This window comes from Bombyx mori, chromosome 19 (genome assembly GCF_030269925.1).
Source record: "Bombyx mori chromosome 19, ASM3026992v2".
Classification (NCBI taxonomy): Eukaryota; Metazoa; Arthropoda; class Insecta; order Lepidoptera; family Bombycidae; genus Bombyx; species Bombyx mori.
The window spans coordinates 7718647-8003882 of NC_085125.1; the positions used below are offsets into that span (position 1 = coordinate 7718647).

General features: G+C 36.1%; 19 protein-coding genes and 2 long non-coding RNA genes across 47 annotated transcripts; 9 read left to right on the forward strand and 12 right to left on the reverse strand.

Moving 5' to 3' along the window:
- Window positions 1–1013: 1013 nt before the first annotated feature.
- LOC101742765 (pentatricopeptide repeat-containing protein 2, mitochondrial) lies at window positions 1014–8833 on the reverse strand. Its single transcript, XM_004922311.2, has 9 exons — window positions 8577–8833; window positions 7807–8026; window positions 7245–7347; window positions 6424–6618; window positions 5865–5961; window positions 4466–4554; window positions 3664–3777; window positions 2801–2908; window positions 1014–1284 (listed from the first exon to the last, which is right to left on the reverse strand). Exons 1-9 carry the CDS (start codon window positions 8665–8667, stop codon window positions 1156–1158), a joined length of 1146 nt encoding a protein of 381 aa, XP_004922368.1. The 5' UTR covers window positions 8668–8833; the 3' UTR covers window positions 1014–1155.
- Window positions 8834–11816: 2983 nt separating this feature from the next.
- LOC101745650 (transmembrane protein adipocyte-associated 1 homolog) lies at window positions 11817–21737 on the forward strand. 2 transcript variants are annotated; one of them, XM_004922420.5, is made up of 6 exons: window positions 11817–12226; window positions 12294–12589; window positions 13147–13404; window positions 14401–14587; window positions 15203–15332; window positions 15635–21737. In XM_004922420.5, exons 1-6 carry the CDS (start codon window positions 12138–12140, stop codon window positions 15803–15805), a joined length of 1131 nt encoding a protein of 376 aa, XP_004922477.1. In that variant the 5' UTR covers window positions 11817–12137; the 3' UTR covers window positions 15806–21737. The 2 variants fall into 2 exon arrangements, with proteins under 2 accessions (XP_004922477.1, XP_012550349.1); XM_012694895.4 differs by having other exon boundaries at window positions 11841–12226; window positions 15638–21737.
- LOC101742920 (serine/threonine-protein kinase PRP4 homolog) lies at window positions 21728–24613 on the reverse strand. Of its 8 annotated transcripts, none has more exons than XM_038017591.2 (3): window positions 24468–24568; window positions 23785–23928; window positions 21728–23522 (listed from the first exon to the last, which is right to left on the reverse strand). In XM_038017591.2, exons 2-3 carry the CDS (start codon window positions 23861–23863, stop codon window positions 21805–21807), a joined length of 1797 nt encoding a protein of 598 aa, XP_037873519.1. In that variant the 5' UTR covers window positions 23864–23928; window positions 24468–24568; the 3' UTR covers window positions 21728–21804. The 8 variants fall into 8 exon arrangements, with proteins under 8 accessions (XP_037873519.1, XP_062529994.1, XP_037873518.1 ...); XM_062674010.1 differs by having other exon boundaries at window positions 24344–24535; XM_038017590.2 differs by having other exon boundaries at window positions 24339–24535.
- A 4153-nt stretch (window positions 24614–28766) lies between these two features.
- On the forward strand, window positions 28767–31895 carry Ppib (peptidylprolyl isomerase B; the record flags this gene model as incomplete). The annotated part of the gene is given in 4 exon segments (NM_001047014.1): window positions 28767–29194; window positions 30657–30864; window positions 31281–31465; window positions 31599–31895. Coding segments are annotated over 4 exon segments (618 nt in total). The 3' UTR covers window positions 31731–31895.
- LOC101743207 (tetratricopeptide repeat protein 19 homolog, mitochondrial) lies at window positions 31834–33099 on the reverse strand. Its single transcript, XM_012694206.4, has 2 exons — window positions 32856–33099; window positions 31834–32783 (listed from the first exon to the last, which is right to left on the reverse strand). Exons 1-2 carry the CDS (start codon window positions 32864–32866, stop codon window positions 31892–31894), a joined length of 903 nt encoding a protein of 300 aa, XP_012549660.1. The 5' UTR covers window positions 32867–33099; the 3' UTR covers window positions 31834–31891.
- A 3039-nt stretch (window positions 33100–36138) lies between these two features.
- On the reverse strand, window positions 36139–50689 carry LOC101743061 (coiled-coil domain-containing protein 112). Of its 6 annotated transcripts, XM_062674015.1 has the most exons (10): window positions 50242–50381; window positions 49837–49986; window positions 49211–49329; window positions 48943–49068; window positions 46445–46649; window positions 39827–39954; window positions 39696–39741; window positions 39104–39149; window positions 37666–37902; window positions 37410–37549 (listed from the first exon to the last, which is right to left on the reverse strand). In XM_062674015.1, exons 2-10 carry the CDS (start codon window positions 49862–49864, stop codon window positions 37495–37497), a joined length of 990 nt encoding a protein of 329 aa, XP_062529999.1. In that variant the 5' UTR covers window positions 49865–49986; window positions 50242–50381; the 3' UTR covers window positions 37410–37494. The 6 variants fall into 6 exon arrangements, with proteins under 6 accessions (XP_012549455.1, XP_021206128.1, XP_062529999.1 ...); XM_012694001.4 differs by lacking the exons at window positions 37410–37549; window positions 49837–49986 and adding an exon at window positions 36139–37147 and having other exon boundaries at window positions 50242–50681; XM_021350453.3 differs by lacking the exons at window positions 37410–37549; window positions 50242–50381 and adding an exon at window positions 36139–37147 and having other exon boundaries at window positions 49837–49981.
- Window positions 40025–45825, forward strand: LOC134200677 (uncharacterized). 2 transcript variants are annotated; one of them, XR_009975689.1, is made up of 2 exons: window positions 40025–44285; window positions 44692–44900. XR_009975689.1 is itself a non-coding variant. In XM_062674012.1 (2 exons), exon 2 carries the CDS (start codon window positions 44757–44759, stop codon window positions 45657–45659), a length of 903 nt encoding a protein of 300 aa, XP_062529996.1. In that variant the 5' UTR covers window positions 44059–44285; window positions 44692–44756; the 3' UTR covers window positions 45660–45825. The 2 variants fall into 2 exon arrangements, 1 of the variants encoding a protein (XP_062529996.1); XM_062674012.1 differs by having other exon boundaries at window positions 44059–44285; window positions 44692–45825.
- Window positions 49946–57019, forward strand: LOC101745798 (stomatin-like protein 2, mitochondrial). 2 transcript variants are annotated; one of them, XM_062674016.1, is made up of 8 exons: window positions 49946–50058; window positions 51359–51475; window positions 52033–52240; window positions 52812–53000; window positions 53225–53380; window positions 53671–53786; window positions 54152–54280; window positions 54929–57019. In XM_062674016.1, the coding sequence occupies exons 2-8, from the start codon at window positions 51455–51457 to the stop codon at window positions 55181–55183; spliced, it is 1074 nt and encodes a 357-aa protein (XP_062530000.1). In that variant the 5' UTR covers window positions 49946–50058; window positions 51359–51454; the 3' UTR covers window positions 55184–57019. The 2 variants fall into 2 exon arrangements, with proteins under 2 accessions (XP_062530000.1, XP_037873447.1); XM_038017519.2 differs by lacking the exon at window positions 49946–50058 and adding an exon at window positions 50941–51284.
- On the reverse strand, window positions 57000–62275 carry LOC101743343 (maspardin). The gene is made up of 5 exons (XM_038017520.2): window positions 61996–62275; window positions 60736–60976; window positions 59843–60072; window positions 58773–59021; window positions 57000–58684 (listed from the first exon to the last, which is right to left on the reverse strand). The coding sequence occupies exons 1-5, from the start codon at window positions 62092–62094 to the stop codon at window positions 58538–58540; spliced, it is 966 nt and encodes a 321-aa protein (XP_037873448.1). The 5' UTR covers window positions 62095–62275; the 3' UTR covers window positions 57000–58537.
- A 1337-nt stretch (window positions 62276–63612) lies between these two features.
- On the reverse strand, window positions 63613–92997 carry LOC101743486 (ubiquitin-conjugating enzyme E2 R2). The gene is made up of 5 exons (XM_004922315.5): window positions 92366–92997; window positions 90376–90462; window positions 76983–77215; window positions 69606–69720; window positions 63613–68412 (listed from the first exon to the last, which is right to left on the reverse strand). The coding sequence occupies exons 1-5, from the start codon at window positions 92543–92545 to the stop codon at window positions 68299–68301; spliced, it is 729 nt and encodes a 242-aa protein (XP_004922372.1). The 5' UTR covers window positions 92546–92997; the 3' UTR covers window positions 63613–68298.
- Window positions 92998–100623: 7626 nt separating this feature from the next.
- Window positions 100624–140269, forward strand: LOC101745941 (titin). The gene is made up of 4 exons (XM_038017671.2): window positions 100624–103823; window positions 103913–104166; window positions 130309–131876; window positions 132073–140269. Exons 1-4 carry the CDS (start codon window positions 101007–101009, stop codon window positions 139947–139949), a joined length of 12516 nt encoding a protein of 4171 aa, XP_037873599.1. The 5' UTR covers window positions 100624–101006; the 3' UTR covers window positions 139950–140269.
- Window positions 104240–105697, reverse strand: LOC134200679 (uncharacterized). Of its 2 annotated transcripts, none has more exons than XR_009975691.1 (2): window positions 105616–105697; window positions 104240–104474 (listed from the first exon to the last, which is right to left on the reverse strand). It is a non-coding gene; the product is annotated as an uncharacterized LOC134200679 (long non-coding RNA). The 2 variants fall into 2 exon arrangements; XR_009975692.1 differs by lacking the exon at window positions 105616–105697 and adding an exon at window positions 105072–105207.
- On the reverse strand, window positions 107410–123326 carry LOC134200678 (uncharacterized). Its single transcript, XR_009975690.1, has 2 exons — window positions 123237–123326; window positions 107410–107596 (listed from the first exon to the last, which is right to left on the reverse strand). It is a non-coding gene; the product is annotated as an uncharacterized LOC134200678 (long non-coding RNA).
- Window positions 140270–140963: 694 nt separating the features above from the next.
- LOC101743622 (putative uncharacterized protein DDB_G0282499) lies at window positions 140964–144961 on the reverse strand. Of its 3 annotated transcripts, XM_062674017.1 has the most exons (5): window positions 144796–144961; window positions 144355–144436; window positions 143865–144012; window positions 143517–143609; window positions 140964–142753 (listed from the first exon to the last, which is right to left on the reverse strand). In XM_062674017.1, exons 4-5 carry the CDS (start codon window positions 143553–143555, stop codon window positions 141089–141091), a joined length of 1704 nt encoding a protein of 567 aa, XP_062530001.1. In that variant the 5' UTR covers window positions 143556–143609; window positions 143865–144012; window positions 144355–144436; window positions 144796–144961; the 3' UTR covers window positions 140964–141088. The 3 variants fall into 3 exon arrangements, with proteins under 3 accessions (XP_062530001.1, XP_004922373.2, XP_021206154.1); XM_004922316.5 differs by lacking the exon at window positions 143865–144012; XM_021350479.3 differs by lacking the exon at window positions 143865–144012 and having other exon boundaries at window positions 144882–144937.
- Window positions 144962–146753: 1792 nt separating this feature from the next.
- Window positions 146754–178917, reverse strand: LOC101746087 (CREB-regulated transcription coactivator 3). Of its 5 annotated transcripts, XM_038017614.2 has the most exons (13): window positions 175040–175265; window positions 174127–174294; window positions 172634–172809; window positions 170196–170359; window positions 166140–166236; window positions 164416–164593; window positions 163016–163093; window positions 159177–159224; window positions 157401–157508; window positions 156468–156560; window positions 153421–153516; window positions 152711–152849; window positions 146754–151921 (listed from the first exon to the last, which is right to left on the reverse strand). In XM_038017614.2, exons 1-13 carry the CDS (start codon window positions 175151–175153, stop codon window positions 151767–151769), a joined length of 1614 nt encoding a protein of 537 aa, XP_037873542.1. In that variant the 5' UTR covers window positions 175154–175265; the 3' UTR covers window positions 146754–151766. The 5 variants fall into 5 exon arrangements, with proteins under 5 accessions (XP_037873542.1, XP_062530005.1, XP_062530003.1 ...); XM_062674021.1 differs by lacking the exons at window positions 174127–174294; window positions 175040–175265 and adding an exon at window positions 178829–178917; XM_062674019.1 differs by lacking the exon at window positions 174127–174294.
- Window positions 178918–179831: 914 nt separating this feature from the next.
- On the forward strand, window positions 179832–199058 carry LOC101746369 (putative glycerol kinase 5). 3 transcript variants are annotated; one of them, XM_004922424.5, is made up of 11 exons: window positions 179832–180172; window positions 180428–180521; window positions 181301–181470; window positions 183139–183228; window positions 186130–186244; window positions 187664–187866; window positions 189473–189704; window positions 191441–191535; window positions 192581–192744; window positions 193675–193808; window positions 194906–199058. In XM_004922424.5, the coding sequence occupies exons 1-11, from the start codon at window positions 180071–180073 to the stop codon at window positions 195157–195159; spliced, it is 1653 nt and encodes a 550-aa protein (XP_004922481.2). In that variant the 5' UTR covers window positions 179832–180070; the 3' UTR covers window positions 195160–199058. The 3 variants fall into 3 exon arrangements, with proteins under 3 accessions (XP_004922481.2, XP_021206166.1, XP_062530007.1); XM_021350491.3 differs by having other exon boundaries at window positions 179833–180172; window positions 180335–180521; XM_062674023.1 differs by lacking the exon at window positions 180428–180521 and having other exon boundaries at window positions 179833–180172.
- A 29-nt stretch (window positions 199059–199087) lies between these two features.
- LOC119630007 (uncharacterized) lies at window positions 199088–204778 on the reverse strand. Its single transcript, XM_062674022.1, has 4 exons — window positions 203420–204778; window positions 202473–202668; window positions 201386–201544; window positions 199088–200967 (listed from the first exon to the last, which is right to left on the reverse strand). The coding sequence occupies exons 1-4, from the start codon at window positions 204704–204706 to the stop codon at window positions 200726–200728; spliced, it is 1884 nt and encodes a 627-aa protein (XP_062530006.1). The 5' UTR covers window positions 204707–204778; the 3' UTR covers window positions 199088–200725.
- Window positions 204779–242270: 37492 nt separating this feature from the next.
- On the forward strand, window positions 242271–249603 carry LOC693097 (glutamyl-tRNA amidotransferase subunit B). Its single transcript, NM_001046850.2, is given in 5 exon segments — window positions 242271–242756; window positions 242988–243164; window positions 243850–244002; window positions 245625–245797; window positions 248928–249603. Coding segments are annotated over 5 exon segments (1548 nt in total). The 5' UTR covers window positions 242271–242369; the 3' UTR covers window positions 249586–249603.
- Window positions 249604–251926: 2323 nt separating this feature from the next.
- LOC101743765 (uncharacterized) lies at window positions 251927–256333 on the forward strand. The gene is made up of 4 exons (XM_012694254.4): window positions 251927–252216; window positions 252260–253798; window positions 255505–255631; window positions 255850–256333. Exons 2-4 carry the CDS (start codon window positions 253507–253509, stop codon window positions 256004–256006), a joined length of 576 nt encoding a protein of 191 aa, XP_012549708.1. The 5' UTR covers window positions 251927–252216; window positions 252260–253506; the 3' UTR covers window positions 256007–256333.
- Window positions 256274–263265, reverse strand: CSP12 (chemosensory protein 12). 3 transcript variants are annotated; one of them, XM_062673835.1, is made up of 5 exons: window positions 260516–263265; window positions 260162–260291; window positions 258141–258339; window positions 257321–257447; window positions 256274–256440 (listed from the first exon to the last, which is right to left on the reverse strand). In XM_062673835.1, exons 2-5 carry the CDS (start codon window positions 260201–260203, stop codon window positions 256359–256361), a joined length of 450 nt encoding a protein of 149 aa, XP_062529819.1. In that variant the 5' UTR covers window positions 260204–260291; window positions 260516–263265; the 3' UTR covers window positions 256274–256358. The 3 variants fall into 3 exon arrangements, with proteins under 3 accessions (XP_062529819.1, XP_021206019.3, NP_001091780.1); XM_021350344.3 differs by lacking the exons at window positions 260162–260291; window positions 260516–263265 and having other exon boundaries at window positions 258141–258419; NM_001098310.1 differs by lacking the exons at window positions 256274–256440; window positions 260162–260291; window positions 260516–263265 and having other exon boundaries at window positions 257317–257447; window positions 258141–258336.
- Window positions 263266–278227: 14962 nt separating this feature from the next.
- On the forward strand, window positions 278228–280626 carry CSP5 (chemosensory protein 5). Its single transcript, NM_001043597.1, has 2 exons — window positions 278228–278414; window positions 280436–280626. Exons 1-2 carry the CDS (start codon window positions 278228–278230, stop codon window positions 280624–280626), a joined length of 378 nt encoding a protein of 125 aa, NP_001037062.1.
- The last annotated feature ends 4610 nt before the right edge of the window (window positions 280627–285236 follow it).

Here is a 285236-nt window from a genome sequence, read left to right on the forward strand (position 1 = left end):
CGCTTCTTACCCTTCTGTACCAGGGTGAATCCATCCGTCGATGAGGCGGGGGCGAGGTCGACCTCCATGTCCGAGTCAGAGTCGGAGCACGAGGAGGCGGGTGCAGGCGTCTTGTGTGATAGCTAAGTACCCGCTACCATGGATGCAAGCAATATTACGTGTTGTCAATTGTCATTGCAATTATGTTCGGGACGCGCGAGAGAGATAGTCGATATTTCCAACACGCTTTCTCATTCTATGCCATCTTGGAAATACGACATTCTTTAATTAAACGTCATTTTTAAACAATTTTGATAAGCATTTCGCAAAAAGGTTTAAGCCTTCGTCAAACAGAACGCGTAATTAGCGCGCGTCAGAGCGCTAAATTGACGCCTCGCTATGACGCCGAGATGTGTTGTACTACTATGGTAACATACCGTCAAACAGAGCCCCAGCGCTATAAGTACGCAGCGCTATGTCGCGGCGTTAGGACGCTTTGACGTCAGGCGTTGTAATTTTTAACAAATTTTATTTTAGCGTCCGAGTGAATGTGTATTAAAATACTAGATAATGCCCGAAAAAATGATATCAATAGTTAGAAAATACCCATGCTTATACAATGCCACATCTGAATCACTCGATTTCTTAATACTTTTAAATCTTCACACTGCTATCGAAAGGCACTGCTATGATTTGGCGAATGCGTTGCGTCAAGGAGCGTTACTCATCTAGTCAATTGGTGTGACATGAAAAGAGCGCAACGTTTAGTACGCGGCGCTAAGTACGCGTTCTGTTTGACGAAGGCTTTAATATTGGTTTGTTATTCCATATCTATATATTAATACGTGAAGCAAAAACTTTGTACCCCTTCTGCGAAAATTGCGTGGACGGAGGAGTATGAAATTTCCCAGACTTATAAAGAATATAGAGAAGGAGTGCAGTAATCTAATATTTTTTTAAAATTATTCATTAATAATACAATAAATCAATAAAGGAAAAACTCAGGAGTTGGGTTAAAATTAAAAACAAAACGATTTAACATAATATTAACGTTTAATATATTATGTTACAATGTAATTTTCATGCCTTATTTTCAGGTACCTACAGCTCAATCAGTTTTGATGATAGCTTTTACACAGTCCATTCTCACATTTTTATTTATTAATAATTTAGTAACTATTGCAAATCCTTCCTAATTTTTCGTTGGCCAAACGGCATGTTTCTCGATTGAAAAGGCATTCCACGTGGTGCATCCTTAAACTTGTTTTGTATTTTAATTTCAAAATTCAGATGACTGTCGAGAGTCTGAAAAGAAGTTTTTTGTTTATTAAATTAAAGGAAAGTCAAGTTCACGGCTAGCCTTATTTTCTATATAGCATATTTATTACGTATATTTATATTTAACAGAAGGACTCTTTTCGATGTACGACTCTAAAAAAATGGGTTGTCTGTAAAGTTGGTTTACTGACGATAGTTGAACGTAACAACGTCATAAGAAAATACTGATGGAATGGTTTCATTTTTCAATTATCGCAATTATCGTTGCTATAAACAATTGACAACACATTCACTGAACTTCATACTTGACGAAAACATGTAAATGTATTATTGTATAGCAGCTGTCCACGCGGATGCATCGCTCCCTCAAGTAGGAGAGAGACAGATGTCGAACGCTGCCGAACGCGGAGGCCGATTGTGCCTCTTTGTCGCTCGTTGCGCGCTCTCGCTTGCACTTCAAGCCTTAAATGGAACGCCTCAGAGAGAGGTAACGCCGCATGAGTCATGTTTTTTCGTGCGTGCAGCCGGCTCCATCGAATTATAAGACGTTGTCACGTCAAAAAGTTTCTTGGACCGGGAAATTCATCGCCTGTCTAGTTCTAGCCATATCAAAATAACCACTAGTCAATTGTAAAATAAGAATACACTTGGGTCTATTATTTTCTCTTTAATATTTCCGATGTTTCGAATACTCCACAGGTTTTAGGGACTCAGACGTCTAAGTTGATGATAAATCGTAATAGTTAGCGTACGCATTGTTCTTCTTCTTTCTATCTACCCTCTGCTGGGGCGTAGGGCTCGAATCAAATTCTTCCATTGGTCCAATCCATTGGTATTGGGCAGTCTATTCTAGCACCTCCCACGTCGTACCCAAGACGCCCAGTTCCTGCTCTACTGAACAAAGTTGTTCTTGGATGGACTCTCTTTCTTTTGCCACACTTTCCAGGTCAGTGTTCTCTTAGATAGATAGGTATTAGGCTTTCTTAATGTGTGACCAATCCAATGCCAAAAACAATAATAATAATGAATAAATAAGAAAAAAAAAATTTTTTTTTTTTAATTTCAATCGTGTGTGAATTGAATGCAGGATTAAACAGTAAAAGTAGTTTTTATTATGTCTATAGCCGTAATATAATCGTAGAAGATACGACATTTAGTATTTTCAATTCAAATGATTTATGTTTACTTATACTGTTAAGTTGCCCACTTAAATCCTCTCCGTACAACAAAACATTATTAAAATTGACAATTTTAATTTTTGCAACATATCGAGGGGTGAAAAGATTGAGGTTTTGAGCGAAATTTTTGCAACTCTACAGGAGAGCCATTTAAAATTAAACATTTGAAAAAAATATCATAACAAACAAACTTCTTCGGTCATTTCAATGGAGTAAACTTAATTAAAGTTCAATTAAAAACATCGAACTGTTGACGCTAATACCAAATAAAACGTACCTTTAATTACAAAGTTAAATGTCGCGTGTTAAGCGAAACGCGAGCTTAACCTAACATTTTAGCCCTCGATATGTACTTATGAACTTACATCCTTATCAATGAGTCCTCTCTCTATAAGTGCCTTCCTGACATCCTCGAATTCGATCTTGGTATCCTTGTTGTTCGTTTTTTCAACTGCTTCACCAACTTTGGATATCTGTTAAGAAAACAAATTTTTTAATTTTTTCTATAATTTACCAATAACGGATTGAAGGTTAACATTGTATTGATTGTATTTTTTTTTATTGCTTAGATTGGTGGAATAGCTCACAGCCCACCTGGTGCTAAGTGGTTACTGGAGCCCATAGACATCTACCACATAAATGCGCCACCCACCTTGAGATATAAGTTCTAAGGTCTCAGTATAGTTACAACAGCTGCCCCATCTTTCAAACCGAAACGCATTACTGCTTCACGGCTGAAATAGGCAGGGTGGTGGTACCTACCCGTGCGGACTCACAAGAGTTCCTATCACCAGTAAAAAATCCGATATCCGATAACAAACAAACATTTACCAAATTCAATCGGAAACGCATGAGAAAATACACCAATTACACTCAAATACCAAATATCTTAAAGAAAAATGGAAAATATGGATGGAAATATAAGGTCTTAGATAGAAAATATAGTCGGGACCCTAAGACAGAGTAGCGGTAATTAACCACTAATTTTTTTTTTTTTTAGTTCCTTCCTATGCTGATAGCCTTAGGAGGCTATTTCAGCTTCACCGTAACGTTTGTAGGTGAGCTCACGGGGCTCAAACCGGAGAGTTGGCTAACACTGACCCTAGCAAGAGCAGTGCTTCGCAGAATCTACCACCGGATCGGAAGCGCGACCCACTGAGAAGATCCGGCGAGAAACTCAGTGGGCTAACCACTAAACAAATTATGAATCTCCTTGATGGTGACTTACAGTTTCTTCAAAGAATGTGTGCTTGTCTTTCTGATCGGGTGAATCGATGTTTAATACACTTCGTAATATCGGTATTGCGTCGTCCACTCTGCCCATATCAGCTAGAGCCATGGCCTGCAATAAAATCTTGTATTTATTTAAGAACTGTTCAATTTATTCAATAATGTTAACAACAGCTGATGTCACTTGGCCTTCTTCAAAAAAATAGTAACGTGGTTTGTTAGTATAAAAAACATCACAATCAAATCTTGTCTCGAAACGTAGATGATAAGATTTTAAATATATTATGAAATTGCAAGGGCAACTTTTCTGTTGGTAGGACCTCTAGTGAGTCCGCACGGGTAGGTACCACCACCCTGCTATTTCTGCCGTGAAGCAGTAATGCGTTTCGGTTTGAAGGGTGGGGCAGCTGTTGTAACTATACTGAGACCTTAGAAGTTATATCTCAAGGTGGGTAGCGCATTTACGTCGTAGATGTCTATGGGCTCCAGTAACCACTTAACACCAGGTGGGCTGTGAGCTCGCCCACCCATCTACGCAATAAATAAATAAATAAAATTGTCATCATCCTATTTCTGCCATCTGCACTCATGCGCTTTGGTTTCGATTTGAAAACCGGTATAACCATTATGTAAAGCAACTCCGAACTCACGCCTTAAGATGGGCAGTGACATTCATATTGCTATGACTACGGGCCCCGTTAATCTAGTGAGCAAATCTTCAGTAATTTATTCTGTCAGGTTGAGCTTCGTATAAGTCGGAAAACTTATTAGCTTGAAATTCAGAATTACCAAATTGATACCTTAATATTTCTAATTGTGATATAATGCTGTCGTTGGCCTGATATTGATTCCAAGGCGATGTGAGGAGCTCCCTGTTTTAATGCGAGTCCTGCAAACAGATTATCCCAAATTGTTGTTTTATTTATTTTATATTCCTCTACAATTTTTTTTTTTGTTGGATAATATTTTCAAAATTACATTTATTGATAAGTCATTTATTACACGATTAGCGGCCCGCTCCGGCTTCTCTCGGGTCTTTGACAAAAATTTCAACGATATATGACATTGTTTTGTTTTTTAAAATAAAAGAACACTTATTGCGGCATAACGATAACAGTTAGACATATGTTGTCACGACACTTTTTGTAAATAATAATGTGTTCTACAAAGTCTTAGTACATTATGTTATTCTATCATTAATAGTTTTCGCAGGGTATGCGATGTAAAGAATATTTTAGGTAATTTTTTTACACCTTGGGTTACATTATTGGAGTTTTAGTAAGGATCCCTAATTTTTTTCAAAAAAGATTATAGACTATGTCACTAGGGAGTAGTGTAGCTTCCAAACAGTGAAAAATTTTTTCTAATCAGTTCAGCACTTTCGGAGCCTATTCAATACAAACAAACAAACAAATCTTTCCTCTTCATAATATTAGTATAGATATTGTTTTAAAGTCAGGGTAATCGAAAACGCAAAGCCAGACAACCTATGTGCCAACAGATGTTTGAGATACTGGTAGTATCGTAGGCAGCAAATTAGCTCTGCTCCTGGCATTGCTGAAGTGCATGGGCGAAGATAACCACTCACCATCATGTGAAATAAAAATTAAAAATAATATTATAATACACTGCTTGTAAGTACAAAGTAGCATTATCGCAATACTTTTAATGATTATATCATCAACTCAGTACATACAGTACCGGACTTTTAATTCCCTAATACCCAGCTACCACCACATAATGATCTGTATTATGTAGAAAATATTACTTTGTATTTTATACTTGAGTGTGTGTCCGAATTCCGTGGACGGCCAAGAGGATAAATAAATCTATCCTGGATCAGCTTCGGATCCGAGTCAGACTCTCAACAATCTGTTACCATAGGATCGTCAGCTACTTCGGTCATATTGCCCGCCAACAATCAGATAACTTGGACAAAGTGATTGTGATGGGCAAAGTAGAAGGAAAGAGACCCCGCGGCCGATTACCTAGCCGTTGGTGTGATCAAATAACCGCTCTAACTGGGTTGCCAGTCGCAACCGCCATTCGAGAAGCTGAGGACCGGACGAGATGGAAACAGCTCACGAGACAGGCCACGGTCAAGTTTCAGGGCGACGACCTTCAGTAATGAAGAAAGCGACGAAGAAGAAGAAGAAAGTGTGTACATATACGATTTTTCGTAACTATTGATATACTGACCAGCAAAAGAAGTCGCCGCTCTTCTGAGTGGTAATGTTCCCGTTGAAGCCATATCTGACCATAGTTTTGTTGCATATTCTAAACTTTTTGGTGTATTCTAAAAATGAAATAATAAAGAACAATGTAAAGGGTGGGCATTAACTTCATAAAAGGTGAGTACACATATTATATGTATAAATGATGCAATAAAATAATATACTCAAATAATATGTGCTTCAGGACAGTAGAAAGAACTACAACAGTTCATGGTGGTACAGTTGGCAACCATAGTCAGATGAATGCCTTATGGATTCATATTGAGTGTTGAGACTATACTTGAATTCAAATCCACTGGCAGATACTATGTTTCTTAGTTATTGCATACAATGTTTATCAAAAGTAGTAGTAGTATTAACCACAGATACAAACTGTATGTGACTATCAGCATATCCACCATTAAGTGCCTACAATTGGCTTCTTAACTGCTTCTTGACATAATAAGATATTGGCAATTTGTATGATTTCCGGTTGGCTACAAATTTCTCCTATATGAAGATAAACGAGACATGTGGAAAAATACCTCTTTATAACAAGCTGCCATTATCAACACCACACAGTATTTAGGAAACTTTGTCATATTTATTTGTTTCTTTTGTACTTTCTCAAAGACCCTGTACATCTCATCAAACATTTCATGACAATACAGTAAATCAAGTAATATCTGGTATGACACTTGTTGATCAAAAAAACCATCATTTGCTGGTTCTTCAAAACACTGCAAAAAAAAACATATTTTATTAGAAATTAAAATTTTAACACAATTTTGCTTTCTGTTGCTACATGCTGCATAATATCTTCAACATTAAAATATGTTTTGGGGCCCAACTGATGGTTAGTGTTTGATTGTAGATACCCATGGACATCTATAATGACAGTGGATCGCAAAGCCGTTGCCTGCCTTATAACAATAATTTCAGTAAAGTGCTGCAATAATCACCCCATTTCTATGGTTCTTATGTATTCTCATTCAACACTAAATCACATCACAGCCGGATTGAAGCAATATCATAGCAAAAAAGACCTGGTTCCAAAAAGGTTTCATTCCTACACTACACCTATACTTGAGACCTTAGAACTTGTATCTCAAAGTGGGTGGCGCATTTACGTTTTGGATGTCTATGGGCTCCAGTAACCACTTAACACCAGGTGGGCTGTGAGCTCGTCCACATCTAACCTATAAAAAAAAAACCTTCAAGTTAATCTACATATTAAAGCTCTAAAATTTTACCTACACTGTACTAAGCTGAACTGGCCAGTGACTGTTTATTTACAATACTGGAAGGCCAGAGTTTGTAACAAATTGCACCTATTATTAGATATAAACCAAATAAAATTACTTACCTGCAGTGCTTCTTTAGGAGCATCTAAGAAATGAAACATCCTCATTACAACTGGGCCAAACACGAATGAACCAAATCTGAACTCTGTACTTTGTGTGTTGAATCTAAAATTTTAAATGTATCTCAGTCGGGGCACTATAACATTTCTTATTGCAATGAAATCTTGCTGCAAAATAATTTAAAAATCATAATCTATGCATAAAATATTGCATTTCTGCATCATTTTATTTTCTCTTGTTATCCTATCTGTGAAGACTCACAAGCCTTTTTTTTCTCTATCTGCTTTCCAATTTAAGTACATATTTGAATTTAATTTAGACAAATAAACAATTTAAATGAAAATATTCCAATGATTCTATCAACATAGAAATTGATACAATTAGGTGGCAATATTATGGCAATAGATTTAATTAGTGCCAAAAAAGTTTAGTGTTTCTTAGATTCTCTGAATCTCACTTTAAATTTTATTCATTGATTGATTGTCTCTATTTATTATGTGTTGGCCATCAATACTTGTTTTATCTTATCAATATCTTTTTTTCTGAATTTATTAAAAAACCTACTTTTTAATCATATTTAGTACAAGTTGCAAGTCTGATGGTTCTGCCAAATGAACCATGTTCTTCAAATCTTCAGTGAATATCATGTTTTTGGAATCGGAGACAAAATCATTCATTTTAGTTTTAAATTTCTCAGAGAAATTGACAAATTGTTCTTTGACATTTTTCCTGGCCTGTAAATACCCATCTATTCCAATTGTTGCAGGGGCATACAGCAGCCTCACTGTAAAAGTAAAAGGATATTATTAAATACTGTTTTATATATTAATACAATTACTATTGACTTGATCAAACAACAGCTGTGATGTCTATGAATGCCACTGCCCACTTAGATACATATTAATAAGGTCAATATCATTTTCTCAATTATCAGGTGGGACTTTTCTGTGGAGTAGAAGTAGAAACCGTACATAACTGATAAATTACTTGATCTGTAATATAATGGTTTTGATTTGTTTTTTTGTATTAAATTATTTTAGATATTTTAACAATTACCTTTTGTGAACTACTCTCCAAAAGAAACTCGTCAAATCATGACATCTTTAGAAATAGCATATCTTTATATATAACTTTCCTTTTTTAAATGTTATCTCAGAATAAACGTTCAGACGTTTTCGTTCGAAATATTTTTAATTAACGATGTTACTCTATATTAGTAGTAAATGACACCGGGCCCACCTGCTTATGTGGTGACCGGACCTATTTATATGATATCATTAATGCCATCGTTTCAATTAGCTTCATTATAATTTTAAAATATTAATTTTACAAACCTTGTGTAGAATGTAATTGCCTGCAGGGTAAAAACAATCGTTGATTACAGCTGAAAGAAGTCTTCAAAAAATAATTTAGAAACAGAGACATGTTCTATATTGTGTATTAATTTAATTTGATTTTGAATGAGGAGAAATACATAAAGTTAATGATTCTCGGTCACCGAAAATTTAAATTTTCCAATTTTATTTTAGGTTATATTCGAAACCCAGATTACACCATATTTAACATTCATTTGTTAATACGCTTAGTACAGTTAGTACCTACTCTGTGCAATTCCAATTCGTATCTTAAATTATGACTTTTTGGCGGGAACGCGAGAAGTGAAGTTGTGTGATTTGTTTTATTTTGTCTATTTAGTGTTTTTTCAGGTTTAAATGTATAATAAAGGTGGTTTATTAACTGTTTAATATCTGTGAAAGTGCACAAATGTGGGAAAATGAAACAAAGCTGCTGGACGTAACTTCTCGGGTTCCTCCAAAAAGTCCACTGAAAAAATCTCATCATCATCATCATCATCATCAACAGCCCACAGTCGTCCACTGCTGGACATAGGCCTCTCCCAATCCACACCACTGAGCCCGGTCTGCGGCTCTCCTCATCCAAATAAAAATCTCAGTAAAATTAAATGACCACCATTTTACTGCGATTATATTTCATCCCATATTATCTCATTTCATTAAATTTCATCCCAGTTGATGAATGTCTCAAATTAATCATCTTCATTTCATTTCACTCCATATTATCATTTTTCTTAAAATTAAGAATATAAAGTAAAATAATACATGACTTAAAGGTCTTAGTTACCAGGTCATAAAATCTCTTTAAAAAAAAATATCTTAAATTTTTTGATTTTAACTAGCCGGGTACAACCATGATAGAATCGATAAAGCCCATTTTTTTTATTTATACTCAGCGAACATTTTAACATAGAAACATGGATTCCTCTCCTGCCTTTTGCTTTGTCCTTTATTTAATAATGTATTATCTTCTTTCATAATCAATAACAAATTGAGATTTAATATGTTTATGTACATATTTTGTTTTTACCTAGCTTATCCATTTGTTTCCTTTTAACGCCTTTGTTAATTTTTTCTCGCTTAAAGTTTCCCTACCTTCTACTTAGCATAAAGTTAAAATTATTTTCATACTAGGCTGCACTAAAAGTATCGGGAATGGAATATTTCCACTGTTCCTGTCATATTAAAATCTTTTTAATTGAAAACTCCTTGGTTTTAAAAATCGAATACCATTTATTTATTTTAAAAAAGATTCTCGGTCTTCTCACGAGGTTTTGTCAAACTTGTTTAGTCGTTGAGAAAATGGAATTGACTCGAGAAAATTCAAGAGCGATGATTTATTATGACTTTCGAAGTGGTTTAACACAAAAACAGTGTGTTCACCGGATGATTTCTGCATTTGGTGATGAAGCCCCATCCAAAACCACAATTTATCGCTGGTTTGCTGAGTTTCAACGTGGACGTGTCAAGCTCAGTGATGATCCCCGTCAAGGTCGTCCAAAAACTGCAGTCACCCAAGAAAACGTTGATGCTGTGCGTAAGCTGATTGAGGAAGATCGACATGTGACATACCGCGAAATTCAGGCAATTTTAGACATTGGCATGAGTCAAATATAAATAATCTTGCATGAACAATTAGGTGTAAAAAGTTGTTTTCCCGATGGATACCGCATTCGCTCTGTGAAGAGCAAAAAGCGGCTCGCGTTACTTGGTGCATCAGAACTCTCGAAAGATTCCACGCAGGATCCTCAAATGCTGTATACAACATTGTATCAGGTGACGAATCCTGGATATACGCGTACGAACCCGAAACCAAAAAACCAGTCACGAGTTTGGGTGTTCGAAAATGAGTTAAAGCCAACAAACAATGTTCGTTCACGGAGTGTTGCAAAAAAAATGGTGGCCACGTTTGTCTCCAAAACCGGCCATGTTACGACTATTCCTCTTGAGGGACAAACAACGGTTAATGCAGAATGGTATGCTAGCATTTGTTTGCCACAGGTCGTTTCTGAACTCCGTAAAGAGAACTGCAACAGCCGCATGATCCTCCATCACTACAATGCGAGTTCTCACACCGCGCACAGAACAAAAGAGTTTTTAGAGCAAGAAAACATAGAATTATTAGACCATCCGCCGTACAGCCCCGACCTAAGCCCTAATGATTTCTATACTTTCCCTAAAATAAAGAATAAATTGCGTGGGCAGAGATTTTCATCATCTGAAGAAACTGTGGACGCCTACAAAACGGCCATTTTGGAGACCCCAACTTCCGAATGGAATGGTTGCTTCAATGATTGGTTCCATCGTATGGAAAAATGTGTCAAATTTCGCGGAGAATACTTCGAAAAGCAATAAATACATATTTAAATAGTAATCTTGTGTCACTTCGTTAATTCCCGAAATTTTCAGTGCCGCCCTCGTAAAAAAGGATTCCTTGCAACTTGCAGCTACAACTTTTTAATGTGTTTCAAATCAAGAAGGAAAAAATTAGAGAAATCAACGTTTTCTTCTTTTTTGTGAAACAACTATGAATAATAAACGATTCTAGAAAATCAGAAAGTACACAAATTCTTAATTCAGTCTGAAAAATGACGGATATGCAAACACAAATTAGTAACCCATTGTTCTCCATGAAGCCGACACCGTGCTCAATATTCGTGGCTAATATTAAAATAATAAACACTTTCACACAGTGGTTGGTATTGTGCCGTCTGGTATCTGAAAGAGCCCAAATGTAAAAAATAAAAAAAAAACGTTAAGAAGCAAAAAATGCCTTGAACGAGTTCACAGCGCCCGGTATGAAATAGTTAAAGGCTTATTATATATACATGTCGGTATATGTATAAATGTCTGGCACATTAAATAAAGGTGTCTGAAATTAGTACTTTTTATTCAGAAGTAAAAAACAAACTAAAACGTCCTTACGCACGGAGAGCTATGGGACGAAATCATTAAGTAACTAAATGTGATTACACCTTCCTAAATGCGTTTCTAATTAGGCTTCTAAATGATTTAGTCAGTCAGAAACCATCCTTGCTACTGAATTTAGTAGGCTAACTTACTCAATGCTATTACACTTCACTGAATTCAGTAGCGAGTAGCGACTGAATTCAGTCGACTAAAGTGCCAAGTGTAATAAGCCTTTTAGCCTACAAATTAAAGTTATGTACTTAGGTATTTACAGGTAGTTTGAATTCCTTGAAATTTCCAACACTAAAAATCAATTTAAATGTCAAGCTGTCAATGTCAAAGAAAAGAATGGAAAAATAAAGAAATGTCTTGTCTGCAACAAAGTCTCGAATAAAAAAACTTTCATGTTGGTATGGTACCTAGCACTTTTAATTTTGCAGAATACTTTGAGTGATCGTTTATTGATGTCGTAATTGCCAACAAATTTAATTATTATTAGAAAGCGTTCAATTTTCTTTCCTGGCCTTTTATATATAATGCTAGGCACAAGTTGACATTACGTTTTTGCTTTTAACTGAGAGTTAAACGTGAAGTTATGATTTGTAAACATTCATAATCTAAGTTGGAAAAATGTATGGAAGTAACGGATCTGATTTGCCTCCCGTGAAGGAGGACACGTTTTGTAAATACGTGCTATACTATGAAATAAACAATTCCAGGTAAGTTTTTCGACGTATCCTTGTGTTAAGTCATTGCGTTTTTTGTGCTCACTTTCTTGTTTTTCAGGGTCCGTATCTGGGATTTGATCATTCTTATACCAAATGCTCTCTTTGTGCTTTTCCTAGTGGCTAGGTTTAATAAGGCTCAATTAAAGCTTCGTGCCACTAGTAGCCCTATATTTTTAACGTTCTATGCATTGGTCTGGGGTAACGTGATAATAAGTCTGGTGAGATGTGCAGTTTCAATGACTGTTAATGCAGCAATGCCTTTGGGAGGGCTTATCGATAAGATTTTGTGGGTAATGGTCAGGTTTTTTCTACTTGCAACAGAAATGAGTGTTGTAATATTTGGATTAGCTTTTGGTGAGTGAACAACTTTACAGTAACAATTTATATAATGGTTTCCTAATATGTTATCAGTCATCGGACAACATACAAAATAGGTGCTTTTATTCATATATGTTGATTTGTACAAAAGTTGTCTGTTTATTGTATAGTATTGTAGGTGGTTACAACAGTCCACATATATCACTAAAGGGGTGCTGCCACCAAACCTGAGACAGATTGAAGTCTCAGTTGTAATGCATAATGGATGTCCCACTATTCAAACTGGAAAGCATGATGATTTCTTTAGAAATCATCAAAGTGTTTGTAACTACCTGTGTGGGTGGACTCACAATATGCTCTACTAGGCTTTTTTTATTTTCTAACAGAGCACAGAGTAAATTGTAAGGCTAAATAACTTTTTAAACCTTCAAACATATATAATATATAATATTTTTATAAGCCTTCTTGTGAGGTTTCACTAAACTTCAAAGGTGATTGAATACTCAGTTTTTTATAACGTCTCTAATGAGATTACTTTTATTACATAACCATCACTTGAATAGTAACTTTACATATTTTTTTCTAATTCTTAGGTCATCTTGACAGTCGCAGCAGTATAAGATATGTATTACTGGCAACATCCCTTATATCGTTAGCCTTTACGGTAACACAAGGCACATTGGAAATTGTGATGCCAGATGATATGTTCCATATTGAAACCAGAGATTATGACCTCTTTGGCCACGGAGGGATGCTTTTCTGGTTTACATCATCTGTAGTGTTTGCAATTATTTATTTTGTGATTCTTTTGCTGCCTTGGATCCCACTACGAGAATATTTAGCATTACCATGTAAGTACAATAAAAATACATGTATAATACAGATTTGTAACAGAGTTCATTTTAATTAGTAATACACTATATCTCATATACAATTACAGATGGTTTTACATTACATTCTACAATCAAAGAAATCATCCTTGTCTTTTTTTTACTAAAATGCTGCATGTTTTACAATAACTATAATGTAAATTATTTTAAATATTGTCATATTACTGTATAAACTGGACTGCTCTTTGTGGGAACTCAAAAATACTACAACCTTTGTTATTATTCAGCTTGAGACATGAAACCTAAGTCTCATTTCCATTACACTAAGTGGTAGGACAGTTCCTTTCCTACCTTTGAAACAGAAGCCTAGAAGAAAGATTTTCAAATAACTCTTCATGAGCAATAAAAAGCTGTGTATTTCCAAATTAATGTCAAATTAAATATAACATTTCATTTTTATGGCTTGAAAGATAATATTCACACTGTATGTGAAAAAATTTAAGGACATTTTTTTTTTTCATTGGTTAGATTGTTGGACGAGCTCATACACCTGATGTTAAGTGGTTACTGGAGCCCATAGACATCTACAACGTAAATGCGCCACCCATCTTGAGATATAAGTTCTAAGGTCTCAGTATAGTTACAATGGCTACCCCACCCTTCGAACCGAAACGCATTACTGCTTCACGGCGGAAATAGGCGGGGTGGTGGTACCTACCCGTGCGGACTCCCAAGAGGTCCTACCACCAGTGATTACGCAAATTATAATTTTGCGGGTTTGATTTTTATTACACGATGTTATTCCTTCACCATGGAAGACAATCGTGAACATTTGTTGAGTGCGTATTTCATTAGAAAAATTTGTACCCGCCTGCGGGATTCGAACACCGGCGCATCGCTACATACGAATGCACCGGACGTTTTATCCTTTAGGCCACGACGACTTCAATGTTTGTTTGATTTAATGTTTTTTTGTTCAAATGAAATATTATAAATACATGAATATTTTTATTACAGCAAAGCTCTCGTTCTACCTGTATGTGTTCTTGCTGGCGCTATTGGACGCTACTCAAGCGGTTGGAGCGGGACTCCTGGCCTGGGGTGATATGCAATCTGGATTGTGTGTAGTTGATGTTACAACGTGGTTATACTTTTCTCTATACACTCCACTGGTTTATCACACATTTCTAAGCGAATTTTTCAGGTAAGCTCCAAATAGTCCATATAGCATGTAATTAATCACAATGAAACTAAACTTAAATATTTTATTATTACCATACTAAATGTTTAACTATTAATGTTTGTGTAAAACTATCAATTTAAATTTCCATGAAGTTACGTTTTATAATTTTTGTTATGTTTTATAAGCCAAAATGGACAGACAAATTGAAGATTAGATGTTATATGTTTGCCGGTGTCCATACACATCAGAATGCCATCACCTGTGTTAAGACATGCTTCTCCTTGGATGCCAAACTCAGCAAATGCTGCAACTAATGACAGTACTAAGCATAAAATCTGATAATAAACAGAGTAATCTTTTCCTGTATGCTTTTTCCAGAAGACTCCACAAATACCCACATTTATAATGCCCTAGCTAGTTCGTATTTCTAAATCAACTGATAATTAAAAGCTAGTTTTTCAATGTTGCTCTTGTTTTATGAACTAATAAATTCTTAGTAAAATTTCAGGAATGATACTAATTTACAGTTAGCTTAATCACAACTGCAGACTTAATCATAACATCTTTATCATCATAAACATAAGAGTATACTCTTATAAATTTCTATTACTAAATCTTTAATTTAAACAATTTCAGTGTGTCACAACCAAGCATAATGTTCTCGTACAAGGCTCAAATGGACGAGCCAATGGACGACGATCAAGTATCTCTTCCTCACCAGCAGAGCTTCAGTTCTCTCAAAACAGATTCAGATTACATCTATCAAGTAAGTTATTATCAAATACTTTGTATAATAATGACAGCGAACTAAAAGAGACCATGCCTTGTTTTAAATTTTTAATTTGTGAAGTTTGGCTTGAAGTGTGGGGCAGCGGCTGTAACTATACTGAGACCTTAGAACTCATATCTCAAGATCTCAAGGTGGGTGGCGGCATTTACGTTGTAGATGTCTATGGGCTCCAGTAACCACTTAACACCAGGTGGGCTGTGAGCTCGTCCACCCATCTAAGCAATAAATAAATAAATATTGTACCATGAAAGATATAGACTTCACGTTGAATATTTCAGCAGAGTAACAGCGTCTACGACAGCACATTGTTTGAGGCCGGTGGAACGACCCCCATGAATCCTGCGTACAGTGCTTCACTACAGAGTCCGGATTCAATAGCTTCCGCTCAGTCTATTGACACCGGTGCTCCGATTTCCGGCTTCCACAGCCAGAATATACCGTCAACATAACAACAAAAACGGCATTACGCCTCGTTCTCTGTCAATACTACACATCCAAAGAAAAAACATTACTAATTGTAAGATGTATTAGTAAACTGTATGTGAGGGCTCGCTGTGCGTACCTTTGCATTAGCGTGTTGAAATGTGTGTCGGAATGTACTATTTCTGATGTTTCCGGAAATGTATATAAGCGGGTCGTGTTGAATTAAATTAGTATTTGATTTGATTTAGGTGCAGATAATGGTAGTTTTCCAATTACAGCACAAGAGCGCATTATGCGGCATAATGCTCAACGTTGAATGTTCCAACTACAGCAACTCGAAGCACAATCGAGCACTCTCAAAAGTACTGCTCTCGCGTGATACTCGCAATCGATACCGACTCAGTGACAGAAAATTTACAAGTGTTTTTTCTTTAAGTTGGCATTGATCGAAATTCTGTTTATATTATCGTTAGTAATATTATTTAATGTTGAAAAAAATTGTAAGGCTTTCGTTTTGTCGTAGTTTCTTAGAAATAATCAATGTTAATTAAAACTGTGCTAACTTAGCGCACTCTGCTGATGCATTTGAAAACTAATTCACGTTCCAATTAAGCTTCAGCATAATTCGGCATTGTGCGTCACTGAGTCGCATTATGCTCTGTAATTGGAAAACTACCATAATGTCTGGGGCTGCTCATTAAAACTTACCAAATAGAGGCTTCGAAAAATACATACATCAAATTATGTAAGTCTATGCTGCGAAACTTCTGTTCGATTTTGGGGTTCACATTTTGAAATCTCCCGCCAACTTGCCCGGTACCCGCGCAATCTACTGAGCGCGACACTAGCGCTACGTGTTGCCGCAGTTTGTGCAACATTTGAAAAAGGAGTCGTGAAATCTTTGAGCAGTTGGCGGTAAGTCCGTAATTCTTTAAATCTTTAAAATATCATAAAACTGAGCTATCGTACAACTTCAAAAGGTCGATATCATTAGGATCGCCTGCGACTTGAAATTATTTCCTTTATTTATCATAACGGTATTCGATTTTACAATCGATTTTCAATTACGCAATACAATCGAATCATATTGACAACTTGTATGTATGTTATAATATAATTTTAAACATAATATATTATATGGTAGGTATGTATGATCTCCGGATCGAGCGTAACGACCTCTATATTGCTAAATTAGTGTCGTAATTGATCCATCCACAGATGACATTAGATTTACAAAGAAATAAATAATATATACTTAATAGGTACATAATAGGCATTAATTAGAACTTCTGAAATATATTTTGTCACTTCTTTATTCTAACGCGGTAATATTACTACTATCTTTAAAATTAATTCTTTTGTTTAATATTTTCACATGCTTTTTATACCCTTTGAGTGTTTATATCGATTAACAAAAATCGAACGATGCCGAAAATAGTTTATCCCCATTTATTTTAATTGTTGCGTTGACTAGGGTTTTTAATATCATTGATTCTTACCAGTCTTGAGTTAAGCTATGATTAGTTTTTAAGCATTTTTTTTTTTTTTTAAGCATAGTTTATTTGTCTTAACCTTTCATTTTGTACGTTAGTGATAAAAATAATTTGAAGTATTGTATTGATGATTAATAATGAGTACCTTAATGATTAAATTCAGCTATCCGTTCACCAAACATAACATATAAATATAAAATGTTTACCAGTATTCTTAGGTAACGAATAATAATTAAAGCTAAATCTCTAGCTTAGTCCAATTATATCTAGAGTTTACATCGAATATCTCATTCTAACCACACCAACATACCATTAGCCGATATAACATCATGAATTGTGATTATTATCGAAGTCACGAATCGTTAATATTTCAACATTTTAATTTTATTATTGTTGTATTTATTTCCCAAATAATATTATATCGATCATAAAAATCTATAAAGTTTCGATATTGAAGTGTTACTTTTGCCCGTTTGTCTATTTCTAATACTATATTAAAATAGATACCAGCTAAACTATGGAATAAAACGATTTTATGTATTGTTGGAATCTCATAATAGACATCAGCTCTATCTTTATGGTTATCTTTGTGTTTCACTTTTTGACTAATTCTTCGTCTCGTTATGTTTGTTATAAACGAACCAAATCGATGCCTCCAATGAAAACCTACTCTAACTCAACATTTTGAAATTTTCGTTTTTCTTGCAAATCGCTTCACTATGTTAAAAGTATTACAATTAATAATTATTGATGGGGCTCGAAGCAAGAGTAAATCAGCTAGTTACACAAAAAAAACATAAATGAGTCGTCTATTATCAAAGGTGGCAATCTGTGCATTTGGACAAAAAAATATTATTGATATGTCAATACAGATTGATCTGAATATAATCGTCTCCTTCAAAGAATACGGTTCAAAACCTGCATTAAATAAAGGTTAATACTTAACCTGTTATTTATCTAAGATGTCGTTCCGAAGAGTTTTGTGACTGCCAATGGAATACAAAGTCAATAATTCGTTTTTCTGATTTACCAATAATTGTCCAAGTCAGATTGCCGGCTTTGATAATAGTCGACTCAATTAATCATTATTGATGGGGTTCGAAGCAAGAGTAAATCAGCTAGTTACACAAAAAAAAAACCATAAATATATCTGCAATAATAAAGATTTTATCAACTTTTTTCGTTTAAACGCTCCTCCAGTAAATCTACGAATTTGGAGTTAGCGTAGTGTTCATTGGAGGCATCGATTAATGTAGGAAACGCGGTCTATTACGTATAACTGTTGTATTGATGACGATTTACGTACTATATCCCAATAAAACTGTCAATTTCTATGCGTTTAGAAATATCAGTAAAAATTACCGAAATTTGTGAAGAATTCTGCTGTAAGTGAATGTTTTTTAATAAGGAGTATAATTTAATATATTGTGTTTCATGCGATTGTACTAAACGTTAATCAAATGTTATGGAGGCATAGTTTTTACATTTTTATTTAAAGCAATAGTTTTACTTAGGCCATGTCGGAACGATCTTCTGTATATAAAATTCTATTTATGAAACACTTCGACCAAAATTGACTAAATTTGATATTTTAGGACTTACTTATCTTACTTTATTTCAGTTAATTTAAATTGGTCCTGCTCTAAGAATAATAAAACTATGGAATAGTAACTCGCCTACAATTGCACTTTAGATTATGGTTCCATTTACGCACACAAAGAAAAGCAAATACAACGAACACTCACACTCTTTCACGCTTGCACGCGATTGGCCGCGCCAAGGTCACGGTCCGCAAGCTCCACCCAGCGCACCCTTATGACGATGACGTTATGCAGTAATAATTAATTCATAAAATATTTTCTCGTTTTTTTATTAAATGACTTTATTAGCGCAATAAAGATAAATGCAGTTTATAAGTTAGTACATGAGATAAGAATATGATAATTAAACTTAAAATCAATAATACTACTACTACTAGCATACAAGGTGTAAGGCACACGACTTCCACTTTCAAGTATGTACATGGCCTCTTTTTGAAAGTGTATGCTTCATATTGTGCTATTTTTGCAATGCGTCCAATTCATTTCTTTCCAACCGAACTATCACAAGCGGCTATCCATTGTTTACGTTGAATTTCATTTGTCGGAAATCTGCAGTAATAAAACCATTTGTTATCGCTGCATAATATCATACTTGTTACTTAAATAAAACTTGTTTTATCTGAGCAGTATAAACAACTACTACTTCATAGAAAAAGTAATCGTACATATTGCATAACACTATCCATCATCAATACTATGAAATTTTACGATGTTTGTATACTTACTTATGAAAGCTAATTCCACTGTTTTTCATATCTGTATGGCTTTTACACCATTTCACGACACAATATTGCATACTGGCAAAATTAAAAGGCGCAAAATAATAATTATCTGGTCAACCGAAAACTGACGCAACACGACCGCACGACACGAGTGCCACAGCGAACTGGCGCGCCGTTCTGTAGCTATTTTAAGCCCCGCCCTCCGCGGTAACTATTTACGTGGAACCATTTTTGAAGCGTAATTACTTTTTTAAAGTTTTATTATTCGTAGGTCCTGCTGGTTTTTATACTTTTATTCTTTTCGATAAATCGGTGAAAAACACAACCCTATCCATGTGCCTGAGTTACGGGATATTTATCACAACTAATATTTTTCCTTTTAATGTCGCAATTGTCTGATACATAACTGGCTAATTCTCATGTTTTGGATTTTTTATTATTTCTTCACGGAACTAAGGGGCATCCGAAGTCATTTTTAATACACAACTGTGTGATGAAATTGTGCTACGTAATAAGTTAAAGGTATTTCAAAATTACTACTTTGTAATAAATGATATTTTAGGATTGCCTGTGGTTACGGCGCCAGGTTAATCACTCAACTAAACATAAATATTTGTCGCTTCGTAAATTTTACTGTGTGCTTAGTGCGAGTTTTTTAACTTCTTTATCCTATAAAAGTCAACTCAAATTTATATAGAGTTGTAACAACGCCCCTAGCGACAAACGTAGTTTCAACTCCATATTATTATAACGCTGTTCTAACTCCATACAAATTTGAATTAAGTTCTACGCGATCGAAAAGTAAAAAAACTCGCACTAAGCACACTGAAGCTGGCATACCCCTTTCCCTGCGCTTGGAGACCGTGGATGCCGCATGTGATAATTTCTAACTATACCCGATGAAATAATAAAAATAATAGTCTTAGTGTTAAGTAAATTCATACAATCTTATTACAATTTCAGAATCCACTATCTCAAACTAGTCTTCATGGCCACTTAATTAAAGAGTATATTTGACTAGACTTTTGGAATAGTGCTTTTTAAGCGATAATGGTTGTAGGTCTGTAACTTTTCTACATAATGTATTTTTTTTTTCATGTTTGGCATCTATTTTATTGTATTTAGTTCAAACGTATCAAACTGAGCGATCAATTAAAGATAGGTATCTACATATCGATACGAAAGTTTTTAACAAAGTGCAATGGCCAGTAAGTAGGTATGTTTTCGTTGCGTATCCAGAATGCTTTGGTTTGAAAAATGTTCGCAAGTACCTATAGCTGTTACTTCAAAACTATCCTGAGCGGCATTCACGTTGTCATTTCAATGGGATCCGATACACCAGGCGAGCCATGATCTGAATTATCCAGCTAAATTATTTAAAAAAAAAAAGTCTCCAAAAAGTGGTCTATTTTAAAAAAAATATTCAATCAGAGTAGAAAATACAGAGTCAACCAGGACAATTTTAAACAAATAAGTTTAATGTAAAAGTTTCATTCGATAACTTTTTAACTCTGACTTGGTGTAATTAAGATGCAGTAAATAATAATATCGAAACTTTGGAAACTACCTGGTTGACTATATTATGTAATACCGTATAGTTGTGATTTGTGCAATGAGTATTGTAATAGATTCGTTTTTTTTTTATCAATGTTTTGCTATGAATGTATAAACTTCTTAATTGATTTTATATTTTAGTGGAGCTCGTTTTGTTCTGTGATCGTATATTTACCTCTATTATAATTTTGTTGTAAATTTTATGGGTGTGAATAGGAATTTGAGTAAAAATAATTTAAGTAATATTAATTTTTATACATCTACGAATAATTTGACTGTGATCATTTCCTTTATTATGTTATGAATTCTAAACTATTTAGGCACGTATGAAAGTTTCTACAATAATTCTTAAATGAACATTTACATACTACTTTGGGATGGCATATTTTTTATCAAACAAAAACAGTGACTAAATAATATGAATTGTATTAAAGTTTGCCTACTCCTAGATGCAAAGCAAAAGTCAATTCTCGAATTATACACGTTAGTTTTTTTTTGCTGTGATGGTCCAAATTTTATGTAAAGCTATATTATATTTTTGTTGATGGTAGATGTTTTTTTTTCTTTAAATAAAATACTTTTAAGTAATATCATTTTGTTTTATTAGACATTAATTAATCTGAGAAATTGAATAGTGATCCATATTTAAATTTGTCTACTTTGTTAAAACATCTTGAACAAATGGATGCTTCAAACAATCTGCTACTGAATATCGTTGACTAGAGTCCAGTGTTAGCATTTTGTCTAACAAATCCTTTAGCTGTGTCATTTTCCTTTCTTCCTTGTCTGTCATATTTTTACAACAATTTCGCAATTCGTTATTCAAATCTCTATTTGCATTGATATTTGTCACCTCAACTAATTTATCTCTACCAGTAAATTCGTCCTTTTTGTGGAGTAAAAAATTATAATTATAATTAAAATGTTGATCTTTAAATTTGCCTTTTCTAATTAATTTGTTTGGTATTTTGCCTTTTAAGTCCATAAAACATTTGAGCATTTTGTTGTTGGAGCTTCCAGTGAAGAGGATTTTTCCTGTCGTCATTTCATAAATTGTACAAGCCGAAGACCATAAATCAACACCATGTTTGTAAGGAATCCCTAAAATTATTTCTGGAGCTCTATAATACCTTGACACCAAGTATGGTGTTGGTTCATTTTCATCAATTTTTGCAGCAGAACCAAAATCGCACAACTTTAGGATATTCTTCCTTTCATTCACTAAAATATTATCAGGCTTTATATCTGCATGCACAATCCCAACTTTCTTCAGTAATCTCAATGCCAAGAGTAATTGCCTGCTGTAACTAATAATGGCTTTCATGTTTAAACCATGATTTTTACCATATTTTTTAAGTACACATCGCAAATCAATATGTAAGGATTCTAAAACTAAACAGAGATGTCCTTTGTGCATGAAGTGCCCTAAAAATTGCACACAATGATATTTATTTTCTGGATCCGCCTCATTGACTTCTTTTAATATAGAAATCTCTTTTAAGCCAGTTTTGTACATCAACTCATTGTTTCTAATTATTTTTATTGCTACATAGTTGTTTCCTTGACCATTATCTTGAGCACGCACTACATTGGCAAACACACCTTGTCCTAATGTATCTTTTATTGTGAATCTGTTGTTGACAACATCACCAACTCTTATTTTATAGTATCCTTCGTGGTCATCCCAATTATCAGTCAGAGTTGAATTATTTGTAAAATCATTTTTGTCCACTTTAAGAAGATCTTTAATTTTAAAATCATCTTTCTCAGAAAACATATCTGTGAAATCATCAGTCTCTCCAGCAGAAGTTGGGTTTACATCAGTGAGCTTTTGATCATTACCCCCATTATTCTTTTCTATAATACTCTCAGTATTTTTTGAATGGTTATCATCATGTGATTGATTAAATTTTTTTAACAATTGTTTCCTTTGTATCCTTCTTTTTTCAATTATACTTTCTTCGTCTTCAGACTCTGATGCAATTTCTATATTTGATTTTGATGGAGCACTTTTTGATTGTTGACCATGACTATTTTTGCTTTTATCTTCACTATATCTTTTTTGTTTACCATCTTTTCCCTCTGTGTATTTTCGTTTCCTATTTTCCTCAGTATGTTGATTACCACCATTTCTAGAAATGTGCTTAAACTTTTGCAGCTGCTTCTTTAGAGAATCTCTTTTTAGCAAAAGTTCTTCAGTACTAGTCCCACTTCTGTGAGGTAATGGTGGAGTTTGAGATCTTATTCGAGATTTTTGTTTTCTTCTTTTTGCTTTCTGTTCATCATAATAAAAATATTTGGAAGAATTTCTTTTAGGCTTCTTATCAGCCATAGTAACAATATTGTAGGAAAATATTAACCAGGAATGCTTATCTGTAAAGACAATACAAACTGATATTATAGTGTTAATTGCTACATTTATTAGTACAGCCAATATAAAAAGTATAAAAATTTCAAGCATTAGCTTTGTGCCAATTTTATGAGAATTACTTTTGTTTTTGTATTTAACAGCATCATTGTTTTGCAGAAACGGTGCAATCTTATTATGCCTGCAAAACTATGACTGTTGATTAATTATTCTTCATAAATTTGACAGTGCTTCTAATAAAATAAGTGTGAACTGTATCTTGATTACATTTCCACCCAGTGCCAACAAATTTTATTGGAATCCAACATTCCAAGATAAGTTCTTCACACTCATCCATCATTCCCATTTGTACAGATCATTTAACATCACCATCCATGGTTTTTGTGTGCAATGGGTTTTGATTGCTACATGCTAGAAAAAATATTACAAATTAGAGAATACATGTAACAAAAGTTCACAATACCCATGTACCATTACATATGTTTTAAAAAGAAATATGAATTTATGTTTTAATTATTATAGAATTTTCCCAGTCGTAGTGCTTTTTTGGTTAAAATAGTACACATAACATGATGGCACGAAATTAAATTTTCTTTTAGAACAAGTAAGTCTGTTTTATGTAAAAACTAATTTTGTATAGCTTTAAGGATACAAGTGATGTAGAATCCTAAGTCAATGAATCATCATGTTATGAGCACCAATTCAATATATTCCATAATAAAGTGTAATGGAAAAAACAATTAAATAATATAAATGTTTTTAGCATTACACGAAACCAATTTTATAGCAAATGCATAGTGTAGCTTGTTTGAAATTCATACTGCACTAGACACAATTTTCAAATCGTCAGGGACTTCACATCACTACAATAATAACATAATATTGAACGAAACTATGTAAGTTTATGTTTTATGCTGGAATGAATATTGAATAATTTGTAATTGCGTCACCTATATTTTTTAAAAAATAACTTTTTTGACAAAAATTTAGCCCATGATACGTAGATAGGCACAAATATTATTTTTTTATAGGATTTTATGACCTGGTAACTAAGACCTTTAGGTCATGTCTTATTTTTATTTATATTCTTATTTTTATGAAAAATGATAATATGGAGTGAAATGAAATGAAATGAGATGAGATGATATAGGATGAAATGTAATCTCAGTAAAATGGTGGTCATTTACTGAGATTTTTTCAGTGGACTTTTGAAGGATCCCGAGAAGTTACGTCCAGCGGCTTTGTTTCATTTCGCTCAACGACCAACGTCCAAACCTCGCATGCGACAGAACTCATGATAAGGCAAAGGGGGGAAAGTGAAGCATTTAGTGCGGAGCACATCTCTCCCATCACCCTCCCCCTCGGAATGGCGGACCGGCGGTCGTCGGTGCCACGACCACCAGCCCTTTCGGTCGGCAAGCTATCCGAAGCCTGAGTTAGAGTGAGGTTAGAGTGAGTTAGAGTGAGGTATTCTACGGAATACCCCGCTGGGCCATCCGGATGCTCTTGCGTAAAACGCGTGCAGAGCAGCTTGCACGTCGTCTTCTTAGGCCCCCCTCATCGGTCCCCAGACCGACATTTGAGGGGGACCCGAAACACTTACAGGGCCAGGGCCTGGGTGAGATCCGCCTCCCTCGCGCTCGTTCTACGGGCGGCGCGGCGGTGGGCTTGTGCGTCTCTCACGCATCTCGCCGAAAGGTCTTAGTTACCAGGTCATAAAATCCCTTAAACAATAAGAAAAAGCGCTTTCAATGTTTCTTCAGTTTTAAGCGTGCACTAGCTCAACTTCTTTAGTAGGTTACAGTAGTGTGGTGCAATCTGGTATACTAAAACATCTAAGACTGGCACACAAAATAAACTGCTCTATTTCTAAGACGCATCCATGATAGTAGCGATAGAACAGAAGAACCACACCAAGGGTCATTTTAAGGTTCTTTAGTACCCAAGAAAGTGATACAGCAGATTACACTCAAGCTTTCAGTGATCTAAGCATTTCGTCTTTGACATGCTGACTGATGAGAAGACCGGTCTAAAAATCAATCACTCAGATATAAGCGTCTTCACGGATGAGTTAAAAAAACAAAATGGCTCATGCGTTCTCGGAAGAATTACAAACGAAATGCAACACTAACATGAGACTATTTAATACAATCCTCCAGGCTGAGCATATAAGCATCGTCTTGGCAACTTAGGCAATTTCAGTACAAAAAGTAGTCAAAGGCCTATAAGACAACAAACAACAAATAGTTTTGTAGGGACATAGGTTGTTATGTAAAAAACAAAATTGTGCGTAGTCATAACATGCGGCTGCGCCCGCAAGCTCCGTTGCTTATTACTTTTTAAGTTCAGTCGCGAATAAACGCTGTTGTGTTATTTAATTATCTCAATTCCGATAACGCCCTGAACGATTATTGACCACTACCAAAAAAACTTCTAAAGTTTTGGACAGCGTAACTGTTCTGCAAGTCATGACCACCATACCAAGTATATTTCGTCAATATCATCGTGCACTAATATTTATAAGTCCAATAAGAAAAATTACCTTCCTATCAGCGGCTTAGCTCTGCCCGTGGCATTGCTGAAGTCCATGGGCGACGGTAACCACTCACCATCAGGTGGGCCGTATGCTCGTCTGCCTACAAGGGCTATAAAAATACGGAATACGGTTGCTGGCTTCTTCACTACTGTGTGCGTACACTTTATCATTTTGTTTGTTGTAGCTCTCTTCTACGGTAAAAATATTTTCATCCGAAAAAAGATATTCCCGATATTTTTTTCCCGCGTACCGCTTCAACAAAGCGCGGCATCTCTTCAGTCTCAGGTCCATTAGACGAGCATTCAAACGATGTCCTGTTTTTCTTCGATATGCCCGAAGCCCTAAGTCTTCATTTAACACCCTTTTCACCGTGGTTCTGCTTAACCCCATCTGAAGGGCCAACAGTTTCTGCATACGTTTGGGATTTCTTTGAGTTCGCGCCTTCACAGCTTTTATCACTGCTGGAGTCCTAACAGACCGAGGGCGACCACTTCTTGACCTGTCATCTACACTAGAGTCTTCATTGTATCGTTTGATGGTACGATAAACGAATCTTTTGGTTATATTCAAATTTTTCAGTATGTTAAAAATTTGAATTGGCGCGTAACCGTAACGATGCAACGCAATAACTGCAACACGGTCTTCTTTAAGCGTCCACTCCATATTTAAAAATGAGTAAAATTCTAAAAGTATACGTTTTTATTTTCATGAACAATTCGAAATTCGAATTCAATAAACTTTTTTGTGGCCAGCATTCTAAAAGAAAAGTTTTTACTGTGTGACAATACTTATGACCTGACTAGTTATATATATATTGTTTATTGCTTAGATGGGTGGACGAGCTCACAGCCCACTTGGTGTTAAGTGGTTACTGGAGCCCATAGACATCTACAACTTAAATGCGCCACCCACCTTGAAACATAAGTTCTAAGGTCTCAGGTATAGTTACTTTATATATAGTATAGTTTATTAATTATAATATTTGTTTTAGATTTACTTCAGACATTTTATCACCTTTAACTTTTTTTAAACTGTACAAAGTAGTAATATCATTCATTTGAAACGAAATCAATTATTGCCAAAAGGCATAAAAATAACTGTTGTTATTTGAATACATCATTCTTGTTCGGTTTTTAGTTAATTCAGTATTATAAATTGTCGAATATAATTTCATTTTTAATTGCGATTATATTTTTTATTCTTTCACTAGTCAAACCCGCCCTCTTTAATTTTTTTATTACCCTTCTAGGCAGGCGAACATACGGCTCACCTGATGGTGATTGGTTGCTGGCTGATCTTTAATTTGACTTTATTAAACTTTTTAGAAAACTGACTATCTAAAGTTTTCCTAAATTTTAATCATCCAACCGTTTCGGAATCTATGAGGCACACATTTTTATATACATACATTATATACATATACATATATTTCTTTTTTTTAAGTGATTTTATGACCTGATAACTACGACTTTTAGGTCATGTCTTATTTTATTTTATGAAAAATGATAATATGGATCCGTTAAGTAAGTATCGTGAGGAAGCGTCACGTCAGACCACTACTTTGATAAAGCAGCGTGACACGATAAACCTCATATGTAGCCGCCGCTAATTGCAAACCACCTAATTACCCAGGCGACTGGACAACGCAAAGTTGCCTTTGCCCAAAACATGCTTTTTTTATTATTGAAAGATTACTGGTGGCTCGAAGGCCTTTCCAGTTTCACCAGGACAGGTGGGCGAGCAAAGGCTCAGCCAGGAGGGGTGAGATTTGCTAACAACTGCCCGAGCGCCTCCGAAGGAGACCTAACTACTCAAGAGCAATTGCTTCGCGAATGAATCTACTACCGGATCGGAATCGCGACCCGCTGAGAAGATCCGGCGAGAAACTCAGCGGGCTGATGCATGGGTTAGACGTCGACCTTTTTGTCGAGTTCGATCAAAACATGCTCTCAGTGCTTTTAGGCTTTTGAAGACCCGGTCACCGTCCTCGTCGAACTACCATAGAAACACAACCCACTGAATTTTTGCCGGATCTTCTCAGTAGGTCGCGATTTCAATCTGGAGATAGATTCAGCGAAGCACTGCTCTTGCTAGGGTCATGGACAGTCAGTGTTAGCAATTCTCTCAAGTTGAGTCCGTGAGCTTACCTACCGATCCGTGAATAGTTGGAATAGTCTCTTAGGGCGAATTTACATTACGAAATTAGTGGCATGAAATTAATTTCGTGACATTAGTTTTACCAACAGTTTCACGTGTAATTTAATACTTTCGTAATGCATGCATTAATTTCATGCATCATGGTTACCAACAATGATGTAGGAAAAAAAAATCTAACACTTGTGCATTTCCACAGATGCTCAGCGTTTAATAAACCACCATTACGTATTACACTTATAAAGGAGCAGAAACACTAAATTTTACTATATTATATTTTAAAGCGCACGTTTCACTTTAATATAGCAAGAGCTCTCTTCTTTAAATTTGAATTAAAACCAAGTCTTGTTACGAAAAGTTACGAAGAAACGGAATAACATATAAATAGATAAAAATATTTTTTTTATAATAAATCCGCTAACGCGTATGTTAAATTTGAAACAAAACTTGTGAGAGGAAGTTCAAAGATCTCTCACCATTTTTAAAAAGTCACCAAGTATGGCCGTGCCCCCCCGTCCCCCCAATGATCGTACTATGTAGTCTGTGATCAGTGATCAAATACGAATCTGACACGAATTACAATGACGAGAAGTGACTGGTGCTATTGGTCTTTGATTGTGTCGTTTTGAAATTTGATTGCTCGGTTTACTCAGCCGTCCACTTGCATTGTATTCGAGCTATGCGTTCGCTAGGTATTAAATTTTAAATTCCATTGTCCAGTTCGACACTACTTGCAAGTGACAGTACGGTGTGGTTGTTCCTAATCAGTAAAATAGTAAATTGGCTTGGTTTTTAAATCAAATTTCTTATCTTATATCGTAAATTTTGAAAAAATAAACATTCGAAACGAATTTTGTAAAAATAGCAAGGAAACGAACTAAACTCGTTTTAATCATGGGTACCCTTACAATGGCTTTAGGAATTTTGTTGTTCATCGCTAGTGCCAAATCTGATGAAATTCCCAAAGGACCTAAAGTTACTCATAAGGTAAGATAGAACATTACAGTCTTTGAATTACCTATTTTTTTTTATTAAAGCTTAACGGAAACCGTCATATTAATCGGTCGCTGACCTTTTCAAAGTTATGACGTTGAAGCTTTTTACAGTAAGTTTCCTTTGTGAACATTTTTCGACAAGTAATAATTAATAACTACAAATTTCTAAATAAATTCGGAATTAAATGTAGTTCTAATTTATTAAAATAACTGATTTTCACATGAACATTAAACATGTTAAATTTTTAAGAACAAATTAATGAACAATGTGGAATTGAATATTTTTCTCATGAATATGACTACTGGCATAGGCCGGCATCATCTATGTAACAATGGAGATTGCCAATGAAAAGGTCAACACACACAAAGATTGCCATTGTATACCAATAAAAATGCTAGTCAATTTATATTCAGTTGAACCAAGATACACTCATAAATATTAATATACTTTAATTTAGGATCTCACATTTTAACCCTTTTAGTGCTGAGCTTATTTTCACATATTTTGGAGATATTGCTAAAGGATTATTGAATAAAAATACTATATAAAAAAAAATCTTTAAAAAATACATAAATCAATGCTAAATTCAAAACTTAATTTCAATGGTTAATTATAAATGTCAATAACTTATCAAAAACTTTATACATGTGGATGCACAGGTACATCCAAAAAGGTTGATATTTAATACATATAATAAAACTACATAAAAGTGGTTATTCTGACACTTCAACTTTATAGAGCCCATTAAAATATGCAATAATAGAGAGTAAATTTATTGACGGCTCACACTCAAAGGGCTAAAAAATATATTTTATTTAATGTTAATAATAATTGGTTACTAAATGAAAATATCAGAATGCAAGCTTAACATTTTCTTTAAGGATGATCATATTTGTATGTAGAATACAACTTCTTGTCTCTAATCTTTTAAGCTTTAATTAAAGTAATGATTACTACATATAGTTAGTTTAACAAAATTTCAGTTTCAGAATCTGAGTCTGAAACTGAAATCACATAATTGGGCATTATGTTACTGGTGGTAGCTTGTCTTGTGACCCATTGTGTACTGAACTTCAGTTTGAAGGTGGGGCAGTTATAATACTGTTAAACTGACACTTCCGTGAAGCAGTAATGCGTTTCGGTTTGAAGGGTGGGGCAGCCGTTGTAACTATACTTGAGACCTTGGTACTTATATCTCAGGGTGGGTGGCGCATTTACGTTGTAGATGTCTATGGGCTCCAGTAACCACTTAACACCAGGTGGGCTGTGAGCTTGTCCACGCATCTAAGCAATAAAAAAAAAACTTCAAACTCGTGTTTCAAAGTGGGTAGCGACATTTACATTGTTGGTGTCTCTGGCAACCACTTAACAACAGGCGGGCTATGAGTTTGTCCACCTGTCCACCTAATAAAAAAAAACAATAAATACTTTCTAAAATCTAAGATACTTTTAGGTGAGCTTTGACATGAAGATTGGTGATGACAATATTGGTACTATTGTGATTGGATTATTTGGAAAGACTGTACCTAAGACAACTGAGAACTTCTTTCAACTAGCTCAGAAACCTGAGGGGGAGGGGTACAAAGGGAGCAAGTTCCACAGAGTAATTAAAAATTTCATGATCCAAGGTGGTGATTTTACCAAGGGTGATGGAACTGGAGGTAACTATGAAATTCTCTTTTTTTCTGAAATTTATATTTTTTTTTTCTTATTATCATACTTGGTCTGTCTAAAGACTGCCAAATGGCCATTGAGACATACCTAGGTGTAAATTTTTTAAGTTATTTCCTATCCTTTCAACCAGAATCGTTCATGAGATGAAGTCAGTAGGTACCCACCCAAGCAAGTTCACAATGATTACTTATTAATCAGTTTGAACATAATATGTGGAGTATTTATTCACTTAAAAAAATGTACCCATTGAACACTAGCTAATTGAATCATGAATTCCATATTCAGGCACAGAAGCGACATATACATTCGTTAGAGATTTTCAGTAGTAATACATTATCTGTGATTCTTTCAATACCAAATAAAATAATGTGAGAGTTCTTATGCAAAAATAAATAAATTGTAGGGCGCAGTATATATGGTGAACGTTTTGAAGATGAAAACTTCAAGCTGAAGCACTATGGTGCTGGTTGGTTATCTATGGCTAATGCAGGCAAAGACACAAATGGATCTCAATTTTTCATCACAACTGTTAAGACACCCTGGTTAGATGGCAGACATGTTGTTTTCGGTAAAGTTTTAGAAGGAATGGTAAGTCAATTAACAACTAATTTTAAATTAAATTCACACCAGATCAACAGATTTGGACAAAAATGCAACAGTATTGTTTTGAAATTCACTTTAGGAATCTTCATATGTTATGCTAACAAAAATTGTTTTGCAGGATGTTGTACAGAAAATTGAGATGACTGTTACGGGTGCGAATGATCGCCCAGTCAAAGATGTTGTTATATCTGACACGAAAACTGAAGTTGTAGCTGAACCTTTCAGTGTCACAAAAGAGAGTGCTCACTAAATTTATAATAAATGTCTTAATGATTAATATTTTCATGAGAATGCATTTACTAGATTTCTATGTGATTTTTATTTATCACTATGGAAATAAAAAGTGATGAGAATATTTTCTGTAATAAATATATATTTATAAGTTTACAATATTAATATTAAATAGTTTATCTAATTCAACCTTTTTATTTCTTGAAAACAGTTTTCAGCTTCCTCTTTAACATCTTTATTTTTGGACATGACCCCAATTTTTAGTGCCAGTCCACAATTTTTTCTTGCTTCTGACAATAATTTTTTCTTTATGTAAGCTCTTCCTAAATTCACATACATTGTACCTAACTCCATTTCAAGTTTTTTTCCAATTTCAATTGCTTCTTTGAAGTAATGTAGACTTTCATCTGTTTTACCTAATAAATCACAAACTGTACCAATGTCATTCATTTGAGTTGCTATGTGCTCTTTCTCTATATCTGAAACGGATTGCATTTTCTCCAGTGAGTCGGTCATAAGTTTTAAGGCATGTTCATATTGATTAGTATCAAGGAACAGCCGTCCATACCAATCTTCAGCTAGTGCAAATAACTTCATTTTCTCCTCTGAAGGATCGCTTTTGATAATTTTTTCTAGTTTCTCTAAGCACCACTCATAACCCATCTGAGCAGTTTGATAATCCTTTTTCAGGTGACTTATTCTTGCTAACTTTGTACTGATATGAACAACTCGAAAATCATCTTCAGTTGCACCATCAGCCATGATTCTTTGAGTGACAGCAACAAAAAGGTCTTTAGCCTTATCTAGGTGTTCTCTTTCAAGTGCCAAGTTTGCCATAACATCATAAATATAGGTTATTGCTAACTGATGCTGCATCTGTTGGGCTTGTCTAAGAGCCACATGCAATAGTTGTTCTGCTTTAATGTAGTCATACCTCTGTATGAAGAGAATACAATGTTTAATGGTATGTATAAGTTCATCTTCAGCACTTGTTTTCTTGTAGAAGCCTAGCCATGTAAACAATGAAAATCCGACAGCACATGGAACACTACCAATCTTTTGTTGAGGAAGCCTGGCAAAATTTTTTGGATTGGCTTTAAAACTGATTGTTGATCTAACAAAACGCACAAATAAATTTCTGTACCTTACTGACATGTTAGAGCTAAAAAATGCATATTACATAACTTTAATGTTTAAGATTTATAAAAAATTCGAAAACGTAATACAACTTATATTCCAAAATTTAATCCTAAAATTAGTTTCTCAATAACTTTACTTCATATTAGTATTACGACGAAGTCCTAAATTACAATCAGGACTACGATAAATCGAGGTACGTACGGTACCCTACTATCATTTATGACTTTATGACACTGTCAAATTTAGTAATATTAGTGGTAAAGTAGTTCTATTTTCCCAACTAGGAAGGCAAATACATCATACCATACAGCCTAATCTGTAATTTTTTTTACACGAAAAATGATAATGTGAAAAGTGAAATGAAGTTGACACTTTGGAACATTAATCAATTGGCATGAAATGAGATGAGATGATATGGGATGAAATATAATCTCTGTATAATTGTGGCCAGTTACTAAAACTTTTTGGGGAATCCTGAGAACCTACGTTCAGCGGCTTTATTTCATTTTCCCATATTTGTACACTTTCACTGATACTAAGCCATTAATAAAGCACTGTTATCCTACGAATAAATAATAAGTAAGGACGGAACTCTACTCGGAACAAATTTCACAAAAAAAAGTGGCCCCACTTGAAACCAAAACGACATGGCGACGTATGAATTAATAACCAATCACAAACGAGGCTTGAAACAAACATTATTTGTGATTGGTTTGAATCACTGAAGTAGGAAACCTATGGAAATGAAACGTCAACAAAAAATTCGTGCCACTGTGACGTCATCTGGCCACAAAACATGGCGGTTTTAGTGCTGCCCAGAAGATTTTAATGTTAGTAGGTTTTATCGATAAACGTTCTTGGCTTATTTTATTTTAAATATTGTTGAGTATGAATGTATTTGTAGAATTTATACTTTAATAGGAAGTAAGTATATTGTTATGTGCAAAGATGATGTGATTTAGATATTATGTGAAATCTAAGACGAGTTCGTGCTTCAAATTTTCCAAGTAAACGATATGACGATTTTTAAAATTTGCAACACTGATTTTATAAAGTTGTCGTTTGCCGCAAAACATAAAGATATGGCATAGTACAGTGCCATCAGCCCATTTCTAGCATGCTGAATGTTATCGTATTTTGAGTACGTGTTTTTCTTAGACTATTACAATCTATTTTAATTGTTTTGCTGACCTAAAGTCCGTAACACACTACCGCAGCGCTCCTCAAGGAAGGTGCACCGCACTACCGCACCGCACACAAATTTTAAACTTATCAAGGGACCGCCTGATAAAAAAAAACACCTACAGAACATTTATTCGTTAATGAAATTACAAACGTCATTCCTTGTGACTTCCTCTCTAAAATCACTTAATTAATAAATATTTAACGAATTTACAATAGTGTTTTACTCACTGTGGAATAAAACTATTTTATTTAAATAGTTCCGAAGAGATTTTGTCGGTAGCCTTTTTCCCGAAATATCTAAACAGAATGTCTAAATATGTTTTGATGACATATTTTAAAGAGGTATTTATGATTAGTGTCATGATGAATAGATTCCGACCGAAAAATGGTGTCCGATATTTCGGATTCAAATATATTAAGTGTATAATCTATGTTTCGGATGAGGGCTCCATAATGAATTTAAATATATATAGATAATAGTTTTGGGGCATCGACTTTCTTGAGATCCTATAAAATATGTTTTAATTATTATTTTTGTATGTTTTAAGCATGATAAAATTAGAAATTTTATATAAGCAATCATATTAAATCGATATCAAAGTCAATAAATAATGTACAACCCAAAACAGACGGCCGAACTGACGTGACAATGACATTTGGCGCGCTAAACATGGCGGATTTTCGGCCTCATTAGACGGAGACGGAGACATTTACGTATATTCATGTTTCATTTTATGTACGCACTGAAATACTGTTATATTGTTTTCCTGCGAGTTAAAGTGCTGAGTAAGAACGAGATAGATATATGTTTATGTGTGTGCCTTCAAAATGGGTGCTATTTATATAAGCAATTGTACGTATAGAACAATATGTCGTGTCCCTACTATATAGGTCTATGGTTTGAATTAGACTTGCGCAAAACATCACTTCCCAATGTAATGTGATATGACATCACTTTTACAGATAGGTGATATTACTCGAAAACATTACACATCACTCTTAACATTACTCGGTGCGTTCAAAGTGATGTGTATAAACACATCACTTAGGTAATGATTCGGGTGTATAGATACAATGTATTCGTCGTCACAGTATCTATTGAACGCACCGAGTAATGTTAAGAGTGATGTGTAATGTTTTCATCAATCATTACCTAAGTGATGTGTATAAACACATCACTTAAGTAATGATTCGGGTGTGTCATTACAGTAGTGTATTACAATACAAAGTATGAACTTTGTATTGTAATACACTGTTATATTACTTGACAGATTGACTTACTTAATAATATAATAATTTTATTTTTTACTTAATATAATTTATTGTGGGATGAACGGATTTCATATGGCGACTTAGACTGCAAATTGAGCTCGACAATAATGTTAATATACGAGAGCAGTAGATGCATTGTTTCGGCGCGATATCCTCAAAGTGCATCCAAGGAGGACTGTACTTTCATTTAGACGCCGTTATTTCTTTCACTTATTAAACACGCATTAAAACAAATAATAAAACTATCTTCAAACAAGTGCTTAAGTAATTCAAATCAAACACAAAAATTAATATGAAATATTACTAAACAATTACGAGCGACTAGCGATTTTACAAAAGTTGCGAATAAAAAATTAAGTAAGTACTTGCGGGGAGCTACCGGCTGGCCGCATGAAAAATATAAACACAAATACCTATATTAAAATTCAGACGTACCATAGGTATAAAAATGTACCTAGCGGCCAGGACATACGGTTCAAAATCACTAGGAATAATTCCGTGTCGCTTGCTCATTTATTTTGCGTCGATCGGTCTGTCTCGCTCGCTCGGTTCCGTTCGTGTATTAAGCAACATTACACGACAAAGAAAGAAACATGTTGGGTGATAGTGTGATGTTTGTTTCCTTCGCGTAATGTGTGATGTTGCATTACATCGTAGAGTAATATTACCCGAGTAATATCACTCGCATTACTTACACATGTCTAGTTTGAATCAAAACGAAAGCAGATCGGTTCATGTGCTTGCTGCAATGTCAGCTATGACAGCATTCATAGCAGCGTAGACGATGTTATGTAATAAGTGGACTGGACCAAGTTAATAATAAAACAGTATAATTGGATAATGTTTATATATTTGTTTTTTTTTGTAATAAACTCTATGTCCCTCGAAATATAATTAATTTAGTAAGTTTTTGCCTAGAAGACATTAAAAAAGAATCTTTTTTCGCAATGTATGGAAGACTGATTTTGAGAAATTCAACCATTACATTACACAGTTTATAAAAAAAAGAAATGATCATTATTTGTCTGGTGACTGTTTTTTTAGTAAGAGTAGAATATCTTCATTATCAATTATTTTAGAAAAACACTGACATATTTTCCGTTAACATGTATTTTTATTATCTGTCTTATTAGTGTTTCTGTGCGTGTGCATATTTTATACAACACCATAGATGGGTACGAAAGTCCACCAAAATCTTGCAAATTAATCAGATTGTGAAAATAAAAATTTTCATTAGCAGGTAGCAATGATAAGCATTCTGGACAATTGATTTTCGCTTGCAGTTTTCGGCTTACAAAGCCGGCTATGTAGCCTAAAATTTGCTCCACTGTTTCTGGCAATTGAAGACTAGCGTCCAGCATGTCTGATAGCGTGAATGGATTCCTTATTTTACTAAACGATTTTTTTCCAAAACACCGTTAACTCCCACACTTTTACTTAGTTATCAACACTGTAAGCATCGAGTACTTCAACAGCTATCCATATCTATCTATCGATACGCAGTATCAATATGCATGTGTTTACCTCAATAGGAAGTGAATTTTGCTTTCGGCGTTTTGAAAACCAGCAAGCGGTTGTAAACAGACGTAGTCTTGCATAATGACATATGCAACAGCCCTGTGGCGGAACTTACGTAATAGTGTATTTCAGTATTTGAGTCATATCGTCTAAAATACGTCAAGTAGTTTAAAGCTATGTACACCGACAAGCGACGATCAGGTAAAAAAACAAGGGAAACCCGTAAATTATTAGAAATTGTGTTATAATTTTCATTATATGTTGCTTATTTATAATTTACTATTTAGGCATTACAAATTGGTTCTCCAGGAAGGCACGCCCCTGGAAACAACATTAATATGTATTAGTATACATATTATTATGTAAGGATGTGGTCAACGAAGAAAAAAATATTTAATTTTGTTTTTGTCGACCGTGCTCGCGACCACTACGTCAAGAATTGTGAAAATTGCACAGCGTATTTTTATATATTTCAAATCGCTCTTTAAGGGCAGGTAGCGATATGCTAAAATAAAGTAGTCCTCCTACTACCGGCATCTAAAAGAGTTCTAGCGAGCAGCGGAACATGCGATGCATACCTCAGGAAGGATAAAATTTTCTTCCTAGACCCAGTGATCAGGCTTATCGAATCTTGGTACTGGAGAGCCTTGTGCCCAGGTATGTAGACATTACTTCAAGGCCTGACCGGTGTTTTTTGGGGGAGCAAGCTTTAATTGAAGCGACCTATTGAGGAGGTGAAATTACGGCACTGTAACAAGAGTGTGGTCGGCTTTCTTGTCCGGAAATAGTGATGTGCTTAGATTAGATTATTATTATAATAGTTATATGTATATTATTACCTTTTACTTATCGTTTCTAAGGCTGTTTCATTATTGAAACAATTCTGTTTTTCTTCAGTTGTCTTACATCTATTGATCCATTGTGCAGTGGGTCTCCGATAATCATTCAGTTTACGTTCCTTATTGAACAAATTAGCCATTAAGTCAGTAACGCTTGTATCTTTTTCATCTTTATGCAACCCATTCGGATTTTCCGGTTCTCGCATAATTGAATCCATAGATTCTTTAACGAGATCCCTGAAAGGACAATCGTCATAAAATGTGGAAACTATTTTGTACAAAAAAAACAGTTAAGTAGTAGTTAGTATAAAATTGGAATATCGATGTCGATTATACCTTAGTCGTCCGCGATAGTTGTAAAGTAATCGAAACGTCGGTAATCTATCTTCTATCTTTCGAGACACAATTTTTCATAGTTTAAGATTAAGCCATAAACGTAGTTTTCATTATAACGTGGAAAATGAAGATCATGTCACATTTAATTAATTACTCTGTTGAATCAGATGATATTTTTCGACAGGTTTCGTCACTTTTGGAGATCACTGGCACAGAAGCGGAACCGTAATTTTCATATCAAGTTTGTTTACAGAATTCGGTCGGTCGATATTTCCCGGCTCCGTTCTCTATTACTTTTGTCTTTAATTTTTTTTTTCTAAAATATCAACGCTTTTTCTAACAACTTTAAAGGATAGAAGTAAGAATCACCATCTTGTATCTAATAGGAGCAATAGGGAACAAGATAAAAAAGTGTCTGCCTGTAAACAGCAAGTTATTGTTTGGAAGACTCACTGAAATAGCGCTAGTGTAGGAAATGGTAATGATATGAATATACCAAATTTAAACAGAGTGAAGAAGTTAAAATCTCAAATATTTATTAAAGTTATACTTCTTTAGGCGCGTTATGATAAATTGATGAGAGTGAAATTTTACGATGCGCGCGCACCATGACACAAAATTAACAGAATGAAGTTGCCCACTAAATCGCTCATTACAGTACGACCGACGTAGCTTGGCGAGTATGAATATAGCCGAATATAAAAAAAGTGTTATTAGCAGTCATTTTTTAGTAATATAAATGACAAAATTATTATTTAATATAATTCATACTAAATATTATTAAATTATTAACGTTAAATATTTATTATTCATTATTTAGTATTAAAATAAAAAGAAATAAATTTAATAAAAATAAAGTATAACTTCTTACGCGCGTATATAACACGCACCCTTTTTTTTATTATTATTTACTTAAGATTTGTTTTTTCCCTTCTTCATTTAGTATTCTACTCTAATAGTTTATGGCGCTGTTTTTTAAATCTTTCAAATTGCTTCTATGGCGCTACCTTAATCGGCTCCTTTTCAGAGGTACTTTTTAAAACACTGAGATGGTGCTCCTTACTTTTTACCCTCCATATTCGCGTACGTAATAGGTACGTACCATCTGTTGCCTTCGTCGATTATTGTGTCTGAATTTTCACGCGCACCTAAGAAATAAAACTAATTGATATAGGTAATTCTCAATAGTAGTTGGTTTTTTTTTCAAAGATAAGTGTCGCTTATACGTTCGTAATTTATTTAGTAACAAAGACCGATATTTTACGCATCATCATTATCATTGAAGTTTTAGTTTGCCTAACAGTAATTTTCAAAGATTTAATGAAGTGGATGTTATAAAAATAGCCAATATAATATGAATTATAAAAAGGTAATTTAAAATGAAACATAAAACTCCACATAACAATTGTTTAGCATGTTCTTACCACGATTTACACATTTCATGTGCTCTGGATAGTTCGGCGCTTGAAAATCGGGGTAAGAATCCTTAAAATAATAGTTTGTATAATATAGATAGCCAAGAAGGTTTAAAGATTTTTGTAGACAACCGCTATCATTAACATACTAACAAAAAAGCAAGTCTAGTTTAGACTTGTGTACATTTGTGTGCTTATCTGTCAATTGCATTTTAACTAATCCGTTTGGTAATACAGTTTAAATAGTTCGTAAATGATTAAATTAATCTTCAGGCTTACTTGTGCATCGTTGTAAATCGATTTGGGCACGTTTATCAAACTCCATCTGAAAATACGCCAATAAGTAAATATACTATTATATAGGTAGGTATCAAATCATATTATCAGCAGACTACTTTCACAAGATGTACCTTTGATGATTGCTTCACCAAATTCCTCTTTGTTTTCCATTTATTAATAGCTTTTTGTTGATTTTCTTTCAAGTAAACAAACTTGGCGTACCATTTAAAGTGAGATATTATGTCATCCATTTTGAAAACTGTCAAATCGTAATAAAGTTAGTGGTACAATATACCGTTAACCTAATAACGACATGTCACTTATATTTATAGATAAACACTATTTGAGAAAAAAAGCGCGGGAAACTTCGTTTATGGTAGACGTATTTTTCACGGTGGTGAAAATTTAATTTAATTTTATAGTTAAAACGCGGAGGATAAGCTGGTAGTGTAAGTTTTAGTAATATATGTAATCTTTGTATCATATTTGTGTATAGTGTCATCGTATAGTTGGTAAGTTTTTATAATTTTTGTAAATATTGTATGAACGAGCCCCCCGATCTCGATCGGGGGGATGATGGCTATGTTGGCCTGAATCTCCCCGTGGGATCATATGTAACTGTTGTTTCACAAGATGAATTTGATAAAATGGATACGGATTGTTCGTTATCATCTCAGACAGGTGAAGGAAGTCGTAAACGAACACGTTATCTACGCCTTTGTCGGCAGTGTACGAAAAGGAGAAATAAGAAAGGTGGTTCTAGCGGTGATTACTGTCAGTGCGAAAGTTTATGCAATATGGAAGATGAGTCAATTTTAATAAAAAAGATTACTTCTAAAAGTTCTAAACCTATATCTCAATCGACGTCATCTTCACACTCGCAAAATAATAATAATTCACATAAAACGTCCTCTCAACCATCAACATCTTATACGGAAAATTCAAATATCTCTCAAGACTCTAACGCGGGAAATTCAAATATCTCTCAAGACTCTAACGCGGGAAATTCAAATAACACGAAAACTACAGTAACCAATACAGACTCCCGTTGGATCGGCCGGACTGAATATGTTCTTACTGATGTTTCCCCTTATTTGATACACGTTCAACGTATACAAAGTTCACCTGATGACGGGACCGTTCTCCATCCTATAACTTTTGGCAATTTTTTAAAGCAGAACAAATTTGAAAATATTATTCCCGGTAGTGTAAAACGTATAGGAAGAAATAGGTGCGTAGTTGGCTTTTCCGATTACAAAGACGCCAATAACTTTCTTAACTGCAATTTTTTGGAAACGAAAAAGTTAAAAGCCTTCATTCCGACTTTCAACGTAACAAGGATGGGGCTAGTTCGTGGGGTCCCTGTAGATTGGAGTGTAGAGGAAGTTCAACGAAATGTATCCGTTCCTTTAGGCTGCGGCAAAATACTTAAAATAAGACGTTTGAATCGCAAGGTGAAAATTAATGACTCGGTTTCTTGGAAACCCTCTGAATCCGTTGTAATAACGTTTGATGGGCAAGTTTTACCAAAACGGATTTTTATGTGCTATAATGCTCTTCCAGTAGAGATATATATTTTTCCTACAATACAATGCTATAAATGCTGTCGTTATGGTCATACCAAAGTACAATGTCGTTCTAAGACTCCAATATGTTATAACTGTGGAGGTCAACATGCAGGTGTCTCATGTGACAGGTCAGATGAAGATCCTCTATTCTGCGTAATGTGTAAAGTTGAAGGGTCTCATTCAGCGATAGACAAGTCATGTCCAGAGTTTGTGAGACAGACAGAAATCAAACTTAAAATGGCTCAGAGCTGCATGTCTTACGCAGAAGCTAGTAAATGTTTTCCTTCTGTTAAGCCTTCATACGCAGATGCACTAAGTTCAACGATTCCAGAAGTACCGAAACCTGCATATGTTCCCACAACGATGTCTGCATCTCATAACAATTTTACTAATTCATCATATAAAAAGACAGTATTTTTAAAACCTCGGTCTCCTCCTAAGCATCAATATGGTTATGATCGCGTTGCTCATAAATATTTATTAAAAGATTTCCAGGTTTCAGAGCCTAAAAATGGCTGTGCTCTGGTAGATAAAAGTAAAGAGGAAGAAAACTCTGATGTCTTAGAAATGATACTAGCTTTATTAAGTACTTTAATAAACTCAAACTTACTAAAACCGTCCCACGTTGCCTCTATTAATGAAAAAATAAAATCAATTAATGTTAATAAAAATAATGGATTGCAAAATAATTCAATGGAATTGTAGGAGTATTGTTCCAAAGAAACATGATTTAATATATTTGTTAAATAAACATTCTCCTGTTGTTGTCGCATTATCCGAGACGTGGTTAAAGCCAGGATACCTATTTAAGGTCCCTGGATATACCTGCTTACGTGATGATAGATACGATGGCTATGGTGGTGTAGCATTACTCGTCAGGAACTCAATTGATTTTTCTAGAATATCATTTTCTTCATTAATTTCTAATGATGCCATTAATATTGTCGGCATCAAAATTGATAGTATTTCTATAGTTTCCATTTATCTCGCTCGTTCCTCTTTTATTATTCTCAATAGCATTAATAATTTACTCTCTTCACTTAGTGATCCATTCCTACTATTAGGTGACTTTAACTGTCATCACCAAATGTTTGGTTGTGGCACCACTGACACTAATGGTGTACATTTAGTAGAAATATTAGATTTACAAAACTTGTGTTTACTTAATACTGGCTCACCAACCAGACGCACAAAGCCTAATGAGAAGCCTAGTGCAGTTGACTTATCAATTTGTACCCCAGATCTTGCTTCTTCTCATTCTTGGTACACCTCATCATCTACTTTTGGCAGTGATCATTTCCCGATTATCATATCCTCTCCTATTAGACGCCCTCCTTATCAAAAACGAAAACCTCGTGTGAAATATAAATTAAATAATGCTGATTGGTCTGCATTTAAGAACCTTGTCGAATCTAAAATAAAAGATTTGCCTGAATTAGTTAGCGGTGGTGAGACCAATTCTTCTAGAGCTCTGGCTACATGTTTAATAGAATCTGCCGATCAGATTTTTTCTGTTAAACGAAATCCATCCAATAAGATTCCATATCCTCCATGGTGGGATAGAGAATGTATGGATGCTGTAAGTAAAAGAAAGGTAGCTGAGAGAGTCTATGCTGAGGACATGTCCAATGAAAACTTAGATATTCTCAATGAAGTTATTTGTATTACACGTAAATTCCTCAGAGATAAAAAGCAGGAAGGCTGGAAAACATTTTGTACATCTTTATCTCCTTCTACGTGCCCTACAGAAGTTTGGCGCAGTATTAAACGATTTCGGTCTGCTTTCAAAGAATCTTTATCATCATCTTCACTTCCCCCTTCTTTAACAAATGCCTTTTTAGACAGATTAGCTCCTCCATCAGTTGCTGAATCGATCTACTTTCCTTTAGAATCATCTTTGACAGATGACTCTTCCTCTTTAAACTCTCCTTTTTCACTACATGAATTAAAAGGTGTGCTTTCACATGTTAAAGATTCATCTCCAGGTCAGGATGGTATTATGTACTCATTTTTATCTCATCTTGGTAATAGTGCTTTAATGTATTTTTTAAATTTAATAAATTCAGTCATGGTCACAGGTAATATTCCTGAAACATGGAAGTCTCAAGAAGTTATAGCGATTAAAAAACCTAACAAACCTACCAATGATGTTGCCTCATATAGGCCTATTGCGCTGTCCTCTGTTTTAACTAAGGTTGCTGAACATCTTGTGAAGAATCGTTTGGAATGGTTTATTGAAAACAATAATTTCATAGCCAATAGTCAATACGGTTTCCGGAAGTCAAAATCTACAATAGACAATTTAGCTATATTAACCACAGATATTCGCTTAGCTTTTTCGCGCGATGAAGATATTGTAGCTGCCTTTTTGGACATCGCTGCCGCTTATGATAATGTGAACATTTCTATTTTACAACGCAAATTATTAGAGCTACAGGTTCCTACATTATTAATTCATTTTATCATCAATTTACTATCCTGCAGATACATATCATTATTCGTTCAGAAAGACGGTAATACTACTGAGTTAAAGCGTACAGTTTTTAAAGGCCTTCCCCAAGGTTCAGTACTTAGCCCACTTTTATATAACATTTATACATATGATTTAGAATCATCTTTATATTCCCACATAAATGTGCTACAATATGCAGATGATTTGCTTTTTTATTCCGTAAATAAATCTATAGATATCGCTTGCAATTTCATGTCTAATTCACTTAATAGTTTAAATGTGTGGTTAGTTAAAAATGACTTAAATTTATCCGTATCCAAAAGTTCAATAGTTGTATTTTCTAAAAAACGTACAACTCCTGTCATAAATGTGACCTTCAATGGTCAATCTCTGCCATATCAAACAAAAATTAAATTTTTAGGAGTTATATTAGATTCAAAATTGTCTGGACTTGCCCATTATGAACATATTGATATGAAATGTGCACAGCTACTTAATATCATGAAATGCCTCTCAGGTGTATGGTGGGGTGCTCATCCGTTTTCTATGAAACTTGTGTATAACGCTCTTGTAAGATCTGTTCTAGATTATGGCACATTTCTATTAGATGGTGGAAGTGTCTTGGGGAGTAAAAAACTTGATGTCATTCAGTCAAAAGCTTTGAGAATTGTGACAGGAGTGATGAAATCTTGCCCAACCAATGCATTACAAGTAGAATGCTGCGATCCTCCTTTAAAATTAAGAAGGCAATTTCTAAGCGATCGATACTTGTTCAAATCTATGCAGTTTTCTGACCATACTCTTCATGGAAAACTGCATGAATTGAACAATATTATTCAGACATCCCGTTATTGGCGTCACAAATCATTACCATGTCTAATAAAAAGCTTTCGTAAATTTTTAACAATACACAGCCACATTCATCGATCTCCATCATTATCCATATTTATGACACAATTCAATTCTTTAATTCTAGCTCCGGATATAAGATATGATATAGGTGTCGGTAAACAAGATATTCGGGAGACAAATATTCGTTTCATGAGTAGCGTTGAGGAACAAAATTGGAGTGGATGGGATTATATTTTTACAGATGCCTCTAAAATCTCTATTGATGATTGTGTTGGAGTCGGTCTAGTTCATTGGCAACATAAAATAATACAAAAGATTAAACTTCCTCCTGAATCCTCTGTTTTTACTGGAGAGTGTTTTGCTCTTTTAAAAGCTGTAGAACTGGTTATTTTATTAAAATCTAAAAGAACAATCATATTTTCAGACTCAAAAAGTGCACTACGAACTATTGAAAAATTTCCATTCCAAATGAAACCTTGTTATCCTATTATTTGCGAAATACGTGATAAGCTTTTGATATGTTCTCAAAGAAATCACACCATTATCTTTGCATGGATTCCAAGTCACTGTGGGATTAAAGGGAACGAGAAAGCCGATCAGCTTGCCAAAGAAGCTATAAAGGATGGAGACTTAGTCCCATACATTAATTATTGTCATGATTTGACTGCTCTTCCCAAAACCTATCTTTGGGAGTCATGGAATGATGTTTGGTTGAGAAGCAGCAAGTTCAAAGGCAAACTTTATGCTGAAATTCAACCCTCGATCTCCAGTAAACCATGGTTCTTTAAAGCTAAAAGTTCTAAAATTGTCACTTCTATCATTTCCAGAATGCGTTTAGGACATGTATGTACACCTCATCATTTAGCAAGGCTTCGTATTGTTGATAGCAATATTTGTGAGTGTGGAGAAGATATTGGTGATCTCGACCATATTTTCTTTTCTTGTTCCCAATATGACCGCACCTCCTTTATGAATTCCTTACAATTACTACAGGTTCCGTTTCCGACTAAAATCTCCTGCCTTTTGCTTTATCCTTTATTGTATTATAATGTATTATCCTCTTTCATAATCAATAATAATATTAAGATTTAATATATTTAATTTATTTTTATTAATTTATTTCCATATCTTGTTTTTAACTAGCTTATCCTTTTGTTTCCTTTTGACGACTTTGTCGCGTGTAGTTTCCCTACCTTTCACTTGAAACTGGCATAAAGTTAAAACTATTGCCATAAAGGAAAAAAAAAAAAAAAAAAAACCTAATAACAATTGTAAGTAGCAGATGTATTTAGTTCAAGGTATAGTGAGATTGTTATTATACATTACTTTTATTCTATTTCGGTTTTATTAGTTTGAAACTATTTTTAGGGATTGATTTGTCGTCTATACCTTAACCATCCGTGATTTAGGCTCGCGAAAACCGAAGATAACACTACTTATCAAGAACCTGACTTTATTTTTACTAGACAAGCTCACGGTTCACCTGGATTTAAGGGATTACTGGAGCCCATCACAATGTGAACACCGTCACCCATCCAAAGGCATGAGTTCTAAGTCTCTATTGTATAGTATAACGAATGTCTCACCTATCAAAACAGAATGCTTCGTTGCGGTTTGCGTGAGCACTTTGTCTAAAAGACGAGTACTACTGCAGGTATTAGTGGAAGTTAACTCAGATAAAGCAACGATAGGACCTAGGAGGAACATCTCCCTGAATGCGGAATTTTATTACACAAAGAGTTACACATTACTTGTATCTACGCAGGTAATATTTAGTAATTTTTCAAATAAAACTATAGAATACACATATTTGAGTTTAATTATATATACTCTCTTCAAAGCTGACCGATATTTCGTATTTATTTATATACGCTTACCTTGCAATTTTTCTTGTAGTTCAAAAAGAAAATCATTGAAATATTCCGAAGATTCTAGACTTGATACGAACATATCAAAATCATCAACGGAATTTAACCTAAAATATTTCATCCATGTTTTGACAAAAATATTGTGATAATATTCATTCCAGCCACCATGACGATTTTTACTGTTTGCAATAAATTCTTGGAACTCTTGAACGGCCTAGAAGTTAAAGGTTATAAATTTGTTTTCAATTAATGAATATTACGAAGAAGAAACAAATCATTCAGGAAAATTATGACCTATACCATAAAATTTATTAATTTTGTATAACTGATAACTGGTGCGTACATAATCAAGAATTCATTAACCCACTGAGTTTCTCGCTAGATGTTCTCATTTGATTGAGTTTTTTTTTTTTTTTTTTTTTTTTTCCTACCTAAGCTGATAGCCCTAGCGGCTATGTCAGCGTAACCCTAACTTTAGTAGGTGAGCTCACGGGGCTCAAACCTGACGATGTTGCTAACACGAACCCTAGCAAGAGTCGTGCTTCGCAGAATCTACCACCGGATCGGAAACGCGACCCACTGAGAAGATCCGGCGAGAAACTCAGTGGGCTGTGTCTGAGAGTTAATTTACTCGTCGAGCCCTTCGTCGCAAGCGACGGGTTCGACGAGAACGGTGACCGGTGCTTGAAGTACCTAAAAGCACCGTTAGTGGATCGGGAGGATCCGAGATGACGTGTTTTGGGCGACGTCGACTGCTTTCCATTCTGTCCGCAGGATCGGGAATGTAGTTACCGGCGGCCACGATGAGAGGGTTCTCGTGTCGTGCCGCTTTATCGAAGTGGCGCATGGACGCCGACTGCAGATACTTACTGATGGACTCTAAGTCCAGGTCGTCATGGAGGTCGACATTCCTGACGAACCACGGGGCTCCGACGGCTATCCTGCAAAAACGGGATTGAATGATTTGAAAGGATTTTAAGTGTATGCGGGCCGCGTGAGCGAACACTACACTTGCATAGGTCATGACGGGGCGTATGCAAGTTTTGTAGAGTGTCACCTTATTTCTAAGGGACATTTTACTTCGCCTACATATCATCGGGTAGAGACGTCCTAGAATGAAGGCGGCACGGTCGCGTACCGTCTTGATGTGGGGGCGGAATGTCATCCTACTGTCGAGGGTGACGCCTAAATATTTGACCTTCGGGGCCCACGGTATGGGCTGGTCGAACATCGTGATTGATCGATTGAGATTGACGCAGCGAAGCACTGCTCTTGGAAGCTCTTGCTATGGTCAGTGTTAGCAATTCTCCCAGATTGAATACGCGAGCTCACCTACCGGTCCATGAGTAGTTGGGATAGCCCATTAGACTAACAACGGTAGATAATGCCCGGGCACACTACATGTCTCGGATTTCCAAGATCCGCTCTCAGTGGTTTTAAGCTCTTCAAGTACCGGTTAGCGTCCTCATCGAACTCGTCGATTACAACAAAGAGTTCGACGGGCGAATTAGCCCTTAGACACCACCTACTGAGTTCCTCACCGAATCTTCTCAGTGGTTCGCGATTGCGATTCGATGGCCGATTCTTCGACTCACTGCTAGGATCAATTTTAGGAAACTCTCTCAGGTTGAGAACGACCTACCAGCGAAAACGTAGTGGGAGTAGCCCCTTAGGCTACCAGCGAATGTGAAAGGAAAGAAAAAAGGAGCAAGAAGGGCACAAGTTTCCACAGCAGACATTTCTTAATATATGTTTACGGTACCCATGCTCACATGTATTTATTTATTTTATAATATTTTATTATAATTACATTACACAACAACACGTACATACTTTATTTTATATCAACACATTCATTTATCACACATACAAAACATTATTTACACTAAACAAAATTAATTCACAAGCAAAGTCAGGTGATAACTGCAGTATAGCGGCGGCGATAATATTTCGCTAATACAATTTATTACATCGGAGCATAAACGAACGGTCGTTGCATTTTTAGCGATCCAGTATCACCTCCAACAGTCGAAATCTGACTTGCGAACGCGCATCCCGTATTATATACCTATCTGTGCTGCATATCATTTATATTTCTTGTTACTTTCTCCTTCTTTCTATATTTTGTGTTCGTCTTAAATAAAAACCTTCTTTGTGTCCTTTTGTGTTTGCAAAGACATTAAACTACAACCTAAGACGACTAAACCCATAACACATTAACACAGTATCTTAGCTGGGACCGTTTATTTTAGAACGTTTATTTATTTACATTATCGGAGAATTTTAATTTACGAAAACCCTTCATAACAGTAATTAAACTGTTTCCTCTGTTACGTTACGTATCCATTTGTTATAATAACAATAAGTGGCAATTTTTTTTCCAAATTCATGACGGGTCTCATAAGATGTTTTGAATGAAAAAAACTGATCTACTCACAACATTTTTGTAAAGACGCACACAGTGTTTGTTAGCAGTTAAATAATTAATTACATTCAATTCCACCTACCGGACATTTGAACGGCGAATTCATGAACAATTTAACAGGACTGGGAACCATGTCTTTATAAGTCGCGGAATGTAGATGCGATTTTGGGATTCTGATCTTGTTCGTTATATTTGAATTTTGTTTCATCTAAAAATAAAAATAAAAAACTGATTTTGAATACACGCAATGTTTTTTTTATATTTACAAGTTTTTTATGTTAAATATTTTTATATTTTTTAAATTTAATTTACTCACTAAAGAAATTTAGAAATTATGTATACATACATACCTCTGCTAGTATTTGGTTTTCATCATTTTTTATTTCAACCATTTCCGAACGTAAATTTAATGTGAATGATTTCAATCTTTTCTCGAATTCCACAATAGTTGTTTTTATTTCATGAATGTCTAGAAAATAATAAAACTGATTAAAAAATCTACATTAGGTATGTTTCCAGCCCGTGTCGTCCAGCCTTTCATCAGATTTCTGTCGCAAGATAGATAAGATAGCTGGTTATTACAAGTGCTTGATTTTTATTTTATTGAGTACCTACACTTTTTTTTTTATTAGGATAAATTCTGATTAATTGAAAAACTTAAAATACAGTAGTATTGAAAATAGTACAAAGATATTGAAATTAAAGGGGGCTAATGGGCCGAAAATCAACTTTTTAAATAAATCTGTACCTATTAAAATGTAAACAATGGCGTAAAAAAATCAAACACACGAAATGATACATTTGCGTCTCTAACAGAGACAAAATTTCTATAGCAATGAGATCATGTCCCTACCTACAAGATGGCAAAAAGTTATCGAACAAAATTGTACCTACATACTTTAGTTATATGTAAATAAATTATATTAAAAAATGTTGTGAATTTTCTTAAAAAATGCGAAGAAACTTTTTCCCCAACCTATTATTTCTAGACGCGGAGCAGTCATACGTTCCGATGTGACAAGTGTGACAACAGTGGTAGATTAAAATAATAATTGAAACATCCACTCCACATTAAGTCAGCTGGAATAGAACTGTAACTCGTATCCAGGGATTTGATCCATAGCTCCTACAAACAGATACCAATTTTGCCTATGAATATTTACCTAACACGTGTTTTAGAACAACTTTAAATTTGAAGGTACGCATCGTCTAATAAAAATCTAATACCATATCCCATATTTGCAATTTGCGTAATTACTGGCGTTAGAGGAGAGAGTACGGCTAGCCTGCACAAAGTCACTACCATCCTGACTATATGTCATCCTATCATACGAACATTAAAACATCGTCATTGGATATTAATTTCACTTTGTAAACTGACCAATGGACCTTAAAATTTCCGAAGAATTAGTGCACATTCTTATTTCCACAAACATATCTTTTAATTCTCGGATAGATTTCTCCAGATTATTTTTGTTCGACTGGGAATCGTAGTTCACTCTGACTGTAGCCACATCGTCGGCATCTCTAAATGAATAGCTGTGCTTTCTTATTGCTTGCATCAGATGATTCTCTTCGATTTTAAGTCTTTTAATTTTAGCAAGGATGGATTCTTCGTCTATGTCTTCAATGTCTTTTGTATCAGAATCCTTACTTTTTACACTGTTAGAAATTGTACATTGAATATTAGACATAGTATTTTTTATTTTCGATAAAAATATAACACGATTGTATCTAAGAAACCATGTTATTTAGTATTGATTCAACAGTCGTAAGTGGCACGAACCGAAGTTTAATTAAACATGGACAGATAGTACATGACATATAATGCCTTTTTAGGTATTTCCCTAATTTAGGTATTTACTATAGAAACAAGGAGATCAAACAAAGGATTTATTTTGAATCTCTTAATATTATGAACATAATTATTTCTATTATGGGCAGCGATTCCAAAAGCGAATCCAGACAAGCATCTATGATAATGTGTTTTAATTAAATAAAATATATTAAATTGTACGTAGTAATGTATGTACATACTTAGTGTTTTTAAAATTATTTCCCATCATCCAACTATCCATAGCCAACTGACAGACGTCAGGATCGCATTGTCTCGGCGCATAGATAATATAGACTTCATGTCTCGGCGGCCAGATGATAATATAGTAATTCTATTTTGTCAGGAAATTCTGAATTAGTTGTGGTTGTATAAATGCTCCTATTTTTGTCTGGGGAGACAAACAAACAAAAAATATAAATTTAGTCTGTAAATAGTGTGAATATAAACAACATACGAAATTTATGAAAGAACAATAAATACGTTGAAAATATTATTTTAAACTTCATTAAAAGACACTTCATAGAAAAAATATTTTCACAATGTTTACACAACATAGATTTTTAATAACTAAAGCCGCTTCATTTCGGGTAAGTAAAATTTTCGTAAATAAGAGACGTTTTTATAAATTTGAAAAAAATAACCTCTTGAAATTCTGTTGCAGAATCTTTTATTACCTGAATTACAAAACAATGCTCGTGTCTTGTATAACATCTCGCCAGTACGAAGTCGTTCTACAACTCCACTGAATACAATAATTATGTTTGTTCCCCAACAAGAGGTACAATGAAATTTTGATTGTTACTTATGAAAAAAAAACCACTTGTAGCAAATGTGTGTTGTGTTATAGTCCTAGGGTACCCCGCTGGTACATAGGGCCCTCACAAGTTGTCTCCACTTTACCCTGTCTTACGCTTGCTCCTTGACATCACGTAGCAAATAATAGCTTCAAATTCTTGCTATCCAACAAACGGTTCTGTGTAGAACAATTCTCTCCAGTTTATCCAATTAATATATTTTGTATGGTATGGTACAAATTTTACACTTTCGAATCTTTTAATCTAAAAATTTAGAAATTTTCTAAGCCTGTAATGAAGAATTTGAATTCTTAATTGTCATACAGCTTTGTGTATTTGCTAAAAATATTACTGATTAATGTTTAGTATAACTAAAGTATGATAACAAATTAATAAAAGCTTAAGAGTAATGATATAAAACAGTATTTTAAATTGGATACTTTAGCATTATCATAATCAAACTATTGAATGACATTATTCTTCTAATTGATGATGAAATTATTGTTAAAATTTAAAATGTATAAAAAAATTATAATTTCAGGCATGGATTGTAGAAAGAATGGGAAAATTTCATAGAATTTTGGACCCAGGATTGAATATTTTATGGCCGATAGTAGATAAAATAAAATATGTTCAAAGTTTGAAGGAAATAGCCATTGATGTTCCTAAACAGAGTGCAATTACATCTGACAATGTTACATTGAGCATTGATGGAGTACTTTATCTTAGAATTATTGATCCTTATTTAGGTGAGTAATATACCCTTTAGAAGTTTTTTAATATATTTTTGCTAAACAGACTAGTAGATTATTAATTAGTATTGAATAACACTAACCTAAGATCCATAAGGTTTGAATAAGTGTTTTTCATTCGCCCTGTCCCTTTAAAATAAGATGAATAAATAATGTAATATTGTAATGATGATATCTGTTTGCAAAATCATAGACTAAATATCAATAAACTGTTAAGGTAGCCTGAAAAGGTCATAAATACAATATTGTAAATAAAATACTAAAAATTTTTAATTTTCCAGGCATAAATAGCTGAATTTAAAATGTATAGAAAGCAAAAACGGAGACAAAAATATTAAAATAATTCTCATTTTTCCCTTCCAAATATTCTTATGCTTTATTTATATCATATTTAATTCAATTTACATTAGAATAATTTTATGATTCCATTTGTGGTTGAAATGTGTTGAAACCCATTTGACATTTTGACAAATCAAAATAAATAAAATTTGCATGCCATCAATTTTAGTATGTTATTTGATAAGTTGTAGAAATTGTCCTAACCTATTGGCATCGGCATCAATTACAGCTTCATATGGTGTAGAAGATCCTGAATTTGCAATTACACAGTTGGCGCAAACTACAATGCGATCAGAAATTGGGCAGATTTCTTTGGATAAAGTGTTCAGGGAGAGAGAATCTTTAAATGTATCTATAGTGCACGCCATTAACAAGGCCAGTGAAGCTTGGGGTATTACTTGTTTAAGATACGAAATACGTGAGTGTTTTTCTATTTTAAGAAAGAATTGTAATATACACTTCATAATGTTTTTACTTTGTATCATTATGCTCATCCATGCTCATCTATTATTTAACTAGAATTGTTTTTAAGCAATCAACTGTCCTATCAACATGTACATCTTAATATCTTCATAACCTTTCTGATAGAGTGTAATTCATTATAATAAATTCCCACTGATTTGAGTAAATATTTTTTTGTAGGTGATGTTAAACTACCAACGCGTGTACATGAAGCAATGCAAATGCAAGTAGAGGCGGAGAGACGGAAACGAGCCGCCATACTAGAGTCTGAGGGGGTTCGTGCAGCTGACATTAATGTTGCAGAAGGAAAACGCCAGTCTAGGATACTCGCTTCTGGTAAGTTTTATTTCTTTACGTCATATTATCAAAGGACAAATCCTATTTAGATTAGGTGCTTTTACTCTTCCTATACGTCTCCACTAAATATTTATTTTGAAATCTGTTTTGAATTGTATTTAAGTATTCAATTACCCAGCACACAAAGTATTTTACACCACTTGTCAAATAAGTGGGGCTATTTAATCTGTTTTCAAACATTCAATTAGCACTATAAATTAATTGTTCAGTAATGCTTTTATAGATGAGACTTCAAGATCGTTTAATGTTTAATATTAATTCACGAACAGAGGCAGAGAAGCAGGAGCAGATAAATAAAGCTGCGGGTGAAGCGCAAGCGATGCTCGCGGTGGCCGAGGCTCGCTCACGTGGGCTCAAACTGATTGCACACGCACTCGCCGACAGGGTTTGTATTAGTCAAATTAATTCTGAAATATATATTTGTTTATTACTTTATTCATTTAGGAAACCATACGGTGTATAAAAAAAAATTATAGTCTCTGTAATTAACTTATACAAGACCCACGAAATCCATACCTGGTGAAAGTACTCGAGAACTATGACAGAAGGATACGAAACACATTTTAAGGGGAAAAGGGTGTGGTCAAGAAATTGAAGGCATAAAAATACGATATCTGTCTCAACCTCTCGAGAAAAGTTATCTATAAAAAAACGGTCAAAATATTTATTGTATATTAAATGAGAATCTGGGAGTAAACGCCAATCGTAGGAGCAGACTCACAAAATTTTTCATTGGAATGTTTATTTCAGGACAGCAGACATGCGGCATCATTAACTCTGGCAGAACAATATGTATCAGCTTTTAATAAATTAGCTAGAACTAACAACACTCTTATATTACCAGCAAACGCTGGGGATGTCTCAAATTTAGTTGCACAGGTATGATTATATTTCTTAGTCTCCTGTTAGACAGAGTTACCCAAGGCCAAAACATCAATAAACTATTATCTTAATGCATATAATGTTCATGTAGCATCCATCAGCATAAAATGCGTTCTATGAACGGCGGTTCTTTTTAAATATACGAGGGCGAAAATAAACGGAAGGCAGTCCGCACATTTTCTCGATTTAAATTAATCGATTTGACTGTGTTACCGTGGGCTCTTCAGTTATACAACATTGTTGACTTTGTTTTAAAGAACGTCTATAGAACACAAACGAGAAATACACTCTGTTCGTTGTGTATTTAATTCCATCCATATTCATTGAAATGTCTTATTTCTGTCGTTCTCTATTAGCTTTAGTTTTATTGCAAAATCGTCGCACGAACTCACGATCCGTCGTGTTAAGCTACACGTGGTAACCGTAGGATGGATAAAGCCAAGGCTAGGCTTCATTTAAAATTAATAATATGAATAACATTATTCAAATATCAACCACAACAATAATTATTTTTAGCCTGTTTTTAAGGTCCTTTGTTATTATAGAAACTTCACTTTCTTTGGAATTCTACTACTCCACTTCTAAGTCCATACTAAGTTAAATATTTCAAAATTCATTTTATTAACATCTCTAGTGTTTTTTTAGGCAATGTCAATATACTCAACTGTCACAGCGCACAATGCTCAATCGACACAGCCTGAAACACAAGATTTATATGAAGAGCCTCTAGTCAAAATAAACGCTCTAACCGAAAAAGGAAGCACGATGGCTGGACATCCCGTACCTAAGGAAGCAGATTTAGCAGAATATTATTCGGATGATGAGGAACGTGAAAAAGCATTGCAAAAACAAAAAGAGAAGAAAGATCAGCATTTAAGTAAGATGGAAAGAGATACATAAATTTAAAATATATATTAGTGAGATACATAATACGTCCTTTTGTTGAATAGCATACAGTATACCTACATACAGTTGAATACATGAGTCGACTATTATCAAAGCCGGCAATGTGACTTTTGGATAATTATTGGTAATTCAGAAAAACGAATTATTGACTTTGTATTCCATTGGCAGTCACAAAACTCTTCTCAACGACATCTTAGATAAATAACAGGTTAAGTATTAACCTTTATTTAATGCAGGTATGAACCGTATTCTTTGAAAGGGACGATTATATTCAAATCAATCTGTATTGACATATCAATAAAATTTTTTTGTCCAAATGCACAGATTGCCACCTTTGATAATAGACGACTCACATATTGCATGCGTGAAAGTGTTAAATTTCTCAATAATCCACAACTTGGGCTACATTCTACATCGAAAAAAAAAAAAAAAAGATTGTAAGTTACCTACACTAGTTATCGAAATTCATTTAACAGTTACGGTAGTATTGTACAGATTTGATAATTTTGTCTTTAGATAGAATGTATTGAAATGCTTTTGGATGGAGAAGTTCAGTGAATTTTTAAATTAAAATGAAATTAAGTAAAAAATTAAGTAAATAAAGGTAAATATGAAAAATAAATTTGAAACACAACTGAATAATTGATAGAATGCGTTTTAATCAAACACACATTAGTGTTTCCTTTAAACACATATTGCTTGACACTTAGTGACACAGAAGCACTTGAGTCGTTACGTATTGATAACTCTAATTTTAAGAGGTATTATACAATTACTAAAAGCATCTTTAAGGTGTTTACAAATTCAAAAAATAATAGTAAATTTGGATTCCGATAAGTTTTGGATGTTACGATGATATATGCAATACAAAAAGTGTAATAAAGTAATGTGAAGTGTACTCGAATATTACAACAGAATTTAATTTAGTGAAAGTGAAAAAATTAGTGACTATATTGAGTACTAACATATTTTTTTAGTTTTGATTGGAATAAACTAGATCAATTAAATATTATATTTTTAACCTAAAGCTGATAGATACCTATGAAACCGAATTGATATGTGTATGAAATATGTACATTAATGGGTAGGTTTAATATTTTAGTAGTACATAAATGAAGACTTAAAATCTAAATAAAATATATAATATAATAATTTTTGCTGGTTGTAAGACGTCTTGCGAGTCCGCACGGCTAGGTACCACCCGCCCTGCCTATTTTTGCCGTGAAGCAGTAATGTGTTTCGGTTTGAAGGGTGGGGCAACCGTTATAACTATACTAAGACCTTAGAATTCATATTTCAAGGCGAGTGGCGGCATTTACGTTGTGGATGGGCTCTGGTAACCAGTTAAAACCAGGTGGGCTGTGAGGTCTTCCACTGACATATGCAATAAAAAAAACCCTACATTCTCAGTGGCGCATTAGTTAGTAATATCTAATTAAGAGATCATGAAAATTTTGTTTAACAATTTATGTTGAAATTGTTCATTTTTCATTTTAATAATAAAAAGCAATCATGGCTTAATTGGTATATAAGAAAACAATGCAACACACTGGACTTCTCTAGTTCGATTTTTAGGCTTCAATGCTACTATAGTAAGAAGTTCACATTTCAATATAATAAAATTACAAAATAAAAAATTGATTAATATAATTTTATCTATGTAATCATTTATAATCTAGATATAAATATATGAACACTCATTTTTAAATATGTTGTTTTCTATATTATGAATGAAGACATTAACATGGATATAAATAATGTTTGCTACCAGATTTTAAAGTTCCGTCAAAATAGAGACAAAATAAAAATATTGTTTAAAAGTTTCCAAAATTTATTATTTCCTTCCTAAATGCTATCCCACGATCAGACTAGTTTTAGCTTCAAATATTAAAACAAATAACAATAGGAATGATTGCACTTCATAGAAAACATTAATGATTAATTCAGTCTAATTTAGCCCATACAATTAATAATTTGTAATATCACATTACATATCATATCATGCATATCTTTAAATATGTACCCCAGTTATAAAAATAGTTTTCTTAATTATATAATCATAATAACCTTAAAATCTAAATTTTTATGTCAATCTTTGAATCAAATCATAATGATATATATAATATAAGCAGGTACTCAACTGAAACATCTAAATTATTTTTAAGCATGATTTGTAATCAAGCTATAATAACCGGCAAACTTCTTGAGCATTTGTTGACGTAGTGGGGGTAAGTTTGCGCATGGTACACTCACGTGCAAAAACATTACTTACTCTGCGTCATAATGGTATTAAATTATTAAAATCAATTGTAATTTTTTTTTCGTTATCATAATCTTGACCATCATCATCATCACTGTTTTCATCACCCGAGTCGCTATCATCGTGATGAGTCGACATAGGGCTCATCGGCGTAGTTTACAACTCGGTCGATTCGGTCTTCTTTTTTGTCTATAATTAATTATTTTTTGAAGATATTCGATTCGTAGTAATCGAATGTTACTTTTTTCATTTACCAGCTTCCGATTATTTTCTGTTCTTTTTTTCCATCTGAAGCCTAGCTCTTTCATAATTCGTCGTAAGCTTCATTCCGAGCCATTAAAATTTATATTTTCTTTAAATTTTTCGAAGTCTTTCTACGGTACGGAGTTTCGCTGCTTGTTATGTAGTTATTATGATTACATCTTTTTATTACAGATTGAACGAAACTATCCATTCCGGTAACTTTCTTCTTCCCTGATCTTTTCTTACCCGGAGTCCGAAACACGGCGAGCAAGCCAGAGCCTTTAGCTTCGTTAATAATGCACCTAACAGTACTCACTGATGTTTTTGTTGCTTCCGAAGTCTGTTTTAATTTTTTCATATCATTCTTCCCCTGTTTTATAATGAAGCAATATACGTCGTACACCAAATTTCTACCCTTTCTTTTAAGTACTACACCAGTTTGTCACGGCATAGTGTATGTTTTATAAAAAATCAACAAACACTCAACAAATAGCAATGGCAACAAAGTCCACAAGCAATTATAACAAATAACTTAACGATTAATAACGATAGACTTTCCACTGTACGCAAGCGTACTTTTGGGAGCAAGCGGAATGAGGGCGCGGTGCGGGACGCAAGGTTCGACTGATCTACCAATAACGCGCTCGATACGATTTCCCCTGCCGTCGCGCCTCACCCTCACCACCAAAGTGATCTAAAATTCGGTTCTGCGCAGTCAAGGTCATTTGCTCAAGAAGTTTGCCGATTACTATACTGTCGAGAACTTACTTTTAGATCAATGACCGACATGAACCGTTGCTAAACAATTTACGAAACAAAGAGTCGATGCGAATTTGCATAAATTTTCATGAAATTTGCACATATTTTTCACTTTGGTTAAAATAGTTGATGGGGCTCTCTTCCGAGTCTGTGGGAGATTGGGATGGCGGCATTTTGTGCAAACTGAGATACGACGACGAAAGCTCTGTACCATCAAACTGTCTTAAATGTATCTGCAAAAAATGTGCTTTTTAGAACATCATTAAGTCCGAAGAAATTATTAAAAAAATCATATACATATTTATTTTAATTTATACATACCAACAGATGCAAATTAACTTCGTCGCTTCTACTAAGATAAGGAAAGTTGCCACCGCTCTTGAGATGCGCTAGCTTCGCATGAGGGTAAGATTTATACAAATCTTCACGTACGTGTGAACTAAGTGCACTTTCGTCCCAAACATCCATAATCGTAACTGGAATGTCGCTTAATAAATGTGGTTGCACATAATTCGGAGTGCAGTTCAATGTCAATCTAGATGCTAATTCTGATTGCGTCAGAGTTTCTAGCTGCCGAAACATAAATTGTGTTTATCTACTATCACTAATGTAAAAAAAAGTATTGTAAAAACTATTGCAATATTAGCTAATGACTACATGAGCAGACAACTCCACAACCCATCCCTGTGCTAGTTGCTTAAGCTCGTAAACATCTCTAAGTGAACACTGTCACCCATTTTGAGGAATGATGTTGAAGTCTCAATTGAATAGCGATTCCAAATATCTTTTTTTTTTATTGCTTGTGGACGAGCTCACAGCCCACCTGGTGTTAAGTGGTTACTGGAGCCCATAGACATTTACAATGTAAATGCGCCACCCACCTTGAGATATAAGTTCTAAGGTCTCAGTATAGTTATAACGGCTGCCCCACCCTTCAAACCGAAACGCATTACTGCTTCACGGCAGAAATAGGCAGGGTGGTGGTACCTACCCTGCGCGGACTCACAAGAGGTCTTACCACCAGTATATTCATTCTTGTCTTGTTTGTGCATCATAATTCAGGAAAATATACCTTGGGGCTGAATCTCTAAAAATAACTTGATTGTGAATGATTATAGACATCAGCAGTGCAAGGGGCATTGCTAAATTGTCACTATCTACTGTTAAGGACTCTTTTCAAAAGGTGTGTCCATTGACAGAACGACATTGATGTACAAGAGTGAAGGAGAGCACTGATTTTTGTGGAACACCAGCATTATTATTGTATTTTTAGAGCAGGAGCCATCAACAATGTTTTTAATACTTCATCCAAGCCAAAAAGCTAGCTTAAAACTGTTACCTAAACTTTCTATGCACTTAATTAACTTATAAAACTAAAATTTTCAGCTTACCTTTTCAACCATAAAATCAATTGACTCGGCCATACGTGTATCGACTTTGTCAGTAGTAAAATTTCCCATTAACATTCTTTTCAAAACTAGTGATGGAAGTAACCAAAATAATGCTGCTGAGTCATTGTATTCAAAAACAGACGTATCCGCAAATGTGTTACACAGAACAAGTGATGCGACACGAGGAAAATTTCTGGTCAGTTCTGCAAATTTTTGGGCTATGAATCCTCCTAAAATTAGAACAGGAATAAATATTAAAACATGATGAAATCTAGTGTGATCTCTGACTGATTATCTTTGTCGTCTGACTATCTTTTTTTTAGATATTTTGATGTAGATAAATTTATACTAATCTATTATATACATATAACAAGTATATAATAATATTATGTACTGTTAAAATGGAGACTTTAGAAATCTTCCCGGTGACCGTCCTCGTCGAACCCGTCGCTTGCGACGAAGGGTTCGACGAGCGAATTAACCCATAGACGCAGCCCACTGAGTTTCTCGCTGGATCTTCTCAGTGGGTCGCGTTTCCGATCTAGTGGTAGATTCTGCGAAGCACTGCTCTTGCTAGGGTCGTGTTAGCAACACTATGGTTTGAGCCGCGTGAGCTCACCTACACATGTTAGGGTGAAGCTGAAATAGCCTCTTAAGGCTATTAGCATAGAACAAAAAAAGAAAAAAAAGAAAAAAGAAATCTTGTCTTAAGACGGATGATGGCATTTATGTTGTAGATGTCTATGGGGTCCGGTAACTATTTAGCACCAGGTGGACCGTGAGCTCATCAACCCATATAAGCAATAAAAAGTGGATTATTTAGAGAATTGCATTTCTAGCTATATATATCTTTTAATAATAGCTAAATATTATTGTTTCATGAAATAACTTACCTAAAGATGCTCCGAATATGTGCACTTTACCAAGCTCTAATATATCAATGAGTCTTTTGAAACCATCACACCATTCTTTTAAATTCCAATAAGGAGGAGCCTCTGCAGATATGACTCGAACGCCTCGTGATGCTAGGCCCATAACTTGCTTGTAATAAATATCAGCTGTTCCAGAAACTGGAGGTAAACATATTAAAGGACATGCAACTGACCTTGGTCCACTATCAAATATTTTCCATGCCTGCAAAACAATAGATTTTTACTTAGAGCCCTTTTCATCTATGGCTTTATAAAATTACTTTTTCAGTCACATGTTGTATGTGTGTACATCATTATTAAGTTTAATAGTAAAATTCAACTACAAACAATGTTTACAATTCATTATCATATATCCTTATCATATATGAGACAAATATCTTAGCAATTCATAGCATTGCTTAGCATTCATAGTGTAGGTGCAGAGTTCATCATGTTGCTGATAGAGGGACTTTGAGAATGCCACTGGACTTGCAACCCTTGTGTATGTTTACAGGACTATTATCATATTCAATCACTTAGGACTAAGGTGAACTTCTCTGAGCACTTTGATACAGTATTAGATGCTGCGATTGTTTATATGATGATAATTTCATTTTATACTTAAGAATAGCATGGAGAAAGGTTTCTACTAAACTAATGCTATTTAAGAGTTATGTCAGAAGCTAGATTACTGCTGTTGATTGAATGAATGCAAGAAAGTTGCTTCACCAAAAATAGTATGACATATCATTTTAGTCCACATAATTGTGCTATATAGAGATGGTTAAATAATATTAAAAGCAAACATTGAGTGACTGATGAAATATATATAATTTGTGTTTTCTTTGAGTCATGAATAATTCTGTTGACTCTCAAGGCATCATCTGTGAAAGTGGCAACCTATTTATCTGTAAGAGCAACTGGGTGACGACTCAGTTACTCTTTTTAACCCGTTTTTAGACTACTCAAGAATCTTTAAGGAAGCACCTACACTTCTGACTGGGTTCTTCATACAGTTAGTAAAGCCTTGAAATCTTTGCTGATTTATTTTCTATATTGTTGGACCTTAACCCTGGCACCTACTTGCTGCTGTTATTTTGTGGTTCTCTTTTGTTTTTCAAAATTTTGATTTACTTTTATTTAGCGCACGTCTGTTATTGTAATAATTTATATATGTTATACGGTAAATTACGTTAGTAATCTTTAAACAATGTAGAGAAAATTGTAAATAAATTAGATTACCTTGGAATTATCCGAGTCTACTACGATTTTTCTTAAAGGAATGCTGCTTCGGAAACTTAGATACTCATGCGACTGAGATAATTCGCTAGCACAACTCATCTTTTTGCCTTAAAAACCATATAAACTAATGTTTATGTACTTTGCTATTCTCAATAACTTTTCAAAGTACCGTACATATATATATTATTAAATAGGTAGAAACGTAAAGAACTCCGGATGTTGCTTTGTAGCTAGGCAGGCACACTTCTCAAATATTATGTGTATAATCTATGGGTACACCTGTACAAACTCTGTACAAGGACTTTTTGGCGGGAACGCGAGAAGTGAAGTTGTGTGATTTGTTTTATTTTGTCTATTTAGTGTTTCTTCAGGTTTAAATGTGTAATAATGGTGGTTTATTAACTGTTTAATATCTGTGAAAGTGCACAAATGTGGGAAAATGAAACAAAGCTGCTGGACGTAACTTCTCGGGTTCCTCCAAAAAGTCCACTGAAAAAATCTCAGTAAATGACCACCATTTTACTGCGATAATATTTCATCCCATATCATCTCATTTCATTAAATTTCATCCCAGTTGATTAATGTCTCAAATTAATCATCTTCATTTCATTTCACTCCATATTATCATTTTTCATAAAATCAAGAATATAAAGTAAAATAAGACATGACTTAAAGGTCTTAGTTACCAGGTCATAAAATCTCTTAAAAAAAAAACTCTGTACAATATCTTTTTTTATAAGTGTTTTTACGACCTGGTAACTAAGACCTTTAGGTCGTCTTATTTTAATTAGAATGAAAACTTTTAATAAATGAAACATGGAATGAAATGAAATGAGACGAGATGATATGGGAGAAATACAATTCACTCCTCGCGTTTCCGCTAAAAACTCTGAGTACCTATCTATCTTTTTTTAATGGATTTTATGACCTGGTAACTAAGGCCTTTAAGTCACGTCTTATTAAAATTTATATTCTTATTTTTATGAAAAATGATAGCATGCAGTGAAATTAAACGAAGATGATTAAGTTGAGACATTAATCAACTGGGATGAAATTAAATGAAATGAGATGAGATAATATAGGATGAAATATAGTCTCAGTAAAATGGTGGTCAGTATATATTTTGAAGTCGTTGTGGCCTAAAGGATAAGACGTCCGGTGCATTCGTGTGTAGCGATGCACCGGTGTTCGAATCCCGCAGGCGGGTACCAATTTTTCTAATGAAATACGTACTCAACAAATGTTCACGATGGTCTTCCACGGTGAAGGAATAACATCGTGTAATAAAAACCAAACCCGCAAAATTATAATTTGCGTAATCACTGGTGGTAGGACGTCTTGGGAGTCCGCACGGGTAGGTACCACCACCCCGCCTACTTCCGCCGTGAAGCAGTAATGCGTTTCGGTTCGAAGGGTGGGGTAGCCGTTGTAACTATACTCTCGTTTATATCTCGAGGTGGGTGGCGCATTTACGTTGTAGATGTCTATGGGCTTCAGTAACAACTTAACACCAGGTGGGCTGTGAGCTCGTCCACCGATCTAAGCAATAAAAAAAAAAACCTTGTCTTAATATTAGGCCACGACTTGGGTAGGTTTTTATGGAATTAAAAACTTACATCAAAACACATTTGTTTTATTAAATTTAATATAATCAAGTAGTTATTACTTAACGTTCTTGCCTTTTAATTTTCCTACGTTATTTTTCCAAACCGCCTATTATTTTACTTAAATCTTAACTTTTCAATGAGAGAGAGAGGGAAAGTACAAACATAATTTCATTCAATAATTTTACAATTGAACTTGTTTAATTAAAACTTAAAAATGACCTATCATCAAATTCGTCTCGGTGAAACTAAAGAATTCTTCTGTAATGCTTAGATACGATAGGTAAGTAAATTAACGTAACATACTGAAGATGCCATTTTAAACAAAACGCGTTTAGTTAATACACATATTAGACATAACATGGTTTTTTAATTCTATTTTTCAATCTTGAACATGAGAACAAATATCAGAAAAGGAAAAGTCACTGTTATGAAAAAAAAGCAATATTTAGCAGGATGCTTAATTTTGCTAATCCTACTAACTAAATTACAGAATACATTTTATCTAAATCAACACAGTTTTCAAATGTTTACAAGCACAGTAATCATATACGTAATATAAATTTAGACTCTTTACTTTTGCCAATACTACATTTCCTAATTTAGCAAAGCATTGGAGGAATTTGAAATAAAAATCAATAGCAGGTATGTAAGTGACACACTTATGTATTACAAGCAACTGGGTTCTACTAAAAATTTACTCTATTATAGGCAAGCAGGATTGACAACTTTAAACATTAAACAATTAATGAAAAAAATAATGCATTAAGGTTTCCGGCATAGTCATTAGTGCTTTATTGAATCCGATATTTTCTTCAAAATATTATTATTAACCATCTACGACTACTATACATCAAGTACATTGAACTACGCACTAAGTTCTCGCCTATTGCTGCAACGTGCATCAAGGATTAGAGAACGAATCGTCAGCATTCGATGGATGTGGTACGATAAATTAAAATATATATAAACGACGCTTGAAAGGCAAACGTGACTAAGCGACAATGCGTGAACTTTACAGTAGACTAATTTAAAGTTGAAATACCTGAAAACAAAATTGATTTTAACGAATCTAGCTAGTAGCTGTAGGATTGAAATGATTTTAATAAACCTAGAAATATATTTTTTTTGCACATCGAAAATTGTTATTGCCTATCATTTATGTACAAAGCAGTTATTGTCGCTTAGTCATTTTTGCCTTTCAAGCGTCGATTATATTCTAATCAATTATTGAGACATCTGATATAATATAAGTTAAGCACTGGCGACTGACTGCAATAATAAACGTTTATCTATATTATTGGCGTCACAATCATCAAACATTTTCATTCGTTCAACACAGCTAAGGTGCAATACATTTCGCTTTACACAAACATTACGCAACATTTATTCGTTTAGTACAAATTCTAAGGATTCTAAGTATTTCTACTACTGTTCATTTGACTTTTAAAATGTACAATTAATAATATACATTGTTGGGAGTCAGTCGATTCACAGGTACGACGTCATTATATGTACTATATGTAGCAAAAGTGCATAGACAAATCCAAACTTTTTTCCTTAACAGGAGAAACGGCGCCATTTATGTGTTCGAATTGTATTATCGGTGATCACCGTCGTGTTCATGCGAATATTGACCTTAAGGTATCCTCTCAAGTAGAGCCCGTGAGCTGCTGACCTACACTTGCGGGCGTAACTGGAATAGCCTCAGGCTATTACCGAATAGGTAGGACAAAAAAAATCTATATCACAAAACCTTTCCGCGAATACTTATTCAAGTCATAACCAACCAAAAAAAGGGCATGACGAAACTCTAAAGGATGCCACAAACTATAAATTATTCAGTTCAGAATTTAGTATGTAGTATACATTTAGATCTTATAGACAATGCATTTTATAAAATAGGTAGGTAGGTCGGTAAAGGTAGGCAGCGGCTTGGCTCTGCTCCTGGCATTGCTGAAGTCCATGGGCGACGGTAACCACTTACCATCAGGTGGGCCGTACGCTTGTCTGCCTACAAAGGCAATAAAAATTAAATAAAAATAATAATTAATTCGACTTAAATGTATGAATGTAGCCTGACACGGAACCAACTCTCAAGCGAATACGTCTCGTTGTCACCTCGCATGTATCTATTTTACAACGCGTTCGCATTCGTATTCGTGGTGAATTCCACAGAAAAACTAGCACTCAATCCACTGAAGAGCAACTAGGTATCTATCTCAACGTACTGTTTCGATAAATTACATGCTACATGTCCTTTTATTAACCCTTCAACAATATATTTTTATTCCATTAATTCTATAATAAAAATATTTTCTTAGATTTACCTTAGAGGGTTTCAGATCTGAAAGCATTATGCCTTTGCACTGAGAATCAGTAAGCAGTAACAACACTAAATACTTTCCTTCAACCTTCTCTCCGTTGCCCTCTCAGTTCGGTCTCGCTGAGATTCATATTTTTCTTTTATTAAAAAAAAAGTCCTTGTCATATATACCAAATCTACTGTTATGTGATTTTTATTACAATTTACAATTCAAAATCAACAATTTCCTATGACAGAACTAGATTTGTTACAGGGTACAATTGAAAACGTTTCGAAAATATTCAAACATTCAGTTTTGTTCAAAATGTGAAGTGTTCTAAATTGAATTGACGCGTTTGTTTCTCTTATTTACACCGCTAGATTTTAAATGATGATCAAAAATAAATTAACAGGAAATGTAGGCTACATATAACAAGTACTTACTTATTTAGTCAGTATTTATAATGACAGAGACAAATCAAATTCAATATCAAAGTTTTAAAAATCACACTTAAATTATGGATACAAGAGTTTGCTGCGAACTTCGTAAATACAGTGGCGACACTCTGTGGACTAGTGGTCGATTATACTCATTGAAATTAGTTTTGTCTAAGGCTAAATTAGAATTTTTGCTAAATATCTTCCGGCATTGATTTTTATTATTGTCCGCACAAGGACCTTTTTGGTTGAGCATTTCTATTAACGTAGATTGGACACGGATTTTGCACACGCTGTATATACACCTCTATCTGAATGGACATCGTAAGCGCCGGGAGCACACCTGAGCCACTGCTTTTTTCAATTTTTTTTTATTACCCACCTGGTGTTAAGTGGTTACCGGAGCCAATAGAGATCTATAACGTAAATGCCGCCACCAACCTTGAGATATAAGTTCTAAGATCTAAGTATAGTTACGACGGCTGCCTCACCCTTCAAACCGAAACGCATTACTGCTTCACGGCAGAAATAGGCGGGGTGATGGTACCTACCCGTGCGGACTCACAAGAGGTCTTCATCATCATCATCTTAGGCCTTACAGCCCAGGGTGGGCCTTAGCCTGGTCCAGTATGTCTCTCCAGACTGCTCTGTTCAGGGCTTTCTCCTTCCAGTTCTTGACACCGATATTTTTGAGGTCGCGCTCCACGCCATCCAACCATCGGCGTTTGAGTCTGTCACGACTTCTGCGGCCCTCTGGTTTGCCATAGAGCAATTGACAAGAGGTCTTACCACTAGGTCATTTGCAAAATGATCTCTCAGAAACGTATTGTAGATAAGTGCAGCGGTTCCATTTTAGTACGAACGAGCCCCGTACTGGCATCGATGTGATTGTAAAAAGACCTAATCAATTAGATCGAATATCGTACCGAAAGTCTACCTTGATTCAAAGAGTTAAGATCGTAATTCGAATCATCGTAAATTCTCAGTGTAGATTGGGAGCCTGTTACCTCATTTACATTCCCTGTTAATTTACTTCTAACCTACTGACGTATCGCTTCAAGTAGCAATATGTGTATAGTGTTTTTCATTGATTTATGTACCCTTTCAAAACATCCTTAAATTAATATTACAGCGTTGTTTTTATTTTATTACACATTAAATGTTTTGTATAAACGACGATCAGTTTTATTAATCAGCTACTACTATGAATATAATTAGAAGCATTCGATACGATTCATGAATACAGCCACATTCATGTCACATCTACAATAGTTTCCCATCGAATTTATCATTACGTACGTATACTAAATAAGCTACGCAAAATGAAAATTTATTTAAAACTATGTCAGTTAACAAGCTAACGTATTAAATAAATTGTGTATAGCATTATTAGTATTGCGATCCGCGTACGATCGAACTACTTAAATACTTATTTTCTCAAACGTCGCTTCAAGTAGGTACCTAAACTTTATTTACATGCGTGAATCGTTGTTTTCTTAAACATAGTTTTTTTGTTGTTATTATAGTATAGTCGGAAAAAAAAAAGATTTATAATCAACAGAAAATGTAGTACAGTACAAATTAACGTTGAAAATATTAAAACTTTTTTGTTTTTTTTTTTTTAAGAAATTTTGAAACACATTCTGTACGATAGTTTTTTAATTTTTTTTTTTTAATTCTATATCTGTGATTTCATGTTTTTTTCCTTCTAATGTTGATATAGTACAACGCGTTTATTAGTGATGTGCTTGCTACATAGAGTTCTTGAAACACAATCTGACCGACAGTTTTTTTATTTTTTTTTTTTTATTTCTATATTATCTGTGATTTCATGTTTTTTTTTTCTTCTAATATTGATATAGGACAACACGTTTATTAGTGATGTGCTACATAATGTATAGAGGTCCGTACACGTTTGGTCGGGACGTGGCGGCAGAGGGGCGCGGGGGCGCGGCCTCACGACTCCCCGTTGCCGCTGTCGTCGCCGTCGCCGTCACCCCCCTCGAGCTCCTCGTCCGAATCCGTGTCCAGATCGTCGTAATCGTCGTCGTAAAAATCAGTCATGTCCAGCTGTTTTCACCAACAAAAAAAAAAATTGTTATCTAGTGGTATTGCATGTGTGCAATAGTTAGACTTCTTTCTGCAAGCTAATATAAACAGTATAATTATATTTATTGGCAAAGAGTGTGTATGTACCTACCCGTGATTTTATATGCGAAAACATGTATCACGTGGCCGATGCATGTTTACCAATAACAATGAATACTCGTATTACTGATTTATACTACACATTATATTATTATATTATATTATTATATTTATCGTTCTCGTTTGAGAGATCAATTCAAAAGCAATCGTTTTGCATGCATGCTTTTTTTCAGTTTTCTGAAAGATTTAGGCACCGGGATAATCAAACAGGCTAGGCGTCTTATCCAATAGACCTTAGACGTTACGCAAGAGCAGCAAATGACTAACTAAACCGTTAATTTCAAATTGACGGCCGAAGTTTTTAAAATACATGTTGTGTCATAAAACTGTTTCATTTTCCTTTTGTCTGAAAACAGTTTTGTTTCATTGAAATTACGTTATTCGTCAGAATTATCTAGAAGTGATTATGTCTAAATAGCATAAAAAAACAGGGCACATAACAAGTTTTAAATTAGAAATTTATTATTTTACTTAAAACCGGTATTTCTATGAAGTATTGATTACACAAAACACATTTCGTCAAATTTTTTTTCATATTACAAAACGGCGCAGTTCTTGTGCAGTTGCTGTTGTTAGTACCTAATTGATTACACAAAATGCGCATACATCTATATATTAATACGTGAAGCAAAAACTTTGTGCAAAAACTTTTTTGCGAAAATTGCGCGGACGGAGAAGTATGAAATTTCCCATACTTATAGAGAATATAGAGAAGAAGTGCACAATGCTAATTTTTTTTTAAATTATGCATCAAAGATACATTAAATCAATAAAGAAAACATTATACACACTACATAGGTACCATGTATTTGACGCACACACGCATGCATACTATTTATTGTCAAACTTTTGTTCTTGACGTCTGTTGTCAAATTGAGAATAGATTAAATATTTTTTGTCTTTGTTAATATTTTTTATAGTGTAGCCTTGGCGAAATTTGTGATTATAGAAGTATAAAATACAATCATAATAGTGTACAAGCTTACAATTCCAATTAATTATAGTCGAATTTCGACTACTGCGGGACCTCTAGTAAATACATATTTCAAACAAACCTGAGGCTCGTGCGTCGTTGACTTGACCTGTGTTTTAATGCAGTAATCTTCTAATGTCAGCGGTACAACTATGCCTTCTTTTTCAGCCTCCATACGGGCGACTTGCGCTTGTTTCCTGAAAGATTTACCAAAGAAACGTAAATTTTCGGGATTCCAAATAAACAAAAACAAATAAATTTATTTTATACTAGCGGCCCGCTCCGGCTTCGCTCGGGTCTTAACGAAAATTTCAAAATAAACAATTATAATACACACACATCAACTCTTCTGTTTGCGTCAGGTTACTAAAAAAAGAAAATTATAAAGATAGTTTGAATATTATTATTTTAATGAACTTTTATTTTCATTTCAATGATACATTCTTTCATCTATAATATTTTTTATATTTTTTATAAAAAAGAATATAGCCTATGTCAGTCGGGGGTAGCTTCCAAACAGTGAAAGAATTTTTCAAATCGGTTCAGTAGTTTCGGAGCCTATTCAAAACAAACAAACAAATCTTTCCTCTTTATAATATTACTATAGAGTATATATATAGAAGTATAGATTATCTATATCGTGTTCATGGTTAGAGGTTTTCTTGGGAGTTAATTAAACGGTGGGTTCCCACGTCCTTCCGTCTCAGTCTTTTAGAAGATATTTAGTCTCTTCGGTAACAGGGTACCGTTTCATGAGCGCTGGGTGGCCATGGTGTTGTCAGGTTAATATCTTCTACGATAGGTATTTATAGTGACCAAATCCGCTCCACTCTGGATACCACGCTCTACGATGCCATACACACCGCCGAGAGCAGACGAAGATCGCGAACATCATCCAGAGAGGGATAGTGGTAGAAGATGGCAACGATCCTCAGACATGAAGAATGCGACTCAGGGACGAGGATCTATATTGTATCGATAGAACAAAGAGCTCGCAGTCCGTCTCATGTTATGTAATTACGTGAGGCAAAACAAATGACATTTGCCTTGTGGTTTTGATCTATGATGTTCGGTGACAAGTCCCTTGAAGGTGGTCCCGTGAGCTAGTCCGCCCACCATGAGCAATAAAACAAACATTATGGAGAAGTTTCAGTTACTTCAAAATAAATACTCATCCGCCCGGGACTAAAGATTGCGGCGAAAAAAGGCAGGACATTCGTATCAACCCGTGCGATAAGTAACATCAGTACTTATGATGGCAATTGGGTGCAACAAACCTGGTTATATACCTATACATACATAAGGAATACTAATTCTACTGTAACCACAATGCTGTATTCTGGTAGTAGTTGAATTGACTAATGTCATCCAGGAAGTATTCTTTGGCTTTAGATCCCGTTTAATCCGACGTTATCGACTAAAGTTCAAAGCTGCTATTTAAAGAACAGAGGACTTTTGAAACACTTTTTTCCGTACTTATGCTGATAGCCTTGAGAGGCTATTTCAGCTTCTCCTTGACGTGTGGGTGTGCTCACAGGGCTCCAAACTGAGGACGTTGCTAACACTAGCCCTAGCAAGAGAAGTGCTTCGCAGAATCTACCACCGGATCGGAAATGCGACCCACTGAGAAGATCCGGCGAGAAATTCAGTGGGCTGTGTTCGTGGGTTAATTTACACGCCGAACCCTTCATCGCAACCGACGGGTTCGACGAGAACGTGCTTGTGGCACCTAGAAGCACCGGTAGTGTATCGGCAGGATCCGAAATGAGGTGTATTTTTCTCTAGGAAATTCACAAGGCGAACAGAGAAGTTATATTTTAACTTGAAAGCGATCAGTCAGCGTAAGAATTATTTGGAAAATATTCAATTGAGTTCTGATTTAATCGAACACATAAATGAAGTTTATAAACAGCTTCGTCATGAATTATAACATTCACACCACGTACTTTATGATTACACGTGACATTTATTTATTTATTAATTTATAATAATTAGTAATTGTATCGACAGAGCGAGTTTTGCATTATATGCGGTAGTGGTCTTCCTTATTAAAGTTCAATGTGCAGAATTAAAGTGTGAGTATTTATTATATATAAACCATCTTCGTATTCTTCAAAATATTAACCATCAAACTACTACTGACAGTTCTTGTATACCTATTCCTAACGGGCTCGGTCGAATTGATCGGTAATTAAAAATGTTATCGATTTTATTGTCCAATGAAGATAATGGTATGCTCTTTTTTAGAGAAATTAAAAAAAATAATATGAGAATGAAATAAATAAATATATATTCATATTTTACGAATTGTCTTTTACAGTACTGTAACATTTAAATGTGTAAATTATACAAACAAATTGAAAACGGTAAAATTTAACGATACTTGTAGGTGTAGTGTTAAAAGAAAGCGCGGACTACACATATTAACAAGTTGGATGGACGTTTAGAAACAACGTTCTACTCTACAATTTTATTTTTTATTTTTTTATTGTTCTGATCTGTGGACGGAGCTCACAGCCCACCTGGTGTTAAGTGATTACTGGAGCCTATAGACATCTACGACGTAAATGCGCCACCCACCTTGAGATATAAGTTCTAAGGTCTCAAGTATAGTTACAACGGCCGCCCCACCCTTCAAACCGAAACGCATTACTGCTTCACGGCAGAAATAGGCTAGGCGGTGGTACCTACCCGCGTGGACTCACAAGATGTCCTACCACCAGTAATTACGCAAATTATAATTTTGCGGATTTCATTTTTATTACACGATGTTATTCCTTCACCGTGGAAGTCAATCGTGAACATTTGTTGAGTACGTATTTCATTAGAAAAATTGGTACCCGCCTGCGGGATTCGAACACCGGTGCATCGCTCAACACGAATGCACCGGACGTCTTATCCCTTAGGCCACGAAGACGTCATTGAGAATTGCGCTAGAAACGAGAAGAGCTGAAACAAGAGGCGCATTCCGTTTTATTTCTAAGTGACGTTCGTAAAGTACACGCAGTCGTTGTTGTTCACGGCCTAAATTATAATATGATACACGAACACCGTCCGCGACGTTTAGAATGCGTTGTTTGATCGTACTGATGACATCAGCTTTATGAATTCAATTTAGTCGGGACGAGTTCCACTCTTTAGCCCCGCGAACTCTGACGTCCATGATCGAACCGGGATAAACGTTTTTTTTTTAAATCATTTAAAATGCTGCATGAAAAACTACGAATACATTGAAATCGAAGCATTAGGAAATATCAGCATTACGTTCACTAATTGAAATTATTACGGAATTCGTTAGTTACAACTCAGGCGTTTACTGCCTGTAACTTGAACTTTATAAATGCAATTAATTATATTGTTTTTTTTCCCCCCTAAATTTCAACACTATCAGTGGTTGAATTAAAATGTTATTTGGGACATTATACTAAAATATTGTTACTAATAAACAAGTTTCGCATATGTTTATCATCGGGCGACAAGCTTGATTGGCTTTATGGATCAAGTCTAGACTAGACAGAAGATAATATTGGTATGCAGTTTCTACCTACTTGAGTTACTGCTATTAATTTTAATAGACATCACAACCTGAACGCCATTGCTCATCTTGGAATCTGATGTCTCGTTTACTTCGCCGCATCTTTTACTTGTGGCAAAGAGTGTGATGCTGAATTTCAAATATATTTTTTCCCCACCTATTCGTTGGTAGCCTATGGGGCTATTTCAGCAACAAGCTGGTTGGTAGATGAGCTCACAGACTCAATCTGAGAGCTGCTAACACTGGCCCTAACTAGCAATACCTCGCAGAATCTACCACCGGATCGGAATCAGGACCCACTGAGATGACTCGGTGAACGAGTTCAACAAGGACCGGTGTTTGAAGAACCTAAAAGCACCGACAGCGGTTTCTGGGATCCTACAAGACAAATAATGTCAGACAAGCAGAATATTAGTTACCAAAAAAGACTACACCCGATATTACATCCTTGACACGAGGCCGCTATCCAGAAACCTTGATGAAAATCAAATAAACATGAGCACAAGTTTCAAACAAGGAGCGTTCGAATTCGCATATAAAGTAGCTAACAAGGTGACTCCCTCTATTCTAATATTCCATCTACCATAATGCTTAAATTACCGTTTGATATCGAACCAACATTTCGGTATTTTTTTTAAATAAATAAAAACAGTAAACAAATGCGACAATATAAAATAAAACGTAACAACAATCTAGTAATAATATTGAAAAGCTCTGAATTTAATTTTAGTTTTTTGTTCAGGTATTGTTAGTTTTAATGTAATTTTTACTGCACAATAATGTAAATCTATTGAATTATGTATTAGTTTGCTGCAACACAATAAAATGTTAGTAGCTAGACGGAGCAGGATAAGCTTTATTGCACATCAAGAAAATAAAAACACATACAACTATAGGGCACAATAGTGGGTATTATACGGCTCGTATTGTCGTTAAAAGTTTTTGTGATTGCACAGAAGGTGAAGCGAGTTTACAGCTGTGCTGAATTCTTACCTGAGACTGGGCATAGCAAGTTCTATGCCGTTATTCAGCTTGAAACATGAGGTCAAAGTCTGAAACTGGGCATAGGCAAATTCGAATATTTTTTTTACTACTTACGCTGATACCCTTGAGAGGCTATATCAACGTTACCCTAGCTTGTAGGTGAGCTCTTGGGGCTCAAACCGGAGGTGTTGCTAACACTGGCCCTAGCAAGAGCAGTGCTTCGCAGAATTTATCACCGGATCGGAAACGCGACCCACGGAGAAGATCCGGCAAGAAACTCTGTGGGTTGTGTCTGTAGGTTAATTTACTAGCCGAGCCCTTCGTCGCATGGGACGGGTTCAGCGAGGACGGTGACCGGAGATGGAAGTGAAAAATTGTCGTCGCCTGAAGGATTATACATCCGGTGTACGTACGTCAACGTTCGCCTCGGCGTCGTATTTTTTTTCCTACCTAAGCTGGTAAACCTAGGGATTATCCAGCGTAACCGGGCGAGTAGGTGAGCTAATGGGGCTCTAACTTGGTGAAGTTGTTAACACTAGCACTAAATTCGTTATTATTTCTATTCAAATAGAACACTATCGGACACGGTCTTGACTATAGTGGGAACGGTTTATCTGCGAATATTTGAACGTGTCAGGTCGCAACTTGTTTGATTAGTCATTTTTTCTCTACCCATTCACTGGTAGCTTAAGGGGCTAATCCAGCTACGCCTGGACGGTTAGTTGAGCTCACGGAATCAACTTGAGAGAATTGGCTAACACTAGCCCTAGTAAGAGCAGTGCTTCGCAGAATCTATCACCGTATCGGAAACGCGACTTCTAAACTGAAAAGATCCGGTGAGAAACTCAGTGGGTTCCGGTGTGGTATCGTGTACGTACGTCATATGGAATATTAATTAGTTAAAAAAATGGTTACAGAAAGACGTTTTTTTCAAAAGAATGCAGTGGACTAGTGTTTTTTTTTATAATTCACATGTCATTGAACTGAGACCGTGTCATTTTTTTAATCGCTGACGTCGATAAGCTTAGTTAATGCTTGTCAGTTTATTGGCTGCCAAACGATTCTGTGTGCGTGTGTGCAAGGTCAGTGTGCTATGATATTCGCGCTTAAGTGAGAGAGACGGGTGAACGAGCTGATGGCCCAACTTATGTTAAGTGGTTACCGGAGCCCATAAATATTAATAACGTAAATGCTACCACTAACCTTGAGAATAGATAGTTCAAGTACCAGTTCCATATTAGTTGCCTTCAAATTTTTTGTAAAACTAACTGATTGTACTGTGTTACTTGTTGTAACATCCACTGATATATATCTATCTATTTATTTTTGTTTTCCAACAAACGCTTAAAGTAAATGACTTTTAGCATACGGAAATTGTTGCAATACACAGTATTCACAACAATACAACTATGATGACACAAAAATTTTACTCTTGCGCTTATATTTTAGTTGCTTCAAAGCAATTTAATAAAACAACGTGCTTTTCGTCTGACTATTTGGCTTTGTATTTGTTCGTTTGTGCGTCACGCAAAGGCCACAGGAACGACTTCCATGAAACAGTGTTTAAACCAATCTTATCTCTCTATGATGACGAGATCCTTAAACACCAACCAAGACTAACAATGAACAAGAAAAAGGAATCATCCCAAAATCTGTGTTTGAAAAGGTAAAGACAACATAGTTACTATTAACAACCTTCTCCAATGTTTTGGCAATGGACATTAATCCATTGACGACCAGCTTTATCAATGAAAAGTATTTGCCTTTTTTCATAGTGTCAATAAGAAAGCTAAAAGAGAAAATGTAGCACATTCAGTCAGGTATCGATTACTATGTACGAATTTCAACCATTGTCCCAACTATTGTTATTATAATACGGTGAGCTCTTTTGTTTGATAATTCAAATTTACTCCAAATTCAGTTTAAGAAAATCTCCTCCGAAAACAAAGCCAGGTTTAAAACACTGGTGACTAACACAATAATACTAAAATAGTTAAAGATTCTATTTTCTCTTTGTACTAAATTGTTTATATTAAAATAATCTATGTTGGACATTTTAAAGAAACAGAAAAAATTGGCGTCAACAGTCTTGTTTAAGCACGGAGAGCGACTTCGAGCGCGGTTGACAGAGTGAGATCAGTCTTTAAGTCTACTTAAGTTTTAGCCGCAGTGCCTTGTGTGGTTAAGACAAATCAACATTAATATGTTTTACAAAACATGGATTTTTTAAGAGCCGATTTTTGTTTAGCGGTTACCAGTCCGAGTATAGACATAGTAATGTGTTTACCTAAGGTCGAAATATTAGTTGTAGTCCAATAACGGATATCGCACCCATCAAGAGCGGACATCGGCTATATCGGTTATTTATTGGACACAATATTTTTCTTCCAGCACCAAACCAATTAATGGACACACCCACCTTATATCTACAAATGAAACTTTATTTTACGTTAATTTTAAAGTAGTACTTTATTATCATTGAGGCGTTACGAACTGTCCTTTTCATCCTAGATTTGTAATGCAGAGAATAAATAAAAAATATATTAAATTTTTCTCAATTTTTTCTTAAGATTACACGATTTTTTAAATCAATTACCAGCTGACCCGGCAGACTTCGTAGTGCCTCAATCGATAAATAAAATACCTAAACTTTTGTATAAAATAAACTTAAAACAAACAAAAGTAATCCGTCAGACGGGGGACATATTAAAGGAAAAACAAAATTATTTTTATTTAATTCCGAGCATTTTCATAATAATATGTATCTACCTTTTAAACATTCTGCACTTCCACAAATGATTCAAGACCAAAATTACCCAAATCGGTCCAGCCGTTCTCGAGTTTTAGCGAGACTAACGAACAGCAATTCATTTTTATCTATATCAATTATAAGCAAAATGGCCTCATGACGTGTTTATTATAGATCAAATACTAACTCACCTAATAATGTTCTCGTACTCCTTGTCCTTGCCCTTCGAGTCACGCCAGCGGCGGTACATCACGCTTGCATCGACGTTCGCCGGACTGAAGGTGTTCGGCTCGTTGAGGAGTGAGATTACAGAGAGGAGTACGGTGCGAACCGATTGTGTAGGGTTCCAACGTTCGCAGGGCAGTTCGCCAGACTGAGGATCATCCACGGGCGGGTGGAGAATCGATATGCAAAGATCTCCGTTCTGTAAAGAATCATTACATAACCGTGAAATTGCTTTCTATTAAGTTCGCATTACTGGAACTATAAATGTTTAGGAAATGAGTGTAGTGTACGCTCGTAACTGGTTCGAACGATTGTTACGAAAGAGTTATGAAACACGATAACCTATAGGTGGTAAATATTAATTTAGTTGTGAAACTGAGTTTTCATGTTCTCTGTTCGTGTTCGAAAGCAAAGGTTTTATTTTTGAAAACATGTAAGGTACTTGAAAAAGGTTTCTATTATAATGAAAAATATCGTATTTCTTAAAGCCAAAACATGAGTTCGTAAATAAAATTTCGATACAATTTTCCACGAATAAGATATTACGTATTGCGGTATACTAATTACATTGACGTTGAATGTGTTTTCAGTATCAATATGATAATATTTATATCGACCGTATTGCGTTTCCATTGTGTATTATGGCATGCGGAAGTATTATTATTAGTTTTCGCTTCGTTGAAATAGTGTTTTGTTACTTCGTAATTCATAATTAAGTAAACAAATTCACACACAATTTTTAATACAACAATTTTGCATTAATATTAATTAACGATACTTTATGCTAAATCAAACTACGATTTTTTTGCGCAGCCTATATGTCGTGGTATGTGCTGAATGGAATTTTTTGGTTTTATAGACGATATACTAGTCTCTAGCAGTTGCGTTACAAACAGGCACGATTTTTTATGCTATTGAGGCACACAGCATTACTGTGCTGTGACAGCGTCTGTTGTGAGATTATTTTTCTAGACGAAGTAGTCGAACGTACGGACACATTTAACTTTTACATTTACAAAATTGAATTATTCTTGTCGTGAGAATTGAAGTTTATTGTCTTCTGAGTCGTTTTCAAATTTGGGGCCAAAAGCGAGTTATTTGATTTAATTCCCATAACCTTAATGTTATCGTAATTATAAGTACAGTATATTTGTTGTCATGACAACAGGCACGTGGTCCCATAACTATATATTCGTAAAGACTGTTAAATTAAGAGTTATACATTAAAATCTAATTCGTACCACTGGTTTGAAATTCGAATTCTAACTTGTGTGCTATTTTTCCAGTATTGCATGTAGAAATACGGCAATTTTATTTGATTAGTATATAATGCAATAATAAAGGAAACTATATCAATAGACCAACGAAAATGCCTTTAGTATCTATGAAAAAAAAAAACCAAGAAGGCCAGATCTGCACATGCAAAAGGCACATATCACGATGTTAGTTTAGATTGGTGACTAACATTTTGCTGAGTTACAAGAGCAAATTTTATTTAATGTCATCTGCTGAAGTCGACTAGTATCAAGTATTTTCAACGTCATTTAAATAAAAAAATATGACTATCGGTACCAAAATTTCACGGTCAAACATGGAACTAGCAGTGACAGTTTGGAGATATTTTTTCATGCTCTGGAGTTAGATCGTTAGTTGGAGTTGGATGGTTTTTTCAGCATGATAATCATTCCAAACACAAAATCCTAGGTCGTTGGTGTTTTTTTAAGTTAACGTTTTAAGAGTGGCCAAGTCGAAGTCCAGAATAGACCTATAGTGACCTACATTTGTGGGTTGAGTTGGATCGCAGAATAAGAATTCAAAAATATTCTAAATAAAGACGCTTTTTATGATGCTCTCAAAAATGATTAGGGTAAAATTCCGACGGAGCGAATCCAAAAGTTAGTCGATTCGATGCCGGCGCGATTTTATAAAGTCTCTTATAAAATCCAAGGAACATTCCACATAATTTTGATTTTCTTATTACTTAGTTCTTATCTATATATTAATAAGTGAAGCAAAAACGTTGTATCCCTTTTTACCAAAAATTACGAATTTTGCCTAACTTATAGAGAAGAAGTGCAGAAAGCTATTTTTTTTTAAATTATACGTAAAAAATACATTAAATCAATAAAAAACTTTACACACACTACCAAGTATTTGACACACACCCGCATGCATACTATTTGTTTATTGTCAAACTTTTCTTATTGCTTATAGTCTGTGGTCTAATTGAGAATAGATTAAATATTGTTTGTCGTTATTAATATATATCTAAAGTGTAGTCTTGGCGAAATCTGTGATTATAGAAGTATAATATTCTTTGACAATAGAATAATAATAATAGTGTACTAACTTATAATTTCCATTAATTATAGTCGAATTTCGACTACCAGGGGACCGCTTGTCTTAGTAAATATGTGTTAGATATTGATTTTTTCAACAATGTCAAATACGTATGAACCATCATTTCTGTCATAAGAAAAAATACACTTTTATGTTGCGAACAAGGGTTCGTTACTATTTCGTAGAACATTGAATTTCCATTTTTTTAAAACTGATTTTAGGTTACACATTTGTTTCTAAGTGATTTGATTAATATGCATGTCAAAATGATTTTGAGCGCTAGTTTAAATGGATGGACGATATGCTCTTTTTAGGAGGAAACAATTGACAAGCAGGTTTCCTGAATGGAAATTTTTATCCACCCATTTCAGCACACAAGAATAGATATCTTCTACGCCGTCATTAATAACTGTAACAAAACGAAAAAGCGAACCAGGGTAGCTAACAGTCACAATAACTACTTGATTTATTCTCTTGCGCTAAAAGGATGTAGCGCTTAATTTTCTTATATTAATTTATTGTTTCAACTTTCTATTCGAAAATTACCGGCGTGATATATCACTTTTGTATTATTGAGACTTAATTTGAAATTATGAAATTAACGATTCGTTATTGTTCAGTGGCAAATAGTGAGAAATTATTAATGGTGGACTCACAAGAGGCCCCTCTTGTGAGTCCGCGCGGGTAGGTACCACCACCCTACCTATTTCTGCCGTGAAGCCGTAATGCGTTTCGGTTTGAAGGGTGGAGCTGCCGCTGTAACTATACTTGAGACCTTACAACTTATATCTCAAGGTGGGTGGTGCATTTCCGTCGTAGATGTCTATGGGCTCTAGTACCCACTTAACACCAAGTGGGCTGTGAGTTCGACCACCCATCTAAGCAATAAATAAAATAAAAAATTGACAGTCATTTTTGTTTTATACACAAGTTTTGGTATTTGCGATATAACATGCAGGTCATACTGATTCGGATGTGCTGGTTACGTGCGACAGACTTTTAATCCAAAAGTTAGAAACTAATATTTTTCCTTTCATTAAGACTAATTTGAAATTCTATTTGTTTGATAAACACTTTTTTGAAAACAAGTTATTTGTCACAAACACGAACTAGAGAAAGTTTCAAAGATTTAAGAAATCTAAGCACGAACAAGTTAAAATATACATAACTGTGCCAGAAATTTTTAATGGAATAAAATTAATTTTAGAATAAATTTTTTATGCTATTTCGTCTATCTTATAATTTAAACCTCTTGATCCATTGGATGTCGGTGTTTAGAAGTTATACAATAAAATTGTAAACAAAATACATGTTTACTTTATAAACGTACATAATTGAATTAGCGACATCTTTTTTTCAACACAATTTATAGTTGCCACGTCTCTATGATCCAATGAATCCTCCTAAAAGAAGCAGAGAATTGAAAACACGGATCTTCAAAAAGAAAAAAATAGTTTTTAATTTTGTTCCATTCGAATTAACGCTTGGCAACACGTAATGTTAAGAAAAAAAAAATTTTTTGAATTCGCTTATTTTAGTACAGGTTTATTATACCTGTACAAGGACTATTAATAATTAGCGAAGTTATCTCGCGTTTCGCTCGTTAGAAAACGTTATCGAGGAACCCAACGACTGGAAGATGAGGACTTGGAGTATGTCAAATGGGTCACGAGTTTGTATTCTCAAATTCAAGTTGAGTTTTCTCACTGCACAGCGCTGCCTATATATTCCTACCGTCTGCGCTTCGTTTCACATCAAAGATTCAGATTTTCCGACCGCATAATAGACGGTATATTATAGAAACACGCCATATCAATTAAGCAAGAAATAAAAGATGTAAAATGTTGTAATTTCAACTTAATTTTGATTATTTATCAACGTTCGACATTATCAAAATTTACATTGTTCCACTGCATTATAAATTACTTCAATTATCTGCTAATTTGCTACGATAACATAATATTAATGTCCGCTGTTAGGATACTCGATTCGTGATGGCTAATTATTTTAACAGTTCAGCTGATAGTTATCGATTTTAAGTTATGTGACTTTAGTCATATACATATCTTCATAATTACATATTATATCGCCTCTAGGCGCCTCGCGTTTAGGCGATATAATTATGTAGGCACAAAGACAATCAATGAATACGAGATGTAAATCATTATATATACTGTGCAGTCGTTATTTATTTAGCGCTTCGCCCTATATCAATAAGGATGTTGTCTTTAGAGTACATATAAGGTCACAATGTCGTCAGCAAACAAAACTAGCTTAATTAGCGAATATTGACTTCCATATACGCTATGTGCAGCATAGTTACAACAACCTTTTTTTGTTGTTGTTATAGACGGGTGAACGAACTCACAGTCCTTTTGATGTTGAGCGGTTTCCGGAACCCATAGACACAGCAACGTGAATGACGCCACTCACCTTGAGACGGCTTTTCCACTCTTTAAATTGGAATGCTCCAAGGCTTCGCGCCAGAAGTGAACCAGCACAATTATTATCATTTAAGACCCTCTTCATGTCTCAATGTCACCGGTGCCAATAATGAAGGTCCAACGCCGGAAGAGTTTTTAGTTCTGCATTTCAATGCCAACAAAAAACCTTCCATTTATTTAAAAAAAAAAAACGTTTAACGATTGGCTTTGCTTTGTTGTACAGTATTTTTAGATTATCATGAATTAAATTGCGAAAACTATTATATTCCGTTGAAGTAATAAAATTCATGAGACATTACAACAATGTCAACGTACATACGCCCCATGCATTTGTTTAATCGAGTAGTTTTTAAACGACAACCCGCTGTCTAAGGAGATAGCGGAAGGAGAATCGCGAACCGGAACGTTCCGAGACGTTTACCTCCACAATATGCCCTTGACGTTGTCTATCATATCAACGACCTACCTACCTTATTTACATTGTAAGTTGTTCAGCAATTCGCGAAGGCTGTTTCGCTGGATGTACCTATATACCTTAAAATTTTATTAACGTGAATTTTTTTCGCAACACGTTCACAATGACGACCTACTCTCTCGTATTCGCATGACCCAGATTTAGCTATCGCATTATTTCACTAAAACAGTACGTTGTAATATAACTGTGTGCAATAATAACTGTGAACGCTACTGGTATAAGTTCAATTTTTACAGTACATAAATTATAAGTAATTATTACTAACAAAATGTGATGGTTTTAAAAAAAAAATAACTGAAATAAAGCATTAATAATAATAATAATAATAATAAATTAAATTTTCTTCGTTATATTATGTGTATTTTTTTTTACTTGAAAAACATATTGTAGTGTTGCCATTAATATAGTTGTCACGATGATAGAGCAAAAGGCGGGAACAAGGCGCATCGAGATGCGATATAATGAGGAGCGTCGCCCTCGGCTAAAAATATGCTACCGGTTAATCGCGCGCTTCCTCACAAAGAATATGCGTGTGTTCTGACCCCTAAATCGCCGCATATGTATAGAGATGTAGAATATCCCATTGCACCACTGGTTCGAACTTCTATTCATGCCAATGTTGGTCAGGTCAAGAACAACAGAACGCAGCGGAAAGCTTTGTGGTTCTTAGTCGTTGACTTTTTTTATTATATCAGATATTTCGCATGTTTTTTTGGACATCATTTCATCCATTTATTTCTTATATAAAAAAAAAACTTGTCAAAACAGCAATTAGTTATTGTAATAGACGTTGCATTTAGATGGATACATCTATCGGGCGTAGTTTAAAATCGCTATCTCTCTCTCGCATAACCGCAATGTATACACGATGACGTCATAAACCAGAACATGCATCCTTTTGCTTATTCACTTTTGAACGAATTTATATTTCTTTTATATGACACTATGATTTAAAAAAAATATGAGTCAACATCAACACAACAACAACAGTCGTTAGTATCATTATAATTTTGGTACTTTAGTAATTTTTCCGTGATCTAATTTAATAAATAAAATTTAATTGGCTGGGTCTGGGTTTATATTCTTATTTTATTTTATTTAAAACGGTACATAACATTTGCGTATTGTTTGTAATTACTAGTTGAATTTTCAATGATTCGCCGCCTTACTACCCAATGTGAACTTTATTGACCGCACATTTGTAGATAAGATTTGCGTCGTTGGAATATCTACGTGTTGAAATGTAAATAAAGCGACGCACGTTTATTACGTATATGTACAGATTAATAAATAAAATATGAAACTATTTAATGTGTACACATCCTATTGGGTTGATGGCCCCGCGACGCATGACATCCATTGAATATGACCTCGTTGGACACCGATGTTTGTGGATTGACATTTTCGAAATGACCACAGATGGTTTTTTTTTTATTGCACCTGTGGACGAGCTCGCGGCTCAAGAAGTCCACAGATAACCTAAATGCCACCACTCAACTCGAAAAATTCGATTGACGTCAGAATTATCAGTCAGAATACGTTTATTTTTTTTAATTGCTTAGGTGGGACGACGAGGTCACAGCCCAACTGGTGCTAAGTAGTTACCGGAGCCCATAGACATCTACAACGTAAATGCCGCCACCTACGTCGAGATATGAGTTCTAAGGTCTTAGTATAGTTACAACGGCTGTTATTTCGTGTGGTATGATTACCACATAACTGCTTCACGGCAGTAATAGTCAGAACAAATGGTACAAACGCACGCAGGCTTACTACCCTCATTAATTAAACAAGCTTGTATATTGTACGAGTTTGATTACTATTGGTTTTTATTGTAACTAGTTTTTAAGCGCCGCTTCACTTTGATTAATGTAAAAAAATCTATGCCTCGCCAATACTACTCTTTTCTGTATGAACCGTAACCATACTGTACCTGTCTTCTTCTGACCTCTGACACTTCATAATAGTAGTAGCAAATCATTTTCGCATTACTACGGAAATTACATTATTATGGAATTATTATTATTACTAGAGGTCCCGCAGTAGTCGAAATTCGACTATAATTAATTGGAATTGTAAGTTTGTACATTATTATGATTGTATTGTATACTTCTATAATCACAAATTTTGCCAAGACTACATTTTAAAAAATATTAACAAAGACAAACAATATTTAATGTATTCTCAATTTGACAACAGACGTCAAGAACAAAAGTTTGACAATAAATAGTATGCATGCGCGTGAGCGTCAAATACATGGTATGTAGTGTGTGTAAGTTTTTCTTTATTGATTTAATGTATCTTTTATGCATTATTTAAAAAAATATTAGCATTGTGCACTTCTCTATAATCTCTATAAGTGTGGAAAATTTCATACTCCTCCGTCCGCGCAATTTTCGTAAAAAGGGATACAAAGTTTTTGCTTCACGTATTAATATATAGATTATAGACGTCATTCTTTCATCATGCAACTCCTTCATGATCACGGGCACGTACCAAAATCGGTAGGCTATTAGCTCGCAGAATTCCAACACTACCACAACCGTATCGCTTTACATAAGTACACCGTGCGTCATGTTTTTTTTTTCCTACTTATTGAAGTAACCTCGAGGGGTCATCTTAGATACACAGAAGTAGTAGGGGAGCTCACGGGGCTTTACCCTGACGACGTTGCTAACACTAGCCCCAGCAAGAGCTGTGGTTCGCAGAATCTATCACCGGATCGGAAACGCGACCCACTGAGAAGTTCCGGCGAGAAACTCAGTGGGCTTGTTTTAGACTGAGACTACTATAAGTATAAAGACCACTCAGTACTGTCCTTAAGACGTTTTAACGTGTGTACAACCACGTGGCAGTTACAAAAAAAGCACACGATCGAATTGTTGGCACGGGTTCGATAGACGTTGGGGCTGAGATCGCTCCTCTAGGACGTTATTTGCAGAGCGACGAGTTTATGTGGTACAAGTTCAAAGTGGCCACAGTGACGCAGGTCAGCGATTAAGGTTAATAATTACCTCAAGGTCAGAACAGAGACAGAAAGTTTTGAGATATTTTTTGATTGAACATCTTACATTAACATTTACATGATATTAGTGGTAGGACCTCTTGTGAGTCCACACGGGTAGGTACCACCGCCCTGCCTATTTCTGCCGTGAAGCAGTAATGCGTTTCGGTTTGAAGGGCAGGGCAGCCGTTGTAACTATACTTGCGACCTTAGAACTTATATCTCAAGGTGGGTGGCGTTGTAGATGTCTATGGGCTCCAGTAACCACTTAACACCAGGTCGGCTGTGAGTTCGTCCATCCATCTAAGCAATAAAAAATAAAAACAGAAAATTTTGAGATATTTTTTGATTGAATATCTTACATTAAAATTTACATGAACAAAAATAATCATATCTTTGGCGTAGGTGGGAGAAGAGCTCCCGCTGCCGAACCGTCTGGTTCTAAGATGTTAACGCCTAGTATTCAAACAATTTATAACAGTAAACGTAATTAAAAATAATTTGAAATTGAATATGTTGCTAAAACAGTGAAGTTGCTATTTTAAAAATGAATCGAGGAGACAATGACTTTGTAACTTTTACTCGGCATATTCTTAAACAGCGACTTCACTTTGTTCCCAACTTTGCTGATACATCTTTTTTTTTTTGTTTTTTTTTCCCTACCTAAGGTGATAGCCTTGAGAGGCTATTTCAGCGTAACCGTGGCTAGTAGGTGAGCTCACGGGGTTCAAACCTGATGACGTTGCTAACACGAACCCTAGCAAGAGCCGTGCTTCGCAGAATCTACCACCGAATCGGAAACGCGACCCACTGAGAAGATCCGGCGAGAAACTCAGTGGGCTGTGTCTGAGAGTTAATTTACTCGTCGAGCCCTTCGTCGCAAGCGACGGGTTCGACGAGAACGGTGACCGGTGCTTGAAGTAACTAAAAGCACCGTTAGTGGATCGGGAGGATCCGAGATGACGTGGTGATACATCAATGACCACTCAACATCAGGTGGGCCGTAATGCCTTCATAGAAAAAAGTGCGTATGACATCCGACGTTTTAAATTCGAATTGCGTTTATTAAAATATAAATCTTCTCTGTTACTATCTAGTGGTTTCATAGGTCATTCAACTTGCACCGCATCCTGTTTTCCACTGATCTTTTCATTCTTTCGTTTTGTACTTATGCGTATCCTGTTACAATAAGTTTAAATTTTGATTCAAGCAACTCTTTATCTAGGGAAAAAACAAACATTGACTAATAAAGACTAGAAAGTACAAACAGTGGGCCATTTTAAAAAAAATCGGTATTTATTTTTGACAAGTGCTCCTTCTAGAAAAACATTCGGGCGTAGATCGCGGTGGTCGGTGAACGCGTCACGTGGTGAATCATACGTTTTAGACTGATGACCCCGCAGTGCCGCTGACTACAATATTATTTCGCGGTGTCGACGTCGCGCCGATGATTCTCCCAAGAGCTAACGGTAACGCGCTCTCTACACGAGAACTGTATAGTCGAATGTTCTTTAATGACAAATCCATAATGAGGCTCGGCTTAGAACTGTTTTATTTATAAACAATTCGAGCAACAATTCAAACTACTTTTATGGTTTAATCTGACAGACTGACAGTCGCCCATGATCATGAAACCTATAAAGTACCTATTCGAAGCATCGGAAATAATGTAATGACAGTAAAAACGCGAGTTGAACCGTAAAACTTTTACTCGTGGTAGGACCTCTTGTGAGTCCGCGCGGGTGGGTACCACCGCCCTGCCTATTTCTGCCGTGAAGCAGTAATGCGTTTCGGCTTGAAGGGTGGGGCAGCCGTTGTAACTATACTTGAGACCTTAGAACTTATATCTCACGGTGGATGGCGCATTTACGTTGTGGATATCTATGGGCTCCAGTAACTACTTAACACCAGGTGGGCTGTGAGATCGTCCACCCATCTAAGCAAAAAAAAAAGAAAGAAAGTAATTTTTATGTCTACGACTTGGGAAAACTTAAGAAAAAAAAAATTAAAGTTTCTATACAAACAACAATAGATTTTCGAATACGAAGTGTGCATGATATCAGAGTCTGCGAGCTGAGTTTATTGTTTCTTTCAAAGGCAAACGAGTCAATCCATCCGTTAATAAGCAGTGAAAGTCGCTCATGGACGACATCAGCTGCTTGCACACAGCAAAGCTGCAGCCTAAACTAATATTAAGTTGCAGAAAAACATCTACAAAGTATCCTTAGAACAAAGAAAACCCATTGTTTTACTTTTTACAAAGTTCTAGAAGCTAACAAGTTCACAGATGTTTTGCATATGTAATAAGACTAACAATTTTTTTACTATTTTCTTTTTACACAAATGGTTCATATTACGACGACGCAATATAAAATGTAACGTGGTTTGAGATCTAAGACTGATGAAACCTCGGAGCCTGAAACGTGTCGGATCGTAAGCAGTCTGAGAAACTTTCACATTTATTCGTGTTACGTTTATAATTGTTTTCATATTTATAAATTATATTCTAATAATCTAATATAATTATTAAATTATTCAATTATATTTTTATCATTATTGACTGCATTACGCGAAAACATAAAGTACGTGTCATTACGCTGAGATTGTGTCGGTCACGAAAAAGAGGAGGCCTCCCACTATGACCACCAGACTATGTCGTAAACTGGCACTGCAACACGACCTCTATAGGTAGCCCCAAGACAAGGTGGAAAGATGTAGTACTGAAGGACAAATGGGAATGTAATGTTTCGGTCACCGTCCTCATCGAACCTGTCGCTTGCGACGAAGGGCTCGACGAGCGAATTAACCCATAGACGCAGCCCACTGAGTTTCTCGCCGGATTTTCTCAGTAGGTCGCGTGTCCGATCCGGTGGTAGATTCTGCGAAGCACTGCTTTTGCTTAGACCAGTGTTACCAACACTCCAGTTTGAGCCCCGTGACACGTTAGGGCGAAGCTGAAATAGCCTCTCAAGGCTATCAGCATAAGTAAGAAAGAAAAAAAGGAAAAAAGAAAAAAACGCAATGTTACTGACGAGGATATCGAAGACAGAGCGAAATGGAGGAGAAAAATAAGTAAAGCTGACTCCACCACCGTGTGTGCTGAAATAGCTAGGAAAAGAGAAAGACAAAGCACGTTTCAATTCGATATATATATATTTTTTAACACATTTCGCTCATGATAAATTGATAAAATTAATAGACAAAATGAAACAGCTGTAATTTGCGGTTGGTAAAAACAGTGTTGTACGATTTCGTTCTTTGTCTACTCAACAAAGAACGAAATCGTTGAAGAACAGAAAACCGTGAGGAACCATTACATTATTTTTACCTTTTGAAATTTGGACGCGTTGCAATTAATTTAGGCTCATCGTTCTCTAAATTACACAATTAACGACACAAATATCGAATAATGGATTTTTAGGGTCTATTTCAAGAACGTTGACTAATGTGAAAAGTCGATGAGACATTTAAACTATTATTTGTTCTAGTCTAATAACGTACATACTGGTGGTAGGACCTCTTGTGAGTCCGCACGGGTAGGTACCACCACTCAACCTATTTCTGCCGTGAAGCAGTAATGCGTTTCGGTTTGAAGGGTGGGGCAGCCGTTGTAATTATACTTGAGACCTTAGAACTTATATCTCAAGGTGGGTGGCGCATTTACATTGTAGATGTCTATGGGCTCCAGTAACCACTTAACACCAGGTAGACTGTGAGCTCGTCCACTCATCTAAGCAATAAAAAAAAACTGCTTAGATTGTAATACCGCGACCTTAGAAAGAATCACAAATGTTATTGATAACATATTTTACTTGTTTCGTATTTCAGTAACGTTCAAACACAGAATACCTAATTGATTGTACCGACAACAAGGTAAATTGAAAGTTATTGTGTCAACAAAGCTGCTATAAAACGTTTTGAAACATGTTTTCTTGGTTTGTTTTCCTGCAGGCGTTTTGTGTGGCTCTTTATCGCGGGGGCGTTGAAAAGTCACTAAATTGCCTGATAGATAAGCATACATTTTTTTTTTGCATAGATTTTTTATTTGTATTTACTTAAAAGGGGTACACAGTAACTATGTTTTTTTTTATTAAAGCTGAAAGAACTGTATATGTAGCAAAAAATCTAAGACCTTGACTACCTTATTCTATGTTAATTACTAATCTCTAACTTAACTATTTAATTTAGGTATATTATAAGTATTTCTTAGGGGAGACAACTGCTCAAAAATGCTGTAATGCTGAATATAAACTGGCATTGTAACTGTAAACTCAAACTTACGTGATCGAATTCAATGATTACGGAAGAAAAAAAAACACTTCTAATAGTTTGCAAACAGAGTGACAGTCAATACAACGGTACAAAAGACGAGATAGGAAAAACGTGATGCTAAGCGTTTACCATTAAATATGTTTCCTTTTTCCAGTTAAGTAAAGATGCATTTATTGTTGATTTGACTCATAGCTTTATCTAACGATCGCCAACCAGACATCAGCCCCAATCCTCTTTAAGAATAGTAGACTGGGCATTGGATAAAGGTATATCAATTAGAACCATTTCACGAACAATCGAGACTAAGTATTAGCCACTCACGTGCACTCGATATCCCACGCATGTGGAAATGTGTATTGTAAAGAAAGTGAGCAATGTTCATATTGGAGCCTTCGAAAATTTATGCATATCCATAACTCCGCATTGCGAACTAGCCTAGTTGTCCTTTTTGCGGAGGCTCAAAAAGTGATTTTGGTAACTAGGAAGCAGAGTAACAGCTTCGAGCTCATGGTCACACGCAAGATTCTAGAAAAAACCCGCAGTCTTTCATATTAAGAAAATCAAATGTTTATCACTCTGTAGTTGGACAGGCGCTCTCCGCAAATCGACGTCCTGACGCAGTATAACTTACTCAAAACCACAGACCCACTCCGCAATCACGCAATAATTTCAATAACACGATTTTGTTTTGAGTATTCTATTGCCAACCACAATCGCGAGTTACCACCACGAGTTAGTACCATTTTATTTACTGCATTACGTATCTACAAACTAACAATATCTAAAAATTACTCAATAGGTGGTACAACATTTTTTTTACTTACTTCATATACATTTGGATGCCAGACTTTAGTTAAAAACCTAATGGATGGTGGTGAATACGGGTAGTCAGGGGGGAATTTCATGTGTGCCTGAAACAAAAACAAAAGATTAAATGTGTTTGTTCAAACAGAATTACTCAAATTTAAGCAGAGTTGGTTGTGAGTCTTATTTAAGAACCACAAATTATTTTATTATTCAGCAGTTACAGGGCAACAACACAATGGCAATACTAAAACCTGTCTTAAGAGATGAGATCTAAATCTCAATTATATTGTAATATGCAAATGCTTCAAGACAGAACTATGTGGGATGATCATAGTTTAGTCTAGTCATAGTTTAGTCAAGTCTTAAAGTCAGTCAGTGGATATTCACATTTGGTGTCTCTGGGCTTGGTAATTTGATAATCAATATTATTAGCTTGGCAGTGAGCTCATCTTACAATATAGTAATTTACTGAAAATTCTGATAATGATATTTTCATAAGTATGAATACATTATGCTCAAGATATTGCTAATTTTATTATTACTTATTTGTTTCATTTATTTGGAATTGAACTTAACTTTGTTCCTTTCTTAATTATTTTGTTTTATTTTATTAATAATTTAATTTTGTTATCCAATTAAAATGTTCTTTTGTATCAACAATTAGTCATGGCAGGTATAGCTTGTAGTAAAATCTAGTATTAAAAATCTGATAACAACAAGTGAATGGTTTTCAGTTCAATTTTTGAGTAGTCTTCTATATTAGACTTTCTTGTATTAATTTCAGAGATCTATCAATTATTAATAACCCATTATCCTTTGTGAGGTAACTTGATTAAATAAATCACACAGAATTAAGCAGATGATTTATGTGATTACTTTTTTGTAAATTTTACTGTTTCTGGAGTTATTTTTTTATTTATTTTTTATTGCTTTGATGGGTGGATGAGCTTACAGCCCACTTGGTGTTAAGTGGTTACTGGAGCCCATAGACATATACAACGTAAATGCGCCATCCACCTTGAGATATAAGTTCTAAGGTCTCAAGTATAGTCAATAAAGGCATTTTCGAGTAGAAAACAACACATATTTATAAATAGTTGTCATATTATTAGGGATGTAACAGAATCCTGCTATGCAAATACAGAAGTTCCAAAGCAATCAATAGCCCTAATTTTGGTTCTCATTCTGCATATATCTGAACATTACTACTAAGAGTCCTCACACTAACTGTTTATGGACATTACAAAATAATATTGCTTATTCTATTTTGAGGCTTTAGTCAGAACTTAATCAAGGGGCTGTAAGTTAAATACTGCAATTTTAAGTATAATTAATAATTTTACTTCCATTATTATAGTTTTAGACGTAACAATGACTTTATCGACAGAATAATTATTCTTTAATCTCAAAATTTCAGTCTCTATATTGTCTATTGTTTTATCCATATTGTTATTTGATATGGATGTAGTTAATTCTGTTGCTACATTACTTTGCATTGAATTAAAGAACAAACTATATTGAGGTTGAATATTTGTGGACATTTATGTAAATGTGCTCTAGATACATGTACAAAATGTACAAGACACAAAAATTTATGATTCCTTTGTGTTTTTGTTTGAAGGTAAATGGTATGAATCATTTTCACAATATATGCTATTTCAGATGTGAATGGTGATGAAATTCATCAGGGAAGTCATGCCTTCAATTTCATGTCTATTTTTGGGAAAATAAACTCTCTTCGTCTAATAAATTAAAATTTTGATTGAAATTTACGAATGACTGCTGACTTTGAAATGTGTAATTGTTAAGTAAAGTGAACAGTGCATACTTTAATAACATTAGGTTAACAAAATATAGAAATTAGTTAAATAAATTAGCAATCTAATTGGATTTCAACAGTTTAGTCTTACCCACATAAATTACTACATTTAACCTTAATTTGAAAAATCTGAATTTGAAAAGTTATAATTATTAGTCTGCGCGATATAGTTCATAGTTTAATCTTACCTTGAAGTATCCACCTTGATAAAGTGTATCCGGCGGTCCGAAGATTGCCACTTCCCACTCAAATAGATTGTCCTCTCCTAGCAATTTAACACGGAAACCTTCTACAGGTTCTTCTTGCAGACTCTTGTACTCCAACGCTAAAGCCCTGAGGGCTGAACTCGTTGGAACAGTGTTAGACATTGTCAGTTATGTATTTATTCAACCTTCACTACCTATCTAAACAAAATTATATAAACATATCACTTTGGAACTCTTTATGCTGTCCACGTATCCACCAGGCATTTCAACTCGTCACAATAACAACGAACTAGAAATTTTGGTAAACATAGCATCGATACTGCAGCATCCACAAGTACGTGTCACACACTTCAAACGTCAACCCTTAAATCTTTGTTAATAATTTACGTTGAAAAGTAGACGAAACAATAGACCCAAAGCACACGATCAGTTAAACAACAATGAGAAAGCGAAGCACCGTTCAACGAAACGTAATCCGAAGAAAATCAGCTACGTGCGTGCTACAGCTGCTGACTGAGTTGCCCGAACGAATATTGTAGAACAGCTGTTATTTTATTTCCGTGCTTGATTGCGCAGTGACGTGACGCACGCAGCCTTTATCGACTTTAAGATTTTTAGCGCCATCTAGTAGGCATGGGTCATGACTTGGAAAAAATATTTTTTAATGTTGCTATGGCGCGGATTCCAGTTCTTTTAGCCAAATCTTCAATTTGATGAATGCTCTATGAAAACAGAAATGATGAATGAGTAGTGGCATGAATCGGAATGATTAATCCGAATGATTGTCCGAGTGATAATTATTATAGCATAATTTTTAATGAAATGAGACAAGAGGAAATGATATAACTTCTCAGTAAAATAGTGAAAATTTATTGAAATTTTCAAGTATTTTCCGGACAACGGTGAGAAGCTACTTCCAGCGATTTTGTTTTATTTCTCCACAGTTGTGTCCTTTTGAAGATACCAAGAGGTTTATAAATCACTAATATTACTACACAATTACTTAAATAATTAAACCTGAATTTATTTAACAGAATTAAATGATTTACCATTGATGAAGTAATATTACTTGCAGTACTTACCTGGGTGGTACCATTTTATCACAAACTTTCCTCGAGGCATAAACAATAACCATACACATAAAGTTTGCAAGTTAATCGGATGGACAAAATCCAAACCAGCATAATACCAACAACAAATAAAAAATAAGTGTGCTTTTTTCGTTTACATGCTATGTCTCATGGATGTTCATGTGCTGTAATTTTATTCTATATTTCTTATTTTATAATAAAAAGTAGATAATCTTATGAATTATTATAAGAAGAGGTTTCATAAATTAATAGTATATTGTACAACATGTTCAATTCTTTTTTATTTCAGGACGTCATATCAAAGTAAGTATTTCCGGCATAAGACGAAACAGTGGGAAAAGCGTCAATTTTTTTTATCAAGCTTCGGGCATATTTCATAAACTAGTTAACAGTAAAAGATTTAAAACTGAACTTAAAATGTTTCCTAAAGGTTAATATAGACAATCAAATATGTAAATTTTATGATTAAATATCGAATGAACAAGATCATAACGTCACAGGTGTATTTTAATACAATTAGGTACCTGGATCCAGTGAAGTCAAATCTATGCTAGCGTCATCTAAATTTAGTTGTCACGTACTAGTTCGAGGCCACACAATCTGACAGCTCAGTTTCGTTTTAATATATCTTTAGCTGTCAATAGTGTCAATCACGAATCAGAGATGTCGCTATGGGGAAGTGATCATTGTTCCGAGAATACCTTTTACTTGACTCAGGAAACAGAGTAGAACGCAATGAATGGACCATCATACTTAATTATAACACTTAATATTTCAGTCCTCAGAGAAAACTATACAAAACTAGAGCATTAAGATGTCACTAATCATAGTTTAAAATTGAACTATTAAAATAGTATTATTACAGTTATAGGTACTGTCTGTTGTTATAAAAACCAAAATTTTTATTGCTGTAGATGGCTAAACATGTTCCCAACTCACTTTGTTTTATAAGTGATTACTTTAATAATTTATTTATTAGTGAAATACATTAAAATAGCAATGGCCTGGTGGAAGATCTTCTTTTTAACTTAAACCTCCCAAAGGTACCACCATCCTGAGTATATCTGCCGTTAAGCGAGGGTGAAACAACTATTAAATGATTGAGATTTGCGTCAAATTATGTGGTTTTATTGTTATATAAAATATTAAGGCCAGGACTATACAATTTATAGTATAGGACTATATAATATATAATATATATAGTCCTGACCTTGCACCTTCAGATTTCCACCTGTTTCGGTCTCTTCAGAATTCTTTAGGCAGTGTCAGGTTAACATTACGAGAGGACTGCCAAAACCAATTGTCGCGGTATTTTGATCAGAAGCCCCAAAATTTCTATAGAAATGGGACCATGTCCCTACCTACAAGAAGGCAAAAAGTTATCGAACAAAATGGTACCTACATACTTTAGTTAAATGTAACTAAAACTATATTAAAAATGATGGGAATTTTCTTAAAAAATGCGAAGAAAGTTTTACCCCAACCTTATATCTAAAATACTCGTGAATTAACTGGGAGATTAAGTCAGGCAGTGACTGGAAAGGGTCAGGTACTCGCTAAGTGGAGAATATTACTAATTGGAACAAGTTTTTTTAATTTTATTACTGTCCTAACGGCCCGCTCCGGCTCCGCTCGGGTCTTTAACAAAAATTTCAATGATATTTGACGTTGTTTTATTTTTTTAAATAAAATAACACTTATTGTGGCAAAACTACAATAGTTAGACATTTGCTATCCCGACACTTTTTATAAATAATAACTTGTTCTACAAAGTCGTAGTACATTTTTTTATTCTATCATCAATAGTTTTCGCAGGGCACGCGATGTAAAGAATATTTTAGGTATTTTTTTTACACCTTGGGTTACATTATTGGAGTTTTAGTAAGGATACCTAATTTTTTTTCAAAAAATATTACACCCTATGTCACTCGGGAATAGTGTAGCTTCCAAACAGTGAAAGAATTTTTCAAATCGGTTCAGTAGTTTCGGAGCCTATTCAATACAAACAAACAAACAAATCTTTCCTCTTTATAATATTAGTAGAGATATAGATATAGATATAGATAAGTATAGATAAATCGGTGAAAGTGCAACCTCAGCATTCACGGCTCGCCTGATGTAAAGTCAGGTTTTATTTTTTATTTTTTATTGCTTAGATGTGTGGACGAGCTCACAGCCCACCTGGTGTTAAGTGGTTACTGGAGCCCATAGACATCTACAGCGTAAATGCGCCACACACCTTGAGATATAAGTTCTAAGGTCTCAGTATAGTTACAACGGCTGCCCCACCCTTCAAACCGAAACGCATTACTGCTTCACGGCAGAAATAGGCGGGACGGTGGTACCTACCCGTGCGGACTCACAAGAGGTCCTACCACCAGTAAAAAACTGTCCCTGGGCGTTGCCAAATAGACTCAATATGAGTTCGAAATCTCAGTGATATTGTGAAATGAATTTCCCAGCCTTAAAGCCGGAAAGAATGTTTGTTGCGCGGCAGATATGAGCAGGATTGTGGGACGGGTACGTCCGCGTCCACATTACTCTATGCTATTATGGTAAGAGAAAACTACTTCCTATTCTCCGGTGATTATTTTTGTTACCTTTTACGACATCCACCAGTAGGTATGGGATAATGCTATTCAAGGACTCTATCCTGCAAAGGGACGTAGCAGAAGTATATACGAGTAGAAAGACCAGAATCACACAACCATAACTTTTTGTCGATATCATATACATTACCATTGTAACGGTATACAAAATTGATAAATATAGTTATTTGTGAGACTTGCATACAGACAAGAGTGCCAGGCCGTGGGCGATTGATTCAAAGACAACGTCGACTTCGCCCACGAGCTCCTTGTATAGGCAACGGCAACCGGGTCTTGCGCAACCCACGTTGACGCCTGTTTGCCTGCACGATTATTTGCCATATAATTTTCGCCAAATAAATCTGGTAACATTACAGACGCTGTAGAATAAATAATTCCTGATATATTTTACGCAATTCACATATGGAAAACTACCCGTAAATATTTGAAATTCTAATTGAAAAAAAAAAACTCCTAAAAAAGGTATAGGCGCGTCTATTTTAATTTGTACTTGTGGAATCATCGTGACTTATAGGATAAAGCGTTTTGCATCGCTCTTGAATCAAACGATGAGACTATACCGCTTTTGAAATTTGCAGGCAGGTTTTTATTAGACCAATTTTTATTAGAAAATACTTAGGTACTTCCTCACATACCTACGTGATCAGAATGTCTTCAACAATGAATGCGTAACGATGTGTAAGAAAAAATCAAAGACGCTAAAATTGTAATGTGATTAAATACTGGAGGTAGCGTTTCTTATGAGCCCGCACGAGTAGCTATCACCACCCCGTCAATTTCGGCTGCGCAGTAATGTCTTCCAGTTTGAAGGGTGAGACAGCGTTTGTGCTATAGAACGGGAACTTTGAACTCATCCAACACTTAGCACACCAGATGGGTAGTTTGAAAAATGAGGTTGAAATTTTAATCATATATAATAAGGGCTGCTCCATTCCTTAAATCAGAACACACGACTGCTTTGCGACAGGAATAGGCAGCATCACAGCATGCCTTGTGACTGCAAAAAATCTATACTAATATTATAAAGCTAAAGAGTTTATTTGTTTGAATGCGCTAATCTCAAGAACTACTGGGCCGATTTGAAAAATTCTTTCAGTGTTAGATAACCCATTTATTGAGGAAGGCTATAGGCTATAACATCACGGTAAGGCCAATACAAGTGGAGCACCAATAAAGAATGTTTCAAAATAGGGGTTTAAATAGCTCCTTAACATTCTATAATTCAAAAACTAATTCAATAACTTATTACTTTCTACGTAAATGAAGTGAGGAGTAAAATTTTGCGTTATGCCAAAGTAACTATTCCACGCGGACGGAGTCGCGGGCAAAAGCTAGTATATTAATATATTATAGTGAAAACGTCTTTTGACTACATCTTAAAAGGCATACAGAAGAATTAATGTCATAATTAGATTAGTGTCTGACCTCACGAATATATTATCATTCTAGGTAAATTGAACAACAAACGATTGTTATTTCTTCCAATAATAATTTTACAATTAATTACATTCCAGAACCTTGTAAAGTTCGTAGTAATGTGACTTGTTTTTCATCTAATAATACTTTTATAATTCATTCATTTAAAATCCTTGTAAGTTCGGAGTAATATCTGTGTCAGTTTATTTATTAATTTCAAAGAATATGTACGTTCGTAAACTTTTGATGTAGTTTTGAGGTGGCCTTTTGTTTACGATGGATAAAGTGGTAGCTCTACTATCAAATGATTGGTTGTCATATAAACTCCATCATTGCGTCAACTTGAGGATTTGTATTTGCGTAAAGGTGCTATTCCAGCTCGGTGCTCACGGGCTCAACTTAAGAGATTTTTCTAACACTAGCCCTAGCAGCAGTGCTTCGCAAAATCTACCACCGGATCGGAATACCAACCCACTGAGAAGATCCAGCGAGAAATTCACGTGTGATGTTGTTGTGGTTTTTGTATTCTAGTAACATTAGTTATGTCACTACAGGCAACCTTTCCTCGTAATTCGCTGATACGTCAATGTTTCTAGGTCACATATTAATTTGTATGGCTCACCAGTGGATTTGTGACTAACTAGAGGTGCTTTAGTTACTGCCACTGTTTTTAACTGAAGTATGGCTTCTTTATAAAGTTGCCGTTTCACAATACTGGCTATTTGAAAAGCAATTTATGCACGACTGGCAATAAATTCTAAATTCAAATGAATTTATTTAAAATAAATCTGAATTCTGTTTTCAATTTTCGTCATTTGTTTATGGATTAGTGTGTGGTTTTCACTACATTTGTATCTTTTTCATTAATATGGATACGACAAAAATACGAGTAGTTATAGAATACGACATCTTCACAACATTAATGACGTTTATGCTATTATTGATCGAAGCGTTTATGGGAGTGAGCACTGCAAACGAAGCCGCGACTCGTTGTCGGTTTGAAGGCTTCCGACATGGAAAAAAAATGAATACCGAAAAATATTTATAAAAAAATTAATTCAACTTTCTCTATACTAAACAGCAATTTCATCAACCAATAAATCTTAAAATCATAATTTTATTTTTACAAGACCAACAATATTACGGCATAGTTATGAACGTAACAAATAAATATATTTACAGGCATAACAAGTAATTACATGTTTCCTTGGAATATACAAAAATATATAAAAACCTTAGAGAGCATTAATTATACTTTACTGGTGATAGAACGTCTTGTGGATCCGCACGGGTAGGTACCACCAATGTGTTTTTTTTTGGGCCGTTGGCTGAACCTCTTAGGAGGTCCTCGCGCTTAGGGGGCGTGCTGTGTATGTGGGGCTGGTCCGCGATTGCGAACCACGGGCCCAAGGAATTTTTCGGGACCTAACCAACTAAACTCCCCTGCACTCTTCGCCCAAGCGTCCGATCCCCTCCGAGGTCAGAATCCGGATGAGGTAAGGGGGTTACCGCGAACAACACTACAACCAGACTGCGCAGCTCACCCCAAGGACGCCCGGTCGACGGAGCCTTCGAAGCGAATCGAAGGTTTTGAAACGTCAGCCGACTCGGTACGGCAGCCCGTCAGGCTGCCCAGACGGTGCCGCTGGTGTCCCGGAATACTCCGCTGGACCAAAACCAGCCTGCCTGGACGCGATACACCGCCAACCGGTTGCTCTTTTATTTTATTTCTCCTTGGCAGCCCGCTAGAGTGCCGGTAGTGCGCCGCGCAGCCTTAACCCCCTCAGGTCACCCTATGACCTTCACCGGGGGGAGGTCACCACCTACAGGTAGGTACCACCGCCCTGTCTATTTCTGCCGTGAAGCAGTAATGCGTTTCGGTGTGGAGGGTGGGGCAGCCGTTTTACTATACCTACTAAGACCTTACAACTCATATCTCAAGGTGGGTGGCGATATTTCGTTCTAGATGTGTATGGGCTCATGTAACCACATAGCACAGATGGGCCGTGGGCTCGTTCACGTACCCAAGCAATTAAAAGAAACAACAAAATCAGTCATTAGATACAAACATATTTAGACAGCACATGTATTCGAAGCCACAAACGGTACCTATGCTCTCTCATTAACGCATAACAATAATTGACTGTGGCACATTAAATTACATTTAAATGGGTTTTCCAATTACGGTACGGGTCGATGTGCTGAAATGCATATTATTTGCTCTTCGATTAATATTTCTTCCCAGATCCCTGATCCCTTCACTATTTTCGTTTCTTGTTGGTGGTAGGGCGTACTGATAGTACCTGCCTCCTACTCGCGTCGTTTTCCTCATTACTAAGGGTCGTGACTCCCCCGCTACATCAGTTTCTCCGATACCGATAACCTATCTAATTATACCTCGAAGAATAAGTGCAATCAAGTCGTAAGGGTGGAATGGTGTATCGCAATACTGTCTTTACATTACGCTATCTACCTATGCACTTATATTCGTCTCTTAATTTAATGCAAAATTCGTTATTTTTAACTAATCAAGTGTTATAGGTATTGTGTTGGTTTACTGTTTTTTTTTAAATCGATTTAAATAGGCATGAGGCTTTCAACTCGGTTGTATATTTTAATGTTATTAGATCTGACATAGAATAAGGATTTTTTTTGGAGGGATAAGCTTTTTGAGGTTGGTCACGTAGAAATTGCATCAGTTTTGATTCATTGGGCTTAGTGAAAAAAACAAATCATCCAAGCAAACGAAATTGGGTATTTTGCTATTTTATTAGTGACTGTAATTGCTATGTACTAGTTTTGAAGTCTGCTTGTATTTTTTTTTAAATTAGGTATATCATTTGATTTCATTATTAAAATTTATTGCCATCGGTAGTAGGCGAACCTTTTGCAATGCCAATTGCACAGTTAATTTGCTCTACTGAGAAACGCTCTTTTTAATTCCAATTGTTCAAACACGTCATGTCATGCATTAGAAGAAAACAGAGGACATTTTTTCTAAAGTCTTCTTGCAGACCAAATTAGTTGGTGGCAATAACTGTTTTATTTCATTGATGTATTTGTATTGCAAAAATATTTTTCAGTTTGCTGTACGAGCGTGAGTCCGATGACTAAAGTTTATTATGAAGTAAGCGAGCAGTTACGCTTTACACCATTTTAGGTATGAGTCCAACATGGTGAGATGTGAACGCTTACGTGTCGCGAAGGTCTTGTGGGCGGCGGCTCCAAGGCGCTGGGCTGAGGCTGAGGGGCGCCGGCGCAGTGCGCACGCTCAGACAGAATTCACAGAATACGCGAGCCATTCGTGAAGAGCGCGCGCGCACTTACGACACACGACACGAACGACTCTCGCGACCAATTTTTTTTTATATTTACATGGCAATTGTTTGACTTTGATATTTATTATGTGATAATTTTTTACGTAAGCTCATTTAATCCTGTTTATTTAAGAATCTCGTATATAATATTAATTAGTGATACATTTTAAAATAAAATTGTGGGACCAAAATGACAATAAAAAATAAAAAGACTAAACAGTCGTCCGAAGTGACTTCGTCCAGTAGTGCTTCGACGAGTGTCCAAAAAACAAGTAAATCCACGTCGGTGCAACAAAGCAGTAACACCCTGCAAAAGGTCAGCTCTGGAAAGAAGGTGCGCTATATCGATGTTAAGGTCGAGGAAGATGATCCCTTGATGATAACAGACGTTAGTGACCACACGTCGATTGCCGGATCAACTGTTTCTGAACATTATAACAGTCACCCGCACTACATAATCACAGAGGCTCCCTCAATGAGTGATCTTTCTCAAATGAGGTCACAGGAACTTCAAGTAAGTGACATGACGCAGTCAACAACCGGAGAGTTCGTCTCTAGCTCTGTTCAAGAATCGTCAACTTCGCAACAAACCAGTTCTAAAAGCGAATCGTTCCAGGCTACATCATCTTCTGTTCAGCGTTCTGGTTCGAGTCACAGCACACAAAGCCAATCTTTCGATAAATCAGTAGATTCTTCAACTTCGAATCAGACACTGAATACGGCTTTTATTGACAGCTCAGCTAGAAATGTAACAGATTCTAGAAATACTTTTTCAACAAGATCTCAAACGGCGAATGCGTCAAATAACTTTCTTCAGACTGAAAGACAAAATTTGGTTAGACAGACAGCAGAGGGAGTGCGATCGGTTAGTCAATCTAACGTCGATGAACAGCAAGGACTTGGACGCGAGAATGTCACTTATCGAAATTCACCGGACCCATCTCAAAGAATACAGACGGTTCGTTCTGATTCTTCTAATTTTTATGGCGGTGAAGGAAGCCTTGACAGAAACGTCAAAAGTAAGGAGTATACAAGTACGTCTAAAACAAGTGAAAGCAAGAGTAGCAATGTGACAAAATCTTCTTCTTCCTCTTACGTGGTTGAAATTGTGGACGGTAAAGAGCGTATTATTGACAGTTCGAAGAGAGAATGGGGTGATGCTCAAGAGCATGCTACAAATGAATCGTACGCAAGCGTTAGTGGTACAGATATCAAACCTCAATCAGCGTACAGCGTTAAAAACTATGATATGAAATCCAAATATGACACAGGCAAAGAAGGCCAGAAACCAACAAGTGAGCTCACCGTAAAGGAGGACTCAAAATATATTAAAGATGGAAAGCATATTACAACTCATGCAAGTATTGTGTCAGAGAAAGATAACTTACGCCACCAGCAATCTACTTCAACACAAGACCAACTGACATCCAGTGATGACCCTCGTCATCCAAAACTTACAACATCAAGCAATGTTTACACTAATAGTGATAATATTTATGATCAAAAGAATACCAACATTAACCAGCAGACTCTTTATTCAGATCAAAATATGACAACCAACCAGCGAGAAGATTACACCACTAATACTACTAATTACAACACGAAAAATGTATACACTGATCAAAGGAACGTTTACAGCGATAAAAGTCACACAGATACTGTTGAAGATGTAAGAAACAGTAAACAGATAGTCACTGATCGTAAGCGAAATGTTAACCAAACCGATTCATCAAACTTCTACGGTTACGATACTACCATACAAAATGAACTAAGGAAAGTCGGTGACATTTTACAAGTGAAAGATACAGACAATATAAACTTTTCTACCAAAATACTTAAGAGCAATACAAGCAGTGCTCAGCAGGCTACAACATCGTCTTATGTAGTAGAAGTTGTCGATGGGAAAGAAAGAATCGTGGACAGCTCACACAGAGAATGGGGTGATAATAAAGAACATTCAACATATGAAAAGAGTCATAACGTTAGTGGACCTGGAATCAAGCCCGAACATGAATATGCTCGTCACGTACTAGATAAGGAATCTCATTATGATACTGGAAAAAATGGGATACCGACTAGCTCTACATATGTTGCCGAAGAATCAGCTTTATACAAGAATGGTAAAGAAATAGCGTCTACGAAGAATGTTTATGGTGGAGATTTTACTAAGAGAAAAGCAATAACCGAACACGATCAAACCGATGATATTCACAATAAACGAATTCAAGACACTACTGATCAAACTTACTCAACTGTAAGTGAATCCAAATCCTCTGATACTGTTAGGGATTCAAAGGATGTCACTAAAACTACGGATTTTATTACCACTGAAATACAAAATCTGTCTAAAGAATCAACTTCAAAATCAGAAACTCAGACTAAAGATACTTTGACAAGCTATGAAAGAAGTACCGGGACGTGGAATGGTAAATTTGTTTATGAAAAAGATGATGATAGGCCAAAAAGACCCAAGGAAATGTCACCTTTTGGAAGACCCGAACAACCTAGACACCATCTGAAACGGCAAGATACCGAAGAGAATATAATTATATCATCGAGGGACATAAGAGATTTTACGTCCATAAGCGATTTACGTAAAATAATTGAATCATCCCAATCAACTAAAGATGTGACAGTAAGTAATAAGAATATCGTAATAAAGAGGAATATAGACGATCGTGTGCTCAAGGATATTATTGACACAGTTAAGAAGTATCCGTTTAAAAGAATTGAAAAGGTTTCTTTTGGGACAAAAATTAACGAAGATGTCAAAGATTTATACGAAGGCATTGATACTGAAGAAAGTACGGTATTGACAACCACAACCGGAGAAACGACTAGAAAGTCTTTTGAAATCGAAAAGAACAGAAGCCAAGTTGAAGTGACGCGGTATATAACTGAAAATGGTGTCACCAGGAAGATAACAACGTACGAAGAACCGAAAGTGGATGATAAAATTAAGACGGACGTCTTCGTCGATAAGAGCAAGTTAGACTTCAAAAACTTGGTGAGTTTATTTATTTGATATTTATACGGATTCATATAGTTATATAAAAAAAAACAATTGTAACATATTTGTTTTTGTTCGTATTCTAGACCGATGTCCAAACGACGGAAGACGTAATTCGCGAGTACGACGTGGTAGACCGTGCTATTACAGATACTACAAGGGAAGATTACGTCCGCACTGTTTACGACGAGACCATCATAGATGATAGGAAAACTGTGCGCGACGACCGAATCACCACCGAAGAGACCGTTATCATCGATGAAACCCGACCAAGACATGGTGGCCCCAAGAAGCCTGACGTTAACAAGGAACAGTGCATCTGCGAAATGTGCACTTGTGGGTGAGTGTTTTTTTTACTTTTTTTATTTACTAGTGTTTTGGAGCAGAGTTTATTTTTAAAGGATAGCCGAAAATCAAATCATAATATCTTTTATGGAAATAAAGGTCGGTAAAGTTACAATCATATTTCACTTGGTATGCAGCTTTGGCAACACCTAATTGTCGTTCATTATTTAATAGGAGTTTATTGAGTGACCATCAGTGGCAATTGTACGGTTCCGTTCCATGCATTGCTAAATTTTCATTTAAATTAATGTTTGTGTTCATCAAATATTACGTAGTTTTGCATTAGTAAAATGTTATTTGACCCTGAAAAAGAATACATATATAGATAAAAAATTTATGAATCATGTAAACACAGTCCGAGAAACATATGATTGGCTTGTAAATAAATGACATAAGCTTCGTGAACACGATCTCTGCTGTTCTGAATCATGGTTTTATAATATTAATAAGTAAACTTAATATTTAAAAAAAATCATGTCACATTCGATGCGTTTTATGTTAATACAACATATTAATGCGTATATCAATCATGTTATCAGTAATATCTTATCATACCGATAAAGTGCATAATTCGCCAACAGCAGAAATTACATGAATGTCTTGGAAATTCTATGCTACCTAGTGTTTTGTGTAAGATATTATCACAACAGGCGTGGTATATCAGATGATAATGATAAATTATCAACTTAGATATTATGTTCCTGCTGATAAATTTTGAAAAATAAAACAATACTGCAGTTGCATAACAACGATTCTTTTAAAATTTATTTCGCACTAGCTGACCTGGCAGACTTTGTAGTGCCTCAATCAATAAATAAAAGACACATCAAGGGGACACATCAAAGGAAAAACAAAATTGTTTGTTTTTATATAATTCCGAGATTTTTTATATTTTCTCACCTTTTAAACCTTCCCTGGACTTCCACGAATAATTCAAGACCAAAATTAGCCAAATCGGTTCAGCCGTTCTCGAGTTTTAGCGATACTAACGAACAGCAATTCATTTTTATATATTATTATAGAGATGAATTACGTTATATAGATATAAAATACTAAAGTAAAGAATAAAGTACTTGGTCTAAATTTAAAGTGAAGTGATTTCGTTATGGCGCGTCGCTGTTCTTGTGAATACGAATTACGTCATTGAGACACAAAAGATTTAAGCGAATTAGATGCCACACAGGATTTTGCTATTAACACCTCTCCTACAAGTATATTTAAAGGAGATGTTGTCACGATTCGGAAAGAATCACTGGTGAATTTGAAATGCACGTTTTAACACTTTTATTAAATAGGAAACTTCATGAGTACAATTTATCAAACTCACAAAAAGTTCCATAAACACTGCAATAATTATTACGACACACTATTGAGATTTCGAGCTCGTGTCTCATTATGGATTGGTTCATAAAATTTAAATTATTAAAAATAAAACTATACGTACAGTACATAATAATATATAAATATCAAAAAGCCATGTTTCTATTGTTACATTTTCTAAAATGTGTGCGTACTGTCATGACCGTGAAATGTCGAGCCGAGTCACTTGTGTGCGTGTGTTGTCAACTGTGAAGAAATGAAATTAACCTTATACGCGTAAGTTTCACTATGATTAAACGGTCTATAGAACTACAGCGATAAATATTTAAATTATTGTAATCGAACGTTTTTTTAAACGTAAATTATCTTTTTTTTCTCGGGAAGACACAAGTTTAACCTCTAATTTTTTTAGATCTAAACAGACCTGAGCAAAATAATTCACGAAACAAGAAACTTACAATTCGTCATGCTTTAAATTCATAGTAGTATTTGATGTTAAATATACGTTTGCAATGCGTACGAAATACCAAGCGCTTTTTTATTTTATTTCGAGCGAGTACAATGATCTTATGAGAATGTCGCTCGGCGCACAATCTAATCTTTGATATTACTGGTACTTGCGTAATAGTCGAACTTCAGACATACAGACTGGTTCCTCGAAGCATTAAGGCTTTATTTTAACTAATCAATGGTTTTTGGAGATTTATGAATTCAATTTTAAGACCAAACTGCAAGCGAAATTCTAATGTCGTTGCTATTCGTATAAGAATCGTATAAGAAATAGCGTTAATAATTCTTTGATATTTTTAAGGGATATTTCCCTATTCGTTAATACTACATTTTCATTATTTTGTAGGCAACAGCAAATGCCATCCAAAATGTGTATGTGGAAATAACATTGAAAATAAATAGTTTTAAAATAACGTAGCAATCAATGTTTTAATGATGGATGAGCAAGAGCGTCTTTACTTTTAGCGACATTTTGCTTTCTCACTCACGCCCGCACCTTTAATGACGATGACGTCACAAATCGCGACATGCATTTTTAGTATGTCACAACTGCACGAACAGAAATGGACATAATATCGTATCCCACATTTTTTTGAGCATTTACAAATTAATATTCCTGTCTAAAGCTATTTAATTTAAATATGAACGAAATTCATCGGTTTATTTTGTAGTGGAAGCACAATTTGAACAACTAAATTATTACAGAATTATGTGTTTTGTGGATTTATCGGCCTAAGTTCAAATTAGTGTGTTTCGAAGAACCTTTTAAGTATTTTTTTTTAAATTCTGATTCAAATGGCTACATAGGGTATACGTAATCTACCGATTGTCATGATAAAAAATAATGCCAATCTTAATATTTATTCGTAGATGCCAATATTATAATATGCTTTTATCGACATTTCTTCAGACGCTCGTGTGAAAGATAATAAGGCTTTAATTTTTGTAACTTACTTATTTCATAACGGATACATACATTTTTGGATAACTTATCTGTTTGATTAAAGCAATAAGGAAAATGGCGACAGCATTGCTATTAGTGCAATTGTGAGAATTACTTTATTTACAGATTGCCTAATGTAATTTCGGTCATTAAAATTCTTCTTTTAATTGTAATTCGTTGTAAATTCAATTGGGAAATGTTAAAGACTTCATAGCCTATCGAAATTTGGCAATGTGCCAAAACTAGAAGTATTTTTATGTAAACTCTTTTAACACGTCGATTTCAATGTTAGGTATGTTTTGTACATACGCATATGTGCACTGCAAATGTAAATAATAACTTCGACGATGCTGAACTTATGTGCAGTATCCTCTATTTTCATGTTTTAATTTATATTTGTAAACGTTATCTGTCTACAACATTCTAAAAATCCTAAAACTTTTGTATCGACAATAAGATAAAAGATAAAGATAAAGAAGCCTTTATTAACAACCTTAATTCATATTTAGATACATACTATTCATTTTTTTCTTTTCATTTGACATCGGCTGAGATTGTTTTGCTTTCGCATAGGCCTCCCCCAAATCCTGCCATAAGTTCGGGTCGTGGCATTTCCTCTTCCACGTAGAGCCTGCACCGGCTTTTATGTAGTCTATAAAGACAAATAAAGAAAGTCAATTAAGAGCTAAATCGTTTGACACAAACAGAGAAAGGGCAGTTCAGAGTAGTTGATGAGCCGTGACTTCCTTATTTGATTCGTCTTTAAACGAATAATGTTGTTTTAATTTTTCAATTAAGTTTAAGTGCGTTCAAACTGACATTATGAATACGTGACTCATCATTATTTGGTTAAGTAACTCCGATTGCAACACAAAGCAACGTAGGCGTCATTTCCAATTAACATTTAAAACGTTTCGAAATGGTAGTCTAGGCTGTGCATTTCTCAGTTATCTTCCTTTTGAAGTCCAAGCTTGTTAAGACTATCGTTACTCTTTAACCTATTCGAGATAATAATTTATTTTAATCGATGCGTCACGTCATAAGACTCGGACAGTCTGTTGTTGTTAAGTCTCGACTTCTACTTCAAATTGTGATAAATCAGTGTTTAATTACCAGTAATTATTATTATTATCTTTATTTCAGTAAAAACCATACAATTTATTTATAATCTATGTTAGTAACTTAAAAACCTAACAGGTTTTGAGTCTTTCCCAAGTGCCTGCAGCTAAGGCTGCCTAGTAAAACTCAGCCAACTAATCCCTAGTCAGCCAGTTCCTAGATCTTGCTCCATATGATGTTCAGAAGACTGTTGTTACTATCACGCATTCGACGCAATGACGATGCACTTCTCTTCCGTATTATTTTAAAGAAGTCATCTGTGTGAGATGTCGCAAACATTGTGGATGCACTACAAAAGCGCGGCAGTGACAACATCATCCTAAACGCATTATTATATTGAACACATAGGGCATTGTAAGCTCTCCACGTATATATGGACCACACACTACTGGCAGTAATATCGTGTTGAAAATGCCTAACTAGTAACTACTAAATACTGCTTCGAATGGTCTGCGTATTTTTCGATGTCATCATTAACTGCGGTAGAATTGGATCCGACTCACGTCAAACGGTAATAAAATGCCATCGACCCTTCAAACGACGACGCGATAAACTTTCGTATTTAATAATTTTTAATTCAAATGGTCCACTTTTATGTACAGGATATTGCTTTGCTAAATCTACATAAAACATCCATTGTTTGTGAAATAAAACAGTAATGTTTAACTCGCAAATAGCTTGATCTCCAAACGAAGTTCAACAAAAGTTTTAATTTAGGATCGATATAGTTATGTCGTATGTATAACTAAAAATCATGAACTGCTGTCATAGTTTTTTTTTTTTGCTTATATGGGTGGACGAGCTCACAGCCCACCTGGTGTTAAGTGGTTACTGAAGCCCATAGACATCTACAACGTAAATGCGCCACCCATCTTGAGATATAACTTCTAAGGTCTCAGTATATTTACAATGACCGCCCCACCCTTCGAATCGAAAAGTATTACTGTTTCACGGCACAAATAGGCAGGGTGGTGGTACCTACCCGTGCAGACACGTAAGAGGTCCTACCACCAGTTTTTCATAACACGGGAGGCAATATCATTTGCCATAATTAACAATGGAATAGAATTGAACAATGACTCTAACAATGAAACCTTAACAATGAAATTTTAAAAATCTAAGAACGCTCCTGTTTGTGCTGAATGAAAGCAAAGCTTTATTTGGAATTTTATGTCATCGTTAAAATATGTAAGTCACTTGTATTGTTTAACTAAACAACAAAGTCAGGTTGTATAAGCAAGTGCGGTCTGTAGGTCACATATGTACTAGACCGTATCGACTTCCTGTACACAATGTTATTGGCTGTCATAAGCTATGCATAGGATAAACCATTAGTCTACAACTTAAGTAAATAACCATATTTTCGTTTATTTATTAAAAGTTCGTCTAAACATCTGTTTCAATATTTGATGAGTACATATTTAACGTACCTATACGTATTTTGTTTCTTTGAGAACTGAATTTTTATTTAGACATAGACAGAGATAAATAGGTTTGTTGTATTCACATTATTTATAATGTAGCATAGTTTAAAACCATGTTAATCGATTCCATGTTAAATGTTCGAATCGGTAACATGCAATAACATGAATTCCTTTAACTTTATTTATTTATTTATTTTATTTATTTATACTTTATGCACAAAACAAAACTTGTACACAGGCGGACTTAATGCCATGGGCATTCTCTTCCAGTCGACCATAGGGTGGTGCAGAGATAATGCATGGTAGGTGCATTGACAAAAGAATAACAAACAACAACAACAAAACAAAAAAAAAAGAACAAACTTAAAACAAAAATCTTCCTTAAAATAACATCTCAGTATTATAGAATAAACATACTACAATTCAATATACCTATGTATAAAATAGTAAAATACATACATACACAGAAATACATACATACTTTACACGATCTATGTGAGAAAGCATTTTAAAAACTACAAATTCCGGATCACGAATTTTATTGATATTATTATAATTTATAACTATCCTTTTTATAATGTATTAACTAAAAAAAAACAAAGAGAAACATAATATTATGACTGCTTCCTCCTGTTATCCTTTCGAAAGAATCAAACGTGTTCCAGTTCTCTTACCGTGTCTTAGATACGGTGTTAAATATGAATGGTTCCCGGCGGTGCCAGGCACCTGTATATCTAAATTGCGCGATCCTTTTAAGAATATTCTTAAACTACAATTTTGAATAGCTTGACGCGTTTTACTCTGGTTGGTGACATTACTGTAGCATAAGTTTTTGCTTAAAATACAGATGCTAAAATAATTTACATTATAAGTATGAAACTTAATAAAAGTGAATTTTTTTGTTCCGACTTTCGTCTAACGGTTTGCAGAAACATCGTTTGTTATGAGTAAAGCGAAATCATTTATGAATATGTACGAATTATGGTGAAGTATGAGAAAGTCCGGTAGAAGACACACCGGCTTCTATTCAGTAACCGGTTAGACTACTGTTATGTAAAATCTTCCGACAGAGTTAATAGAAGTACGTTTTTACAAAAAAAAACACAAAATAAGGTAGCTATTAACTTGTAGTATATGTAGGTATCACTAAACATTTTTTTTTTAAGACATAGCGTTTTCGTTCTGATTTCTATTTTATTTTGATGTTCGTTTATGCAGACTCTACTAAAAAAGATTCCAATAAATTAAATACAGATTAATGAGTTCAAAGAAACGTGCTTCCCATAGTCACTTTATACACTGATACCTATAGACGTTGTTAAGTGTACATGAAGTGTGTAGAAGAAATCGCAACTGGTTTAGCAATAACACTTAAGAAAGCTAGTTTCTAGTTTCATTGACTTTTACGTTGAAACAGACAAGGATACCGTAAAGTCAATTTTATTGATGAATTCATATAGAAGGTCGTGTCGATTTCCTAAGCTATTTAGTGATTAGCATTGTTTTATTCAATTCAGTTAGTGATTAGCATTGTTTTATTCAATTCAGTGACAATCGAAGAAAAAAGTACTCATATCGTGTGTGTAGCTATATCTTGCTAGTCTGTAGCTTGCGCATTCGATATTTTGTAAAACCAATACGATAAACTATCAAAATGAGTGAAGAATTATCAAGTAAGTCCATTGATATAAAAAATAAAGAATTTATTACTTTATTTTTTTTTAAAGTCATCATTGCTCAAACAATTTTATTCTTTTTGGTTGATGATTTATTTATTTAATGTAGCAAGCCATACTTAAAGCAACAAATTCTATGAATAAACTATATTAACTAAAACAAAGCTTTAGTTCAGTTGCAGATTTAACCAATCTGAAATTGGAGTCATAAGATAACGATCAATTTTAAAAGCTTTTTCATAATTTGTTCCTAGCGACCAAACTTCCTAGTAAGGATTCATTAATTCACCAAAGGATTCATTCTTTAAATATCAACAAACTCTTAATTGCACAATATTAATACCAAAATCTAGATTATAGGGCTTGAAGAGATCATTATTTTTGTTTATTTTTGAAATCATAAAGTGGTGATGCAGTTTGTTTTTGTTTTATTCCTTTTTATATTTGCGTACGCTGTTTTATATAACTTTTTATTCTGGAAATAGATACATATATATTTGAATTCAGAAGAAGATTATTTATTTATATTTGCATGATTTTTTTTTATTTATTAATAGAAAGTCACTTTTTTGCCATTTTGAGCACAAGTCAAAGCGTAATTAATATGTTATCATTCGGCGGAATTTGACTGCTGCTTGTCACAAATACTGATATAATTGCACCTCGCTTTTATATTATTAATTAGAAAATTGCCTTTAATATATGAACAATAATGGTAATTGTCAATTTGTACGCGATTTCTTTCGTGCGTTAGCTTCAAATCAAGTTAATCAATTAAAGCAAGGTTCAAAAAATCATCATAAAAAAAGAACTACGAAGTTAATCTAGTGACCTTATAAAATCAAGCATAAATAAAATTTACTGCAAGCCTATCTTAATATTAAAACTTATTTGACACAATGTTTGTTCAAACGAAGGGTCCTCTTTCGGCAATAATAATAATAATAGGTCTCAGTGTCAAGATTAAAGTCAATACCAGCAAAAAAACTTTTTATATAAAATTTCTGTCCGTCAATGACCTTGGCTTCTATAATTTGGCCTTTGTTATCTCTCAGAGATAATTTATTTTCACTCTGAAGTTCGATGAATAATATATTTACTTAATGCTCTCTTCATGGACACAATTAAATCTTGTAATGTATAGAGCAAGTCTACAGTGTTCATGAAAAGATAAATTGAATACATGCAAGGGCGGATCCAGCTTTGGCGCCAGGAGGGGGTCACATAGTCAAATTTAGATGCGTTCGTTCCCAAACGTTTGCCATTATACAAAGTTATATTATATTAAATTAATTAAATATTGAAGGTATGTAGTTACATAAAATCTGTATGGTGACAAAATATATAAATAAAATCATTATATTCAATTAGTGCTCCACCTAAGTCCTGGAACCAGCTCAGGGGGTGGTCATGATCCCCATGACCCCCCCCCTGGATCCGCCATTGAATACATATCAAAATCAACAATAAAATCGTGTTTTAAATAAAATGAATATGCGTTAACCTTGGCATTGTTGAACATCGTTTTGTCTTTTTCAATTGCACTCAGCTACTAATACGATCGAAAGGGACGCAATGCTGTAACTATATTCCTAGGCTACACCACATTTATTAATAAAGCTGCATGCACATGCTTTACCTATATTTACATATTATAATAATGATTTCATTGTCACGTTTTATGTCACGTTTCTTGTTAGTGACTAGGAAAATAGACTGAATGTGAGTTGATAACACAGTGAATGGGTTGGACATTCTGTGTATTGTCTGTTCTGTTATTGCTTTCGTAATGGATCTGTATTTCGCATTACTTTAATTAATAATAATCAATAATGAATAATGATTTCAGACGAAACAAATCCGCTTTGTCACTAATCGAATATAAATTTTTCCTAATGGCAGTTTCGATATTGTAGATATTTTTTTAAAGCACAAGTCGAATTCTTTGGAAGATTTCCCAATTCCCCATGCACGACTTTTCATGTTAAACTATGTTTTATTGTAGTTTAGTCATACATACCATGTGCCACGTACCATCCGGCTATGGAATGAGCTCCCCTCCACGGTGTTTCCCGAGCGCTATAACATGTCCTTCTTCAAACGAGGCTTGTGGAGAGTATTAAACGGTAGGCAACGGCTTGGCTCTGCCCCTGGCATTGCTGACGTCCATGAGCGACGGTAACCACTCACCATCAGGTGGGCCGTATGCTCGTCTGCCTACACGTAAATAAAAAAAAATAAAAAAACATGATCACGAATACCATTTCAAAATGTACTTGTTTGTATCAGACTTAAATAAAATCGATACCGTAAACATTTCGAGTTAGTTGAGCCGCAAATAAATCTATACATACACGGTTCATAGACGTTTTGTCTGTGTACATTATTGATTTCCAAGCTGACGTTCTGAATAATGGACAGACCGTGGGCGGATGGTAAGACAACAACCGTTATAGTGTTAAATGGGTCGATCAATTCCGTGCTATATCCACTTACCTAAATGAACTACGACCGTGAAACTTGTCGGCAGCTTTGTAGCACTGATTCGAAATGTTGATTTTTATTAACAAAACTAGCTTTTGCCCGCGACTCCGTCCGCGTGGTAGTCCGCGTAGTTACTTTGGCATACGCTAAATTTTACTCGCCACTTCGTTTACGTGGAAAGTGGAAAATATTTTTGAATTGTTGAATGTTAAGGAGCTATTTAAACCCTTATTTTGAAACATTCTTTATTGGTGCTCCACTTGTATTGGTCTTATCGTGATGTTATGTAGCCTATAGCATTCCTCGATAAATGGGCTATAATATATAAAATCGGAACAGTAGTTTCTGAGATTAGCGCGTTTAAACAAACAAACTCTTCAGCTTTATAATATTACTAGCGACCCGCCCTCGCTTCACTTCGGAAACATTAAAACACACATGAAACCAAAAAATAAAAATAAAATTAAAAAAAGTAGCCTATGTTCATCAGGGACAATGTCGGCTTCTAATAGAAAAAGAATATTTCAAATCGGTCCAGTAGTTTCGGAGCCTATTCGAAACAAACAAACAAACAAATCTTTCCTCTTTATAATATTAGTATAGATCAGTATAAATGAAAACGAAACAATCTATATCAACAAATATTTAGATTAGGTAATTTTATAGCTACTTTCAAAGTTATTACACTAGAAATTTTCTTTATTTAATCATTAATAAGATGTATTTAACAATCTATTATAGATATATAGTTTAACACGCGATGAAAAGACAATTGATGACACAGAAAAAATATTCGTGTCAACGAACTCACAAGTCTTAATTTTTCATATTTATATACTGTTTTTTTTTAATTTTTTTATTGCTTAGATATGTGGACGAGCTCACAGCCCACCTGGTGTTAAGTGGTTAGTGGAGCCCATACACATCTACAGCGTAAATGCGCCACACACCTTGAGATATAAGTTCTAAGATCTCAGTATAGTTACAACGGCTGCCCCACCCTTCAAACCGAAACGCATTACTGCTTCACGGCAGAAATAGGCAGGGTGGTGGTACCTAACGGACTCACAAGAGGTCCTACCACCAGTAAATAAACAAATAAAAAAAGGCAAGATTAAGCCGTAAAAATAGGTTCAATAACATCTACGATTAGCCAAAACCGAAGAAAATACCAACTAAATTGTGAATTCGGTTGTGAAAGAAGAAATTCATCGTTACTTTTGTATGGTACGTACTTAAGTACTTAATTGGGACTGCCAGCGTTCGTTCAACATGCGAGTACTCGTCTGTAACATGGATACGTGCGCGACCACCGTGACCTGGGTTTTGTTATGGTTTGCATCATGGCTCTTGCTAAATATGACAAAAGGGTCAATGGTTTATGATACGTCCATACAAACCATAATTTAATTTAAGTTTACATATTATCTTTATTAAAATTAAAATTTTTAAACACATCATAACATGAATAAGCCCGTGAGGAAAACGGGAAGATATTTATATTTGGAATCGTATAGAACCAGAGTGATAACTCAATAGTTTTAGATGAGAAAAAAATATACATTTGAACTAAAAGAGAAAACATAAAATTATCTTAAAATTACATGTTATTACTTCGTTTAATATTATTGTTTAGCTAATAATCTTTATATTAATAAACAGTCTACTATAGTTGGCTTCTTCTGGCGTTTAGCAACCAAGAGTCAAGCATGACAATATGAATAGTGAATTGATTGTAAAACATTTTATTTAAATCGATTAATCATCGTATTTTACAATGAATAAATTATTAAGTAAACAATGTTAATGACATCAGAAGTTGGTAATGGTGCAAAGTTATTCATTTTATGAAAAACATTGACGAGCGTAATTTCTATTTATACGCAAGATGTCATGAAGAAACAAAAAGTGAATTTCGTACAACGTATTCGATGAAGTCACCCTGAGCTTGAATGTGGCCACAAAGTCATTTGTAAGCGTTGGCCTAATTCGTCTGGAACTGCTCTCACCTCGGCACACGCGACATTTTATATATAGACAAACACTTTATAAACATAATATGCTGTATTTTTTAAAATGTTATTCGTTAAATATTTTACACGGAATTTTATCCTACGGAGCTACGAATGTCACGTTCATATCAATTTGAATGCTAATTTCAAAATAGAATTTAGAACTTTTCTTTCAAAAATTCTGATTTATCTAATTTACTGAAAATATAGGTCATTTGATAGTAGGTAGCTATCGATATTCGTGGACAGTACCAATGACAGAGGCAAGACTAGGCCGCTGCTGTCTTTGCTTTATCACATAACGGTATAAAATGAATTACCTGAGTGTAGCATGTTAAACATTGTACACGTGTGTTGTGGCATAATAACGCAGCGCTGGCTTTGTGGGTGTGCATATTATTCAAACCACGTTTGAACCACAAGATGATACTACAAGCAGGATAGCCATATCGAGTGTCTACATTGATTGAGTGCTCATAAAAGTTTCAAGTACGCATCGACATTAGAATAATCAATTGTAACTTTTTATTAGTTACTAATCGATTGCCTTAATAGTTAAGTTGATTTAAATTCGTCATTAGAAGCAATATGTGATATCGTTTGTGATTGTTCAGTACAGATCACTAGCTTAAAGATAAAACATTACTGATATTAAAATCGTTAAAGAGTTTGTTGTAAATAAAACTTTAATTTGATTAGGTTTTTTTTTTTTTTTTTTTTTTTTTTTTTTTTTTTTTTTTTTTTTTTTTTTTTTTTTTTTTTTCCACAGGAGAAAATCGCCGGATCCCCACCCGCACGGCAGGTGGGGTATGTGGGAGTCGAACCTCACTAAAAACTCCTGCCGCTCACAGCCGGCGTCCTACCCCGGACCGGGTGGGAACCCAGTCGGAGTTATTGAGACGGCGGGACAGGGTTTACGCAGAGCACATTACATCCATCCCGCCGTCCCCCAGACGCCGGACCGGCGGCCGCCAGCAACATGACCGCCGGTTCCCTCGGTCGACGGGCCAAGAGCCCGATTGATAGCGCCGCGCTACACCTTCCCCCGGAGCGGTCGGGGGAACGCGACCTACCACGCCGCCCCACGCCTAAGCTCCTCCCCGCACAAAGCGGGTGGAGCCCGAAGCTCTTAGGGGGCCGGGTTACGGACGAGACCCCGGTCCCGACCCCCTGCTCGGCGGCGGCGGGTTTCTGCGTAGTGAGGAGAGCTTTGCCTCACTCGCCCCGCCGCCTCCTTCTGCGAGATGGTGCACTCGCAGAAGTCGAGCATAGCCTTCCAGGACTCGTCACCGCCAAGCATCGACGCCACGACGCCAGGCAGCGACAAGTCCGGTCCTATCTTTGCGACCAGGACACGGCGCTGCACCTCCCAAGCGGGGCAGACAGCGAGCGTATGCTCCGCCGTGTCCAGGTCGTGTCCACAATGGTGGCACCTCGTCGTCGGCTCAGCTCCTATCCGGTGCAGATACTTTCCGAAGCATCCGTGCCCAGTCAGCACCTGCACCAGACGGAAGGTGAGGCGTCCTCGGCCACGATTCACCCAGTCATCAAAGACTGGGTAAACCGCCTCAACGGTCCGTAGACCCCACGTGGGGTTGGCCAACCGCCTCGACCACGATTCGAGCACGGACCGCCGAGAATGGGCCTTCCGCGCCCGCAGCTCACTTTTGGAGGGACGCACCACGCCCAGAGCACGAAGCTCGCTGCGCCACCGATAGTCGGCAGCGAGCGACTCCGCCTCCAGCTCCCATGGCGGCGTCCCCGCCAACACACACGCCGCCTCGAAGGAGACGGTGCGATATCCACGGATGACCCTGATAGCAACGGTGCGCTGCGGCCGGCGCAGGAACCGAGCCATAGCGGCCCGGTTGCGTGGCTCAGCCCATACAGGCGCACCGTACAGGGCCATCGATCGCACCACCCCTGCGTAGAGGCGGCGCACAGCCTGATCCGGCCCCCCGATATTCGGGAGCAGTCGGCTCAAAGAACCGGCTGTCCTCATCAATCGGGGGACCAGCTCCGCAAAGTGAGCACGAAAAGCCCACCGGCTGTCCAACACGAGGCCGAGGTACCTCAACTGCACCCCGACCCCTATTCGGACGCCTCCAACCACGATGTGGGCGTCGACAGGTGGCGCTCTCCGTGGCCCGTGAAACCACAAGGCCTCGGATTTACTGAGCGCCACGTCGAGGCCCAGTCTCCTTATCCTCCCGACAACGAGGGCCACCCCCGCTGTGGCGAGACGGGCAGACTCTCTATAATCATCCCCCCGGGCCACGACCAACGTGTCGTCCGCGTAACAAATAACGCGGAGGCCCGGGAGGAGGGCACCCCTCAGCACCCAGTCGTACCCGATGTTCCACAAGAGGGGTCCGAGAACCGACCCCTGCGGAACACCCCGCACGACCGGAAAACGGTGAAGGGTCCCACCGTACCCGGTACATTCGACCGACCTGGCCTCCAAATAGGAGCCAACCAGCCGGCGGAGGTAGAGGGGCACTCCATGCCTCTCCAGTGCCCCCCCTATCACGGACCAGGGCAGGGTGTTAAATGCGTTGGCGATGTCAAGAGACACCGCCAGCGCCACCCCACCCCGTGAGACAGCCTCGTCCGAGAGGGCCCGCACCCGAAGTATTGCATCCACGGTCGAACGGCCCTCCCGGAAGCCGAACTGCTCCGCCGACAGGTCAGGTCCAACCCCGACCAGGTGCTGAACGATGCGGGCAGCCAGAATACGCTCCAGCAATTTTCCCGCCTCGTCCAGCAGTACGATAGGACGATACCCGGCAGCTGTATCCACCGGGCGCCCCTCCTTCCGCAACAACACAAGTCTGCCCGTCCGCCAGAGCAACGGGAACCGTCCCGACTCCAGGCAACTATTAAATAGCTCCAGGAGCCGGTCCCCTAGGGCATCGAGGGCCAAGGCCAGCACCCGGCCATGGACTCCGTCCGGGCCGGGGGCCGTGTCCTTTGCAGTCATCCTTACAACCGCCACACGGAGCTCTGCCCCAGTAATACGGGGCACCTCAGCAGGGGCTTCACCGTCGATGGCGTCCGACGGCTCACCCATAGCGGGGGGAACAAAACCCTCCCGCTCCTGCGGGAACAACGCCGAAACGATGTCCCGCAGCTGTTGAGGCTGGAGTCGCTCAGTCATAGGGGGGGCCCACGGGCGCAGCTTGCCGCGCACTAACCTGTACGGGCTCCCCCATGGATCCGCTTCGAGCGCCTCCAAGAGTCTCTCCATGTTCTGCTCCTTGGCCCGCCTGATGGCCAGCCGCAGGGCGTCCTTCGCAGCGCGATATTCGCCGTGCAGCCGGGTTTCCTCCTCCGCAAACGCGACGGGGTCGTCGCGCCGCAGGTGGCGGCGACGGCGGTGTCTAGCGCATTGGCGGCTCGCCCGAATGGAGACCGCGCGCAGTCTCGCAATTTCAGGCGACCACCAGGGAGACTGCCGCCGTCCGCAATGCCGAGAGCCGACCCGGGGCATCGAGGCATCGCATATGCGGTGCATCGCGCCGCGGAACCATTCGGCCTCGGCCTCCACGTCGAAAGGGTGTGGGCGCGTGGGCGTCCACGCCGCCACCATAGAGGCCTCCACCAGGAGCTCCTTCTTCAGGAGCTTCAATGCCCACCTAGGGAATGACCGGGATGCACTCCGCGGGGGGTTAACCCCGCGAGCGCCTGCGGCTGGTGTTGGCGTGGGAGCGGAAAGATCGAACCGGATATACCGGTGATCTGACAACGATTCCGCCCCCACCACCACGCCCCAGCCGAGGATGCGCTGTGCGACGGACGAGCTCGCGAACGTCAAGTCCACAATAGACTCTCCTGTCCACCGCACGCATGTCGCGACTGAGCCCCTGTTAACGATACAGAGATCGGCCGCGACCGCCCACTCCTCCAACAGCCTACCACGAGCGTCCGTAGATGGGGAACCCCAAGAGACAGACTTCGCATTGAAGTCCCCCGCCAGTATCACGGAACGGGGAGAGAGGTGACGAGCGATCACCTCTAGCCCGTCCAGGAACCGCTCGAACTCGACGGTAGGCCGATTCGGAGAGAAGTACACCCCGATCACGACGGTATTTTCTAATTGTACCGCGACGATCCCGGGACCCCTGGTCACCATCGCCAGGGGGGGAATCATCGCGGATCTTCTTATATGTATGGCCGCCAAGCCATCAACGTCCCCAAACCAGCAGTCGTCTGCTGGGGGAACGAAGTACGGCTCGGCGACCACAGCCACGTCAATTGACCACTCCGCCATAGTCTGGAGCAGCATGTCCTGAGCTCCGGCGGAGTGGTTCAAGTTTCCTTGGAGGAAGCGATAGGTGTGATCCATTAAGACTGGACCACATCCATCGCCCCCTCCCTTACTCCATTGTCCCCGCTATCGGGCGCGAACGCCTCAGCGGGGGCCAAAGTGCCGGCCGGTGCTCCCCCGGCCGACAGCTTCTTTTGGCGCCGCTTAGCTTGGCGGCGCCAATTTCTGATTGCGTTTTTGCCGGCTGGGGGGCATGCCTTGCCCCCGGTCCGGTGGTCAGCCCTGCGTCCGGCCGCCGCACACAATAAGCAATGCGGCGCAGCCGAGCACACGGCCGCCTTGTGTCCAGGCTGACCACAGCGGAAACACAGTCCGCTGCGGTCAACCGCACTTACGCACCTGGCGAGGCAGTGCCCAGTGCTGAAGCACTTTAGGCACCGCCAGGCGCGTGGTTCTAGCAGGCGCACGTGGGCTGCTATCCAGCCCACGCGCAACCTACCCGGATCCCCCAAAGGTCTCCCGGGCGGAGGAGCAGCCAGGGCGACGGCCGCCTCCACCGGGCAACGTACCCACACAGAGCTGGCCCCGCTATAACCGGGACGCAGCTCGCCTACGGTTATATTCTGCAGGGCACAGTTGCCTTGGGAAGCGACGGCCGCCACCACCTCATCCCTGGTGGTGCATTCGTCCAGGCCGGTCACTTTCAATTCGGCCATCTTGACCGGCCTATGCACCCGCACCTCCTCTTCAGGCAGGACCGCGCGGAGCCTTGCGGCCAGACGCTCTGCGATGCCGGGACTATCAGCACCGGAACACTCTAGCAGTTTGGCCCCATTGGCTGTCTGCCTAGAGCGGAGACCCTCCCCCGCCCCGATCTCATTCAGATCGACTGCCGCGCGCGCCCGAGCAATGACATCTCCGTATGTCATGCCCTTGGCTTTGGCAGCCGGCAGCAGCGTTAGGACCACTGCCGCCGACCGCGGCGCGCGCGGTGGCTTCTTTGTTTTCTTGTTTTTCTTTTTGGCGGCTACAGGCGCTCGACCCTGTTGGGGAGCAGCCTGAGCCGCCGTGGCCGCCGGCGCTTCACCCACTTGTGGAGCTGCCAGTGGGACCTTCTTGGCACCCCGCCGGGCCACCACGTTCCACCCCTCGTCCATGTTGGATGGGGGCGGAGGCAGCGGACGGGGCTGGGGTGCTTGCGATGGGCGTTTCGCGTTGGCGCCGCCCCCCCGCTTTGTTCTATCCCGTCCCGGGCCCAACCTAGTGGCTGGAGTCTGTACGGGGGCGGGGTGGGCGGCTGGAGCACCCAACACTGCTGCATGTGCCGGTCGCCGTGCGTCAGCCGGGGCAATGAGTTGCGCCTCGAGGGCCGCCAGCCTGCCGTCCAGCCTTTCCAATACAACCTGGACGGTGCGAGTGATGACCTCGTCCAGGCTGAAGTTTCCAGCCAGCTCCCGTGGCCCCACGAGTGCCTGCTGCCTCTTGGTAGCGGTCATCTCCCTAGTGCGCGGCGATGGGAGACGTGGACGCTGCTCTGCCAATAAATAAATAAATAAATAAATAAAATATGAAATATTTTAATATTAAATAAATTTATTCTCTGTGGTAGAATAAATTTATTTAATATTTCATATCAATTTCATTATCAAGAGATGCGAGAAATTTCACATACATACCTATCTATGTCGGGCCATGTTGTTATAACGAATGTCTGTTTTTCATTTGAACAATGAATTTATTCTTTGAGTTCTCAAGAATTCATTTGCAGTTAGGTTTCATACTATTGTATGCAAATTTCATTTGCGGAACAAGTATGTGTCTTTACTTAGTATTCGAGTTAAATACTGTTTCCAGACTACAAATAAGTGCTTCTAAAGTAATATCCCTTTTGAAATTTCAATCGTGAATATTTTCGAGATAATGGTATTGAAAACCAGTTAGTTATTTAAACTGTATACTATGTCATATTGTAGTTTTACGAGCAGTATGACAAGTGAATGATAACACCTCATCAAGCTAACAAGAAAAGTAGTTGCATATTACTCGCCCACTGACGGTGAGGTTCTTAATTGAAAAATGGTCGGCTCTGGATTGACCTTAAAGTCTCCTACATAATTGACGGTAACATATTATGAGGTATATAAATGTCATGACGTATGATTAAACAATAATAACTTATCGTAATAACACTAAAGAACCGATTTTGATCACCTTGATAGACATTAGGTAATAATTATTTTTATATGATTAATCGCTTCGAAGACATTTCGTCTTCTCGCATTAAAACTATATAATCTTAAAACTTACTCATTTATAGGAGAGTGTTTTAAAGCGTTTAACATATGATATTTTTAATAATAATTATCCTTGCAGCATTTATTATTATTTATTTACGAAATCATTACAAAAAACTAAAACTAAACTACGCTCTTTTGACAGTATTAATGAGAAAAATACTGGTGATACCAAATGATTCCGCATATTAACTCAATTTCGAATATTTTTGGAAATTGTACATTTTTAATGCGAAAAAACGAATTCCTGTGCACAGCTACGTAAAAGCATTATTGTAAAATCGGTATGGCAATTAGAAAGACATGTGACGTGTAAAGTGGTGCAGGCTGCGACCTCAGGCGGCACTATTCGTGGCGATGATCTCACCGCTGCGAGCCCACGCCACGTCCTCGCTCAAACTCGTTTGGTGTTTACTTGTTTCGATGTAAGAACTTAATGTTTTTGAATACAGGACGTGATCCGAGATCGGTATTACGTCACCTCCTGTGGTTATTCAGTATTCCTAATCGGGAAATTAATATTAATTGCTTTCCCTCCGTACGATAAGAACAAATTGCCAGATGACTTTATATATTTTGAATTAATTTTACAGTCACGTCTGATATGACAACGTTTGGATTATTGGTTATTTTTTCCCCAGAAAACAATTTACATAATTATTTTGTTTATAACGTTATTTGATGGATTTTTCATTCCGCATCGCGTGTCATAAATTGGCTTAGACTCTACATTTAGTGCTGTGATTTTGCATTCACTAGGAAGTTGGAAGGTAACGCTTGTAGTTCATTTCAAGAACAAATCGATTTTGTAAAGGAAGCTATAACAAAACCATTCGTAACCACAGTGATTTCATGCGAGAATAAACCTAGATCTTGATTGAGCGTTGTGTAATTTTGGGTACTTGCGTGATTGTGATTTAAAGCTGACATAGAATTTCAACTCGGAGACCATATGGTCGACGACCTTGTCTGGAAACAAAACTGGTGACTGGCAAACTGTATACACCTACACGTACATTATTTCCGATTCATCACACTCGCCATACAAAAAAAATCGAAACACACAATGTTTTTGTGCGGTAAGGTGAAAATTCTACACTAATAAGATTAGATATGTTTATCTGAGTTATTTAAAGCAATGACGTTTAAAGTGACGTGCTAAAAGAAACCAAGTTAAAAATATTATAAATAATGCTTTTTTTTTATATGAAGAAACTTTAGGGTTTTTAGGGCGTAGACTTCTGAAGGGTCGTGTTGGAGGTTTGACGGTGGATTTCTTTTTGCAACTTTGCGGCATGTGGCTGCAAGCTCGAAGCCTTATAAAGCCTCATTTAAATACTCGTTTGGTATCGAACTGTTTTTGGTTATCTCAAGACAACTTTCGAACTCCTGCGCATTTGGGTCGCATTTTTTTTGCTAACCATAATAGTATGGTAAATGTTCTGATAGTTCGAACATTTAAGTTCGAGATGCAACCAAAATATTAAAGCCGTAGTGGTTAATTTGTCTGGTTTAAAAATAACTTTGAATAATTACTGTAAATCTTTCAAATTCAAATTCAAAATCATTTATTTCAACTTAAATGTCAGTATGACACACTTGTTGAATGTCAAAATACAAATAACAATGTTAACTCTACCACCGGTTCCAGAAAAAGCCACAGTCCTGAGAAGAACCGGCGAAACAAACTCAGCGGCCTTTTTTTTTTTTGTTTTTTCTCAAATATTTTCTTTTTTTTTAAATAAATAAAAATATTTTCGTTTCAATAATTAAATTAATTATTGAAACGACAAACATCTCTTCACGACTCTTCACGACTTATAAATGTGTCTATAAATACTTTGTGAAGTACAAAGAAGAATTTGCATCCAAGATATCGGTGGAATCCATTCAAAATCCCCGAACGTTTCGGCCGCGAAGTGTTCATGCATAGAAAGGGCGTAACAGTCACTAATCATTACAATTGAGATTCAACTTAATCTCTCTAGTTGAGTGGTGGCATTTGTGTGAGTGGTATTATGTGCTGCTTATCTAAAAAAGAATACCACTTTAGATGTGTTTTAATTTAACTCAAAATACATTCTGATTCAGTATTCTATGCAGATGAATACTTAATTTTAATTATGAAAACAGCATCATTACAAATCAGACTCTAGAGTTCTGACTAACAGAATCCATTGATAGATATTCGTGAAATGGTTGAGTAATGGTCCCGATTTAGCCAAGAGTAAGTCCGTCATCTTACACTCTCACAATGAGTCAGTAACACATGTGCAACTGCAGTTTGAAAGCAAATTAGCAGTGAAGCAATGACCGAAGTCTTTGTTTTTGAAACGTCTTTATCACTCGTAAATGGATTTATTAATCCAAGCCTTGGCGCGGGATCTGTTGCGTCGGTCTGCGGAGATATGAGTGTTTGAATAGTGCATTTCTCTTTTATCCTATAATTGTATGTAATTTTACAATTTAATAATTGGAGAAGCTATAACAGAGCTATGTTATGTTAACTATTGAATTGAGATGCTAAAATTATTGTTGAAGAGTATTCATTATTCGAGAATAGATAGATACTGATTCGTATGCAATATTTCGTTCACTATATTATTATATTGATCACATCACGAAATAAGAACTTGAATGATGAGTGTTTATTAACTTCGCAAATAAATAATATATGTATTTCTCGTTTGCGTTGAGAGCGCCAAACCGGAATACATTCCAGTTTGATTTTTTTCTATAAACGGTCGAGATGATTTACACTTAATATGTGAACGGCGAGAACGAGATAAACACAAAAATTTAATGTAGTCTATATATTTATTATTTACTAGCCGACCCAGCAGACTTGGTAGTGCCTCAATCGATAAATAAAAGACCTAAAGTTTTGTATAAAATAAAATTAAAACAAACAAAAGGAATCCGTCCGACGGGGGTCACACCAAAGAAAAAACGAAATTGTTATTTTTATTTAGTTCCGAGAATTTTCATATTTATCTACATTTTAAACCTTCTCTGGACTTCCACAAATAATTCAAGACCAAAATTAGCCAAATCGGTCCAGCCGTTCTCGAGTTTTAGCCAGACTAACGAACAGCAATTCCTTTTTTTTTAAAGAGATTTTTCTGTATATAAAATTAAGTCTATATTTATTGTTTTTACTAAAGTGAAATTATTATTTAGACAGCCTGTGGTATTTGACGGTTGCGATAATTATCTTTAAACGTATGCACGACAGCTTGACCCCAATGCGCTCTTCAATAATTTATTCTTGTTATTGCTACTCTATGTGCATATCACTACATAGTATAAAACAAAGTCGCTTTCTCTGTCCTTATAGCCCTATGTATGCTTAAATCTTTAAAACTACGCAACGGATTTTGATGCGGTTTTTTTTAATAGATAGAGTGATTGAAGAGGAAGGTTTATATGTATATTGACATCGATTAAATAGTGGAGAAATCAATAATAAATTACAGTTTCCGAAGCGAAGCCAGGGCGGGTCGTTAGTCTACTATATAATTATGTACTCATGAAGTTTATGACAATAAACGGCTCCATTGTTACCAAATCATTTTTCTAGATGGGTAAACGACAGCTCACTTGGTACTAAGAGGTTAACGAAAGCCATAGACGTTATAACGTTCCAACCTTTGAAAGCATGGCTGCTTCGCGGCAGACATAGACAAGACTGTGGGTGCCCATCGGTGTGAGTCTACAATACGCTTTAAGATTGCTTTGCTCTAACTAATCGTTGATAGCCTAAGGGCTATTCTAACTACGCGCGGACGGATACCTACGTGAGCTTAGGGGGCTCAGCCTGAGAGAACTTGCTAACACTAGCCCTAGCAAGAGCAATGCTCCGTTGATACTACAATAGAATCGAAATCACACGCCTTAACAACCTTATTTGTATTGTTTTGAGGTAACAGATAAATAGTTTTCTAGTAAAATTGGATAGTAATATAATAGAAACTTTTGTTTAGATGTAGCTCGAACATACAAAAATGTAAATTTTTATATATTGCGATTTCTTGTACCTTGTCTACGGATCCCCTTACAGTCCGCCGACCGTGACATGCTAGGTCATGCGCTCATGCGTCTTTAAATATTTTTCCCCTTAAGCAAATTAACTTTTATAAACATGTGTATGTAGGTACGTGTGTCAGGGCTTCGTTCGCAGAAACAACATCAATGCCACTGATTCACCATCTCGTTGATCGCGGTTAAATCTTTATATGCGTCGGTTGATTCATTATTGGTGTTCAATGTCATATATTTTTCTTTGGATGTGGTCGTCCTTTAAATCGATTATGACATAGTCGGGAACTGTTGGTGCAAAAATTAATAAATGCATGAAATAATAAATGACAGGAAAATTTCGTATGCTTAATTTATAGTTTGCCATTTGCAATTGTTTTATTTAAGAGAACGCGCGTTTCGGACACAATTTTAAAAACTTAACTAATATTTTATATTTGTAGAATTATCTGTTTGTTTATTCATGCTTTGCGTTCGAGCGTATTTTAGTCGATTTAGTCCAAACATTGTTAGCAGGGAATGTTTCACGGATAGTCGTACTTTTAGTGTAAGATAGGTGGCTCAAATTGTTTCAACAAATGTGTATATTTCATAATTTTACCGAAAAGCACATACAGGAGATAATTTCAGATGTGCCACTCGATGCTCTTCCGTCTCCACCAGGGTCTTCACTACATAGTATAAAAAAGGTCGCTTTCTCTGTCCCTATATCTGTCCCTATGTATGCTTAAATCCTTAAAACTACGCCACGGATTTTGATGCGGTGTTTTTTAATAGATAGGGTGATTGAAGAGGAAGGTTTATATGTATAACAACATCCATTAAATAGTAGAGAAATCAATAATAAATTACAGTTTCCGAAGCGAAGCGAGGGCGGGTCGCTAGTTCTACTATAAATACAAAGTATAAAAACAAAAACACGAGAAATTTCAATCGATAAATTGTAATTTTTTCGTACAGTCCAAAACTATAAAATACCGATTGCTAATATCGATTTTCTAATAATTTCGTTTATTACAATACAACATCGGTTATCTTACAATCCGGTACGCTTTGTAATTTCGTAGATAATACGTACAAAAAGTATCGTTATCTTGGAGTTTGTTTATTGTAACAGTTCTCTATTCTGTACACAGTCGTAACATAGTACTAGTAGTGTTAATAAAGACAGTGATCATGAGATGATGGTGCACCTAAGGTTATATATAACTTCCCATTTTATGCATAAGAAAACGTGCAATCTGTTAATGAGCGTTAGTAAATAAAGTGATAGTAGAAATTGTGTGTGCGTTCAAAATGCGGCTTCACCTTAATATTGTTTTTTTTTTAATTCGGAAAGAGACTACTTTATCAACGTGGTATCGATTTAATTTATAAAATTGTTATTACCTAATCCTCAGTTTTGAATAACAATAAAAAAATCAGCAAAATCTATCATAGGTATTCTCGTACGATGGTCGAATGAACAAAATAATAATATGTATGAACAGGTAGACAAACAATTCACGAAATTTTAATTTAAGCAAATACAGTGAGTGCAGCTTAATAATTTTGATGTTTTTGTTGTTAAAATAATCATTGTGCAAACACATTCAGTTTTCAGAAAATATAACATTCTATAGGTATTGTTTTTTTATTTTTTTGTTATTCTTTATTAAAGCCATTTAGGTTAAGTCGGTTAGGCGTTGTTAAAAATTAAATTATTTGGCCTATATGTTATAATAATATACTCTATGTTAAATTCAAGATAGCCGATATAAGTTCGATAGAAGAAATGTTTAGGTTTTATGAATACATGTAGACTTTTATTTGTTAGGACCCGAGAACAAATGAGATATAGGGCAATTAAATAGTTTTAGTAATTAAAATATAAAATACTGACTATTATTTAATTACATTTAATTACTTAAGATCAAGTTAACGTGACTTTGGACTAATGTTCAATTAATAATCAAACTGTACTACTAAAGCAATGAAACAAATTGAGTACTTTAGTTCGGTTTTTCGGATTATATAAAATGACCTGTGATTTATAATATGTATCTACGCCATGTGATTTTTTTATATCTTTAAAAGTCACCATCTGCCCTTCTGTTTCTCCGCGTACTTCTAACCTAAGCTACTTTAGTGATTTGAATCATTGATTGGTGTTCACTCATAAAAAGGGCCATAAACGAGAAATTTAGGTTTGGAAACCTTTGAATAATGTAATTGAACATTTTTCAAAAAAGGTAATAATTAATTTGCTTCAAGCACGTGAGATAGATCTAAAAAATACCTAGCTCTAAAATATTATTGTATCGGTTGTGTGTGAGGTGTTTGATATTTGAAAAATTAAGTTGGCAGGTACGCAAAAACTTTCCGAAAACGTAAATAATCTACTTTCACATGAAATTGGTCGTGATTGCTCGATTTTAATGTACGTTACCTGATAAGAAAATAAACTTTTTCCCGCTTTTCGCGGGTCGTAGACAAAATCTAACTACTTTTATATCTGTTGAATAATATAATGACAATAAAAAACGAGAAATTAAACCGTAAAAATGGATGGATGGATCCATAATGTTTGGCAAAACAATTGATATAATTCGATGAACATTATTATAACCGCCCGCTACGATAGTCTTGTATATTTTCGTAAATTCGCACCAAATCTCAAACGGTACACAGGAATTCACTAAAAGAGTAAAAAAAAATTGATGGTTATATGAATTGTAATAAAACGCATAGCACGACTTTTAGTTTTCCACGTCCTAATTCAATTCATAGTTAACATTTTGCTCTGTAATCAACGCTGACATCACCACCAAGTAGAGATGAAAAACAATATTTGAATTAAAATATTAAGCACTGTTTATTGAAATCAACGAAGCTATGTAAATTTTTATTAGGGATTTTTTGATGATACGCATTCGAAAATTTCTGATTTATAGCGTGATCAAATTAAAGGCTCTGTCGCTGTGTCATAAATGTTCAGTGGTTGTTGCCAAGGCAACGAGCGTGGGTCGCTAACATGTAGTCTACATTTCAGGGTAAAAATCTATACTCGTCGTCTGCTTATTAACACTAGTCCTTTAAATTAGTGTAGGTACCTACCGAATGGCAGTTTAAGCATTCATTGGGATTCATGTAGAAATTCGTTGTTTATTATGATTTTCATTTTAGTTAGTCATCGTATATATTGTATTGTGTATGTATATAAGATTATAATAATGAAAAAACCCACAAAATGAGTTTAATATTTTTTTAAATATTTTAATAAGTTTTTGAACTAACATTTTAATGTTTTATTTAGTACTAGGAAATGGGTGTCCAATTTGTTTTTACCTACCTACCTATCAATATTTTTTAATGTTTCGCCAATATACATAATTGAATAAATATGAATATAATACGTTACGTTAGTAGGGCAGAAAAATGTAAAGAACAAAGATTTGCGATGTAAGTATTACTTTACATATGTACATACATACGGACGGCGTACCAACCGTGGTAGAGTCGGTGAGACGTTACAACGCGGCAGTATTCCGTGTGAGCTCGACGGAGGCCATTGAATTCTGAAACAGTACGCGCTTATATTTAACATATTGTTATGCTGCTATTCTATTAGAGAAAATAAAAAAAACAGCATGAATAAAATCACGAATTGGAACGTATTAAACGTCTGTGATTCTTCGTTCGTTCAAAATATATCTGAAAAACCCTAATCTTAACGGATTCCTTGATGTATTCACAAATAGTTAACTGGAATTGGTGTTACATTTGCCGTGAAATGAACATTTAAATTCTATGTCCATAATCATGAATTGTGATGAGTTTTGAAACAGATTTGGGTACAAGGTATATGAAATGAGCGCGATGGACGCGTGCGATGGCCGATTCTTTAACGTTGCCGCCTCTGCCATTGCCACGAAGATTTCCGCTGTACCTTCATCCTTATTGGTTTAAAAGGTGTGATTTCTGCATTAGGTTTTATGCGCTTAGATTAAGCTATTGTCAAATAAGCAAACAAAAAAATAAAATTTATTAACCGAAGTAATTCTTTATCAGGCGTCACCGTTGCCCACACAACGATGTCCCGGAGCCATTGTTCGATGTGGAGCACACGACGAGCGTGGTCTCCGCGTACAAAACTGACTATGACGAAAAGCACGTTAGTCGCACCACTGCTGTTCATCATGAAGATCACTTGCGTCTTGAAGGTGATTTCCAAGAACCGGAGCGCCCAAAGTGGCAACCGGCTGAGAGGCAAAAACCAAAAAGGCCCGAAGACAATCTCAAACCAGAAGGCGAATTCGAAAGAAGAAAGCCCGAGGAGTGGCGTCCAGGCGATAGAGCTCCCGTACGACGTCCGGAAGATAATCTGAAACCGGAAGGTGAATTCAATACACCAGAAAAAGAATCATGGCGACCAGCAGAAAGACAGAAGCCGAAGAAACCTGAAGATAATCTAAAACCTGAAGGAGATTTTGAAAAACGTGAACCGGAGCAATGGAGGCCAGGAGACAGAGCGCCAGTCCGCCGTCCTGAAGATAATCTTAAGCCTGAAGGAGATTTTGAAAAAAGAAGACCTGACGAATGGCGCCCTGGGGATAGAGCTCCTGTACGCCGCCCTGATGATAATTTGAAAACCGAAGGAGAATTTTGGGAACCAGAAAAGGAACCATGGAGACCAGCCGAAAGACAAAAACCTAAGAAACCAGAAGATAATCTAAAACCTGAAGGTGATTTTACTACACCAGATAAAGAAAAGTGGAAACCGGCGGAAAGACAAAAGCCTAAAAAGCCAGAGGATAATTTGAGGCCAGAAGGTGAATTTGAAAAACGACAAACAGATGAATGGCGCCCAGGCGACAGAGCTCCAGTACGCAGACCAGAAGACAATCTTAAGCCTGAAGGAGACTTTGAAAAAAGAACCCCTGATGAATGGCGTCCAGCTGAAAGACCTACGCAAAAAAAACCTAAAGATAATCTTAAGCCTGAAGGTGACTTCCAACAACCAGAATCTGAAGAATGGAGACCCGCCGAGAGACAAACTCCTAAAAAGCCTCAGGATAATCTCAAGCCTGAAGGAGAATTCGAAACGCCTAAACCAGAAAAGTGGCGTCCAGCAGAGCGTCCAACTCAAAAAAGACCACAGGATAATCTTAGACCAGAGGGAGAATTCGAACAACCCGAACAAGAGGAATGGAAGCCTGCTGAGCGTCCTAAGCCTAAAAGGCCTCAAGACAACTTACGTCCAGAAGGTGACTTTGAAAAACGCCAACCAGATGAGTGGCGCCCAGCTGAAAGATCAGTTCAAAAGAAACCAAAAGATAATTTGAAACCAGAAGGCGATTTTGAGAAACGAGAGCCAGAAGAATGGCAGCCTGGTGACAGAGCCCCCGTTCGTAAACCTGAAGACAATCTCAAACCAGAAGGTGATTTTACGACACCTGAAAAAGAAACATGGCGACCTGCTGAACGACCGAAGCAAAAAAGACCTGAAGACAATTTACACCCGGAAGGTGAATTTACAACCACTAGAGCTATCACTGAAGATTACAAGGTAGTCATTGGTGAAAGAGCAGAAATTGTTCGCCGCGTAGACAACATCATAACCGAGGGAGAATTCACTGGTAAGGAAATATTACTCATTTGTATGGTTTAGGTTGAGCGCTGTATTATTGTAACATCAGAATTATATTGTGTTAAATATCCATTGATTTTAAACAAAAGATGAAATTTCACATAATTCAACTTATTGTAATAATCTGGACATATTTTTCAACTGTTTTGATTTAAACATTACTTACTTTACTTCGTGTATTTCAGATACCACAACTAGCCGTACCGAATACACTGCAAAACCAGTAGAGAGGCCGAAACCAGTCCGTCGTAATACGTTCACGAAAATTGAGGGTGATTTTACGACAGAAACCACATCGAAATCGGAATATGTCGATCATACTGATGTTGTCGAAAGAACAACGATTGTTTCTAAGAAAACTGATAATTTGATCCGAGAAGGTGAGATAGAATTTGTAACATCAAATCAGACAGATTTCACTGAAAAAAGCACTCCTATTGAACGACCACACAGGCGTCGTACCTGGACGAAAGAGGATTTCGAAAAATTCTACTCAACAGAAGATGTGCAGACAGTTTCAACTACACAAGAAGAATATAGGATCTACGAAGAAACCGATGTGCGGCAAACTTATAAGAAGCCAATAGATAATTTGAAACCGGAAGGTGAGTTTGAAACTCCCAAACAAGACAAATGGCGCCCAGCAGAGCGACAAACCGCTAAAAAACCTGAAGATAACTTAAAACCGGAAGGTGAGTTTGAAACTCCAAAACATGAAGAGTGGCGACCAGCTGAGAGACCTAAACAGAAAAGACCACAAGATAATCTCAAGCCAGAAGGTGAATTTGAGAGAAGACAACCAGAGGAGTGGCACCCAGCTGAAAGGCCAACTCAGAAAAAGCCCAAAGATAATCTGAAACCTGAAGGTGAGTTCGAACAGCCGAAACCTGAAGAGTGGAGGCCTGCAGAAAGACAAACCCCTAAAAAGCCTCAAGATAATCTCAAGCCTGAAGGTGAATTTGAAACACCCAAACCAGAAAAATGGCGTCCTGCTGAACGTCCAACTCAAAAAAGACCACAGGATAATCTTAGACCAGAGGGAGAGTTTGAACAACCTGAACAAGAAGAGTGGAGGCCTGCTGATCGTCCTAAGGCTAAAAAACCTCAAGATAACCTTCATCCAGAAGGTGACTTCGAAAAACGCGAACCTGAAGATTGGCGTCCAGCTGAAAGACCAATTCAAAAGAAACCGAAGGACAACCTAAAGCCTGAGGGAGAATTCGAACAACCAAAACATGAAGAATGGAGGCCCGCAGAAAGGCAAACTCCTAAAAAGCCACAAGATAATCTAAAACCAGAAGGTGAGTTTGAAACACCCAAACCTGAAAAATGGCGACCAGCTGAACGACCAACCCAAAAGAGGCCCCAAGATAACCTTCGACCCGAGGGAGATTTCCAACAACCTGAACAAGAGGAATGGAGACCAGCTGAGAGACCTATTGCAAGAAAGCCAAAAGATAACCTAAAACCAGAAGGTGACTTTGAACACCCAGAACCAGAAGAATGGCGCCCAGCCGAACGACAAACACCTAAAAAGCCCAAAGATAACTTGAAGCCCGAAGGAGAATTTGAAACACCTACACATGAAAAATGGCGACCAGCCGAACGTTCATTGCCGAAAAAACCAGAAGATAATTTACGTCCTGAAGGAGATTTTGAAATTAGACGACCTGATGAATGGCGGCCAGCAGAAAGACCGCAACAAAAAAGACCAAAAGATAATCTTAAACCTGAGGGCGAATTCCAACAGCCTGAACAAGAAGAATGGAGACCAGCTGATCGCCCTAAACCTAAAAAGCCACAAGATAACCTTCATCCAGAGGGTGACTTCGAAAAACGCGAACCTGAAGATTGGCGTCCAGCTGAAAGACCAATTCAAAAGAAACCGCAGGATAACTTAAAGCCTGAGGGAGAATTTGAGCAACCAAAACATGAAGAATGGAGGCCTGCAGAAAGACAAACGCCTAAAAAGCCACAAGATAATCTAAAACCAGAAGGTGAGTTCGAAACGCCCAAGCCAGAAAAATGGCGACCAGCTGAACGACCAACACAAAAGAGGCCCCAAGATAACCTCCGACCAGAAGGTGAATTCCAACAGCCTGAACAAGAGCTGTGGAGACCGGCTGAGAGACCTATTGCAAGAAAGCCAAAAGATAACCTAAAACCAGAAGGTGATTTTGAACACCCTGAACCAGAAGAATGGCGCCCAGCCGAACGACAAACACCTAAAAAGCCCAAAGATAACTTGAAGCCCGAAGGAGAATTTGAGCAACAGAAACCTGAAGAATGGAGGCCTGCTGAAAGACAAACACCTAAAAAGCCACAAGATAATCTCAAGCCTGAAGGGGAATTTGAAACGCCCAAACCAGAAAAATGGCGTCCGGCTGAAAGGCCTACACAAAAGAGGCCCCAAGATAATCTTCGACCTGAAGGAGAATTTCAACAACCCGAACAAGAGGAATGGAGGCCAGCCGATCGTCCTAAACCCAAAAAACCCCAAGATAATCTTCATCCAGAAGGTGACTTCGAAAGACGCCGTCCAGATGAGTGGCGTCCAGCTGAAAGACCAATTCAAAAGAAACCGAAAGACAACCTTAAGCCGGAAGGTGAATTTGAGCAACAGAAACCTGAAGAATGGAGGCCTGCTGAAAGACAAACACCTAAAAAGCCACAAGATAATCTGAAACCGGAGGGTGAGTTTGAGTCACCTAAACCAGAGAAATGGCGTCCAGCTGAACGACCTACCCAAAAGAGGCCACAGGATAATCTTCGACCCGAAGGCGAATTCGAACAACCTGAACAAGAGGAATGGAGACCTGCTGACCGTCCTAAGCCTAAAAAGCCACAAGACAATCTTCGTCCAGAAGGTGACTTTGAAAAACGCCACCCAGATGAGTGGCGTCCAGCTGAAAGACCAACTCAAAAGAAACCGAAAGACAATCTTAAGCCAGAAGGTGAATTTGAACAACCGAAACCTGAAGAATGGAGGCCTGCTGAAAGACAAACACCTAAAAAGCCACAAGATAATCTGAAACCCGAGGGAGAGTTTGAGACACCTAAACCAGAAAAATGGCGTCCAGCTGAACGACCTACCCAAAAGAAACCGAAAGACAATCTTAAGCCAGAAGGTGAATTTGAACAACCGAAACCTGAAGAATGGAGGCCTGCTGAAAGACAAACACCTAAAAAGCCACAAGATAATCTGAAACCCGAGGGAGAGTTTGAGTCACCTAAACCAGAAAAGTGGCGTCCAGCTGAACGACCTACCCAAAAGAGGCCACAAGATAATCTTCGACCCGAAGGTGAATTCGAACAACCTGAACAAGAGGAATGGAGACCTGCTGACCGTCCTAAGCCTAAAAGGCCGCAAGACAATCTTCGTCCAGAAGGTGACTTCGAAAAACCGAAACATGAAGAATGGCGGCCTGCTGAAAGACCAACTCAAAAGAAACCGAAAGACAACCTAAAACCGGAGGGCGAGTTTGAGTCACCTAAACCAGAAAAGTGGCGTCCAGCTGAACGACCTACCCAAAAGAGGCCACAAGATAATCTTCGACCCGAAGGTGAATTCGAACAACCTGAACAAGAGGAATGGAGACCTGCTGACCGTCCTAAGCCTAAAAGGCCGCAAGACAACCTTCGTCCAGAAGGTGACTTCGAAAAACCGAAACATGAAGAATGGCGGCCTGCTGAAAGACCAACTCAAAAGAAACCGAAAGACAACCTTAAGCCGGAAGGTGAATTTGAGCAGCCGAAACCTGAAGAATGGAGGCCTGCTGAAAGACAAACACCTAAAAAGCCACAAGATAATCTGAAACCGGAGGGCGAGTTTGAGTCACCCAAACCAGAAAAGTGGCGTCCAGCTGAACGACCTACCCAAAAGAGGCCACAGGATAATCTTCGACCTGAAGGTGAATTCGAACAACCTGAACAAGAGGAATGGAGACCTGCTGACCGTCCTAAGCCTAAAAAGCCACAAGACAATCTTCGTCCAGAAGGTGACTTCGAAAAACCGAAACACGAAGAATGGCGGCCTGCTGAAAAACCTGTTGTAAAGAAGCCTAAAGATAACTTGAAACCAGAAGGGGAATTTGAGAAACCAAAGCAAGACGAATGGCGCCCTGCTGAGCGTCAAACCCCTAAAAAACCTGAAGATAATCTCAGGCCTGAGGGAAAATTCGAGACTCCTAAACACGATAAATGGACACCAGCAGAGAGGCAAACACCTAAGAAACCCCAGGATAATCTAAAACCAGAAGGTGATATGGAGGTTGTTAGACGAACCGATTACACGGCAACTCGAGGTGATCGTGTCGATATAGTGAGACACGAAGATCATTTGAAAATGGAAGGAACCTTTGATATTCATCGCTCTAGAGATGACTACAAACGCATAGAAAAAACCGAAAAGGTGGTAATACAAAGACATGAAGATAATTTGCGCACTGAAGGTGAGTTTATTGATCTTCAAACTCGCAATGATTATAGTGCAACTAAAGGCGAGAGAGCGCCTGTTGTAAAACCTCAAGATAACCTGAAACCTGATGGTAAATTTTATAAGCCGGAGGTGGTTCCATCACAACCGGCTGAAAAACGTAAGCCTTTCAAACAAGTCGATAACATTACAATTGAACGAGATGTTGACTTACTTCATAAACAAAAAATCGAGCGACTCGATATTATTAGAAGAGAAGATAATTTGAAAATAGAAGGAGAATTTGTAGACATGAAGCAAAGAAATGACTACAATGTTACAACTGGTGAAAGAACAGCTGTTGTTCGTCACGAAGATAATTTAAAAATGGAAGGAAAAACGGAACATGTTCGTACCTCTGATACATATCGTGTTGTAAAAGGACAAAGAGTGAAATTAACTCGCAGAGAAGACAACCTTAAAATTGAAGGAATATTTGAAGATCACACTAGAAGAGATGATTATAAAATCATTAAAGGCGAACGGTCAGCTATTGTGTACCCTACTGACAATTTAAGGCCTGAAGATGAACAGAAACCTAAAGATGGTCCAAGAGTAGATCAAGAACCCAAAACCACTAAGCCATCAGATAAAACAAAACCGACTGATAAAATTAGTGATTCTCGACGCAAACCAGATGAGACAGATGGTACAAAAATATATGATAGTCCTCATAAACGTATTGATGATAAGCGTAAACCCACGACTGTACAAAAACCCGAAGAACAATTTTCAGAATCACTTCCCAGAGATAATAGAAAACCGGGTGAAACAGAAAAATCACAGAGACCTAAATGGAGTACACCTGAACGTCCCGATCAGATTAGACCAAAAGATAATCTGCACCCTGAGGGTGATTTTCAAGATAGACCTAAAACACAATGGCAGCCTGGTGAGATTCCAGAGCAAGTAAGACACAAAGATAATTTGAAACCTGAAGGTGATTTTGACCGTCCGTCGAAACCCCAATGGCAGCCTGGAAATCGACCCAGTCCTGTGAAACCTAGAGATAGCCTTTACCCAGAAGGAGACATGAGATCACGCTCTCCGCCAAGATATACTCCTGGTGAAACTGCTACTCCGGTTAGGCCAAAGGACAATTTGAAACCCGAAGGAGATTTTGAACATTCATCTCGGCCAAAATGGCAACCAGGAGACCGACCGAGTCCCGTTAAACCAAAAGATAATCTTTACCCAGAAGGTGAAATGAGGTCGCGATCACCATCACAATATATTTCGAGTGAAACGTCGACACAGATAAAAACGAAACACAATTTGAAGACAGATGGCGACTTTGACAATTCATCTAAGCCAAAGTGGCAACCGGGCGATAGACCAAGCCCAGTTAAGCCTAAAGATAATTTGTATCCAGAAGGAGATATAAGATCTCGTTCTCCGACACGATACACTCCAGGTGAAACACCGTCTCAGATTAGACCTAAAGATAACTTGAGACCTGAAGGCGATTTTGATCGTCCGGATACTCAGAAATGGGTGCCATCTGAAAAGTCTGGTCCCTTCAGGCCCAAAGACAATATAACCAGGAATGGAGAAATCATTAGAGAAGACAGTTACAAATCGAGTGAAGGGGTTAAAAAAATTGTAGGTTCAAAAATAATAACAACTCGGGATGACAATGTGAAATCACAGTTCAATAATCGTAAAACCACTGCTATCCATCAAGATAATAAAACGTTTAGCACGCAATCAGAAACTCACACAAAACAATCTCATACTGAACATTCTTCTATCAAACATGTTCACTCTGGGACCCATAAATATATCAGTACGTCAGAGGATATAAACAATCGCACCACGTCAGAAGATATAAACGATCGCACAATTTCACAAAAACGACCCGAATCAACATCATCTTCGGATATCATTGAGAGAACTCGATCACCAAGCGTAAATGATCGCAACGTAGTTCGATCATCAACGGATAGAAAAATTATAAACAAAACAGACATCAAAAATGTTAGTACGTCTGTCAAGAAAACAATCAAACAAATAACGGAAAAGAAACTTAGAGGCGGTAAGTGGGTTACTGTTACAAGGAATGTAGAAGTAGATCTTGTAACTGATGGCGAAAAAGGAGGACCAAGGAACGTACATCCAATTCAATCACCCAAAGATCAGCCGCATGATCAACCTTCTAATTTTAAACAGAACGATGGACAGACGATTTCAAAAATGGTCACGAGTGACCAGAAAACTACATCAACAAGTCAAGATAAATCACAGCGTTACGACTTAGACACTAATAGACAAGATGTCACTAGCATTCGACATGTCTCCAGCGGTCAGAAAATTAACCAAGATACGGATAGCAATATTCGTCATCTAGCATCAGAACGCACCGTGACTTCTAGTGACCACGGAATTACATCACACCAGCATACGCAGCAACATAAAAATATTTCAGAAAGTCACACCCATCAAACTATAGGCTCCACTACTTTAACAAGTAAAACTGATCAAAATACCTCTCATTACACTCAACATTCTTCTTCGGACAGCCATGTGAATAGACAATTGCGAGGAGAGTCTACACAGAGAGTACTAAGTTCTGACCAATCATCGACGACAAATCAGCGTCACGTTTCAGAAAAACATACTCAACATTCGACTATCGATAGCAATGTCAATAGGCAAGTGAGAGGAGGATCTTCACAGAGAATTGTATCTTCAGATCAAGTCGCTTCCACAAACCAACATCATACTTCTGAAAACAAAGCACAGCGGAACATAAATTCGACAACATATATTACATCAGGAAGCCGCGTAGAGCAGAACGTCACATCTGCGCAACATTTAAACAGTAGAAATCTTAGTGATAATGTTACTAAGACAAGCATTGAATTTCAAAGAGCGATGCACGGTGGTAATGATGCGAGCTATTCAACAACTGACAATTCTACTCGTAGTGGTCACCATAAGCGCACCTCCGATTTAATCACGGACTCTACTTCGACGAATTCAATTCTGCATCGCAAAGGTGTTTCTTCAGCCACTGAAGCTCATCATACCACCAGTACAGCGGCAGCTGCTCAAAGAAAGAGTATCGGCAATCTATCCGAACGTGGAGAATATATAAGCAATTCAACTCAGAGCACTGACAGAAAAAGCATCAGTTCCATGCATCGTTCCACACGAGACAACATAGGCGTGATTTCGCAACACTCGGAAAGTGACTCCCATCGCCATCAGATTAAAAGAGACGGCCAGTCAACTATGACAGTTGATCGTCAACCTAAGGCGGTTGTTCGAGACAATCTTCGCATCGGCGGAGAGTTTTATGGTCAGTCAGAAGCGCGTTACGGTAGCTTCTCTCGATCTGAACAAACACAAAGAACCGATAGGTCAGAACGCGTCGAGCGAGTAGAAAGAGTCGCTCGTCATGGCCATAACACATCGCATTTTGTACTGGGTGACGGTAACACAAGTTATAAGAGAGAATACACAGCACATGTGCACGGTGTGTGTCCAGCTACCCTGATCGAGTCTCCACGCACGCCATACAAGCATACACGAGACTCTCGAGAACATAAGTTCTACGCACAAAGAACGACTAAGACTCCACAGTGAAGTAACGAAAACTAACAGAAAGAGCATATTATTATCCCCATTCCTTTTTTGTTTTAAGATATCTAATCTAAGTTTCAAGCAATGTATTTGTCATACATTTTATAATTCAAAATAAGCTATCCACACTTTTTTTATTTCGTTAGTCGCTAATATGTTTAACGTGCCTTATGATCAATTACTTGCCTACCATATTAATGTTACGCGCACGGTGTACGAGAATAATATTATGATTAACATTTTTATATAGGTACTATAATTATTACCTACCTATGTATTTTTATTTTGTCAAACATTGCCATGTAATAAATATTTATAATAAATATAGTGTTTTATTTATATACAAAATGTAAAATCAGTTGCATTACTCCTATAATTAAACAAAAAAAAACATACTATCCTAATAAAGAACCTACTCTTGTTTTTATTTGATATAATACATTTCTTTACCTGGTACAATTATTTCATTTTAACAAAAATAAGTCTAATTCCAAGACAAAGCCCAGACATTTTGATATTAATGTCCACCAGAGACGTGTCAGTATCCAATTATATTGGAAGATCTACCTATTCTTTTCGATGTCGTGGTGGCTTAAAGCTTAAAGGAGACATCCGCTGTACTCTTATCAAACCTTTCTAGTTGAAACGGTACTTCAACCGTTATTCAAAACACTGACGTCCAGGGTGCATATCGGCATTTGCATTGTCATGACTATGGACGCCGATAACCACTCAACTCCAGGCCCTAAGATCATTCGCCAATCAATCATAAAAAAACCTGTAGTTTGAAATTCCCGACATTGTAGTTCATGAGCCACGATGAATTCAGTTCACGTGGGCCGTTAGTAAATCATCGAAAATAATTAAAGGATTTTAATATTAAAGAATTAATCATCGTAGTGTTGTTCAAAATTAATACGTAATTAAAAATATTGATCCAACCGCCTAAAGCATCTCTAATCGAACCATGGCATCTGCCTAAATGGGGGATCCACACAGTTTAGGTACGCAATCAAATTTTTTTCAGAAATTACATAGCTTTATTTGTATCATCTTATATAAAAATCTAAATTGTACCTCGAAATATAATGTTTAAAATACCTAATGTAAAAATATTTCTATTATCGAAAATCAACGTTAAATTAAATATTGCAAATCGTATCTTCATTTTTATGAGATTCTTTAACACGCCGAATCCTTTTATATCTCCCTAAGTCGCCTACTGAGTTATGAGGCAGAGGACCAAATGCATCGTCTTCGTGATAACCAGGTGAATTTATGTATTTTTCTGAAGAAGGTTCAACTCTATCGTCACTGATTGATGATTTATCCAAGTATTTATTGCTTTGATTCAAAAGCTGACGCTTATTGCGAGAGTCGCCACTAAGCATGAGCTTATCATCAATATTTTCCATGCCTGATAAAATTGTATCTGTGTCTGAACCAACGTTCTCGGTCTCCTTTTGCGCATTGTAAATACTGATGTTACTTGGATCGTAAGATTTGGCTTTTTCATTACAATTTTTTGTGTTCTTTAAATCTGAGTATTCTAGACCTACATTGTTTCTTGACGATTCAGATAAGTTATCGAAGAAGCTCTCGTCATCAAATTCGTTTCCTTCGTCGTTATCTTCGTCCTGGTTTTCAGCTTTATATGAAAAATATCCCATCTTGCCTTCAGGTAAGATTCCGGCTCCTCTTTTCTTAACAATTTGATTAGAATCTGTTCTTTTGACTCGAATACGTGGTTCAGAATATAGTAGTGGGTTTTCGTCAATATTTGTATTCGGAAAAGAGTCTTCTAGAGATTGTAAAGATTGTGAAATTTCATCATCAGCTTCGATTTCTCGTTTAAAAGGTTTCATGTTTTGAGAATCGTTTTCAAATTCACCCAATGGCTCCGAATGTTCACTAATTTCAGAGTTCTTCACTAGCTTATTTCCGTTAGTATCGCTGTCATCTAGAATCGGATGAATTTCAGTTTTTAAACTTATTTCCGTAGCACTGTGCAAATTATTTTCACTATTAGGCTTTGTAGAATCTGCTAATGGTTGTTGATCATTGATTTCAGATCCAGCGTTTGATTCGAAATATTTTAAGTCGACAGTATTTTTTGCAGTCGCGACATCTTGTGCACTTGGATATTCAGCATTGTCACCCAGATTATTGCTCACACCCAGACCTTTATTGGATTCAGTTTCTCCACTGGATACATTGCTATCGTCTTCAGCGGTTATTTTAGTTATTTCCCTTTTAATAACACCATCAGACGTGCTATTATCATCGATGAGTCTTTGTAGCAGTTCTTTCTTGTCTTCTGTCAAGGAGCTTAGAAGTTCTTTGAGGTCTCTTTCGGATAATTTCTTGACGTGTTCTTTTATGACTGTTTGTTCGTTTCCTTTACAATTGTCATTGGAATTGGCACTTCCTTTGGTTGCGTCTGAAATATTTTCTTCCTTTAAGCTTCGTGTATCTCTATTATATTCTAATATTTCAAAACCACGGTTTTCGTTGGTAATTTTGTCCTTGTTTAGACGATTATCTTCATAATAGCGATTTAAGTAACGATCTTGACTAAAAGCGTCGTTTGATTTTTTAGAAAAGTAATTATCTGAGTCGTCTTGTTGTTTGACGTAGGTTTTTCGTGCATTACTTTTTTCATTTGAAGATAAAAGGAACTTATCATTGTTTGAGTCATAGTGTTCGTTACCACGATATTCAACATTTTGATTATTAACAGTAAAAGGTTGACGGCCATTCGATATGTGTTCACGACTTTCATCGGACTCCATTTTGTTGAACACATCCTAGAATTTAAAAGAAATAATAGTAGTTAAACAAATATTACCCTTTTGTGAATAATAGTAATTTGATCATAACTGTAAAAAATCTACAAGTATATTTATATATTTTTATTTTTTAAGATAGATTTCCGCCTAGATTCTGCTCCAATTTAATCTACGATTCTGTGAATATTACATGAAAATCTGTTTCCCGATATATGCGCGAACAAATAAACACACCGACAGAAAGGAAAAAATTCTAAATATCGCCAGTTTATTTATTGATTACTATTATCATGTATTGTTATTGACTTTCATCAATGAACAGACACACCAGACTCTACTGTTTTGATTAAGATGAAATTTACCTTGAATTACAATCTACAATAAATAAGCCGAACGAATCAGCCACACTCTCCAGAGATTTTACAAGCTTAAGTAAATTTAATTTTTATTATTATTACCGATGAAGGCAAGACAAACATCGCGATCCACTTGATGGTAAGAGCCGGGAGATATGAGATGCAAGATTGAATCTGTTTTTTTCTATCTGGTTATTATTCTAAATATGTCAATAAAACCACGGCCTACCTAACTCTAAATCTCTCCTTCTCTAAGCTGTAAACTAAAGTTTGCTTCGCGGTATATAAATAGGGAGAATGGTCTACGATACGACAAAATTTTACTACTGAAATTCGTGCTACGACACATTTTACCGGGACTATTATGTAAAGATTTTATGATAAAATCATTGACAAAATAGTAAGCGATAATATCAGCATTGTACGTTATCAGATTCAGTGTGTGCTGGACGACGGTTTTCCATATAGCGCTCTTCGGACCGAATTGGTTGATGCAGTTTATCTTGATCACTTTGTTCCTGAAAGATAAACATATAAGCTACGTTGCAGGCCAATAGCTTAATTAATACAGCTTAAAGTGCCTAATAATAAACATTAACTTCTATTAAGTAGATCTAAATAAGCTTTAATAATAGGTAGATCTAAATAAGGATTAGCAAGCTGAAGTGGCAGTGGGCAGGCCACATAGCGCGAAGATCGGACGGCCGATGGGGCAGAAAGATCCACGAGTGGAGACCACGTACTGGCAAACGCAGTGTGGGACGGCCACCTACCAGATGGACCGACGACCTGGTGAAAATTGCTGGGTCACGTTGGATGCAGGTGGCAACGGACCGGCCGCACTGGACATCAGTTGGAGAGGCCTTTGTTCAGCAGTGGACAGTAGACAGGCTGAGATGATGATGATGATGATGAAATAAGCTTCAAAAAAGCTTATTTTTTAGTATGAAAGTAATAACAAAATGGATGTTTTGCGAAGTCTTGATCTAGTGTTTTTTTTTAGCTATTTTTGCCTTCGAATGTCACCTTATGTTGAATGGTCATAGTGGCTCGCGGACATTGGCAATGCAAGGGACACAGCCGATGCTAAAGCTGGGATAACCGTGATAGTAATTAAAATGTCTCATGTCTTATGATGAGTGACGACATTCGCGTCGTGATATCCATAGGCTCCAGTAACTATTTAATATCGGATAGACCGTCCTTTCCTCATCTGATGCAGCAAATAATGCACAAATGTCATATCACACAAAAATATAAAACCTGGTCTTCTAAGGATGTATCGTCATCGTCAGAATTTGCCTCGTCAACAGCGTCGTTGCTGTACTCGGATTCTTCAAGATCACTAGAATATAATTAGTAGTTACATATATAAAATACGATACATATAGGTTTTTATTCTATAATCCTCACTGCCTAATTATTAACTGGTGTATTATGATAAACCTTTAATGATAAAACATAAGTATGTTTTTTTATCTGTTAAAGCAGAAAAGCATACGATCCAGTAGGTGAGTGGTCACCGATGCTCAAGGGCGCAATGCAAGAAACACACTTGAGTCACTACTGAGTTTTTAGAACTCTTCTCGAGCCTTGTTTAGACAAATAGGCTTATGCAAATATTATTTTAAATTAAAAGGGGGGGCCAGACTCGTAAATAGATTTTCAGTTCCCCGTAAAACCATATATTTTAAATTTACAAACCTGTTTTCGTCAATTGTCATAGGTTTACATTGGAAACCTTTAAACAGACTACAAATAAAAATGAGCAATATTAAATAATTCATTACTTGCATTTTCTGAAAATACGTGCCTTTGAAAAAATTAATTTCTATTGGATCTGTGCATTGACAAAATTTTGACATTTATGACATGACAAGTATTTGTTTTTAAAATTGAAATTAAAACTTTTTTTCATTTTGACATAAAACTGAAAGAGTTCAAATATTCATACATTCGATTTAATAAGCTACCGGGAACTACACGCTCGAACTTTGTAACTTTTACGTAACTTTTTGTAACTTTTTATGAATAAATATATTACATACATACATAGATACAAAATGTTGTCAAAATCGTTTGTGTTTTGGGCGTGAAACGTCACAAGCAGTACAAAAACTGGTTAAGACGTTTTTGATTCTACCACTAGAGTACTTCTTTTGAGTCAAATATAGTCATATTTTATTTTATAGCCCTTACAGCATCCTGAAGGCATAAGCAGACCGTTATGACTGTCGGTACTTGAACCATTGTACCATGGTTCACTTGCGGACTAACAAAAATAATGTAGTAATGTAATGTAGTAAAAAGTAATGTAAATGTAGAATTTCTATGTAATACTTAGAAATAATATCTTAGTTGAGAGGGCCTACTTATTTGTTATTATTCTTTATTTTATTTTCATTGATGGATTATCATTATTATCTGATAAGTAAATGAATTAATATTATTTTTGATGAAACTAAAAACTTGGACGTATGATAAGCCAGAATGGAAAAAGAGGACATGCTGCGCAGACTTACTGGTGGCAGTACTTCTTGCGAGTCCGCACGGGTAGGTACCACCGCCCTATTTCTGCCTGAAGCAGTAATGCGTTTCGGTTTGAAGGGGGGGGAGGGGCGTAGCCGTTATAACTATACTGAGATCTTAGAACTTATATCTCAAGGTGGGTGGCGCATTTACATTGTAGATATATATGGGCTCCAGTAACCATTTAACAACAGGTTTTTTTTTTATTGCCTACATATGTGGACGAGCTCACAGCCAGACACCTTGAGATATAAGTTCTAAGGTCTCAGTATAGTTACAACGGCTGCCCCACCCTTCAAACCGAAACGCATTACTGCTTCACGGCAGAAATAGGCGGGGCGGTGGTGCCTACCCGTGCGTACTCACAAGAGGTCCTACCACCATTAATTACGCAAATTATAATTTTGCGGGTTTGATTTTTATTACACGATGTTATTCCTTCACCGTGGAAGTCAATCGTGAACAATTGTTATCCTTTAAGCCACGACGTGGGCTGTGAGCTCGTCCATCCATCTAAGCAATAAATAAAAAATAAAAATAAACCACAAATAGTGAGTGGATAAGAACAAGAAGAGTGAAAGAAAGAATGATGATTTGATGATACTCAAACGCGTTCTTTTCACGAAGCATTGGTCAGACATTGACCATCATCCTTCCGAAGCGATGGTATAAGCCGCGCCAATAAAGAAACGAATCGAAAATGGCGTCTATGTACCTGCACTGACAGATGGTAGGGTCAACAAATAAAAAGAAAGATTGAAAGAAAAAGTTGTTTATTGTAAAAAAAATATAAAAAATCAAATGAGAATGTAATTTACTTAACTTTATGCCCTGGCAGGGAGGGGGGTGTTTCATCTGGGATGCAACTTGCGTAGACACTTATGCTGCCAGTCATCTAAGTCGCACAACTCGAAAGTGAAAAAACTCGAACTCAACAACAAAGTCAGAAATGATATTTTTTTGCATGCAGTACGCGCCGTGTGCGACTAGACAGCAATAGTTTAGAGTGAGAGCGCATGATCGCCGCCGCCATTTTAGATTCGTTTCTTTATTGGCGCGGCTTATACTTTAGACGTTAGACGGGTTCAAACGAACACTTAGATGTTCGTCGCGGGTTAAACAAAAGTCAATAATGTACTTACAACAACTTTATTTTTAAATGAGACCGTTTCATCTCTATCACACTTATGTACATTTGGTTTCAATAAAACAAACCTTTAATTTTATCGAATAAATTTCTCATTAAGTTTGTGCATATTTGAGAAAGAAATTAAGAGTAGATGATAAAATCTTTAAAAATCTTGTAAAAATATTTATGATACATAATTTATTTATTTAATACATATTATATCCATCACACTGTTTTGGTGTTTCGATGTTTCCAAGGTCAAAATCATATTCATGCATAACTTCACGTGTTGTACTATTTTCAGTTATTTAATGGTGAATTCTCTTTTTTCAAGAAAAAAATTGAGATACACAATTTACACAAGCGATCCTTTCGTCCGTTAGAAAAGGTTGATTTGGTGGATTTAAAAAAGATAAACTTTTTTTTGCGTCATCAGTATTTTACCTATACTATTAATTTGATACAATAGAAAATTTATCATGGGAGGTTTTAATTTACAAGACATTATTAATAATGAAATTCTCTTTAATTCTTTTCGATTCCGTCAAACACCAATATTATATTGCACCTGATTTGTTTTCAAATCTAACCCGATAGCTTTTATTATTATACGCTCGATTTATGTATAGAATGTATGATTAAATATCTGTTTACATTAATTTCTTTAGTTTTTAATTTTTTTTTAGATTTGTATTTAAAATTTCAATAAATACATATACTTAAGTTTATAGAATTTTTTAATATAATTTTGATTTATTGGATCCACAATCACTCTAAATTTATTCATATGACATGATTGTAAAACACTTACAGATAAACGGGGAAATATAATTAATATAAAAAAATATTTAACCGTCATTCTATACAAAACCATTCCGTAATCTATTCAACACATTCATAGCATAATCTTATAGATAAAAAAGAAACTTTTTTTTAATTTTCCAAATACGTAAAGAATGAAAACATTTCTCAACGAACTGATTTAGGCTTCATTATGAAATTATCTTGTGCTTTACATTTCATCATTTATCACATTTATCGTACAATAACTATTTATTATATAAAACAGTACGTCATCTGTCACACAGTACATACTTGAAGAGGAAATCTTTTATAAATTTTCGAAACTATAACACGAAAATGTGTGCATATCTAGTAAACTGTACATAACGCAAATATAATGTATAATGCAAATGTCAATAACATGATAATATATATGTAAAGTTATAACCACAAAACAGTTGTAGGGTTCAGTCTAAAAGAAAATGTAGAAATACTTTTCGATTTCGTCGACTTACGGTATTATTGTTAATGTCAAATATGATTGTTTGTGGAAAAAAATCAAATTAACTTATTATATGGCACGTAAATTTTTGCATGAAAAAGAAAAAAAGTAATTTTATTAAAACCACTTTAACATTTTTAGACTGACGCCCAATTATTTTACAACACAATACAAATTGTATTATATAGCACTCATTCACGTGGAATGCGATATGATCCGTATGTAAACACACCAGAGGTTCGATCATTGTATAGATATTTCTGTCTGAAATTCATAACTTGATGACTAGACTCTTTAAACGCAATATAATGAGCATTTACATAATTAAACAAGAAAACGATAATCCGTGTCTACTTTGTGTGTCAGTGCACTCCCAACATAATATATCCTTCTTTTTTTTTAAACTTAACGTCACTAAATTTAATGTCTGAAGACATTTGAAAACGAACGATACGAATGTATCGATATGATACTAAAAACTAAATTATACCGACTTATAACTACTTAAATGTTTTACTTCAGATTTTCAATGTTCCACTGATAGGGAAATGCATAAAAAAATTGTTGCTTCACAAAAAAAAAAAAAAAAGTTATGCGTTCGCAGAGGGACAACCCTATTTTATTATTTGGACCAACCCTGTAATTGTTTAATATTCCGAAAAACGAATATACCATTCAATGTGATCGTTAATTAAATTTTAATCGATTATTTTAAAAGTCATAACAGATACAAAAAAATTGAAAACGCAAAAAGAAATCTAATGAAAAATTCTGTACAAATTACCAATCACATATTATGTCAACCAACCACACATACGCACATACATATAGATATGTTTGCGACAAAAGCTTATTCGAAATTTTATTAACAACTTTTTATTTATTTATTTACAATGATCAAAGACGGTTATCCTTAAAAATATATGCTTTTATAGATAATAGGAATTAGGGCGCAACGTAAAACATACTAGATAGCGTGTTGACGAAAGCTAGATGTCGAACGCTTGCAAACAACGGGCAGTTGTAAGTCTTCTCACTCAATGTTTATGACTTTTGAGCATTAGTTGGACCGTTGTTCTATTTGTACAATGACGTCATTTGTGGTGCGCTGCCGAATACGATGACCGAGAGCGGCGTCGAAATATTCGTCGAATGCAACATTAGCGTTTTAAATGCAAACCAGTGATTGAACACTTTCGATTTTTTTTTATTTACACAATAACAACCAACTCGGCTTCTATAGAACAGTAAAACAAACAAAAATGTCTCATTTCGTTAATCGAATTAAAAATTCTAATGATATTCGAGTAAATATTCACAAATGCTAGATTTAAAAAAAAAATACAATCACTTAATGCTGTACAAGATACGTCGATGAATCCATTGCCATATTAAAAAATCTAATTCTTAAAAACTACCCCCACGGATTAGAAACATGAGTAAAACATTAGAATCCACAATGAACACATGCACTCTCAAATGTCCGGAGCGGAGGCGAGTGCACACAGTCATACATACGCACGTACACGTACACACGCACACACACACGGACGCGGCCACACCTCGGAATGTGTCGACGAGTCGCGCCTCGCGTCCTCACTAACCACTAGACACGACCGCTACCTACACCCGGTCCTACGTTCACTAACTCAGACTTGATAGAAATTGTCATGAAGTATAGGGAGTCTCGCGTCGCCACGAGAGCGAAGGCTCCCTCGCCACCTCTCTTCGGCCATACGCTGCTACATTCATACGACACTGACGGTAAAACCTTAATGTTTAAAAAAAAGATTTTATTTTTGGTGCAGTATGGCATTAACCCTTTGCACTCCATTGCAGTCGATGACGTCATATTTGAATACATTAAATCAACCGTCTGTTTAATATCTGTGAATATGCACAAATGTGAGAAATGAAACAAAGCCGCCGGATGTAGCTTCTTGGGATCTTCCAAAAAGTCCACTGAAAAAGTCTCAGTATATAACCACCATTTTACTGAGATTATTTTTCATCCCATATCATCTCATCTCAATTCACTCTATATTACCATTTTTTCATAAAAAAATAATATAAACGATTAGGCTGTATGGTGTGATACCTTTGCCTTTCCTGTTGGAATAATAGAACTACTACTAAATCAGCTGTGGTTGACACTAATGGTTTTTTTAATTATCGTTACAGATACAGATTTGTGTTTCGTGTACTGTACGTGTAGTCTCGTAACTAAAGCATTACTGTATCTGTTGTAGTTCTATATGTCAGATTAGGGTGGAGTACAAAGAGTTAATTTTTAGTATTACAAAATCAAAATGGACGTAGTTCTCGCATCGCCGAGAACGGTTTCGAGTAAAAACACAAAGAAGGAATGCGTATAATCATAATGATGCCACGAGAGCCAGCGTGGTCTAACTACTTTCTTTTTTAAAACCAATTATTTTAGAAATATCTCGCAAATGGTTAGAAGAATAGTGTCTTTAGATTAATCTCAAAATACAAAGCGAAATTCTTTTCTATCTTGATATTGTTAAACTATTTAGCTGTACAAAGTCTGACAAAAAAGAGCCTAGAACCAGAAAATAGGATTTCCATGTTTATTGCTGAAATCACTCTTCAGCGGTTCGTTTGCGAATTTCCAATTGACACTTTAGCTTTGATGCTCATAATTGTTTAAGCATTTTTATTGATAACTAGCTGACCCGGCAGACTTCGTAGTGCCACAATCGATAAATAAAAGACCTAAACTTTTGCATAAAACAAACAAAATTGTTATTTTTTATTTAATTCCGAGCATTTTTCATACTTATCTACCTTTTAAACCTTCTCTGGACTTCCACAAATAATTCAAGACCCAAATTAGCCAAATCGGTCCAGCCGTTCTCGAGTTTTAGCGGGACTAACGAACAGCATTTCACTTTCTATATTAATATTATAAAGATTTGTTTGTTTGTTTGTATTGAATAGGCTCCGAAACTACTGAACCGACTTGAAAAATTCTTGCACTGTTTGGCAGCTACACTATTCCCGAGTGACATAGTCTAAAATCTTTTTTGAAAAAAATTTGGGTTTCTTACTAAAACTCCAATAATGTAACCTAAGGTGTAAAAAAATTACCTAAAATATTCTTTACATCGCGTGAACTGCGAAAACGATTGATGATAGAATAAAATAATGTACTGCGACTTTGTAGAACACATTATTATCTACAAAAAGTATCGCGACAGCATATGTCTAACTATTATAGTTATGCCACAATAAGTCTTTTTTTATTTAAAAAAAAAAACAAAACAACGTCAAATATCGTTGAAATTTTTGTTAAAGACCCGAGCGGAGTCGGAGGGGTCCGCTAGTCTATTTATATAAAAATGAATTGCTGTTCGTTAGTCTCGCTAAAACCCGACAACGGCTGGACCGATTTGGCTAATTTTGGTCTTGAATTATTTGTGGAAGTCCAGAGAAGGTTTAAAAGGTAGATAAATATGAAAATGCCCGGAATTAAATAAAAATAACAATTTTGTTTTCCCTTTGATGTGTCCTCCGTCGGACGGATTCCTTTTGTTTGTTTTAAGTTTATTTTATACAAAAGTTTAGGCGTTTTATTTCTCGATTGAGGCACTACAAAATCTGCTGGGTCAGCTAGTTATTTATATAGATGCAGTGAGGCTCTGTAGAGGTGAGTGTACCGTCGGCGGACGTTCAGAGGGCGAGTGAGGCGCGGGCACGACGGGCGCGGTACTACAAGCGGTCGAGCCGGAACTCGTGCTCGACGGACGAGTCCGGCAGCAGCGCGCTCGGCTCCTCCAGCAGGTTGAGGTCGTCCAGGTCGAGGCCGGCCCGCAGCTGAGCCTCCTCCCCGCCGAAAATGCCCGCGTCCAGTTCGCCCGAATAATCTGTTTAATTTAATATAATAATACATAAATCTACAGTGGTTTTTACGGATGTTCCATTTATTACATCCATTAAGTACATGTATGTTCTACATGGATACCAAGTTTCAAATCAATCGGATGCATGGTTCAGTAGTTATAACGGAACATCCGTAAAAACTACTGTTGATTTATAAATTAGTACAGACATTGAAAATATTCAGGTAATTCTTAACGCGCGATCCGACTACAAATCAGAAGGTTGTTATGCTACTCTAGTCTTATAGGTGGTTATTGTTTCTCCATCTTAGTACAAGTATCCTCCCATGCTTTTTTAATTTTTATTTATTTATTTATCACATAGTTGGGTGGGCTAGCTCACAGCCCACCTGGTATTAAGTGGTTACTGGAGCCCATAGACATCTACAACGTAAATGCCACCACCCACCTCGAGACATAAGTTCTAAGGTCTCCGGTTTTTCTGTACAACGGCTGCCCCACCCTTCAAACTGAAACGTCTTACTGTTTCACTGCTGAAATGGACAGGTCGGTGGTACCTATCAGTGCGGACTCTCAAGAGGTCCTACCATCAATAAAAAGCTTTTGTACTCTTCTACCAGATACTTATTACTGCAGGACGTTCTGAGACTGCACCGAACGGTGCCTCAGATATAACTGTGTTGGCAATGCACTCACAATCGTTACAGAACACGTAATAGGTACATATTTTTATTTAGTAAAAATGATACCCCAGGATCCGAGTCACCAGGTCGTAGTAGGACTCGTCAGGAGTACATCGTTCGTCGGACGTACCGGTGAGTATGATGTCGGGTATGCTGGCGGGCGTGGCGGGTGTGGGGGGCGCGGAGGGGGACGCGAGGGGCTGCAGCGCCGGGAATCCCCCCGCCACCGGGTCGCGAGCCCCGCGCCGGCAATCGTTGCTCTGCGATGACTGCAAACAATAAACAATTATTAATACCGACTTTTTGTCTTTTACACTTAGACAAGGACTTTTTCGAAAGAAAAGCTGTTAAGAGGAGAGATAAGCCGAATGCCGATATGTTATCATCAAAATTATTTTATTTATAATTATCGCACAAATCCTGCAGCCGGATCTTAGACTATTAATTTATAGTTTTCTTACCTCTATTGTTATGATTTTCTGTTTAGTTAAATAAGTTAAAATCTTACAGCATTAAAGCCTTATTTATATATTATGTTGTCTTTTATATAGAAAAAAAAATCTCTATAAAAGACAACATAAGTAATAATTAAAATAATTGATGTTAGACAGATAATGCACTGTAGTGAGTTATAGCGTAAATTTCAAAGTGCGTGACACGAATTCCATTATTAAAAATATTTTTTGCGATTTTTATATTTTCCAGGAAGCAGGCAGGTTGAGTTTCGTCAGCTCACTTACCAGTCCACGCGTAGTTGGAATAGCCCCTTAGACTAACCAACGGGGGTTGGGGGGGAAAGGGGGAAAAGGGGGGAGATTAATAGAAATGTTTTTTCGTTACCTGAGTGTACGTATGCTGCGTGTTCGTCGTCTGCGGTGAATGCGGCGAACTGTGATTTAGGTACGTCGTGTTGTAATTCGTCACTGGTTGATCCAACTGAAGTAGAAATATAAAATCAATATAATACAAAAAAAAAAAAAACGCTATGACGTTAATTCTAAAATGAACAAAGCAATGAAACGACAACATTTAGCAAAACCTGTAAAATAAAAAAATCCATTTCACCACTAAATCTACTGCGTATTGTTGTAGATCGAAAAAAAAAGAAACATGATATAATAAGAAATAATTCGGCCGCAAAGAAGCTTATTATTGTAAGAAAGTTTTATTGCAAACTACACGTTGTATTTTTAAATAAAACTTAAATGTGACAGAGAGTGCAATGTTGAAAACGACTTAAAATAAATTTATTGTATACTTTAATAACACCATGCGGTATTCTAGTGTTTCAACCATTTACTTCCATGCATCGATTTCATACATTAAATATTTTCAAACAACCTACGATTAGAGAGAAGAAAAATAAATAAATCAACTTTCCTAAATTACGTTCTACTAACTATCGTCTCATCTGCATAAGAATACTCAATGGAATTTTGTTTAATGAATGTATTACAGGAAAAATTCACCAATAAAATTGACAAGTCACGAGCATGCCTTACATGTATTACAATATGCAATAAGCGTTTAATTACTTGTAAAATGTGTGGGAACCATAAATTTGGCAATAAAACAGAAATTATGGAAATTAAAACCGGCCTGATGCTGGGACGATTCATGTGACAGTTTTCTTTTTTTCTATCAATTCATTAAAAAACAAAAACATTATTACTTTTAATAAATCCTTTTTCCTTCACTGACGACAAAAAATGAAAAAAAAAACTCAATATGTCAATACTGTCAAAGGAATCCCCGAACTAAATATAACAAAGATATAATATAAAAACTACGTCGCTTGTATGTGTTACAAGAGTGGGTCGTACATTTTCCGCTACTTGAACGTGCGCGGTCCAGCCTGACTCGACGAGGCTCTGCACCAACTGCGCCCAGTCCTTGGCCAACATCCATCAACGTTACTCTTATTTTTTTATAATAGTTAAAGGCATTGTGGTGAGTAGGGTTGCCAGATTGTTTTCAGCCTATAAGGGGCAAATGCTTAAATAGGCAAAAAAACACGGGAATAAATGAAAATATTTTTTTGATATTTCTCCGAGAAGCAGGTCAGTTTTAACATATTTATAAGAATCAATACAATTGTAATCGTACGGTTCGAATACGGGACAGAGTCAGTCCCGCCGGGACATTTTAAACTAAGCCTAAAATACGGGACGTCCCGGGAAATACGGAGCGTCTGGCAACCCTAGTGGTGAGACAAGCAACGGGACGGTAATGTATTCTGACGGACAGACAGGCTGTGGGATTTATGTATTAATCCTCCTATTGGAACATTCGAGAAATAACGTACATGTCACCGTGGCACCAGACTATTTATTGTTTTAAAGCGCATAGATCCGGTGCAATGAAGCGAGTTTCTCTTCGAACATTGTACTGAAGTTATGCGAATTCGTGTATATACTCGTATATTTCCATTTACATGCCAACTTAATCTTTACTCGTCATCAATAATGGTAACAGGCTCCCGGTTTAAAACTTCTAAATTTTGCACAAAAAATCCAAAATAATGGTCTGTTGTTAGCTACGTTTGCATATTCCATTGTCCATTAATTAATTGATTGATTGAAGGGTGCGTTCGTTGCTTTGTATTAGGTAGCCCAATTGAAACTCGATATGATTGAAAAATATAAGTACTATTAATTGTCCACCTTATATCAAGGTATTGTGGTTTGAAAATACGCACATAATTTATGTATTTATCGGTTATGTACGAACCTATTCTATCGATTTGTTATTTTTTTATCGATGACTTTTTTTTTTAAATTACTATCGTCGATCGCTGTTTTTAAGCTCATTTGACTTGAATTGCAAATCATCGTATGTGGTAGCGAGCCCGCGTTATCTGGATTTGTAATAGCACGCGTGATAACGCCGAGCCATTAGTGTGATCTAGATTTGTATATACGAACTCGATAATTTCTTTGAAATTAATACATAAAAAATTTTGTAATGTAATATTTAATGAAAATATAAATGACTTTTGTATCTTTAATTTTAAAATATCAACGATTGTAAGTTTACTTTGTTCAAATACTTATATTAAAAAAGCAAACTACTAGAATATTTCAAAATTAAAAACTTAAAAACAAAAAAATAGATTATTAAAAATGCTCTATGCATTTCCCAATTTATAAATTAGTCTTTTTATTTTCTGAAAGTTTTTTGCAGTTCGTTTTTTTTCCGGATATGAAATTACAATCTCTCTTAGGTTTACATTCACATCACATTCACATTTAAATGTCATAGTACTTTTTTTTTTAGGACAAATTGCAACTCCATAGCACATTTATCTATCATTGATCGGTGCCGGTTCAAATCGTTTTATCTTATCACACTTTTATTATGAAAACTTGATCTTTTCGATTACTACTAGGGTAATTCGATATAATGTTTTTACCTTCACAAAAACATTGATTAAATCAGTAAAAGTTATGAAGCGTGAAATTTCAAAATTTCTAATTTATGCTGTTAGAATTTACTTACAACTCCTTGCTATTCCATTGAAGCACAAAATAATAGTTTCATTATAAAAAAATATAAACACAAATTAAAATAGAGGAACTACGTAATTTGCAACTTTGCAAAAATAAAAAGTTATCCTTTTTAGCCAACGACACACGCTAGGAGCGTTTTTAGTCAGAACTCAAATTCAAAAATAGATTTTGAGTAACAAAAAGTATTCATACGTGTATATAACTAATAAACAATATAAAGTACAAAAAACAACTCATAGCTAATTGCAAAACAAATTGAACTGAAAGTCGTTGTAAGTTCACTTCAAAATGATTCTCAGATATTCCTGTTCACGATTTATGTATATGTAGTATAGACAGATGATAATGTTTCTGAGTGATTATTATAATTAGCCTTACCATCGTGATTTGTTCGAAGGGTTGCAGTAGCGTTTGGTGTAAACTGTAGTCACCCTGCGGAGATTCCACCGGACTACCTGGACTATGTGCCATCTAAAAATTAATACAAATCATATTATACTATTTATAAACTGTATTATCGTACTGTATAGGTCGATGTTTCCCGACGTGGGGCCCACAACCCAAAAGGGGGCAATTTGATAATTAAGGGGACAATCGCACTAAATTTAAATAGAATATTTGCATTATTATTTTTTTTAATTTCGATTTCAGTATTTTTTCAAATATTACTTACTGTGTTTTGATAACAGTTTCATAGTTATTTCTTCCTAAAACCTATCATTTATGTTTCTTAAGTGAACAAATAAATTTTTTATTGTTTAAAGTTATGTATATATTATGCACATTTTAGAAATGTTACAGTGGGGCATGGCACAAAAAAGGTTAGGAAGCACTGGTATAGACAGAATTGTTGTATAGCCCTTTTTTTTGGATGGAACGATTGCCGGTGACTCAGAGATCATTCCAGTTTCACCAGGGCAGGAGGTATTGGCTGACAGAGCGCCTCCGAACCAGACCTAACAACTCGAGGGCAGTTGCTTCGGAATGCATTTAATATTGTATAGCAATTAGGGATAAACAATACATCATTTTTATGAATCTCCACAAAACCCACTGAGTTTCTCGCCGGATCTTGTTAGTGGGTCACAATTCCGATCCGGTGGTAGATTCAGCGAAGCATTGCTCTTGCTACGGCTAGTGTTAGCGAAGTTTCCAGGTTGAGACCGCCTACACGTCCAGTGAAGCTAGTATAAAACCTCGAGGATACTCGCAGAGGGTAGGAGAAAAAAAAAGCGGGCGTTCAGTGAGTTAGTTCTCTTTTTTTTTCAAGATTCTATTGTCTCCTTTGTCAATGCAATTAAAAAAACTTACCGTAGGCGAAGGTATGTTTATATTTGACGTAGATGAATATTGCGAGGGCGGACTACAGTGCGACTGGTACCCGGACGTTATCCATCCGTGGTCTAAAGGTGACATGTTCTGTAATCAGTCAAAATCATCGAATGACGTAATTATAATGTGTCCTAGCTTCAATGTTATGAAATCGCAATGTCTTACTGTGGATAAAATTTCCATCACGCATGAATTTTATGTTTTGCAAAACATGTTATTCATTAAATGAAAATGATATATTTACCCACGTTACAAAAGAGGTGTGATAATTTAATATAATAAAATACATACTCTACGCTTACATATTTAAATAACGTCTTAATTTATTTTTGAAATAAAATCATGCAGTTAAAATACAAAGCTGGTTAGTTTTTGATTGAAATAAAAAGAAAATAAATACATTTTAAGTATTATGATATGTACTATCGACATAATATTTTATGTTCTTTTTTATTAAATTCAATTTTTAATATTTTCTATTTTTTGTAGAACTTATCTGAATAAAACATCTTTTATACATTACTTCATCACAATTATAAAATAGGTATCGCCCAGTTTATAGTCCCCTCAGTCTCATTAAGCGCAGAGAAAAAAAACATTCACTTACAAAGCTTGGCAATAATATTTGTCGGTTCAGATGTTAGTCTGTCGTGGACACGCAATGTAACATCAAGGTAGCTGCTAATCGCTTGCCCTCGATACGCGTCCGCTGATTTTTATTTATGTTCCATTGCGTGCAATGCGGAATTCAATGCAGTTAGTATGATATTATTTATTGAAATTAAAATAACGTTTTTTTTTTCTATTACGTGTTAACATCGCTGGCACTATGGCCCGTCTTCGGAAATGATGCTCTATATACATATATCCCAAAGGGTATGGCAGCAATACTGAAAACTCTTGTTGATATCGACGAATCATTATGAAACAAAAGCTATCTTAAAATGTTCGGCAAATGATCTCAATTAATTGGTATCAAGATTTGAAACTTAGAAAATGAAGTACTTGTCACATTGTACACATTTTCTAAATTATCTGCTTAATTTTTTTTATAACGGCTGATCCAAATACATTAAAAAAATTGAAGCTTACTTTATTTTTATACAAAGATCTTAAATAAAATCAAGCATGGTTAATTTATTTACAAAACGCAACAAGTCCGTTAGTTTTAGTAAGTACGCGGTGCTATGAAAATGGAAGCGATATAAGGTTAAAATGAATTTATTTTTTTAAGTTAAAATATAAGAAACATGCTATATTATGTACCAGTCGAAGCTCCGATGTCTTGCGAATGAAAAGAGAAAATTTACTATGATCACTTTCTTTTCAAACAACAGATATGTTAGCGATGTAACTCACTTTTTGTACGATGACCAGTTTTATTCTAAGTCAATTTAATCTCAAACTTCCAAAGTTTCTGTGAACATGCTAATGTTGTAAATAATGGCACATTCAATATCAATTCTTATGTGATTGTAGATAAGACAACCTCCTCAAAATTAGAGTCAGTTTATGACTATGTTCAAACAGTAATTTTATTTCATTGTTGCACAATATAGATTCATACAGCTGACTTCCGTTTTTACTTCAGAAGGTTAATGAAATATAAAAACTGGTCATTTTGGACGTAAGTGATGAAAAGAGGCACCGAAATACATATTAGCATTTTAAGCACTCAAGCCAACCTTTCCTTCTCATAAAAGGAAACGGAAAAAAATATCTTTTTTTTTCAAAGGTTAAAATAAGAAAACGAACCTTACTATGATGAAGATAATTATTTGTGTTTGGTACAGATAAGTGATTCTGAAATAAACAAAAACAAATGAATACGTGTTGGAAGCAAAAAACACACAAATAACATAACACATAAAATGTAACAATGAAAACAACATAAAATGTGTTAAAACAGTCGCCGACAGGAAAATAAGTATTGGCATATATGTAGGTATATGTCTCCAAAGCCATTGTTAGATTAACTAATTATAATTTATATTATTCTCAAGAGTTTTGGCAGCGCAGTCCTTTGAGCTGATGCTTGTTTAAGATGCGAATACCTCCACACGGTTTTTTTTAATAATTACTTCTGACGTTTAGCCGTGTAGCAAAGTAAGATCTTGTGAATAGTTTATTGTAACATATTACATACTAGCCGTACTAGCCCGCTGCGCTGGGCATTTAAAATTAACATTATTATTTCTCACCCCTCCCTCCCCTAAATATTCAAATATTCTCATCATTAACGCCCCCGCAACTGGTGTAGGGAGTCCAACACTCATATAAATATTAGCCTATCCAATAAGTACATGTATTTTCTACATGGATACCAAGTTTCAAGTCAATCGGATGCATGGTTCAGTAGTTATAAGGGAACATTCGTAAAAAACGCTGTAGATTTATATAATATATTAGTATAGATATAATAAATGGGTATATGTGTTGTAAGTAATATTCTTTTCACTGTTTTATTTTCAGCCCCCGCTTGTGCACTGCTGAACATAGACCTTCCCCAAGATTCGCCAAAATAATAGATCTTGCGCAGCATTCATCGGATTACCGCGAATGTCAGCGTCAGGTCGTCGATTCACCTCGTGGGAGGACTACCCACGCTGCGCTTTTTCGGTACGCGGTCGCCACTTGAGAGCTTTCAAGCCCTAGCGGCCATCTGTCCTACGAGCAATGAGCCCTGTCCACTGCCACTTCAATCTTGCAATCCTTCGGGCTATGTCAGTTAACCCGGTTCTTCTGCGAACCTCTTCATTCCTGATTCGATTTCGCAGGGAAACTCCGAGCATAGCCCTCTTTGTTGCTCTTTGAGTGACTTTGAGCCTTTTGATAAGGCCCGTTGTCCGCGACCACGTCTCACTGCCATATGTCATCACTGGCAACACACACTAGTCATAGACTTTCGTCTTGAGACACTGTGATATTTGGGATGAGATAATTTTCGTATAAAAATTTCAGCACTTTGATGTACGAGTGATCAACTTGGCACCGTCGGAGAGAATGCGTTACAGCCCAGTCTCAATCGAATCAAAGACTTTTTCGTAGACCACAAACGCTAAGTAGCAAAGTAGCAGGTTGTATTCTTTGGCATTTTGTACAACCTACCGCGACGTATGAATGTGGTTTAAGATACTGTAGCCTTTTTGAAAGCCGGCTTGTTCGGGTGGCTGAAGGTCAAAAATACCTCGAAACGGTCCGTAATGACTCTCGAGAACAACTTATATAAATGGCTCAGAAGTGAGATGGGTTTACAGATCTTCAAACGGGTATTGTCACCCTTTTTGAAGAATAATACCACACCTCTGATCCCTGCCTGGGGTATTGAGTTAGACGGAATTAAACAGTTTCTGAAGGGCTTTCACTCAGCAGTTCAGCAGTGGTTCTATCACCCAGTGCTCTGTTGTTCTAAGTTGTTTCAGACCCATCCTAATCTCACACAAGCTGGGATACCCATCCGCATAGTGTCGGGTATCTATACTTTGGGTTTTTTTGACATTTAAATAACAGATTGGAGGTCAGTTTAGTTTAACTTTAAAATTACAGATTTAGACGTCAGTTTAGCGTGACATTTAAACGATTGATTTAGAGACTAGTTTAGCTTGACTTTTAGATGCATCCCATTCTTTTTAATTTATAAGCGTTTAATTAACCGTTGAAGCAATTCCGAACAATCGCTGTCCGCCCTAGAGGAGTACGCCAGATATGCGTAGATCCGCGTCTGTGCACTACTTTTTGACAGCGCCTGTATTGTATTACGGAATTATTCAAGAAATTATTGTTTAAACTCATATTTTTCTAGTATTTAAAATCGGTTTACTGTATTATTTGATCAAAAATACAAACTATGCCGCGATCTCATTTGGGTCAGATTGTATTTATTGTCCTTCAAAGTAAAAAAAAAATAGTATTTTCACAAATAATACTTTTTGCATTCTGCACTAGATTTACATTATTGATCTGTCCCTTACAGCGATAAAGTTTGGTGTCAATTGAGAATTTCGTTATATTGTTCAATGTTTAATTTATAATTTATCCTAGATTGTTAATCTAAGTTTATTTTACGTTGGCATGATTGAAACTATTTTGAAAAAAAAATTAAGAAAATAAATTATACTAATAATAAATTTTCTGAAATCATAGCTATAATTAAAAGCATTAAGTACTGTTATATCTTTTCTTGTTTTAAAACTACTTATTACAACAAAAACTAAACACTCAAAAACATACTAGGTACAGTACTAACATTACTTCCGAATTAGAAAACAGAGTACCAAAGTACCATAATGCGAACGTAAAACTATACGAATAAGGTTTAATATGCTATCACTCAACAACGATACTTATGTCGTTCTAATAAGTGACAGCTTTAATGCTTGCGAGTACGAAAAGTGAAATTGTTAAAATAAACGCGAGTTCTAATAACATTAAAGTTTTTGTACGTCTTTTTTTTATTTTTTTTATTGCCTTTGTAGGCAGACGAGCATACGGCCCACCTGATGGTAAGTGGTCACCGTCGCTCATGGACGTCAGCAATGCCAGGGGCAGAGCCAAGCCGCTGCCTACCATAAGCCAGCAGCAGCATGCCGTAGCAGTTTTTGGGCCAAATAATTGTGAAATTTTTGAGTGTTAAGTTTCCTTGTAGAGCAATGAGGGCAAACATCTTTCATCTAACCAGATCGACTGGATGGAAAGAGCTGACGTCGACTTACAAAAATATCCAAGAACTTTGATTGCATTTTTTATGCATACAGTAGATTGGGGGGAATAGGGACAAATCTGGGGTGTCACAATACTCTGGTTGAGTTGTTAGATTTAACTTTATTGTACTGAAAATGACTTTTATTTAGTGTTTAAGAATATTAAATAGTTTAATTTAGTCACCAAAGTTTTGTAACTCATTAAAGATATTAAAAAGTTAATTACCTAAAGTTAGGTGCCTACCTAACAATTAAATAGTGCCAGCCCTATCGAAAAACTCTATTGTCCCCTTAAACGACCCAATTCACCCCAACGCCTGGGTGAATAGGGACAAGTAGTGAGTTTTTGTAACTTTTTATGATTATTCTTTAATAAACTATATCATAATGTATTATAAATAAATTTAAACTACCAATATGATCTCGGTTTTATTACCATAACTACAAAAAGAAAAACGATAAAAATCAATGTCGAACTTAAAAAGTGTCCCGATTCCCCCCATTTTACGGTAGTTATTTGTTTTCTATTATCACTGGACCCTATCCGATATGTGATTTATAATTATAATTTTATTAAAATGTTATAGGTTTTCAATTGTCAATGTTAGCCCGCTCCTACGCGTCGTCCGCCCTCATTGTCATACGTGTACAGTACCCGGCGATAAATATTGCACATCGACCGTGAGAAAGAGACGGTTAATTTTTGCTTCGTAGAGCGTTATATCTGTCGCACATTACCTAATTGACATTTAGTCTCCATAGATACCGGATCGTTAGTGTTTCGTCGCACACAGGTAACGCTCTACAACAAAAACAAAATTGGACAACTGTCTCTTTCTAAATATCGATGTGCAATATTTATTGCCTGGTACGTAGACGTTAGACGCACGTTACCTGCGCGTCGTAGAGCGTGTGCGGCGCCGCGCTGGGCGAGCCGGACGCGGGCGACACTGCTCCGGGCGACGTCGGACTCTGATAATAACAGTTTAGACTGAACGTTATACACAGAGATTTTATTAAACACTAATTGTGAATAAATTAGTTGTGAATTTACTGGTGGTAGGACCTCTTGTGAGTCCGCGCGGGTAGTTACCACCACCCCGCCTATTTCTGCCGTGAAGCAGTAATGCGTTTCGGTTTGATGGGTGGGGCAGCCGTTGTAACTATACTGAGACCTTAGAACTTATATCACTCAAGGTGGATGGCGTATTTATGTTGTAGATGTCTATGGGCTCCAGTAACCACTTAACACCGGGTGGGCTGTAAGCTCGTCCACCCAGCTAAGCAATAAATTTTTTTTATTACAAACGCTTAAACTAGGCTAAATTAACTACAATATGTTGTGAGTAAGCAAGTTCGATTTGCATAAATACATATTGTTTTTTTTTTATGAATGCGGGATTACCGGAAAGGCCTCCCAGTTTCACCAAGACAGGTGGACGAGCAAAGGCATTTGCTAACAGCTGCCCGAGCGCCTCCAAAGGAGACCTAACAAGTCAAGAGCGGCTGCTTCGCAAATGAATCTACTACCGGATCCGAATTGCGACCTGCTGAGAAAATTCAGCGAGAAACTTAGCGGACTGATGCACTCTGCCGAGTTCGACGTGTACGGTTATCGGGGTCCCTAAGCCTGCTCCTTGTGTTAAAGAATGTGACATATTGTCTTTTGGTAGGCCGTATTGCAACCTCGCATGGGTAGATATCACCATCTGACCGATTTATCCGTATTTATTCAGACTTAGCGCCCATAATTATGTCGAGGTAGTATTCACGGTGTATTGCCTATCCGCATTTGACTTTCGTAAATACTTAATAACGAGACAGCCACGAGCTCGTCAGTCAATTTAAAGCGCCGTTCTACTTTGCTTCCGGTTTTTTTTATTTATTGGTTAGATGGGTGGACGAGCTCACAACCCACCTGGTGTTTAGGGGTTACTAGAGCCCACAGACTTCTACAACGTAAATGCGTCACCCACCTTGAGATATAAGTTCAAAGGTCTCAAGTATAATTACAACGGCTGCCCCACCCTTCAAACCGAAACGTATTACTGCTTCACGGCAGAAATAGGCAGGGTGGTGGTACCTACCCGCGCGGAATCACAAGAGATCCTACCACCAGTTATTACGCAAATTATAATTTTGCGGGTTTGATTTTTATTAAACGGTGTTATTCCTTCGCCGTGGAAACCAATCGTGAACATTTGTTGAGTACGTATTTCATTAGAAAAATTGGTACCAGCCTGAGATTCGAACATCTGCTTTGTTGATAAATTAAATTTGAGATATGGACTCACGTATCTGTTGTGGTAGTCAGGCGAGGTGTTGGTCCGGTGCGGCAGGTAGTGCGGCGAGGAGTGCGGGAAGTGCAGGGCGGTGAGGTCGGGCAGCGAGCCGCCCGGCACCTGCAGCTCGCCGCACGCCAGCCCCCCGCCCCCGCCGCCGCCACCGCCCTCCCCCCCGCTCTCGTACACGCTGATACGATTCATAAATATATAGATTAAGACTAGCTGTACCCGTCCGCTGTTTGCTGGGCATTTAAAATTAAAATTATCATTTCTCTCCCCCTCACAAAGGTTCTCATCATTAACGCACCCGCAACTGGTGTAGGAAGTCCAACACTCATATAAATATTAGCCTATCCATCAAGTACATGTATTTTCTACATGGATACCAAGTTTCAAGTCAATCGGATGCATGGTTCAGTAGTTATAGCGGAACATCCGTAAAAACCAACGTAGATTTATATATTAGTATAGGCAGCGGCAGAATAACAGCGATAGTTTCAGCTATCACAAAGTTGAGCCGCGGCCTTTTTGTCTCCACTCATCATTATCCTACCCTTCTCCTAGTTACCTGGGGTCGGCACAACATGTTTTCTCCTTCCATACTCTTCTATCGTATACCATTTCTTCGCTCACTCTCCTCTTACCCATATCGTCTTTCAAGCAATCCATCCATTTCTTCTTAGGTATACCTAGGTATACCTCTTCCTCTATATACATACCATATACATAGTTAGCATTTTCTTACCAACCTCATTTTCATTTCGTCTCATCCATACCATCCCAAACGCGCACTTCTCAGCTTCTCTGTCACAGGTGCCACTTTCAGACTTCCTCTAACATATTCATTCCATATTCTATCCATTCTCGTTACTCCACACAACCATTGCAACATTCGCGTCTCTGCTGCATGCAATCGCCTTTTTATCTCCACTATGTGTGTATAATACATTGTAATATTGTTTAGAATTAGAATTTTTATGTCATATTAATTGAAAATTTATTTGTATTTGTATTGTGGAGTAAATAAATGTAATTATTAATTACTATTATGATAGAACGATCACATATTAGACTTGGTTCCGGACACCGTCCTCGCCGAACCCGTCGCTTGGGACGAAGGGCTCGGCGAGTAAATTAATCCACAGACACAGCCCACTGAGTTTCTCGCCGGACCTTCTCAGCGGGTCGCGTTTCCGATCCGGTGTTAGATTCTGTGAAGCACTGCTCTTACTAGAGCCAGTGTTAGCAACACTTCCGGTTTGAGCCCCGTGAGCTCACATACACGTTAGAGTGAAGCTAAAATTGCCTCTTAAGGTTATCGGCATAGGTAGGAGGAAAAAACAGTATATGTGTGAAGACAGCAGCATGGTGTCTCATGTGAGCCATAAACCCTTTGGAATTGTTGAATTGCTTAAAGATGTTTCCCTAAAGTTTTAGTTTTGTACAGTTTTACCTAAACGCTTGTATTAATTTAATATGATTCAATGAGTACATTTAAAATGAATGTGTCATGTCAAATTGACAAATCAAAACTGCTCATTAGGTCAAAGGATTTTTTCAAGACCGTATTTTTTTGCTTACTGTTAATTTTTTGGAAAGTAGTTACCCACAATAATTTCAATGTGAACGCCACCATTCACCTTAAGACACGAGATAAATTCTTAATTGAAATGCATCATATAAGGGCTTATTAATCTAATATTCGCGTTTGTTTTATATTATTAAATACGTACTTATTATTATTTGGTATCCTCGGTATTTCACATGATGATCTGGGACGATTCGTCGGATGCATGCCCATTCCTAAAACGTTTAAGTGCATTTCGCCAACTGAAAAATGAAAAAGAAGAAATCAGTTATCAAAAAACATACATGTAATATAAAAAAGTTATTAAAACACAAATTAGTTATCAAATCCCTTCTCTTCTTTGTCTCCACTTTATCCCACTAGGTGGGGTCGGCACAGCGAATTTTTTTTATTATATTCTCCTCTATCGGCCGTTTACTCAGCACTCTTTCTCTCATATTGTCATTCACACACTCCATCCATGTCTTCTTCGGTAGACCTCTTCCCCCTCTACTTTGCACTACATTTCCATACATCTCTACGCATCACATAATATCCATACCAGGCTCAGCTCCCTCAGCTCTTCAACTAAATAAAAAAAATTGTATTCAAATAAAGACAATAAATTTAATACGCACACAATAACATAATTTTATATATCACAATCTGTACATGTGTCGAAAGGTTTTTGTAGACACAGTTTGTTCAATAATAAAATATGAATTGATGAGGCATTAGGGATTGACGTCACAATCTATTATTTTTAATGAACGAAGTGTAAAGGCAAGTTATTATAATATGTGATTACTTTCACGCCATGCGTTTCGAATTATGGAAAATTCAACTTGTTTTATGGCCGTATCAATTACATAGACCGGTGTATTCGTGTTTAAATTATAATTATGTGGTTTTGCGTTGATGGTCGCGTAAAACGGTACACCTACTTAAGATATCATATATAACTTGCTCGAGTTATTAAATACGAAGTTTTTATGTAGATTTAAATTCACATGCGTGAAAGACAAAAAAAAACCGTGTGACGTCAATGCTTACGTTAACTTTAGCTATATTTCGCGTATAGATAATATTATTTAAGATAAAAAAAAATGTTAGTACATACTAAATTTAAATAATTTTTATTTATTTCATGAACGAATTTAAGGTCAATAGACTCACAGTCCCCCTGTTGTTTGTTAAGTGATTATCAGAGCCTATCTAGATCACAATCAGAAAGGGGTGGGTATCTTGAGACATGAGGTCTAAATCTTAATTGTATAGTTTAGCGGTTGCTTCAATTCGAAACCCGCCTCACTCCTTCACAAAGGTGTGCTTAGTGCGAGTTTTTTATCGGAGTTGGAATTTGTATGGAGTTGGAACATTGCCTCTAGCGGCAAACATAGGGAAGGTATTCCAACTTCATACAAATGTGAGTTAACTTTGACGCGATCGTAAAGTTAAAAAACTCGCACTAAGCACACAGAAATATATAGGTTGGAGGTGAGTATGATACGATACGCAGCGTATCCATCCGAATTCACAAGACACCGTACTGCCGGTTTAAATATTTTTTTCTGGAATCACCGTAATATAGATTTAAAGTTTCGATTGAAGGTTAAATATAGCTTTAATAATCAGGAGTATATTAATTACAACTTCATTTTCAAGGCAAGCTGAGCATAATACCAATATATTGCTAACTCGTGTATTTATTATTTATTAAATGGATAATTAAACGTGCAATTCACTATGTCACGTAAATACAATCATTGTACACGTATTACATTCATTCATAACAGACTGATACAAAAGGACGTATTTTTATTGTGACGTAAAGTGAACAAGTCAACATTGTATTTACTATGTGTAGTGTATTTGATTATGTTTAGTGAATGAATTAATTCTTTTTGAGAGTTACAAACAGTAGAATAAAAATACATATTAGATAAATCAAAACATCAAAGTAAAATCATTCATTAGAAATTAAGGAACAATTTTTCCATCCATAATAATATAATGAGATCCCTGACCAAAATTACACAATTGAAACTCATTTAAGAAAGGGTAAATTAATCGTTTTTATCATCTCGCTCATAATCTGTTCGTAGGGTCGGCATATGTTTTCATGTTGTAGTTTTATTTGATTAACATCCGGGCTAGTGGGAATGGATTCAAACTAAAGAACTTTTTTTGTGTTGCTTATGTGGGTGTACGTGCTCACGGCCCACTTGATGTTAGGTGGTCACCGGAGCCCGAAGACATCTACAACGTAAATGCCGCCACCCACCTAGAGATATAGGTTCTAAGGTCTCAGTTGTTGCAGTACAACGGCTGCACCGCCCTTTGAATCGAAACGCATTACTACTTCCCGGCAGGAACAGGCAAGGTGATGGTGCATGCCCGTGCGGACTCTCAAGACTTTCTACCATCAGTAATTACGCAAATTATAATTTTACGGGTTTGATTTTGATTACACGATGCTATTCCTGAACTCTGCGTAGGAATCAGTAACTCCTACTAATATTCCCAGTTTAAAATGCTTTAGTGGGAGAACGCTATTCTAATACGCCATGCTAAATGATTATCAGAATCCATAGACATTTTTTTTCTCATCCTGTCTCCAATAAATGCGAGTCGGCGATCGCAGTACGCTGGTATAGTATACAGATGACGCCGCTATTCACTCTCTGATGAATCACTTAGTCGCCTCTACGCGATGCGATGGGGTGTGTAATCTAAGTCACACAGCCACTTTTTTTTTTATGTAGGCATTTGCTATGTTATGGTCAATACTGGAAGATGTAAGCATTTCCACAAGACTTTCCACCATTTGCCTGCGTAGGATTTTCGAGTTTTTCGGTCACATGGCGAGGAAAAATCGCGACAATCTTAAAAAAATACTCATCACCGGCAAAGTGGAAGGAAACGAGATCACGAGGGCTTGGTGCCTATGCGCTAGTCTCATCAAATTAAGACTGCATCGGATTCCATCATCAATGTTGGTATACGCTGCGCAGAGCACAGTAAAAAATGGAAGAACTTAGTCCGAATAAAAGTGCTTCGTAAAGGTCCCGACCCTTGGAACTGAGGAACACGATGCAAGGAGGAAATGAGAACATGGTACTCTTTGGATTGATGGTACGCTTACGCATGGTACGCTTTGGATGAGACGAAACGAGGACTGGTAGTCTCGCATAAAATTCAATAAAGAATTGCGAATTCATCAGCTTTCGCGCAGTCATAGAAGCATTCCCTTTTTTAGTTAATTAGTCATCTTAGTCGTGCATTCTTTCAGGAAACGTACAAGAAAAAGTACTAAAATATGCCGATCGTAATTGAATGGTATCACCTATGGTAATACCTTTTTTGGTATCGTGACGTACTGAGATCGCGGATAAATAAAATGTTTATAAATGGGTATAAAAGTTAATCATCAATTACGACATTCATATTAAAACAAAATGTATGGTGGTTTTTCGTTTTTAATGACACGGTTTTTGTATTAGATTCGTGAGGACGAAGGAAACAAACATTTCTCACGTCGAAACTAAGCTGGTAGACATTCGTCCTTACATTCCCGTACAAAATGTGTCGCTCCATGTAGCAACAGGATGAACATCGAGATAGTATATTTGTTCTACGCGTGGAATATTATTAAATAAATATGGAGAGCATTTTATTTTTGTCAATAGTTAGTGAGACACGCACTTCTAAAGAAATAAAAGTATGTATATTATAAAATAAGTAATATAATATAATACATAATAAGTAATATATTATAAATATAATATCGTATAAAAAGACGAGACCTTTTTTTAGCTATTAATTAGATAGTCGTGTTCAGTAAATAAAACTAAAATATTATTTTAGAATAATGTTATGTAGTTTTTGAGACTTTTTTTTTGCACTAAACATGATATTAAACGTAGTGGTAACTAATTAGCTTAGCGTACTAACAACTTATAAACTTTAAAATTTCACAAAATTCAGAACATTTCAGAGGTTTGTATTTTCTGCTTCTTCTAATTTTATTAAGAGCTTTTTGTAATTAGACTAATGGTATAACGTTTTTTTTATATCCACATAATATTCTTATTTTGTTTTTAAAAAAGACACACAAAAGGGATTATAAAGTTTTAGGTGAACCAAATGAACAGTTCGCAACATATTGAAGTGAAGGATTTAATAAACAAACTTAACTACACTTTATTAAAAAAATTCTTACCTCTCCTATGATTTTGATGCGGATGCAAGTGAGGGTGTGCGTGTGAATGTAGCGGATGATGGTGGGGGGAAAGCGACGGCGCACCCGCTTGCTGGTCGCCCCCACATGACTGGTGTAACGCCGAATCAGAGTTCGTACGTCTCCAGTTGCTGTCCGGTGGTGGACTATTTGGGAAAAAAAATTTAACGATATGTAAACGATCGGTTCAATGACTCTATATCTTCATAATATTTTTTATTGCAGATGAGAGGACGGACGTCTTTAGGCCACGACGACTTCAAATTATCGGTTGTACCACTCTTCAAACGGAAATGAGTGACCGATCCGCAACGGAAACAGGCAGAATACACCCTAGTACCATGCGGGCTAACAATACAATCTACCACCAGTGATTACGCAAATTCTATAAACTTCGTGAAGATTGTTCGTGCAAAAGTCTGAAATACGTATTGTCATGGAGTAATTGGTCAGTGGGATTTCAAGAGCGACATAGCTTGTTTAGAATTGTAATCCAGAATAAACAAAAACTTTTTTAAAAACTATGACGCTATGTACCATTTACGATTAATTTGTTTTTATAAAAGAGAAGATACGAGTATAGATTATTGCTTAGATGCATTCTGAATAGAAGGTGTCTAAAAGAAGTTTTAACATAATATAGAAAAGGGGGCGTCCCTTCATTACGTGAGGCATTTTTGAGAATTTTCGACTAAGCTTGGTGAGATTTTGCAATATTTTTCTCCTAATCTCACGAGAGATTCTTCAGAATTTGTGTAAAAGAGTTGCATTAGGTATTTTTATTGAAGACTTTTTTTTTTATTGCCTTTGTAGGCAGACGGGCATACGGCCCACCTGATGGTGAGTGGTTACCGTCGCCCATGGACTTCAGCAATGCCAGGGGCAGAGCCAAGCCGCTGCCTACCGACTAGCAAAGACTACATAGTATTTGTGAATATTACCGTAATTTAAAATCACTATCATAAAATTAAATAATAAATATTAAACAGAAATTTTAACATATTTATTCTAATTCAGTTCGTGAAAATTCGTGCACGGCCTCAAGAGTGACTACTGGGACCAATATACCCAAGTGATTTTCAATGAAGTTATCTGCTCTTACTTCGCTGTGAATTAGCTACCCTAAGCCGTTGTCGCCTGCGTACAGAAGCTAAGTAGCTCGTCTTGTGACCATCCGCGAGGGTTGCAATTTGCGCGTTTTACAGTACGTACACGATGGGCCCTTATCATTGCCGCTGTTGTTTGTTCCCCGAATCCTGATCACGTAGGAACCAATCATCGTCTACGCTCTAGACACGTCCTTACGGATCCATAAGATCCAATAAATCTTGCATTAGACGGCTTCAGCTCTAACACTAGGAGCAGGTTCAGACTCCAGTAACCGTACTCGTCGAACTCGGCAAAGAGTGCAACGTGCAACCTAACCCATGCATCAGCCCGCCGGTTTCTCGCCGGGTCTTCCCAGCGGCAGCTGTTAATAAATCCCACCACTCCTGGCTGGGCCTTTGCTCGCCTACCTGTAGCTTGATCACATCCCCCCTAGAACACCTCACGTAACTAATGGACGCCCCCGCCTTAATGATTTAAAAGAGATTTTATGTGTTTCTTCAAAACTGTTGTCGATCAACTTAACATTATTAATATTATTGATATATTCAATTTAAATTACAGCACGGTATAAGTAATTCAAATAAAGGCGAATGGATATTTGCTGTAATTTTGCTAATGTTTAAAAACACTAAGCAGGCGATACAAAGTCCTTTTGGTACATTTCAATGACTTATTTCCTGTTAATTTTCTTGACCCAAACTCGAAACAATTATTATTAAATATGAATGAGTCTTCCTGGAATGGGTCACGACAATGAGAATTGTATTATTATTGCTATGACTCATTAAATATTTGCTCGAAGAATCAATTACTGTATGTCATACATTATGTTACTATGTTATTGAGACTTCGGGATTATCATTATACTGTGTGAAAAACGTGGTTATCACTTATAATTTGCATTTATATTTTATTATCACTTTTATCTTCACTAGGCAACGCTTAGTTATTAATACTACAGAGCGGTAAAGTGGCGCAAGCCCAAACCGTTACGATTTAAATCTTAACAATGTTAGATTTTGTTTCACAAATTTGTGACAGACCATTTGTTTTTAAAGTTGTGAGTCGGCATTAGGGTTTGCTGCTAGTTTTGATATAGACTCTTTGACCTAAATGAATTTAAAATAAGGCGGTTTTCAGTCTTTTAATTGAAACAGGCCATCGTTTCTTGCTGTAATGGCGACAGTTTACACTACTAGCCTCATTTGATCGCTCGTTTTATATTATATATTTTTTTAATGGATTTAAATTAAATGCTTGCCAAAAAAGCTTACTTTTTTTTCAAACAAATAATATTTTAATGTACCCACCTTAAGTAAACGGTGCTTCCATAAGGACTGGTATCATGCTTCCGGTCGGCAGGTCGGCGCATTGGACCTACAGATGAGGAGGTGCGGCCTCTTTGACCAGGCGAACGAGACGGTGATGTCCCTCCACTGCGACCACCACCCAGGCCATATTGTGTTGCCAGTGTAGCTTCTTCAGGCTAGTGACAATCAAAATATACTAATCACTTGCAACAAATATCAATAGATTCTACTCCTCTATCAGGGATTGCAACACATTTAATTGGTTTTACCCCAAGCTGATAACTGTAACATAACAAATATTACAATATAGGGAAATAGCAAATAAGGAAACATGATTTAAATTTTCCTGAAATGATTTATGCTCACCAATATTTTCATTTATAAGCACTTTCTGATTTATGACTTGATTATGATTAGCCAGAGAAAAATAAGTGTTGAAAACTCTGAATTACATTAAGTAGTAGTTATGCCTGTGGGCTTAAATAGTATTTTAACATTATCCTTCTGAAAATGAATAAAGCCATCTATGGAGTACCAGTATAAGAACACTTATTTACTTGATATTAAATGAAAACATTGTGATTTTTTGAGATAACGAGCAAGTATCCTTACTACAGTGAAACAAAAAAAATGAAATTGGAATTTATTCAATAGTTTTTGCATTATATGCATATAACGGCATAAATTCATCATTTTATAGTTTTTTCTGTGCCAATCAAAAGTAAATGTTCAAAGAAAGAGGAAAGGATAGAGAATCATCTATTTAAATATAATTCATAACTTCAATCTTAGGAAAAGGCACTACAAATGATAAACATGCCCATTGCTCTTGCTTTGCATAAGTATGTTTGTTTATGACCGTTTTGAATCATGCTAAATCTTTACTAGAAAAAAAAAATCATAATAAATACATATTTCTGATTCATAAGATAACACATAGTAACATATAAAGGTAAAAATAAAATTTGACAAATCCTAATTGATACAGTTTATGTTTTACTATACTTTGTAGATTTCTGGAATCACACAAAGTGAACAGATGAGGAACAAAACACTTGTTTACATTGTAAATATTTAGACCACATGTTTTAACATAAATAATGTGTGGTGTCTCAATGGTAATTAGCAGTGTTAAGCAAAATTCATTTATGTTATAATGGCAATATATTTTATCAACATTATTATTTCGATACATAATTAAAAATAATTGAAGGAAACTCAAGGTATAACAGACAAGAAATCTAGATGTTGAACGTTTCAAAAAATTAACAGCCAGCTACAACTGCACCACTACCACAAAACAAAATAGCAACTTGCAGGAATACATCAACCTAGATATTGCAAATATTTATTATACTTCTAGCTGAAGCTTGATAATTATTATATGGCTCAGCAATATCTTATTTAAGTAATATTGTTCCTTATGAAGTACCTTGAGTAATTATTTGCAATATTCTGATTGATGGTAACAAAGGATTCCAAAATTGAGGAACCTTAACATTTTCCGTCTCTATGTCGGTGGCCTGTGGTGCAGCCACATTTGGCAATGAGCCACTGCGAAACGTGCCCAGCCCTTGCTGAGAAGGTCGGAGTGACGCTTCATTTGTTTCAGGGGTCTTGGGTGGAGCTTTGTTTCTGGTACGCCTGGTACTTGAATTAACCTGAAACCACGGATCTTCACCATCTCTAACTTTATTTTTCTATTTTATGAAACTTTTTTTTTCTTTTTTCAATATTGAAATTTTCAATAATATATGTTTTTTTTTCTACCTATTCTAGTAATCTCAAGGGGTTAATCTAGATTCACCGAGCCAGTAGGTAAGCTCACGGGGCTCAAACCGGGGGTGTTGCTAACACTGGCCCTAGCAAGAGCAGTGCTTCGCAGAATCTACCACCGGATCGGAAACGCGACCCACTGAGAAAAGCTGGCGAGAAACTCAGTGGGCTGTGTCTATGGGTTAATTTACTCGTCGAGCCTTTCATAGCAAGTGACGGGTTCGACGAGGGCGGTGACCGGAATAATACAAGGAAAACCATGAATAGTGTAAAAAAAAACAATTACTTTTCATTCAATAACAATAATAACTTGAATGAAGTTGCTCTCGAAATTGATGTTCAAACAATCGCAACAAATAATTATATGTGCCGAATGTCTATTAGGGTTAAATTATTTTTAAACTTATAACTGGCTATTGTGTAGAAGTTAAATGAAATACCTACACATTGACAATGACAATTGGGAAATACACATATACAAAACAATGTAGTTTTTGTTGTGTACAAATAGCATTATATTAATAATCTAAGTAGTTAAGGCGTAATAGGCATATTGCAATGATTATTGTTTACGTTGGTGGGCACATTTGACGGCCAGGAAGCGATTGTCTGAGTAAATAGGAGACATACCTTATTGGTTGCGTCGGAAACTTCACGCATAATTTTTTCAAAAGCGGCAGTTTCCTCAGCCTGCTTTTGATTATGGAGGGCAATTTTTTCACTGAATTTCCTTGGATTTGCCATGATGGCCAATACACGTTTATTTCTCGTATTTTTACATTACAATTTTCAGCGCTCAAAGATCCAAAACGCGCTTGCTGCTGTCATCTCTATCAGGCAAGCCATAGATTATATTTAACAATACATTTCGAGTACCCATAGTTCTACTCTACATCCCAAAAATGAATCGCAAAGAACGGCAACTATAAAGCCTGCACTGTACACGTACTAAAGGCAATTCAGTCCGTGACCGTGCCGCGTTTATTCTCGGTAGACTCTACCCCATGATCTGTAAGCGGAGTAAAATGTCCCTTCGGAACAAGGTGACACTTTACAAAACTTGCATAAGGCCCGTCATGACTTACGCGAGTGTGGTGTTCGCTCACGCGGCCCGCACACACATAGACACCCTCCAATCCCTACAATCCCTGCTTTTGCAGGTTAGCCGTCGGGGCTCCGTGGTTCGTGAGGAACGTCGACCTACACGACGACCTAGGCCTCGAATCGATCCGCAAACACATGAAGTCAGTGTCGGAACGTTACTTCGATAAGGCTATGCGTCATGATAATCGCCTTATCGTAGCCGCCGCTGACTACTCCCCGAATCCTGATCATGCAGGAGTCAGTCACCGTCGACGCCCTAGACACGTCCTTACGGATCCATCAGATCCAATAACCTTTGCATTAGACGCCTTCAGCTCTAACACTAGGAGCAGGCTTAGGGACCCCGGTAACCGTACTCGTCGAACTCGACAAAGAGTTCGCCGTGCAACCTAACCCATGCATCAGCCCGCTGAGTTTCTCGCCGGATCTTCTCAGTGGGTCGCGATTTCGATCCGGTAGTAGATTCATTCGCGAAGCAATTGCTCTTGAGTTGTTAGGTCTCCTTCGGAGGCGCTCGGGTAGTTGTTAGCAAATCCCACCCCTCCTGGCTGAGCCTTTGCTCGCCCACCTGTCCTGGTGAAGCTGGAAAGGCCTCCGAGCCAACAGTAATCTTTCAATCATAAAAAAAAAAAAACTGAAGGTAATGCTGATTCAAAATTATTAAATGTATGAGGTTGAATGCTATTTATATTGCAAGAAGCAAGTAAACAGACAGACAGCACTCAAGAGTCAAAAATTTTAACAAACAATTTTTGTGGAGATAAAATTTGCTAGTTTTTTAAAAAAGGTTATTTTTTTATTATTAACCCTATACTGCAGATATTTTAATGCCTCAACTTGTTACTCAGGGCCCATCTGACGTTAAATGAATACCGGAGCTCATATCTATCACATCTTGAAGCTGCCATCCACCTTGCGACATGAGGACTTGGTCTCGAATTTTTAGTATATCACCTGTCAGTTTAGTAGACCACTGACCACAGGTCAAACTGAAATGCATGACAGCTTCGTGAAACAAGAAGGTAAGATGTTGATTCATACTAGTGTGGCTATAAAGCACCCTACAACCAATGGTGGTTTATTAAATGTTTAATATCTGTGAAAGCGCACAAATGTGGGAAAATGAAACAAAGCCGCTGGACGTAACTTCTCGGGATCCTCCAAAAATTCCACTGAAAAAATCTTAGTAAATGACCACCATTTTACTGAGATTATATTTCATTCCATATCATCTCATCTCATTTCATTTCATTTCATCCCAGTTGATTAAAGTCTCAAATTAATCATCTTCATTTCATTTCACACCATTATATCATTTTTCATAAAAATATGATATAAAAATAAGCCATGACTTAAAGTCTTAGTTACCAGGTCATAAAATCCCTTAAAAAAACTTGGAATTTTTGGCGGGAACGCGAGGAGTGAAGTTGTGTGATTTGTTTTATTTTGTCTATTTAGTGTTTCTTCAGATTTAAATGTGTAATAACAGTGTTTTATTAACTGTTTAATAAAAAGTCTTAGCTATCAGATCATAAAATCCCTTAAAAAAAAGGATTGTGTGGTTTTATGAAACCACGGTAAAAGTGAAACTTTTTTTCACATTATAGACATTTAACTAAAAATTTTGAAATAATATTCCATTATGGGTATAAAAATCACTTTATCAATCTCAATTTTATACTTGGAAAATTGGAATAATAATGGGAAGGGATAAAAGTAAACTAAATCTCCAACTAATATTTTTATTGAACCCACCGTAACATTGGCCTTCGCTGTTCTGACGTGACAAGCGCCTTTCACTTTATCCCTACTCCGCGGCCGACCGTCACGCGACATGCAACACACAGACGAAAAGGTTTGAGACAATGTAATGAAAGTTTCACTTTATTATGGCTAGTCTCTGAGACTTTTTGGCGGGAACGCGAGGAGTCAAGTTGTGTGATTTGTTTTATTTTGTCTATTTAATGTTTCTTCAGGTTTAAATTGTAATATCAGTGGTTTATTAATTGTTAAGTATCTGTAAAAGTGCACAAATGGAGGAAAATGAAACAAAGCCGCTGGACGTAACTTCTCGGGATCCTCCAAAAAGTCCACTGAGAAAGTCTCAGTAAATGACCATCATTTTACTGAGATTATAATATTTCATCACATGTCATTTCATCGCATTTTATTTCATTTCACCTCATGTCATGTTTCATAATATTAATCGACTTCATTTCATTTCACTTCATATTATCATTTACAGAGTTAATTACTGAGCATTTCTGAAAATTGTTGACCGTAATTTTAAAAATCATCTTAAAATATAATATGTAGGTATATATAGTTTTTTTTTTTCGGGTAGAGGGCCGAACCTCCTACGAGGTCCCCGCGCAAAAGGGGCGCGCGGGGTATGTGAGACTCAACGATCTGCATGGTGTTGTGAGCAGACCGCGGGCCCAAGGATTTTAGGACCCACCCACTAAGCGACTCCCCTGCACTCTTACACCCGACGTCCGATCCCCTCCGAGGTCAGAACCCGGATGAGGTAGGGGGGCTACCGCGGTCAACACTACAACCAGACGGCGCGGCTCACCCCAAGGACGCCCAGCCGACGGAGCCTTCGAGGCGAATCGAAGGCTCTGAAACGTCGGCCGTCTCGGTACGGCAGCCCGTCGGGCCGCCCAGACGGTGCCGCTGGTGTCCCGGAATACCCCGCTGGACCAGAACCAGCCTGCCGGTTCGGGACGCGATACACCGTCAACCGGTCGCTCTATTCACTCCACGGCAGCGCGCTAGAGTCCTAGTAGCGCGCTAGAGTGCTGGTAGCGCGCTGCGCGGCCTCACCCCCTCAGGTCGCCCCTTGACCTTCACCGGGGGGAGGCCGCTATCTACAGGGGCCGGGACGTACGGGCGTATTCCCGCCTCCGGCCCCCGCCTCGACGGCGACGGATCGGTGCGGAAAGGGAAGACCTCTCCCTCTCTCGCTCCGCCGCCTCCTTCTGCGAGATGGTGGACTCGCAGAAGTCGAGCATCGCCTTCCAGGACGCGTCGCTGCCGAGCATCGTAGCCACGACGCGCGGCAGCGAGAGGTCCTCTCCTATGACCGCGACGAGGGCGGAGCGTTGCTCATCGAAAAAAAAAAAAAAAAAAAGGTATATATAGTTACCACGCGAAAGTAACAAAACCAGAAGTAACAAAAGGACGGGTACAGAGTTTCAATAAAATACAGATTCTATAAAACTCAATAGTTAAAACAGTATTTTACATAAAATTTTAGTCCATAAAGTTAACTATTTACAATTTTAACAAGAATATTAGGTATCTTGAACTTACCTTCATACAGGGTAACAAAATCCGGATCGAATTCGCCGCAGTGCAGGGCACAACGTTAAGTCGCGGGTGTTGTCGACACCGAAATGACATCACAACAAAATGGCGATGTGAAATGTTTTCAATAGCGTAGCCAAAAGAAAAAACACTAACTAAATTACTAGTTTAAAAAATCTTTCGACACAAAAATCGGTAACAAAATTGAATTCCATTTTGGAATTTTTTATAGGTTAATATTATTTTCCGAAAACTGATTAACTTACGACGTATTTCACTATATACTAAATAAAACATGTATTCAAAACTCTAAGTAGGTAGTGATATAAGACTATAAAAGTTTATCAATATCAGAATGTAATAAAATAAATGAGTTCAAAATCCCTGCGGTCTCAATGGGACAACTTATTTTCCTACGAAAAATTTCGTTTTTAGATTATTAATTATTTATTGTGGTTAGTGTGGTTTATTTATTGTTTTGATATTTTCTCTGATAATTAAGTAATATCAATGAAGTTACGACAGTCATGTATGTTATTTATATTATCGTAGTAAAAAAATAAAGACCAAAGTATCGGCTCGTTTAGTTTATTTTACTTATTTCCACAGTGTCATGTCCTATGGTATTTTGCTATGGGGCAATGCGCCCGATGTAGAAATGATAATTATTCTGCAGAAAAGAACTATACGTGCTATTTATAACATGCACTCAAGGGAATCCCTGAGGAAAAGAATTAAAGAAATTAAAGTTCTCACTATGCCATCCCAGTACATTTTTGAAATTTTGATGTATGATTTGATATGGGACATCAAACATTGCAGCTATAGTCAAAAAAATTAAAAAATGCTTTACTAGATTAATAAAATTACTTACTCAACCTAATTTATCTATACCGTCCCACGCTGCTAATTTAATTCATACTTACAGTGATATTAATAATGGCCAACATGGACAGTTTCCTTGGTTTTTTATTATTTATAAACTGTAAATAATTAAAAAGTAGAAATAAATCTTATTTCTTGACACTGGCTAATGCACAAACCGTACGTGACACAATAAAAAAATAGCCTGTGTTTCAAACAGAAAATTACAAAATATGTTATTACTCTATGAATTCAAAGTGCAAATTGCGATAAATGATAACGATGTGTATCATTAATTTATATTTATTAAATAAGCTATAAAATTATAGTAAGTTCTGTGAACTCAATATTCTCTGTTCTTCCTTAGTGATTTTAACGAAAATAATGGAAGAGAAATATATTTTAACTTTAGATATAGGAACTACGACAATTCGTGCGTTTATTTATAATTCTAGAGCAGAAACTGTAGGAAAAGCTGTCGATCAGGTATGTCTACGTTAGTGTTGAATAAATGTTTATTTTTATTTTATTGTGCATAGATTTCCGTAATAAATACAGTTAATACTTTAAGACAGCAGAATTAAGTTAAAAATGCGCGACGCATTAAAAAAATGGAAGTAGACTGAAATAAATTATTAAAACTTTTAGAAATAAAGTCAAATTAAACACAATAAACTAGTATTTTACCAAATTAAAAATGAAGCTTATTTGAAGAAAAATATTACATGTGTTTTAATTAAGGTGATTCTGCACTATCCCTGTCCTGGATTTGTGGAGATTAACCCAAATGAATTATGGACCTCAGTTATTTCAGTGGTGAAGAAATCATTTCAAAGTAAGTAAGCTAATAAAAAAAAAAATTTTCCTTACGTATGAGAATTATTTATAATATTATTTGTTATTGTTTCTTATTTATTAGAAGGGTGAACAAGCTTTCAGTTTACCTTTTGTTAAGTATTTAGAAGAGACTAAGCCACTTACCTTGAAGCATAAGGTCCAAATCTTAACTGTTTAGCCTATCCCATGAAATAGGAATTCTGGTTTTAGTTACCAGTTTTTTTACCTAAGCTTGAGCCTTGAAAGACCATGCCAGTGTAGCCTACCAGTGTGATATTTCACTTGAATGATTTTTGTGCCATGTAAGCAAAACATCAATTCGGGGTGTGGTTTAGGTTTTTCCCTAAATATAATTGTTTGTCGGACCCAATGTCTGGAACACCTTAGCAATGTGACAATTTTTCCATATTTATACTGTTATTGTATTTTGAAAGTCAGCTTTCGGCAAATATTGTAATTCAGAGCGGATCTGACTTGTACTTAACAGTAGGCAAAGAAATATGAAGCCTATTAAGGCCAAAGTTTGCCCTAGAACTCTAATTGTGTGAACTCTAATTCTCTCTGGCAGATTATTTTTTTTAGATGCTCAGATAAATGAGACAGAGAAAACAGCTGATTAATACAAACAAAAAAAACTAAATAAAGATAAAATCTTGCACTCATGAACCCGCTACCTTTAGTATGGGAACCCTACATGCAATGGCATACATGGAGAAACACACAAGATGCAGCACTAAATGAACATTCATTATTAAAAGTAACATTTCTTTTCAATAGATGCCAATCTTTCGGCTGGTCAGATCACAGCAATGGGTATATCTACTCAAAGGAGCACATTCATCACGTGGTCTCGTACAACTGGCAAGCATTTTCACAATTTTGTAACTTGGAAAGACTTAAGAGCTGACAGTCTTGTCAAACAGTGGAACAAGTCTTATACATGGAAGGTACATATAGGTATATTACTTATTGTTAACCAAATGAAAAAACAAGTACAAAATAATGATTTTATTTAATATGAGCTCTGTAAGGATCATTTCTATTTATTACCACTTCTTCAAATGTTATTCAGGTTAATAATTAAAATCATTTTCATGGTTTTTAATTTCTCATATATTTTGAATACTTTACTTTTTTGTGGTCATGTATGATGAAGGTATTGTTATGCATTGAATTCTTGAAAATTGTCAATTACCTTTTTCCGCTTCGCTTCAGGTAATCCGTTCGCTGTTTTGCTTCGAGTAGTTCCGATTACTATCTGACTTTGTGCCATCTCTGCAACACTTTTATTGTCGATACGACATTCCTAGATTTATCGAGAACATTCTGGGCAAGTCGAATGTGTGTTTCCGATATCTGACAATAGATGGCGTTGTACTTCTCGAGTTCTCGATGTTACCATACCATTCTTTAATATTAGTTTCTGCTATTCGGCGATAGATGGCGTTACTCTTACAGGCGTAACAATATTATTCATCAACATTTTGCTGACCACTGTCTTATAAGAAAAATTGCGGTCGATATTAACATTTGGTGAAGCTAGTATAGCTCTTTAAGGGTACTAGTAGATGGTAGGCATATAAATAAAAAAATATATATCTTTGCATACAGAACGAATTAACAGTATACATATTGAGGTCAGAAAACCATGGCCCTCACAGAAAACAATCATTCACATAAAAAACAATGGTTAAATTAATACTATTTAAAGTAAGTACTTTTAGCATAATTCGCCAATACTTCTTGGAGGTTGACAGTCAGCTCTTTAAACCACAGTGTATCCAGAGCAAGACTGGACCAATTCTCATAATTTTTGTAGGCATTGCGTCATTCCACTTTGTACCATTCAAGATAGAGCGAAAAAAATTCCTATGGGCATTGTAAATAGCAAATTGGAATGAGCACCTTAGTGCTTAGTGTTCTTCTTCGTTCATTCTTCGCTTGCCAGATGATTCAAAAGTAGCCTGTATAATGGCTAGGTATTCTGAACAAACAATACATATGTTGGCAGTATGTATATCATATTCATTGGAAGAAAGCAGAATATCATGACAAGATAAGGCTTTCATTTGAATCACTTTTCTTTGCTACGATGAACACCCTTTCATCTGTATCTACCGGGAGTACTCTGAGAAATTATTATATTACCTATTTTGTATCTTCGCACTCTACCACCTTCCGTCGGAGCATATAGTATTGCCGATAGTAATGAAAGACAGTGACTCCCTGCGAGGCTGGTTGTATGTGCGTCTCCTCTTCGATAGAATAAAGAAAACTATCAGTTCAATAAAGCTATAAGGTCATACTTCGAAATACTCAGTTGACATAGATTGTGTGAATTTCAAGTCAACAATTTCGGTAATGAGGGAAAGAGGACATTTAACTAGATTTATAGGACAGAACTGATTTGGCTATCGGTCGTTAAATTTTAGTACATAGATAGCTTAGCGTTAACGTATTCTATTTTGATACCTGATATTCAATTCCCTGTGGCATCCCTAAGATTATAGCTTAAAAGGAGCGCCTACGACTTCACCACGCTGTGGCGCGTCTTGGCTATGACCTATGACAAGTAGACTCGTAATACCAACACTAAAACAGATGATTTGTTTCAGTTATTTAAATTCAGCGCCTACGTTCTATATTTGGTGTCACGGAGCAAAAGATTCAAAGCCGGAAGTGTATTCAAATTTATGAATACGCAGGTAAATATTTTTTAAATGAATAAATTAAATATTAAGGACGTTGGGATTTTGACTCATTGTGACGCAAAACTTTTATGTTAATACAAAATTGAAAACAACAAGAATATTAAGTCCATTTACATTAAACGGTCTATATTATTATGTATAATAAAAATTAAATCGCTGGATATAAACTTAGAAATGTAGTGATTTTAGAAACTTAGTGTATGCAATAAAGGTAAGGTAAGAAAGGTTTCAAGTCGGTTTACACGCTTAAATTATTTGTCTATAAATATTCAAAATCAAACATAGGGAGATACATCAGATCCAAGAGCCCTTGCTTTACACACGTTTAGCTCTAACACTAGGAGTAGGGACCGCGGTAACCATACTCGTCGAACTCGGCAAAGAGTGCAACCTAACCTATGCATCAGTCCGCTGAGTTTTTCGTCGGATCTTCTCAGCGGGTCGCGATTCCGATCCGGTAGTAGATTCATTCGCGAAACAGCTACTCTTGAGTCGTTAGGTCTCCTTTGGAGACGCGCGGGTAGCTGTTAGCAAATCCCACCCCTCCTGCTTGAGCCCTTGCTCACCCACCTGCCCTGGTAAAACTGGAAAGGCCTCCGGGCCTCCAGTAACTTCTCAACCATAAAAAAACTTTCATATAGTTTTAGTTGCAGTACTTTTTCTTAGTTTTTTTTGTGTCTAACGATAGTCCTGTAATAACATGCAGCTTAATTGTATTTGTTTTGGCTTTTTTGCCATTATTAAAACTACTTTACGGTTTAATCGCATTTAATTTTCGACAATTTGAATACTTTACAGCTCTCTGTCATTTACTGCGGAATTTATCACCTATTCAAATACTGCAATATGTAGTTTATTCGTTCATCGCTTTGCTTATTATTAAATTAACAAGAGAAAAAGAATACCATGACGATGATAATGTGAAAATTTTCAATGTAAATTCCCATTTAAAAGCTTTAGACCCCCCCCGCCCCCCCTAAAATAGCATTTATATTATGTTATTTAAATATTAAAGTTCCTTGTTTATGGCCTAATCTCACGTTTATTATTTTCATTATAATAATTCCGACCTTTCTGTATGTACCTACATGTTTCTATTTAGTTATAACGCTAAATGTTAAATTAATCAGTAGAAATTTCACTAGTAATACTTAAAGATTACATTTTTTGTTGTTGGTAAAATCTTCTGTTTCAAGCAGATTTTTTGAAATATAATAATAAACTAGCATGTGTATTTTTGATTAAAAAAATTGAAGGCCGGTGAAACTGCGAAGAAACGTTGTTGTCTAACGAAACGGAAATTTAATTACGAGCTTGAACGAGATTAATTTAAGGCGGTATAAAAATAACTTATTTGAATCAGGAAACATAAGTCGTTTTTTTTTCTTTTTTTTTTTGTTACCTTTTACGACTTAACATTTGAGGTATCTTGGTTATTTCAAATACTATTCTATAGTAATAAATACTCTTTGAAATTCGATAAGTTTTAGATTATTCTTGTTTTTCTACACTTTTCTTTTCTTATGATATTTTGTGTACATAGTTTGACAATAGCTGTCCGCTTCCTTATTAGCGTACAATACTCGTAGCAGGCGCGGGATACGAAATGGGTTTATTTAACGTAGGTATTTGGCGGTAGTCACAGCGGGACTTAACTAGTTTAACAAGATAAAAACAGAATCATTTTCTTATATACTATATATAACTCAATTCGTTTCACTTTTTTGACGTATTTTTTTAAATTGGTAAACTTCATAGCTGGGTTTTTAAAAGTAAAGCACAAGGAAAGAGGATTTTTTTTTAATTTTGAAAATCTAAATAAGAAATGAATAAAAACAATTAAAATTCGTTGAATTGTACATAATACGCAAAAAACAGCCCCGAATAGAGATCTTTTTGCCTTTTCCCCTACCCGATTGTTGGTAGTCTAAGGGGTTATTCCAACTACGTGCGGACGGTAGGTGAGCTCACAGCTCACCTGGTGTTAAGTGGTTACTGGAGCCCATAGACATCTACAACGTAAATGCGCCACCCACCTTGAGATATTAAGTTCTAAGATCTCAGTATAGTTACAACGGCTGCCCTACCCTTCAGACCGAAACACATTACTGCTTCACGGCAGAAATAGGTAAGGCGTTGGTACCTACTCGCGCGGACTCACAAGAAGTCCTACCACCAGTAATTACGCAAATTATAATTTTGCGGGTTTGATTTTTATTACACGATGTTATTCCTTCACCGCGGAAAATGAATCGTGAACATTTATTGAGTACGTATTTCATTAGAAAAATTGGTACCCGCCTGAGATTTGAACACCGGTGCATCGCTCAACACGAATGCATCGGACGTCTTATCCTTTAGGCCACGACGACTTCAAGTGAAGTGTAAGATGGAAAAAAAACATTATATCGAGGGGCGAAAGACTTTATTTTAAGCGGCATTTATTTTTGTTATTAAAGGTCCGTTTCATTTGGTATTAGCATTCACAATTCGATGTTTATACCTGGATTTCAATTAAGTTTATTCCATTCAAATAGTTAAAGAAGAAAACTTCTTGTTATGGTATTTTTTTTCAAATTTTAACCGTTACTATAAATTGTGGCATTTCGAAGTTCAATATAAAATGTAATTATATTATAACATTATTAAATAATCATAGATAACTTAGTTAAAAATGTTTTACTAAATATGTACACCTTTTAAATTGAACTAAAAACTTATTTTATTTCCCTGTATCGTCATCCTATTCTGAGTCATATTAAAAATTTCAAGACCCCATCTCATTAAAGCAATTACTATGAACTCATTTAAAATTTCCATTTTAACATACTTGTACATATGATACAAGAGATCAGAATAATAAAATTGTTTGTATAAATGAACCGCTTTTTCCAGACCTCGCTGAGATTGAATTGGGTTCTTCAAAATGTAGTTGCGTTAAGAAACGCTGTACAAAACAACGACGCAATGTTTGGAACCTTGGACACGTGGTTATTATATAAATTGACAGGTAATTATGCTTAAAGCCTTGAAAACCTTAGGAGTAAGAAACACTGACCTTGTTAATTATGTTGTTTTTAATTATTTTTCACCTAATTAATTAAATTAATTATGAATTTAATGTTTTTTTTATGTCAGGCTACGTATCATACGGGGTGTAATTTAAATAATATAATAAAATTTAAACGCAAATTAAAATTTAATGATCTTAGATTGTATGCTTAAAGCATAATTTTTAATAGCCTAAAAACTAAAAACGAATTATTGGGACATCGTATCGTATCGGACTGAGTAACCCAAGCCTTAAAATAGAGTGTTTCGCTCCATCGGCAATCCACCATCCAATCCAATCCAAATCAAGCTTTAACTAGAATCTACACGTCTCTATATCTATGAAGAATACTCGGGATGGTCAACCAATTTACGTCTTGTTTATTGTCAAATCATTTTAGCCAATCCGTCATAAAGTCAAGAAGCTCCATTGATGGCCCGTCGAGCTCACGATTAACTTCAATTGAAATCGTTAAGGGCCTCATTAGCGCGGCGATCTTTATTGTGTCCATAAACTCTGATAACCATTTAACAGCAAGCAATCTTTAGGTTATGTCCGGCAAAAAAAAAAAACAACAATCGGTCCAGTGTTAGCGGTTGAATTTGTAATTTATATAACAACATTGAAATGTGTTTTTATGGCGGTAGCTATCATACAAGACCTTATGAAGAGAGACCTATGCGACCTTAGAACTTATATCTCAAGGTGGGTGGCGCATTTACGTTGTAGGTGTCTGTGGGCTCCAGTAACCACTTAACACCAGGTGGGCTGTGAGCTCGTCCACCCATCTAAGCAATAAAAAAATATATACAATACAAGATATTTGACAGATACCCGAATCTCGCTTACGACATTTTCAATATAGGCTTGCACAATACAAGTTCCGAACAACAACAGCCCACTGAGTTTCTCGCCGGATCTTCTCAGTGGGTTGCGTTTCCGACCCGGTGGTAGATTCTGGGAAGCACTGCTCTTGCTAGGGTTAGTGTTAGCAACGTCGTCAAGTTTGAGCCCCGTGAGCTCACCCACTAATTCGGCGAATCTAGTATATAACCCTTGAGGTTACTAGAATAGGATGAAAAAACAACAACAGCTTTTGGACTGTCGGTCTCCCAGCAATATCTTATGCACGGCGGAAGGTATTTTCTTAGTTGTTAATGGTCTCAAACTTACGAATAGGATTTTATACGAATTTACGAACTCTTCTAATCGTGTCGTTGCTGCGCGAAAAAAAGGATAAATCCACGAACTAACGCAGCTTCGATAGCTTAATGCTATTTTATACGTAAAATAATTTGTTGTGATTATTACCTATATGGGTATAATAAAATTCGAAAAAATAATTTTTGGTGTTAAACACGATTCCTTTTTGTTCAGGTCAACGTATTCACATGACCGATGTTTCTTCGGCATCCGCTACAGGCTTCTACGATCCGTTTACGATGCAGTGGGCCGGCTGGGGAACACTCTTATTAAATATTCCGATTTCCTCTTTGCCGACGGTCGTGGACACGGCCGGCGAACACTTCACCAGCACGGCGCCGGATATATGGGGTCATGCCATTCCGATCAGAAGCTGCGTGAGTAACCTCTATATACAACACACACACACACACTCACGCACGCACACACGCACACACAAACACACACACACACACACGCACACACACGCGCGCGCGCACACACACACACACACACACGCACACACACACAATGTTTCGATCGCGATTCTTATAGTTATGTCGTTTCTCGAATCTACCCTACAACTTATCTTTGGGAATTGCTCCAGTACAAGCAAAAATAAATTCTGAAATTTTTATCGTTCAACATACTCGAGGTAGATACTTCATAAATCATAGACACGAATAATACATATTATTTAACATCTTACCACACGTCGAATTTAAGACCCGATGTCGTTGTATGAACCTATTTTAAACAATAGCAATATCTACGCTATCGGTCGAAAGATAATTGCCAGGTGCTTGCAGACATTATTGTATCGCGGCCAGGAATATAAATAACATTGTATTTATGCAGAGATTGGTTGACATTTACATTATTATTCTAGACATGTTTATGTTTAACAATAACATTGTCTCGTTTTGTAAAGTTATAGGTATCCATTCCTACAGTATTTGTTGATAACCTTTGACAGCCTTTACTGTCGAATAAAAACTAACGAGCAACTGAGTTAAAAGTGATTGGTTATTGGCGCCAATGGACACCAAGACACTGATATCGGGGTAAATTCCCTAAATAATTATAATTTGATTAATTGAATTCCCTTTAATAAATTCTTGAAATTAATATTCGCAGGAAGTTTGTGATAGTTTGGTCATTGTACTCCGAGGAGTTGAATTTCTTTTATGAAAATACATATATTATGATATTTCAATCATTTTTTTTTTGTTTTTACTAGATATTATATTATGGTGACAGCTTTCGTATGGTCACAGTTCCAAATTCAATTTCAAACAAACTTGTCGTAGATTCGAGATTTTTATTATCATGCTTAATTTCTCAAATGTGTGAACTTTAAAAACAAAATAGCGAAACTCCTAAATGAACCAAAATTAAAATGGAACTGTCAACCCCAGCTAATCTAATACATCACTCATCATCATCAGCCTATACTAGTCCACTGCTGGACATAGGCATCTCCAATTGCACACGATCCTCTGCTTCTCTCATTCAGATTTTGCCAGCTACTCTCACAAATCAATCCCTCTCATCTAATATCTTCTACACCATATTTCGTAACAATTGTTACACGCTGGGGTTCGGGATAAATAAAATTCTACCAAAGTATAACTAAAAAAACTGTAATCAACACTTAGAACACTTAAAACACTCAACAAACACTTTAAAACTCTCAATGCGCTTGTTCCGCTTCGCTTCAGGTGATCCGTTCGCTGTTTTGCTTCGAGCAGTTCCGATTACTGACTGACTGCGTGCCATCTCTACAACGATTTTATAGCCGATACCTCATCCCTATAATTATCGAGAATATTCCACACATCTCTAGTAGTAGTTTCCGCTATCTGACAATAGATGGCGTTGTACTTCTCGAGCATTCTAGTTGCTACTAGATCCTTCGATATTCGTTCGACTATTCGGAGATAGATGGCGTTACTGTTACCGGCGTAACTATGAATGGGTTTAAAACTAATAATGTTCATATAGATGGCCGATCAAACGGCGTCGATGTGGGGCTCGTGTTGTTTTGACGTTGGTGACATCAAACTGACAATGGGAACGGGGACGTTCTTTAATATAAACACCGGATCGGCACCTCACGCGAGCGTGTCCGGCCTGTACCCGGTGGTCGGCTGGAGGCTCGGCGACGAACTGGTGTATTCCGCGGAAGGAGCGAACAACGATACGGCTTCTATAATTAAATGGGCACAAAATTTAGGTTCGTTTTGGTTAAATTTTATACATACATATCGAGCGGCGAAAGGCTTTTGGTTTAAGCGACATTTCGCTTTGTGGCGGTAGCCATCATACAACGCAAGATATTTGACAGAGGCCTGAATCTCGCTTACGACATTTTCAAGTTACAAGTTTCGAACAACAACATTCGGACCGTCGGTCTATCGAGCAATATCACCCGCTCGGTGGAAGATCTTCTCTTTGTCGTTTAAGCTTAATACGCGATATTTAACTTTGTAATTATTATTAAAGATGCATTTTATTTTGCTGGTGGCATCAACAGTTCGATGTTTTTAATTGAACTTTAATTGAGTTTACTTCATTTAAATAGCTGAAGAAGTTTTTTTAATGCTATTTTTCCGCCCTCTCCCTTTACTCATGTAAAGTTGCAAAAATGTCGCTTAAACCAAATAGCCTTTCACCTATCGAATATGTTTTATACGACTGTTTTATATGTATACTTATTTAGGATGTACCAAAAAATAAACCAGTCAAGGCGGTGCGTTACAATTATATTCGTCAAGATTTTATATTCTGGTAATTTGATAAATAAAGTAAAATCTGTATGTGTTCGAGGAAGGAAAACGATTAAAAGGATCATAGCAATCTCGCTAATAATATTCTAAAGGCAAATTGTGTAGATATACAAGTTCTGGGCAAGTCTTCAGACCGTGGGTATACCGTGCACCAAGTGCTCATTAGAAGATTTCCCCTTTATCGTTTCGTAAAAGCATTTATTTCAGAGGAATAACATTTTACAACAAATAAATAAATATTTACTAACGATCACGCCACGTTAATTGGTCCCGTGATAAGTTCGTAAAGAACTTGTGTTACAGGTACCAGATAACGGAAATAAATGTAAGATTTTTATTATACACCTGCATATATTTAATATACATCCATAACCCTGGAAAATACATTTATATTTATCATACAAATATCTTCCCTTGGCGGGATTCGAATCCGCGACCCCCTTATGTAGTGACCATGTCACTTACCACTACACCAGACGGCCGTTAAACAATAAGAAATCGTGTAATGAATATTTATCTTCATAAATATTTTTTTTTAAACGATTACGTAATAAGCCAGACTGTTATGTTAAATCCATTTAACCTTGTTAAGTCAAAGTACAAAGCAAACATTAAACTTAAGTTGATTAATTATCATTGCGTAGATTTGGGGGAGGCCTATGCGAAAGCAAAACAATCTTAGCCGATGTCAAATGAAAAGAAAAATGTACCTAAATATGAATTAGGGTTGTTAATAAAGGCTTCTTTATCTTTATCTTTTAACGAGCTCACGGCCCGTCTGGTGAAAAGTCGTTACGGGAGCCCATAGACATCACGTAACGTGAGTGCCGACGCGAGGTAGATGTTTCATTAATATTTTTTGTGGTCATTTATTTTCAATGTACTGAAACGGTTTTATTAGTTGTAGTAGCACTTCTTGAGAGTCCGCACGGGTAGGTGCCACCACCCTGCCTATTTCTGCCGTGAAGCAGTAATGCGTTTCGGTTTGAAGGGTGGGGCAGCTGTCGTAACTATACTGAGACCTTAGAACTTATGTCTCAATGTGGTTGGCGCATTTACGTTGTAGATGTCTATGGGCTCCAGTAACCACTAAACATCAGGTAGGCTGTCGTCGTCAGGAGCTCGTCCACCCATTAAAGCAGTAAAAAAAACCAGTCTTTAAATTAACAATGATATATTTCAGGTTTATTTATCAGTCCGCAAGAGACTGCGGACATAGCTAATTCAGTAACGGATACGGATGGCGCCTTCTTCATTCCCGCTTTTAGTGGATTAGGGGTAATTCTTTTTAATTTAGATAATCATAAGTTTTAGTGCAATTTAAATTATTTAAATAATAATAGAATATTAACTGCAGGATGAACATATTGGGGAAATATTACATAGTATAACGTTACACACCCCTGATCTAGTCAGTATTTTATTTTATTCCCCTATACTCCTAGTTCAATTTATCTTGTAATACAAAATTTTAACAGTCTGAGTGAAATTATCCGTACGTACATCAGTGTCCAGTTATTTTAAAGATTAATCTATATTTTAATTTAGGGTAATCTATGTAATATTTAAGGGGTGTCTTTTGCTACTCGATTATATTATCTTTCATAAAACCTATCACATGGAACGCGCTACTACTATGCGCTACTTTTGTCAGTCCCCAAAATGACATCGATAGCGTCCGTAAAATGAGGGGAAAGGAGCCTAGAGACATCAGTCTCCCTCTGCCACGTACTGACTTTAAACGATAAGGAGATGCACGCATTGACTTATGCTTTTTTAAAAGTCCCATGACTGACTTATCATTTTGTGTGGCAGTCAAAACCGTGTTCATTCCTCGTTGCGGGAGGCGACTATATCCACATTTCTATGAGTATAGGTATATTAAAAAACGGACTTTTGTGAGGCCTATATAGGTCTCATACGCACTGTAAACAAGTCCAATCTGGCCTCAAAAAGACCTCATATGTACTGGCTGAAAATCCCCCAAAAATAGTCCCGCAGTCAATCGAACGAAGCTCTAGTACAAAGGTTCACATACTTATTTTATCTACTGCCCACTTTGAGAGTAAATTATTTTTAGCGCCCCCAATTTTTTACCTACTTAAAAACCACTACAGAGATAGCTCAGTCGGTATCTAAGAGTCCTCCTAGATGAAATTACAAATCAATTCCCAAGCCCCTACACAATGCACCCATTATTTTTTCTGGGTCTTTTACCGCCCCACTGCAGGCCTACAGCGCCTGCAAGGGAGCGTCACGCCCACTTTGGGAAAGGCTGCTCTAGTATAACTGGTTTTTTTTTTATTTTCGTATTATCTTTCAGCCCCCATATAACGACGGTACAGCCGCTTCAGGTTTCATAGGCATGAAGCCATCGACAACAAAAGCGCATTTGGTTCGCGCGTTACTAGAGTCATTAGCGTTTCGTACCGCGCAATTATATCAGTGTGTGCGTAATGAAACCGATTACACGTTTCATTCTATAAGGTGCGTCCTGATTTTTTTATTCTTGACAGGTAAATTATGAAATGTATACACTAAGTACAATTAAAACGTGTCCAGACTAAATGTAGAAGTCGTCATGACCTAAAAGATAATACGCCCGGTATTACATACTCGATGCGACTGTGTCGGTGTTCAAATCCCGCAAGCAGTGGCGTAGCGAGCTTAACTCGCGACACAATAACTTTTTAGCGCTCCTATATAAACTAATAGTGTTCCTTTTATTTACGAAATGAAATCGCTTATATTAAAAATAAAATAAATTGTTGTTTTGCGGACCATTTGCGCCCCTTTGTGAGTAGCGCTCGCGGCATGATGCTCCTCTTGCACCCCCCCCCTCGCTACGCCACTGCCGCGCAAGCAAAGTCGTTTTTTTTTGTAATGAAATAGGTACTTAACACGTTCACGACTACCTTCCATGATGAAGAAATGACATCGTGCAATAAAAATCAAAGCTGCAAAATAATTTGAATTTAAATAGATCATCATCATAGTCGGTTACCTCTTGGCAGAGCAGTCGTGGTCATGTGGAATTCTTGTTTATTAAAGCCTTAAGACTGATCAGGAGAAATATCTTACTAAAACTCCGCTTAACGAATGTGTGCACCAAGCCTCAGTTCGCAAACTATGGAGAACATATGTCAAGGCTTTAATAAATAAATAGTAAATATGCAATTGAGCTATGTCAAAATAAAAACCTTCCTTGAAACAGTAACCACGGAACTAAGTTTCAAGTCATTAAGGTAAACTGTCTTCAAACGCATAGAATACAATTTCCTATTTTAAATACTGAAAGAAGTTATATTTTTAGTTTTCAAACAAATATGAACATTTCTGTGTCTCCTACAACCATAACCATTGATATTTTGATAAATTTGGTGCTCAGTAGAATAAATTGTTTCAAATGTTTTACAGGCTAGACGGTGGTGTGTCTAACAATGATTTCCTCGCCCAACTGGTTTCGGACTTAACGGGTCTACGCGTGGAGAGACCCGTGCACGTAGAGATGTCCTCTTTAGGATGCGCGCATATTGTTGGACTACATCTAGGTATGTTATCTGTGTTGCTTCAACAAGAATAACGTATAAACATTCAATCTATACTAATATTATACAGAGGAAAGATTTGTTTGTTTGTTTGTATTGAATAGGCTCAGAAACTACTGAACCGATTTGAAAAATTCTTTCACTGTTTGGAAGCTATACTATTTCCGAGTGGCATAGGCTATAACCTTTTTTGAAAAAAATTAGGGATACTTACTAAAATCACAAAAATGTTATCCAAGGTAAAAAAAATACCTAAAATATTCTTTTCATCGCGTGCCCTGCGAAAATTATTTATGATAGAATAAAATAATGTACTACGACTTTGTAGAACACCTTATTATAACTATTATAGTTATGCCGCAATAAGTGTTTTTTTAATAAAAAAAATAAAACAACGTCAAATATCGTTGAAATTTTTGTTAAAGACCCGAGCGGAGCCGGAGCGGTCCGCTAGTTAGTAATAAGTTTACAGTCCCTCATTCATTCACTCATTATTCTTTCATTCGATCACTCTTACTGATTTACTTTGTTGTAATTTTTTCAAATATAAATTGATTCGAAATTAATTCCGTTGGTCATGTGAGATATGAGATATCAAGTTAAAGTATCAAATATAGTTAAATAAAAAAAGGAGTTTATTGATTTCACCTCTAGCGGGCTCAAGGTACGCTGTATCGTTTGTTTGTTTTTAAATTTATATTTAGCAATGGTCTTTTACGAATATTGAATTTTACAATGTTCTGTTTCTGACAATTGTTCGCGGTAATAATTTAAGTGTCAGATATACAGTGGTGGTCATATAATTGAAAGTATAATTTCAACGTACATAAACCTAAGAGATAGATAGATAGATAAGTGTTCGTAAAAAATATACATACACATTCAAAAATTAATAATAGTATAAAATATAAGACATATCTTACTTTTAATTACAAAATGAGTCTTACACGTGTAGGAGTTTATTTAATGTTACTGGCCGCTTGGACGCCTAATTAGAAACCTTTTAAAAATCACCCATAGCTCGTTCTTTTGTTGAACTTGGAGAATTCCAAACAAAACAAAAATATTTATAATATTAAAAAAAAATTAAAAAATTACAGGTATATGGAAATCGAAACAGGAACTAAAATCTCTAAGGAAAGTGGGATGCGTGTTTCATCCACGGCCGCACGTGAAAAAATCTTACGAACACACGATCTCGATGTGGGAAGACGCCGTCACACGGATGTGCGGATGGTATTCAAGAAGCAATTCGTTGAAGTCAGTCAACGCTGTATCGGACTCCAGTGGTTGTGGAGTAGTTCCTAAGAATAGCTTTAAACTGCTAAAGAATAACGGGGACGCAGTGAAATAACGTTGGCTTTACCCGATGCTCGTGCTCGTTGCGTGCATCGTGTTACACAGATGATAATATCACAGGGAACTTTTATATATACCTAAAATAAATCAGTGTTGCCAACTCCGAAGGAAAATCAACTTGCTGCTTTATTACTTTACTTACTACTACTTTAGGAGTTGAAAATTAAAACCAAAAAAAAAAGTACTTCGAAATCAACCTGCATACTTTAAAAGGTTTAATTATTGTTAATTAGGAATTGAAGGACGATAAATTCGTTAGTCGCTGCGATCCACGAATTAAATATCTTTTGTCTCTGTCTAAATCTGGACTTTTGGACGAGGAAAATAATGTGTTTTATGAAGAATAACTAACTTTGCTGAGTAATTATTTAACGGCCGTCTGGTGTAGTGGTAAGTGACATGGTCACTACACAAGGGGGTCGCGGGTTCGAATCCCGCCAAGGGAAGATATTTGTATGGTAAATATAAATGTCTTTTCCAGGGTTATGGATGTATATTAAATATATTATTATGTATGTGTATAATAAAAAATCTTATATTTATTTCCGTTATCTGGTACCTGTAACATAAGTTCTTTACGAACTTATCACGGGACCACTTAACGGGCGTGATTGTTAGTAAATATTTAATTATTTATTTATAGAATCACAGAATACGTGCTGGGGGATGTTTTCGTATTATTCACAGAGCCTGTAGATTGGATTGGCAGCTTAACCTAGCTCATGTGCTGTGGCAACTTGCATTGTGTCTTTACTAGAACTTTCTTTTGCTTCTCATACTGAGAGATTATCGTCCAAACGAATATAAAATCCTTCTAGTAGTTGCCTAGAGGTACATCTCAGGTGTTAGTGAGCTTCTAGGCAGTCCACGGGCCAGATCAGGGTAGAGTGTTCAGCCTAATGACATATCAGTTTCGAAGATGCTGACAACTGGTTCACGAAAACGGAACCGGTTCCTAGACATCCTGTAATTTCCTTAAATTTAGGGAAAAACACGATGCTGGCATCACTGAGTGAAATTAAGATATCATTCCACTTACAATTATATAAATATTCAGACGTTTGAATACTGAAACAATCTGATAAATAGTTGTTTTCGTCATAGTCCAATAGTTACAAAGCAAATCGTTCATTTAAATTGCTCATTAGTTTTAAATTATTAAAAAAATATTGACTACGAGACCTGACTCGATATAGTGTTGCTACTAATATATTTCGGAAGACAAATTATGCTGTCTTCTAATTACCCATTAATTGTGATGTGTTAAAACCATTAGAGTGGCAAGATCCATTTTTATTTTATTTTGCACAGTATTTATGTTTTATACACTTATTTTAAGAATATTGTTTTTATTTAACTAGCATTAACTCTTTGTTGTTTTCTAATTTTTTAACCTTAAATTAACTATATGACAAGAAAATCTTTGAGATGCTAAATTGAGCTTTAAACTGTAGCAATAAATTCTCTATAGTACATTGTGCACCAAGGGAGAAAAGTAGGACATTTCCTCCCGGGGTGTAGGAAACACGCGGGATGAGATGTCCTACTTTTTCCCCGCGGTGCACATACTATTTTTTCTCCTACAAGGCCGAAAGTTCGTGGAGTACCGAGCCGGGGTCAGGGGCGAAGCCCTGGCAGGGGGTAGGGGGGCGGACCACCCCCCCCCCTTACTCATAAAAAACAATTTAACTGTTTTTTAATTTTTAAATAAACTACTACTAATTGAATAAGAACTGTCTGATGAACTCATCTTTGTTTAATACTTCACCATTAAACTTTATTGCCTTTTGTTTATTTCACTTTTACACTAAACACAATACTGCAAATTACCCGAGCACAACAATGGCGGAGAATTTTAGGTGCGTGAGAGCAGACGTAGACACTAACGCGCATGCGCACTTGTCAGTACCCAGGGAGGAAAAGTTACACTTTCTTCCCTGTAGAGCGGGAGGAAAACCGAACTTTCGGCGTAGGTAGGAGAAAAAATATGTTTGATTCTGCCAAAAATCGGTTAATATGCTTTATTGTTTTGTTAATCATTGATTTTTTTATATTATTATTTTACCGATATGGTATGGTAGGGAGTGCTGTGCTACACGGATAGTTAGAATCATGCTGTCGATTTTCAGTAACCACTTAACAACAGATGGGGTGTGATCTCGTCAACATCTTATACAGACAAAGTTCAAGCGTAAATGCGTATCATGAATAATGTATTTAATGTGTATCTCAAAAAAATTCATTCTATTTTTTTATTGCTTAGACGCTGGGTGGGCTTGCAGCCGATCTGGTATAAAGTGGTTACTGGACTTATACCTTGAGATACACTTCTGTTACAGCTTTATAAGAGTTTGTGGAAATCGGCAACTTAAATTACATAACGACGCTTGAAAGGCAAACGTGACTAAGCGACAATAACTGCTTTATACATAAATGATAGGCAATAACCATATCCGATGCGCAAAAAATATATTTCTAGGTCTATTAAAATTATTTCAATCCTACAGCTAGATTCGTTAAAATAGAAGATTTTTCAGGTATTTCAACATTAAATTAGTCTACTGTAAAGTTCACGCATTGTCGCTTAGTCACGTTTGCCTTTCAAGCGTCGATAACATAAACATTATAAAGGCGCGTCCAATCTAACGATATATCCAGAAAGTTCCTCTTGCATCCAGTGTGTCCGTAGCTTTAAGTATTGAGACTAAGGAGCCCAATTATAAAAGTAATCCTTCTTGATATAACTTAATATAATGTGACCCTTATAATTTTTCAAATAAATATGTTATACATTGTTAATATTTTACGTGAATATAATTAAAGAAACTAGTATATGCCAATGAAAAGCTATGATGTTTTAGAAATATTATTTTATGTACGCGTATTAATTTAGAGATATAAACAACCAAACCAAAAAAATATTGAGTAAACAACGCTCCTTTGTAATTCTACAAATCACTACAACAAAGTCTCTTTCTCTGTCCCTATATCGCTATGTATGCTTAAATCTTTAAAACTACGCAACGGATTTTGATGCGGTTTTTTTAATAGATAGAGTGATTGAAGAAGAAGGTTTACATGTATAATAACATCCATTAAATCGTGGAGATATTAATAATAAATTACAGTTTCCGAAGCGAAACTAGGGCGGGTCGCTAGAATTTCAATGGATGTGTTTCGTCGTTCAAGAATTCCGCTACCCACATTCGAAGTTCATCAGTTCTCTCTCTCTCTCTCCCCACCCCTCTCCCTCTCTCCCTCTTTTTAACAACAAATTTAGTAGGTGAAGGTATTTTTATGATGAATTGTTTTGGTGGCTTGTTATTATTATTTAACCCTAAATAATGGGTAGTTCGGGATTTGTTGTTGAGATAAGTATAGTACATTTCTATGTTAATTTATATGTTCCAGTAAGAAAGTAGTCGATTTGTTTCGACAGGCATGCACCAAAGCTAATTGAAACAGAAATGGATAATAAATTAAACAACATAATGTTAATTTCTTTACCAAAGATATCAAGTTAAAATAGATGTAATCGTTGCCTCTTCGCATAAGATATCTTCAAAATTTTCATTTATTTAATATCTGTCCATATGTAATAATAATCAATCTTCCTCAGTTTATTCCATTTTTACAAATACATATGCGTAACGTGAATAATCTTCATGACTGTTCACGAATGCTCAAGTCAAGGTTAGAAGCCAATTAGGGCGAGTGTACCTTTAATATGTTGCTCATATACATGTGACTAAAACAATAGTACCTACTCAGAAAGTTTTAAAAATCATTTAAACTAGGAAATCAACGGTGGTTGTTTTAAATATAATCAGTTCAAATGTAAAAAGAAAACTATTATAAAAAACGTAAATAAATTATTTTACACTACATATAAAACGTGTTTTACTTTGAATCAAAACTACGTATTCTCGTGATTATAATAAATTAATTTAATGTTTAATAAATTAAATTGTGTTTCAATATAACATTACATACAATGAATAGAAAAAAAAAGTTGATCCATTAAACTTTTCATTATTGTAATCTTGTATATTACTTTTATGTACATTGAAATATATGAGAAAAAATATATGTATAGTCCCCGGCACGTAACTTGGCAAGAGTCGTTAGATGCGCAGAAGTCGTTTTTTAGGTCTCTTTGGTTGTCAAGCGGGACGCGGGGAAAGACGTAGCACCGTTCCGAGCGCGCGATTGGTGAGTCAGTCGATCCTCCCCTCCCGCACCGCGTCCACGTTCCGTTCGCTCCTGATTACACATGCGCCTACTAAATTGTAGGAACCCTTTGTTTATATTCAGTTTTTGTTACGACTTGTTATTATTGTTTTAAATTTAGTTTTTGTTACAAGTATTATTCTTTTAAATTTGTTTGCAATGCCAGGACCAAATACCAATGACCATATAGTCGATTCAGTCACTGAGCGTTTTATTATATACGCCAGTGACGACAGCGACTCGTCGTTATATCGACGATGAGGAGCCAACTCCTTCCACCAGCTCAGGTCCTACCATAAATTTAATCCAAGGGGTAGCACTATTAGAAAATGATAGTGACGACGGCGACACATAATTTTTAATATTAAGTATATTTTTTAAAATAAACTACTTAACTTTTAATTGTATTTTATTTATAACACCTAATACACTTCACGAATTCCTCGCTTTTCATTAACTTTCTTCAAAACACACAGGCTTAAAAATAAATTATGGCAAATAAAAAATTAAATTAAATTAAATGCGGGCAATAAAAGTGACCATTTTTTGTTGCAATGTGCACTATGCGCGACATTACCCCCACTACACCAAAACCTTGCCAACTTACGTGCCGCTTACTATACCTAACATAAAAATGTTTGCGTAAAATCTTAAAATTTTAAATCTAAATTAAATTAAGAAACCGAACCTTGGAAACTGAATTTCCGATCATGAATATTGCATTAAATAATTTTTATAGATTTATTATTTTTAAAATTATCGTAATACTTCTATCGCTTGAAAAACATCATTTTATATTTTATTATAAGACTTGATTTAGGGGTATTATTATTGTTATTAATTTTTTTTATTGCTTAGATGGGTGGACGAGCTCACAGCCCACCTGGTGTTGAGTGGTTACTGGAGCCCATAGACATCTACAACGTAAATGCGCCACCCACCTTGAGATATAAGTTCTTAGGTCTCAAGTACAGTTACAACGGCTGCCCCACCCTTCAAACCGAAACGCATTACTGCTTCATGGCAGAAATAGGCGGGGTGGTGGGGTACCTACATGTGCGGACTCACAAGAGGTCCTACCACCAGTAAATTATCCGAGATAATTAAACGTGAATTAAACGTTTTTATTGACGCAACAAACATACTATATCTAAATGCTACTAAGTAAATTTTCTGCCTTGGCAGCTTTTGTGCGAAAATCGTAGAATTTAAGAAGTACTACTGAATTTCAGTATTCGAACTACTACCCTACCAAGTGCTGTCTATCAAGTGCTCTAGTCTATGTAACCAATACTCGGACGACAAATGTTTTACACTTAAATTTATCTAATTCACCGGAATTTCTCGAAAGCGAACGTAATCGTAGCCACAATGTATCCAAAGAGCAACAAACAGAATGGTATGCGTTGATCTTGCATTGTTATCTTCGAGAAAGTTCGAGGTTCGACCTTTTGGTCAGTCCATTTCTGCGGACGACCTAACGCTTGTGTTGTCCAACGATAATACGCGTTTGGCAGGCCCGCTTCCAGCAATCGCTGCATAAATATTCGCAGTTGTTTCGTGAAAGGAAATCCTGTGTACAAAACTTCGAGGTGTTATTAGAATTGCAGGGCGGGGATAACGATATTGCCTTAAATGAGGTCGTATACTAGTCTTTGTAAACACTAAAGCTGATTTTACAAAAAAAAAGAGGAAAATAAACCATTGTTGACCTTGACAAATAATGTTAAATTCTTGAGAGTTTTTCTATTATTCCAAGTTTAGCATATAATTTCAACAAAGGAAGATTTACAATCAAACTTCAAAAGCAGTTGTTTTGGTACTCTGAATAGCTATAATAGTTAAGAAAGTGAATGCAATCTTAGGCCATGGAGAGGAATTTGTATTAACAGGTATTAACTCACTGGCCCGCCTGAAAGAGGTCAGTGATAGTTTTTTAAAATTTACATATTGACGTATTTAAGGTAAAATGAAATAAAAACGATACTCACCGAATCTCGAGATATATGATAAATAATATGAATCGAAACATTGATCAACCTGGTATACCAACGGCGTTCCATTGTCGGACAAATATTTCAGTGATATTTCAGTGATCACGTCAGTTTTACGGCCCAGCGTCACGCTATCCTTAATTTTTAGTATTACACCTTTTTGAAAAGAAAAAATATTTCGAAATAAAAAGGTGTCCTTTGAACCTATTGCTATAAGACTGAATTTTCAGACCCTAGATCACTCTCAAATAACACTAAGACTAGACTAAATTGGTGGAAAAAAACTTTCAGTTTGTAAAGACAGTGTATGAAATTTGACTTTCAGAATCTTTTTTTTTTTTCTACCTAAGTTGGTAGCCTAGAGAGGCTATTCCAGCGTAACCGTAACTAGTAGGTGAGGTGAGCTCACGGGGCTCAAACCTGACGACGATGCTAACACGAACTCTAGCAAGAGCCGTGCTTCGCAGAATCTACCACCGGATCGGAAACGCGACCCACTGAGAAGATCCGGCGAGAAACTCAGTGGGCTGTGTCTGAGGGTTAATTTACTCGTCGAGCCCTTCGTCGCAAGCGACGGGTTCGACGAGAACGGTGATCGGTGCTTGAAGTACCTAGAAGCACCGTTAGTGGATCGGGAGGATCCGAGATGACGTGTTTTGGGCGACGTCGACTGCTTTCCATTCTGTCCGCAGGATCGGGAATGTAGTTACTGGCGGCCACGATGAGAGGGTTCTCGTGTCGTGCCGCTTTATCGAAGTGGAGAATCTGTCTGCTTAGTGCGAGTTTTTTAGCGCTCCCGATATCATTGGAACGTATGCCTACGTTTGCCGCTAGGGGCGCTGTTCCAACTGCATACAAATAAGTCGATGCAAATAAGAGTTAAATTTTACGCTATCGGTAACGTAAAAAACTCGCACTAAGCACACTGAGATCGAACTTAAGTTATAAAATACTAGTACTAGTATTTATTTGACGAAGTATCAACTATTAGGAGCAGTATTTTCAGATGAATACATTTAGTTCCATAAACTTATACATTTACAAAACATAAGCTTACTACGATACATAGCTTGAATCAACCTACCAATATCTGTCGGCAGATGAAGTTTCGTTTTCTTCAAAAACGCTGCTTGCATAGTGTTGTTCGGATTTTCTAGTGGCCTTAAGAGATCTCTGACTGACGCTGAAGTATACAGAACGTTGTTCGAGGCATATAACTCCTGAAGAGTTTTTATTTTTGGGTATCTGGTGAGCGTAGTGAATCTAAAGTTGATATGCCCCTTAAATATTGAATAAATGTCAGAAATCACATTGAGGTTCCTCCACGAAACAAGTGTCCTAGCAAGTTTAGTTCACAGATATTTGACTTATTAGATACTAGCGACCCGCCGCGCCCTCGCTTCGCTTCGGAAACTGTAATTTATTATTGATTTCTCCACTATTTAATGGATGTTATTATACATATAAACCTTCCTCTTCAATCACTCTATCTATTAAATAAAATGCATCAAAATCCGTTGCGTAGTTTTAAAGATACGTTGGGATATAGGGGCAGAGAAAGCGACTTTTTTTTATACTATGTAGTTATTTAACATAAGTGCATGTTTTCTTCACATACTTAAACAGTTAATATGTCTTTCTTTACTGATGGTAAGGTGTCTGGTGATAACGCACGGGTAGATTTTATTTTATTGCCCGTGTAGGCAGACGAGCATACGGCCCACCTGATGGTCAGTGGTTACTGTCGCTCATGGACGTCAGCAATGCCAGAGGCAGAGCCAAGCCGCTGCCTAGAAACCACCACCCTGCCGGTTCCTGCCACGAAGCAGCAATGCGTTTCGGATTAAAGGGTGCGAGAGACATTTACATTTTCTATTGAGACTTAGACCAAATATCTCAAGAAGGGTTGGCTGCAATCACGCGGTGATATATATGAAGTCCGGTAACAATGGCCGTGAGCTGGTTCACGCGTCTAAGCAGTTAAAAATAGTCCTGATACATTAAAACTAGATGTAGGTAAGTATAACTTACTTGATAAATCGCCAAAAAGACAATTGAAGCACAAAGGCAGCCTCCCCGTAGAATGCAGTGGTTTGATTTACGGCTCAACGAAAAGCCGAGTAGCATGCAAGCGAAGTAGTCGTAAAATAAAATTTTGAAACTATTTTTCTCTTTAAGATCCTTCTTAGATGATTGTAAAATTTTAGTCACAACAGCTGCAGTGAAAATAATTGCTAATATTAACAGCCACGACTTTAGTTCCAAATCGTTAAGCGGATAATACCAAAGAGGGTGTGCCTCTGGAATCGATAAGACTGCACAGAGAGAATCGTACGATATAAAATATATATAATTAAACCGATCATCTGTATAGGGTACCATGAACCTTGAATTAAAAGAAATATTTATTTCGCCATTGATTATGCAACCGAGACTCCCTGTTACTGTACCCTTAACTCTATTCATATAACCGTATCTATCGCAATTCTTATCCCTGGAAAATATAGTATTAAATTTAAAATATTTCAATGTATCCTGCATTATCAATCCATCGGAACCACAAAAACCATCGGCAATATCTTTATCGTATGGCACGTAATAGTGAATTTTATCACATTTAGTGATAGAAGTTGGAAATCTGTTAAACATCCCAGCTCTAAGGGGATACCCTTCCGATAATTCTTTTCCACTATCGCTAATGTATTGAAACAGTTCATTAAAGCTTCTCGGTTGAACAAGTTTGATGGTTCTGTCATATAAACTTGCGTTGGTTTTCTGTTTTCCATCATAAATTACGTATGTGTTGGGGCAAGAAACAGGGAATGTCATTATGACATTTATCATGGTGTATGTATGCCAAAGGTCGTTGAAAAATTTTTGTATGCGCAGAAGCCCATCATCTGCAAGTTTTCCATCTACACATGTCGTACTTGTTTCATTCGATATTACCACAATGAATACGAAGTTCCAGTGAGATCTAAAAAACAGTTTTAATGAAGAATCATTGAGGTAGTCTTGATTTAAGCCTTTCGTTAGCATTACAAAATTCGGTTGATTTGTAGTTCTTTGTTTATTTGGAGGCTTTTCTTCAAAACCACGTAGCAATAATATGGATTGGCTTAGATGAATTTTCTTAAGAAAGCAATCGGTCAGTTTTTCGTCTGTATCATTGTCGGCAATAAAAAATATTGTATGAAATACATTATTTTTGAGTACACTCATACAAGAACTATTTTCCGTGTCAATTGATATATTGTAAGAGTTTGAAATTCCAATACCCAATAACAACAAGAAAACTTTAATACAAATCTTCAACATGTTAAAATTTCTTTTCCGCAACAAATTTTCAATAAATCAGACGACCGTTCGCTTCGCCCATAGGATCAGAAAACAATTTTACTTAAACCAACAGAAAAATCGTTACTTAAACATTCGTTGTGTTTACTTTTTCGGTCGTTTATACAGATAGTTCAGTAAAGCAGAAGTTAAAGAAATATTTACGTTACAAATGTTTGTTGATCAAAATATTAGACAAGTTGACAGGACACTCCTTTTGTTACGAAAAGATTTTTTTTTTATCGAAGTGAATGCTGTCGAAATTAAATCGCTTCCTCGTATTCTGATTGAATCTTGTTTTTGTAATAAACAATTCTGGTCGAGGTTAGGAAATCACATTTTAATGTTATTGTGTTAAATAAAAATGTAGTATGTGTTTGTTTTTTTAATTCGCACCCGTGAACACCGCATAATACGTTCTTTTGAAATTATCACATCTTGATAAAAACGATACACAAGGTTTTACTATATATTTCATGGTCTCAAACGGTTATAACCATTTAGTACTTGAATTTATTAAAAATAATGGCTAATGTTGTATTTACCATCATCTTAATATTTTTGCTTACCAATAACCTTTCAAAGGTGTTAGACGGGCTTGTATTGAATCCAGAAACTTTGAAGATATCATCTAATTATATCCGAAAAAGCAACGATTATATCGATTCTAATCCCTATCAATTTCGTGATGAACTTAAGTTATTTAGTATATTATCCATTTCTGTTTCAAATAACTTTGATAGATAACAGAAATTTTAAAATGAACCCTATTTCTTTAGTTACAAACTTAGAAATTGACAATTCAGTTTTACTGCATCACTTAAGTTTTTGTTTTGTATGTATCGCTGACTGGACGCAACAATGAACTACTGATAAAATAGAAAATATGTGAAGTCTCTCCAGCAGCTCACTTTTAAAGGAAGACAAGAAGAGCAACGTAGAAAACTTTTAAAGCCTAATCGTTTAATGGCTTTTAAATGTGTTAATCAGCTGCCTCAGAATATTATTCTGTAGTTCATTTAACTGTTTGTTTTAAAAAAAAATACACATAAAAACAGAATAAATCGAGTTTTATTTCAATTATGCTTTTTATTGCATAAACTCGCTCGCGGCCTACTTGTTGTTTAGAGCTCAGACCTCTGCCCGTCTAACTCTATCTAACAACTCTATCACCACACAATCCACAACTCTCATTCTCTAATCACAACGACAATTCTGCTGTTATTCACCATGAGCCATGACATCGTAGTGTCGAGCGTCCCACCCTTCAATTAGGAACGCTTGACTTCCCCGCCAGATGGTTAGATCTAGTTAGAGAAGCAGTTGGTGATAGTCTATACCATGCGGTCCATGCCACCCATTATCGAACACAGTGGAAGAACGTCACATGTGGTCGCGATCCTCAGTAGTCAGGGAACGATATAAAAGAGAGACATCTTCGCGGCGAAAATAGGATGGTGATAACTGCTCGTGCGAGATTACCAGGGGATATTTTACTTATATGTATAAACAATCAGTTAATGCCGGTCGACGATCGCAGTAATCTAATATTATTGTCAGAGAACACTGCTTCCCATTCTTTCGCGAATCCCTAAGTCGCATTTCGCGATACTCCCAGGAAGGCTATGCTAAGCCAACAACAACGCACAACCAAATTAGTTATTTTTTCTATTTCCTAACAAAGGGTTTCTTGTGACTCCGGTTAAATTTAAAACAAATAATTTTTCGGATTTTTAGTGGAGGCACACTTGGAGCACTCACTTCAATTCAATTGTGCATTAAAAATGTGAACATTGTAGTTTATTTTAAATAAAAGTATTGGCATATATGTGCCATTTAAAGGATATCTGCTTGTACAGTCCTTGCATGTCTCTCATCAAAAACATAGCAGTTTCAAGACAGAAAGAATTACTCTGTGGATTGCACTCACGTACCTAAAAGTGGTGAGTCACTCTCTGGGGAGGCTCTAGTAATTTTGTAACATCAGATGAGCCGATACTTGTTGCCCACAGCAAAAAAAAAACAAATAATTACCAAACCATTTCAGCTTTTATAGATTTGACTTAGAAACTTATATGAATATATACTTATATGAATATTGAATAATATACATAAGACAAAATTCAGACTTCAAAGTTATTTATTGAACACATAATTAAATTACATATTTTTGGTAACAATCGTATAGGACAGTCATTAAATATTAGCTTAATTATAAAATATTCTAATTCTTAATTGCCATCGACAACAGAATAACTTACGCCCCAAACGATCAGATTATGGACGAATTCAATTCAAATTCAAATTCAAAATCATTTATTTCAACTTAGATGTCAGTATGACACACTTGTTGAATGTCAAAATACAAATAACAATGTTAACTCTACCACCGGTTCCAAAAAAAGCCACAGTCCTGAGAAGAACCGGCGAAACAAACTCAGCGGGCTTTTTTTTTTTTTGTTTTTTCTCAAATATTTTTTTTTTTTTAAATAAATAGAAATATTCACAATAAAAGAAAAAACAAGTCAAAAAAATACAATTAAAAATAATAATAATAATAATAATAATGAAAAATGAAAAGGCCAGGAGCGAGCGCCTCATTCCCACGTAGTGCCATCTAGTAAATAATCCTTAACTTTATAATATGCCTTGTTGCACAAACGTTCCTTAACAGTTTTCTTAAATCTATGAACAGGTAGTAGTTGAACGTTTAGTGGGATCTTGTTGAAAAGCTGTACACCCAGCCCCCTAAAAGAGTTGCTTATTTTCTTAATTCGAGCCGCCGGCAACGCAAGCCTATGTTTGTTCCTAGTGTTCACATTGTGCAAATCGCAGACTCTGGGGAATTCTTCAATGTTTTTACGCACGTACAATAAATTTTCAAAAATGTATTGGGACGCTAAAGTTAGAATTTTGATTTCCTTAAACTTGTCCCTCAAGGATTCCCTCGGGTGCATATTATAAATAGCACGAATAGCCCTCTTCTGCAGGATGAAAATCGTTTCGACATCGGCAGCATTGCCCCATAGCAAAATGCCATAGGACATAACACTATGAAAATAACTAAAATAAACCAGGCGTGCCGTATCTTCATTAATATACATTCGTATTTTTTTTACCGCAAACGCTGCAGAACTAAGCCTACTCGCTAACTTGCATATGTGAGGACCCCACTGCAGCTTGGAATCAACTGTTATACCAAGAAAAACTGTCGAATCCACAAGCTCCAGTGTCTCTCCACTTACAGTAATATTAGTGTCAACTTGTTTAACATTAGGTGTGGTAAATTTTATACATTTTGTTTTTTTGTTATTTAATAACAGATTATTAACACTAAACCAATGTACCACGCGCGAGATAGCATCATTCACATCGTCATAATCTTCCAAATGTCGTTTAATTTTAAACAATAATGATGTATCATCAGCGAATAATACGACCTCGTGACGGGTTTCAATAAACTTAGGTAAATCATTGATATATACAAGAAATAGGAAGGGACCCAATATGGAACCCTGAGGAACACCCATATTAAGTAAGACACCGGAAGATCTGGTTCCTTTAACGTCTACTTTTTGGATTCTTCCGGATAAATAAGATTTAATAAGTTCTAATGAAACGCCCCTAATACCATAATGGTGTAATTTCCTCAACAATGTATTATGCTCAACACAATCAAAAGCTTTAGATAAGTCGCAGAAAACCCCAAGGGCATTATGCGACTCTTCCCAAGCCTGAAAAATATTTTTAATGAGATCTACACCTGCATCAATAGTTGACCGACCTCTAGTGAATCCATATTGTTTGTTATGAAGCAGGTTATTGGAATTGAAGTGGTTCAAAAGTTGTTCCAGAATAATTTTTTCAAAAATTTTACTCAATGTAGGTAGTACTGAAATGGGCCTAAAGTTAGAGGGGTCAAAAGTACTACCAGATTTAAATAAAGGTATTATTTTACTATATTTCATTAGATCAGGAAACACACCACCATCAATACAGTCATTAAATATTGTAGCAAGGTAAGGTGCAATTATATCAATAATGGATTTTATAACATTAATTGAAATTCCCCATAAATCACCAGTTTTCTTAATATTAATGAGCTTGAAAGTATCAATTATGTCCTTTATATCAATATTTGTGAACTTAAAGTTAACACTGCATTTATCAACATGATTTTGCAGTAATGATTCGGCGACGGTAGGAGATGAAATTAAAGATTTTGTGGTAGAAGCTGGGATATCAGCAAAGTAGTGCTCAAAGGCACTGGCCACTTCTTGATGAGAAGTTATTATTCGATTATTGATTTTTAAAGTTAATTCAGCATTGCTGTTTCTGACATTCCCAGTCTCCCTATTAATGATATTCCAAGTCATTTTAATTTTGTCAGGTGCATTTTTTATAAGATTGCCTAAGTGCAATGACTTGGCCAATGTACAGACTTTTTTAAACAGCTTGGAATATTTAGAGACATACTCATGAAATGTACGCTTGTAACTTCTATAAATAGGTTTGATTTCACTTTTATCTTGATTCAACACAGATTGTTATTATCCAATCCATGTAGGCAGGATTTTGATTCTGCGTCCGTCCAAGCCTGATATGCCATCGTAATTTAAAGAGCCGAAGTCAGCAAGTAGATCATTGCTAATGCGTTCTTCACCAATCGCTGATCTTTTAACCACCTTGTGGGGTGCTTCGGTTGTTGTTGGAGATTCGACATACAAAACAACTTGCGGGATTTCGTCAATTATTTCGATCACTCCGAATACAGCAGGACCTTCGTCAGAGATTGATACAGTTGTTGTTTCCGTTTTGTCTGCTTTTGAAGTTGGAGAAGCTTTTGCACTGGCCACGATTAAAGCAAAAATAATTATATGTGCAGTTATTGCCATTTTGTATTTTATTCACTTCTGGTTCTCTTATATTTGTTAAATCTTTGATTTTCGTCGTATCCTTCCGGTGTTTCGTGCGTTTTGATATTGATGCCTTCACGGCATTGCATTTAGTTTATATACAGTTATGTTGGTATGTGCTAACAAAGAGTATCCAGAATTGGAATTCATTGACGCACCGTGTATCATACACGATAACTCTGTGTGTAAATATTCTCAATAACATAATGACCATGGATTTATTGTAAAATGTTTTGAAGAATCGGCTTCTAAATAGTTTGCTCTTTTAATACTGATGAAGTATAAACATATTTGCGATACGATGAATCTATTCTTCCGCTGAAAATAGATGACTCAATTTTATTATATCCTTATCTAGAAATATCTTATTTTATGTGCAAATAAAAATTGAAATAGTTCTGTTATGTTGTGAAATAAAATCGATTGGCCGTAAATATTATTGTAAAAAAGAGAAAAACAACAGACTTAGACATTTCAAGTTGATTTACATCTATTAATAAGTGGTTTTTTATCAACTACAAATTAGCTAATACATTATGTAAGCAGATGATATTATTGTCTTCCTGGAAAATAAAATTGCCCCACATTGTACGGATACGCGGCTTCCTGTCATCCAAATAAAATAAATCGGGATGCATTATTCTTTTTCATTAGAAATACGTAATGTGGTGGTGTGCCCGGTCATCGTTCTCGTCGAACCCATCGCTTGCGACGAAGGGCTCGACGAGTAAATTAACCCACAGACACCCCAGTGAGTTTCTCGCCGGATCTTTTCAGTGGGTCGCGTTTCCGATCCGGTGGTAGATTCTGGGAAGCGATTCGTGTTAGCAACGTCGTCAGGTTTGAGCCCCGTGAGCTCACCTACTGGTTAAAATTACGCTGAAATAGCCTCTCAAGACTATCAGCTTAGGTAAGGAAAAAAAAAAGTTGGTGTCTAGATACATTTCCACAATTACTTAAGATGAGACCTTTTGTACAGGAGAAAATCACCGGATCCCACATATCTGCTCGGATCCGGATACCTCACCAAAAACTCCTGCCGCTCACAGCCGGCGCCCTATCTCGCACCGGGCCGGACCCCAGTCGGGCCATTCGGACGACGGGACAGGGTTGACGCAGAGCATATCCCGCCGAAGATACGACCTAGGCGGTTACAAATGAACTTGAAAGCTACCGTTCAGGTTAGGTTAAGGACCGAGATGTAACGTGGATTGAAAAGTGTATTCTTTACTAGGTGTCCTAGGTGTCTAATAATATTCGGCATTACTCGTAATATGCAAGATCTCTTAGTGCACGACGAACCGTTTTAACATATAAGACTTGCAGTAATAAATAATCGTTCACAATCGTCCGATACTTTTTTTATGGGTGGGTGTCGAACCTCTTACCAGGGGGCCTCCTCCGAGGGGGCACGCGGGGTATGTAAGACTGTCAAGATGGTAGCAGACAAATACTCGTCAGACCCACGCCCAACTAATTTTCATTTTTCAGCAAGATAATACGCTGATGAAATTATGCTATGCTCATTGTGAGCACGACCGGTGAAGCTAGAGAAGCTAGAGAGGTGAACCCCTCGAATTTACTAGCAGTAGGTAGGAAATACAATAAATGTTAGCACGAGTACGTATAGCCATCCTGCCTATTTTAGACGCGAAGTAGTACTGCATGAGAGAACCATTACACATAATTGTAACTTCGACTTCTTAACTTAGGTTGGCGATATCCACATTGTGATGTTTATGACTTTAGGAAACCATTAACATTGCGCCGGCTGTGAATGCGTTAGATCTAACGGAATAAAATAAGATAATTTAAAATTACCCTACAAGCCGTTTATCTCATCTAGTGATATATAATGCGAAAATGGTAGGAAAATATACAGGAAAGATAATTATAAAAATTCAAAAACATGTTTTTGAAGTGAAACTTCTTTAGACGCGTTGAGAGTAAAATTTAACTCGCGACAGATTCGTTACGGCTAGAGAGAAAAGATACAATTTAGGAAGAGCGAGAGTGAGAAAACAGACAGAGGGTCTCGGGAACCACTAGACCGTGGAGAGAGGGAAAGGACAAAGCGAACTACGTCGTTTCCCTTCTATACATACTACAAGAGAAATTTGATTTAAGGATGGAAAACGAAAAAAACTACAATTCTACACATCACAAAAGAAGTTTCACTTCTTTCTCGGGCACCAAGTTGCACGCGCATAATTTTTCTTACTACAACAACAATTTACAATCGAAAATTTGCAATGAAGTTTGTCTTACCTTAATGGTATACTAACAAACCAGGAAGTCTTTCATGAATTCGCTTGATGCGTTCACTGTACGTGAATTCAAAATTAATTTAATTTTCTATTTTATTGAGAACACGTACTTTTTTATTATTTTATTTTAGTAAGAAAATATCTATTATTCTAACGAACGATTTCATTGCTGTTTGTTTTATTCAATAATCGGTAATTGAAAGTTTTCTTCCGTAATATTTTTTTTCAATTCTGCCACGTAGCTTGAGACATGAGGCATATGTTTTTATTGAATAGGAAGTACTTTAAGTCTCAAAGTGGGACAAACGAGTGCGAGTAGAAATAGACAGAGTGGTGAACTCTACCCATGCGGGCATACAATACGTTCAATCACTTGCATTTACATTCCAATTATTCTTTTACTATAATTGGTATAAAGATTTGATTTTTTTTACACGATGCTATTACTTCACTGTGGAAGTCAATCGTGAAGATTTCTTAAGTACGTATTTCATTACAAAAATTGGTACCCGCCTGCGGGATTCGAGCACCGGTGCATCGCTAGATACCAATGCACCGGACGGCTTATCTATTAGGCCACGACGACTTCTAAATGCCGACAAGCATATTTTTACACGCTATTGTTTAATGGGTTCTCGTGTTCATGGCACTCATCACGGAAATATCGAAAACCTATGGTATGAGATAATCGTCCAAGAATCCTTTAAATAATAGTGTGTGTAATGTAATAGATGGCCGCAAAATATGATACAAGTTGTATTGATAATACAACGTGTTACTCCTTATTTTTAAAAGTTTCTATTGGCGCAGTTTTACATCTTGTTAGCAATCGATCTCGTAACTAATGAAACAGTCACTTACCGATTTGCTTATAATGTTTCACATGAAAGATCGTGCGCCAATATTGTTACAAAAATAACAATGCGCATTATCCTAGTGTACAGTATCAATATGGTATAATGTTTTGTGCAATCAAATATTCCGATATAAAGCAATGTGGTATCGTATCGGGTAGTAGTTTGCAAATCGCAAAGCAAGATTGGATCGTACGGGAATGTATTCAGCGGTTTATTTCGTCGCGTCGCTGACGCTATTGGCGGTGTGCGCATGCGCCCCCGCCGACGCGGATGTGATCCAACGCATCCCCCCAAAACCCGAGCCAACACCATCAGCTACAGGAAAAGACGTTGCGGTATCTGGTGCTTTGGAAAGGGCTGCTGGTTCGTCTGATGCCGTGAAAGATAGACTTCGCCGCGAGTTGGTTGGTCAGGAGAGTGACTTGTTGCCTTCGCTTGGCGACATCGACGCGTCGCCTTTCGGAGAAAACTCCCAGTTGTCAGGTCGCAGCCGCATCAAAGTCCTTCCCGCGTTCCTGGGATAAGAAAATTGCCAATAACAAATTGTAAAACTATAAATATTAACAGCAGGGAACCGGGTTATTATGCAGTATTATTTTTTAGGTATGAATAATTAATACGTTGATTAAGCTTTTACTGTAATTGTACTTCTAGATATGTAACATAATTGTAAATAACAATCGTTTTGATTGTAGAAATGTTTAGTTATAGCAATCATAGTTTTTGATGTTATAAATAGTAATGTAAGTAAATAGAGTATTGATATATTAAAATAATCATGCATTTTATTTTACTCTATTTTCATATCGATATACATAATTATTATGATTGAAAAAACATTACATGTTTTTCGTTGTGTTTATTATTTTCAGAACAGAATAGATAGATTCTATGTCCGTATGTTCCATGGAGAGTGCTCTGAAGAATTGTTCGAGATGATACCGTCATCTCGTTTTTACCATTGCACCGCCCGCCACCGGAGTAGAGTTCATCCATACTACCTGGAGCCACTGCGGTCATCCACAGTGCGTTTCCAGAGGTCTTTTTTGCCACTCGGGAAACACCTTCACGGTGTTTCCCGAGCGCTATGACATGTCCTTCTTCAAACGAGGCTTGTGGAGAGTATTAAGCGGTAGGCAGCGGCTTGGCTCTGCCCTTGGCATTGCTGAATTCCATGGGCGACGGTAACCATTCACCATCAGGTGGGCCGTGCGCTCGTCTGCCTACAAGGGCACTAAAAAAAAAGATTATTTCGGAATAGATAGATAGATTTTTTCGGAAATTCTTTTGGGAAATTTATCATACTTTTATCGATAGTTGTAGCGGAGCGTTATCAAAAATACAGCCCACTGGGTTTCTCGCCGGATCTTCTCAGTGGGTCGCGTTTCCGATCCGGTGGTAGATTCTGCGAAGCACGGCTCTTGCTAGGGTTCGTGTTAGCAACGTCGTCAGGATTGAGCCCTGTGAGGTCACCTACTAGTTAAGGCTACGCTGGAATAGCCTCTCAAGGCTACCAGCTTAGGTAGGAAAAAAAAAATACAAAAATAAAAATAATGTTGTTTTTGTTTCAAAATTAACGACAGTTTGTTCTAACCAACAACATAATCTATGAGCGTGTCTTAATATTTTTCTAAATAACTTAAGAACAATCAAAATTCTACCAAACAAGCAAATTAGGATAATGAGTCGCATTCGGTTACATGTCCTTACGGATCCATCAGATTCAATAACCCTTACATTAGACGCCTTCCGTTCTAAAGCTAGGAGCAGGCTTACGGACCCCGGTAACCCTACTCGTCGAACTCGGCAAAGAGTTCGACGTGCAACCTAACCCATGCATCAGCCCGCTGTGTTTCTCGCCGGATCTTCTCAGCGGGTCGCGATTCCGATCCGGTAGTAGATTCATTCGCGAAGCAGTTGCTCTTGAGTTGTTAGGTCTCCTTTGGAGGCGCTTAGCAAACCCCACCCCTCCTGGCTGAGCCCGTGCTCGCCCACTTGTTCTGGTGAAACTGGAAATGTCTCTGGGCCACCAGTAATCCATCATTCAAAATAAAAATCATTCGGTTATAAACTCGTTTTTATTGTACTTAAAGTGGAAACTTTAACGTCAAAATATATAGACATACGAGTAGAGTTAATTATGTGTGAGAAATGATTTTTTTATCCTACCTACGCCGAAAGTTCGGTTTTCCTCCCGCTGTACAGGGAAGAAAGTCTAACTTTCCTCCCTGGGTACTGACAAGTGCGCATGCGCGTTATGTCTACGTCTGCTCTCACGCATCTAAAATTCTCCGCCATTGTTGTGCTCGGGTAATGTGCAATATTGTGTTTAGTGTAAAAGTGAAATAAACAAAAGGCAATAAAATTTAATACTGAAGTATTAAACAAAGATGAGTTCATCAGACAGTTCTTATTCAATTAGTACCTAGTAGTTTATATAAAAATTAAAAAAGACAGTTAAATTGTTTTTTTATGAGTGCCCTTCGGCTCGGGTGGCAATTTTACATGCGGGAGGAAATGTCCAACTTTTCTCAATTGGTGCACAATGTACTATTGAGTTGTAGGCAGACTCGATGATTTTAGCGATCAAAAGAGCTAGGTATGCGATAATTTTTATGAACTTTAATTGCCAATATCAAATAATCAATGCACTATTTTTGCATTCGTTAGTTAAATTGGGAAGCATAGTTTTTGTATGTTTTATGTAGTGCACGGTCGACAATGGAAGTGACCGTATTTTTCGCATCGTTTTTGGCAAATTGTTTTTTAGTGCGTTTTATTATATTGATTAAATATAATGTTTGTACGCGATATAATTATTTAAAATAATTAATTGTTACAGATTACTGTAGTCCGTTCAGGAATTTCACCCGTCCATGATTTCCGAGAGAAAGCTAATGCCAAAATTAGCGTAAGTAGCGAAAGATTAATATTCAACTCTCCGCACAATGTCTTAAAACATTTAGATAATACAATTTCCAAAGCTACAAAAAATGTAACACAAAACCCACAAATGGAGGAAAATCTCTATCAGATATCAAAGGATTTGGTTTCTGCTATTTTAACGAAGCTAGAAGTGCAGGACAAGATTACGAGGATTACAAGAGAAGCTCTAGAGGCCTCCGGTAAAAATAAAGGGGTAACTGCAATAGAGACTAGACGCATCCTTGATTATATATCTAGAACATTGTCTGGACAAATTCTAAGTTTGACTAGAGCTTCGACAGAACCAGAGCTTCATCGTCTTGTTTACGGACTGGCTCAAATAGCAGCTGAAGTTTCAATAGTGTCGGCTCTAAAAGATATTACTTATGCTACTGCTTTATCTAAAAAGCAATCAGTAGATTTGTCACTAAGAAAAAAAAGATCATTGAAAGACGCATCTGAAAAATTAACAGCCACAACACCGAGTTCAGTTTCTCAAATTGTACCTACAGTGTATAATGCGATTCTTAACAAGTCACTTGATATTTCTCTCAAACATACTGGTTCTCAACTTGCATCATTGAGACAAAAAATTTCCGATATACCCAATTCACCGTATTCAGTAATATCTCGAAACGAAAAAAAAGCGCTACATATTTTGAATGTGAAGCATAGTGCTCCTACTTCTGTTAAAGGATTTTTAAATCAAACAGTGTTAGATTTGGAAAATAACAATGGAGATATTAATGATACAGAAGTTATAATGCTGGATAAAAAGATTAATTCAACCCATTACGAGCCAGCCGATGTCCAGACATTAGATGCACAAGAAATCAGCGCACCAGTGCTGACCGACGAATTTTTAGGTCCAAACGAAAATATATATAAACCGGCGTTGACTCCGGATGTTGTAGGTGAAATGGAAATCGAGCAACCAGAGTTTGAGGATGAAGCTGCGAGTGAAAAGAAAATGAAGCAAAAATTAGAAAAACTAGAAATCAAAGCTAAAAAAGCTATTGTTTATGCCGGTGACGTAGCATACTTAGCCGCAGCTAGTGTGGTTGCGTTAAGACGTGCACTGACCGCTTCAATTGAAGTTCAAATGTCTGTTCGTTTCGCTAAAAATGGAATGACAAATCATCAAGATCTGATGATGAATTTAGCTAAGACTGCAGCTCAACAAGCGGGTAAAGAAGCGAAAAGTGCAGCGTCTAAATCGTTGGCTTGTGAACGTGTGATCAAGCTAGCGTTGAAATATACATCGCAATCTCTTGGAGCTAATTTAAACCACGTGGCCAACAGGATCGTGATGGATACATTATCATTAGCAACATTAGCAAAATCGATGGCGTTTGTTTCCTCAGAAATTGCCATAAATTCCTTGTATCAGGCGACCGACGTAAAACCGCCATCGTAATGTTCTGAAATAATAAATAATAAAATTCCAAAATATTCTTATTTGTTTGAAATCTCACAGATTATGAATTAAGTGGGTTTCTTAAAATCTTTACGGCTTAATCTATTATATTATTTATATTACATTAATATATGAATAGTTAATTATTTACCACATTTTATACATTTTAGAGTTTTCGAGGTGACTTTTCAGGTAACCGTTTAATAAATTGCACTTTTATTAACGTAGATCGGAATATTTTGTAAAGACTTCATGAATACCGTGTATTGTAAAGATACAGGTGTTCACCAAGAATTACGAAGACAAAGAAACAACAGCGTCATAAATTAGCTATCATATACAGTGATAAATGATCGTGTGTTATTCTCCCGCGTAAGTCATACGTTCCAGTTTAGCATAGTTATTGCAATCAATATATCTGATAAGAGGAGGCCAAGTCAGTACGCGAGCGAGCGGCGTTCCTACTCGGTTGAATCTACCCCATGATAAGCAAGCGAAGTAAGTTATCCCTTCATAACTTGCATACATTCTATCATGACCTATGCAAGTGTAGTGTTCACACACGCTCTGTCATGACCTATGCAAGTATAGTATTCACACATTAAATCTCTCCAAGTCATCCAATCCCGTTTCTGCAGGATAGCCGTCGGAGCACCGTGGTATGTGAGAAATGTAGATTTTCCCGACGACCAAAATGTAGTACTGATACGTAAGTATCTTAACGAAGCGTCAGAACGCTACTTCGACAAAGCAGCGCGACACGTAAACCCTCTTAACGTGGCTGCTGCTAATCACTTACCGACCGCGACGGGGCAACGCAAAGCCGCCGTCGCCCGAAACATGTTTTGTCGGATCCCCCGGATTCACTCTCGGTGGTTTTAGGCCTCTCAAGCACCGGTCCCCGTCCTCGTCGAACTCGTCGATTACCACGAAGAGTTCGACGAGCGCACTAACCCATAGACATAGCCCACTGAGTTTATCGCCGGGTCTTCTCAGTGGGTCGCGATTCCGATCCGGCATTAAACTCTGCGAAGCACTGCTCTTCCTTGGGCTGATGCTAGCAAATTTTCTCAGGTTGTACCCGTGAGCTCACCTACCCGTCCGGGCGTAGCTGGAATAACGCCTTAGGCTACCAGCGAATACTTAGAAATAAGGAAAAGAAAAAGTTCTATGCTTAAAAGATTGTCGGCTGCTTACGAGCTGTTCGATTAATTAGCGTATAGGGTACATATCCTCTTCTCGGTTATTAATTTATTTCCAAATTCTTCCTATTTACTGGTACTAGGCAGTATTGTGAATCCGTATGGGTAAGCACCTATCCATTCGTGTGGGGAGGCCTGTATTCTGAAATTTCGAGCCTTTTTTTTTTCCTACCTAAGCCGGTAGCCTTGAGAGGCTATTCCAGCGTAACCATAACTAGTAGGTGAGCTCACGGGGCTCAAACTTGACGACGTTGCTAACACGAACCCTAGCAAGAGCCGTGCTTCGCAGAATCTACCACCGGATCGGAAACGCGTTCCACTGAGAAGATCCGGCGAAAAACTCAGTGGGCTGTGTCTGAGAGTTAATTTACTCGTCGAGCCCTTCGTCGCAAGCGACGGGTTCGACGAGAACGGTGACCGGTGCTTGAACGGTGACCGGTGCTTGAAGTACCTAGAAGCACTGTCAGTGGATCGGGAGGATCCGAGATGACGTGTTTTGGGCGACGTCGACTGCTTTCCATTCTTTTTTCGAGCTTAGCTATTTGCGTTGTAAGGTAGGCTTTCTGAATGGCCTCCGATATCTTCTACTTCACCAGGAAGGCAATGAGCCAATTTACTTAGGAGAATAAAGTAAAATTTTTACTATATTTAATTTTGTCAAGGTTGGCGGCGGAATTCAAATGGCACCGGTAAATGTCTCATACTATGTGGGTCGTAATTACTTTTTATCACTTTTATGAGCTAGGTTCTCCAATAAGTTTTAAGCGTTGCGCGCCATCTGTGTTAATTTGCTAATAAGCCGTTGTTTGCATTTTTCTACAAATCTTCACTAGATGGCGCTAAATTATAATTCAATGTTGTAGCGTTCACGTTAGATGTCATTGCGTACTATTTAGATATTAAGTTTTCAAATGGCTATAGTTACAAAGTTGATTGAACGAGCTCATATACCACTTAGTATTAAGTGATGTCTATGGTCTTTGGTAGCCACTTAACAGAACTTGGGCCATCAGTTTGTCAATTTAGAACAATACAAATTTTGCTTTCTTTGTACCTACTATTTCATAGTATTTTGATGAACACAACCAACAAAATGCGACAGGAAATTATTATTACAGACTTTGAAGAACAGGGGCCATTGGCGAGGACGTCACGTACTGTGTTCCATTGAAAGCGGACACAATGAAGAGTTTTTTTATTGTTGTTAATTTTTAGTTGTTTTCCTAATGTGCTATTGAAAATCGGCATTAATATTAAAATATATTCTTGAAAATTAATTTTTTTTCTTTACACATAAGTTACCTACAATGCGAATTTTTTATTCGGTTTTAAGTCGTAAAATAGAACAATATAATATAATAGTATTAAACATCAATATAAATGCGAAAAAATTCAACTGATGTTATTTGTATTAAATGTACTGGTAAAAACACAGCTGTAACTTTGAATTGAGGTATTCTGTTTTGATTTGATTTTTTGCAGAACCGCGACACGATTGAAATTTATTTATTTGTTTTTATTCGAGAAACTAACCGCGTAATAAATGTATATAACTACTTAATTTATTCAGGATAGGCAAGCAAGAACCAAACAAGTTTCCACGATTAATACAACACATGAGTGAATAGTGAACAAAAATAAAACTATAAGTACTACTACAGATCAGACCTAAATCTGAAAATGGAAATTTATTTCATTAAAATTAGGTGGGCGTGTTAGTGCAGTGATGAGAATCAACGAAGTTTTACTGCGCAATAAGTCTCTGACATTTTGCAGTCATCCTTGGACCGGTTTGTTTTCGATGCCTAGTTGAAAGAAAACACAGTGGCTTCATGCGAATATTTAAATATAAATAGATTATACACAGCTAAAGTTTCCTGTACAAGAATAATCAGCAGGTCCTTGAGTATGTATTCTTAGATATACAGTAGAATAATACCTCTTACGGGTGGTAGGACCTCTTGTTAGTCCGCGCGGGTAGGTATCACCACTCTGCCTATTTCTGCCGTGAAGCAGTAATGCGTTTTGGTTTGAAGGGCGGGGCAGCCGTTGTAACTATACTTGAGACCTTAGAACTTATATCTCAAGGTGAGTGGCGCATTTACGTCGTAGTTGTCTATGGGCTCCAGTAACCACTTAACACTAGGTGGGCTGTGAGCTCGTCCACTCATCTAAGCAATAAAAAAAAAGAATTCAACTATTAGCTAAAATACAATGATTTTGCTACTGCTAAGATAACAATGTGTAACACAAATAGAACACAGAACTTAAACACCTTCACAGAATAGAACACAGAACTTTTAATGCTAGGCAGCGGCTTGGCTCTGCTCCTGGCATTGCAGACGTCCATGAGCGACGGTAACAACTCACCATCAGGTGGCCCATATGCTCGTCTAGTTACATAAATAATAATTAATCAACTACGAACAAAACTTTGCGTTAATCCACTTCGAGAATGAGAATGAATTGAGAGAGGTTCTCGTAGGCTGCATCGTGTAAACATGGAGTCGTAGCCGCATTTACGACAAAAAAAAATTCTACCTAAGCTGATGGTCTAGAGACCGTTTTCCTACCTAAGCTGATAGCCTTAGAGGCTATTTCAGCGTAACCATGGCGCTAGTAGGTGAGCTCACGGGGCTCAAACCTGATGTCGTTGCTAACACGAACCCTAGCAAGAGTCGTGCTTCGCAGAATCTACCACCGGATCGGAAACGCGACCCACTGAGAAGATCCGGCGAGAAACTCAGTAGGCTCGTATCAGCGTCACCGGGCTAGTAGGTGAGCTTACGGGGCTCAAACCTGATGACGTTAAACTACGACAACGCTCAGAGGCGGTTTTTTAAATGATACTGAGTGTGCGTTTCACACGGGCGCGATGGAGTTAGACGACGGCGGCCTCGCCATTTTAAATAGACCTTTTACATTTTAACTTAAGGTGCCAGGCCACGGATACTACATGAGCTAGAGATAAGAGACGCCTTTCACGAATTGCACCTTTTCCTTGATTGTACGACGCACGACCAGTGTACTTACTACTTAGTGCCAGTTTTGTAACGATAGCGTAAAAGTTAACTCAATTTTGTATGCAGTTGGAACAGCGCCTCTAGCGGCAAACGTAGGCAAACGTTCCAACTCGCTATCGAGAACGTTAAAAAACTCGCACGAAGCACAGTCTTCTTCAGTCGCAAGTCTATGGTTGCCTTTTAAATTTTGCATGCGTTCATTATTTCTAGTTAACTTCTTCCAGTACAAAACATACTATGTGTTAAAATTTTATGATTATGTAAAAACTCTGTATCTAAGTCTTCTACTATACAACTTGCGCTTAATGTTGACAACACTGATTGCATTTAGATCTTAAGCTTGTTCTAAATAAATTATTCTTGTTCTGGTATGCTGAGAAAGACGCATGGAGGCATTGAAACAAACAACAAACATACAGAGTTGATGGTTCGCTTTAATGACCGCACTGGAAGTTTTTCACACTATACTCGGTTGAATCACAAAAAAAATGTAACGGGTCATTGCTCTAACCGTCGTTTGTGCATTTGTAGGTTTGTTTACTAAAAACATGTTTACTCTATCTAGGGTTTTGTTATTTAAATTTTTATTGCGTAGTTGGGTATACGAGCTTGCGTTTAGTGGTAGTTACGGGAGCCCGGGGACAGTACGTGAATGCCGTAATTGAGATTTTGAAACACGAGGATCAAGTCTCAATATTTTTTTTTTTGCTTAGATGGATGGACGAGCTCACAGCCCACCTGGTGTTAAGTGGTTACTGGAGCCCATAAACATCTACAACGTAAATGCGCCACCCACCTCGAGATATAAGTTCTAAGGTCTCAGTATAGTTACAACGGCTACCCCACCCTTCGAACCGAAACGCGTTACTGCTTCACGGCGGAAATAGGCGGGGTGGTGAATGTGGTGATACCTACCCGTGCGGACTCCCAAGAGGTCCTACCACCAGTGATTACGCAAATTATAATTTTGCGGGTTTGGTTTTTATTACACGATGTTATTCCTTCACCGTGAAAGTCAATCGTGAACATTTGTCGAGTACGTATTTCATTAGAAAAATTGATACCCGCCTGCGGGATTCGAACATCGATGCATCGCTACATACGAATGCACCGGACGTCTTATCCTTTAGGCCACGACGACTTCAAAATTCAAATTATGTTGTATCACAGCTGTCGTACCTTCCAGAATGAAACCCATGACTGCTTCACGAGAGAAATAGGCAGAATCGTGGTATGTACATACCCGCGCGGACTCACAATAACCAATAAATGTCTAGTCAGCAATTGCAGTACTCTGATAAAATAACGAAATACCTTAATTTAACCTAGGTTAATAAATATGATATTCGCCTTTTTTCTATTCTAATACGCTTATCAGTTCAAAATTCCGAAGCCTTTACATTACATCTAATCACTGATTGTTTTTGTGCCACATCTGTGACTTTTCCCATGTTGAATTGCAATTTGTTATCTAGCAGTAAAGATATCACGTACATATTGAAGATAACACGTACAGAAATCGAAATTTCGGCGCAGCAGGAAATGTAGAACGAAATTCCGTTGCTCAATGCTGTTAGACTTTGGACCCACAGATCATTAACATTATAAGTTGTGCAAGACGCAACGCACGCTGTGAGAATGTTCGTGAACAATTTCTTTAAAGTTGCAATGATTCATTTAATATTTGATTTCGTTTATAATGATTTTGGATCGTTAAATTAGTAGGTACTAAAAGATTAAGCATTAAGAAACTTCAAAATTTTTTTCTTCATAATATTACGTATTTACCTATGAAATTGCCGTTTAGTATATAATAAGGAAAGCTTAAGGAATTTTTTACACCATTATTAAAAGAGCTTTTTTATCCTACCTATGCTTATAGCCTTGAGAGGCCACTTAAGCTTCATCCTAACGTGTAAGTGAGCTCACGGGGCTCAAACCGGAATGTCATGGATGCATCCAAGGTGACACCCAGGTACTTGACCTTCCTGGCCCAGGGTATGAGTTGGCTGAAGAGGGTGATCGGGGTGAGAGATTCCTGCTCCTAATCCGGGAGGAAATCCGTGTGGAAATTTCCATGTCTAAAGTGCTCAAACCAATTATGAGTCGTGGGTTCCTTTGTAGTGTTCATTCCATACATTAATGTTGTAAGCGATTTATGCGGTATTACTACCGCAACGTAACTCGTATTCTTTATTTACTCGTATTTTTATCGTGTCCAAATTGATAAAAAAGATACAAATGTAATCAATAAAGAATATTATTCAATAAACCAATGACTGAATATGAAGATTCATTTGAATTTAGAATTGTCAGCTATACATAAATTACGTTTCAAATGGCCAGTTTTATAAAACGGAAACTTCATGGGTAAGACCTATCTATTATTATTATCACTCACAATAAATAAAAAATCGGTATACATTCTCGTTTTGAACTTGGGTGATTTAAAATTTTGTTACATTGTCAATTTGAAAGAAGAAACATTCCATTTGATTTTAAAATGAACTATACATATTTTCAAAAGGATTGCAGTTTATAACATCAGTGTATTGCGTGAACAAAGAAGTTCATTAAAGTGAAATCGTTAGATCATTGCAGTCAAGGGTTTAGATGACGTGTAATTTCAACTTTCCGACCCATTCTGAACTCAACTTATTTTGAAGAGTTTTTGAAGTCACTTGCAGTTAAGTTGAGTTAAGAAGTTAAGTTTTGAAGTTATGAAAAACAAATTAATATATGTATCCATTCGATGTTCCCGTATTGTACCTACCTAATTTTTATAGTCTTTATAATATATCTTTAAATAATGTAAACAGTTTTGACTGTTTAGTCTCGCTTTATTTATTGTCTTTTACAGTATATTATATCTATTCCTTTTATTACGACCGATCTAACGATATTAAAAAAAACGTGAGCTTAAGCCGTAAAAGTATTTTTAATGTCTACTTCGAGCGAAAACCGGTAAAAATATCTTGAAAGTTGTATTAAAGACAAACGGCATATTTTTAAGTTTAGTTCTATTCTAGGCAAAATGAAAGTATTTTATTATAATTCAAATAGGTAACCACATAATTATGATTTTAGCGCATATTTGATTATGATAACGGCTTTTTTAGAACAATATGAATTTAATTATATATCAAACATTATATATTTTGTAAAACGTAGACCTGGTATGCAACTCAATAATAAAATATACTTTCACATAATAAAATAAAGTAATTGAGAGATATGTTAATGCCTAAATGCATTGTAACATTTAGAGACTTAAATAATTTTTTTTGCTTAGATCCTTCAATTGTTTTTTTCAAATTCCGACCAACCCGTATGACCCCGACGGTAAAATTGAATAAACCTCAAGGTAGTTGAATTTTTTAAATAATCATAATTAAGTATATTTTACAGATTAATAAAAAATATATAAAATATATTTTCTTTATTTTTTAATAGTTAATAGTTTTATGTTTGTTTTAGAATTTTTTGTTGCTTTGGATCCAACAAAGACGCTACAATTATACATTTTTCTGAATATAATAATAAGTACGTAATATAATCAGACAGTTTACAAAGAACTTCGATCAATAATAGACAAAGAACAAGTTATTTAAATTCCACAATGCTGACTTGATAAATTGTTTTTAAACTGTACGAATTATGTTTATTGTAAGTAGCCATCGAAGGAGTCTTTAAGTGCTAGTTTATCCATCGTGCGTCATTCTATGATACATATTTAATTAATGCTTGCGTTTTGTTTCTAGAATAATTATTTTCATCGCTGTTTATTTTATGATGTTTCAAACCTTTTAATTACCAAACTAGATATTTAAATTATAATAATATAGGTTCAAAAAGATAATTAACGACAAAAGCTAACGGAACTTTCTAGCTAAGAGGTTAACAAAATTAATTTACCTAAAAAAAAAATTACCATAACAATATAAAGTTGTATAGCATTATTGAGTTTGTTTATAAAAAAAATGCAATTTAAATGTTTTCTATTTTTAATGAGACATGATGCCTTAATTTTAACTATATAGGTACGTTTACCATTGCTTCAACCTATATCGGAGCAGAGTTTGTTACATAGTATCGTTTTAGCTTAACATATATTATAACATTTAATATTTGCTGATTGTTAACTGATATGGTTATTTTATGAGCGATTTATCACTCGATATTATGTGGTTATTTTTGCGAAACAAGTCATCGAAACACTTTTAAAAGTATACATTGTATAGGCGTCGCTTTCATTTATTTTTGTGGTTTGCAGATCGTTTGTCAATACGAATCGTCTTGAAGTGCCTACGTCGTTATTGGACTTTAGACGACCTTGTTTGAACTCGTGAGAGCTAGTTAAATCCGGTTCTCAACAACATTTTTGCACAAAGTAAAAATTGTTTGAAAAAAACAAGTGATAATTAGGTCTGCTTCATTTAAAAAGTACCTTCTGGAAAGGACCCCTTATAAATTCTGAGTTTTTTATTTGTTCTAGCTTATATAATTATTGGCTTATTGCAATGCAATGCATTCAGTAACATAAACCATATTTTTTTGTAAGTTTTTGGGATACGATCTGTCCAATTTTATTTTACTGAAGATATCGCATACTACAGCTATAATATCCGAGTAGCCGAAGTCAGGATGAGATGGCACACCACCGTGAGGACCAAGGTTATGGATGCAGATGGTCACGGCCCTCGGCCTTGAGGAACACCGTTGGCGGAGGTTGAATTGTATAATAGGTACTACATTCGTTATATACTATACTAGCGGTCCGCTCCGGCTCCGCTCGGGTCTTTTCTACGACGTTGTTTTATTGTTTTAAATAAAAGAACACTTATTGCGGCATAACTATAATAATTGTTAAAAAACATCTGCTGTCGCGACATTTTTTGAAAATAATAATGTGTTCTACAAAGTCGTACGTAGTACATTATTTTATTCTATCATCAATAGTTTTCGCAGGGCACGCGATGTAAAGAATATATTAGGTATTTTTTTACACCTTTGGTTATGTTATTGGAGTCTTAGTTAGGATCCATAATTTTTTTCAAAAAAGATTATAGCCTATGTCACTCCGGAATAGTATAGCTTCCAAACAGTGATAGAATTTTTCAAATCGGTTCAGTAGTTTCGGAGCCTCCTATTCAATACAAACAAACAAACAAATCTTTCCTCTTTATAATATTAGTATAGATGTGTAATTATATTTGCTGAAAATGTTTCGCAGTCTTTTTTTTATGGTTGTAGGATTACTGGTGGCCCGGAGGCCTTTCCAGTTTCACCAGGACAGGTGGGCGAGCAAAGGCTCAGCCAGGAGGGGTGGGATTTGCTAACAGCTACCCGAGCGCCTCCGAAGGAGACCTAACAGCTCAAGAGCAGCTGCTTCGCGAATGAATCTACTACCGGATCGGAATCGCGACCCGCTGAGAAGATCCGGCGAGAAACTCAGCGAGCTGATTCATGGGTTAGGCGTTTCGCAGTCGTATAGGTACCTAATCTACGAATGCGATGATAGTGAAGAAAATTTTCGTTTATGCAATAAACATGCCTTATATTTTGCGAGCCACATTTATGTTGAAAAAAAAAAACTTTTATATATTTAATCTATACTAATATATAAATCTACAGTGGTTTTTACGGATGTTCCGTTATAACTACTGAATCATGCATCCGATTATCCGATTGACTTGAAACTTGGTATCCATGTAGAAAATACACGTACTTAATGGATAGGCTAATATTTATATGAGTGGACTCGCTAATAATAATGACAATAAATATAATAATGTTAATTTTAAATGCCCAGCGAAGCGGGCGAGTAAGGCTAGTATATTATAATATTAATAAGTCATGTTTTAATGAAAGGCCGTGAAATCTTCAAGGAAATATTTTCAAATAAACGATTTATATGTGTTATTACTTCGCTTATTTACTTCAATATGCATTACAATATCTATCGATAATTCTAATAGATATAGAGCTATCGATGAATCTAGAATTGTTTATAGGTGATAAAAATTAATGCACGTGTAACAATTTGACAAGCATCTAGCATAAATGAGTTCTTTTCGTGTCAAAAGTAATTTTTAGGCGCGTGTGTGAAATGTATTACTCGTACTTAATTTTGCATTGTCCTTAATGTTGTAAGAAGCTCCCGGCAATGTTTCAAATTGTTCAATCTCTAGTTCACCGTGAAGCTCGATTGAAATTAATTTCAAAATTTGTACCGAGCATACCAATAAATATACAGATAAAAAGGAAAGATAATAAGAACGATCAGAATAATAAATTAAATATTAAACGCCGAGCATTAGTTTTTATGTTGAAAATTGTAATTTAATAACATCAATAACGAAAACCCAATTTTATTTTCATTTATTACATGTTCGATTTGACATTTCAGACATTAAAATTGATGGTAGGGCCTATTGCGACCTCAAAAGGGGTTGGTTACCTATTTCTACCGCGAACGTTTGAAGTGTCGGACAACCTAAACATTGGGACTGCTTTCAGTCTCAACTTCGATCAATAATATTATTATTGATGGAAGAGTCTCAAGATGGAATTTAACTTGTGATAATAATGGCGTCCCATACTACCACTTAAGACCAGGTGGGTCATCAACTCTTTTTTTTTATTACAAGGGTAAGCAGACGAGCATACGGCCCACCGGATGGTGAGTGGTTACCGTCGCCCATGGGCTTCAGCAATGCCAGGGGCAGAGCCAAGCCACTGCCTACCAAACTTTACTTATTTATTTACTTATTCACTTATTTATTTACTTCACTTATTTATTTATTCCTCATATTTAAAAGTGTATCAAATACTGCGAACGAAGTAATAATGTTATATCTATTGATTACAAATAGTAACATAGGTTAGGAATTCTTATTATTTTTATATCGATTTTTTATTGAAACTTCGGAAAATTCGGATTTAAACTTCTACAATACTTGTATAATACTTATACCTCTTTGTTTATACTTAAACTTGTTTCTTGACTGTTAACACGTTGCCAACATTCTCTTTGACTTATTTACTGTAAGTAAGTATGTAAATCTGAGACGAAGCTGTTATTGATCCAGTTTAGCATTCTGTATCTTGTCCATTCAATTTTAATTCGAAGCCAAATATTTTCGTCGATAAAAATCTAGGTTTGAATATTACATTTAAAATCTTCATGGTTATATGTATAAAGTCATTTCCTTGAATGCATAATTTTATGAATAGTTAATAGAAAAAAGTTAAAAACTCGCATGAAACATTGTGTTAAATGAGTAATTAACGGAAGTTTTATCAAAGTGTAAATGTTAATTCGATTGATATGAAAAGAATGAAAAGGAACATGACCATGGAAGCTATAAAATATAATATATATGCAGTTACATTACCGACCAAATAAAGCGAACATTTACAGAAATCACACCAATTTGTTTGTTCAAAGCTCAAATTATCGGAATCGCTTACAAACTAGAATGCATTACGCCTTCCGAACCGTTTAATTTACTTAATATATACCACTCTTTATGGGATCGTCAAAATAATAAAATGTTGTTCTATCATAACTTTTACGATGGATGGAAGATGGGGACGCAATAGCAGCGGTTGGAGGAAGTCTTTATACCTATTATATGAGTCCTTTATCCCATTTATGACGCCTAATAGTACAAAGGTAGCTGTTTCGCGACTGAATCTATCACTATTGCAACACGTTGCGGGGCGGGCAACTCGACGAGCCGACGTTATGGGCTAACGTCCCATGTATTTGTTTAATAAAAAACCAATATGGTTAATGTAAAAGTATATTAAACATACAAATTCCTATTTATCTTATATGAATTACTTCTGTGAATATAAATTAAACTGCTCGAGAAAAATAGTTTTATTTAAAATACGTTTTGAATCTTTCATGTTTAGTATTTATCGAAGTTTACGGACAATACAAACAAAAAATTTAAGTAGCAGAGTGAATTTATTAATCAAATTTAAGTACACATATTATGCAGCTGACGCAAATGCTAAAGTACATGTGGGCAGAAAAATCTATTATAAATAAAGATTCGTTCAACTTACGCTAATACAAACACTTACAGATTAATGAGTGCAAAAATCAATAAGCAGGACGGCAATGAATTTAATGTTGTTTTCAAATGCATATAGTTAATTGTAGTTTTTTTTAAGATTTTGACTTCGGGATCTCTAACTTTACAGCCTATGCTTTGATAATAAAGTGGTCGATTTAAATGTCTTAGTAGGAGTTACTGTGTGGTTATAAAATTACATTTTGATCGAAGTTATGTTTTCGAGCATTTCAAACCTTATATTGTTTACGGGTAAGGACACCCTGCAGCCGACAATACATTTTATTGTGATAAGATAATATTGCTAATCACATTGTAACGCAACGTAACGCTTTGTGAAAATTTAATATGAATACAATATTTTATACTCAATATTTAACATAACGTGTGTGACCTATTTTGATAAATTTTGTCTAGACGGCAAAAGTACCTTCAAACAAATATCGGTACAGCTGCGCTAAGTACACAAGGCCGTCTGGGGGCGTGTAAGAAAAGGCGTGTAAGAAAATAAAATAAATATGTGATTTAAAAAAAAAACTATAGATTCTAGCTGCCAGTGCACCAAAAAAAAACGACTTTTATTGATGATGAGGGTGTTAATGAGATTCAAAACGTTTAACTAATTCAATGAAACCTTTATCGGAAAATAAATAAATGAAGCAAAATTTGTGTTTCAGTTTTAAGTATACGATTGTCGTTAATGTACAGTAATTTACCGTACAATGGGGTAAATAGGGACAAAATCGACCTTCAGATTGAATTTTAAAATAGTTCCAATTAAATAGTCACTGCTCAACCAAAGAAATAAGTTGAGTCTTGAACGTACCTAGGTGATAAAAACCGTTACATTATTTTAATTATTCATTTTAAAGAAATAATCGGTAAAATAATGGCCGTCCCAATTTACCCAGCGTCCGGGGTAAATTGACACGGTTAAGGGTTAAATTGGGATATTTGTAAGGGTTGTCAACTCGCAGTACTGCGATATATAGGTAGGTGCCATATAATTATTTATATGGACCGAAATGATGAATACAATCCATAATTTAAGCACAATACACAACATAGTGTAAATTAAGCTGGTTTCTATTCCGAAGCGATGTGACGTGAATGATAATCAACAATACAATGATCAAAAAAAGTACGTGCATGTTATATTTTAGAAAATTATTATTTAATTTCCTTAAAAATCACAACTCTGAACCAAAATCATAAAATAGAATAAAAAATAGAAAACAAAAGGACTGGAAATGCATTAATACAATTTTATTTAATCAACATTTTCAAAATGATCTTTGAGCAAGAGTAAGATATCAGGTGAATAAGATAAAAAAACAGCTTTATCTGATTACTGCCAATAATAACAAAAATAAAAGAAATTCTTTCTAAGCTAAATAACTAAACTCAATTAATTCACTCACTCATAATTGGATATCTCGGATTTTTAATTAATGTTACATTTAAAACTGAGGCCTGTTTTTATTTGTGTGTGTTCGTTGTGAATGTTAACAAAATCATGATTCGACGCGTGAATAGATTCTGAAATAACAAAAGTTTTGATTCGATTGAGTTCTTTTAACTTTTAATTTTTTTTATTGCTATAAAGAACATACGACCGTGCAGATATTACAAGGTAAATGTCGCGAAAAAAAGTAATTATATATATATACTTTTCTTTTACCTATAATACTTACATAAACTAACTGATAAACACATTAACCTTCTTTACATCACGCCATTAAGTGATAGTATAGGCTAAAAAATCTATTATAAGATATCAGTGACAACCCTAACAAGCCATCCCTATTTTGTCTTTTGGCGTTCCAATTTTGTGTTTTCTCGTCCCTAATTTTTCCAGTCTCGTTTCAAATTACCCTACATACGTCCCAATTTTCCCCAAAAAGAAAGGAAAAAATATACATTTTTTATTTTGTCGAAATATTGTATTTAAAATAAGAATATTGCAACTTACCGTTTGTTGTGGTATTTCCAGGTGTATTAAAAACTTATATAAACTGTGATCTTATTGAAAAAACAACGATAATATTACTTTTTTTAAAAGTTCTTTAAGCTGTTTTAAAACGCACTTTTCAACCACTATTTTAAATTTAATTTGACGAATTTTTGGGACCAACTTAACTCATATTTAGTACTTCCATAGTTAACTTGGTTTTTCTTCTATACATTGATAAATATTAACATAAACAAAATTAGGTAGATTCCGTGTTACAGGTACTTTGAGAATCTTCCGCAGGTTTGTCCCAATTTACCCCAGGATCCCAATTTACCCCATGTCATGGTACACAATTGATTGAGTGACACATGTCACATGGTGGGTGGCGGCGTTTATCTTATAATGTCTCATGTAAGCCATGAGCTCTTCTATAGTAGAAAAAATGCAATGCGTCGAGTGCAAACTTTTTGCTCTAAATAATATATTATGTAACTAAGCATTTTAGATTCTTCTTTTTTTCATTCTGTTGGTACCGTCAAATGGGGTAAATAGGGACAAAATCGAACTTCAGATTGAATTTTAACATAGTTCCAATTAAATAGTCAATGCTCAACCAAAAAAATAAGTTGAGTCTTGAACGTACCTAGGTGATAAAAACCGTTACATTATTTTAATTATTCATTTTAAAGAAATAATCGGTAAAATAATGGCCGTCCCAATTTACCCAGCGTCCGGGGTAAATTGACACGGGTAAGGGTTAAATTGGGATATTTGTAAGGGTTGTCAGCTCGCAGTACTGCGATATATAATAATAATAGAGCCCTTTATTCGGAAAACAGATATAAAATTAAGTTTCTTATATTACTGCACTTATACTGATATATTTATATATATATGTATTTTAGAAAATTAAAATTGGTGTATTTGGTGCTTGTTTACTCTCTGTAAGTCCGTTTGCCAGTTGGCAAAGGCCTCCTCTAACCTACTCCATTCTGATCTCTCTCTGGCTACTCTACTCCATGTTATGCCCGCAACCTGCCTGATATCATCGTCCCATCTTTTTTGTTGCCTGCCTCTTTTCCTCTTGCCTTCCCTTGGGTACCAATGTGTAGTTATTTTGCTCCATTTTTCTTTTCCTCTGACCATGTGTCCCGCCCACTTCCATTTTAGCCTTTTTATTTTTAGAGTTACGTCTTGTGTCTTAGTATTTTTCCTAATGTTAGTGTTTCTTATTTTATCCTTCCTTTTTACTCCTATCATGCTTCTTTCCATTGCTCGTTGGCAAATAGCAATTCTATTGGTTATGTTTTTTGTTAAGGCCCATGTTTGGCTTCCATACATTAAAATTGGTAGAATGCAAACATTGAATAGTTTGCCTTTTGTTCCTATATGAAGGTTTTTATCTTTCATTATTTCTCTCAGATCCCAATACCTCTTCCAACTGTTTGCAATTCTTCTTTTGATCTCTTTGTTTATATTATCTTTAGGTGATATCAGCTGTCCGAGGTATATATATTCTTCGACATAGGTAATTTCTGACTTGCCTACATTTATGCTGCTTTTGGTTCCGTTGGTCATTACTTTTGTTTTTTCGGGATTTAATTTTAGTCCTACTTTTTCACTCTCCGAGGCTAGTTCGTTTAACATTCTATTTAGGTCTCCCGGTGTTTTTGCGAATAACACAATGTCATCGGCAAATCTTAAGTGTGTTAGTGTGCGGCCGTCTATATTTAAACCCAGATTCTCCCAATCAAGGCTCCTGAAGATCATTTCCAAAACAGAGGAGAAAAGTTTTGGAGAGAGAGGATCTCCTTGTCTTACTCCTTTTTGTATCTTAAACGAATCTCCTTTCTTTTCTAGCTGAATGCACGCCGAGCTGTTTTTGTAAACATTTCTAATCAATCTTATATATTTTTGTTCTATTCCTTGTTCTCTTAACGCCTCCCAGATGTTTGCATGTATTAATGAGTCAAATGCTTTGGTGTAATCGACAAATGCTAGATAGTATATGAGTTGATATTCTGTATATTTTTCAATGATTTGCCTAACAGCATGGATATGATCAAGTACTGAGTAGTTTCTTCTAAAACCTGCTTGTTCTATTGGCTGTTGCTCGTCGAGTTTGCCCTCCATTCGCTTGAGCAAGATCTTTGCAAATATTTTGTACAGGTTGGACATTAAACTTATGGGTCGGTAGTTTCCAATATCGTACTGATCACCTTTTTTGTACAGAAGGATTATATTGGATTTAGTCCATTGCTGGGGAATCGTTTCTGTGTTGATGATATCGTTGAAGATTTCTTTGAGAATAGGTGTTATTGTTTGTTTCGCTTGTTTTAGTACTTCGTTACTTATTCTGTCGGGTCCTGGAGCTTTATTGTCTCTTTGAGTTTCTATAGCGAATTCTATTTCATCCTGTATGATGCTGGGCACGGATGAGAATTCCAACAACTCTATTTCTTTTTCCTCTATGTTGTTTTCATATAATTTCTTGTAGTAAGATCTAGCAATTCCTAATATTCCTTGCCTTCGATTTTCCTTCAAGCTATTACTATCTTTCATCTGTACGATCCAGTCCTTTTTGTTTGATAATTCCTTATGTGCCTTTTTTATACCTCCTGTTTGTAAAATGTGTCTCTCTATTGTTTCCATTCTTTTTTGAGTTCTATCTTTTCTAATACTTTCTTTAATTTCTTTACTGAGTTTTGCTATTTGCTTTCGATTATCGTTACTATTTTTTTCTTTAATTAAGTTAGCTCTTTGTTTGAGAAGGTTGATTGTTTTGGTAGTCATCCACTTGTTAGATAGGTCTTTGTTATTAGTCCCTTGTTGAATAGCTGCTTTGATTGCTCCTTCTAACCAGTCGTATTTTTCTTGCACCTCCATGTTTGTTGTCTCTTTTTTGTAATCTATAAGTTTTGTCATTACAGAGTTGGCTATTTGGGATATTTGGTATTTGGTAGGTTTTGTGTTCATCATATTGTTTCTTGGTCTTGAGTTTTTTGGCGGGGTTGTCGTTAGTTCTGCTCGAATAATTCGATGGTTTGTATTGAAGTTGAAATTGCTTATAACTTTCATGTTAGAGAAGTATCTACTTTTATTAGACATTATAAAATCTATTTGGTTTTTTGTTTTCCCGTCTGGTGATGACCAGGTCCACATCTTACTTTCTTTCTTCTTGAACACTGTGTTTAAGATTCTCAAGCCATTCTCCTGTGCAAAGTTTACAAGTCTTTCTCCGTTTTTGCTTCTGGCCTTTCTTCCATACACAAATGGTCCCAAGACTGTGTCTTCTTCTGGTTGTCGTTCTCCAATTTGGCCATTGAAGTCTCCTATCACAACAAGGTTTTTGTAAGCATAGTCTTGGATTGTTTTATTTAGGTCTAGGTAGAATGACTCTATTGATACTGTATCGGATTGTTCCGTGGGTGAGTATACTTGTATGATGGTCCATGGATCTTTGTACCCAGGTAGCTTAAGATTCATCAGTGCTATGCGTTCTGATACTCCTATAAAGCTCTCAACATAGTTTGTGAGGTATTTTTTTATAATAAAACCAACTCCATACTGACCTGGGGTCGTTCCTATATGGTATAGAAGGAAGTCTGGATGGGAAATAATTCTTTCTCCCATTCGCCTTACCTCACTCAGGCCGACAATGTCCCATTTAATCTGTTTCAACGCATATACTAGTTCTGTAAGGCTTTCATCGTTTTTCAGTGTAAGTACATTGAGGGCTGCAATATAAATTTTTGATTTCGTGTAGCTGTTTTCGCAATTGATTTCTTGTGTTATTGGGGGGTTGTGGTTCCTATCCCCCACCAATCGGCTTGGGGTAGATCTAATATTTGGGGTTGCAGTATCTAATTTTTGTTTTATTGTTAGAGGGTGGTGGTCTAATCCTCCCTCGGTGACCAGCCGTCTTGGGAGTATTTGATTTTGTTGTTTTAGCTGTGACGTATTTAGTTGTAGTTCAAATAAATGTTGACTTGGATTGTTTGTTGTTGTCGGTTGTAATCCTCCGGTTCTTGATGGAGTATTAGTTTTTGTTTGTGTTTTTTTCTGAAAAGGAGTGTGATCTCTGTCGTAAGTATTGAAAAGCATCTATCTTGTGCATCTTCGTATTTGTTGCAATTGGGTTGCCAGGACTTGGAGTTTCAGATCTTTTCCTTTTTTCTGTGTCTTTTTTGCTGTCGCCGGAATTTTTGTTTTTATTTCCTTTCTTGGCTAGAAGTACTTCCTTTGGTAGATCGTGCGTGATGTATATGTCAGCTTTCAATTTCTTTTTATTTTTCAAAATCTGGATTTTCTTCTGTAGGCTCGTGGTAGCAAGCAAAATTGGTCTAGTTTTGCCATCTCCGGATCCTTTTTTCCCTAGTCTCTGAAGTATGTTAATATCTTCTGTTTTAATTTCCACTTCGATTCCGCGCAATGTTGATTTTACAAGGTTACTTAGATCTTCGAATTTTTCATCATTTTCTTCAGGTAAGCCATGAATTAATATATTGTTTTTCCTGGTAATAGACGCGAGGGTAAGAATCTTTTTGTTTAATGTCTCAACTTCCTGCTTCAGTTTTTCGTTCTCCTCTATGATCGGTTTTATTTTTTCGTCGACTTGGTGTAATATGGCTGCAGTTATATTTTCCGTAATTGTAGCAGTTTGCAAGTTCAATTGTTCCGTCATTTTAGATAAAAGCAGTGACATCTCAGGTGACAACGACATTTTTATGTGAAACGAAACGTAAAGTTGAGCGGAATTTGAAACTAGTTTCTGAACGTAATGTTGTTTTTTTTTTTTTTTTTTTCTTTTTCTTAAATTGGTATCGCTGTTGCGGGTAGCAGCACAATTTATCGCTTTGACAGATCTCGAACAATGTTAACTAGATTTTGAGTACAGGATTTATCACTTTTTAAATGTGTTTTTAAGTTCACTATGATTCATAACGATGAACACACGTTCCATAAATATTTGGTGTTGCACTATTTAAAGGTGGGCTTATTATTTCTCACTGATTTTCACTTGTTTATCGGGAGTGTTTAGCAAACGTCTAGCGTACAAGACAACCGGAACCGAATCCTGCGATATATAGGTAGGTGCCATATAATTATTTATATGGACCGAAATGATGAATACAATCCATAATTTAAGCACAATACACAACATAGTGTAAATTAAGCTGGTTTCTATTCCGAAGCGATGTGACGTGAATGATAATCAACAATACAATGATCAGAAAAAGTATGTGCATGTTATATTTTAGAAAATTATTATTTAATTTCCTTAAAAATCACAACTCTGAAACAAAATCATAAAACAGAATAAAAAATAGAAAACAAAAGGACTGGAAATGCAATAATACAATTTTATTAATCAACATTTTCAAAATAATCTTTGAGCAAGAGTAAGATATCAGGTGAATAAGATAAAAAAACAGCTTTATCTGATTACTGCCAATAATAACAAAAATAAAAGAAATTCTTTCTAAGCTAAATAACTAAACTCAATTAATTCACTCACTCATAATTGGATATCTCGGATTTTTAATTAATGTTACATTTAAAATCTGAGGCCTGTTTTTATTTCTGTGTGCGTTGTGAATGTTAACAAAATCAAGATTCGACGCGTGAATAGATTCTGAAATAACAAAAGTTTTGATTCGTTTGAGTTCTTTTAACTTTTAATTTTTTTTATTGCTATAAAGAACATACGACCGGGCAGATATTACAAGGTAAATGTCGCGAAAAAAAAGGAATTATATATATACTTTTCTTTTACCTATAATACTTACATAAACTAACTGATAAACACATTAACCTTCTTTACATCACGCAATTAAGTGATAGTATAGGCTAAAAAATTTATTATAAGATATCAGTGACAACCCTAACAAGCCATCCCTATTTTGTCTTTTGGCGTTCCAATTTTGTGTTTTCTCGTCCCTAATTTTTCCAGTCTCGTTCCAAATTACCCTACTTACGTTCCAATTTTCCCCAAAAAGAAAGGAAAAAATATTCATTTTTTATTTTGTCGAAATATTGTATTTAAAATAAGAATATTGCAACTTAGCGTTTGTTGTGGTATTTCCAGGTGTATTAAAAACTTATATAAACTGTGATCTTATTAAAAAAACAACGATAATATTACTTTTTTTAAAAGTTCTGTAAGCTGTTTTAAAACGCACTTTTCAACCACTATTTTCAATTTAATTTGACAAATTTTTGGGACCAACTTAACTCATATTTAGTACTTCCATAGTTAGCTTGTTTTTTCTTCTATACATTGATAAATATTAACATAAACAAAATTAGGTAGACTCCGTGCTACAGGTACTTTGAGAATCTTCCGCAGGTTTGTCCCAATTTACCCCAGGATCCCAATTTACCCCATGTCATGGTATTGACTGTTTATGATATTAGAGTAAGGTTATAAAATTGTTGTCTTTTCATGGGAGCTTAATACCTACGCGTGCAGTTTTTTAAGTTAATCGGACATCTTGAAGTCAGTAAAAATTAACGTTCAGATTCCGTTACATACAAAGAAACATACTTATGTATATACCAGGGTTGTTACGGATGCAATAATTTAGACATCCGCGGATGCAGATGCGGATGCGGATTATTAGAAGTTCACATCCGCGGATGCGGATTGGATGCGGATGCAGATGTAATACAGATGCGGATGCGGATCTTGCGATTTTAAAAGAATTATCCATTTAAAATCCCAAAATCCATGAATAAATAACTGAAAATCAATTTAATTTTAACTTTTTATTTATTTAATCATATTTTTTGAACAAAATTATTCAAGTTTTTGGTTTTACTTATGCACAACAGAATTTTAAGCTTCGAGTTTCATAATAAAAAATATTTGTTTAATAATTAACCTTAAAGATTGTTGAATTATATCTAATAAATAGCAATATTGCAGCCTTCTCAGTTTTCAACCTGTTTCTTAGTGGATTATATACTAACCCAGCTCCACTAAATAGTTGTTCGCTGGGAATACTGGCTGGTGGGGGTGGTAAAAAATATCTGCATGCTAATTTGGAGAGAATTTTGCCTGCTTCATAATTTTTTTCTTCAATTCCTTTTCCTTATTCGCACTTTGGAATAAATAAAACTCATCCGGGTGTATTTATTTCCGGTGATTTTTCAAAGAAGTAGTAGTGCGTCCCTTCCACGTGTAACTTTTATTGCATATCTTACACTCCGACTTCTCCGGATCATTTTTGTCTACTGTATATTGTTATATAAGACTTATAGTCCAGATACTTCTTTTTATTGGTGGCGACATTTCACTTAATATTTATATCAAATATTCATTAAACACGCAAAAAACTATGAAATACACAGTAAACACTGACTGTAAACTATAATTTATTGACAATGAGAAAAAACACAACAAACAAAACCTGTAGGGTCTTGTTACCAATGTGCGCCTTCCTATTCGTCAGTTACCAAATGAAGTTAGCAATTACCAAACAAACGTGAAGCACGTCCCACTCTGGCTCCGCCCACTTTCTTTACATTTAGTTACTTGTTGAAATGAATCTGCATCCCTAAAACTCCGCATTGATTGATGCGGATGTGAATGCGGATGCAGATGTCTGAAATAATGCGAATAGTCCGCATTTGCGGATGCGGATGCGAATATTCGTAACAACCCTGGTATATACATAAATATCAAGCTAATAAAAGCGTGGTAATGATGAATTTTAAAATGTATTTATTCACTTATTAATTATGCGATTTCATTTATTAATTATACATTTTATAATTGTTAAAGGCCACTATAAAAGAATGTAAATTTGGTGTGTGTTTTTAATTGTATGGGTAATATATGAAATTTACGCTATGCATCCTCTGCAAGTTATACTTTATCAAGAAATAAATAAATTTAAGAATAAAATTTTCTCAAACAATACACTTTACATGGATTATTTTGTACAATATAAGGATTTTGGGAAAATGTTCTAAGAGATATTGTAGTATTGTGTGTGTGGTTGAACACAATGGTCTAGTAGATTCATTTTAACAATTTAATACCTTTACGTATAATTAATCACTCATGCTTGAAAATTTTCTAATAAAATCGAAGTTTTTATTTAGAATTAAGAACCATATTTTTGTTTAATATGAAGTCAGTTAAAAAAAACACTCAGTATAGTAAGAAATAATAATAATAACATTGCAGGATTTTCAATATTTTAAGAACAAAGAGGAAAAACATGTTTTGTTTCAATCAGGAGTAATTTTCCATGTGTGTTTAGATTTAAGATTGATAAAACTTGCCGAGAATTACGCGCATTTATATAATATCCGGGTTCAATTTATTATCAAAATGAAAATTATTTGACAAATACCTACCTGTGTGTCTTTTTGTAATAAGATAAGATTTCGTATAGTTTAGAATAGGTAATCATTTCAATAGGTTTGTTTTTGCTTTGTATTTGAGTTTTTTTCCGAGTGCTCAACTGTTTTTGTTTGGTTTAAATATTGCGTATTCGCAGGCTAGTTTTTTTTATGAAAAGACGTCATACATTTCTTGATACAGTGTTAACCATTGTTGGAATTTCACTAACGACTCAAGTTTGAAAACATCATTAGTGTAGAAATGATAATATTGTAGTTTTATTTTATGCCCAACTGCCTAAATTCTTGGTTAATAAGTTATTGTATAAGATTTGCAGTGTGTGGTTAATAAGTTATTGTGATTTGCAGTGTGTAGATATGATAATAACATGACATATCGCTTTGCCTAATTTGCCTTTGATAATGATATAAATGCGATTAGTTTCTTTAGATATAATATTATTATTTTTTTACCGCAATTGTAATATTTTAAATATTTAATTCCGTGTTTCTTACTTTGTATATACCTCCATAGTTATAAAATTTTAGACTATTAACCTGGTCTTATGCTAAGTTTAAACATATAATGACAAAAACATTTACTGAACACAATGGTTCATTAATATGAGAGTAGGTTGCTTTACAATACCTATATAGTTTGTTTTAAGGCATGAATATGTTAGTCGTAGATTGTTAACTTATTCTGATTGTTTAATTAAGATTTATTTATTAATTAATAACTGGATACTTTAGTTATTGCTTACTAATAATACCCGCTAACAAATAGCTGGTACCTACTTCTGCGCGAGAGGGGTAGTTATACTGTTTTTTTTTTATCTCTTGTAGGCAGACGAGCCCATCTGATGGTGAGTGGATACCGTCGCATGGACTTGAGCAATGCCAGGGGCAGAGCCAAGCCGCTGCCTACAGTGTTGCGGAAGGCGCCACCTCCACTGCTGGTTGCTGCCTCAGAAGTTTTAAACTTGATTGGCCTTGTTGGAATTACGACTTAGACAACTGGATAATTCCCCGACCAGAATGCGAGCCGTCGAAACGATTCGATTCTTCTGAATTTGTTGACTCGTAACTTAGGAATCTTTACTTCACGGGCGACGCAGAAGAAGCACTGCGACCAATGATTGTTTAGTCTATGTTTCAGTTGTATATAAATATATTTTTTCATATTACTTACACGATGACATTCTCAACATTCATCATGATACATTTCACCAATAGGCAATAGGAATAGCTTAGCATAAAGTGTTTAATAACTAAGTAAATTTTAATGATGTTATAAATTTCCATTAGTCAGTCCAGTTTTTGTCATACATCTCGAATGTTTTCTATTAGCTAAGTTGTCGATATGCAGTCAGGTTTTTAATCACCTTGTGGTGACAGGGACTTTTCAACAAATACTAATATATTTTATTTTTAATCGTTTTGATTATGATTTAAGTAATTGTATATAACTTTGTTATATATATTATATTTTTTAAATATTCTTTATAAGAAAAGTTTCTAGAACGTTTTAGGTTTACGTTTACTAATGTAATTATTGTGCTACCTACGTATAGATAAAGCAGTAGGCGTGTATAGACAGGCCCACGAACGTGCTCGCGATAGTACAATATCAATAGTACTTATTTAGCAGACGTAATAAATTTCGTTTTACTTTATTGATTAGTGTGTGCGCAAATGAAAATAATTCACCATGTATGCATTAACAATTAATTTATACACAATGAACGACATTTATAATTTAGTCGTATATCAATAGTCAAGGTTTTCTCTAAAGTGCCAGCGTTGTTTTGTTTCACAGCTATACTTCGTTCAGTCGTGCAATCAGTAGGACGTTCGCTCGCTAATTCCTACGCGGAATTTCATAACTATATATTGAAATCTTTTTAATTAAAGATCCATTAAAAATGTATTCGATTGCAGAGGCTACATTGGCTTTTGTCGTCCTTTACCTCTTCTCATTTTTGTTTGAAGTTGTAACTGGACTTGCTGTTTAATAACAAAGATCTTAAAAAAATCAAAATGTGATATTAGCCTTATTTTATTATTAATTAAGTATTTAGTCAAGTCATCAATGCAATTTCAAAATTAATTTAAACTTATAAAATTAAGATAAACTTACTTATATTTTTTATATTAATTTGCTAAAGACCGTTCCTCAAACCTACACTTCGTTCTTCCTACATTCAAATTTTAATCGGTAAGTGCACAATTATGAATTAATACATATTTTGTATAGGTCAGTATTATATTGTGTAACAATCGAAATTATCTTTTAAACTACTAGAATAAAATAAAATATTACCCCCCTCCATTTTATAAAATCATATAGTGCGTACTGCGAGTCTGAACATGGTCTGAACATGAAACAGTCTGGCATTGTTCTGTGGCTACCGTGTGTCCGTGACTATAACGGTTGAGAATTAGGGAGCTCTATTTGTCAAATGTCAAAGAAATATGTGTCAAAACATGGTCAGGTCAATAACAGCTGATCTCCTAAATACTAAATATAAAGTTTAGATAGCACAGTAAATTATTACGGGATTACAATAAACAACTCAGACTTAATATATTATTTTATGTTTCTATTTTGTTGATATAAATGAAGAACTGTACGGTTTCTAAAAATGTACCGTTTTATTTATTACAAGAGTCTTCGAATGTGCAATCGTAGTCATTCAACCAGTTTTAACAAATGGGAAAGTGTGGTTGGGTTAGAAGTGCACGCACTGTTGAACACAAATTCGAAACTTTTTTCGGGCGCTCAAAATACATTCGGTGGAGTTGTCAATAGTTGTGTTTCGTTATTCGATGCAGCCATACCAGGTACATTACCAGTATTAAATAGAAAGTGCGTGGAACTTGGCATTAAAACAGCATTAGCGCTCTCATGCAAAGTGAACGAAGTATCAAGTTTTGATAGAAAACATTATTTTTATGCTGACTTGCCCGCTGGTTATCAGATTACTCAGCAGAGGGCTCCTCTGGCAAGTGATGGCGTTATTAATTTTCAGGTGAACTATCTGCTTTCAAAAATGATGTCTATGTACATTTACATTTAGGTACATTTATATTCCAATTTTGAAACCTATAGTTTTAGACACTCTTATCAAATCTCAAAGTACAGTCTAATCTACTATAGATTACCAAGAAAGAAATCGTTAATTATTTTACAATACAGAACATTACTATTACATGAATTTTAACATTCATGATCATAGATCAAAATTTATTTATTTTCTCAGGTATTCACACCAGGATTTCACAAAAAGCCTTACAAGAAAAGCTCAAAAATAAAACAAATTCAATTGGAACAAGACAGTGGGAAATCTCTGCATGATGCAGAACTTAAAAGAAGCTTAGTTGACCTGAATAGAGCAGGGGCTCCACTCATAGAAGTTGTATTTGAACCAGATTTACAGGTCAGTACATACACAAAAACTGAGGAAGCCATTGACAAGACACCTGGACCTTCAGCTGAAAATACCTGTTATCATAATATGACTATAAAATTTTGAAGGAGTCACCAGTTTTTCTAACAAAATATGTACCTAACTTATGTCTACGATACTTCCACAATAACATATTGTAATAAAAATGAATCCTTCAGTGATTATGATTTGCATAATTAATTATACAATTAAGATTTAATATTCATGTCATAAATCCCGGTAACTCATCATAATGAGATTGCCGCTACCCGTAGTGTAGTAGTAATCTCATTGTGATGTTTTTGGGATAAGTTTACCGTATACATTCACACAATAAATAAATAAAATGGCCAGATTTTAAATTTCACTCAAACATGTTCTTATGAAAATAATGAAACTTCTCTTTAAATCTGTAACAGCTTATAATTTGACCAACTACCAGTGACTAGTATCACTATCTGCTAAGCTGCGGGCTGTGAGTTTTAGTTTCACTCAGGATAAACATTTGTGTGCACTACGCGCACTAGGTCTATATGTATAAATTTAAACTTATAAAAGTATATATGTATATCAGTTGTGAGGTTCTAGAAGAAGCGTATCTTAGCTTGGAGCCAGATAACCATAAAGGGGATATCTTGCTATTAAAAATTCTAATGAGTACGTTTCTGCTTTAAAGGATGGCGAAGAAGCTGCAGCTTTGGTCAAGGAATTGGTATTGATTGTGCAGCGTCTTGGGGCATGTACAGGTCGGATGGAAGAGGGCGCACTACGTGTTGATGCTAATGTTTCTATACGACGTCCAGGAGATCCCTTATCCACTCGAACTGAGGTTTGTATTAAGTTTTGTCACTACATAGGGCTGTTCAATTATTTTTTCTCATCTTAATATATGCAAATCGTCTGCCCATGTGTATGTTAGTGATCGCCTGCTAAATGGCTGGATTGATTTTGATGAAATTTTTTGTGTGCGTTCCAATAGGTAGGTTCGAGAATGGTTTAGATTCACAATTGATTATTGTAATATTTTTTTAAAATTCATCAAAACAGTCCAGATTATTATGAATTATTCAGCTGTTTGAAATTTTCGGTTTTAAGATGTGTGTACAGGACAACGTCAGTCCAGTCCCATAGTTTCCATGATGAATCAGTAATAACTTAGTATGAATACAAGTTTCTGCCTTTGTACTTTTTATATCAGTTTTATAAGATTTTATAGTCAAATAATAAGGTATAGATAACGATTTAGCTATATTCAGTCTGTCCATATTTCAGGGCCATTTCATTAAGGAGACTCATGAAATTATGTCAATATAGTCTAAACTATCAGTAGGTTCTGTGGTTATTATCGAATTTCGATTATTGGGCGAAAGTTTTAATAATCTCTCTATTTATTATTATCAATATTGTCGTCCATAATTATTATAAAATATTTTTCGTGTATCTCAGGAATGTGGACAAGATAGGACTATTATAACAAATTACATTATTATAAAATATTTTTCGTGTATCTCAGGAATGTGGACAAGATAGGACTATTATAACAAATTACATTTGTAAAATATTTTTCGTGTATCTCAGGAATGTGGACAAGATAGGACTATTATAACAAATTACATTATTATAAAATATTTTTCGTGTATCTCAGGAATGTGGACAAGATAGGACTATTATAACAAATTACATTTCTCAGGAATGTGGACAAGATAGGACTATTATAACAAATTACATTTCTCAGGAATGTGGACAAGATAGGACTATTATAACAAATTACATTTCTCAGGAATGTGGACAAGATAGGACTATTATAACAAATTACATTTATATTTAATTACACAATTACAAATGTAATTTGTTATAATAGTCCTATCTTGTCCACATTCCTGAGATACACGAAAAATATTTTATAAATGTAATTTGTTATAATAGTCCTATCTTGTCCACATTCCTGAGATACACGAAAAATATTTTATAATAATGTAATTTGTTATAATAGTCCTATCTTGTCCACATTCCTGAGATACACGAAAAATATTTTATAATAATGTAATTTGTTATAATAGTCCTATCTTGTCCACACTCTCTATTTATATGTATAAAAATGAATTGCTGTTCGTTAGTCTCGCTAAAACTCGAGAACGCCTGGACCGATTTGGCTAATTTTGGTCTTGAGTTATTTGTGGAAGTCCAGAGAAGGTTTAAAAGGTAGATAAATATGAAAATGCTCGGAATTAAATAAAAATAACAATTTTGTGTCGTACGGATTCCTTTTGTTTGTTTTAAGTTTATTTTATACAAAAGGTTTAGGTTTTTTATTTATCGATTGAGGCACTACGAAGTCTGCCGGGTCAGCTAGTTTAATATACAATTTGAAAAATCGATTTAGTGTCGAGTTATGTTTTATCATCATAAGAAGAGAAGGATTTTATTAAATTCGCGATTATGATACTACAGATTAAGAACATCGGTTCAATTAGAGGCGTCGCCGGCGCTGTTCGATACGAAATCGAACGCCAGAAGACCGTGCTTGAGAATGGAGGTCGTATCATCAACGAAACGCGAGCTTGGGACGCCGTAGGCAGAGCCACCATACCAATGAGGGACAAAGAAGTTGTACAAGACTATAGGTGAGGATTTAATTATTATTATAAGAAGCTATTCTCAGTCATTGCGATAAACCTTTTTGCCGATTGTCACAGAGAAATAGTGGGGTCCAATGCGACTGTTTTCCTATTATTAGAATATTTTTTTTAAACTATTTTTCTTATTGTTTAGGGGGTGGACAAGCTCACGGCCCAACTGATGTTAAGTGGTTACCGGAGTCCATAGACATCTACAAACTACAGGCCACCTTGAGATATGAGTTGTAAGGTCTTCAGTTTTACAGTACAACGGCTGCCCCACCCTTCAAACCGAAACGCAGAAATAGGCAGGGTGATAATACTTACGGTTACTTACCCGTACAGACTCACAAGGCGTTCTACAACCAGCTTTAACGATAATTTGCAATGAATAATAATATGTAATATGTATCAATTCGTATGAGATGCCCCTAATATCAAATTGGTATAGTTTTCTTCGTAATATATTTAATTTGTAAATTTCAAATTATAGAATGAGAATTAAACTATACTATCGACTTTAAAAAGAGCCGCAGTCTTAAGATGTATCAGCGAAAAATGAACTATTTTACTAAGAGTCTTATTTAAATATTCTTGTTTCATTCGTGTTGAAAATGATAAAATCATTAAAAAAAAATGGATAAAAGATTTTTCTTTTGTACGGCGCTGTAGTGAGTTATCACCAAAAATCCGTCCCATCGGTTCAATACTAATAGCACAGCTACCATCAGTTCAATACTAATAGCACAGCTAAGGTGTTACCTATTAAATATAGAGGAAACATAATAATCAAACAAAAATTAATAAATGTTGTGTGAACGAACGCTTTATTCGACACAATTAAAAACCTTATTACAAATTCATCAACTTCTATAAGAATTCATTAGGCGTAAATACTTATTCTAATAAGTAGTTACTTTGCTAATTAGTGAAACTTGAAAGTCATTTTGAAACTTATTAGCCTCTAAAGTATTTGTTAAAATATAAAATTGAAAAAGAAAGAACTTAATATTAACGAAATGCCCATAGTCGTATTTTTTAAGTACCTACCCACTTTTAGTAAAAATTTGCATACACGGTTAACTGTTCACAAAAGATAAATATTAAACTAGCTTTTTTGCTTTAATTAAACCACCCATTCTGGTTACACCCACATAGATTATTAATAATGGTGAAAAAATATTTTCATTGATCTCCTAAATACTGATACAGGTACATTATTCTACGAAGTATCTAGTCACGTTTGTATTTGAATGTTGAACGCACACGCGGATGTAATAATTTTAATATTATTTAACATAAAATAATAATAAAATCGTTCGATTTGAGGTCCATCTGAAGTTTGATTATACTTACAGATTTATATTTCCATATCTTAAGTTATAAAGAATCAGTAGTTTTAGTCACGTAACCCTAAAAAGCTTAATTGTTATGATGTTATATTTGCATGAACTTGATGTTTTGATTGTACCTTTTTTTTACCGATACTGAATTACAAGTTTTTATTTTTTTATTGCTTAGATGGGTGGACGAGCTCACAGCCCACCTGATGTTCAGTGGTTACTGGAGCCCATAGACATCTATAACGTAAATGCGCCACCCACCTTGAGGTATAAGTTCTAAGGTCTCAGTATAGTTACAACGGCTGCCCCACCCTTCAAACCGAAACGCATTACTGCTTTACGGCAGAAATAGGCAGGGTGGTGGTACCTACCCGTGCGGACTCTCAAGAGGGCCAGTAAATTGAGATAATGTTAATTATGTTGTTACGAATCGATTAGGCCGTGAGTTACTTATTTAAAGCAATAAAAAAACCAGTCTAATACTGATTTAATAATGTTGAATTAAATTCGCATTTGTGTATTCGCAATCCGCGACCAAAGTCCAAGGCGATCCGACTAAAAATTTGTAAGCCACCTCGCATTGATTAGATATGTGAATAATTTTAATAACATTAATTCTAGTTTTTGCTATTATACATTATCAAACATTGATACATCAATGACTTCAATTATTACATGTCGAAATTATTTCGATTAGCCTAAATTACTTTAATCATTAGCGGCCAACGATAAATGCTATTTTAATTAGCCAAGTGAAATATTCACAACATGACGTCGCCAAGTTAATTTACGGCGCCGTTAACCGCAATTTAAAAATTTAATTTCATATAATTTTTGGTTAATAATTAATTTTCGACCGCCAACTAGGAGTGCGTCTCTATTTAATTAATTACCTACAGTTATTATGATTTACTGACTTCCAAAACATAAGAAACGCTAACCGGGCTTTTATTTTGATAGAAATTTAAAACGTATTTTTTTATGCTTAGCTTTGTGACTTATTTATTTATTTATTTATTTTTTATTGCTTAAATGGGTGCACGAGCTCACAGGTGGGCTGCCACCTGGTATTAAGTGGTTACTGGAGCCCATAAACATCCACAACGCAAATGCGCCACTCACCTTGAGATATAAGTTCTAAGGTCTCAAGTATAGTTACAACGGCTGCCCCACCCTTCGAACCGCTTCACGGCAGAAATAGGCAGGGTGGTGGTACCCACCCGCGCGGACTCACAAGAGGTCCTACCACCAGTAAAATAAACCCCCCAGTGTGCTTAGTGCGAGTTTTTTAACGTTCTCGATATCGTAAAAGCTAACTCAAATTTGTATGCAGTTGGAACAGCGCCCCTAGCGGCAAACGTAGGCAGTTCCATCTACATACAAATTTGAGTTAACTTTTACGCTATCGAGAACGTTAAAAAACTCGCACTAAGCACATGGTGTGAAGTGCTTGCCGGAAACCATAGATCATTATATAAATGGGTGGCCATCTTGTGGCATGTGGTTTTTGGTATCGTATAAACGTCCCACCCTTTACTGGGCCCTTGCACCCGAACGGATAATTGCTTTGCGGCAGAATTAGGCAGAATGGTAAATTATCTAGTCGTGCCATAACCGTACCTGGCTTACAATGCGCCGTACTACTAGTAAATGTCCATTCTTAATTGAATCCCTTAGGCGCCTTTTACAACACGCACTGGAAGTAATAGAATTGTGCTATTCTAAGGACCACACAACCAAATTTACTATAGCAACTATGTATTATAGAACTAATAAAGCCTTTATTGTTTCAGATACATGCCCGAGCCGAATTTACCGCCTTTACGAGTCAATTTGAAATCAAAACACGATACACAACACGTTATCAGCGTGCCCTTGATACAAGAACAGATTCCTGAATTACCGGAAAGTTCTCGAAAAAACCTCATAGAGAACTACCAGTTGCGTCCCGAAGCGGCGATTCAAATCGTCAATGAGCCCATCTTACTGAAATACTTCGTCGATCTGGCCGAGGAAAGAAGTCAATCCACTAAAATAGCAAATTTATTAATTAACGAGCTACTGACGGTGCTTAATAAAAATAAATTAGACATTTCCGACTGTCCCATTACATTGAGGCAGCTAAAAGAACTATTTAAATTGTTTTTCGATAAAAAAATCAGTTTGGAAGTATTCAAGAATGTCTTAGACGACCTAGTGATTTCTTCGGACAGTGATAAAATGCCCTCGAAAATTATTCAAGAGAGAAACTGGACATTGATAAGTGACGAAACTGAAATAACCAAATTTTGTATTGAAATAATTGAAAATAATCCGAAATTAGTAAAACAATACAAGGAAGGAAAAGTGAAAGTACTGAAGGCATTGTTGGGCGTAATGTCTAAGAATTCTCAAAATAAATTCGATATGTCTTTAGCGTCTAGAATAATGGAAGAGGTATTGAAAAAGTAAATAAATATCGTGTGTTTGAAATAAATGAGTTTTCCTTTTAAAACTTTAAAAACAATGTGAATGTTTGTGTGTTTGGATGTTGTTAATCAATCATGTATATAGGATGAACGGATATGACTGAAATATTAAGCGATTCTTTATAAAAAATATAATTTCACATTTTTAAATAAGTCTAAATGACATGATCCAGCAAAAGTTTGGTTAAGCATGCTATAAGTAGTTTGTGTGGACTTGAAGCTTAAGGACCAAACGGTGACAAAAGCAACTTTTTATAACAGGGAAATTAAACCTACTTAATTCTTTTTTAATTATATATTGAACGCTGTGAAACCGCACGAAATTAAGGTAAATAATATGGTAAAGAGTACTGTTTAAAAAACAATATAAACGGTATGACAATGATTGAATATGTTAATAATGAACTACTTTGACATCAAACAATAAGGCATACTAAGTATTGTTTCAGTTATTTTAAAGTTTCATGAGCTCGCAATCGGTAAATGTCACATAGGTCAATCGGCTACCGGGCTTATTTAATTTAGGCAGTCTCATAAAATATATATTTGCTTAATTTCAGAGTCTCCGTTTCGAATGTCATTTCCGTTTACAATCACAATGATGCTATAATAAATTTTCACTTCGAAACATCTTTATTTTTAACTAGCTGACCCGGCAGACTTCGTAGTGCCTCAATCGATAAATAAAAGACCTAAACTTTTGTATAAAATAAACTTAAAACAAACAAAAGGAATCCGTCCGAGAGGGATGTCAAAGGAAAACAAAATTGTTATTTTTGTTTAATTCCGGGCATATTCATATTTATCTACCTTTTAAACCTTCTCTGGACTTCCACAAATAATTCAAGACCAAAATTAGCCAAATCGGTCCAGCCGTTCTCGAGTTTTAGCGAGACTAACGAACAGCAATTCATTTTTATATTATATAGAGATTGGGGCTTTACTATTGTAATGGAAAACCACATGTATGATCTCATATGACCAATTTCTAAATTGAATCCCATAATGTTTGTTTCTCGAGGATATATTTTGTATAATCTATAATATAATCCTAGGAATATTATTTGTTCGTGATGAACAGTCTACTATATCTTTTACTGCACACTTAACAGCGCATTTGAAAAAGTTCATAATAATATTATTATGATGATCGGTTGAGGAGTTAACTTCTAAAACCTTGCCTATTTCTGTAGTGAAGCAGTGATGCGTTTTGGTTTGAAGGGTAGGGCAGTCGTACAGTACTGTCAGCTGAGACCTTAGAACTCATCTCAAGGTAGGTGGTGGCATTTATGTCGTAAATGTCCATGGGCTCCGGTAACCACTAAACAGCAGATGGGGCTTGAGCTCGTTCAACCATCTAAGTAATAAAAAAATAAAAACTTTCGAGTTTATCAAATTTTGTATACGAATTCATAATAATATGTACTGGTAGTAGGACCTGTTGTGAGTCCGCGCGGGTAGGTACCACCGTCCTGCCTATTTCTGCCGTGAAGCAGTAATGCGTTTCGGTTTGAAGGGTGGGGCAGCCGTTGCAACTATACTGAGATCTTAGAACTTATATCTCAAGGTGGGTGGCGCATTTACGTTGTAGTTGTCTATGGGCTCCAGTAACCACTTAACAGCAGGTGGGCTGTGAGCTCATCCATACATCTCAGCAACAAAAAAAAATTTGGTGGAATATGGTGTTATTAATACTGGAAGGCGCTGTGAACCTTTTTTTTTTTTTTTTTATGTTTGAAGGATTACTGGTGGCCCGGAGGCCTTTCCAGTTTCACCAGGACACGTGGGCGAGCAAAGGCTCAGCCAGGAGGGGTGGGATTTGCTAACAGCTACCCGAGCGCCTCCGAAGGAGACGTAACAGCTCAAGAGCAGCTGCTTCGCGAATGAATCTACTACCGGATCGGAATCGCGACCCGCTGAGAAGATCCGGCGAGAAACTCAGCGAGCTGATTCATGGGTTAGGTTGCACGGCGAACTCTTTGTCGAGTTCGACGAGTACGGTTACCGGGGTCCCTAAGCCTACTCCTAGTGTTAGAGCTGAAGGCGTCTAATGCAAAGGTTATTGGATCTGATGGATCCGTAAGGACGTGTCTAGGGCGTCGACGGTGACTGGCTCCTGCGTGATCAGGATTCGGGGAGTAGTCAGCGGCGGCAACGATAAGGCGATTATCATGACGGCGCTGTGAACCATTATTTCAGTAGATTTATTGTTGCTTCCGGGATTTGAACATCAGTATAGACGGATTGCTCGATACAATTACAAGGCGTTTTATCCTTTACGTCAAAACGGCTTTACATTGAGATTCCTTTTTATAAATTTCATTGAGATATTTTGATTTACAGCCCGTTGAGAGGTCATGTGATGTGATGTGTGTTATATGTCATCTATTTCGGCCATGTTTTCCGGTTTGAAGTTACAACATCATTGAGACCTCGTGCTTTAAGATGGCGGGCTAGTTTCCTGATATAGTACCAACCATTTAATATCAGATTTTAAGTTTAAAAAAATTTGAATAGAATTCACGTATACTTCAAATCGATGAGCAACGTATAAAGAGTATTAAAATGCTTTTATGTTTTAATGTTTCTAATATATTTAAAAAGAAAACGGTGCGTTCTCAACTTCGATCAACAATAGTAACTATTGTTGATCGAAGGTTCTCAACTTATCTGCAATTCAGTTCTATTGGTACCGTTTTATTGACAGGAACGATTAAATGGTAATAAGCATACATAACATACATACATAATACAAACAAATTTATTTTATACATAATGTTAGGAAGTCTGAAATGTCGAGGTTGAGCAAATTCGAACAACAATAATTTATTTAATGAAATATCTCTTGGTCTCTTTGTTATTTTAGGTTTATGAAGAATTTTTTTTTGTCATGAATTAAAATTATTTTTAGTTTAGTGTGTGTTTATGTTTGTAAATACTATTTTTTAGTATTTACCTATCAGAGCATAACTTGGAGTCTTAACAAATTAGCAGAGCTGACATTGATATTTAAGTCATTAATGACTTCAAACCTGTTAAATTAATTCCAATATCAGAATTAATCCAACACGGCATTGAACCACAAACATTTACTATTTACGAATTCTTAATACGCCGTGAGGATGAAGGTTGTTTGTTGACGGTTCTACGCGCCCCGAATGCTCACGCTTTCCAGGGGTATTCAACATTTTTATCGACTGAATTTTGTTTTGACAAGCAATAAACAGTATGGATCCTTCTAGTCCGCAAGCTCCCTTCGACTTAGATAAAATAAATACGTGCGCTTAAGACATACGAGTAAGAACAGATAAACTCCAAAGCTATTTAAAGTTTACTTAGTTAACGAATACTCGTTTTCCATTACCTTATGATACGAAAACGATTCCCTTAAGCACCGTATAATTTACTGATTTTGTTAAAAAAATAACCTTTTTATTAATTACATTAGATGGTTACACTAACCCGTGACCTATCATCCATTACGAAATGGCGTGCAAAAAGTACGTGTAGATATCGAGCTGCAAAAGCCAGCCCTCAAATACCTATCAAGGTCCGTAAACATCGCAATCTCGAAATCAGAAGTCATTATTATATTGTATGATTGATTGAATGTAGATATGTGTATTTATCAGTTACGCATATACCTACATTATTAATGGAAATAGAAAACAGAAATACCTACATACAGAAATATATATACTTACTATGTAGTCCAGTGAATTTTCATGACAGTTCAAAAGAATTTCATCAGTTCACAACGTCTGACTTTCGGAACAACATGATTATAAACTGTCCGCAAATAATTAACGACAGGCCACGCGTGGTTGCTTAACACGCGCCGTACAACAGCAGCCCAAACTATATCAATTCTGTTCAGAAACATTCATTAGATTGAACGAGTAATATGTCTTCGAAATTCGTAATATTATTATTCATATCGGTCGCGTCGTCCGAAATAACAGCGCCTGGAATAGATAGAAGTTATAGCGATGGTGTGAAGAGCGTAGGTTACAGTGTGATATACGGGGACGAGGACATGACCATCATCAATCAGGCAGTCAGCGATGCTGAGAAATCTAGTATGCTGAAGAGCCGAGTGAATTTAAATGAAGCTATAGCTCCCCTGCCCTCGCAGGACGTAAAATGTTTAATGTCTGTGGACCGTTACTGTTCAAAGGAAATGTTGCAAACAAAAGGTAATATGCTTTATTCTTATACAGGTATATAGCATTTTTAATATGGTAATATAGCTGAATTAAATTAAAACTTATACATGTCGATTACAATATCCATTGTTTTTGTTATTTGCACCTAAGGTCAATTGTATTTTAATTGATTTACTTTCATTGAATTAAGTATTTGTTGACGGGTTGGTTCATTTTAGGACATAAGACTAAATTATTTATTCGTCGGTACTGAACCGGAATTTGGAGAGCCTTTTTTATTCTCAATCAGATTATTTGCTAATATGGTTTTTTGATATTGCGATTGGGTATAATTTTTGGTAGCCCAAGGTCTATTCCAACTATTCACGCTTTGGCAGGTGAGTTCGCGCGGCTCAACCTGGTAGCATTTGCTAACAATAGCCTTAGAAAGCCAGTGAGTGATTCACTCAAACTACCACCGAATCGGAATCACAAATCATTGAGAAGATTCGACAAGAAACTCAGTTATTTGTGTCTAGGTTATTCGGCGATTCTTCGTTGCATTCGACGAGTTCTACGAGAATGAGACCGGTGTTTGGAGTACTTGAAAGCACCGAAATTGAATTCGTAGGATCCGATAGGACATATTTTGGGCGGCTTTGCGTTGTCCCGTCGCCAGGGTCAGAGATATAATTCGAGGTGGCCACTGTAAGATAGGGGTTTATCGTGCATTCTCAAAGTAATTATTTTTTATTGGCTACTTAACTAAAAACTCGTAAAATATTACTTAATATTTAAATTAATAAACTTAGTGTTTTTATTTAATAAAATTATGTACTTACTGCGTATATATAAAGCAATACAATTGACTAAAATCTTTGATATGATTACCGATTAAAGGACACGAAAATTATCAACCTAACTAGTTAGTAGTTAGGTGCCTCTTTAAAATTTAGACATGTAATTAATTCAGAAAATATAAACTAAACTCCAGGTTATCAAAATAATTGTCTAATTAATTTTATATGTTGTATATATGTATATTTATGAAATTTTTATTATCCGTTTCAAACTTCTTCCTACTTATCTGATCGTTTCCCGTGTTTCGTATCCTTTTTTAACTTGGTTTCCCAATCTTTTAATTTACGTCATTGGCAAAAAGTAAACGCTATTTGCCAAAAGAAGACAAAAAAATTATATGTACTATTTAAATATGTATCTTTCATCCTCGTGGTAAGTTGTTACTGTCGATCATCGACGTCTACAGCACAGTGGCGTAAAATGAAGTCGTCGCGCCCTAAGGGATAAGACGCCCGGTGTATTGACATCAAGCGATGCGATTGTGCCGGAGTTCGAATCCCGCAGACACTTAAAAATGTTCACGAATCCACGATGAAGGAATAATTAAGGAAGGATCGTGTTATAAAAATAAAACCCGCAAAAATTATAAATTGTGAAATTAACTGGTGGTAGAGTCTCTTGTAGGTATCACCATCCTGAATATTTTTACCCAGAAGCGGTAATGCCTTTCGGTTTGATGGTTGGAGTAGATGGTAAATGCTGATATTTAACCCACACCCGGTTTGAGCCCTGTGAGCTACTACACGTCAAGGAGAAGCTGAAATAGCCTCTCAAGGCTATCAAAATAGGTAGAAAAAAAAGAAAAAGAAATTTAACCCCAGTCTACGAGCTCGTGAATATTGTATACAAACTCTATCTTATCTGATAGTTTTTTATTTTCTCTTTTTGAATTACAGGTCTGTTGATTCAAGCCTTAAAAAACAATTGCGAAAAATGTACTCAAAAAGAGAAAGAAGTCGCGGGAAGAACAATTGCTTCTATGATGGCACACGACTCCGTCGCTTGGAAAATGTTCCTCACTAGGTACGATGATATCAAACGAATCCAAAGAATACTTGGATAGGGGTATTTAACATTAAGCCTTATTTAAACATGGGAAATTTTTGCGGAGAACTACACCTCTAACGTAGAATATTTATCACATAATGTACCTATGTATGTATGTTTTATGTGTGGTGATGAATTAATACTACGAAAAATTTGTCATTTTCGATAAGTGATTTTACTTGTTTAAAATATAGGTCAGCATTATTAAGTATTGCACGTAAGAAACGTGTCAAGATTGAAGACGTAAAACTTAAAACAAAGGGGCGCCCAGAAGAAATAACATCTAAAAGCAAATTCACGTTACCTGGGTTTAATGTAAGAGTCAAACGACACGCGGCGGTGAAAATATAAAAAAAAAATGTTACTAATATTTATTTTTGGCTTTTTGTCAATGTAATATAGTGTAATGGTATCTAGTACCCGTAAAGGAGCTTGTATTCTTCAAAGAGTTCTTACTTTGAAATATTTCGCTATTTATTGAACGAGATTTTTATTTATCTGTAATATTTATTAAACTTTCATCATATTTTAATGCTTTTACATGAACCTACTAGACAAATTAAGATAGATAAGTTATGATTAGTTATTAATGTAATAATTTAAGAAAAAGTAAAAATATTGTTTTACGATTTAAGTTTATTTAGAGCCCTTGACGAATAAAATTAAATTTCCATTATACATTTATATATTTTTTTTTTACTCCTTATTTAGATTCATCAACGTTGCTTGTGGCGTTGTGTTTGCCCTCCAAATATTTGGTCCTGTAGCTGCCGTCTGGGTTGTATCTAAAAGGGAAAGTATCGTCTTAGATATATCATAAATTGGTTTTTTATTGCTTGGATGGGTGGACGAACTCATAGCCTACCTGGTGTTAAGTGGTTACTGGAGCCCATCTATACATCTAAAACGTAAATGCGCCACCCACCTTCAGATATAAGAGAAACGCATTACTGCTTCACGGCAGAAATAGGCAGGGTGGTGATACCTACCCATGCGGACTCACAAGAGGTCCTACCACCAGTAAAATATCATAACATAATAACCGCAAAAAGCGGTTTTTGGATGCGACTTTACAATTACATAAAATTTAGGGTTGGCTCTAAACTATAGTCCACTTTGGTTTAATACACCAAAGGAATAATACGTATTAGCAATTCAAGCTGTTTTTCAAGCAAAGTTGTTTTGAATACTTTCTGCTATATAATTTGGTGAATTTATTCTTTTTCATTTATTTACTCAATTTATTCCGGCCATTATAAATTGCTCCGAAGTCTCGTGCGACCGCTCAAATGCGTTGTTGCAGATTCACTTGAAAAATTATCTGGCGATCAATGGGCAATCACTGTTGTGTTATTGCAAATAATCTGCTATGTGCACTTTTTGAGATTTTAACTTTTTGACCTTTTCGTATATTTCACAGCCCTATCCACCGTATAAAAAAAACTGTTATGTGTCTATAGCTTTAATATTTATCTATAGCTTCATTTGATATAGTTCTTAAAAATTCACCTTCATATAAAATTTTATACGAAAATGTTTATATGTACTTGTTAATTCAAAGAATTTTTGCACATAGCAGATTTTGGTTTGACTGCGACGATATCTAATTATCTCTAAGTCTATAGAACGATAATTCAAATGCTCGAGTCGTGAGCTTTTGTTTACCTTTCTTCAAGCTTTGTCCAATCTTCTGGACGGTTGTCTATCATAAATTCAATCCAAGCGTCGGCGTTCTCCCGCTGTTTGTCGCTACATTTACTGCAGTCGCTTTGTAAAGCATCCGGAATATTTCCTATATGAAAATAGGTCGATACTATAGACTGATAAATGATCAAAATACGTAATAGAGGTAGATGCGGCCATGCGATTGTCTTGGTGTTCATTTACAATATTTATTAATTATTTATCTACAATCCTTTCATGAATGTATTATATTATAAATAATTCAAAATATATATCATATGCCATACACGACATTTGCCACATACGGCATTCTCAAAGATTGCTACATCGACCAAAAAAACCTTTGCGGTGATCTTCAAATTTTGAGACGTGTAAATGTATCATGAAACGCTTGATAATTTGATACTTTTACATAATCACTTCGACATTAACGTTAGCGGCATTTCGGCCTAGTCCGTGGCATTTTACTGGCCCTACCACATTATAGTTACGCCATATGTGAATAACGAAGCTCACCCTGAAACATTAGGCCGAAGTTTCAATTGTATTACCCAACGGCTTCAAACTGGAACGCGGGACTGATTCGCAGCAAAAAAAGGCCGTTGAGTTCCTTGTTTTTTCCACATTGGAAAATTGCCGGATACCCACCCGCGCGGCAGGTATGTGGGAGTTGTACCTCACTAGCACTCCTGCCGCTCACAGCCGGCGCTCTACCCCATTGAGTTCCTTAGTAGCTTTTTAGGATACCGACGATTAGAAATGGGGTGGTGTTATTCTAGGCCGAAACCGTAACGTCACTTACGCTTCAATTCCTTTCCTTCCGGGGTGCATGGGTTTTTGTCAAGCAAGCAGCCGATATAAGCTACCAACAAGCGTTCGTTGCCCATAATTTCCTTTATATCGACCTCATCGTACTGAGTTGTGTAAGTTGAAGTTTCTGTGCCACAACATTTGAGCACCGGGACGATTATGAAGGAAATTATGAAGAGCATAAACATTTTCTGAAAAAAAAAAGTAATTGAATGTAAAATTAATGAATTAAAATAGTAAACCTTTTTTTTCATTTTATCAGATAATCGAGGGTGACGCGAAAAAGAACGTAGTAGATTGATAAATTAATGGAAAAATCGATACCTACTCTACAACCATAAAAACTATGTTTATTAAATTAGAATATAAATTCAAATAATATATACGGATATGGTAGGCAGCGGCTTGGCTGTGCCCCTGGCATTGCTGAAGTCCATGGGCGACGGTAACCACTCACCATCAGGTGAGCCGTATGCTCGTCTGCCTACAAGGGCAATAAAAAAAAAATATACTCAAAACACCCAAATATATAAACAAAATAAATAATTTATCTAAAAACTTAACTCTGATTTGAACACCGAACGATCGGTACTCGTGCTGATCTCAAGAAGGAGCGCGTTCCAAAGAAAAAACAGATTTTGTATACCAGACAAAAAAATCGGAAAAGATTAATTAAGTTTAATATTCGTATAATCACTACATAGTATAAAACAAAGTCGCTTTCTCTGTCCCTATATCCCTATGTATGCTTAAATCTTTAAAACTACGCAACGGATTTTGATGCGTTTTTTTTAATAGATAGTGATTGAAGAGGAAGGTAATAACAACCATTAAATAGTGGAGAAGTCAATTATAAATTACAGTTTCCGAAGCGAAGCGAGGGCGGGTAGCTAGTATAATTATATAATAAGAATTTCGTGACACCTTTATTCCCAAATACAAAAAACTATTTCTAAATAAAGAAAGCTCACGGCCCGTGGACATCAAAACTTGAATGCCGCCACTCACCCTAACACATGATCTTAAAGTCTCATTTAAATTACCTAACTGCCTCCTCCCGCCCTGTAAAAACTGAAATGAATATCTGTTTCTTTAAAGGGTTAAATCAGAGTTTTCTGAACCCGTACTGAAATATATATATGTATATATATCGATAAAATTACCTTCTGCGGTTATATTACCCGAATATTCTGCATTTAACATTTATTTTACATACAATAAATAAACAAACAAAGGCGAGATGGTAAAAACGTGGAGTAAATAATAAATAAAAATTGGAGTAAAATTTCAAAGCCACATAGCTCTGGCTCTAGCTAAATATATATTAATATTAATATTAAATATTAAGTGTTAGTATCCACTTACCAGTATAATAGTATCAGATATAATAATTTCTTAGATGAACTCTTTTGTTTTGTAATGTAGCGGACTGAACAGTACAATTCAAAAAAAATCCTTTTATATTTTATAAATAAGTGGTTCACAATCATCGTTAGAACTAACGATAGTTGATTGTATATAATGCATGAAAATAAGAAAAATTCAATTGTTTCCGTGTAGTAAATATAACCATTTAATTTCGCGATAGATCTCTTATATTCTTGTGATGTTATCTATATATATAAAAATGAAACCCGTTTTCCGTTGTCACGACATAACATGAAAACGGCTTGACCGATTTGGCTAATTTTGGTCTTGAATTATTTGTGGAAGTCCAGGAAGGTTTAAAAGGTATAAAAATATGAAAATTCTCGGAATTAAATAAAAATAACAATTTTGTTTTCCCTTTGACGTGTCCCCCGTCGGACGGATTCCTTTTGTTTGTTTTAAGTTTATTCTATATAAAAGTTTAGGTCTTTTATTTATCGATTGAGGCACTACAAAGTCTGCCGGGTCAGCTAGTTCATAATAAAACTTTTCGGTCACCCTGACCTATTATTTTTCTTAAGATTCGTAAATAGTAAAGAGGTTAACGTTAACGAGGTTAACGAGTGTAGATTCAGCATCCGGTACCTGGGGGTCGAGGTTGACCGGGCGTTGAGTATGGTCGCCCATGCCAATAACGTGTTAGCGGCGTCTCGCCATGCGAGATTCCTTCTCCGGCCGGTCTTGGCTTCCAGGTTCCCGGTCAGGACTAAACTCGCTGTCAATAAGACGGATGTACCGAAATTATAGTTATGATGTATAATATAATAAACTTTAAACCAGAATAATTGATCATAATGTCGGTAGCCACACAACACTACGGTTTATTTTAATTAAAAATATAAAGACATTAAAAAACGCATACATACCATCATCCAAAGATACATATATTTCAAAGTCAAAGTAGCGAATGTTAAAGAATAATGTTAATGGATAAGATACCTGTATGTTCGTTCCGTATCTCTTACGCAGCTGAGGCTTGGTATCACCTCATCCAGCGAGCTTCGCGGGCGAGGTTTCAGGTCTCCTGTCTCTTCGCACGGTAGTTGGAACCGAGCGGTACATCAGAAAACAAACAAGGTTTTCTTCGCACACCAGTAGAGAGTGTTCGATCGCTCCCCACCCCGGACTGCCTCGAAAGTGGAGTCCGGGGCGGGTGAGTGCCACAGAATAGTACTAAGTTCCTTCTTCCCCTTTATTGTAAGGGTGGCACGGGCCCAGTGGCAGGCACCCCTTAGATGTTGACTGTTGTCGTAGTAATGTAAATAGTAGTTAGGTACTTGTTTTAATTAAGATAGTTGTTTTAGTAGATAAATTTATTTTCTATTTTTTAGTTGGATTTTATATAAAAGCGTGTTTTGTTTCTTGTTTTAACTATTATTTATTTTTCATTTTTTAGTTTAAGTAGTATTATGGATCGTTCATTAAAATACATTCAGGCAAATATGTACAACAGTTTCTAATTTGCTAAGTGAAAAAAAGGAGGCGCTCAAATGATTTGTTGTTTTGATTGCCTAAAGTAAATAAGTGATCTAACTGTTTAAAATATTGAATTGTCATCGATCCTTGATAAGTACGCAAAATGTTGAGTTAGTCCGACGTCTTAAAGGGTATCAAAATCACGGTCAAAGATTCCGTTATATACATACCAACATACGTAAGATAATAAAAGCTTATTAAAAAGAATCAATTTTTCATTGCAACCAACCAAAAATTCTGAGCTATTTACACTGCGTGAATTCGAAGGAGTCACACAAAATCCGCAATGCCTCCTAAGTTGGATAGTCCCTTACAAAATATGTACATAAAATATGGAAATATGCAAATCTGCATACATATATGCGCATTGCTCCTATTACAACATTCAATAAAAATATGTTTTTTAGTTTGGTCCAAATTGCGGACGCTTGCTCGTAGGCGCTTATGGAATAAATTCGATTTTTTTAAGAATGATTATTCCTTACTCTCAGTTCCATCTTCAGACCGCAACTTAATGGATAAATTGAAGTATTCGTCCATATGGAGAGTGGTCGTAGCTACTTTAAATCACGTATGGCTATTCCACTGCTTATTGAAAAAATGTAGGTACTAAAGGACAAACCCGAAATCCATACAAACTTGGGCCTGGCGTTACAGTGCTAGAATTTGGGCATAAGTTACAATACCTAAGAAGGTTTCATGAGCCCAATTTTCAGGTCTCCCAGCAATGGCCAAATTGGTAAAATCAGACAATGTTTACATTTTAGGTTATGTTTATTGTTCGAGATATTTTAATAAAAACGATATTTTTGAGGCTGTTTCCTACTAAAGATGAGTAATTTTTTACGAAACCTATTGCTGTAATAGGTTGCTTTAAAATAAAAATGGAACCTGTTACGAGAAATCGCGCGTTAGGTTGTTTACGAAAACGAACGAAAGCCAAAAATTAAAAACAACGTAATGCGAAACGCGCTGCGCACGAAATGATTTTTTAAGGGATTTTATGACCTGGTAACTAAGACCTTTAGGTCAGTCTTATTTTAATTTTAATGAAAACTTTTTTATATGAAAAACTATATTTATATGATAACTTTTTTATATAAAATATAAATCATTACGTGCTCCCATATTATCTCATCACATTTCATTTTATTTTATTTCATGCCTTTTTTATTTTTATTTTTTATTGCTTAGATACCCATCGACGAGCTCACAGCCCACCTGATGTTAAGTGGTTACTGGAGCTCATAGACATCTACGACGTAAATGCGCCACCCACCTTGAGATATAAGTTCTAAGGTCTCAGTATAGTTACAACGGCTGCCCCGCCCTTTAAACCGAAACGCATTACTGCTTTACGGTAAAAATAAGCGGGCGGGAGGCGCGGACTCACAAGAGATCCTACCACCAGTAAAATTATTAATGTAACTACACCATAGAAAAACTCAAAGTACCAAATCGACTTTTTCATGTTGTATTTAAGATTGCCAGTTGAAAATATTTTGAATTGCCGCAGTTGCCGATATGATTTCGTGTCATAACTAAATGGCACAGTTATTTATTTCTTTTAATGATTTTTGTTAGTAGATTTTGGTGCTTTACGTTACGTTATTCAATGAGATTAAGTTTATAGTCTGGCCAGCGAATCATGGCACAACTAAATAGCGGCAATCCAAAATGTCTTCAGTTGGCAACATTAAATATAACATAACACGATTTGATACATTTGTGTTTTTCTATGGCATAGTCACATTAATATAAAAATGCAAAACTACCCTTTCATGCTATATTTAATGTTGTCAGTTGTAGATATTTTGAATTGCCGCCATTGTAAGTAGTTGTGTCACGATTCGATGGCCATAATCTATTTACATTGATTAAAATACCTATAAAAACAGTCATTTATCCTAAAGCAAAAGAGTATTAATTATTTTTTACACTCGATTTCCACTAAATCGATCCTATTTTATGGATGCTCTAATTCTAATCCGCACGTTTGTGGAGCTAGTTACGTATATTGAAATAAGTGTTGCAGATGTTTACAAAGATTGTTTAAAACAAAAAATTGAATTCAACTTATTTTCTACACTTGGCCATTGTCAATGAAGCTAAGATTTCAATAGGTTAATCAAGCAAAATAGACGAATTTTTTGGTACATATCCCATTCGTGTAACGCTTAGGCCCAAAATGGGGTTTCTCCTTTGAAATGACTTAGAATTTATCATTGAAATGTATTAACTACCACGGAAACAATTGAAATCGCTTGTTAGAATTAAAGTTAACTTAAATAATAAGATGATAAAAAATATTTTATTCATTAACAGTCCATATAATATAGCAACAGTACATGTATAGTAAGTAGCAATTGCATCAGTCCATATTACCACCGAATAGGAAAAATATTGAAAAGCCTTAGTCACAATTATGTACATACCTAGTAGTTAATAATACTGAGACAGTCGATTTACGGAAACCGTTTACAGATATTCGTTCGAGGGGAGTCCAGGTTATGTCGGACTCCGGTTCCTCCAGAGAGGAAGATGGAGAAGAGAAAGACCGAGGTTCTCCTCTAAATACTCGCAATAACCTAAATATGTAGAAATGTTGTATGTGTATTATTAATGAATAGAAATAGAAAAATAAAATAATGTAAATTCGTTTCGCCATAGAGTTTTTATTTAAAAGTTTAGCTACAAATAAAACTCAAGGTCGTTAAACTGAACGATAGCCATAACACGAAACACATCAATCGATTGTAAATATTTTATAACAGTTTTGTTTGCTAATATTCGTCGTCACAGAAGATTGGTCGATTAAGATTTTGTTTCCGGATTTATGTTGAAATAACTAACAAAATAACAAATAAAACATGCTAAATTTCAATACACACGTCTTAGAGAGACATCGTTCGTCCCCAGAGAGAAGTGACGCGCAAAGCTTACCTATCACCCTGACAGCTTACCAAAAATCTTTATATTAATACATGAAGCAAAAACTTTGTATCCCTTTTTACGAAAATTGCGCGGACGGATGAGTATGAAATTTTCCACACTTATAGAGAATATAGAGAAGAAGTGCACAATGCTAATATTTTTATGAAATAATGCATAAAAGATACATTAAATCAATAAAGAAAACATTACACACACTACATACCATGTATTTGACGCACACACGCATGCATACTATTTATTGTCAAACTTTTGTTCTTGACGTCTGTTGTCAAATTGAGATTAAATATTTTTTGTCTTTGTTAGTATTTTTTATAGTGTAGTCTTGACGAAATTTGTGATTATAGAAGTATAAAATACAATCATAATAGTGTACAAACTTACAATTTCAATTAATTATAGTCGAATTTCGACTACTGCAGGACCTCTAATATATTCAAATTCAAAATTGGGATTGAGAAGAAGTTATCGAACGCAACAAGGACATCTAGCGGCTATGTACGTTTTCTTCTATTGCGCAGATGGGCTCACGAGCTCACGGCGCACCCGCTGTAAAGTGGGTACCGGAGACCATAGACATTACGGCGTGAAAGCCGTCGCCGTGAAGGCCTCAATTGCATTATACAACGGCTATTCCACTCGTGAGACTAGAATGCATGGTTATAACAAGTTAATAAAAAGCCGAATGTCGGATAGTACCTACTGGTGTTTTTTTTTCCTAGCTATGCTGATAGCCTTGAGAGGCTATTTCAGCTTCACCCTAACGTGTGTAGGTGAGCTAACGGGGCTCAAACCGGAGAGTTGCTAACACTGACCCAAGCAAGAGCAGTGCTTCGCAAAATCTACCACCGGATCGGAAACGCGACCCACGGAAAAGATCCGGCGAGAAACTCAGTGGGCTGTACTGGTGACTAAGCCCTACGCCAACGCAATACAACGACTTTATACTCAGATATCGCTGCTGCCCATTCTTTGATAATACTCGCCTTTCATTATACACATAGAAATATGTAGGGCTGCACTATCCTAGTTCAATACCACACAGCGTACGTATTAATAAATTAAAATGGGCGATATTTTTTTGTATCTAAGTTGGTAGTCTTGAGAGGCTAAACCAGCGTAAGCGAGTAGGTGAGCTCACGGGGCTCTAACCTGGTGACGTTGCTAACCTAACACTAGCCCCTAACAAGAGCTGTGCTTCTTAGTTCTTCAACACCACGCAATGGATCTTTTGCTTATACTGTCATATAGATAAATTCTATCGGAAGCTTCAAATGTAAAAAAAGGATAGAGCTTATTTTACAAGCTAACGTCGTGTTTATTCTTTACGCTATGTAAAATATGAATATCGTTGAATAAATTGGTACTTGAAAATTACCTCGCAAAAAATGTGTACCTGTATGAGCAAAGTACTTCAATATGTACAAATGATAATATTGAAGTAGGTACATAGTTATACGAATTATTTTAAATATTAACGCCCACATACATTATTTGAGTATATGTACATTGTCGAGCCGAGTCATCGAGTTCATGTAGAAGATAGAAAGATTTATCTGATCCTAATATGCCACCCGCAGTCTTTAGTTTACCCATGATATTGGCGCTTGCACCAACGCCGTAATAGCGAGATATCATAATAACTCGTAAGAACCTGTTCAATAATTGCGTATGTTTGTTTTTTTTCATAATTCGGTCCCAAATTAGGATCCCCTGTGTTGAAGGTACAAGAGATTGACATACATACTTATATACGTGTCAATATATACATAATATATAGCTAATAACCACGCAGAAAATGCTTTGCTCTTGAGTTGTTAGGTCCTTCGGAGGCGCTCGAGCAGTTGTTAGCAAATCCGACCCCTCCTGGCTGAGCCTTTGTTCGCCCACCTGTCCTGGTGAAACTGGAAATCGTTCAATCATAAAAAAAAAATTTATCAAATAGCAAACAACCTGTTCATCACACGAACGCTTGCCCGATGTGGAAATCGAACCCACGACCCTCGGTGAAACAGACAGGGACGCTAACTAATGCACACAAGTGAGTCAGGTTTAGTAGCATAGAGTCATTTAGGTGCTTAATTACTTCCTGTCGAATATCATTATGAACCCGTGAGAATCTGAACAATAAATAAACACTAAAAAAACTACCTACTCGGCTAATACATTGAGTAGAATGGTCTGACAGTAGAATGTTTTGTTTTTTTTTTGGTCAAGAGGAAATCGCCGGACTTCCGCCCTGGGTGGGCGACGCGGGCACGATGCCCCCGTTAATCTCCCGTAGGGACTGTTGGGTACCGGGTGCGGGGGCGCCCGGTGCTCTGCTGTCGGTCCCGTGGTGAGGCAGCGCAAGGAGGCTCCTGTGCGCCGCTCACGGTGTGTCTCCCGAGATGACATCCGGCGGGATCTTCCCGGAGATGGAATCCCGTCCTATTGTCAGAACGGGTATCGGCGACGGCGAGCCTTCGGCGCGCACTGTGCGGTACCGTAGGTTTCGTGGAGTCGGAGTGGTGGAGCTCGATGGGGTTTAGTCGGTAGTCGGTTTGGCGGGGCGGGTCCTGCGTGGTAGACGCCGCGCAGCGCCTCGCGCGCCTTTCTCGAGGCGTAGTCTCCCGGTAGGAATTGGAAGGACTTTGGTCTTCCTCTTCTCCCTCTTTTTCTCTGGAGACGCCGGAGTCTGACATAACCCGGTCTGTTACCCCTCTCGACCGGATATCCGTAAACGTATGCCTCAGGGTTAAAAAAAAGGACCTCTTGTGAGTCCGCTCGGGTAGGTACTACCACCCTGCCTGTTTCTACCGTCAAGCAGTAATGCGTTTCGGTTTGAAGGGTGGAGCAGCCGTTGTAACTATACTGAGACCTTAGAACTTATATCTCAGGGTGGGTGGCGCATTTACGTTGTAGTTGTCTATGGGCTCCAGTTACCACTTAACACCAGGTGGGCTGTGAGTTCATCCACCCAACTAAGCAATAAAAAGAAAAACGATGTTAATACTGTGATTATTTGAATTTGGTAATGTGGTAACACCATACCAAAATATCAGGCAACAAACTGTACGGAAACATTCACACTGCTATGTGCTGGTTAATTGTTTGCTATTACGTATACTTATTTATTGTTCTAAAGTCCAAGTTGATAGCTAACAATTGATGGCGCTTAGGTCATTAAAAAAATGAAACTCAATTTTGGTTGTAATATACGAGGTAAAGCGACGACTGTCGAAAGGTCGTCCGACGTCCTGTGGATGCAGGCTTCGTGTAACCGGTTATTGAGGTGAACTTCAAGGAAGGCCTCTGTCCAGAAGTGGTAGTCGGTGGGCTCAAAATAATACGCGTATAAGTATCAAATTAATTATTACTAGATGATGACCGAGCTTTGCTTTTTTTTTTTGTAACGCCCTCTTGTTGTGTCTTTAAAGCGGTTAGTTGCCCTCAATTAAGAAAAATAGTATTATTATTCGCCAATAGATGTCGGGAAGAGTTGATTATTGAAAACACGAATTAAACAACATTTTCTGAAAATAAATCGTGGCTAGACCGATTTATCGCCCCCGAATTCCCTGTATACAAAATTTTATGAAAATCGTTGGAGTCGTTTCCGAGATTCAGATTATATATATATATATATATATATTAATATACAAGAATTGCTCGTTTAAAGGTATAAGATAACATAGACTTGAAAATCATATATCATTACAACAGTAGAATCTGGTGTATGCAATTTGATGAAAAGTAATCAAAATAGAGGTGTGGCTATTAAATATAGGCAAAGATACATAAATCAGTGGTATTTTAAATTATTTTCTGTCTGCTTGTTTGTTAGGTCTAACTATCTATGAGACTACTCAATAGATTTTCATAGAGTTGTCACAGATGGAGTCTAGGTTTGTTTCCCTTTGTTTTAATTTGCTAAACATAGACAATATTTAGCAAATTATATTAATATAAAAAATAAGTTTAATTAAAATTTAATTTTGTTTTAACTACATTTAAACATTATTTAAATTTAATTTTGTACTAGGAGTATTAGATGCCAGGGATGTATTCGGGAAATATAAATAAATATATTATTGTATTTAATTCTGAAATCAAAAGGTAGCAACAAACAATCAACGTCATCTTAGAACCAAACAAAATTATAAAAAATATTTATATATATGTACACTTATAAAATAGCTTGTAGTTTTGCGGTGACAACTTTGATTAGTATAATAATATGCGAAGTATACAAACATATTTGCGGTTTTCTAACCTCAAGTATTAGAGCAAGGGCGTTGCTCCGTGTTAGTAATATCAAAACCAACGCGATTTATACTAACATGGTTGTAACCTCGAAAATGTTTTAATGCAAATTACCACATTTCTGGTGAACAATAAAGCACAAATTACTTTAGCAATCTACGAATAGATAAAGCCTTTGACAAGGCAAGGGCAGCGATTTATATGGATAACATCTATATGGATAATATCTGAATTTTCCTGTTTGTAATTATTTGATTTTGTACTAAAATCATAACTTTATGAACAGTTGCTATGATATACACTAATTTGGAATTTAAGGTATTGTTTTGATCGTTATTATTGTAGTGTTAATGAGAATATTCTCATAAATGGCATAAGGCACGAATGATATTTTTTTTATTTTTTTTATTGCTTAGTTGTGTGGACGAGCTCACAGCCCACCTGGTGTTAAGTGGTTACTGGAGCCCATAGACATCTACAACGTAAATGCGCCACACACCTTGAGATATAGTTCTAAGGTCTCACTATAGTCACAACGGCTGCCCCACCCTTCAAACCGAAACGCATTACTGCTTCACGGCAGAAATAGGCAGGGTGGTGGTACCTACCCGTGCGGACTCACAAGAGGTCCTACCACCAGTAAGTATACAGTATATACAGTATACACGAACTACTTCTACAGTGAAGGTATAACAGACATTTGAGTCGTCTATTATCAAAGGTGGCAATCTGTGCATTTGGACAAAAAAAATTTATTGATATGTCAATACAGATTGATTTGAATATAATCGTCTCCTTCAAAGAATATGGTTCAAATTGTAAATAACAGGTAAAAAGTAATACTTAACCTGTTATTTATCTAAGATGTCGTTCCGAAGAGTTTTGTGACTGCCAATGGAATACAAAGTCAATAATTCGTTTTTCTGATTTACCAATCATTGTCCAAAAGTCAGATTGCCGGCTTTGATAATTGTCGACTCATTTGTAAATTGTAGTGTTAGGGTAGGTCCCAGTCATGCCCCGTAACAGTCTATAATGATAACGCTTAATGCTTTAAAAAAAGGTCCAAATCTCATCTTTGGATTCCGGCAGCCCCTTAGTGGCTGGCCGGCCAAAAGTCAAGTTTACTGGTGGTAGGACCTCTTGTGAGTCCGCGCGGATAGGTACCACCACTCTGCCTATTTCTGCCGTGAAGCAGTAATGCGTTTCGGTTTGAAGGGTGGGGCAGCCGTTGTAACTATACTGAGACCTTAGAACTTATCTCAAGGTGGGTGGCGCATTTACGTTGTAGATGTCTATGGGCTCCAGTAACCACTTAGCACCAGGTGGGCTGTGAGCTCGTCCACCTAACTAAGCAATAAAAAAATTAAAAAAAATAGCTATATTAACATTAATAAGACCCGAGAAAGTGAGAAAAAGTATTTGATCAAAATAAATTCTAAAAATAGCTCCCAATTAAGGGGAGTTAAAGGTCACAGACAGCTTAAATCGCGCCAATGACGTCATTTCATAACCTTTAAGACTTTTCTTTTGACGTGAGCACAACAAAAAAACAGATACAGATCGAATCTGCGTGCGTGAAGCTGTTTTTAAACTGGTTCGTAACGCGGCTCAGAATGAAGTAAAAACCCAGGCTCGTTTTATTTATTTATTTATTTATGGAACCGAATAGAATAGAATATCAGACCGATGTGACGTCATTGCCGGAGACAGATATCAGATTGAATTTTCTTCTAGAACCGTATCAGTTTCTTTAGCTGTAAGAAGTAGGTATTTCGCTTAGTTTTTTTTTTAAATCTGAAGGCTGAGGACACTGACGCGTAGTATCATATACAGAATATGAATATTCACGGTCATTAACCGACACAGTATATGCCTTTGGCGTTCAAAATGGACTACAACGATATCGAAATATATAAATATCTACTTATCAAGGAAAGGCTAAAAATATGTGTTGAATTTAAAATGTGTAAAATAATAGCTAATTTAGGCCAAAGTTAGGATGTTTTTATTTCATTAAATTAAATTGTAAGTTTTATATTTAATAGTCATCATCATCATTATTATCATTCTTTCCTATTACCCTCTGCTGGGGTGTAGGGCTCGAATCAAATTTTTCCAATTCCTCCCACGTCATCCCCAAGATCCCTAGCTCCTGCTCTACCGAGCGACGCCAAGTTGTTCTGGGGCGGCCTCTCTTCCTCTTGCCAGACACTTTCCGGGTCAGTGCTCTCTTTGATAGGTGGGTATCGGGCTTTCTCAAAATGTGACCAATCCAATGCCACTTCCACGTAAGGATCTCCTTCTCCATTGGTGTCTGCTTAGTGATCCTCCACAGCTTTTTGTTACTGATCTTCTCAGGCCAAAAGATTTTCAAAACCTGACGCAGGCACCTATTCACAAACACTTGAAGTTTTTTTATCAAGTCCTTGCGAACAAACCAAGTTTAATAATTTAATAATTATTTTTGTAATAGTAACTCAAGTTAAATATATTGAGTGCTTTTTTTTCAATAATTCAGGCGTTATAAAATTTTAATATCAATTTCTTAAAAAAACTTTATAAAGTAGGTAATAAAGCTACAATAAAAAGTATTATAGATTTTTCTAATTATTGTGAATGGATATATTTAAATCAGCTATTTTGTAAATAGTGGAAACATTTCGCGGTAATTATTTATTCAAATTTATTGTTGAAAGATAACTTGTACTTAACTTTTACCTGTGTGCTTAATTCACTATTGAGTCTGAACGAAATTGGATGCTGTCTCAATAAACGTTTAGGCAAGCATGTATTAAAAATTATTTCATTTAAATCAGTTGATAGGTAAAAAGTATATTATAGGTATGTAAATTATTATGTAATTTTATAAGTTAGACATATTGGAGGCGCAGTCGTCATTCTACGGTGCACTCCATGTTGCAGCGGCTTCCAATGGCGCACAATAATTAGTCAGAAGGTACTACATAATTACTACTATACTATATAGGTATTATTTCAGGGTGGAGGTCACGACGTGCAATGAGGAAACGATGGCAGAAGTCGGATACGTAGATGATACATGTGTGCGGTTAACGATCGTAAGGAACACAAAAACTTCTGACAACGATGACTACTCGATTAATGGAATATTTTTAAATGACTTTGTTTGTTGTCTGCGTACGTAAATATTAAAACTCGGTGAATTTATTATTTTTATTTATCTATTGCTTCGGTGGGTGAACGATCTCACAGCCCACTTGATGTTAAGTGGTTACCGGAGCCCTTAGACATCTACAACGTAAATGCCGCCACCTACCTTGAGAAAATTATTCGAAGGTCTCAGTTTTTACAGTACAACGGCTGCCCCACCCATCAAACCGAAACGCATTACTGCTTCACGGCAGAAATAGGCAGGGTGGTGGTAGCTACCCGTACGGACTCACAAGACATCCTACCACCAGTAATTATGCAAATTATAATTTTGCTGGTTTGATGTTTATTACACGATGTTATTCCTTCACCGTGAAAGTCAATCGTGACAATTTGTTAAGTACCGTGTTTCATTAGGTGAATTAGTACTTGCCAGCGGGATTCGGAGACCGGTGTATGGCTAGACGGACCCGGACGGCATCGGACGTCATAACCTTTAAGCCACGACGACTTCAAGCGGGGCTATTCGTTCAGGATCGACAATCCCGCTTCAATAGTACCTTACTTCAATGTTATGTACTAATAATAAATAAATAAATAAATAAAAATTACTAACAATCACGCCGCGTTAACTGGTCCCGTGTTAATGTCGTAAAGAACTTATCTTACAGGTACCAGATAACGGAAATAAATGTAAGAGTTTTATTATGCACGTACATATATTTAATATACATCCATAACCCTGTAAAAGACATTTTATTTTATCATACAAACATCTGAGCTCATCCACCCAGTTAGCAATAAAAAAAAAATCTTCCCTTGGCGGGATTCGAACCACGACCCCCTTGTGTAGTGACCATGTCACTTACCACTACACCAGACGGCCGTCTAACTCCGTAATAACTTATCTTACTTTACTTTGATGGTACCCACATTAATGGTTGGTACCTAATGAGGTTTTTGCATAAAGTTCGAATATCTATATATTAATACGTGAAGCAAAAACTTTGTATCCCTTTTTATGAAAATTGCGCGGACGGATCAGTATGAAATTTTCCACACTTATAGAGAATATAGAAAAGAAGTGCACAATGCTAATTTTTTTTTAAATAATGCATAAAAGATACATTAAATCAATAAAGAAAAAATTACACACACACTACATACCATGTATTTGACGCACACACGCATGCATACTATTTATTGTCAAACTTTTGTTCTTGACGTCTGTGGTCAAATTGAGAATAGATTAAATATTGTTTGTCTGTTTTAATATTTTTTTATAGTGTATTCTTGGCGAAATTTGTGATTATAGAAGTATAAAATACAATCATAATAGTGTACAAATTTACAATTTCAATTAATTATAGTCGAATTTCGACTACTCTGGTACCTCTAGTAATATTTTATAACACCACACAATTCAGACTAATTTATGTGTGTGAAAAGTAAAATAAAATCACATCACAATAATTACATTCGTTTAAATAAATATAATGTACAATACGGATATTTGGTCTGATTCAATATGGCAATGCTTATTACATTACAACGCTAATTGCACTTCGCTCAGTGTTTACGATCATCATTGTGCGTCAGTTAACTACTTGGAAGCATAATAATTACCATAATTTCAAATGACTTATGATGGTATTTTATAGAATTGATTTAAATACATAATCAAAACACGCGCAGTTCCAGTAAACAAGGTTAATTATTCAGTTACGGAAAATAATTAGTTAGTTAGTTAAACGAGGGATGAGAAAACCATTTTAGTGCAAGTAGTGGGATGGTTGTGCCCTTGGCTTTGCTTTTGTCCATTGGCAACGGCGCCCGCTTGTTGTCGGGAGATTTATGTGAGTGTTGGGTTGGTCAAATAAAGTACATTCGTTTTTTTTTTTATGGCTTAGGTTGGTGGACGATCTCACAGCCCACCTGGTGTTAAGTGGTTACTGGAGCCCATAGTCATCCACAACGTAAATGCGCCACCCACCTTGAGATATAAGTTCTAAGGTCTCAAGTATAGTTACAACGGCTGCCGCACCCTTCAAGCCGAAACGCATTACTGCTTCACGGCAGAAATAGGCAGGGTGGTGGTACCCACCCGCGCGGACTCACAAGAGGTCCTTCGTTCAATAATTACGCAAATTATAATTTTGCGGGTTTCATTTTTATTACACGATGTTATTCCTTTACCGTGGAAATCAATCTGTCTACACTACTACTACTACCAACAAAATGACGTACGACAAGCATGCAACATGCGGTGACGTAGCAAAACTGTCATCGCCGACACTTCACTCGCTACGACCCTATGCATTACACTTGCGTACCTGTGCATCGTCATAGCCGTTATTTTAAAATACAATCTAAAATAAAATAATAAAACGTTCATTTTTCTACATCAATACTTGCCTCCTCTTCCTCGCCATGAACTCATATACTGCCTGTTTAAGTAAGTAAATGTCTCTTAAGAAAAACGAGACGAATTTTGAAGAGTAGGTATGAAGTTATCTGACGGAGGGCACTCATAAATTACAGGTTTTATTAATACGAAGCTTTGGGAAGCACTGACCTACATGTCTACTTCTACATATTATTAAACATTCATTTACAGCATAATTTTAATAAAATAAAAAAATGCAATATATTATTATATCACCTGAGATTTTTTATGTGATAAGACATATGTGTGGTAAGACTTCAACTTGAAGTCGTCGTGGCCTAAGGGATAAGACGTCGGTGCATTCGTGTTGAGCGATGCACCGGTGTTCGAATCCCAGGCGGGTACCAATTTTTGTAATGAAATACGTACTCAAAAAATGTTCACAATTGACTTCCACGGTGAAGGAATAACATCGTGTATTAAAAGCCAAACCCGCAAAATTATAATTTGCGTAATTACTGGTGGTAGGACCTCTTGAGAGTCCGCACGGGTAGGTACCACCACCCTGCCTATTTCTGCCGTGAAGCAGTAATGCGTTTCGGTTTGAAGGGTGGGGCAGCCGTTGTAAATATACTTGAGACCTTAGAACTTATCTCTCAAGGTGGGTGGCGCATTTTTGTCGTAGATATCACCTAGATTACAAATGCTTTGTAAGCTTAAAATGGAATCGACAATTAGAAATGAGTTAAAATTTACTTCTAATAGTAAATCTTTCGTCGTATTCAGCCTGTTTGTAGTTTTGGGCATGGCTTTTACCAGACCTGCGTCAAGTACCCCGTACGCTACGGCAAAGTTAATTTAGATGAGATAGTTAGGGCAATCCCAAACTTCTTCAGACTTACATCAATTGTTTGCTTGGCAAGGGAAAATGCGCACCTGATGGTAAGGAATTGAAGATTAAATTATTAGTTTTATTACATACAAGGTGTCAAGTAGTTTTTAAAATCAATAAAACTGCCACATTCGTATTTAACCCCATTTGCAAAGAATTGAAATGTCGCTTCGAAAATGTAATGCGTGTTGACATTGTATCAAGTAGGCAGCATGCAATAGGCAAATTGATAGAAAAAAATCTATGAAATTACAGGTTTTTTGTTATTATATTAATTTTTCAAATTATCTTCAAATTTTAATAGGCAACTTTGCCAAAGAGCTTTGAATTTTTCTTGAATCTGTCAATTATTTCCCAGAACACCTAAGCAATTGAGACTGTGTGCGCGAAATGTACTGAAGCCCAGAAGAAGGTCGTCGTGCTGTCATCCATTCCATTGATCACGACTGCTAATCCTGGAATGAGCTGCTTGCTAAATTCTATCCTGAGAATCCATTTGATCAACACGGGAAGAAGCTTTGTGAAATTAAAAAATAAAATCTATAGTTAATTTTTGTTTATTTTAAACCTGAATTGTGAATTAATAATAATTAATCTATTTTATTTTCTTTCCTTTTCAACGACTATTGTCAGAGCAACCCCTTATTAATAAAAATAACTTAGTCATTGATATAACAAAAGATTTGGGCATTCAATATTTTGTCGCTTCAATGGCCGAACCATAGTTCTTTTTTCAATAAAAATATATTGAATACCATATCATTTTACTTCAAGTAGCGACATGATTGGCCATTGGCTTTACCCAAGTCCATTGGCAGCAGCGGATGATTGTTGTCGGGTTGCATTTATTTACTGATGCCCTAGAATTGGCTTAAAAGAACTGCTTCTCAGAAATATTTGCAGATTAGAGCAAAAATAACAGATTTTGAATTTGTTTGATTTTAAATATGTAGTAATTTTCATAAAATCGCCGACATCAAAACAAAGCATTATTTTCTCTTAAAGCTGTTAGCCTCATTCAAACGAATCATCAAGGCTGCATATATTTAATTTATGAAGGTTTCACTCCTCAATGAGTTTTCTTATATTGATTAAAGAGCATCCTTATTTTTTATGTGGGATGGTAAAATATTATTATGAATGATTATCGGTACGGGTATGTTATACCCATTCTTTTTTTTTCCTACCGTTTTCGGCCGCTTGGTAAATGCAAATTATTTAGATTTTTTTATTCCTATTGTAGACAGACGAAGTAATTTACTCTTACTTGGACCGTAAGAGTAAGTAGTCACCGTCGTTCAGGGAAATACGCAGTGATCGGGACACAGTCAACTGCTGCCTATGCCTTTTGTGGCTGCAAAGTATTCGTTTTTTCTAGTCTAAAAGAATGACCTGATCTTCGATTGCTACCAGACCATCACCAGACTATCACTTCAAGTGTCAAACAGAGCGATTGAATTCATATTGAAATTATTGTAGACTCACGTCCTTACGGATTCATCAGATCCTATAACTCTTACATTAGACGCCTTCAGCTCTTACAGTAGGAGAGGGCTTAGGCACTCTAGTAAGCGTAGTTGTCGAACTCGGCAAAGAATTCGACGTGCAATTCAACCACTGAGTTTCTCGACGGATTTTCTCAGCGGGTCGCGATTTCAATCCAGTAGTAAATTCATTCGCGATGTAGCTGCTTTTGAAGTTTTCAGGTCTTCTTTGGAGTCGCTCAGGTAGCTGTTAGCAAATCCCTTCCCGGCCTGCGCCCGTGCTTGCCCATTTGTCCTGGTGAAACCGGAAATGCCTCCGGGCCATCAATAATCATTCTAATAAAAAAAATTGTAGACTCATGCTCACGAATGATTTCCACTATGAAGGAATAATGTTATGATCGTGTAAAAATGCGTAGTGACTATACAATTGAGACATATACTTTAACCACAAGACACCTGGGATTTTCTTGTAGATGAAACCCCAAATCAAATAAACTTCCATTTTTTAAAGTACCAATCTTAATTCTGTGTGCAGTAATCTTAATAACAATTTAACATATTCAAGCTTCGATAGATAATGCATTAGTTATCCACATGCAACCACTAAGCCTGTAAAGTGCTCGGAACCTTAAAAATTATAAATTTAAAATACTTAAACCCAAGAATTATAACACACTATTTTATGTTTGTTAACACAATATTCAGGCTTCGATAACACCACAATGCACTGAGTTATCCACGCGTGTAAAATATTCGAAACAGAAAATATAAAATAAAAATAAAAACGCCGTGAAACTTTTACTTACTATATATACTACGGCTGATGGAAGCCCTAGAAAGTACTAGAAGAAAAATAATCTTTCATTATAACGTGCTAAGACAATCCTCACGAGCCCAAATTTCATAATTTTATGACTAGAGTAGAACATTCTTCAAAAGATACATTATCCATCTTCCATCATTAATTATCATGTCACCTAGTTATCTCAATATTATTGGATTGTCGGCTGATTTACGCATTCTTATTAAATTTCCAATAAATACGACAATTAGAAATGCGTTAAAATACGCTTACAAAAATTATGACTTAGTTAAAAGTTGAATTAATATACACGTGTAACATTAGAAAATCTGTTAAAAATATTGGAATGAAAAAATCATTGACCGATTAAAACAACTCTATACGTACCCAGACAACTTTTTTTAGTAGAAGACGTAGGTAGGTACAAAGTTTTTGTTTAATTTCGTAAATAAAAAAATAAAAAAAAAACGTTGAAACAAAAAAACACCATAGACATGAAATTAGAAGCCATAACGCAAGAAAAAAATGTACATAATTTTTATTGGTAAAAAAACGAAATCGAAGTGTAATAACAATATTTACGAACTCGCGTTCCGAGAATCTTGTGTGCGTGTATGTACGCAAAACTAGTTTTGGCGTTGTCCAAAAGTGCTAAACGCTTAGTATAAAAAGTGCTCAGAGACACAGCCATGTGTTACTAAGGTGGTGATTGAGCTATCGTACACTACTACTCTTGTGATACAAAAACAATAAAGGTACGTTTATAGTGGAACGCTTAGAAATAATTTTACGTTCAATTTAACAATAAGCCTTTAACTTATTTTTTAAATAGTCCCCCATAAGAGTCCTCTATAAAGTGTACTATAAATTAATAATAAAACAACTGTCAATACATATAATTAAGAGCGGTCTTGATATTTTTAATCTATATATATATAAAAATAAATTGCTGTTCGTTAGTCTCGCTAAAATTCGAGAACGGCTGGATCGATTTGGCTAATTTTGGTCTTGAATTATTTGTGGAAGTCCAGAGAAGGTTAAAAGGTAGATAAATATGAAAGTGCTCGGAAGTAAATAAAAATAACAATTTTGTTTTCCCTTTAATGTGTCCCCCGTCGGACGGATTCCTTTTGTTTGTTTTAAGTTTATTTTATTAAACAAAAGTTTAGGTCTTTTATTTATTAATTGAGGCACTACGACGTCTGCCGGGTCAGCTAGTCTTGAAATAATTTTAAATCACTATTTAATTAATTTAATTTATCATATCCAGTTTCTCAGAATGAAGACCGTTATTGTTTGCCTGCTTGCCTTGACGGCTGTGGCCCTCGCTCGCCCTGAACAGTACACAGACAAATACGACACTGTCGATCTGGACCAGCTCATATCTAACCGTCGGCTCCTCATTCCCTACGTACATTGCATCCTCGAAAAGGGCCAATGTACCGCAGAAGGCAAGGAACTTAAATGTGAGTATCGATTTATGATCATTTTTATAAACGTAACTAACCTACAAGTAAAAATATCCAACTCAGTTGACGATCCTTTAATAATAAACCTTTTAAAAAAAAGGATTTTTATCTCTTTGCTTTTTACTCTTTTATTGTTACGTCACAGAGCCTACAACTAAGTTAGCTGCTGATTTGAATACAGGTTAATAGATTTTCTGAGTTAAGTTTTTTTTTTTTTTAATTGTGTAATCTGGAAAGATGTGTTCTAAGTTTATATAATTCCAAATAATACTAGAAAATAGCAACATTACTACGAATAAACATTTTAGTATTAGTACGAAATTAATATAAAAACGGACTAATTAGAAGAATAATGAACGGTTGTTTAAGTTAATTACCTTTTTTTTGGCTATATGGATGGACAAGCTTGCAGCCCACCTGGTGTTAAATATCTACCGAAGCCCATAAACATCTACAACGTAGATGCAGCCACTCATCTTGAGATATGAGTCCTAAGGTCTCAGTATAGTTACAACGGCTACCCCAACTTTCAAACCGATACGCATTACTGCTTCACGGCACGGCATATTATTTACATTTATTCTACCCATTGTAGTTTCCCTTCTAAATTAGCGTCAGGTTATCGGCAAAAAAAAGATTTAGTGGGAGATTTAAGTTAGGAAATATTAAATATGACGATGTAGCGGTAGTAGCTGTAACCCGGTCGCATACCTACGGCCTAACAGATATTCATATGACATCTTATTGTTTGTTTGATTTTCAGCTTTTCTGTAGCATAATAATAATTGTGTTTCGAAGTATATGCACTATTGCTTACGACTATTTACAAGCCTCACCAATTACCAATGTCTATACATTGGTATTATCGATGCTGTCTGTGATAACATAGGCTAAATAGGCTAATAAAGTAATAGGATAAGAATAAAAATAAAAATAAAGATTAAACACTAATTAAAACTTAAAAAAAACACTAATTAAAACTTAAAAAAAAAAACACTAATTAAAACTTAAAAAAAAGAGAAATTAAAACTTAAAAAAAAACTATTAATTAATTTAATTTTATTATCCCATTCATACCTGTTAGGATATCAAGCGAAGTTATAAAATTAATGTATTGTCATCGGTCTTTGATGTGTGTGAAAATTTTCATGTTAATTGGAGATAAAGGAGTCGGTGGAAATGAGGTCCGAAAATTTCGTTACAAATAGACATATGAAGCTTACAAAGGCGTGTTAAAAAGCTTAGAATTAACAAATATGTTAGAAATATAATTTGGGTAAATTGATATATTTAGGGATAACATGTAAAAAAAGACACATGCAATATGCAGTTATGATATGAAAAAAATCACAGGTGAAGAAAAGCATAAGAAAGTCGTAATGAAGAATTTCTTTTGGATGAATTTGAAGCAACGTTATGATTTATTGAGTTGATTTATATTTAGTTAAATTTGTTTCAAATAAAAATAAACTTCGTTCATATCCAATTTTACACGAAATTCAAGTACACAATAAAAAAGTACAATTTTTAGCTAATCAATGTGTGTCGTTGTGTGTGTCGTCGCCATTCGCCATTCAATTAATTAACATGATTTATTTTCGTTCTTTACATTACTTTAAAAAATATTTTACTTCTTTTTACTTTAGGAGGAAAGACCGTAGGGTCCATTGCTACTGGTGGTAGGACCTCTTGTGAGTCCGCGCGGGTAGGTACCACCACCCTACCTATTTCTGCCGTGAAGCAGTAATGCGTTTCGGTTTGAAGGGTGGGGCAGCTGTTGTAACTATACTTGAGACCTTAGAACTTATATCTCAAGGTTGGTGGCGCATTTACCTTGTAGATGTGTATGGGCTTCAGTAACCACTTAACACCAGGTGGGCTGTGAGCTCGTATGCCCATCTAAGCAATACATTTTTTTTAGTTTAAATTAAAAGTCTTGATAGTCATTCATCATTTAGGTATTGTCTACAAGTTTCCATACACAGCAACTTATTTTCAAGATGCTATTTCTTTTGCAGCTCACATCAAGGAAGCTCTCGAGACCAACTGTGCTAAATGCACCAAAGCGCAAAAGGGTGGAACCGAAAAGATGATTGGTCACCTCATCAACCACGAAGCCGAGTTCTGGGAGGAGCTGAAGGCCAAATACGACCCCACCAACGAGTTCACAAAGAAATATGAAACTGAACTCAAACGCGTTACAGCTTAAATTCCTTTGAAAAAAACTAACAGCTCAATATCATGTAATAAGATATATGTATTTAGTTGATTTAATTTTCAATTCGACACACATTTTTTTTTCAAAGTGCCTACGAAAATATGTAATTGGTATTATAAATATTTTGCAAAAGGCTTGTGATGTTAGCTGTTATTATAAGTTTAAGATTAAAATAAATTATTTTCTTTCTTAATTTTTTTAAAATCTTTTAATTTAATTACTTTCCTCAAAAAAGAAAGAGCGAAAATCTTTCAAAGAGCCTCATAGTAATAAATCCGCAAAAACAGTTGATTTATTATATTGAGACAATTTCATAATTAGTAGCTTTTTGGTTGAATCTTTTTAGATATCTAGGAACGGAATATTCGGAAATCTTCTTATGAAACAATTTTTCATTTTTTTACTACTTTTTTGTAAGTAATTATTGTTGCTAATGGTTGCTCGAGGTGTCAAACTGGCACTAATCGAGAATGACTTTTTTTAAACCCCGTTTGAATATATGATAGCACATAGGGAAACGTGGGGAAAGAAGGTACCTCATACCAAGTTAGAATTTTATAAAAAAAACTTTATTATTACAGGAAATAACAGATTTATTTTATAAGTATAATCTAATGGTTAATATTTTACACCAACAACCTGTTTCGGAATATGGTTAAGTTTAAGTTAAAGTTAAGTTTATGTTTATGGTTTTTATTATACACAACACCGTAAAGTACAACTGTACAGTCAGTACAGTTACAACGGCTGCCCCACCCTTCAAACCGAAACGCATTACTGCTTCACGGCAGAAATAGGCAGGGCGGTGGTACCTACCTGCGCGGATTCACAAGAGGTCCTACCACCAGTATTATGGACAGGAAACATTTTATGGCTCCAGAGCCAAGAAATTTAAAATATAATAATATGTAAAGTATAGCTGGCTATTAAGAACAAACTAACTTTCTGATACCACTGACGGCCCACCTGATGGTGAGTGGTTACCGTCGCCCATGGACTTCATTAATGCCAGGGGCAGAGACAAGCCGCTGCCTACCGTAATGACAACACGACGAGCTCCCTTCTTCTGGGCTTCAGTACATTTCGCGCATACAGTCTCAATTGATTCGCTTAGGTGTTCTGGGAAATAATTGACAGAGATTCAAGATAAATTTTGGAAAAGTCACCCATTAAAAATTTAAGAGAATTTCAAAAATTAATATAATAACAAAAAACCTTTAATTTCATAGAATTTTTCTATCAATCTGCCTATTACGTGCTGCCGACTTGATACAATGTCAGCACGTATAACATTTTCGAAGCGACATTTCAATTCTTTGCAAATGGGGTTAAATACGAATGTGGCAGTTTTATTGATTTTAAAAACTGCTTGACACCTTGTACATAATAAAACTAGCAGTGGATAATTTAATCTTCAATTCCTTAGCATCAGGTGCGCATTCTCCCTTGTCGAGCAAACAGTTGAAATAAGTCTGTAGAAGTTTGGGATTGCCCTAACTACGAATATCTTTCTGAAATAGGCTCTTAAGTTTAGTTAAAAGGCAAAGAAAACCTTTAACATACTTCTAATACAATACTCCTCTATTTACCAATCGATTTTTTTGCATGGTAACTAGAGGTTCTATAAGGTTTCAATAAAATAAAATTGGGGAATAGTTGATATCAAAATATTTTTTTAGCTTAACAACTGATATTTTTTATCAGAAAAAAGTCCTATTCATAACAATAAAGCTTAAAATAGGACTTTTTTACTGAATAAAGAAAACGTAACTCATTAAACGAATCTTGATCTTGAGGTAGCGATGATTATTGTCGAATTTCAATCATTCGGCCAACACTAGAATTATTAGAATAGCAATGAAATCAATCAATAATTTGCTATAATAGGCTGTTAGCTATGTGAAAATGTATAGATGGAATGGATCTTTTATTCGAAAAGAAAGGTGCATGCGTCCTGCTTGATGTTAGTGAAATAGCAGCAGAAATTGCTATATTTCTGCCCTAAAGTACTCATGTGTTTCGGTTTCAACGGTTGGAAAGCCACTATACAATACAATTAATGTCTACTGAGTTTCTCGCCGGATCTTCTCAGTGGTTCGCGATTCCAATAGATTCTGCGAAGCACTGCTCTTACTACAGCTAGTGCTAATTCTCACAGATTGAGCCTGGGATCTCTCCTACTCGTCGGGGCGTAACTGGAATAGCCTCTTAGGCTCTCAGCGAATAGGCAGGGAAAAAATTTACAATTGAGACTTTGACGTCATCATTCAACTTGTGATGTCCATGCGTTCCGGTAAATCTCAGCTACGTCGTAAGCTCATCAAGCTATGAAGATCCGGATCAGAAAGTTAGTTTGTTCTTAATAGCCAGCTATACTTTACATAATATTATTATATTTTAAATTTCTTGGCTCTGGAGCCATAAAATGTTTCCTGTCCATAATACTGGTGGTAGAACCTCTTGCGAGTCCGCGCGGGTAGGTACCACCGCCCGGCCTATTTCTGTCGTGAAGCAGTAATGCGTTTCGGTTTGAAGGGTAGGGCAGCCGTTGTAACTATACTGAGATCTTAGAACTTATATCTCAAGGTGGATGGCGCATTTACGTTGTAGATGTCTATGGGCTCCAGTAACCACTTAACACCAGATGGGCTGTGAGCTCGTTCACCCATCTAAGCAATATAAAAATATAGAAATATGGAATATCAATGAGCGATACACTAAATAATTATTAAGCAAACAAATAATTATATTGAAAATGGACCAACCTATTCGGACAGTTAGTACTGACTGGTGGTCATAGGCGATTTTATTTGCAGAACATGTTTACGATATCGAGCAACGTTCGTGACGTTAAGTTTTTTTATTATTTTTTTTTATTTATAGATGATTCATCCGACAGCACACAGAATCCCCGTCCGGGCGTAATTTGTTTGTATGGAAAATTTGGAAGAACCAGCTAGCTACACTTTCGACTCAGACAATTTGACATAAAAACTAATAGACAATTCATATTTTTTAACCGAATGTTTTCGTTGATGTCAGAAAATAAATGTATTGAATATCTAAAATTAGGAACCTGTTGAAAAAATACAAATTTAGAAACGTTTTCAACTCATTTGCTAAACTTTAATTAGTCAAATAATTTTAAAAGGTGTACACATCATGGTTTATGACTTCAACGCCGTTATGCTGTGCGCGTGCGAGGGACATGGCTATGAGTCGTCTCATTTTAAATACAACTTTATAACTTATTTTAAATTATATTTTTTTATTGCGTAAGTGGACAAACAAACGGCCCGCCTAGTTAAGTGGCTACAGGAGCCCATAGACATCAACTATGTAAATTCCACCACTTAGGTACCCTACAAAATAACCACCAACTTAATGAATTTGTTATTGAAACGTAGTCTACGTTTTTAATGAGCTTGATAGCAATTTTATGAGGACATTATCTGTATTTGGCAATAGTTGCTACTATTGAATATCATCTCCAAAGATTCCCTTAAAATAGCGTTGTATATCAATGTATCACCTTTGTACCATTACTCTTACACTCCACATATTTATTACTTTAAATGAGATCTAGCCCATAGACATAATCTACTGAGTTTCTCGCCGGATCTTCTCAGTGGGTCGCGAATCCGATGCGGTGGTAGATTCTGCGAAGCACAGCTCTCGCTAGGGTCAGTGTTAGCAAACTTAGGTTGAGCCCGTGAGCTCACCTGCCAGAGAATAGCTGGAATAGCCCCTTAAGCTACCAACGAATAAGTAGCGGAAAAAGCTTTAAATGAGCAGGCGTTTGGTTGGACCATCTGAATTTAGGTAGCTGCCCATCTTGAGATACGAAAATAAAGCCTCAATTGTGTTCTTTAGCGGCTTTCACACCCTTCAAACAGGAACGCGTGATTTCTTCGCGGCTGAAATAGGGGGGATGGTTGTAATCACCGATGTGGGTTAACTGCGCACCTTGCAATCGGTTAATTTCATCAGATAAGCTATAATGACACTTTGCTGTACGTTTATGTACTATATTTTTATAGTTTTTTTTTTTGTTTGTTTTCATGATTCGTAAACATAACTGCAAAATTACTTTTACGGGTTAATTCGGTGTTTTTCCGGCGAAGAGGAATATTGTCCTAAAGTACTGGTGGTAGGGCGTATTGTTTGCTCGCACGGGTAGGTATCACTACCCTGCCTATTTCTGCAATGGTGCAGTAATGTGTTTCGGCTTGAAAGTGGAGGTAGTGAGGAATAGTGGAGCCAGTCTAAAAACTTTAACTGACACTAATAAAATGCATTAAAAAAAATTTTAACCACTGTAGAAACTGAGATTTTAGTACTCATGTCCCAAGGCAAGTGGCGTTTAAGTTGTTAATGTCTGTGGGCTCCAGTGACTTAACATCAATTGGGCCGCTAACTCGCCCAGTGAGCTTAGGCAAAGAAAAGTATTAGAAACTCGGAAATCGGAAATAATATTTAATAATTATAATAAAGGCGAGATTTACCCATAAAAGTAATTTTCAAAGTAATTTTCAAAAGTAATATTCACTTGCGTTCAATTATTTCTGTCATTTCCAAAATTTTAATAATAGTACTGACAG

Coding starts and splice junctions, on each gene's coding strand:
- LOC101745650 (XM_004922420.5), top strand. CDS start 12,138: ATGTATGGAAGTAACGGATCTGATTTGCCTCCCGTGAAGGAGGACACG. Junction 12,590..13,146: donor AATATTTGGATTAGCTTTTG/GTGAGTGAACAA, acceptor TCTAATTCTTAG/GTCATCTTGACAGTCGCAGC. Junction 15,333..15,634: donor ATTCAGATTACATCTATCAA/GTAAGTTATTAT, acceptor TGAATATTTCAG/CAGAGTAACAGCGTCTACGA.
- LOC101745941 (XM_038017671.2), top strand. CDS start 101,007: ATGACAATAAAAAATAAAAAGACTAAACAGTCGTCCGAAGTGACTTCG. Junction 104,167..130,308: donor TGCGAAATGTGCACTTGTGG/GTGAGTGTTTTT, acceptor ATTCTTTATCAG/GCGTCACCGTTGCCCACACA. Junction 131,877..132,072: donor AACCGAGGGAGAATTCACTG/GTAAGGAAATAT, acceptor CGTGTATTTCAG/ATACCACAACTAGCCGTACC.
- LOC101746087 (XM_038017614.2), bottom strand. CDS start 175,153: ATGGCAAATCCAAGGAAATTCAGTGAAAAAATTGCCCTCCATAATCAA. Junction 156,561..157,400: donor TAAACATACCTTCGCCTACG/GTAAGTTTTTTT, acceptor ATTAATTTTTAG/ATGGCACATAGTCCAGGTAG. Junction 151,922..152,710: donor ACCCGACATCATACTCACCG/GTACGTCCGACG, acceptor TAAATTAAACAG/ATTATTCGGGCGAACTGGAC.
- LOC101745798 (XM_038017519.2), top strand. CDS start 51,237: ATGTTTACACAACATAGATTTTTAATAACTAAAGCCGCTTCATTTCGG. Junction 52,241..52,811: donor AATTATTGATCCTTATTTAG/GTGAGTAATATA, acceptor CATCAATTACAG/CTTCATATGGTGTAGAAGAT. Junction 53,001..53,224: donor TTGTTTAAGATACGAAATAC/GTGAGTGTTTTT, acceptor ATTTTTTTGTAG/GTGATGTTAAACTACCAACG.
- CSP5 (NM_001043597.1), top strand. CDS start 278,228: ATGAAGACCGTTATTGTTTGCCTGCTTGCCTTGACGGCTGTGGCCCTC. Junction 278,415..280,435: donor AGAAGGCAAGGAACTTAAAT/GTGAGTATCGAT, acceptor TTTCTTTTGCAG/CTCACATCAAGGAAGCTCTC.
- LOC101746369 (XM_004922424.5), top strand. CDS start 180,071: ATGGAAGAGAAATATATTTTAACTTTAGATATAGGAACTACGACAATT. Junction 186,245..187,663: donor GTTATTATATAAATTGACAG/GTAATTATGCTT, acceptor CTTTTTGTTCAG/GTCAACGTATTCACATGACC. Junction 187,867..189,472: donor CCATTCCGATCAGAAGCTGC/GTGAGTAACCTC, acceptor ATGTTCATATAG/ATGGCCGATCAAACGGCGTC.
- LOC101743622 (XM_004922316.5), bottom strand. CDS start 144,956: ATGTCAAAATTTTGTCAATGCACAGATCCAATAGAAATTAATTTTTTC. Junction 144,437..144,795: donor ATGACAATTGACGAAAACAG/GTTTGTAAATTT, acceptor ATTATATTCTAG/TGATCTTGAAGAATCCGAGT. Junction 143,610..144,354: donor ATACATCCTTAGAAGACCAG/GTTTTATATTTT, acceptor TTTATCTTTCAG/GAACAAAGTGATCAAGATAA.
- LOC119630007 (XM_062674022.1), bottom strand. CDS start 204,706: ATGTTGAAGATTTGTATTAAAGTTTTCTTGTTGTTATTGGGTATTGGA. Junction 202,669..203,419: donor TCTTTTTGGCGATTTATCAA/GTAAGTTATACT, acceptor TCAATATTTAAG/GGGCATATCAACTTTAGATT. Junction 200,968..201,385: donor ATCATATATCTCGAGATTCG/GTGAGTATCGTT, acceptor TTTTGTACACAG/GATTTCCTTTCACGAAACAA.
- CSP12 (XM_021350344.3), bottom strand. CDS start 258,402: ATGAAAAAAAAGGTTTACTATTTTAATTCATTAATTTTACATTCAATT. Junction 257,448..258,140: donor GGAAGGAAAGGAATTGAAGC/GTAAGTGACGTT, acceptor ATTTTCATATAG/GAAATATTCCGGATGCTTTA. Junction 256,441..257,320: donor TGGACAAAGCTTGAAGAAAG/GTAAACAAAAGC, acceptor TTTCCCTTTTAG/ATACAACCCAGACGGCAGCT.
- LOC101743486 (XM_004922315.5), bottom strand. CDS start 92,545: ATGTCTAACACTGTTCCAACGAGTTCAGCCCTCAGGGCTTTAGCGTTG. Junction 69,721..76,982: donor GAGTACGAGAACATTATTAG/GTGAGTTAGTAT, acceptor TAAATCTTTCAG/GAAACAAGCGCAAGTCGCCC. Junction 68,413..69,605: donor CAACGACGCACGAGCCTCAG/GTTTGTTTGAAA, acceptor TGGTGAAAACAG/CTGGACATGACTGATTTTTA.
- LOC101743061 (XM_062674013.1), bottom strand. CDS start 50,554: ATGTCTAATATTCAATGTACAATTTCTAACAGTGTAAAAAGTAAGGAT. Junction 37,903..39,103: donor ATCGACGAAGGCAACAGATG/GTACGTACCTAT, acceptor TTGTCCTTTCAG/GGATCTCGTTAAAGAATCTA. Junction 37,550..37,665: donor TTAGAAACGATAAGTAAAAG/GTAATAATATAC, acceptor CCTCCTCAATAG/GTCGCTTCAATTAAAGCTTG.
- LOC101743765 (XM_012694254.4), top strand. CDS start 253,507: ATGTCTTCGAAATTCGTAATATTATTATTCATATCGGTCGCGTCGTCC. Junction 253,799..255,504: donor GGAAATGTTGCAAACAAAAG/GTAATATGCTTT, acceptor TTTGAATTACAG/GTCTGTTGATTCAAGCCTTA. Junction 255,632..255,849: donor TGGAAAATGTTCCTCACTAG/GTACGATGATAT, acceptor TTTAAAATATAG/GTCAGCATTATTAAGTATTG.
- LOC134200677 (XM_062674012.1), top strand. CDS start 44,757: ATGAGTAGCGTTGAGGAACAAAATTGGAGTGGATGGGATTATATTTTT.
- LOC101743343 (XM_038017520.2), bottom strand. CDS start 62,094: ATGAGTTGTGCTAGCGAATTATCTCAGTCGCATGAGTATCTAAGTTTC. Junction 60,977..61,995: donor TAGACTCGGATAATTCCAAG/GTAATCTAATTT, acceptor ATTGTTTTGCAG/GCATGGAAAATATTTGATAG. Junction 59,022..59,842: donor TTGATTTTATGGTTGAAAAG/GTAAGCTGAAAA, acceptor ATGTTTCGGCAG/CTAGAAACTCTGACGCAATC.
- LOC101742920 (XM_038017591.2), bottom strand. CDS start 23,863: ATGGGAATGATGGATGAGTGTGAAGAACTTATCTTGGAATGTTGGATT. Junction 23,523..23,784: donor TGTTGGCACTGGGTGGAAAT/GTAATCAAGATA, acceptor TTGTCTTTACAG/ATAAGCATTCCTGGTTAATA.
- LOC101742765 (XM_004922311.2), bottom strand. CDS start 8,667: ATGTCTCTGTTTCTAAATTATTTTTTGAAGACTTCTTTCAGCTGTAAT. Junction 8,027..8,576: donor GCAATTACATTCTACACAAG/GTTTGTAAAATT, acceptor TTACTTTTACAG/TGAGGCTGCTGTATGCCCCT. Junction 7,348..7,806: donor GTACTAAATATGATTAAAAA/GTAGGTTTTTTA, acceptor TTAAAATTTTAG/ATTCAACACACAAAGTACAG.